General features: G+C 22.3%; 18 protein-coding genes across 27 annotated transcripts; 7 read left to right on the top strand and 11 right to left on the bottom strand.

The window, feature by feature from the left end:
• Positions 1-8,972: 8,972 nt before the first annotated feature.
• On the bottom strand, positions 8,973-27,186 carry LOC129613087 (uncharacterized). 3 transcript variants are annotated; one of them, XM_055527007.1, is made up of 6 exons: positions 26,931-27,186; positions 23,256-23,507; positions 19,290-19,670; positions 18,997-19,156; positions 9,686-9,982; positions 8,973-9,616 (listed from the first exon to the last, which is right to left on the bottom strand). In XM_055527007.1, exons 3-6 carry the CDS (start codon positions 19,658-19,660, stop codon positions 9,221-9,223), a joined length of 1,224 nt encoding a protein of 407 aa, XP_055382982.1. In that variant the 5' UTR covers positions 19,661-19,670; positions 23,256-23,507; positions 26,931-27,186; the 3' UTR covers positions 8,973-9,220. The 3 variants fall into 3 exon arrangements, with proteins under 3 accessions (XP_055382982.1, XP_055382981.1, XP_055382980.1); XM_055527006.1 differs by lacking the exon at positions 23,256-23,507 and having other exon boundaries at positions 26,922-27,186; XM_055527005.1 differs by lacking the exon at positions 23,256-23,507 and having other exon boundaries at positions 8,974-9,616.
• On the bottom strand, positions 13,659-16,737 carry LOC129613081 (endoplasmic reticulum chaperone BiP). Its single transcript, XM_055526998.1, has one exon. The coding sequence runs from the start codon at positions 16,526-16,528 to the stop codon at positions 14,555-14,557; it is 1,974 nt and encodes a 657-aa protein (XP_055382973.1). The 5' UTR covers positions 16,529-16,737; the 3' UTR covers positions 13,659-14,554.
• Positions 27,187-34,600: 7,414 nt separating the features above from the next.
• LOC129613088 (protein Fer3) lies at positions 34,601-39,374 on the top strand. Its single transcript, XM_055527008.1, has 4 exons — positions 34,601-34,700; positions 34,877-34,997; positions 38,735-38,925; positions 39,007-39,374. The coding sequence occupies exons 1-4, from the start codon at positions 34,650-34,652 to the stop codon at positions 39,253-39,255; spliced, it is 612 nt and encodes a 203-aa protein (XP_055382983.1). The 5' UTR covers positions 34,601-34,649; the 3' UTR covers positions 39,256-39,374.
• A 6,647-nt stretch (positions 39,375-46,021) lies between these two features.
• Positions 46,022-64,375, top strand: LOC129612968 (uncharacterized). The gene is made up of 10 exons (XM_055526831.1): positions 46,022-46,315; positions 49,438-49,663; positions 49,744-50,237; positions 50,329-50,701; positions 50,770-50,961; positions 54,650-55,762; positions 55,847-56,017; positions 56,733-56,794; positions 62,903-63,986; positions 64,072-64,375. The coding sequence occupies exons 2-10, from the start codon at positions 49,441-49,443 to the stop codon at positions 64,263-64,265; spliced, it is 3,906 nt and encodes a 1,301-aa protein (XP_055382806.1). The 5' UTR covers positions 46,022-46,315; positions 49,438-49,440; the 3' UTR covers positions 64,266-64,375.
• LOC129613082 (uncharacterized) lies at positions 50,969-52,833 on the bottom strand. The gene is made up of 2 exons (XM_055526999.1): positions 51,636-52,833; positions 50,969-51,471 (listed from the first exon to the last, which is right to left on the bottom strand). Exons 1-2 carry the CDS (start codon positions 52,735-52,737, stop codon positions 51,278-51,280), a joined length of 1,296 nt encoding a protein of 431 aa, XP_055382974.1. The 5' UTR covers positions 52,738-52,833; the 3' UTR covers positions 50,969-51,277.
• On the bottom strand, positions 56,097-58,007 carry LOC129613084 (uncharacterized). Its single transcript, XM_055527002.1, has 2 exons — positions 56,589-58,007; positions 56,097-56,342 (listed from the first exon to the last, which is right to left on the bottom strand). Exons 1-2 carry the CDS (start codon positions 57,670-57,672, stop codon positions 56,149-56,151), a joined length of 1,278 nt encoding a protein of 425 aa, XP_055382977.1. The 5' UTR covers positions 57,673-58,007; the 3' UTR covers positions 56,097-56,148.
• Positions 58,667-60,447, bottom strand: LOC129613083 (uncharacterized). Its single transcript, XM_055527000.1, has 2 exons — positions 59,227-60,447; positions 58,667-58,956 (listed from the first exon to the last, which is right to left on the bottom strand). The coding sequence occupies exons 1-2, from the start codon at positions 60,314-60,316 to the stop codon at positions 58,763-58,765; spliced, it is 1,284 nt and encodes a 427-aa protein (XP_055382975.1). The 5' UTR covers positions 60,317-60,447; the 3' UTR covers positions 58,667-58,762.
• Positions 64,376-64,799: 424 nt separating the features above from the next.
• Positions 64,800-73,347, bottom strand: LOC129613086 (uncharacterized). Of its 2 annotated transcripts, none has more exons than XM_055527003.1 (5): positions 73,282-73,347; positions 68,910-69,166; positions 65,505-66,113; positions 65,183-65,399; positions 64,800-65,113 (listed from the first exon to the last, which is right to left on the bottom strand). In XM_055527003.1, exons 2-5 carry the CDS (start codon positions 69,129-69,131, stop codon positions 64,914-64,916), a joined length of 1,248 nt encoding a protein of 415 aa, XP_055382978.1. In that variant the 5' UTR covers positions 69,132-69,166; positions 73,282-73,347; the 3' UTR covers positions 64,800-64,913. The 2 variants fall into 2 exon arrangements, with proteins under 2 accessions (XP_055382978.1, XP_055382979.1); XM_055527004.1 differs by lacking the exon at positions 73,282-73,347 and adding an exon at positions 72,924-73,046.
• A 2,461-nt stretch (positions 73,348-75,808) lies between these two features.
• LOC129612988 (uncharacterized) lies at positions 75,809-77,382 on the top strand. The gene is made up of 2 exons (XM_055526860.1): positions 75,809-76,925; positions 76,985-77,382. Exons 1-2 carry the CDS (start codon positions 75,836-75,838, stop codon positions 77,191-77,193), a joined length of 1,299 nt encoding a protein of 432 aa, XP_055382835.1. The 5' UTR covers positions 75,809-75,835; the 3' UTR covers positions 77,194-77,382.
• Positions 77,383-77,512: 130 nt separating this feature from the next.
• LOC129612984 (putative uncharacterized protein DDB_G0282133) lies at positions 77,513-113,381 on the bottom strand. 4 transcript variants are annotated; one of them, XM_055526856.1, is made up of 13 exons: positions 112,313-113,381; positions 87,335-89,120; positions 86,255-87,272; positions 84,322-84,987; positions 84,073-84,245; positions 83,794-84,018; positions 83,315-83,714; positions 83,126-83,242; positions 82,579-83,035; positions 82,437-82,521; positions 82,091-82,197; positions 80,894-80,993; positions 77,514-80,836 (listed from the first exon to the last, which is right to left on the bottom strand). In XM_055526856.1, the coding sequence occupies exons 2-13, from the start codon at positions 88,788-88,790 to the stop codon at positions 80,466-80,468; spliced, it is 5,175 nt and encodes a 1,724-aa protein (XP_055382831.1). In that variant the 5' UTR covers positions 88,791-89,120; positions 112,313-113,381; the 3' UTR covers positions 77,514-80,465. The 4 variants fall into 4 exon arrangements, 3 of the variants coding, with proteins under 3 accessions (XP_055382829.1, XP_055382831.1, XP_055382830.1); XM_055526854.1 differs by having other exon boundaries at positions 77,513-80,993; XM_055526855.1 differs by having other exon boundaries at positions 77,514-80,993; positions 84,073-84,233; positions 112,313-113,380.
• Positions 113,382-119,461: 6,080 nt separating this feature from the next.
• LOC129612987 (methionine synthase reductase) lies at positions 119,462-121,126 on the top strand. The gene is made up of 3 exons (XM_055526859.1): positions 119,462-119,673; positions 119,738-119,866; positions 119,967-121,126. The coding sequence occupies exons 1-3, from the start codon at positions 119,551-119,553 to the stop codon at positions 121,056-121,058; spliced, it is 1,344 nt and encodes a 447-aa protein (XP_055382834.1). The 5' UTR covers positions 119,462-119,550; the 3' UTR covers positions 121,059-121,126.
• Positions 121,127-122,330: 1,204 nt separating this feature from the next.
• LOC129612985 (tudor domain-containing protein 7B-like) lies at positions 122,331-127,166 on the top strand. Its single transcript, XM_055526857.1, has 12 exons — positions 122,331-122,452; positions 122,514-122,749; positions 122,823-123,036; positions 123,092-123,777; positions 123,857-124,370; positions 124,632-125,362; positions 125,425-125,784; positions 125,836-125,960; positions 126,032-126,209; positions 126,265-126,413; positions 126,503-126,654; positions 126,797-127,166. Exons 2-12 carry the CDS (start codon positions 122,537-122,539, stop codon positions 127,015-127,017), a joined length of 3,543 nt encoding a protein of 1,180 aa, XP_055382832.1. The 5' UTR covers positions 122,331-122,452; positions 122,514-122,536; the 3' UTR covers positions 127,018-127,166.
• Positions 127,167-133,395: 6,229 nt separating this feature from the next.
• Positions 133,396-164,773, bottom strand: LOC129612986 (serine/threonine-protein kinase PAK 3). Its single transcript, XM_055526858.1, has 2 exons — positions 162,624-164,773; positions 133,396-133,854 (listed from the first exon to the last, which is right to left on the bottom strand). The coding sequence occupies exon 1, from the start codon at positions 164,388-164,390 to the stop codon at positions 162,828-162,830; it is 1,563 nt and encodes a 520-aa protein (XP_055382833.1). The 5' UTR covers positions 164,391-164,773; the 3' UTR covers positions 133,396-133,854; positions 162,624-162,827.
• Positions 164,774-171,175: 6,402 nt separating this feature from the next.
• On the bottom strand, positions 171,176-173,957 carry LOC129612991 (uncharacterized). The gene is made up of 3 exons (XM_055526863.1): positions 173,660-173,957; positions 171,779-171,928; positions 171,176-171,707 (listed from the first exon to the last, which is right to left on the bottom strand). Exons 1-3 carry the CDS (start codon positions 173,877-173,879, stop codon positions 171,664-171,666), a joined length of 414 nt encoding a protein of 137 aa, XP_055382838.1. The 5' UTR covers positions 173,880-173,957; the 3' UTR covers positions 171,176-171,663.
• A 9,186-nt stretch (positions 173,958-183,143) lies between these two features.
• On the bottom strand, positions 183,144-191,093 carry LOC129612990 (transmembrane protein 216-like). 2 transcript variants are annotated; one of them, XM_055526861.1, is made up of 5 exons: positions 190,621-191,093; positions 188,680-188,724; positions 187,214-187,267; positions 185,432-185,507; positions 183,144-183,761 (listed from the first exon to the last, which is right to left on the bottom strand). In XM_055526861.1, the coding sequence occupies exons 1-5, from the start codon at positions 190,790-190,792 to the stop codon at positions 183,644-183,646; spliced, it is 465 nt and encodes a 154-aa protein (XP_055382836.1). In that variant the 5' UTR covers positions 190,793-191,093; the 3' UTR covers positions 183,144-183,643. The 2 variants fall into 2 exon arrangements, with proteins under 2 accessions (XP_055382836.1, XP_055382837.1); XM_055526862.1 differs by lacking the exon at positions 187,214-187,267.
• A 1,425-nt stretch (positions 191,094-192,518) lies between these two features.
• Positions 192,519-193,414, top strand: LOC129613012 (cyclin-dependent kinases regulatory subunit-like). The gene is made up of 3 exons (XM_055526886.1): positions 192,519-192,729; positions 192,797-192,889; positions 192,949-193,414. Exons 1-3 carry the CDS (start codon positions 192,671-192,673, stop codon positions 193,073-193,075), a joined length of 279 nt encoding a protein of 92 aa, XP_055382861.1. The 5' UTR covers positions 192,519-192,670; the 3' UTR covers positions 193,076-193,414.
• On the bottom strand, positions 193,351-195,230 carry LOC129613010 (integrator complex subunit 14). Its single transcript, XM_055526885.1, has 2 exons — positions 194,908-195,230; positions 193,351-194,816 (listed from the first exon to the last, which is right to left on the bottom strand). Exons 1-2 carry the CDS (start codon positions 195,107-195,109, stop codon positions 193,423-193,425), a joined length of 1,596 nt encoding a protein of 531 aa, XP_055382860.1. The 5' UTR covers positions 195,110-195,230; the 3' UTR covers positions 193,351-193,422.
• Positions 195,231-195,821: 591 nt separating this feature from the next.
• On the top strand, positions 195,822-238,836 carry LOC129613089 (cyclin G). Of its 3 annotated transcripts, none has more exons than XM_055527010.1 (6): positions 195,822-195,945; positions 234,535-235,412; positions 236,208-236,447; positions 236,536-236,913; positions 237,024-237,250; positions 238,200-238,836. In XM_055527010.1, exons 2-6 carry the CDS (start codon positions 234,555-234,557, stop codon positions 238,273-238,275), a joined length of 1,779 nt encoding a protein of 592 aa, XP_055382985.1. In that variant the 5' UTR covers positions 195,822-195,945; positions 234,535-234,554; the 3' UTR covers positions 238,276-238,836. The 3 variants fall into 3 exon arrangements, with proteins under 3 accessions (XP_055382985.1, XP_055382986.1, XP_055382984.1); XM_055527011.1 differs by lacking the exon at positions 195,822-195,945 and adding an exon at positions 199,225-199,460; XM_055527009.1 differs by lacking the exon at positions 195,822-195,945 and adding an exon at positions 222,761-222,925.
• The last annotated feature ends 7,677 nt before the right edge of the window (positions 238,837-246,513 follow it).

The following is a 246,513-nucleotide window of genomic DNA, read 5'->3' as shown; positions in this document are numbered from 1 at the left end:
ATGTATTTAATAATTTTTAAATTATATATTTTCATATAATAAATCCGAAAGATTAGCTTATGTTTTTTGAATCTTTTTTGAAACAAACAATACAGTTTTGTTTTTTGTTTGAAGGAAAATTTAAAGATATATATGAACTGCATTTAATTGTGTGCAATTAATAGTATATTAATCTTTAGAAATATTTTAATAAATCTTTGAATATTCTGTTTTTTAATTAAATAAAATATGATATTTTACTTTCCGGTCATAAAAACAAAATATTTATTATTTTTTTACTTTATTAGATTGAAAAATGTAAATATTAAATTAAATATTAAATTGTGTACTTTATTAACTGTTTAACGAAAAAATTTATTTCTATTAATAAGAAAAATTTTCATACAAATTTATAAAAATTCTGTTAAATGATTTTTTATTGTAATTTTCGAAAAATAAATATGTAAAATATTTAATCGAATCATTTTATTATTTCAATATACCTATATACATATATATATATATATTTTTATTATTTCTTGTTATTTCTGTTCTATAATTTTCTTGCTTATCAGTTTATTAACAAATCAATTTTGCTAGAATAATTATAAAATATTTTAAATCAAAATTAAAATACTTTTTAGTTTTTTAATTGAAAAAATTGTGAATAATTAAATAATATTTAAGTAATAAATTTTAGTTTTTTTTTAAAGAATGTTTTGTTTTTATTTATTTTCCTGTAGTTATTTGCAGACTTTGATTTTTTTTTTTTTGTCAAAACTAATCAGAGACTTTTGAAAATTTATTTTAGAAACGCGATTTTTACAATTGGGCAATAAAGGATTTAATTAAAAAATTAATGATTATATAGTTTCTAAATCTATAATAAGCTCAAAATCTAATTAAATTTTAGCTTAAATTAATAATATCGAAAAAGAAAGTCCTTTCTAAAAAAAAAAAACAAAAAAAAATGTTAAATGTGCTCATTTTTGCAACAACGAACTGAAATCAAACATTATCCATTTTATACAAAATATGTATTTTTTTTTTTTCAATTTCTAAACTCTTTTACTCAAAAGATAAGAATAGAGTAAACGTTATTATAAATTATAATATATATACACACACATATGGATTAACTCTTTCAGCATCTGTTACATGTATTAGCTTCACATAAGTTATGTTCAACCAAAGACTCTGTATCTTGATATTAAAATTATTATTATAAAAAATCTTTGATCAAATTTTATTAATTTTGGTTTTTGTTTAATAATCATGACTTCAAATTAAAGAAAAAATTTTTAACTTTTCAATATAATGTATATGTATTATTATATTATGCAGTGGTTGTGCAAAATATATACGTAGGTGTGTTTTAAAATATTATTAAAAGAATTGCACTATTAAACATTTTACAAATTTAATAATCAGTTTTGTTTTTTTTTTTTTAATGTAATATGATTAAATTAATATTTTCACACAATATATATTAATTAATATGTATATTACATTTATCGTATAAAATTAGGACATTTTTTGTTTTATATAAATAACAATTTAAAAATAATATAAAAAAAAAAACAATGTATGTTTGTAGTTTCTTACTTATTCTCTTTACTCTCGTGTTACAAAAAAAAAAAATTTTAAAATTAATTAAATTTTTCACTACACCTTGCGTATCATGTCATATCTAAAATAATTTTTGATTTGTGTTTTTTTTTTATAATATAAAAATTTTTCAATTTCTACTTGCTAAAATCAATAAACTTTCAGAATTTAATTAAGGATTGAAATAAAAAAAAAAGAATTTCATTAATTATATATTGCCTGTGTATTTTAGAAAATTTGTAAGCAACTTTTATTATATAATATAATATTTTGTATAGTGTGGGTTACAATGTTATTTTTTTTATTTGTAAATAATATAATAAGTGTCAATAAATTAATGAATTTGAAGAGAAAACAATACTAAGAAAAAAAAACAAAACAAAATTATAAAATCCTGTAGCTATTTAAGAAACACAAGATTTAAAACACAAAAACACACAAGTTAAAAACTATAGTTGATTGTATATTAAATTAAAAAAAAAAAAAAAGTAAACAGTAAACAAATTAAATTTATATACAAAATATAACTAAAATTATAATAAAATTAAAAAAAAAAAAAAACAACAAAAACATAAATTAAAGCCTGTATTCAAAAAAGCAATTGTTTTTTATACTTAGTCTGTAAAATTTTATGATCTTTTGAATGGTTCTTCTATTTTTGTTTTCTTTTTAATATAATTAATGATAAACTAAACTTTTTATAACCATATAAAATAAATTTTGTATATATAATACCCTACATAGTTCTCCATTTTATATAAAATAAAAAAAAATTTTTTTAATATATATATATTATATGCATTGAAATAATATAAATTATCATAAATGTTTAACTTAACAAGTTGTTATATATATATATACATTTATGTATGCATCATGCCCAAATGTACATATATATGAAAATTATATAATATCAATATAATTACAAAATATTATGAACTAAATTTATATTACAAGAATTAGTTCAGAATCCAATTAAGGAAAAAAAAAAAGAAAAGAAAATTAATTTTCATACAAAATTATATTTTATAAATATATGTAGTTTTTAATGTATATATAAAAGAAATATATATTATATAATATTTACATATTGCATAATTGTGGATATTTATAAGAATTATACAGAAAATCTTTCTTTTTTTTTTGGTTTGTTGATTCTGGACAAGTTCCATATATAATTATGTTCTTAAATAATAAATAATAAATAACACATATATATGTGTATGATATATATGTATATATATAATAATAATAAATATAATATAATATATATATACATAAATATATATTGTATAACAAAATATATAATAAAATTATTATTATTGCCTTTTATGTTCTCTACAAATTTCATTTAAAATATAAAATTAACAACAATCTAATTATTTTTTTTCATATACTATTTTATATAATAATATTCTTTTTGTTTAATAATTATAATATATAAATATATTAAAAAAAAAATAACATTTTCTATTTGTCCATTTAAATAAATAACATTATTATAAATTACATAGATTATAATTAATTTCAATATAAATTTTAGTTTCATTGTAAAATTATATGTAAAAAAAAAAAAAAAAAACTTAAAAGATTTTTAGCTTTAGCAGTTTTTTTTTTTTTCATATATATCTATATATATATAAACGTAGTTCTATATATACAATGTATGATATATACGCATATATAAATACCAAAATATAATTAAATAATAAAGTTTTTCATGTTGTGCACACACATTAATTTTTAAACGTAATTCAATTCGAAAAAAAAAAACTTAAAAAATAAAAAACCCGATTTATATATTAAACTAAAAAACTAAATTACATTTATTACAAATATATAAAAAATTTAAAGTTTTGCTGTGATGTATTTTTGTTACAAATTTAATAAAATATATAAACTATAAAAAAAAAAAAAAATTTTTTTTTAGAATGTGAATTTATAAAATGCTGAATAAATTTTTATTTGCAAACTATGATTCCTTTATTTTTCTCCTTATTTACAAAACTACATATAATTCCTTTTGGTTTCCTTTAGAATTAATACACATAATCACTAGAATGTATATACACTAAGTCCTCGAGATACGACATCTTCTAATATCACATTTCGAGTTACGACATGATATAAATTTGGATCATTTTTATTCGGCTTACGACATTGTTCCTAATACGACATTGAAAATTTAAAAAAAAAATTGTTTTTTTGACAGACAGAAAAATTGTTTTTACCGTTTTTTGAATAAAAATCTATACCGAATTTAGTTATTAGACGAGACTAAAGCACATACTTCAACAATGAACTCTTTCTAGTTAAAAATTCTAGTTAGTAGTTAAGAATACGAATTGAAGTGATAAAATATCAACTTATTTAGATTTTGTTTTATTTATTTTTGTTACATTATTGAATTTTTTTGATTTTGTTATTATATTTTGTTGTTTTTTTTTCAAACTTTGTTACCTTTTTGTAAAAAAAAGGTAAATTATTTTATAACATAGTTTGTCTAATTCACTTTTTGTTTCAATACATTTTTTTTCCTCCTCAAACGACAATTCGAGTTACGACATAAATTTCTGGAACCAAAAATGTCGTATCTCGAGAACTTAGTGTACATATATATATATATATATATTATTAAACCTTGTTTCCGATGATGAATAACGCACGTCACATTGAATCCGATGTCAACATAAATACAACTGAATTATAACATATACTCGTACATCAAGTGTCATCTTTTTATAAGTGTGATTATTTTTTTTAAAAACTAATTTTTTTAACTTTAAACTAATATAAAATATATACTCATTATGTACATATATTACGAATACTCTATTATATATGAATTATTTTTAAGCATGGCCGAGATTTGAAATTTGCATACGAGAATAGTTTAATATTATAGTTATTGCAATATATTATAAAATTTTTTATTTTACACAAATAAAACAAATTAATTAATTCTAATGGCATTTTACTTTCAAACCAGATTTTTTATCATTGAATAATTATTTTGGTTTATGGTGTTTTAAAAAGCAATAGCATATTTCGAAAATGAAAAAAATAAAGTTTTAAAAAATAAATAATTTTAACTTTAAATTTTATTATAAATAACAACTATATATACATACTTAAATAAAATTTTTGAAAACAATAACAGGCGATATTTTTTATTCAGCAAGAACCTGGTAAACAAATTTGTAGAATTAATTAAATGTCTCCAAAATTGTAGAATTAATTTAAAACATTTATCATAATTATTTTAGTATTATTTTTATAAGAATTAAGGGTATTATATCGCTTTGGATCTAAACATTCTAGAGTTAATTGGATCTAAACCTTCTAGAGATCTGATAATTTTTCAAGAGAGCGATATAAACTGGTTTTTTTCATTGATCTCTCTCATACTGTTTTAGAATTAAATAAAATGTTATGAGTTAAAATTTACCATCCTTTTAAATTCTATTCTTTACGAATAGAAATTGAATCTTAAAACCAGTTTAGCACAAGTTTTAAAAAGTTGCAGCTTAGGATGATTTTGTATTACAAATTTTTCAAATCTATATGTTTTCACATCAGTAAAAAATAATACTAAATTCTATAGTCAAAAGTGGTATAGTTCTGATCTAAGACGACGAGCATTTTGGACATTTCAATTGTAACATACATACTTAATAAAAAGCACGTTCGATAAATCCATGTTGTAAAATCTACAAAAATAGTATGTTTAATAAATTTTAGCTACAAAATTCATATTGGAATTTGCTCTTTATTCTCATAAAGAGACATTCGAATTTTGCAGCTGTTTTATTTTTATAAGAATTAAGGGTCTTTAAACTCTTTTATAACTACTCTAAAAATATTATAAATTAAAAGAGAAGCATAATAGAAATAGAATTTCAAATATTGAAGAACAACTCCAGTACCTTTTTATGAACTGTTTTTTAACTCATAATTTCAAGACATTAAAAAACTGCAAAAGTAAAAAATTGAGTGTATAATATACTAGTGGCAGCCTTTTATTACCCAATTATTTCCTGTTATTAAACATTAAAAAATAAAAATTTTGTAATTATTTATGTACTAAAATTATTAAAAAAATAAATCATATTATTAAAAATGCGTTTAGTTTATAGTAATTTAGGTAAGTAGAAGCATAAAATACGCATTTGTATTACATAGATTTATGTACAGCATATTATGTAGCTCATGTACGAAGGATACACATAGGCCAACCAGGCCTGTTGTGCTCATATACATTCTAAGAATTTTTTTCTTATCTTGTAACCTGTTCTGTAAAATCTTCCCAAGTACGTTAACAATTTTCGATAACAGGTGCATAATATAAATGAGAATTTATTTTAAAAAATTTTACATATAGAATGAATAATGACCTAACATTGTATTAATGGTTTCTTACATTACTTGTCATTGAGCTTATAATTCAAATAAAACAATGATGATACAGCTATTACATATATTAATTATTTCATTGGGGCTTTTTCTGAATATCGAATGAATAAGTGATAGTGGTATTTAATTGCTTAAATTATGTACATTTTCTAAATTTAATCCTATATTCCGATAATAAGTAAATAATTTAAGTATATGTTATTTACTTACTATAACAAAATTGGTATTAAGTTCTTAGTTTATCCAAAATGTTATATAAAAAATAATTATTTTTTTTTAATATATCTGTTCTTAACACTCTAATTGTTTACTACTCCTATTGTTCTACACTGTTAGTATAATTGACAATAATTTTTTAATTTTAATTTATACATATTCATTTTTCTCATATCATGCATTTTGTTAAATAAAAAAATGTATATAGAACAGTTATTTTTCCTTCAAACTTGCTTACTTTTTGTGGCAGCAGTGTCTTTTATAATCACTTTAACGTTTTAATCTTAATAGGTATTTAAAAATCAATTATTCAAATAATGAAGATCATTTAAATTTTTTTTAGTCTATAGTTAAAAAATTTTCGGCTGATATACACATATTTTTTTTTGTTATACTATATTTACGAATTTATAATTAAAAATAAATTTTTAAAAAAACTTTTAGAATCTTTTCTACTCTCTTATATAATATGTATTTTTAAGCCCTTCTGCACAATACAAAAATAAAATATAATTAAATAAAGTTTTGTTTTGCATCTAAAGTTTAAAGTTTTTAATAATATAATTATACATATATACAAATACATTATTAAATACATAAATGTCTTATTTGCATCTATCTATATATTTTCTATTTTGACATAATTGAAATTTTTTATATAAATTATAAATATAATATTCAAAAAATTGAAATTATAAAAATATTTAATATTTTTTTTATAATAGCTATAACAAATTAATTAATTGAAATATAAAATTAAATTTAGGAAAATATAAGAGATTAATTAAATTTTATAATTTATTTTATATTTTAATTTCTGCATGATATATAGATTTAATAATTTGTTATATGCGGCTATTGCGTGTGTATTTCTATAACACCAGTAAACACAAAGTTTTATTTTATAAATTCTTATATTTATTATACAAGAAAAGTATTCGAAAAAATTAAAAAAATTCAAATGGATATTTTCTATATTTTCAATAATAATATAACACATTGAATAAAAATAATAATTAATACCTAGTGTTATACAAAGGAATATTTAAAATATTATAAAAAATTAATATTTTATATAAGTATATTGAACACTTCTAAAAAAAATAAATTTCAAAATTAAATATAGGTACATGCATAAATAAAATATATATACAAACTTAATTTTCAAATCTACATATTTATATATATAATTATATACATAAATTTATTATATTATATATTACAAATTAATAATATATATACCTAAATTAAACTACAGACATTTCAATTAAATATTGTATTAAAAATTATTTGAGAATTTCTTTAAATAAAAACTTTTAGGAAAAAACTTATCAATAAAAATGAAACAAATAAATTATAAAATATTTAAAATAATATTGTATAGTAAAATAATTTATTTTTTTAAATTAAATTTATGATTAATGTCATTATAATAGCAGAATATGCTTATATATGCCATAGTTAAAACAAATTGTCAAATCCAGTCAGAGCTCCAGTTATTATATACATTTTCATATATATTTATGAACGGGATAATTTATAAAAGCTTTATTATAATAACGGAAATTTAATTTATAATAACGGGATTTTTTTAATAATAATTTTATGAGATATTAAAATTTTATTTTGATTTGTAAAGAGAAAAGAATCTTGTTAGCATATATTGAATTCTTTATTTTAATTTAATTTTCATATTTTTTATATGGGTTTAAACAATATGAAGTCTGTTAGGAAAAGATAAATTAACAGCATGCTTATTTAAATATAGCATATTGTTGTATAAAAATCTGATTTTATTTGATTACATACTTACTTATAGCCAAAGAATATGTTTTCAACTACTTCCTCACAACTTCTCATTTCTTATTCAAAGAATTATATATTTAGCTGCAATAAATAGAATTATGCGCACAGGATTATTTAATTTAAAAACTATAATTATAATGCGTTATATGATCAATTAATAATAATATAAAATTGTCAATAAAAACTATAAATAATAATATCAATAAATATTGTTCAAATAATATGACATTCTTAAATTTCTGCTCGTATACTATAAAATTTAGAAGGAGCATATCTCACAATAATTAAATATTATTTATATCTAAAATTGCTAAAAATATTTTCTTGACAAAAGTAATTTACCTAATTGAAATAAAATATATTTAAACTTTATAACTTAAATTTACTATAAAATATAAAAATATATTTTGCTACCAATAAGCTGTTTAAGAAGATTTTAAAAAAATTATTATTGATTTATCAATTTGTTCCAAATTATTTTAATCGTTATGTCCAAAGACATGGAATAGATCTTCAGTTTTCAGAAATTATAAATTTTACACATTTGTGTCAAATTGTTTGAGGTGTTTTGTCAATATATATATACACATTTGTTAAATATTTTTATATTATATTATTTATATTTATAATATTAATTTATATAATTATTGTAATTACATTAATTACTTGAAAATATTCAAAATTTGTGGGGATAATAATTATAATTTGATGTAGTTTGTAAAATTACCGAATTAGAAACAAATTTATAATCTCACAAAGCATTTATTCAAATTATTAAAATATCAATTCCAATCTATTCAAGATTAAAGTCAAAACTCTTTTTTTTTTTTTTATTATATTAGTAAATAACATTTATTAATAATTTTACAAAGAAATTATACAAAAATTTAATGAAAAATATTTTTTTCTTTTAATATTTTATTTTGTGACAAATTTAACTATTATAATTAAATAATCATACTAAAACAAATAACAATTATGGGTGTAATATTATTCAATATATTTTAAAAAAAAAAACATAAAAGTAATTTTTAATGGAAGTAAAATAACATAAATACATTTTATTGTTGAATTTAAACAATTTTCTTGGTTTGATTATAAATTTAAAAAATTTTAAAAAATTAAAGAAAAATTAAAACATCTTTTAATGCAAGAGCATTATGAAGAACAAAAAAAAAAGATAATTTTCACTTAAAATTCAATTTTCTAATAGACCATTTAAGAATAATTTTAATTTATCAAAAAATTTTTCATTACTCATCAATTTTATACGAATTTCTTTGGCTTCTTCACTATCCATTATAAAATTTGTAGGATCAGCTAAATCAGGATGTTCAGTCATATAAACTGGTAAAAGGCACGTAGCTGTAACAATACCATGATCTCTTTTTAATTTAAGCTCTTCTATAATATCATTTAATGTTGGAATTACACCATCATAATTTAATGTTTCTAATGTTTCTGTTAATTTTTTTATATAATATTCAATTAAATCATCTTTATGTTTAATATAAGTTTCTTTTGACCATGATGAATATATAAAACAAAGTAAATCAATTGCTGGTGAACCAAATATACCTTCTTGATAATCAACCTATAAAAATAAAATTTAAATAAAAATTAATGCAATTAATGAAATTTCATAAATATTTAAAATATTTACCATAAGAACCTCATCAACTGATCCATTAGTATTCATTTTATATAAAAAATTATTGGCCCAAGCATCACCATGATTTAAAACATTAATACCATTTTTATTTTTCTTAAATATATTTGCAATTCTAATTATTAAATTTTTATTTATTTCCTCTAAATTTGGTAAAAATTTATGCAATTCTGAATTATTTTTACATATTTCAATACATGTTTCAAATTGATTTTTATAAAATATATGCATTGGATTTTCATCTTCTTCAGTTATAGTTGGATTTATATGGTACCGAAATAAATCTGGATCCTAAAAAATAGAAAAAAATGTTAATAAAGTTAAAAATTTTGTATTTAAATAAGATTGAAAGACTCGTTATTAATCAAATTTTGTGGAATTCACTAAAGAATAAAATTTTGTAAAATTTGGAAATAACACAAAAGTTAGTTTTATCTAGAGAAATAGAAAATTATATGAATTTATGGATTTTTCTACAGAGTTATACTACTTCGATTGATTTTAATGAGAACTGATACAGTCTTGTCCAGTCAATTGTTTAAATTTTGGAAAAATAATCTCACAAATCTTGAATTTTAAAAAAATTTTCAACTTAATAAATTGGGCTCCTAAACCCTCTTTTTTGTATTACATAAAAATTTTGCATTTTCTTGATTGTTGATTTAGTGTTAAGAAACCTACATAGGTGTATAATATATATAACGGTAAAAAAATAGAAATATTGTTGTAATATTGTCTTATTATAGATATACACACACCTACATTTATTTTGCTTAAATGTTATAAATTTTTTATATCTATTACTGATATTAATTAGATAAGATATTAAGTGGGTTACCAAATCTGTAGATTACATAAATACAAACATATGAAATATTAAAAGATAGTGTCAAAATTGAGTACAATAAAAATCTAAAAAAATTAATTTTCTGTAATATTTTCATTACAATAAACTCTGATAGAAGGCCATAAAACTTTCATTTTTAATTCTTGTATGAAATACAAAAGGGAAAATCAAAGTAAAACTTCGAAAGCTACATGTATGTAAGTATATAAAAGTTATGTACCGAAGTACGTACATTTTTGTGGAGTGGCTGTATGTATAATATATTCTAATACTTTAAATTTTAATGATCACTAAAAAAAATTTTGAACTTTTATTATTTTCCTCTTTTTTTTTGTTTCTATTTCTTTTAAAACTTTCTTTTCAACAGTAATTCTTTCATGGTTTCATAATTTTAAAGCGAGTACTGATTATTTAGGTCGCTATACATATATTATTCTTCTAACGATTTCAAACAATATTTCAACCTAGTACCTTCATACACAATATGTACATACATTTTACAAAGTATCTTATGTATGAAAAATTTAAGTGTGCGAATTTTAGGCACTTTCTTTTGCTGTTATAGTTATAAAAATTTCAATATTCTCTTTGGTAATGAATAATTTTATATAATTTTAAATTTTTGTCACATTTTTACCACAGAAAAGACAAACAGACAAACATTTTGTCAGCATTTTTAAACCACATGCATACATACTTAATTATTTGTGTAGTATGTATGTACAGCCAAATACATGACGTGTTATTTAGCTTCAAATAATTTTTCACTTGCTGATAATTTTTTTTTATTTAAATAAGCTTATGGTGAGTATTTCAAAAATATACATTTGAATCTATATAGATACATTTATTTATTGTTTATGTAGATCTAGGTACATAGAGATTAAATACAAAAAACATAGCATGCAGTTGGCCGAAAGTTGCTAACTGAAGTTAGTTTAAATAACTCATACAATTAATAACTTGGGATTATTCCAACCTGAAAGATGAAGGAAATTATAATATTATAGAGGCATGATTTTTATGTACATATATATAATTAACATATTAAAATGGGTCTGCATTTTGAAGGGTATTGGACAAATAATTAATAAAATATAAAAATCTCTTAGTTAAATCTCTAATAGAACACAATATATTAAGCAGAATTTATATTTTAATAATAAAAACTGAGATTGACTAACAGCCCTTTAAAAACTCATTATATGTAGTGTCTTCTTTTGAAAATCTAAATGATTCCAATTTTTCATTCTTGTTCTGGAATTCTTCTGAAATAGAAGTGTTTTAATATGAATGTTGCTGTAGATGAAGGTAAGTGATTATAGTATAATGTCTATTTAGTATTTAAAAAATCAACATTTTGGTACCACAAGAAATTATTCATTTAAAAGGTTCTTAAATTGGTATTATAATTTGATTATTGTTAGCAATTTTTTTTTAAATTCAATATTATAAAATTAAAGTTTAATTAGAAAAGTTTTTTAATTACAAAATTTAAATATATGCAAATAATTTTAAAAAACAAAAATTCTAGTATGTATAAAAATTTTTGTATCCGTTAAAATGATCAGCGTTAAACTTACCGATCATGCTAAATATAACATAATTATGTACCTACCTATCTACCTACCTATATATATCAAAGTATTATATTATAATGTAATAAAAGTTTTCTTAATAATTTTCGCATGCACGAGACTTTTTATAAATTCTCCGTGACTTTTGATTATGACAATCTGTAAGAATTTTAAATTTTAAGAAAATAAGCATGGAAATAGAAGAAGTGATAAATTAAAGAAACATAAGAAACCGGTTTCATTCTTCTTTTTTATGAATTTTCTTATTTTAATCACTTATAAAAAAAAACTAGTATAATTATATCACAACAAACAAACAATTTTTTGTCTCAAATTTTATATACTTATATTATATTGTACACAATTTTGAATATTATGTTTGTATTTAAAATTAATTAAAATATTTTATTATATAAATACGTATGTATATATTGTATTCAAGTCAATGAATTCATATACATATGTATCAACCACGTTGCCAAAAGCAAAATCTATTTTTATATTTAATTCCGATTACTTCATCTAAAAAGAATAATATTATTTCCTCACTGTGTCCATATTATTCTTAAATATAGTGATAGAACTATCGCTGAATTTTATCTATGCATGTATGTATGTATGTAAAATTTCTTACGTTCACAACATTCCCCAAATACAATATAATAATAATATTCATTTTCATACGCCGTGTCCTTGATAAAGTCTTATATCAATTTATTTCTTATATAACTTTTTATTATTTCTACTGTATACTATTATTTTAAAGTCTATATTAATACATAGTATATTTTTCATGCTTTAGAATACATAATCCATATTTCTATTAAATAATTTGCATGCGTCTACCTACATATCTAATTAAATAATATATTAATTTTATTTTCATATTTAAATTTATTCTTATTTAATTAAAAATATGCGTTCGCATTATTTTTTTTAATTATTATCATAAGATTATAAATATAGAAATGTCCCATCACTAGCGGCAAAATTAACCAACCGGCTATTCTAATAGAGTAAAATTTAGAGAATAGCAACAAAACTTTTTTCGTTCTATTTACCTTGAAGATATATCGACAAAAAAAAAGAATCGTTATACTTCAGCATATTAAACACGTAACAATTTAAACTACTGACGTGTAGGTTATTAACCTTAGTTTCATTAAAGAATTCTGCTTCAAATTATACTTATGCATGTATATACATACATATGCGTAGACAGGCTGCGTGTAAAGTTGTGCAATCAATTGCATTATTTTTTCAATAATATAGAAAAAAAACTGTAAATAGAACACGTCATCTATTGTTTATACAAGTATTTTTGGCGTTATTACATCGCTTCAAGATTAGTTATGTCTAGGAAAGGATTTCCCAAACACCTCCAATGAAATCAATATTGTAGAACTTGCTGAAAAATTATTTATTTTTAATATGCAAAAATTTCTGGGAACTTGAGATTTTTGAAAAAAAGTAGGAAAGTAAAAAATTTATTTTTTTTTTAATTTTTATTATTTTTGTTTTCTTTTTAAGTTTACAAAAAATGAATTATTCACAATAATTCCACACATTCATAATCATTCACAAAACAATAATTTTTTTAAATTAAATTTAATCTCAAATATTATTCAATAATTACATACTTAATAATATTCGATACTTATAAAATAATTTTTGAGAACATTTAAATTTCTCTAATTTAAAAGAAAATTTTGTTTAATTTTTTAATTTAAAAAAAAAGTTAGTTCTACATTCATACAATTTTTTGATTCCACATATCAGTCATAAACGCAAGTAAACTAATTAGAGGAAAAATTCTAGTTAGGATATTACATAAAGTTTTAAATTGAAATTTTAATAATTCTGTTTTGAATTTAATAAAAACTATTTAATATTTTTTTTCGCTTTCTTTGTTTTCCATTTTGCAATAAAAATTTATAATTAAGTTTTAATTAAATCACCCGCATTTTAATAGTCAATGATCCAAAACAGAATTAATACTAAAATTGTTTAATATGATTTACTAATTAATATGAAATTTAACTTTTTTAATTCATAAAGATTTGTTTTTTTTTTGTAATAATTTTTAGAAATTTAAGTTCAAAATTTAATAAGTATATCAAATAAAGACAATTTTCTTTTAGATGAAATGTAAATGAAGCTAAATTTGAATTATAAATTAACTCTACTTTGTGAGTCATTCTAAGTATGATAGTTTTAAAAATTACAAAACTTAGTTAATTAAACAAAAAAAAAAAATTAATTAAAACAAAAAATTATCTTGAATAAATAGCTTAACTGAAAAAAAAGCCTAATATTTTACATTAAAACGATTTTTTTAAATTTAGTTAATTTAAATGCTAATATTAATCAAAGATTAATGCAGTCCTATTTTTCTTGCTCTTTTTTTTTTTCTTAAATGAAAATTGCATTTCTATTTTTTTACAGTTCATCTTTAAGATCTTCTTCATCTTCACCTCCAGTTGGTGGTGGTGCACCTCCAGTACTTTGATATAATTTAGTTATAATTGGTTGTACAATACTCTCTAATTCTTTCTTTTGTTTTTGATATTCTGATGGATCAGCATCTTGATTATCATCTAACCATTTAATTTTTTCATCAATTGCTTCTTCCATTTTAGTTTTTTCAGCATCTGATAATTTAGCTCCTAATTTTTCCTTATCACCAATTTGATTTTTCAAGCTGTAAGCATAACTTTCCAATTCATTACGGCTTTCAACACGTTCTTTTAATTTTTTGTCTTCATCAGCAAATTTCTCTGCATCTCTAATCATACGATCAATATCTTCTGGTGTTAATCTATTTTGATCATTTGTAATCACAATTTTTTCTTTATTACCTGTACCTTTATCTTCAGCTGATACTTGCAAAATACCATTAGCATCAATTTCGAATGAAACTTCAATTTGTGGAATGCCACGTGGTGCTGGTGGAATGCCAGTTAAATCAAATTTACCTAATAAATGATTATCTTTAGTCATTGGACGTTCACCTTCGTAAACTTGAATTGTAACAGTATGTTGATTATCAGAGGCAGTAGAGAAAATTTGTGATTTCTTTGTTGGAATAACAGTATTTCTTGGGATTAATTTTGTCATAACTCCACCAACAGTTTCGATACCCATAGTCAAAGGATTCACATCCAATAATACAATAGCTTCTGTGTTTTCTTCACCAGATAATACACCAGCTTGTACTGCAGCGCCATAAGCAACAGCTTCATCAGGATTGATACCACGTGATGGTTCTTTGCCTCCGAAGAAATCTTTAACTAACTGTTGTACTTTTGGAATTCTTGTTGATCCACCAACCAAAACAATTTCATGTACATCTTTTTTGCTCATATCAGCATCTTCTAGAACTTTCTGTACGGGTTTTAATGTTGAGCGGAACAAATCCATATTTAATTCTTCAAATTTGGCACGAGTTAAAGTTTCAGAGAAATCATCTCCTTCAAAGAATGATTCAATTTCAATTCTGACTTGATGACTTGCTGATAAAGCACGTTTTGCTTTTTCTACTTCACGTCTTAATTTTTGAACGGCTCTGTTATCTTTACGGATATCTTTACCTTTCTTCTTTTTGTATAATTTAATAAAATGATCCATGACACGTTGATCAAAATCTTCACCACCCAAATGAGTATCACCATTTGTTGCAACTACTTCAAATACACCATTATCAATAGTTAACAATGATACATCAAAAGTACCACCACCCAAATCAAATACTAAAACATTTTTTTCTGAATCTTTTTTGTCTAAACCATAAGCAATAGCAGCGGCAGTTGGTTCATTAATAATTCTCATAACATTCAAGCCAGCGATGGCACCAGCATCTTTAGTAGCTTGACGTTGAGCATCGTTGAAGTAAGCAGGTACGGTAACTACAGCATTTGTAACTTTCTTACCCAAATAAGCTTCAGCTGTTTCTTTCATTTTCCCTAGTACCATAGCGGAAATTTCTTCTGGAGCAAATATCTTTTCTCCTTGGGAAGTAGCCACTTTAATATGTGGTTTGGAATTTTTTTCAATAACTTTGAATGGGAAGAATTTGATATCATGTTGAACAGTTGAATCAGACCATTCACGCCCAATTAAACGTTTAGCATCAAAAACTGTATTTTCTGGATTTGTAGTCAACTGATTTTTAGCTGCATCACCAATCAAACGTTCACCTTCGGCAGTAAATGCAACATAGGATGGAGTAATACGATTACCTTGGTCATTTGCGATAATTTCAACGCGGCCATTTTTATAAACGCCAACACATGAATACGTTGTACCTAAATCAATTCCAATAACTGTTCCTAAATCTTTGTCTTTTTCTGATTTTTCTTCTCCTAAGGAGAGGCCAACAAAAGCCACCACTGCTAGTAATATGTGTAACTTCATTTTAAATTTGCTATTTTACTATTATTTTTAATTAATATCCTTATGATTTATTAACAGGTTTTGAGTAGAATGTTCTATAAAATTCTTTTAATATAAAAAAATTTTCACACTTTATTCACTTTATTCTAAATTTCTTTTTAATCTTTTTTCTTTGCTTTCTCAAATTAAACTGAATAGTGAGAAAAGTTTTCTACGTATATATATCGCACACAAATTACACATACCGGGAATTGTACTGACGTGGTCTTTTTCAATTGTACAGAATCAGAGAGAAAACAACCTTATAAAAAAAAGCTTTCCAATATGGACACGCAAGAGCAAAATATTAAACGAAGGTTAATAAGTTAAAAGCTGACGAAACATTTTTATGAAAGAGCACAATATATGTATACATTTATACAATAAGAAAAATTTTTATATGAGGCAATTCTGATTGATTATTTGTGGCTAATTCTGCTGATAAAATTTTCATAATATTGGCAAAACAAAACATTATTTTAAAAATGTGTACATAAATAGATACATACATACATATGTATCTATGTCTTCAAATTTAAAATTTCCCATAAAAACTTGGGGAAGTACTCAAATGTGTTGAAATTAAGCCATATTTCATATTATTCCCCAAAAACTGACGATTTTACAGATTTTATTTTATCGTTTTACGTAAGTATAAAATGTAGGTGTATTTAGTAAGAGATTACATAATTTAATCTGTTCGAGATTCAAATAATGTGAGATTCACGATACAATAAATGTGTATATAATATAATGTTATATGATATGTTATATATGTAATAAAATTTTGTTAGCATTAAATGAAATTGGAGGCCAAAATATATTATAATAATACATAATGTAATTTCTCAAATATTTGGTGATTATTAACATTTCTTTCATTTTTGCATTTTGATTAGAATCTTCAAATATATAGATACATATATTACGTTTCAAACAGAAAATTAACTTACATTAATTATGATCTAAATACTACGGAATTCGCTTATGGAGGTTAAAATATTATGAAAAATTAAATGAATAAAATGATTATGGTAACACTATGTTTTTATAATTTAATTTTAGTAGCCAGCCCTACTTTAACGAATTATTTCATTAAACTGACGTTTATTTCGGTTAATTATCCAATACTGAATAGCTAATATCATTTACAAATTATGTGTACTTCCGGGTTTACATATAATTTTACTAGAGTTTTCGAGAATATTCAATTAAAATATAATCAAAGAATCATTTCATATATCACTATTTGCTTAACACAAAAAAGTTAAAAAAAATAGTGTTTATTCATATTCTTAATATTATTTTCCAATATTTTGTTTTGAAAATCTACGAAAGTAAAACAAGCTTTTTTTTAGTGAACTTTTAAACCCAAACAACTTTGATATGTTTATTGTTTACTGGGAAGTGGAAATTTATGTAATTTTTTTTAATATCCAAACTTATGGGTTGACATTTCCTAGTTGTGTCAATATTTTTTTATTTGGAAAATATCTAAGAGTCACGAGTTTCCACTTATGCGTACGATAAAAAATATTAATGATCTTGTGTCTAAATTTAATGTGGATTTTTATATAAATGACAAATTCTAAAATTTAATCGACAAAGTCTGATGTTCCCCCTAAAACTCCTATAAAAAATTAATTGTCGCGATTTCACTTTTAAAAAATCTTATATATTTTCTCACAACACTAGTGCGATATCAAATAGTCTTAACATATTAAAAACAGATTATTTTTGAAGTTTGTTGTGTATGTAAACAGTACCGGAGAATTGTACGTTCGTAACATTGTACGAGTACTTAACATCATAGTTGTCAACATAAACAAATTATAATAGTTTATAATTCATTAATTGATTAAATAGTACAGCGTAAAGTTATGAAGCGAATTTGAAGGTTAAATTGTCAATGTAAGAATGTTTTAACATTCGCATTTATTTTAAACATTATTTGACAACTCATCTTAAAACTTTCAAACTTTAATATAATTTTTTCAGAAAATGACAAAAAATACTTGGAAGTGAAATTTTATATCTGTTGCGGTTTCCATGCGGTAATTGCGATTGCGTATTTTAATTTACAAAGAGCCAATTTTTTTTTTTTGACAATTGCATCCAGCATTTACATTAGCACTGATAAAGAATTAATATAGAACTAAGTAGTTAGAAGTTATAATTTATTATGTATAAGCTGAACTATTTATTAAGAAAGTAATTCTTGCAATTACTAAAGTAATGAATGCTGAATTACTAAAGAATGAATCTGTTTGGAAGTAAGGACTAAGACGTAAAAAGGGTTTCGATTTAACAATTTAAATTGTCTGAACTAGTTCTCTAAAACATTATCAACTACCAAACGTTTTTTTTTCTTGCCAATTTGAACTTGGTAACCTTAGATATTACAATACCTATAAATGATACAATTCTTTATTTTTTAATATTATATTTACCTTTGCATAAAGTACCATACTGCAAGCATGAAATTGAGCTAATTTATTAATTAAAGTCAAACATTGTTGAAAATTAAGTCCACTTTTAATATCTTGAAGAGCATAACCTTTTTCCTTAAGATTTTCCATTACAATTATCCCCTCATCTACATAAATGTACCTGAAATTTAACATTGGTCATTTTAATTAAATTAAATACTTGGAAATGCTTCCACTTATTTTTTTATATCATAATCCTATTTATGTTCAAATGAAAAAAAACTTAATTTTCTGTACTTATATCAAATAATTACCTTGGAGCGAAAGTTGTTGAAATACCAACACTGTTAAGCATTTCCTCGAATTCTTTTAATAAAACCACATAAACATGGGTTTCCCTTTCGAAGACATTAAGATTTTCTACAATTTCTGCTACAAGCTCGTCAGATGTCTTAGTTTTTGTAATTAATGAAATTTTTTTTATTTCTTTAGAATTTTCAGTAGTATACTCAGCATTTATTAAATTGATTACACTAGCAAAATTTTCACATTTATCGGTTCCTATTTTTTTTGAAAAACTAATTACTGATGCTGGTTGATTTTCATGAGCGCTTAAAATTTTCTCCAGATAAGTTTTGCCTAGCCATGGTAATACTTCTGTATCACAAATTTCATTTGAATTCATTGCAATTAATCTAAAATAATCAAAGAAAAATAAATTAAGCATAATATTTACAAAATAAGCTTTCTAAATAGGTAAATTATTAATTACAATTAAAAAGATAATAATTTTTAAATTTTATTTGATTATTACGAAAAATTAACTAATTATAACTAGAAATATTGCTGTGTATAAAACAATTGAAAAAGAAACATTTTGCATACCGTAAAAAAAATATTGAAATTTTTAGTACCTTATTATATTAAACTATAAAATAAAATTGCATAAATTTAGGAGAGCAACTTTTGAAAATTTTTTTTTAATAATACCTGATCAGTTTAAAAATGCATTAAAACTTTTCTGATATACAATTAAGATAAAACAAATTTATTATATACTGAATCGTGAATAATGACCCTATCAATGCATTTTTGAATTTTCAACATTTTTAGTTTCCAGGATTCATATATTTACATAATACTATACTTGTGTACTGTGCTTAATACAGATGATATATGTGCTAGTTAAAACCTATTATTTTATATTGATTAATACATTATGTGGTGAACTCAAAAGTTGAAGTAATATACTAAATCCTGGCTGGAATTAAATTTTTTTGTGGTACGCAGTTAATATTCCAAATGAAATCTTTTTAAATCACCTAAGAGCAATTTAAGTTAATCGAAATTTTGTATTATTAATATATGCACTGATTTTCGCAAGAAATCGAATTTCCTATGTACAAGAATTTATTTTTTATTAACAGTAGTACTAATACTGTACTGTACTAGTACTATTTTATTTAAATGTGATTTTATTTCTGGTTATGTGGATTATTAAACTATTCAAATTATAAATAAATTTTTCATTGAAAACTATTTATGCATACAGTCACAATATTGTGGTAATTACAAATTAAGGACAATAGTGTTTTTTATATTAAAATGTCAATAAAATCTTTTCAAAGTAATATATTAGAAAATGAAATTTTTTTCTAATATTATTTTAATTAGGAAATATTCATATTCAAATAAAGAAAAATATTCTCAGTATTTTTGCATTGAACACAAATTATAACAAAATGCTTTTAATTTGCATTAATTTCACTCTATATATTGCGGTAAATTATATGAATATCAGTTCATTGGAGCAGTTATGGTATTAACTCTATGATTAAAATGGTTTTTAAAGTTTGTATATCATTATCACGTAAATATGCGACAGTAGCATTTACATTTACAAATGTACATTGCAATACTACTTATGAATATTTTCATGGTTTAAACTGTATTATTGCATTCTAATTGGAAATATTAATGTTCGAGAGGTTAATTTTTTCTTAATAAAAAACCGAAAAATTATTTATAGAAGGTACAAATATATTGATCCTAAAAGAGTTATTGAAATCAATTTTTAAATAAAATTGGATTTGAATTAAAGAAGAAGTGATCATCATGCCACGGATTTTTTTTGATATTATTTTGAAAATTTTGTTTTGTTCGAGATATTTGCAATCACATAATTATAAGATTCTTACGAAAATCAGTATACTTGTTATCACAATGTCAAATAGATTGGTAAATAAATAACCCATTTATGCAAAAAGTGAATAGACTCGATAACATCTGTTTAAAATATAACATTATTCTATATATAATATAACAAGATGAATAAAATTATTTTCTCTTGTAAGAAGCCCAACTACAAACTCCAATATAATATAGTGTGTGTCCTCGAATTTATATTGTCATATTTTATATAAAATAACAATGAAATGCAATAGTTCACTTTTAGTGAGAGAACAGAAAAAAAGCAAATAGGAATTATAATTCAAATACTTGAAACTACTTTGTTTGTCACACCAAAGATTTAATCAAAAAAAAAAAAATTCTTTCTAATATTACATTTCACATTTTATTTATATTTTTTACATAATGTATGTAAAATAATTCTTTATACATTATATAAATATAGCTTTTTTATCAATACAACTATGTAGATTAGTAGAAACATAAAGAAACACAAAAGAATTGCATATATTTATTTTTTCTTTGTTAAACTATACTTAGTACTCAGAATAACTGATATTTGAATAAATATGCAAGTAAATTTGTCATTCAAAGAATTATACCTAAATGTTCAAGTATATATGTTTGTACATATAATGTATAAAATTTTATGCACTATAATTATGTTTTTATATTTTTTACTCTTATCATAATTTAAATCTGAATCATTTAATATTTTTAATGAAAATAAGTTGTACTTAAGTTTATGTTTTCTATTTTCAATACAATAAAAATATAAAGACCCTCATAAAAGTGTTTCTCTTATCAATTTAATAAAGTTATTTTAGCACACTATTATTTATTAATTATTAAGTTAATTTGTATAATTAATAATGCCTTCGATAGAAAATTTCTTATCCAGAAATAATATTTTGATAATAAGAATTGAATTTAATATTTTTGAATTCTTTAATATAATATGTACGAGTATATGTGTGTACGCAAATATTTAGAATTTCAATTATACTTATGTACAATGTGTGTATATACACAATGTGTACATAAGTATAAATAGTTTATTTATTTATTTAATGCCTATAAAGACACATATAACATACTGATTCTCATTCTAAGACTTTTGAGTTAGAATATACAATTTAATAACATACTATATACTGCATATACAAGCTTCGATTACAGTTGACATAAATTTTAAAATAAACGAGAAAAGAAAATAAATAAATTAAAAAATAATAAATTTTTTATAAATATATTAATTTCAATAAATTTAAGAACTATTACGGGCTTCTATACACTTCCATTGTTCACCGTTATACATACATATAAACATACTCCAATTATCCAATATGCTCTTTTATCTGACACAAGTCAGGAGCGTTTTTTTGTTTATTTGACCTATGTAAGCCACAAAATTGTAGACGAGCTAGAATACTATGTATAATGTTTGTACGTATGCATAAGAGAAATGAAATAGGAAATATGTATAGTGACACTGAAGTGAAATATAAAACGTACAAAAGCTCATTTTCAATTCTTTAATTAATTCAATTTGAATTTTCATTTATTTATTCAATAATTGAATAAATAAATAAGAAATTAATATTTGATTGGAACCACCACATCAGACTGATAGTATTTTTTTTAGTTTTATATCACATTTTCTTGAATTAATGAGTTATATATATTTTAAGTTTCCCGCCAAACTTTAGGAAATTTCAAGAATATAAAATTGAATTAAAAAAAAATATAAAAAAGAAAATTATAAAGTTAGAATTAAAGTAATTCTTTAAAAAAGCGGTGAAATTACATAATATGATTTACAAGTATATTTAAGTAAGTGCATATGTGTGATATATAGGTACTTAGTCATTTAAAATTCAAGTTATTAATTCAAGTTAATTTAAAAATTGTATTAAATAAGATGTTTGCGTTGTATTTTACATTTTTTTCAAGTACACACCAATTAATAATAATATTAATTATTAAAAATATTTTGTTCTTTTTGCCGCATTAAATTTAAAACAAAAAATTATTTCTTTCTTATGTGTGGGTTAACGACCAATTTGTAATTAATATAGTTGCATAATAACCTTATTCAATTACAGAATAATTGTCATAACAATATACATATGTTAGTATGTATGTATATCTTTCAGCACTTCAGGTTATTTCGGAAATTTATTTGAAAAATCTTTTGTTATTATCGTCCACTCGATATCAAATATCATCAAAGAAGAACGTATCCTTATTTTTTTCATAATTCACTCTTTAATCTTCCTATATACTCATACAATATGTGTAAACATAAACATCTAAATTTTGGACATAAACGGCAATGCAATCTAAAATAAAGGATAAATTAATAAAATATTTATCACGCAAGAGAACCGGATGGTCACCCTAATTTTTTGCAATATTAATATACTTATAATACATACAATTACATTACATGCATTCGGATACTTGAGTACTCGGATACTTCAATATGAAATTATTAAAAATAAACAAAAACACATAAATAGTGCAAAATACTCGTAACTAGTAACAAAAGAAAAAAAAAAACAATTTTTTTTCAAGGAAAGTAAAAGTTTTTGTTTACCAACTATTTTACTTAAATCAGCTGAAATTTACTTATGATGCAACTCTTCGAATGATTCTAAAGTAAAATATGTTTAAAACAAAAACAAAAATTAAAAAAAAAAAAAACAATTAATTTAAAACTGGTTTTCGTTTTTTCCATATATTTTTAATTTTCTACTTTCTTAAAATAACTGAACGAAAAGATAAAACTTGAATGAATGAGTCTATGCTAAGCCATGTGTGCACAAACATAAATGGAAAAACCAATAAATAATTTTTCGAAATTTGCAAATTTAAATGAATGCTTAAGGCTAATGGAGAAATATGCGAATTCCTTTGCAATACACTACGTATATTATTATTTTCTCAATTTCAAATAAAATTATGTACAATTAGTAGTATTATATATGTAAATTTAAATGTGTTATATAACAAATATATACAAATTTTAAAAATTATTTTTGAACTCCTGTCTGCTCAATATTTTTGTTGAAATATTATTTAGTTAAGTGTATTATTATTGATATTATTATTAAATGTATGCACATACATGTATGATTTATAAATTGTTCGATAACACAATTTTCAAATTAGCTATACTCGTAATTAGATACTAATATTCTAGATATTGAATAATTAAATTAATTAATAAATAGTTAAATACTATTAAAGTAATTATATTACTATTAATTACTATTATTGAAATGATTTAATTAATAGTCATTATAAGTAAATTATAAGCCAAGTATTGTAGTTCGTCGACACGTAGTACTCTCATTCAAGTATTGTAGCACTCTCAACTTAAATATTATTTAGACAAATTTTAAAAATTAACCCGATTCAAGTTAATTAAGAAACTAAATAATTTTTTTTTTTTAATTATAAAAAAGTTTTACCGTATTTTCATACATATATGTACAGTATATATTTCAGCAAAAAATAAAAATTCATTAAATAAATGGTACCGGTTCCGCTATAACTTAAAATATTAATCTTCCAAATATGTAGGTATAGTATAGACTAATACATATAATTTCAACTGCGTATACAAATATTTTGTTTTGCTTTCATTTAGAAATTGATATAATATTAAGAGTATATAATGTATACATAATATTATGTTATGTATAATTGTACGTACAATGATACTCTTCATGCATATCATCGTTTCTGAAATCTATAAATCGTTTCTGAAATCTAGATGTATGGCTAGATACGTACAACATTTGCGAATTTTAAAGTGTCGATCAAATTTTATTTTTAAATATGTATTTGGGAAGTGTTAATTTGCTACACATTTTTTATTGTCATATACAAACATATAGAAATAAACAAAAGGAAAAATTAAATTATATATAATTTATTTAAATTATAAAATTTTATTATATGTATGTACGTATATGTACATTAATAATAATGACGGCTTTTCATTTTTAGAGATCTTATGAACGGTCCTTCTTAAAGCTTTCTTTTGCTTATAGGCACTTGTGACCAAAAATTAATATTACAATTGATGGAACATTTTTCACGAACATGTATATACATACGTATACATATACATATACATATCCATATGTATATATACTATATATGTAGCTACACTACAACTGTTTATTTATTATCCCTTTTTATCACTTTTATTGAATTAATACATAAATAGAAATTAGAAAAAATCAAAAACTGTAATATAATTTTACCTAACCTTTATTTTAATTTGAGATTTATTCGCTATTTCAATTATTTTATGTAACAGTTGCATATATGTATGCTAATAGATACTCTCGATTTATTGATTAATGATTAAAGAAGTTTATAGAGTACAAATATGTTATATACTTAAAGCTTATAAATTTCCCAAATTTTTTCTCTTTTCAAACTACAATTTTCCAATAGAAAAAAAGATATACTCTGCTCTATAAATATAGCTTTATATTTTACTTGTAACTCCATTTCGAATAGTTCTAACAAATGTGATTTAGTTAAAATATCAAATATCGCGCTTCTCGCTTAATAACTATATTTTACCATTAAAATTTTTAAAATGCTAAAAATTATTTAACACAAAATTAGTGTAAAAAAAGCAATTTGAAAAGAGTGTATGAAATTCTGAAAATATTCTTTATTCATTCTATATACAAACAATTTATTATAATTTATTAATTGTTATACATATTCAAATAAATCAACTAAAAACAGAAACTTCATTACAATTACAAATGAAAGCACGTCTTTCATCAATTTATTTAAATTTTTTTTCTTAATAAGTTTGACTAATTCACTTATTTACCTACATTGCATTTTAATTTTTTTTTTTTCGTTTTTCAATTGATTTCTTGTTATACTTAAGTATATACGAGTACTAATCTTTTTAGGAATACATAAATTAAAATTATTGTTATATTTTAGTTAAATATTCAAACCAAATTTTAAAAGATGTAAAAAATTTAAAGTTTACTATTTACATACGAATATATTTATGTGCATACGCATATATATAAGTACATTAATATAATAATGCTCTAATTCCAAGTATTTTATTTGTAAAGTTACCATATGGGTTTAAATTTGCAGTTTCAATTCAATTGTATATACTTACATACAATGTACATTTAATTTTATTTATTAATATGATAATATAATGGTCGAAATTCAAAACGTACACATACATATACATACATGTGTATACATAAATTTACATAAGTTTTTTTTATCGTCTCGTGTACTGCATATAATAAAATCTGATAAATCATAATTATACACTTGATCTACATATTTCTGTATTATTACATTTTATTTGCGTACATACATATGTAACTATACATTTATTCATTGTTACGAGCTATTATATTATTATAGCTACATAAAAATTTAATAAACCTACAAATACAACCGCATCTTTAAACGAATAATATGTACATACGTTGAAAATATGTTAAAAATAAAATTTCTGAATATAACACAACTATATATGTTGTATGTAAGTACCACACTGATGATAATATGATCAGCACGTGAATAACAAAACATAATAATTTTTTTTTGTCGTGTAGATGTCGCGTGAATGCAAATTTGTATGATAATGACTGATCAAAGATTAATGTTTTTTTGCAAAACAAAAAAGTGATAAAATGTAAAAGAGAAAAAATTCATACATACAAACATAAAAACATACACACTTATTTTACCTCTTTTCCTTATATCACTTGTATTTTAGCTTCTTCTCTTAAATATTTTTAAAATTGTAAAATTGTGTGTGGAGAAGACAGTAAAGCACTACAATTTATAATTATTTTATTTTCTTGTTAATTTTTAAATAAGAAACAAAATAATATTTTCTTTATTACAATTTCGAATATAACAAAATCACTTTAATATTTTTTTTCTTATTATTTATTTTATTAATTAATTTGAGTTTAACTGAACCAGAAATGAAGCGAACAAGCGAGGATATTAAATAATTTTAAATTCACCTTTAAAGCTTGAAATTCTAAAACAAACTAAAATTCAGCGTGTGTAAAAATAAATATTTAATGAATGAAAATATTAAATTTTTTTTTCCTCATTTTTTTTTTTATTTCGTTTTCATTTTTGTTTTTAGTTTCACACTATATGTTGTAGAATATGTTGCTATTTTAAATTGAATTCACAGACGTAAGAATTAAATTAATAGAAAACTAGATAGAAAAAATTGACTAGCTACTTATGTACATATATTTTATCTTGTATTCAACTCAAAGATATACAAGAAATTCATTCTGTAAGAATTAAATTTTTGCAAAATGTAATCTTTAATATGGAAGCATATAGAAGTTATATAATTACCCGTTTTGTGCTCTTTTCTTATATTTTCTTGCAAAAAATCGATAAAGTTGTGTTAATTTGCTACTCTACGTTTGCCTTAAATATAAGCTAGAATAAATGAATTTAATTTGTGAGCAATCGAGTATCGTTTTTAACATAACAAAAATGCATAATTATGCCTAGCATAAAGAACATAGTAAATTTTTTTCAGAATGAGTTGTAAATTGTAGTTTTAGTTGAAGACTTGAATTGAACATTAAATTTATATTTTATTTTTAATTATACATTATAATTCTTAAATTAGGAAATTAATATTTTTTAATAATTAATTACGATACTCAATAAATTCAATAATTATTCAGATTTCTAACTTGACAATTGAAATTATAAAGCATATAGAAAACCCCCATTGAAATTCTTCTCAATGTAATTCGAAATGTGCATCAATATAATAATATAATCAACTGTTTGCTGAACTACATACTTGCACCTACATGTATGCTTTACTTATTAAATATTACTTATTATAAAACCGCAAAATATTCATATAAATAAGTAATTCAAATTTATGTTAAACAGAGCTTATAATACCCTCCCTAAATTTTCAAATTTCAAGCTATTATACAGTTCTTTTTTTAATACATGCATATTATGTGTGTACATAAAAATATAATTTCATACTTTTATTGTTTGTATTGGTTTTTCTAGTTCTCTTTTATTTTTTTTTCATTTCTCTTAACAATGAGCGATAATTAGTTGATTTTTCAAAATTTTTTTATTAAATCGGCAATTTATCAATAATAAATATTGATAAGAACACAATATTAAAAAGGTGTGAATAGCATATAATAAAATGATCTACATTTTAAGCTCATTAAAATTCGAAATTCTATGCAATTTTATATTTTATGTTTATAATATTTGATTAATCAAGTTTTCAAGTTTTTTAGATTAAGCTATAGAGAATCGCATTTATGTATCTTCTATCGAGCATAATTTGAAATATTAAAATTTATATGTATATCATTTAATTTTAATCTGATTTCTTTTAACTTTAGTTAAAATCTAATAAATAAGCATAATAATATGAAAACAGACTTTTTAGAAAAAAGTTTGAATAATTTCACGACTGCAGCAATGCAGTGTTATAATACACAAATTAGCAGTAACAGTTGGAAAGTGTACGGCGCTTACCGTACTAGCATTTTAGCGTATAATTCAAAGCATTTTTGAAGCCAAATTGTATAGTGTTAGAACATACAAGTATAGGTAATTCCAAAATATTTGCTCAAAAATAAAACTTATAATATAAATGCATTTAGTATTTTGTATAATTAGTAAGATAATTATAATTTGAAATAAATATTTTGCTATATAGAAACGGAATTATTTTTAAAACGTTCAATTATACTCAATAGGTGTTTTCTATAAAATGGCTACGATATTGTGTTAGTTCTTTTATAGTCAAGTCAAAATAAATAATTCATAAGATTAGAAATTAGAATTTGAAATATTATAATTTATGTAAATATTTTTTTAAGCATTTAAAATTATTACATTATGTGCATGCATATTTTTATATATAGTAATTATTTATTCATATTGAAGTTATGTGTACATACTATATTGAGTCAATTATTGCAAATATTGCAATTGTTCATTTCTCTTGATTTGTTCTGATTTAATCTAAATTTAATTTAAAGAAAAATTAGGTTTAAGCCTTTCCTGACGATGATGAATGCCTAATATTCAGTAAAGTTTACGTTAATTAGATGAAGAGAAAATTAAATATTTTACATTCTGAATTCCAACGGGCTAGAAATTCGACTATAGTTTATGACATTTAAAATTTAATTAAACAGATTTTTGAATAATTTAATTACAGAAAATTTTTCCAGAACCTCTTAATTGTTTATATTTATATAAACAGGAATTAACTAAGGTTTACGCAGCCTGGGCCCATGTTTAGTTCCTGGAACTTTTATTTTTATTTAAAATCGTGATATTAATAAATAATTATTGCTGAAACGTAATCAAAAATATGTTATCAATTCTCGATATGTTTCACTTTTTAAGTCTGTAAGTAGAGCCTGTACTATATGCACGGTTTAAAAAGTAAAACCATAGACAACTTGAAATCAATTGAGTTTTTAATTTTTTAAAGTTATTTCTATTAGATTTGATTTTTAGATAATAGAAAAGTAGACACAGAATTACAATGGTGTCTATAGGACCTGCTTTATTATAGTACACCATTGGCAATATTAAAACCGTAATTATTTCATTATTTAAATTCAGAACCTATATAGATTATAAAAATCTTAAAGGCGTACGTATTGTAAATCCAAATTCAGCCATTTTTTTAGCTGAGAAATTTGACTATTGTAAAAAAATTTAGTAAAAACTTCTTAAAATATTGTAATTTATATTCTTGTTATTTTCTGACTATTAATTATATATTAAATGCATACTAATTATTAATTTGGCATTTTGTGTTTAAAGCTCGATTTCAAGTTCCTAAAAAGGAACTTAATTTTATTAATTTGATCTCGAAATTCATTTTGGTTTTACGTGAGAAAACTTCATTGTTTCGTTGAAAGAGCAATAAACAAAAAGCAATATCCTGAGCTTGCTTTAAATGACGATCGCATTTTACTGATAAAATTTCTATTATACCGCTAATTACATCATCATGTAATAAAATATTCAAGTAAAAATTTCTAATATTTTAAAATTTTATGACAATATTAAATCACAAATGAAAAAAAAAAATATTTCTGTTTACGAGCAGACTACATTGAATTTCATCTTATAGTTTACGGAATCAAATTTTTTATAAGAAATAAGGAAAACAAACAAGCGCCGGCGAATCATTCTTCATCATGACAATGCAAGCTCTCACAAATCAGCTGAAACAATGGACTATTTGAGCACTCAAAATGTCGAATTGATGGGTCATCCGCCGTACAGTCCTGATTTAGCACCCAATGACTTCTTCTTATTCCCTCACATCAAAAAAAAAATGCGTGGACAACGATTTTCAACACCTGAAGAAGCAGTCGATGCGTTCAAAAACCATGTTTTGGAGGTGTCTCAATCGGAGTGGAAAAAGTGCTACGAAAATTGGTTTCAGCGCATGCAAAAGTGTATTGATCTTCATGGGGAATATTTTGAAAAACAATAAAACCATTTCCAATGATAAATGTTTGTTTTTTATTGCTAGACCCGAAATATAAATAGTGACCCTCGTATGTTATGTTTGCAATTACGTACGTAAATAAACAAGTAAAAACATTATACCCTACACCATGAATATTTGAATATAAAAACAAAACCTAAACTGAAATTTAGGTGTTTGTGAACTATGAATCAACTTTTTCTTACCAAATTTCTTCCAGTTACCCCAATTTTTTTTTAAAACATTTAAAATTGATATTTATAGAGTTATATTGCAACTAATGAAAACTGCCAAGCCATTCCAGTTTTGTTTTTGAGCAGTCGTGCGACTTAACATGTTTAAATTAACGCATAACTTTATACGCAAACAAGAACATCTATATACAAGATCATAATGCAGACGATTCGTTCATGTGATTACAAATTCAATATTGCAAATGCTATAATAAACCTTTCAATGTCAGGTGTAGGGTATGAAAAATTTTTAATATCATAATAACGTTAATCATAAATAGTTAATATGTGTATTTGTTCATAGTTAATAATTATTTCGAATAGTGGAAACGTAAGTGCTTATGAACTTTGTTATTTACGGAATTTTATGAATACATAAATGATGCACACAAACATACATAGATATGTATTTGTATACTTACAGTTAGACATAATCTATTATTATTTAATCTATCATATAATTTTTAATTTCAGATTTTAATCAACGTTACTCAAATTATAATTAACCAACATACGTAGGTCTTTTCTAAATTTTATATAATATTTTAAAATTTTTGTTTTCAACTTTAATTTCATGAAAAATTTCCGAATTGTATAGTTTTATTGCTTTCTTGTATATCTTATCACTTTCTCAGCCATAATAGCTGAATTTTATTAGTAATTTATATTTTTTTCGCTTAATATTGTCGGCTTTGAAGCAGTGCCGATTCTATTATATATGCAAAGTAAACATTGTCAAAACAGGGCCACCTTCGAAAATTTTCCAATATTTTCCAGTATAAGTATACAGAGTTTAAAGTAGAGCCATAGATTATTATAAAAGCTGGATGGCAAATTGTTAATTAATTGTAGACTATATATGAGAAAATTTGAATTGCATGAACTTCTGATCTTTTATTTATTAATATTCACTCTTAACTGAATAATGAATAAGTTCTACTCAACTGAATAGAATTTTCTTGAAATATTTCTAATGTTTGTACAGAATTTTTGACGAGTTTACACCATTGATATTGAAAAATTAATTCCTTTGTACAAAATCCGATTTAAAAAATATGATTCTTTCAATCACTGTTATTTCTACCGTAAAATTATTATACAATTGTTTCCAATATTAGCCTTCTTTTTTCTATTGTTCAAAATATGTCATATTTGAAAACTTAATATCTCGTACATCAATTGCAAAAAAAAAATAACAAAATTATAGGAAACAAATTTGACTTTAATAATTTTTTATTAAATTTTACTCTTACTTTAACCCATACTATTTTATACTTTACCTTACAACATTTTTTGGAAAAACAAAAATTACAAATTGCCTTATTATAACTTTTATATATCACTTTAATATTCTTATTAATAAAATTTATTTTATTAAAAATTGAGGGGAGAGGGATGAAAATGTGACGAGAAATAAGGGTGTTTAAACACCCTTAAAAATTTCATTTTTAAGATTATTTTAAGTACACACTACACAGTTGCTGTTATTTATGAAACTGTTCAATTATAAACATAATGTTTGTTGTCATTGTGTTGTTATTTTTATTGGTCTCCTTTTGTATAATTGTTTTGAAAAAGGATAATCATGATAACAAGTTTAAACTTTGCATTTAAATAAGTCAGTGTTTGTTGTAGTTGTTTTAATATTCGATCACCTATACACACATTTAACCTGTGTTTAATACTTTTGTATTATTTTTTTTTAATCATAAATTTTAAATGATTTTAAAGATTTTCAATAATTTTGTGGGTAAATTTCAATTATCCTTTAATTATATATAAAAATTTTTAAAGTGGTTTATTTTGATTTTTAATTCCAGATCAATTAAAGTTTTATGATACCCTACTGTGGCAGTTCAATCATGCGTGATTTAAAACAAGGAAATTAAAAATATTTGTAATTTTAAAATTTTAAAATTTTATTTTATGGGGTGAGTATTGCATGTATGCATACTTATGTGTGTATACAGATTTTTAAAATATTTAAAATTTTTAAAATTTGAAGTGTAATAAGGAGTTGATTTTCAATATTTTAGATCTATGTAAATGAAATTTGATAATTGAGTGTTAATGGGAAGTAAGATTAAATGAAGTAAGTTTATCAAATCGCCGATAAAAGGCAATCACACAAAGTATGAGAAATAATATAGACAAAAATCAATTGATAATAAACACAATTGCAATTGTTACCGACTGAATTATACTCTGCCACCTTGACAATATGAGTTGGTTGTTAACTTGTTTTTGAAATACTTAGAATTATCATTCAAAATATTCCATAAAAATTTCACGGATATATCTGAGCTATAATTGGACACACGACTGAAAATTTTATATAGCTAGTTTTATTATTTTTTTAAATATTTTGATATTAACTTTTAAGGTTATAGGAACCTACCCGAAATAATGCAATCATTCCATTAAAATATTCAAAATACACGTAAAATTTATTGCAGATACGTTTTAGAAAATTTCATATTAATATATTTTTAATAATTTTTTAAATATTTAAAATAATATTTTTGATTTGTATGACAGATATCCGAATCTGTTGTCCGAATTGGTCCAATTACAATATTGGCCGTATATGGAATAAAAGAAACGATTTGTGAAAGCTTGGTGGCGTTGTTTTATTCGTTTTTGAATTATCGTATGACTGGATAGAGCGACGAACGGTTGGATAACGCTTCACGGGTCTAATAATTTTACATGGGATTTGACACAATATATATATTTTTTTGTGTCGCATTTGATTTCAATATTGAATATTTTTAGTTTTTCAAAAAAAAAACAATTAATTAATAAGACAGTATAGTATTCAAACATAATTAAATAATAATTTTAATTATCCTGCAGCATTTTTTTGTTATACATAATATCCTTTTTAAATATAATACATAAATAACATAAAACATATTGTGTCTGTATGTATGTACATATGTATATTATAATATAACATAAATTTATCTATGAAAAAACAATAGCTGCCATATTGTTTAAATGTTTTTTCCAGTTTTCCATTTATTTTCCAAAAGAAAAAATACCTTTTGAACACATACTACTTGAATATATACATAAATATAAATGTATATATTGCACTTGTATGTATACTTTTATAATATGAGTAAAAACCACACGCAAGGCAGGCAAAAATAGAACAGATTGAACCAATCAGAAACAAAGAATATGGTATAATAGGGAAAAATATTTAAAGAAAAAATTTCACCCCCTTTTTAATAATATCCTTTTTATTTCAGTATATACGTTCAACCATACATACATATATAGTGTATGTACAAATGTATATAAGCATCTTTGATATTCAATTTTCATATATATTATGTTTATCCTTAAATTATGAGATATTCAATGGTAGATAACAAGTGCAGAGAATCCTTTTTTTTCATTTTTTTTTATATTTTATTGTAACAAATAAATAAAACAGGAAGCTCCATATAGCTATATTAAGAGAAAATAATGGTAAAGAAAATCTAGAAATATTTAGTAATCATTTGTCTTCCAAATTGGAAAGTCTTCCTTTTAAATTCAAAATTTTTAAAATATTGCATAATTAAGTGAAAATTAAATCACAGTCCAATTCTTTAATAGTGAATTGCAATAATTTCTATATTAAATTGAAATAAAAAAAAAGAAAAACAAAATTAAATTATAAATTGGTTTGAAAGAATATAATGTCAATGTTTCCTCCACCAGTAGAAAATTGGGAAAACGGTAACACTGGTGTACGTAAATTAGTTATTTTTACGATATTTCTCAGATTGTGAATATGTTCAATCAAATAAGAGAAAAATAAATTTATTAAAACCAAATCGATTAGAATAAAAAAGTTTATGAATTAAAACAAAAACAAAAAAATAAAAACAAAAGTGTTCATAAATTTTCTTTTTTGAATTTTTAGCATTCTGAACAAGGATATTTACCAGAAGTTCCATCATTTGCACCAATATGGAGTCAAGATGCTCCACCTCCAATTGTTCCATATTCAGATTTAATATCTGGTTATGGTTGCCCAGATTTATGTAAGTAAAAAAAATTTTTCGTAATTAAGATGTTTAACAAATATACACAAAATATTGTTCAAGTCAATAGTGGTTTTAAAAACCTTTTGGTATTTAATAAGATTATACAAGTATAACTTTAAAAATAATTCAAATATTTAATTAAAATTATGAAAATCATGTGAACGTCAAAAATCGGCTGCAAATAATCAAAAAAGTGTTCTTGTGCAAATTTAATTTTTCATTCTTTTGTTAAATTAAACCATACTTAATTTATAAAATATTAATTGTATTAAAAAGTTGAAGTGTTCACATATCACTTAGCCGCACCACCCAAATTCTTTGATTATTGATTTTTTAAAATTTTAATTGAATAAAAGAAATTTTTCTTTTCCTATAAATAAACTTATGCTAAAATCAATATTGTAAATTTTAATTAATGAATAATAATTATAATTTCTGCCAATGAAATTTTATAATTTGTTTTCCCCATATTAGAGGTACATGTTACATATATAATTACCATAAATCGGAAAATCCATAAACAACTAAAAGAAATATCAAAAATTATTTCATACATATGCAAAGTATTTTAACTTTAATCAAGAAAACCATAGATTGGGTAAACTTCAAACATGATGTTATTAGAAATATACATAAATCTTAATGCTGAGCTGCAAACTATAGATCAACTATATTTCTGAAGTGAAGAGTTTGATTAAATTGAAAAAGAAAGCCGCCTGAAAAAATACAGGATATTCTGAATTCAAACCTGTAACAAGTAATTATTCTGAGGCAATGACTGATTTGATATAGTAAATTTGATTAACGATTCAGGACCTTATTTTACTTTGAATTAAAATTTTCCTTTTAAACTTAAGTGAATAGAAAGTAAAAGTCTTGATAGATTAAAAGGAAAGAAATTAATATTTGCGAAACAGATATTTAATTATTTTTTATCTCTAAATTAAGTATATTTTATCAAAGTATCAAAGTTAATCCAAAGTGTTGCTCTATAAGTTTGTACAATCAAATATTTGCAACGTAGAGTTGAACAATAAATCCTTTTAATATTTGAAAATATTTCTTTACCTTCATTCTTATGTCCTGATGGCTAATATTTCCAATATATGAAATATTGAATTTAATACAATAATTATATTTAAATACTTTTTGTAATCTTACTAATGAAAGTTGAAATTTTAATATTAATTCTGTGGAAATTATCCAAAACCCGATAAGTATTTTTTTGCAATTTTACAGTATCGCAATTTTAAAGTTTTAAGAAAAAACCCTTTTTCGTTAGTGTTTATTTTTCAAACAAAATAGTAAGCTAGTAAGCTGGGGTTTTTTATTTGAGTAATACAGTATTAGAGTAATATATTAAAATAGTGTTCAGGTTGCTTCAACCTTTTGGGAATATAAAATTGGGGGGGTGAAAAACTCAATCGGGTTTTGGCAAATTATAAGTAACGTGGGCCATTTTAATAGTATACTCTGCCAAAAAACGATTTTCAAAGAAATAATAGTCTTTATAACGTTATGTTTGTGTTTTTATACTTCATATTTTTAAAAATGACCACAAAAAGAAAAAAAAATTGTTTTTAAACAAGTTGTACAAATTCAGAACTATTTCTTTCTTGTATTTTTCGCCATTGTAAAAGATATTGTTCAAGAAAAATTTTTTATTAAAAAACATAAATTTATTCTTTCCATAATATTTGTTTTAAAACATAAAATAACAAACAAAAATTTATATGAAGTTCAAAAATTTTAATAAAATAAAATATTTGCATATCTTGATCAAATTGGGTAATAACCAGCTACCATATCAGTATCATAGGAAATGCGAAAATAATCTTTATAAAAGTTAATATGAAATTACTTAATTCTTTACCAAGAAAAGAAATTTCGTTTCCATAACTTTTTTTAAATATAAAAAAACAAACAAAAAAGGTATTTATGCATATTTCAAAAATAAAATAGTATTATTATTAATTAAAATAATAGTAAGCTATCAATTATTAGCCTTTTTTCTAATATATTTGTGTACTATGCATGCAAATCAACATCCTCTTAAGACAAGTAGTTGTAACTTACATCATTATTGGCTTTAAAATTTTTACAAAATTCGTGACAAGAAATTAAATGTCAATTAAATGTAAAATTAACAATAAATCTGCCTTTTTTTTGAATTTATGAGATTATTGTCCTTGAGAAATCTATTATTTTAAGGTTCGTTTCGTCTTTCAAGTGGTATTTAAAATGAACATTACCCAAGTTTTTGGTGATTCTTATCCACCTAATTTTAAGCCAATTCACAGGATTATCGTTTCCTTTTTTCTTTTTATAAGAATTGTTTTACAAAAATGTGAAAATATCTTGAAATCGTTTTGTGTCATTTGAGACAAATTCAATGGAATTTTACCTGTGACGGTACGTACAAAATTGCACCAATCATATAACATTATACAATAACATTATACTCACGTCACAGGTTTTTTGGTCCTTTCAATGCGAGCGAGATCTGAATCGCATTCTAAATGTGTATGGCCAGGTACAAGGAATTTTTGTTCGATGTATTCAACATTCGTTTTTTGTATTACCGTCATTAACATGGCCGTCATGTTTAAATTTCTATTCTGGCCACCACATGTATCAGAGTACATTATACTTGATTGTTTCGGGTAATGAGATAACTTTTTTTAGCTGTCCTGCCACAGTTGATGATAGGGTAATGAGATAACAGTCCAGCCACAGTTTCGTTCCACATATAACATTCTGTTTGCTGGTTAAAACAAAACGGTATGGGACATATCGGGTTTTGGCTACTTGTGTAAGACTGTTAAATGATTTTACGGTTTATTCGAAAGAACGATATGATAAATATCGGGTTTTGGCAACGGTATGATGTTGATAAATGGTTTTATTAAACTTTACCGGGTTATGGTTTTATGCACCAACGAACGCTTTACCTCTTGCATTGAATTATGAGACTTCGTCGCAGCAAAGATCTCATATTTACCATTCCATTTTCATTAATATCTCGATTTTGCCAAAAATCGACTTATCGGGTTTTGGAAAATTTCCACAGAATTGCAATTGTTAACAATGCAAAAAAGGTAAAACTTATAGTATAGTATTTATGCGTGTTTGGTGGTTATACGTGGAAGAAATATTATAAAATTTTAATATTATTTAAATTTTATTTAAATTTTTTATACATCATTAGATTTATTCATTAATTTTAAGCACTTTACTCAAATTGGTCTTATTGGTGTCTTATTAGTATCAATGTATATTTTTGTCAGAATAAAATGTCATACATTTTCAAATATTTTTGATTATTATTTTAAATATAATATTTTTATTCTAATATATGTAATTGGAATATTTAAAACTAATAAAATTCAAATAAATATGAAAATTCGAACAACAAATGTTATAAAACAGCTAAGCTACCATATTATTCAAATGTTTTTTATTATCTTGAAATATCCACCACCATATTCAAAAAATTTTGCATAAATTTAGGATAACTCAAACAATTTTTTAAAACTTTTCTAATTTATGTAAATTAAATATACGATATACGATATAGCATGATATGAAATAATTTAAGTAAACCAATTAATATTATTGAAATTTTCATTTTTATATTTAATTATTATTTTTCTGTTCAATTAACAATAATTAAACAATAAAATTTTGTTAATTTGAATTTTGAAATCAAATTTTAATTTAATTGTTTTATTAAGCTATGTGGCCACGAGCTCCAATGACTAATTTAGTTAATCAAAGAATACAAGGTAATGGTAAAAGTTCTTCAAATCCCCAAAAGAAAACAAGACGTCGTGTTGCATCATTAGCACAAAGAAGGGCAGCTAATATTCGTGAACGTCGTCGTATGTTTAATTTAAATGAAGCATTTGATAAATTAAGAAGAAAGGTAAATTAAAAATGTTCATATGCATTTCAATTTTCAATAAGTTTTGATTTCTAATTTAACACAAAAAAAAAAATAATATAGGTTCCAACATTTGCATATGAAAAACGATTATCTCGTATTGAAACATTACGTTTGGCTATCACTTACATTGGTTTTATGTCAGAACTTCTTACAGGAACACCATTGCAAACACATAAAACTAGATCACCTGATTTATATCCACCAATGATGAATGGACATCATCATCCGCCACCACCTCCACCACATCATTTGCATCCATCATTTCAAAGAGATTTTGTTCAACCGTACGGACCGACAATAACCGGTTGAAATTGTAAAAAAGTTTTTTATTTTCTTTTGCGCGTTGAAATTTTGTTATCCTTTTTTTTCCTGAATAGCTTTATATTTTTTTTTGTATAAAAAAAAAATTTGTATATTATGTAATATGTTTTGACATAATAGAAAATAGAGTTGTAATACTCACAACAAAAAAATGAGTTTAAAAGTTTACGAGTATCGAATTTATGTTACAAATTTGTCAGTAATTAGAAAATGTGCTTTCAATTAGGTTTTCATGATATAAAGTGAATTTATTACATAAGTCTAATTTGAAAATTAAAAAATTATAAAATTTAATTTTTTGCTTGTGAATATAGTTAAAAAAAATTGCAATGTGGTAGAAAAATATTCTATGTATACCGTTAAATTTGGCTAAGCAATTTAATTATAAAACAGTAGTAATTTCAATAAACCAATGAAGATTCAAATTGATTTTTTTAATTTTTTACACTTAGGTTAAATACCATAATAAACCAACTGGAATTCATCTTCAAAAATCCCATAGAAAATTGAATATTTTTCTATTGTTCTAAAACCCATACATAATATGCTGTCCAGAATCCAGATATTGCATAATATTACGTATACATATATACGGTAATAAGGTGTTAAAAAATTTTATGCCAATTAGACATCCCAATTAGATTAATATTAAAAATGCAGTATGTGAGTTTCAACAGCTGAATTTTTGTTAGATAAATATATAAATTTACTATTGTATATCATTGCACATCATCATCATCCTGTATAATGTAAGATCATAATTCAAATAAGAAATACTTTATTATTACATTTTGTTATTTAACCAAAATTATAAGGCGAAAAAAAATAATTCACCCTAATTGGATTTAATTAAAAATCAAAAGTCAAAAAACTCACCCCTTACTTATAATTCAATTTTCCAGAAAAAATTATTTAACAATATTGTTAGGAGATTTAATATATAAGAGATTTAACAATGATTAAATATGAAAACAAATGCTTAATATATTTTAAATCATAAACCTTTGTAAAATGATCGAATTTATTTTTACTCGTTACTGAAACATATTTCACGCTTTAATCTGGATGAAATTTTGAATTTGAAATATTGTTTATGAGAGAGCAATTCATTTTGGTTTTTATGGAAGAAAACTTTTTTGTCCTCCATAAAAAATATAGTAACTTTTAAAAATCATATAAGTTAAATAATCAGGTGCATTCTTGTACCCTTTATTCCTAAATTATAATAATAATTTCATACAAATATTTTGTACTTACATATATGAAAGAATAATCATAACCATATGCTATAGATGGATTTGATTGAAATGTTGAAATTTGTGGAATTAAAATATTAATAAATTCAATCGAAATGTTTAAGAGAATATGTCGAGAATACGTGCATATATATTGATATTTGATAACGAAATGTGATTATGGAATATTAGTGAAATTACAGAATGTCCAGCAAGATTTAAACAACATATTTGTATATGTAAGTACTCGTACATAGGAAAATCACAAAATAAAATATGCAGGAGTACCATATACACATTGAAAATTTTGTTATTCCGGGTTGTTTTTTTAGCATTACCACTGCTCAAACATCAATACGAGCATATTTGTCTGTTAACGTAACAAACAAATATATTGATGTTTGAATTGAGCAACAACTATTCAAAGAAATTTAAAATTTAATTTACAATTGAATTGCGATGAACATTTATAATACAGATATGATATGGTTGAGTTGAATGTAATTCTTTCGAGGCTTGAACTATCTTCTCTGAAATTAACATAAATTATTTATAAAGAGATCGAAGAAGAAATAAAATATAAGAGAGTTAAATGTTTAAAAGCAAGTATGATGAGGAAAAGAAGTAATTTTTAAAAGTTTAAATTATCAACGAGCTTTGCTATAAAATCACAATGTTGCTTACTGCAATTGCTATATTTTCTTATATGTATGAATGAATGAACATACACATGTATGTAAGTTAACCTAATTTTTAAATTAATATTAAAGACCGAAGTATACATACATACACATAAAATATTGCGATATTTATTCGCATGCCAGTATTTTTTTTAAGCCTGAGCTTAATATCTATTAAAGTTCAAGTTCATAATAAAAATTTTTCTAATTTACAGGCTTAAATTTAAAAGTTTCATATTTTCTTTAAATACATATCCATATAATATATGTGTGTATACAATATAATAATAATAATCAAAGAGCTTTTAAAACCAATTTTAGATTTAATTGAAAATTTCATTTTTTTATTTTTGTTTTAGTTTTCCTATTTATTAATTTGTGGTTTATAAAAAATGAAAAAATAAAAGAGATGCCAATGTATAATACAAAATGTATATTTAATGTATGTAAGTATATGCCCAAAAGAGATGAAGGTTATTTATTAAATTGATATAGGGTGAAAAAAAAATTGCTGTTACAATAATAAAAAAAATTCATAAATATTTTTAGTAAGTAGAAAACTGTATCAAGTTGCGTGAATTTTTTTTATGAACCAACACTGCATACCAATAATAGTTTTTACATAACGAGCTCATAACGGTCATAAAACTCTTTTGATATTTTTTATGATTGAATTTATTAATTCAGTTGTTTGAACTTGACTAAGTTTCTGTCTCCATCTTAAAAATTTAATAAAATTTTAAAACCTTTGCATGCTTTAATTTTTCAGGTGTTATATGAAATACCAAAATTTCAATATACATACATAGTATGATTTAAAATATTGGAAATTAGTGAATGCAAATTTCAAGAGATTATATATATGTATATATATGTATATAATGTATATACAAATATTCATATGTATATGAATATTTAAATAGGAATATTTTATGTAAATGTTTTTAAATTCATTCATATTTTAATAAATATAAACCCGTTCGATTTGTTAATGAATTCTAATTTTCTAATAATTTTTATGTGTATGAAAATATCTAGATATTGGTGTGTAGTTTTCATATCTACAGTAGATTTGTAGATTAGTATTTAGACTAATAATTTAGATATGAGCCATACTAATAATTCAATAAATTGAACTGTTCTTTAATGCTTTTTGTTTTAAGGAAGAAATATTATTATCTCAAATATAAATTTTCACCAACACCTTGTATATAAGTATTTTCATCAAAATTATTCTTATACTCTATATGCAACTATAATATTTTCGCCCGAAATTGACTATATTTACCTGTGAAAATATATGAAGTAATCAAATCAAATACACGAACGAGAGCTTGCATATGTATTTTTCGTATAGGTTTCAATACAAGATTTTTCACGAATTATAATTTTTGTATAATGAAATTATAAACTTTTGATAATTTAATTACAATTTTCTTATTTTATATAATTACAAGTATTAGTTATTATAAAGTAATCAAAGAAATAATCTTCTTGTTTACCTAATTGTAATTTTGTATGTGAATAATCGTATTTCATGATATTCTCAATTATTAATTCATTTAATATAAAATAGCTTTATAATAAAATTTATGTTATTATAATTTTTTTTTTGTTAATTCATCATGACAATTAAATATTTTATTCAAATATATTTAACTTTAACCACATTTTAAGAATATATTTGATTTTGATTAGCAAATTCAATTTCTTGTTCTTTAATATTTGGTGATTCTTATCAAAATTATGTTTATACCTATGCGAATAAAAAATATAAAATATTTTCGATAAAAGACAAAATGGACTTCGTTCTATTTGTACTTTATATTTACTTAATTAAATAAATAGATAATTATACAAAAATAATGATCGTGTCCCATTAAAAAATATGCAAAATTCTAAACTAAATGAAAGTACATTACGTAAATGTTCTATGGAAAAACACATTTGTATTGCTATTTTTTATGAAATTTATTCTTAGAGCAGTAACAAAAAATATAAGGCAATCTATCGTAATTAATTTTTATAACTATTTCTCAACAACTCTCCTATAGGTATATGAATGGCTGTATAGTTGAGTAACTGTTATGCGTAATGTTAGAGTTTCATACATTTAGAGCGTTATATACTCTTAAATCGAACGCAACCTACATATTTTATTTTTAATAAACGAGGATCGACGACAACTGTTTCATTTTTTAAATAATTTTTATTTCTTAAATTTCTTTGAACAAAACCGATTTCGCATGGAATCAATTAAATCGTAAATTAAATTATGATATTTTTAATAATAAATAATATTAATGATAATTTGATGAGATCTTTTTATACACATGCATGTATTCAGTAAGTCAGTGTTAGAACACATGTTTATGAAAGTACCATGGAATAATATTTTTTTAATAAACTAATGAATTAAGTCAACTATCAAATAAAAAAAAATTCTAATTGAAATATCTGTGCATATTTATTCTTCCTTTAAATTTTTATAAGAATCATATTCTATTTTATAATTAATATTTAATAAAATTAAAAAATATGACAATGCATGTTTTTATACTCAATATGTTTTTTTCTTAATCTACTATTAAAAATTTCATTTTTTTTATTAAATTTATAGTATAATTTAGACATTATTTTAAATTTAAATATGAATGGTACTAAATCTAAAGCTATAATTTATTAAAGCTGTTCAGCATCTTTATACATTGTTATATTGTATAACAAAAGTTTATAAAATTATTTTATAGTTTTCTTAACGATAAACTATGATTAACAATATACCATTCATACATGTGTACATAAATAAACCGGTTAGTACATTTGTCGCATACTATATAGGGCCCAATAGTGCAATGTGCGTTTATTTTCTTATTGTTAAAAGTATGAAATTATGACCTCAAAATATTTTTCTAACTTCCATTTAAATGAAATAAACGATAATTTTTCAGATTACTATTGCATATCTTTGTATAATGTAATATAATGTAATATGTAGTTCGCATACAAATTCTAGAAATATCATCAACAGATGTCATTACAAACACCTTACATTCTGTATAAAATCATTTATCATTTAATATTTACATATTAAAATGTAAATCTGAAAAAAATTTTTTTTTAATTCGCAGTACTTTTTATCGTTTATGTTAATTTTTGGCACATTTCCAAAAAAAAAAAAATTTAGAAAAGATACACGTACTATATTAGTATAACTCTGTCTGCCCATCCGAGTAGATAAATTTAATTTAGTATACACAAATTTGTTTGTATAAAATTATATTAAGTACAGAAAATTGAATTGGCTCTTTAAAGTAACCAACTCTTGAAATGACTCTTTAAGCAGTTTATAATATTATCGATACAAATATATTTCGATTCTTGATCACATAATGTACGTATTTCTTCAGCACTATCATTTCTATCAAACTACTGTAAAAATAAAAATATGTAAACAAAAATAATATTAGTGCAGTATTTTATATTTTATTAAATTAATTACAATCACAATGATTATAAATGATTATACTCTAAAAGTTCTTCAAATTCAAAATTTGATAACAAGATATTTATTTTAATAAAAAACAACATTTATAAGTACAGGATTTAAACCTAAATTCTCGTAAAGAAATACGCTGTTTTGAAAACCTGAAGTTTGACGCCGCCTTAATTTATATACTCTCAATATTTTTTCACTGTCACTTTTTATTTTTATTGTATTGTATGTAGCTGATATAATTATAGAGTAAAAAGTTAGAATAAAGGTTAGATCATGGTTTTGAATTATTTTACTTATATAACAATTTAAAACTAATTAATATATATTTAGTATTTATTAATGATTAAGGCAAATAATTATGGCGCAATTAAATCTGAATTTACTAACTTATAAGCTGAGCACATATGTATATACACAAGTATGTACGACGTATTTATTAAAAGTTCTGTGTTTGGATATTATATAATTGAAATTCTTTTATACACCGGTTTTTTTATAGTAAAACAATTTTCTCTGGTTTTGTTCTGATTTTATACTTCCAAAAATCAGCAGTAAATTGGACAATTTTATTGTTTTTTTTTTTCAATTTTATTATTATTAAAACAAGGTTGCCAACACATTTAAAATATTAAATCATGTATTTTGCTTCATAACTCCAAACACAACTCAAAAATATTTGGATGAAAAGAAAAATAGTATGGGGGAAATATCGTTAAAATAATAATATCGTTGAAGTATTGGGGGTTTTAAATTATTAAAAAATCACAACAATAGCAAAAATACAAAAACAAGTGAATAATAAAAATAGTTCCCATTTAAATAAGAAATATTTTCATTTCTAAACACACTCATGCTATAGAAATTAACCAACGACGACAAATATAGTGGCAAATCCTTTGTGAGGAATAAAAAATAATAAGTTGGTAAATGAAATCAACTCAATTTAAAATTCCTTATACACTTACTTTTAAAAACAATTCATAATTTTTTAGAGATTTCGGCAATCAAGTTCAAAATACTTACATATATACGCGTACTTATAATGAATGAAAATTAAAATACATACACACACTGTACATATATACATTGACATTTATATTATACAATTCAATCAAATATCTACAACTCTCAAGTCTCAATTATTAATTTTACAGAAATATTGTGTATAGATTCTCTTAGCTTACTTTTAAGTTTCATAGTTTTACATAATATTATTATCTACTAATTTGAGAAACTTTTTGTTTTTGTTTTTTAAATTTTACTATAAGTAGTTTACTATATACATACATACATATACATAGTGGTTAATATAACTAAGTTTATGCTAAAATAGCTACGCGTATGTATGTCATGTAAATGTTTGTGTTTCAATTTAATTTTGAATTCTACAAATATTTTATTACTTATATGGTTTGGTTAGTATCTTCTGGAAAGCTTTACTAGTAACAACATTGAGTTCTGCTATAAAAAAAAATTTTTTTGGATTAAATTTTAAAAATTGGAATTTTACAGTAAAAAAAAAAATCAATTAATTTTAATTGAGCATACCATAGCATCGTCAAAACGTGATAATTATTAAAAATAATAAAAGTGAAACGAAAAGGAATATAATTATAAAAAAAATTAAATAAAATGTAAATATAATTTTTACCAAGAATAATAATTAAAAAATAATTTTATCAAAAATCATACTGAAAAAAAAATATTGCAGTTTCTTGTGAAATATTTACATTATATTGAACTTGATATTGAATTACTAAAGGAAGAAAACATCGAAATGATATTTTAATGATCCTTGATTTCCATATTTCTCTTAATACCTTAAGATTTAAGTATAAACATAATTTCTTAAATTATCACTAATTTTTTGTTAATATTCGGAATTTAAATTTTAAAAACTATATTACTGCATTTATTCAGTACAGTGAAGAAATTAATTTAAAAATCTCAGATATCGTAGTGCTGATTATGATTCTAAATTAATTAATCTCTTATTAATAATAACATGACTTTAATTTTTAAAATAAATACTTCAATTACTTCAAAGTTGTCCCAACATTATATTACTATAAGTATAGGTACACAATATAACAATAACAACTCCTAATCTGAAATGTGTATAATATAACAATTTAAATTCTTTAAATTAACAAAAATATTGCAAAAAAATGTTTTATAAGTTCCTCATTTCAAATTACTTTCTTATAATCTTATCTTCGTTTTATATGATTTATTTAAACATAGCACACAATTTTTTTTATTTATCAAATACTTATAATGATAATTTAAAAAGATACCCTACTGATATTTTCTATTACGAAATTCATAAAATAAAACAAAAACGTAAAATGACTTGAATTATAAATGATAGAAATTTGAAAAATAATTTCTTTGAAGATAGGGGCTTATCTTTAGTACAAAATATTGGAATATCTTCTTATAAGTAAAATACATACAATGTATATGCTTACTTATTATACATACAATTATAAATTTTAATATGAGACACAAATTAATTTTATATTATGTTCAGAATACTCTATGTTATATAATATATTATTTAATAATATTATTTATGAGGTTTTGAATTCAAAAGAATGACTGTAACCACATTCAATAAAATTTCAATATAATATGGATAAAGCTTTCATATATTTTTTAAAAAAAATGAAAGCAAATATTCAAAAGTTAGTTTGAAATTGATTGAAATTAAATTTGGAGATTGATCTTTATTCCCTATTATATCAAAAAAAGAAAAAACATTGTATTGACAGATTTATCTTTAAAATAATAAAACACAAGTAATATATGTATAACAAAATATTGCTACTCAAATAAATCAATTAAGTCTATTTAAGAAATTTTCAATACAATAAACATAAGGTTTCCAAAGTAGTCCAAAATATTTTATTACTGTAGTCATTAATTCATACAATAATTAAATTTAATTTTTTACGAGAATTTACAATATGTAATAAAAAAATAATGTATATTTTAAAAAATTCAATAAATAAAATGTGGTTTTTAAACTTGTATAATAAAATATCATAATACATTAAATAAAATTTATGACATAAATCGTCATTATTTCGACTATCGATTATATGAGCATCATATTATATTTAAAAATTATTTCGATCTTTTTAAAATAATTAAATTATCGAATTGAATAATCGAATTTCTTAAAATAAATGAATTTGAAAATTTAGAAATATTTAGATAATTTTTATTAATTATAGTGAAAATTTTTAATTAATACAATTTAAATTGTGACATTATATTTTATTTTGAACACAATATGTCCAGGTTTTTAGAATTTTATTCACAGTTTTCTTTAATTATTTATATTGTTAATTAACTGAGTTATATAATATATTAAACAATGTGTTTGAAGTGCATATCAATAAACCAAATAGCAGACCCATGAAAATTGTTGAAATAATTTTAAATTTCTTCAATTAATTTGTATATTTTACAATTTATTTATTAAATTTAAGCAATTATAATAAATATTATGTGTATTATGGCTAATATACCAAAATGCATCTAAAATCAATTTAACTTGAATCATCAAACAAAAAATTTTATTGTTGTATAAAATCACTTTGACTTTTTATCTGCATTTTGGTGCATGTCTTGACTTTAATAAAATATAGATCATAAAGAATTAAAGGTGAAAATTTCAAAAAATTTTCCTAGAAAATTTTATTCTAATAAAATATTTGAAAAGTAAATATGTAATGTTAACATAATTTTTAATTTTTATTCCATTTCCACAAACATGTAAGATAATATCCAAAAAAATCGAATAAAAAATTAAAAAAATATGTTAAATTTTCAAAAACTTTGGGACAAATGTTATTTTAACATTGCTAGTAAAAATAATATAACTAAGAGAATAGAAATAGAATTTTAATTAAAATTATTTAAGTTACGTTTGAATAGAAAAATTTAATTATACGCATTTGTGAGTTTCGAAAATTAAAACTTTATTTAGTAAGACTATACGCCGATAATTATGCGAAAATCGTATTATTCTCTTTATTATTGTACAACAGAAATTAATCATAAAATATACTTTTGTACAGATAGTTAACTCTATTCTTAAGCGAAATTGTTTTTAATTTGAAGCTTTCATACTCTAGCTATCTTAATAACTCTCAATTATCTACATATATTTGTATTGAATTCGATTATAAAAACAATACAAGTATACTATAAAATTTTTTAATTAAAGTAAGTCCTTACAGGTTTCAATTAATTATCTTTGTTCAAATATAATATTATATATATAATTAAATTAAATTACATAATAATTTTTTAAATAGTAATTTATTTATGACAATGCGATTTCTCGGATTACAATTAAATTACGAAAAATTTTTTATTTTAATTTGCTATACTCGTACTAAATATTCTTCTAATATTGACTTTATCATACTTTTTATAATATATTTCATAACCTTATATTATCTTATTAAAATTAATAATTATGGTTGCTTTTTGAAATAAAGATTTGGAAAATTGTCAGGGTATTATACCAGTTTAATTTACAAATTTTAGATCTGCCGATTTTTGTTGTTTATTATTTTCAGTCTCCTATACACTTCTCTTTTTACAACAAATATTGACATAACAAAAATGATATTTTTTCTTCTCTGATATGATAAAGAACAAAAAATAATTTTAGGAAATGAAATTAGATATAAAGTATATTTATTTATTAATCAAAAATAATTTTCTTTAATATTTTTAGAAAATGGCACCAAATGATAAAAGTACAGAGGAAATAAATAATAATAAAGATAATGACAATCCAAAATTTCCAAAATGGTTAAATGAAACATTCTTTCATAATGTCCTGGAAAAGCATGTTGGTAAAGGATTTAAAGTAAAAAATTTTAAACCTATTGCAGCTTTTGGAGGTGGTGAAAATTATGCATCAGATATGTTACGAATTGAAATGGACTTGGAATTAAATGGTTTGTCTCATACAACTTATATAAATTACATTACATACATATATGTGCATGTAACAAAATATTATATATTAAAATTTTAGATGGAACTGAAACATCTATTTCATATATATTGAAAATGATGCCACAAAATGATGTTGGAGCTGATGTTGTTAAAAAAATGAATCTATTTCCAAAAGAAATGCAAATGTATGGTAAAATTATACCAGAATTTGAAAAACTTTATGCTGATATTGGTAAATCAGTAACATTTGGACCAAAATGTTATAGTGTATCGAATGAACATGGTGGTGAAATTATTATGGAAGATTTAAAAAATAAAAATTTTAAAAATGCTAAAAGACAAATCGGTTTAGATATAACACATTCGAAAAGAGTATTAGAAAAAATGGCACAATTTCATGCAGCTTCAGCATGTTGGTTTGAAAAATATGGTCCATATCCTGATTTATTTTTAAATGGTTTTTATAATGAGAATGTTAGAGAAATATTTGAAAAAATGAATGAAGTTAATTCAAAACTTTATATAGATTGTATGTTAAAATATAAAAATGGTGATAAATATGTAGATAAAATAGTAAGTATTTTACAAAAATGCTAAAAATATAATTTTTAAATTTTTACCTAAAAAATATTTTGTACTCATTATATTTCAATTTCTTTTGCAGGGAAAATTTCAGGACAACTTCATTGATATACTAATTGATGTGAGTAAAGTTGATCCAAATAATTTCAATGTTTTGAATCATGGTGATCTATGGTGTAATAATATAATGTTTCAATATGATACAGAAGGCAATAATAATATTAATGAAATTTATTTTGTTGATTATCAAATTTCTAAATATGGTAGCCCATCTTCTGATTTATATTATTTTATTATATCATCAACAAGTTTTGAAACAAAAATAAGTGAATTCGATTTTTTTGTTAAATACTATCATGATAAACTTGTTGAAAATTTAAAATTATTAAGTTATCCAAAACGAATACCATTATTAAGAGATATTCATATTCAATTACTTAAAGATAAATTTTGGGGTAAGCAATATTTTTCATATATAAATGTTAATTTATAGAAAATTTCATTTTTCAATTTATAATTTTAGCATTGGGAACAGCTTCAGGTGTAATGTCAGCTGTATTATTAGATCCAACAGAAGATGCTAGTATAGAAAATTTCTTGGAAGGATCTGATGATGGTATTAAATTTAAAATGAATGCATATTTAAATCCACGTTATGTTAAAACAATGGAAGCTCTATTACCATTTTTTGACAATAAAGGCCTATTAGATTTTTAAGCATTATAATTTATAAAATATAATTTTTGAAAAATTTAATTGAATTTGAGAATTAGAACACTCTCTCTCTCTTTTTGTGCAATATTTTGTTGTATATTTTTATAATTAAAATCATATGCACATATTATACAACAAGATGATTAAATTGTTAAATAAGTATAGTAAATAGTATTTCCATGCAGGTGTAAACTTAATTGTTATATATATACATATATGATTATAGTAAGATTATTTTTTAAAGTAAATAAATTTGGTTCTTCTATTGATATTTTTTTTACAAATATATTTACACAGTTTTTTTTATGTTTATTTAATTATAAGTCAAATAAACCTTTTCTTTCGAAACACGGTAATAAAATTTTCCAATGCTCTTGAATACGTTTATTATTTATCATTGCCCATTCAAAGTTTTCCATTTTATCACCTTCACAAAATAAAGCTTCAGGACATGCGACACTGCTATCTTCCAAGAAAGCTATTGATTTATGAATAAATGCTGTTTGAAGTGCTAAAAATATTAAAAATAAAAAGCAAATGGTCTATAATATAGATTTTTTTTATACGAACTAATTTAAATTTATATACATAGAAAGCAAATGCATTAGAATTATAAAAAATAATTTTAAACGAATTTTATGATCAAGTAACATACAGTTTTGCTTTAAAACTTACCATGAAATCCATTTTCCCAAAATTCTTGAAGAAATTCTTTAAAATTTGGAATTTTAGAATATTCTTTAAACTCGAATAATTTCAATGTTTCCAATAATTCATGATAATAATATTTAACATAATTTTCCATTTCATCAATATTTGGTAAACCAGCCAAAGAAGTATTAAAAAAATAATGCAAATCTATTGCTGGTGAAGCCCAAATACTAAATTGAAAATCAATTAAAATAGCATCCAATGGTTTTCTAGATTCATCATCTTGATCAAATTCATCATATTTAAACATTATATTTGTAGACCAAAAATCACCATGCGCCAATACATTTAATTGATTTGGTTTTGGATCATAACATTGACGTTCTTTTTCAACCCAATGTGGAATTAAATTCCTTATTTTCTTTGAATAATTTATAAATTCGTCACCAAAATTATGTAAGGTTGTACAGATTTTATGCAGTGAGCTACAAAAAAATGTATTTAGTCCATCAGAATGCCGATTGTAAATACCATGATCAAATTTCTTAAAACATCCTGGATCTTGTTGATCAAGTATAATAGAACATGCATGAAATATAGCTAATTTTTTTAATGCTAATTTAGCATGTTGTTCATCTAGACCTTTTAGACGATCTGCACCTTTGTAACCTCGTTGTAAAAGATCTTCTAAAATTATAGCATTATTTTTGAAATCACAATAAATTGGTTTTGGGAAAACAGAAATTTCTTGAAGATTATTTTGAGTATTCATTAATTCTTGAATTTTTGGTAATGCTTCACCATACATTAGCATTTCATCTTCAAAAGCTTGATATTCTTTAATTACTTTTTTTGTTATTGGATCATCTTCAATTGATGATTTTATTATATATTTTCCAATATTATATTTTAAATTTTTATTTTCATATTCAATAACAACACGAATTACTAAACTTGCATAGTTTTCACCTTTTTTTGTTGCTAATTTTGTATAAAAATCTAAAATTTTTATCAAATTATCTTTAAAGTAATCCTTCAAAACTAACTCAAGATAATCCTTATTTATCCATTTAGGAACATCTTCAGAGTCACAATTATCATTGTCTGTGGTGTTCTGTCCATCCATTACCAAATAATTTTTCTTTTATTTTCTAAACAAAAAATTAAGAGAGAACTCTGTCAAACGATAGCGTTGTTAAAAATGACTGAATTTTGAGTTTACAATTTTGGGTATTAATGATTTTCTTTTTGCAAATTCTAGAGTCTTCATTTTATCCTTTATTTAACTTTTTTAATGCAATTTTATTGCACTGTAGTAAATCATCACATGACTGTTGATCTTCAAACAACATGCACTCATAAAAGCTTTGATTAATTTAATAAAGGAGGTATTGTAATCATACAAAATTTTTAATATCTAGTTTTTTCCCTATAGAGAAACTATATTTTTAACGATGTGTCGGCGTAATTGCAATAATTACATAATTAAATGTTCGTAGAAGTATGCATTTATACAGAATATTAATTAGGCAGATAATTGTTAACCGATTATTAGACCACTAGTCCCAAACTCACTCACTTTGAATGTCGTTTGGGAAAAATGCAATTTGCTTTCGTTTGTGTGTTGACCATATCAGATTTTTTATATTAAAAAAAAAATTATTTAATAACTATAAAAATCTTAAAATTTTGTGTACCTGTATATTAACTTAGCAATAGGAAGTGAAAAGTAAATATTAGTTCTTGAAACAAATTAAGGCAAGAAAAAAAAGATAAGATAAAAAAGATTTTATCAGACAACTTTCTCTTTCAAATTAAATTTTATTAAAATCAACTATTTACTGAAAAACAAAATTATATAAGAAAATATTTTGCAAGTTCCTCAAGTATTGGAAATCGTTAATTACCTAATTAATCTAAACGTAAGTCGATTCAACTATGTCCGTCTTTTTGCCTGTCTACCCGTCTGTCTCAATCCAAAAATTGAGCTGAATTTTTTATAACAGTAACAGCATAATTATCGAATAATTGGTTTAAATAGTAATATCAAGAGTAATTTTATCAAATATCTCAAAACGTGTTTGCCCTATCGAAAAATTGGATTCTATTCTTAAATAATTTTGCCGAAATTGTTGCTTTTCCTTTATAACAAAATAAAATTTAATATATATATGTAAACTATTTGAAAAAAACTATTTTTATGCAACTCCCAGAATCACCAATTTATGTAATTTATGATCACATTGTTGGCATGATCAACTCCATACTAATTCTCTTTTATTTGCAATCAAACTAAGTAAGTAGTCAAATCTCTACTTAGTCAATTCAAATATAATAATTTTACGTTAACTGTGAATCTTCTGATGTTTTATATCTTTATAATTTTAATTGTATATTAAATAAATTATAAGCTCATAAGTACTAAAGTAAATTGTTTAAAATTTTAAAGTTATTCAAATAAAATATAGTTCATTTTTTTGCTGACAAATTTATAGAAAAAAAAATTGTAGCAAAGATATTATAAATGTCATTATTTCCATTATTATATAAATAACAAAGGTTTTACTTGCATGCCATCGCATTACAATGTTGTACTATTACAAATCTAATAAATAATAAACGGGATGCTTGTTCAATAAATCTGAGATGCTACATAAAAAGAGAGTTAACAAAATCATTATTTTTTAAGAGCTGCAATAACGTTTCACTGTGCTTTTAGAAATTTTAAATACATAGTTAATTGTTACCTAAAAACAATGCCTAAAAATATTTTAACGACAATGTACACAGCGTTTAAAACACCATTTTTTAGTATTTGTAATAGTTAAGCAAATAAATCTATTACAGCTCACAAAAAATTTCTTCGAGTTTAAAATTTAATTTAATTTATTAGTATTTATATAAAAATTCAACATTCACAAATTTTTGTGTTTATTATCCTTATCATGATAAGATTAAATACTCATACTTATAAAATTTTGGGACCATTGTTTGAACTAATTTCAACATAATTTTACAAAATTTTCTCTAACATTTAGTAGACAAAATATTTTCAACTTATTCGGAACTAAGATTTCTAATAATGACATCTCAATGTGGAAAAGAATATCACCCATCACCAATTTGGTTAACAAAAGATTATTTAGAAGAAGTTTTTAGATCTTATAGAAAATCAAATAATTTAAAAATTAAAAATTTAGAAATTGTACCAGCAACTCAAAAAGGTGACAATTATGGTAGTGTAATGACAAGAATTAAAATAAGTTTTAATGACTCCAAAAACCCAAATTCTGAAAATACAATTTATAATTACATTGTAAAAACCTCATTTGAAGAAAATAAATTTGCTAGTGAAATTTTAAAAGAATACAAAACATTTGAATGTGAAATGAATATGTACGAGAATGTTTTGCCTCGTTTAACGCAAATCCTGAGAAGAATTAATAAAGATGAATATATTTTCGCAGAAGTAATATTTGTAGATCGTAAACACATAGCTATAATAATGGAAGATTTATCACAAATTAACTACAAAACCGCAGATCGTATTGAACGTTTAGATTTAAAACATACTAAGTATGCTTTGAACAAAATGGCTAAAATGCATGCTGCTTCATTAATTCTACATAATGAACTTGGAAATAATTATTTGAAATCATTTGATCGCGGTTTATTTAACAGTCATACACATCATTTTGGTACATTTTTTAAGAATTTCACTGAAGGATGTGGTGTAGTGGCAAGTAATATGGGTGGAGAATACGTAATTTATGGTGAAAAAATAAAGAAAATTTTACCATATTTTATGGAGAAAGTAGAGAGTGTCATTGAACCAAATGATAAATATTTTAATACTTTAAATCATGGTGATTATTGGACAAATAATTTGATGTTCAAGTATAAAGAGAATGGTGAAATTGAAAATGCTCTTTTAATTGATTTTCAATTTAGCAAATGGACGTCCCCGGCATGGGATTTACATTACTTTATTAATACTTCAGTTCAAGAAGAAGTACGACATAAACGACAAGATGAACTCTTTCAGTGCTACCATGAAAATCTCGTGAATATTTTAAAAAAATTAAATTATGTTGGAAAAGTTCCAGATCTACATAAATTTCGTTTAGAAATGGCTGAAAAAGAATTTTTAGGTAAAAATCAAATAAGAATTTTATGTATGTAGTTGGTTAATGTGAATAATTTTTAATATATTTAATATTTTGAATTTATTATAGCGTTTGTTGTAACAGCTACTTCTCAGGTGCTCTTAATAAATGATCAAACTGAAGATGCTGAATTCGATACACTAATGAAAACTGATGAAAGATCAATGAATTTTCGTAAAGTTGCATATAGTAATCCGAGAGTTTTAGAAGGTGTTAAAAATATGTTACCAATTTATGATCGTCGGGGACTTTTAGATATTTAATTTCAGAATATTCCGTGATATATAAACTCAATTTTTAAAATAAATGAAAATTTTATTCTATTATTATAACATTTTTATTATGCGTATATTAATATTAATTTTTTATCATTATAAATCAAGCAGACCTTTTTTATCAAAAATTGGTATTAAAATTTTCCAATGTTCTTGAATTCGTTTATTGCTTATCATCGCTAATTGAAAACGTTCCCTTTTTTCACCTTCATTAAATATAGCTTCGGGACATGCAGCACTATCATCCTCCATAAAAGATATAGACTTATCAAGAAATGAATTCTGAAGGGCTAAAAAAAAGCAAGAATATTATCAATTTTTTGTTTAAAATAAGTGTTATAAAAATTTTTAAAAGATTCTTATTTAATTTTAGCATTAATAAGATTATTGAGCAATTCGTAAATTTTAAGTTCCCAAAAACGTATTAAAATTCTTTGTTAAAAAATATTTGTTTTACTTTTACTCTTATTAGTCATTTAAATTGCAATTTTGTTAATCTTAGATTTAAAATTTTTTAAAGAATACATTAAACTCACCATTAAAACCATTTTCCCAAAAATCACAAACAAATTCTTCCGAATTTGGGATTTTTAATTTTGTTTCAAAATCAAATAATTTCAAAGTTTCCAAAAACTCTTTATAATAGAATCTAACGTAATTTTCCATTTCTTCAATATTAGGTACACCAGCTAAAGAAGTATTAACAAAAAAATGTAAATCTATAGCAGGTGAAGCCCAAACAGTAAATTGAAAATCAATTAAAATTGCATCTATTGGTCGTCCAGATTCATCATATTTGAACATAATATTTGTAGACCAAAAATCACCATGCGCCAATACATTCAATTGATTTGGTTTTGGATCATAACATTGACGTTCTTTTTCAACCCAATGTGGAATTAAATTCCTTATTTTCTTCGAATAATTTATGAATTCACCACCGAAATTTTGTATGACATTACATACTTTATACATTGTTTTACAAAAGAATTCACTTATACCATCTGAATAACGATTATAAACACCATGATCAAATTTCTTAAAACATCCAGGATCTTGTTGATCAAGTATAACAGAGCATGCATGAAATACAGCTAATTTTTTTAAAGCTAATTTAGCATGCTGTTCATCTAAACCTTTTACACGATCTGCACTTTTATAATCCCTTTGTAAAAGATCCTCCAAAATTATAGCATTATGTTCAAAATCACAATAAATTGGTTTTGGGAACAGAGCCAAATCTTTTAGATCACTTTTTGTATTTATCAAATCTAGAATTTTTGGGAATGCTTCACTATACAATAACATTTCATCTTCAAAAGCTCGATATTCTTTAATTACTCTTGCCATTATTGGATCACCTTCAACTGATAACTTTATTATATATTTTCCAATATTATATTTTAAATTTTTATTTTCATATTCAATAACAACACGAATTACTAAACTTGCATAGTTTTCACCTTTTTTTGTTGCCAATTTTGTATAAAAATCTAAAATTTTTAATGAATTATCTTTAAAATAATTTTTCAACACTCTCTCAAGATAATCCTTGTTTATCCACTTGGGCACATCTTCAGAGTCACAATCACTATTAAAAATATTTTTATTGCCTTCCATTATTTCGAATATTTTAATTTTTTTGTTACAAATTTACACCAGTTAAAAATTCTTTATATAAAATTATTATTCCGAAATTATGTTTTAGATTATTACAAATCTATGTTTATAATGAAAGACAAATTGATATAAAAATGCAGTTTTATAGAAGTCTAAATATTTAAGAAACTTTAAGTACACTTTACAATGCTCTCTACAAATAAATACGTGTACGCTCTTTCATTCAATAATCTTTTATGAAAGTGATATGAAATTTTTAGCTAGTATACTTTGACGTAACATGAGTGTGTACGCTCCGATATCGTTCTAGAATTAGCAATGAACAAAAGCTTTTTTCAAACTGATTAACAGTAAAGGGACAAAATATTATAAAACTAAAAAAAATCAATGAAATTTCGTTTTGAAATTTATTAAAAGTTTTATGATAACCTTTGCTTACTCATAGTGCGGCTCTCAAGTTTATGTTTGAATAAAGATTGTTGAGCAATAACTATACTTAACATATCAGTCTAATATTATATGAAGAGAATAGAAAAGATAGCTTAGAGAATTAGAGAAGCTTTTATTTAATGACAAATTTAATAATTTAGTTCTGTTTCATGAATACATCCTGTAAAGATGGCTAATTTATATATGTAGCAATTTTCACAGAAACAAATTTCTATATGATGCATTTGTATCTTAGTTTCATCTGAATCGATTTATACGAAACAATTAATGTCTGAGTTTACTTATATATTTGTGTTATTTGGGTGACATTGCATCACGACTCATTATTATTAGAGCGTAATGTTCCTCATGAATATGCCCCCTGAATGTACATGGTTGTTGCTATAAATCGATCTTGTGTGTGAATTTTATGAAGTGAAATTTATGAAATCTTTCGAATAAATTAGAAACAAGACATTGAGACTTGCTGTCAATATGAAATTTTAGCTACTTACTATACAAATATAAAAAATCTGACGGTTTTTCCTGAAATTTAATATTTAAGTACAATTTGTTAACAAATTTTATTGATTAGAATTTTTTTACATTTATTTTTGAATATTACTTTGGACCAAACAATTGAAGTTTTGAATTTTTATGATCATATGTTGAGTAAACCTTTCTTTTCGAAAAATGGCAATAAAATTCTCCAATGTTCGTGTACAAGTTTATTATTTGCTATTGCCCATTGAAAACGTTCCACTTTTTCTCCTTTACCGAATAAAGCTTCAGGGCATGCAGCACTGCAATGTCCAAGAAGGCAAGTTGATTTATTGAGAAATGTTATTTGAATTGCTAAAAAAATAAATAAGGAAAAAATTTATTATAAGTACTTGAAGAAATTACGTAAAATACTTAGTAAGAAAACAATTTTCAAATAGATTATAAAAATCATAAATGTACTTGTACTTGTATATATATATATATATATATATAAGAGTACAATTACTATATGCATATCACATTACTGCATGTTTGCAACTCAATGGTTTATATTTTAGTATGTTATATATATAAATACATATTTTCATATGAACTGGAAATGTTAATTAAACAACAACTTACCATGAAATCCATTTGATATCCAAAATTCATTTAGAAATTTTTCATAATTAGGAATTTTAGAGAATTCTTTAAAGTTTAATAACTTAAGCGCTTCTAATAATTCATCATGATAATATTTAACATAATTTTCCATTTTATCAGCATTTGGTAAACCAGCTAAAGATGTATTAAAAAAATGATGTAAGTCAATTGCTGGTGAAGTCCAAACACTAAATTGAAAATCAATTAAAATTGCATCTAACGGTTGCCCAGGTTCATCATATTTAAACATAATATTGGTAGACCAAAAATCACCATGCGCCAATACATTCAATTGATTTGGTTTTGGATCATAGCATTGACGTTCTTTTTCTATCCAATATGGAATTAAATTCAATAATTTTTTTGAATAATTTATGAATTCATCACCGAAATTATGTATTACATATGAGACCTTTTGCATTAAAGTATAATAAAATTTATTAAGACCTTCTGAATGTCGATTGTAAATACCATGATCAAATTTCTTAAAACATCCTGGATTTTGTTGATCAAGTACAATAGAACAGGCATGAAATATAGCTAATTTTTTTAAAGCTAATTTAGCATGTTGTTCATCTAGACCTTTTAGACGATCTGCACCTTTGTAACCTCGTTGTAAAAGATCTTCTAAAATTATAGCATTATTTTTGAAATCACAATAAATTGGTTTTGGGAAAACAGAAATTTCTTGAAGATTATTTTGAGTATTCATTAATTCTTGAATTTTTGGTAATGCTTCACCATACATTAGCATTTCATCTTCAAAAGCTTGATATTCTTTAATTACTTTTTTTGTTATTGGATCATCTTCAATTGATGATTTTATTATATATTTTCCAATATTATATTTTAAATTTTTATTTTCATATTCAATGAGTACACGTGTTATTAAGCTTACATAGTTTTCACCTTTTTTTGATGCTAATTTTGTATAAAAATTTAGAATTTTTATTGATTCATCTTTAAATGAATTTTTTAAACAATTTTCAAGATAATCTTTATTTATCCATTCAGGAATATCTTCAGAATCATTGCTATCTTTAATTATATTATGCTCAGTTCTGTCCATTTTTTGTTGTGTAAATTTCTTATTTTACGTGGTAGTTTTTTTCACTTATGGTTTCTAATTAAACCTTGCACACGGAGCGAACAGTTCTTTTAAAATGTTAGAACTTATAGCTCAGTAATTTTTAATTTGAACAACATTTTCATTTTTTCATTTGTTAGAATGACTACATGTACGTATAGAGAATTATTTTTATAAAATCTTAATTTTATTTATTAATTTACATATATTACATGTTTAATAAACTAATATTTATTTTAATCTTAATTCACTTATTAACATTTCAATATAAATTTTCTATATAAGATAAATTTTCTATTTAAAACAACTGAAGATTACAACAAATACATTATGTATTTAGATAACGGAAGGTACTATAAATTTTTCATTCTGTTTTATGATTCGGAATGAATTGACGTAAGAAGAAATTTATGGGATTGAACTAAATACATTTTATACGAGGTGCTTTGCGTCAATTGTTTTCTAAAACGTAATGTGAAAATGTGGCAAAGTTATTTAGAAAATTAAAGAAATCAGATTGCAGCTATAGTGATTAATAGAAAATATTCTTCAATGAATTCAAATAGTATGAAAATAGTATAAAAGCTGAAGAACTTCTTAATACATCCATTCTCATTATTAATTGCAATATATAAACAATTGCCACTATTACTGCTATTAACTAAGAGCCTTATAATGATCAACGAAACGAATAAATTTTTAAATTATTAGCCGACTATGATTTGAAATGTTGCTGTATTCGCCAAGTTAGTTCGATTCGATTAGTTACTGGCTCCACCAATCATAATAACTTCCTATATAAAATGAATGGCAATATTTTGGGTTGATGGAACAATGATTTGTTTTTTAATTTCAAGATGCAATAAAATATTTTTAATTTAATTTAAAAGTTTAAGTCAAAAATCGAATAAAGAATAGGGAACAGGGGAATCGTCCATATTTTTAATATAACAAGAAAGTCTCTTACATTCGATTGATTCGAAATATTTTGATGCTACTGTAAAAATATATGAAAGCTTGAGAATATTTTACATAATAATAAAAAAACATATTAATGAAATAAAGAATAACAAAATAAAAATTTTACACTTTGAATTAAGCTGAGAATTTTATATACATGTGTATGTAGATCTTTTCAAAATTACCCAATTGATGTCTCAATTTAATATTTTTTTTACTTACATCTTATTACACTAATAAATCTTCTTCGTTTTCCCACGGGATCATACTTATGTAGTTTCTATCCATTATTAATATGGTTAAATGCATAATAATAAAATGCTGTTACTATCTGCACATTCGGTATTGTTATTAAAAAAAATGTCAACATTATTTTTCGATATTAATATCGACATAATATAAGTAATGTAAGTTCAATATTAATTTCGTGCAAATTGGGGACACTTTTGTTTTTGTGTCTAGACTATTTTCACAGTCACAAATAAATGACTTGTTCTGCATAACATTTGTGGTAAAATTAATTGTATTTGCGGGAATCATAAGTAATTAATAAATAATGTAAAAATTCCACCTAAATGTTCCAAGTTTTCAAATTAACTCAGGCATAAGTTTCCAGTTCTTGAAATGAAATTTCAATTTTTCATCAAACAAAAGCAAGTTAAAATTCAAATCGTTGGCTTTAATATAACTTCGATTAATTTAGTGAGCTTCAATTGGCTTTAATATAACTTCGAGAAAAATTCAATGTTTTGTCTAAAACCCGACTTAAATATTTGTATTTTTTCTAAAATAAAAATTAAAACTACATGACGATTAAGAATAGTATAATAAAATTTTAGGTAGCCATCTTAAATATAGTAAAATACTGTAATCGTAAATATCTTAGAAAAATAACAAAAATAATTTTCAAGATTAACTTAGTTAAATAACTGAAACGATAAGTTATCCGTATTTGAATTCTGAAATGTGCAGTCAATTATATGCACATATGTATATGTATAGCGAAAATATACTTACAAACTATAAACAGAAAACTTGCAAATCAGTTAATTTAATATGATTTATGAAAACAAAACTTTTAAGATCGTGCAAGCTGTACTCGAATGGTATTATAAATTAAATTTTTGTTTGTAATCCTGAATACATTAACTATTTGGTGTATTGAATCTAGTAAATAATATACGATCATTATTCAATTCTAGAGCAAAATCATTTTGACAAAAAATATGACTTTTACAAAATTTTTGGGCTCCATTAAATTTAATCTGCAATATGTTCAAATTGAATATCTTGTTCAACTGAGTAGTGAATATTGCTTAGCTACTGAAAATTTAGATAAATATCTGAGGCTTATATTACACTTAAAATACAAAAATTCTTTACGGGAGATTTAAAATATTTTTTAACTTATTGTAAGTATGGTATAACTTGATATAACTAACTTTCTTTTCGTACTCGTATTTATTTAAGATTTACATTAAAAAGTTTTATAATGGAATATAAGAAAGAAAAAAATGCATTTTACATTTAGTAAGGAAATTGTTATTAAGATATTCACAAGTTAAATTTTCTTATAAGAAATAATATTTTATCTCAGATATTCTTAAAAAAAAAACATATTCTTTAAGTATGCCACTTAATAAAGGATTTCATGCAGCTCCAATTTGGTTAACAAAAGATTATTTGGAAGAAGTTTTTAGATCTTATAGGAAATCAAATAATTTTAAAATTAAAAATTTAGAAATTGTACCAGCAACTCAAAAAGGTGACAATTATGCTAGTGTAATGACAAGAATTAAAATAAGTTTTAATGACTCCAAAAACCCAAATTCTGAAAATACAATTTATAATTATATTGTAAAAACCTCATTTGAAGAAAATAAATTTGCTAGTGAAATTTTTAAAGAATACCGAACATTTGAATGTGAAATGAATATGTACGAGAATGTTTTGCCTCGGCTAACACAAATCCTGAGAAGAATTAATAAAGATGAATATATTTTCCCAGAAGTAATATTTGTAGATCGTAAACACATAGCTATAATAATGGAAGATTTATCACAAATGAATTACAAAACCGCAGATCGTATTGAACGGTTAGATTTAAAACATACTAAGTATGCTTTGAACAGAATGGCTAAAATGCATGCTGCTTCATTAATTCTACATAATGAACTTGGAAATAATTATTTGAAATCATTTGATCGCGGTTTACTTAACAGTCATGCACATCATTTTAGTACATTTTTTAAGAATTTCACTGAAGGATGTGGTATAGTGGCAAGTAATATGGGTGGAGAGTACGTAATTTATGGTGAAAAAATAAAAAAAATTTTACCATATTTTATGGAAAAAGCAGAAACTGCTATTGAGCCGACCGATAAATATTTTAATACTTTAAATCATGGTGATTTTTGGACAAATAATGTAATGTTTAAGTATAAAGAAAATGGTGAAATTGAAAATGCTCTTTTAATTGATTTTCAATTTAGCAAATGGACGTCCCCTGCATGGGATTTACATTATTTTATTAATACTTCAGTTCAAGAAGAAATACGACATAAAGGACAAGATGAACTTTTTCAATACTACCATAAAATTCTTGTGAATACCTTGAAACAATTAAATTATGATGGAAAAATTGCAGATTTATATCAATTTCGTTTACAAGTGGCTGAAAAAGAGTTTTTAGGTAAAAAACAAAATATCTACGTACATACTACACTTTTCTATCGATAATTTATTTTATTATATTTAAATTTTAAATTTCTTTACAGCTTTTGCCATTACAGCAACTTCACAAGTTATTCTCATAAATGACAAAACCGACGATGCTGAATTCGATGTACTAATGAGAACTGATGAAAGATCAATGAATTTTCGTAAAGTTGCATATAGTAATCCGAGAGTTTTAGAAGGTGTTAAAAATATGTTACCAATTTATGATCGTCGGGGTCTACTAGATGTTTAAGCATGAATTTTACATACTAAGGAATTTAATATTTAATTTATTTTAAAAAATTGTAAATTTTGAGTATTTTATGTTAGTTGTATCATAAATATTTATATATATATATATATATATATATATATATATATATAAAGATAATAAAACTTAAATACTTAGAATGAAAGAAATTTTATTAAAACTCCTTAAATCGAAATTAATTATGTTTCAAGAAAAATTAATGACCATTAAACTAATACATTTCTTTAACTAAACATCTATTATAAATTAAGGAATTAATTTTTAAATTTGAAAACGAAAAAGATCTCGAATGATTTTTGAACTCTTTTGCTCAAGATTGGGAATTTGGAATTTCAAGTTTTTTTGATTTTAAAATTTTTTTATATAAAATTCCATAGACATCATAATATTTTTGAATCGACTCCCAAGTCCTGCTTTTGATATCAGACTAAAAATACTTGTTTTTTTATAATCTTAAAATATTAATCGACAATTAAAATAAATTAATCACTAGTAAATTGAATAAATATCACAAAATTCTGGAATTATTTATATTTTCTATTTTCACAAACAAAAAAAAATTAATTCAAAACATATACATTTAAAAGATAAACAGAATATTAAATTAATATAATTAAAAATTTTAGCATATCAATCCAAAAATCCAGATAAATCAAATTCTTTTAATGTTCTTTGTATAAACGCTTTATATTTTGGATTTTCATCTAAATTTAATTTTTTCGGTATACTATCTGTATCTAACATTCCAGTTCCTCGATTATCATTTTCATCTGGATTTTCATCAGATCCATTAAAAATTAATGGTGTTAAACATGAAGCAGCTATAACAGCTAAAAATAAAAAACATTTTTTTTAAATTATGCTAATCACAATTAAATTTATGTATAATTTTTTTTTACCCATTAAACTTTTCTTTATAATTTTTATATGTAGATCTTTTAATGTTGGAATATAACCAGTATAATTTAATTCAGATAAAGTTTTATTAAGAATTTGATGATATTCTTTTATAATATACTTGTAATGAACTTTACGGACATTTTCATTAAGTGAACCATATAGAAAATAATTTAGATCGATAGCCGGCGATCCATAATATGCTAATTGATAATCAAGCTAAAAACAAGCAATAAAATAATAAAATTATTTTTATGAAAATTTAGAGATATTGAATAATACATAAAATTTTAAATACAAAAGAAATAGTAAAAATAATCATACCAATACAACATCTTCCGGTAGCAATTGTTCATCAACTTTTATCATTACATTACTAATCCATAAATCTCCTAAATTTAAGACACGAAACTCATCTTTATTTGATTTAAATAAATCTTTTCCTTTTGAAATAATTGTTTTCTCAAGACGATATAATTTTTCACAAATTTCTTCGAATCCTTGCCATTTAGCAACCTCTTCTGCTAATTCTTTTATACTAGCCGGAAAAAATCCTAAAAAATTTTGTCTATCTGGATTATCAGAAATTGGTCCTTCTTCAAAAAAATCCATAATACCGGGATTTTGTTCAGCAATAATAACAGAGCAAGCATGAAATTTGGCAATTTTTTCAATAACCGGTATTACTTGTTGTAAATTAAATAATCGATTACGTTCAAACATTTCATATTGATTATATGTCATATCTTCTAAAATTAAAAATGGTTCTGGTGTTTCAGTTGTATAATAACAAATTGGTGCAATTTTTGTTGTTTCATTAATTGTACGTAATAAATCTTGTATTCGAGGCAATATATCTTTATATATTAAAATTTCACGTTTAAAAAGTTTATGTTTAAATGCTAAGATTCCTGATAATCCTTTTGGGTGTTCCTATATAGGTAAAAAATAAAAAAAAAAACTTTGTTAATTAAAATCTAATTTTAATATTTTATAATTATAACATGGAAAAAGATTTATATTATATAATTAAAGTTATATTTTATAATTTTGAGCAAATAAAATATTTTAATAGTATTTGACTTACACAACAATATATCGAATTCTAAATAACAATATAATAATTAAAAATTTAGTTAATATTTCTATTATAATTGAATATTTCAACCGATAGTATTGTAACTTTGCTTTAACAATATTGCATTTGCCTTTTTCCAATATTATATACAATTATTTTATAATAAATAAATAAATGGAAACGCGTAAGACAACTACATAAATAAGTAACGTATATTCTTGCAAAAAAATATAAATTTACTTAAAAAATTTTCATTAAATAATTTAAAATTAAAAATAAACTCATTGAAACTGATTATTCTGATAAGAATTGTATTAATTAATTATAAAAAAATAAAGAACAATTTATTTTTTTTTTATCATATAAATTATATAGATAAAGGAAAAAAATAATACATATAAAGAATACAGTAATACCATGATTATCCGAAAATTTAAAACTCCAATCACTTAAAATTCATGCATAAAACATATATATACATGTACAACTTTAAGGCAAATAAAAGGCAAATTTAATTAATTAATAAATATATATACAGAAATGAATCGATAAAATAAAAGAATAACATGTATAGATACATATGTATGCAAAAAATATCAAAAGATTATTTAATGTAACAAATGTCATTGAGAATCGTGACATATTTGACAAAATAAATTTTTACAATTTCTGAATTGTTGTTTACATATGCGTTAACAAAATTTACGATTTAATCTGAGCCTTATTAAAGTCGTATGCAACACAGTTTGACATCAAACTTCGTCTGACAGCATATTTAATAGAAATTACTCTATTCTTATCAAACACTTACTGTTAGATTTCAAAAGTAAAATGAAAACAATTAATATTTTTTGGTGGAGTTTTAAACAATGATCAACTGATTTTATTTTGATTATAATTTTCGTAATAAAATTATTAAATTTTGACGTTAGGTCTGGCGGCCATAAATTTCATTCTGATATGTAAAGATCTAATGAATGTCATTTTTAGATTTTGTCATATAAGTAAACAGTACCTTAAAAATCATATATATTATAATATATAACTTTTATATAGTGCCTCATAAATATAGAAAACAAAGCTTAAGTAAAACTCTATTTTCTCATGCACTGAAATATTTAAGAGAATGACATTTACATTATGATCATATAACAATCAACTAATTTATTTTTTTTTTAATTTGAACTTGCACTCAAAATCAAGTAACATCGGAACAAAATACACATTAATCACTTTTTTTTGCATATAAATTAAATTAAACAAAAAACTTTAAAATATTTTTATTTCTGTGTAGTATATACTCGTACATACAAATATATATAGTGTCGTCATTAATTTTTTATAATATTGTCTTGATTAATAACATTTAAATTTTTAGATACATTATAAATATTTTCAAAATATCGATTAAATTGATTAATCGATTTTTTAAACTGAATTTTTGCAAAATAACTTTAAATTGTCTCTCTAAAAAAATCTCTTACATAATCTTTTACAAAAATTACTATCATGCAGATTTTACATTATCTATGTAGTTGCATTTTATATTACAGTAATTTTTATAGTAGTAATTATTAAAATAAACAAAAGTAAAATGTTATAGTGTTTTGTTGATGAGTAAATTGTTACAATATTATTGTTTTATCTCTCTATTTAAAAAATAATAAATATTTATTTTTTATTTGAAATTTTACAATAATCATCATTGTAAACATAAAATATTTATTAATTTAAATGAAAATTGAAATTTATTTTATTCGACAATCACATTTATAATATTGATATTAGCTATATAAAATAAAATAAAATATGATTGTATAACATATTTAATTTTATTTTTGCCTTAATTGTATGATATTAATAATAAAATTTTAATTTTAATGCAAAACTGTTGCTATAAAGTAATATACATATGTATAATAACTTGTACATAGGTATGTAATTAGGTATCTTCTTCTATATTTTGAATACTTATAGAAATAAATAAATATTTAAAAACTATAAGACATTCAGTTTTTTTTTCAGTTTTTTTGTAAAATTATTAATCAACTGATCGAATAAACCATTTTTAATTCATCATTTTCGGTGCTTTGTTTGTAAAGAAGAGCTACCAATTACCTATATTGTAATTGAAATTTTACAATAATCATCATTGTAAACATAAAATATTTATTAATTTAAATGAAAATTGAAATTTATTTTATTCGACAATCACATTTATAATATTGATATTAGCTATATAAAATAAAATAAAATATGATTGTATAACATATTTAATTTTATTTTTGCCTTAATTGTATGAAAGCGGGTATGTAAAATTTTAAAATATTGTAGGTACTCTCACCTATGAATAAAATATAATTAAAATTAAATGAATATAAAATGTTTTAAAGTATTTTATATAATATATTTAATTTTTTTCGTAAATAAATTTTTATTTTTAAAATAAAAGATAAGAATATAAAAAAAAAACAAAGAAATAAATTTCTTTTTTGTGTGTGAAACCTAATTTTCATATCAATATAAATTAACGTACTTACATACAAATATATATATATATATACATAAATCTAATTCATACACATGTCTATGCACATAAAAATAAATTATACTTAAAATATTATAAAATCAAAAAAATACACTTGACTTACCTTTATTATTAAAGAAAATTTATCAAAATTTTCATTATCTTTTGTATATTTAAATTGACATTTATGTAAAATACTCGCATAACCGTTAGTTTTTACTAGACTAATTGTACGTAAATTACTAACATTAATATTCACATCATTAAAATGATCTCTTAAGATTTCTTCTAGAAATGATTGTGTCAACCATTCTGGTGGATTGTATTCAATAGCGCCAGTACCCATTTAATTATGACTTTGTTATTTTTTTTTTGTAATTGCTGTACAAAATAGAATGGAAAAAAAAATATTTTTGAAAAACTTATAATAGAATAATATAATAAATTTGTATATATATACATACATATGTATATGTAAGTATATATAAGACTATATACTAATGCAGAAAATTACAAAGGAAAATAATTAGTATTCAAGCATATGTATGTATGCACACTATATATATTTATATTATATATGTATATTATATATTATTATGTGTATAAAAAATATAATATTTTCTTGTTTAAATTTACTTTAATTATTTAAGTATATACCATTTGTTTTTTTAAATTACTATGTATATTATAATGTAAGAATTAATTAAAAAGTCATACGTTTTCATTATACGTACATATAATTAAGAGAAGAAGAGAAAAAAAGCTAAAATAAATGAACAGTAAGTAGGTAGGTACTTGTATTTAAACAATAGTACTAATTTTAAAATTTTGAATGAATTAAATTGAATTTTCTTTTCGAAAATATCACGTGCTTTTTGATCACTTTTTATAAACATATATTTATATACATAATATACATTCAAACACATGTAGTTATAATAGAAAATAACTATATTTCACTCTCTTTATTTTCATTTTCTTTTCTCTTTGCACTTTTTAAAATTTAATCATTACAAATATTTAATTTTCTCGGTACGGAAATAATTACTATTGTGGAGTTAAAATTACAAATATTCGTTAAAATATAAATTTCATTTTGTCTTCATTAAAATCAAGCAATGTTCTATATTAATTAACAATTATTAATATGTTATACAGTTTTTTAGGTACAAGGCACAAGACAATATATTTATCGTCGAAAAAAGGCAGAGGTACTGTATAAATTATATGCATTCGAACATTTCAATTTTTCAAATTTTGATAACAATAATTGAATAATATAGCAAAATTATTGTCATGCTTAAAATAAATTTAAATTTGGTAAAAAAATATTCGAATATTATTAAATTTATATGAAGCAAATTTGAATTATTAAATATATTTGAAGCAAATTTGAATTGAAAATTGAAATTTATATGTTACAACTATCAAATTTTAATCTATAACGTGGTAATAAATTTTACACTATAATCATTTAATTTAAGCACATTTTTAAGAATACACGTTTTTATAGTTATACACGTAAATGTTTAAAAAACTCCATTTATTTTACAGTATTTAAAAATTAAGAAAAGTTTAATATAAACACAATTAATATACTTATATAAAAAGTTTAATCTGCAAAAAATTAATACACATTTTAGTCTTTACCAAAACTGAAACACCCACCAAAAATTTCTTAAAATAAGCAGAATTCAAAACATTTTATTTGCACTCAAATAGTTTAATTGGTTCATATTTAATAAACACAACAATGTACTACTCAAATCTGTTCAACTATCATTTAGTGTGGTGAAAAAAACGAAACACAAAACATTCATTTAAGTATGTACAGAGTTGTTAACTTTTATATCTAGTAGTGAAATATTTAAATTAATTTTCTTTTAATTTTGAATTAATTTTGAAATAATGCTCGGGAATCAAAATAATAATGAGAAGCTTTTCTTTATATTCTTATTATAGTAACTATTTTTATTATCTGTGTTTTAAATAAAAACTATACTTATACGAAAAAAGACATAAGTATAGGTGATCTTATGCAAATGTACGTATGCTAGAATTCTTAAAATGACAGAGTTCTGTTCATAATTGAAAAATTTCAAAACAAATAAAGCCGAATTTATAACTATGTAAACATTGAATGAAATTTCCAAGAATGCGTGAATTTCTGATAATAGAAAAAAAAAGTTTAACAATTATGCAGTGAAACATCCATTTTAATTTAACTTGTATTCCGACTCATCTTAATCTATCTATCAAGTATTAAATATGTAAATTAAATAAAGTTTAAATAAGTAAATTTCTTCTTATCGTGTTATATAAACTGAGGCACTCAAAGCAGTTTTTTTTATAATTAATTATCACTGTACAAATTGAGTTATTTTTAAATTAATTTATTGAACTCTTGAATCTTTAATATTTTATTATTTAAATTTCAATTTCATATTTTCTAAAAATTATGGCTAACTCAATGTTTTTTGCAAGAACTTGATAGAAAATACATGAAGTAATATTTTTAAATTTTTCTACAATAATATTATTAAATCTTAACACTTAACAGAAAATTAATTTTTTAACTGAATTTAAAATTTTTTATACCTTAACTTAATTGTTATCAAGTAAAGCACAATATAATTAAGTATGTGCTTATTTCAAAATTTCAATATTTTCTTGCTTTTTATTCCTTTTACCCAATATTTTATCTATGTACATACCCAATATTAAACTAAATTACTTAAAACAGAAATTCATTTTTATAAAACCTGCGAAAATCATTTATAAAACTGTTTGTATTTTATATTATATATATATGTACATAATCATATATAAAAAAAAATTGTTTATTCTTCTTAAATTTTTTATCATGCGCTTTTTTTATGATCATGTGATTCTCAAAAAAAAAAAAAAAGCTGACACAATAAATTTTTTTTTCTTAAAAATTTAAAGTTTAAGTATTTTTGAATTATGTTACATGTAAAAGTTTGAATTAAAAATTTTAATTATTATTAATCACAATTTGGAAAGTCCCCTATATCGTTATCAAATCAAAAATAACTTGTACACTTATAATAAATAGTTCCATATCCAATAATATTTCAACATTATTATTAAAAAATAGACATTTTAAAACTCCATAGAATAAGTACATAATTTTTAAGTAATAATTATTACTTAAGTCCCAGAGGAACCTGATAAATTGTTGTGGCTCTTAGATCTCTTGAGAATTTTAATTTAAGCAGCTAGCTATTCCATATTTAGTCGTTCCCTCTTAAGAAATTTTAATAACAAAAAAACTCTTATAATATAAAAAATTTAATTTTTTAAAATTTTTTAAATTTTTTAGCCTAAATTTTACTTTAGCTATGATTTATACATTTTATTTATTATTGAGTATAATTTTTTGTACTCAACAGTTGTTTTCGTAATTTTTATTTTTGTTACAATTTCAAAAAACTAATAAAATTTTAATTTTAATGCAAAACTGTTGCTATAAAGTAATATATGTATAATAACTTGTACATAGGTATGTAATTAGGTATTTTCTTCTATATTTTAAATACTTATAGAAATAAATAAATATTTAAAAACTATAAAACATTCAGTTTTTTTTTTTCATTTTTTTTGTAGAATTATTAATCAACTAATCGAATAAACCATTTTTAATTCATCATTTTCGGTGCTTTGTTGGTAAAGAAGAACTACCAATTACTTACCTATATTGTAATAAGAAATTTAAAATTTTTAAAAATTTAAAATATTTTTATTTTAAATTTTAAATTAAATTTAATATTAATTTTTACTGAAATGATTACGTCATAATGTCCTTTCCTATCACAAAAAATATATAGGCGTAAGAATATTTAAACAAAGATATTTTATATATATACGTATATGTACATACATATGTATGTCCTACTTGGATATTTCTTCAAAATTCTAAAAAAAAATTAATTTCATATTTTATTGATTATCACAAAACACACAAAAAATTATTTTCATATTTCTCCCGTTGCATAAATCTGCATCCTTATTTTTTTTTGTCCTTTTTAATACTTTTGTATATATTATTAAGTAGTCGTACATGTGCAACGTAACTAATCAATAAACATAATGTTTTCATATTGGCATATTTACAAACCTAATTTTTACAAATCATATGAACATATATGTAGATGTAAATCAGTATGTTTCAAAACTGCAGGTTTAAGCAAATTAATTTTTTTTTTCCAAAACAACAATAATATGCAAAATTACAATTTTTAAACTAACAATTATTTATCTTAAAGATTTATATTGTAAATTTTTGTTTAAAAATTGCAAAAAAAAAAAAAATACACTTTTTATCATTTTTATAATTTTATTGCCAAAGTCAGCTGACTCCGACAAAAATAATTTATTTTTCTTCCAAAAAAAAAAAACATAAAGAGCACGTTTATTAAATGCAATATATAATTTATATTTACATATAAATATTATATTTTAATGTACATATATACCTAAGTAATTTAGTTGATAGGATTTTTAAATCACGAAACCAACTGCTTTGAGTTTTTAAGTATCACTATATTCAACAAAAAAAAGTAATAAAAATTATCTAACACAAATCATTGACTTTTAATTTTTTTCTTTTATATAGACACAGTAATAGTCCAAGAGTTTAATTCACTTAATCATTCAGCAATATTTTTTATCATAACAATTTTTGTTAAAACATTCAGTTTTCAATCATTAACAAAAATGCGACCGAATAAATTTTTAGAGGATTAAAATTTCCAATAATTTAATTTAAATTTAGTCTTGAACTAAAATCGAGTATTTTAAACATGGAATTAAATTAACATGAATTATGAAGAATATATTTGTAAAAAGTCATGCAAAATTTGGAAATGTATTCAGAAAAATTTTTGAATATAATAAAAAATTTAAAGTATGGATGTAATTTAAATACCAAAAATAATGAAAATTTTCTTGAATTGTTGTTTGTATTCAGGAAAATGAAAACTTTAAACATGTTTATTTAAAAAAATCTTACATGTACACTTCTAATCTCTTTGATATGACATAATAGAATTCATTTTTGTATAAGGAATCCTTGAGTTAAAGAGCTTCATAACTACATATATTCACCTTCAACATAATTTTTTTGAATTGGATTTAAATATATTGCTTAAAAACTCAATCAATGCTAAGAGGTTACAAATTTTATTTCTTTAATACAAAACAAGCATTAGCTTTCGATTCTATAACTACATATTTTAATATCACATTTTTATAATAATTAAATTAGAAAACCATATACATACAATACATAGATAGTTTCTTAGGTGATGAGACATAAAAGTATAAAATATTAACGTATATCTTGCCATACTGTATAAAAAACAGGTATGTCCAACCATTACATTTCTGTGTGTCAAATTAAAAAATAGAAAACTTATAACGAGAATTCTAAAAACTATTAAAAATGTCTTAGAAATATTGATATAGGGTAATTTAAAATTTCAAACGTGCTATTTCGTGTCTTTTAAAATTAATAACATTTCTTACCTTTTTAGAAAAAAAAAATTTAAAGCAAGTGAAAATTGTCAATTTTTATGGATTTGAAACACTACTCACCTTTATTGAAAATTATCGCTAACGACTACTAATGAGCCGTTCAATGACGTTTCAAAAAGTCTTCGTTTCGAATGAAATGAAATAACTGAAGCGATTTCGCCCGCCGATTGCATGTTGTGCATACCTGATATAAAACATTCTTAATAAGCTCAAGTGAATCCAAAATTTTAAGCTTTTATACTTGTAGTTTGTTTACAAAAGAAGTATAATCTTTCATACATATTATATAACCTTATACAAACGTAAATATACACACATTGATAACTACATTATATACGTAACAATTATGATAACAAAGCTGTGCTAATATGGATACACATTTATTTTAAGACACAGAATATTTATGAAAGGTAAAATTCTTTACAGAAAAAAAAAAATAATTCTACTTTTTCTGTTTTTGATTATTTGATTGAAAGTGAGGGCGGCAATAGGAGATAATAGTATGCATATATACATATGTGTATGTAGTAAAAACTATTCAATTTGATATCACTAATAAAAATTTTAGATATGGATACTAAGATCTTACTTTTGAAAATATTGAGGTATTGCAATACTTTTAAAATACAAACCCTGTGATTGTGTGGATATGTGTGAACAAACCTATCTGTTAATTTGATTTTATTTTGACTTGATTTTGATTGTTTATAATGATCTATCAAAATTGGATATTTTCAATTGAAAGTGTTCGAAATTATTTGTATGGGATTTCTAAATGGCCTCTTTAATTTATATGCATACATCTACTGTATCAACTTTTGCATATTGCAGTACATTCTTTGTTTAATGTTTATATGAATAATGCATTATAAAAACGAATTAGCTCACTAAGAATATTTAAGGGCATCTAAAACGACATAACTGATGATTTGTTTTTAAGGTTTTTAATTTATTTTTTAAAGTTATTACTCCAAATACATTAAAATATGTATCTAATAGGCATCCTCATTATTAAAACACAAAATTAATATATTTTACATTTTTCTTTAAATGCAATAACATAAAATGCAGGGGAATAGACCCTGTGTAATAAGATACGTTTGAATATTCTTCAAATGCGCTTGTTTAATATAATCGTTCATCTATAAGTACAGAGTAAAATACACAAAAATATATAATATAGGGTATACTCGGTATATTTTAACTTTCTTTGTACTAATTAAATGCAATAAACATGGTACAAATATTATAAAAACTACAAATATTATAACAAGAAATATTTAAATGTTTAGATTAATTACGGTGTTTTCTTGTCATAAATCACTAAACGAGACAAAAGACAAATAATTTGTATACATTTATTTAAGTTAAATTTAAGATTTCCTCTACTGTAAGCTAAATCTTCATATATAAACGAAAAAAAAAGTTTTTATATTATATTAGTAATTTGAGTTTTCCTACTTGTTAAACAATTTTCGACACATCACTTAAAACATGGTATTACATATCAACACCTCAGAAAAACACATATCTTATGTGAATCAACCAGGAAGCTGGGTGACAAAAGAATATTTGCAAGATATATTACGATCATATAAACAAGATTGTACACTTACAATCGAAAAATTAAAATTTTCACCTGTTACAGAAAAGGGAGAAAGTTATGGTGGTGTTATTACTAGAGCTGAAATAGAATTCGCGAGTGAAAAAAATTTAAGATCAATTATTAATGTTGTGATTAAAACTGCATTTGAAGACAATAAATTTGCAATGAATATTCTTCAAGACTTTGATGTTTTTAATAGAGAAATGAAAATTTATAACGATATTCTACCTAAACTAAATAATTTATTAAAAGATGCAAAAATTGATGAATTTTTATTTGGCGAGGCTTTACATATAGATTTTGAAAATTTCACTATGATATTTGAAGACTTATGCTCAAAAAATTTTAAAACTGCTAATCGACTAAATGGTCTAGATTTTCAACATGCAAAAATTTCAATACGAAAACTAGCAAAAGTACATGCAGCAGCTGCTGTTCTAAATGAACAAAATCCAACTATATTTAATAAGGGCTATAACGTTGGTTTTTTCACACGCGAAACTAATTCTTACAATGATTTTTTTAACACAATATTTAAGTCATGTATAGATACGATTTATGAAGATTTAGGTCAAATGTATCACATATATGCAAAGAAAATGGAATTACTTTTTCCAAATTTAATGGAACTGGGGCGTAAATGTTTTGATCCTAGTCCAGCTCAATTCAATACATTTATACATGGTGATATTTGGCAATCAAATTTAATGTTCCAGTATTCAAGTTCTGCAAATAAACAGAATGTTACTGACGCAGTATTAATTGATTTTCAATTTTCTTGTTTTTCACCAAATGTAATTGATTTACAATATTTTTTTAATATAGCACTTACAGAAGATGTAAAACGTGCCAATCAAGAAGATTTATTAAAATATTATTATGAGATATTTTCAGAAAGTTTAAAAAAGCTTAAATTCAGGGGCAAAATTCCAGCATTAAATGAATTCTACATTAATTTTCTTAAAAGAGACTTTTATGGTAAGAAAAAATATGTATAAAACTATTTACAATATATTTATTAGTTGTATTATTCTTAGGGTTTATTGTAACATGCATCAATCAACCAATTGCACTAAATGAAAGTCCGGAAGTCGATTTTCATGCCGTTCATGGCACAAACGAGCATGCCATACAATGTAAAAAGTTGATGTTCAAAAATAAAAGAATTCAAGATAATTTAAGGTATTGGTTACCAATTTTCGATAGGAAAGGTTTATTAGACTTAAAAGTTAATACAATTACGTAAATGATTCACATTAAGTGTTTTTTTAAGTTTAAAAAAACGAACAGAAATGATGTCATATTAAAACATTATAAAATTTATAGTTAAGATATACTACATTTACAACTATTAAATCTTTCAACTTAAATTTCTTGAAAAAATTTTTTGCTGTTGTAGAAAATCTACATTGAAATTTTTTTAGAAATTTCTTAATTTTAAGTATGAAAAGTTATTTAAACATATTTTGCTCTAGTTAATTCAAATAAAGTTAAAATTTTGTTGTTAAATATATGATTATATGTTTCAAAATATTAATTTTTTTTATTTTTGTACATTTCATAATGTGAAATTTCATGTTTAAATATCAGACTTTATGTATACATTTTATGTATTAGAGTGCTTTTGTAATGTGATTTACTAAAATTCGATTATTACATTACAAAAAATATTACATGTGAAACGAATTTTGTAAAAAAAAAAACAATGATAAACTCAAAGCACCTGTAACGTTAGAGAAACTCAAAAACAAAATTAATTTTATATTTAATTTTATATTATTTTTTATTTCATTAATTTTTTTTTAAGTTTTAAACTATAAGTAATTAATAAACAAAATTTTTGTTTTTCTTTTTTTTCGTTTTATATATATATATATACACATGACAATTTTAATAAAACTAAAATTTTTAATGTATAAACTCTTAAAATTAGTAACTTTTATTGTGAAATTAAAAATTAATTATATATATCATATAATATTTCTATAGGTCTATATATATATATCGTGAAAATTATGTAATAATACGCTTTTTCCTTTTCGTATAAAAGGAATTTTGTATTTTATTCAAATTTTTTTTATTTTTTACATTTTTTACCATTTGTATTATTTATTATAACGTATATGTATATACTAAATTTTTATTTTACATATTCTCTTTGTTTTTTTTTTTTTTTGAAATTCATAACTGGTACTTTAATGTTTAAAATATTATATTTTAATCGAATATTTAAGTTAAAATTAATTATTTACAAAATGGTTTAAGATATTTTTTTAAATCAAGATATTATAATAATTTTTGTAAGTATAAACCACTTATATATAAATATATAAAAACAAAAACAAATAGATATTGTGACATAGTTTTTATAATTACTTATGGTATTTCATTATTCAAATAAATCGTTAGAATTAAGAATTTTTAAATAAAAATTTTTAAAATTTCGTATTATAACATTTGAAATAAATACACTAATAACTTTAAAGTCGCTACGTTTATACCACCGTGTTATTTAAGTTGATTTGGAAGAATTTAAATATTAAATTTAAATAGAAAAATTTCAAATAATTTGGTTCCAACTTAATAATTAATTTGCAAATTGCTTAGTAACAAATTTGTCATTTTTAGTTTTATTACTACATTAACTTTTTTCTACAAATATAAAATTTACTGTTTTTGTAGACTCACATTTTTGATTTTAAAGTTATTTAACTTTTAATTTAAAAATGCGAACACGTAGTTTATTAAAAATCAAAACCTGTCCTAATTTTTTCCTTTTATTATATTTTACTACCTATTAATTTTTATGTAACGATATATACCATTAACGAAAAAATTATTTCTGTAGGCATAAATTTCTTTAAGTTAATTCAAAATGAACATAAAATAACTTTAAATTTGGACACAAATATGGTACTTACGCAGCTTGAGATTATAAAAAATACGAAATATTATATTTCATATATCATAATAAAATGCTAAGAAATATTTTATATATTTAAGAATTTAAATTTTAAATTGTTTTTATTCCATTTAAAAAAATTTATGTTAATTGAGAATATTATAGGACATTTAATTAAGAATAATACAATATTCTTTCAGGAAATTTATATATTAAAATGAAAAAACCAAAAATCTAAAAATTGCATACTATTAGTTTTGTACGTTTGTCGAAAAATATTCATTTTCGTTAATCATTTATGCGAAATCAAATTTTATTTAAAAAAAAAACTAAATCTTTAATTGTAGATTTTATTAACAATATAAATACAAAATACTTCTAACGATATTGAATGTAATTAATATTCAATTTAAAAACTTATTTATCGAACATATTATTTCAAAGTTATGTCTTCCTTTTTTTTACAAATCATTTCTTACATATTTACATAGTATTTTTAAAATTAGATTCATATTTTTATCTTAACTTTTAATTTCAGCTATAATTTCCTTTAACAGACTGCGCTTTTAAAAATAACCCTTTTTTTTTGGATACCTATTTTATTTAAATTTTTGATAGTAAACCTTTATTTTATTCTTGTAATTTTGAAGTACATATTAATTCAATAAATTACAAATGCAAAACATCATCAATTAAAAAATTTGCTTGATTTTCCAAGCATTCAAATGAAGATGTTAGACTCCATTAATGGAATTTTAAATTTTTAAATTACTTTCTTACATTTTCTCATACTTAATATATTTCTCATACACGAATTATATTGAATTTTTTGAGTTTAAATTGTCGATTAACTGAGAATATAAACATAGTTTTCGAACTATATATGTATTTATAAATTTTTTTTGTTATTTTTAATTTTTTAACCTGGTTTATAAAAATATTATTTGAATATAATTCCAAATTTAGCTCGACGCTTTTTTCCCAAACTCTGAGACTTTGCAAAAAATCATAAAAATAACACACAGTAATTGAGCTTGTTAAATTAAAAAATTAACCGTAAATATTTCTGAACATAAACCAATTCTCCAAATACTGTGTAATTGCTTTATTTTTATATTAAATCTGCAATCTAATATTTAAATTCAAATAATCGAAAAACGTTATTCAATTTGGAATAAAATAGAATGGAAAGCTGAGCGCAAAATTAAATTAACATTACTAAAGCGGCATAAAATGATATCCAATAAAAATTTACTCGAAATGAATAAAATATACAGTAAACGTTAAATTTTCATACGTACACGTTTTTATTTTCATATTTTTCTGTCTCACAAATTTTATGTAAGTTATCAAATGAGTTTTTAAATCAAAAAAAAAAAAAAAACTTAAATAATAGAGACTGTTAACTAGTTAAATATTATAAAAAATATTTACTGTATTAAATTTTATCTGATAGCAACATATTTTATAAGAAAGCTTCTTAATAATAAATACAAAAATATTTAATATTAAAAGTAAGTCTATTGAATAATATTCATATTTCAAAAATGAATAGAATTCGAACTTAAATATAGAACTAAAAAAAAACAAAAATCAATAAAGATCATTCGATAGTTTCACTCTGGTTCTTTCCATTCGGGATCATTGGGATCATCCAAACCAGATTCTATTGAATCTGTATCACTATCATCAGGTAATAAAAAAATTTTATCATTTGAATCAAAATATTCATGAAAACTACTTTCCATTTTTTGTATAGATTTTTTCTTACTGATATTTTTGTTACTATTATTGTTGTTTATACTATTCTCATTTATACTATTTCTATTATTATTATTATTTCTATAGATATCATTAACATCTGTTGAAGTACCGGATTCATAAACACAACTAAATGTATCAGATAAATTTAATGAAATTGAATTTTTTCGGCTGCTATTGTTACTACCACTTATCTTCCTGTTAATGTTTTCGGTATTGGAACTACCTAAAATATTTGTAACATTATTGATGTTAGTTTCGCAAATATCGCTAACCAAATTACTATTTTCCTCCATATCATTTTGATTTGGCATTAATTGTAACATTTTTTCAAACAAATCATCAGAAATTGGAAAGCGTAATGGCTCATATGGTGGTATCATCTTAAATATAAATAAAACATTTATATTAGTTCATTTTAAAATTGCTATTTTTATGAACAGTATTTTTAAATAAGCGCTAGATCTTTCATGGGTTCTAGAGAATAATGTCCTTTATATAATATATATATAATATATATATATATATATGCTTATGTGTAAACATACTTTATTTTTATATTTAAAAAATTAAAAACAAAAACAAAAGATTATAATCAACAAAATTAAAATAAAAAGTGAACTGATACTGATACATGGTGTATAGTACGAGTTTTGAAATATATAATATTGTCAGTGGTATTTTTACATAACATTATAACACAATATTCAATATTTTCTTTTCTAAACTTTGTCAAATTTTTTCCTCGAAAAAAGGAAAAATATTAAGCATTTAAAATTAAATGAATAACAGATTTTACAAAAACATTCCAACAGGAAGGCACAAAGCATCTAATTGATGTATGCAAATGTGGATTTACTTTTATGATTTCACAATATTCTCAGCAAATATATTTTTTGTCACACTGAGAAACTATTACATTTATCCAGATGATTATATAATAAACTTCTTGTAACACAAACAACCTTTTTAGTTATAAATTAAGTTTTTTTTAGCATAAAATTTTTTAATCCGTATTGTTAAATTAATTTCAGTTAATGGATAACTTATCGATTAACTTAAATTAACTTAAATGTCCGACCCGGCGAAATGAAAAAAATGAAAATTAAAGGGTTAATACATACTTATTAATAAAAAAAAAACGGTTGGAATTGCTAATATTAGGTAAATTAACATAAAGAAATTGTATTGCAAACTCAAAAGTAATTCAAAACTAGCCTTAAATTTTACTTAAAATGAAAAACATCCAGTTACCATGTTATATAAAAATACCGTGAATATGATTTTAATATTATTTTAATAAAAATTGTTTTCTTGCAAATTTATATGAGAAATAAATTTTCATTTTTAATTCATCAACTTTACTTTAATATTTCCCAATTTGTTTACTAGTCGAAATAATCTTATGAACTAAGTTTCATTCTAATCACATTTGGTATTAATAAAAAAGAATAAATTAAAATTAAAACTATTATCTTACTTCTTTCAAGTCAGGGCTTTGACTTCTTCGATCATGCGAAAAAGTAGTACTACAAACATCTTTATCCTTTTTTGATGATACTGTTCGTTTACGTTCCCGCCGATGACCTGCATTATAAATTCTATTTAGATAGATGACTAAACTAGATGATGCAATGCTAAAAATTGAAGTAAAAAATATTCAAAATTGAATGCTTTTGTTACCTACAATTAAACGAAAATTGTAGGTCCTATTTTGAATATTAAAGACCTCCAACTTTATACTCATATATAATTGGTTTATGCAATATATTTTTTCGGCTTTCGCTTTTGAAAATCATTTGATTTTGGGTTACTTGAATACCTACCAAAAGTATTATTTAATAAATCTCCATCACCCGATTCTCCTTGAACAGCCATTGGAGTTGAAGGTGCAGCTGGCGAGGGTATTGACTAAAGAATAAAAATTTAACACAATATTCCATTGTTAAAATTTATAAAATATCAAACCTCCTGATCGCCTCCTACACTTGGTGTATGAGGCGCTGGCGAAGTCGGATCTGGTGTGTTTGCTCCACTTGATTCTGCTCTGCTGTCAATTCTTCTATTAGCTCTAGATCTCGTACTCCATGGAAATTTTAAGTAAGTTGAAAATTTTCTGCGTTCTTCAAGTAAGGCACGTTCATGACGACTTTGAATGGCCTCGATCGAAATGTCTTCATCAAGTTCGTTGATGTTAAATGAGAAATCATCTTGATCCAAATCATCTTGCGATTCTAAAGCATTTTTTAATTCATTATCTTTGAAAACAGCTCTGGTAATTGATTCAAGTTCAATATCCGCATTAGAATCATATTTGTTTTCTAATAAATCAATCATTTTATTTTTTGATACATCTAAATTGTTTTCAATATCATTTCCTAAGTCATTTTCTGTTTTTTCAGCATCTTCATCTATTACACGCCACCTGAATATATTGAATTTTAATATTTTGATGGATGTAATGAATGTAGTAAACTATAAAAAAAATCGAAGTTAATGTACTTTTGTAACTTACTTCGGTGTGGGAATTTCCTTATAGGGTAAAAGTTCAACTCGTGTCGATGCAGCCACACTGTAAGGAATTACAATGTTATCTATATCATAAGAGTTGCGATTTTTCCTTTCTAATGGCCTAAAAATTACCAATGATAGTTAAATTTAATAAATATTACGTGTAACATAAACATAAAATTGCCAATATTACCTTTCGTGTTTATGGTTTACTCCACTAAGAGGCGTTGGAGATGTATTCTTGCTTCTTGGTAACACGCCATTTGTAGAACCATCTAAATTATCGCATTGGAAACTATTTATTAGAGATTCAGCGAAAGCACTTTGAAACCCATTAATAGAACTTGTTGTATTAGAATTTAATGCGGAAAAACTTGAATTAGCTCGATTTCCAGATGAACTCAATGCAGTATTGCTTGATGCAAATGTAGTTGAATTTAATGACAATGAAGATGATACCATTGTGCCTGAAGAAGGTTTACGATGCTTATTTTTTATTGATGAGTTTGAAGAATTTTGCTGGGATTGTACTGTTCCCGAATGGTGTGAAAATCCGGAAGGGTAATCGTGATTTTTTCGACTTTTTTTTATTTCTTAAAAAGAAAAAAAAAATTTTTTTGTCTTAATAAAACTAAGATCTATATCAATATTATTTTTACAATATTTTATTACTGTTGGTAGATGGTGTTGTAGAAGAATCTTTTCGGTATTTTTGATTACTTTTATTATACGATCTTTTAGAATTTATATTTCCACTACTTTTATTATGACCTCCATGAGAATGATCACCAGCTTTCCGACTTAATGATTTTGAATTTTTGGAGACACTACGTATTAACTTATTCTGCCATTCGGGCATTTGAAGTATGGCCTCTACATGAATACTTGTGGGAACATCTAAAATAGATCATAAAATGTATAAATTCAAATAATCAAAATTTCGCCGCTCACCCTCAGCAAAACTTAAAACTGGATGAAAACCGGGATCTAACAATGCGATCCTTTCGGCTAGCATCATTGTATCAGGTAAGTCTCTTGGTGCTGTTGGATCAGGTCTTCCAGTACATAAAGCACATGGATTAAATGGCCATTGACACCCGCATTTAACAGTACTGCAATGAAAGCTAATTTAATTATAAAAATAAGCAAGCATGTTAATAAAAAGCAAACACAACAATAAATTTACTAGCAAATATTTACCTGGGTCTAGCAGCCTTTTTGGACACAGTATGTACATTAGCTGTCTGTAACAATTTTCGTTTTCTAAAACCAGATCTTTGAAAAGGTCGAGTTCTACACGCTCCAAATATTTCATCCTCTTCATCCTCTGTTATTACAGAAGCATTTCCACTTTCATCAATTTGATGTACATTATTTTGTTTAATATTTTTTATATTATTATTGAAGTTATCATTACTACTATTACTGTTGTTGTTATTATCATTACTACTGCTAATATTATTATTATTATTATTATTATTATTATTACGTTTATTTTCAATATGATGATTGGTATTATTCACACTCCCTATTATGCCTCTATAACCATTCACATTATTCTTGGAATTAATTGTTATGTTATCACTATTTAACATTATTGTAGTTCCATTTTCGGAATTATCAACTTTTAATTTTTTATCTGTAATGTTTTTTGCTATAACTGTATCATTTTTTTGTTTTTCATTTGAATATTTCACATTTGGAATCTCAAACTGTACCACCCCCTTATTTTTTCTAATTTGTTGATACAATTCATTATGTTGACGTATTCTATATTCTAAATCAGATATTTGGGTGCACAACCATGTCCAACGCGATGCTATTGCAGCTCTGTCACGTGCCCATTTCCAACCTGCTCGTTTTGATCTAAAAAAAAATTAAACACAGCTTTTCATTGCATGTTTCATAAATATTATAATATAAAATATCGATAGCAATTTGTTGGAAACAATTAATTTTTTTTCTTATTGGTGATTTAAAATGCATGTAACTAGCTTGAAGAAAGCAATCTTAGTTTATATTGTAGACATTTAAATTTAAAGATGTTTTTTGAAATTTATAATGTAAATAATCTAGTAATTTTTAAAAATGGAAAAATTTGTAAAATATTACGTCACTCATAAGCATGTATTAAGATTTTGTTATTTTTGTTTACTAACACATCATTGTATATTGATTTCCAGAACTTAATATTAATGTACTCATTTTTAATTTATTGCAATTAATGAAACTTACTATGTAAACCACGCTCATATTACAACAACAAGAAAATAAAAAATATCTTATATATTTTCAAAAAAAAAAAAAAAAGAAAAAATCACAAAACACCTTTGTTAAACAAAAAAAGAAAATGAAATATTCAATTAGCTATCATTAATATTGTTTTATTTTATATAATAAATATTATATATGTATACCAATAACAAAAAAAAAAAAGAAATAAAAATTTGAAACTTGGAACAGAAATAAGTGGTGAGCTTTTTTATTTGAATATAAAAACATTGTGCCAAAGCGACAGCTAATACGTTTGCAAACGACACAATATGAATTGGAAAGCTTATTTTTCTAATGTTTCTAATGTAAATGTAGAAAGAGCTTAATTAAAATATTATATAAAATACTTTGAACCTACATAGAAATACCACGCAAACACTTAGAAGAAAATCAATTTAATACGTTCTTATTTTTTTTTTGAATATTTTAGATAATAAATTTTTTTGATTTAAAATTGAACAGCATATTTTCAATATTGACAATTCTCTAATAACAAAACTAAAATGTAATTTTAAAAGGAAAATAAGTATAAAAGAAAATCAAATTCCATTGTCAAGAATGATTCGATTTAATAATAACTTTTTTTTATCTTTGAGTTATAAATGTCCATTTTGTTTCAATATAAGCAAAAGTCTATTTTATTCTAGCTCTTGTTGATAATAAATAAGAAGTACTTTAAGTAAAAGATTGGAATAAATATATTCTGCAAACAGAAATTGACACAAGTTGACTATTAACATATTTCTTTCGTATAGATACTTGGATATCATACTATAAATGAATGTTTTTTATGGAAAGAATGTTTAAAATCAAAATTGTAATAAAAAAAAAAAACATGTAAAAAATACTGATATCTTACATTGATAATGGTTGTTGTGATTGATTATTACAAGGGACCATTTCATCAGCTGATTCTCCACCAGACGATGAAGCTGTGGCATCTGAATCAAAAGCATATTGAGTTTGATGTACCTCTGAATGTAATAAACCTGAAACATATCCAATCTCTTCAGCTGTTTTCGCATCAAACGATTTTATAATTGTTGTCGATACATTTGATGTATTTATATTTGAAGTAGAAGATCCCTTTTTATCTTGATGTTCGCGGCCCAATAAATTTGAGTTTATTAAGGATGATGATGTTGATCTACTACTACATTTATATTTTTTCAATGGTTGCGATGACAAATCTGATGGATTTGAATGCTGTTCTTTGGCAACTGAATCAATTCTTCGTAAAAGAGTTCTCATTGCTGTCGCTGACACTGGACGATGCTTATCTTCTTCATATGTCAAACATGGTATTTGTTCATGCTGATCTTTTCTACGAACCAAACGATTTGTCCATTCAAACAAACCGCTTATTTCTTGACTAATATGTTTTGCCATATAACGTGATTGTAGTTTGCGTAATCTACGTAATAAATGTTCACATTTGCGTTCCATTTGTTGATGACATTTTTCTATACTACTTCTAGCATCTAATGTAGTATCAGATTCTTTTAAATTTGGTACAACAATTTCTTCATAATTCATAACATCAACATCATTAAATAGACCTAAATTACCAGCTAAATCGCATAGATTATCACCACCTGTTGTTGGATCTAAACCTTTTAATACTTGCAACAAATCCATATCACTAATAACTTGATCATCAATTTCAGAATCTTTAAAATCTTTTTGTAAACCCATTGCTGATGAATTTAAACCAATACTTTGTGGGGTTAAAATACTTGAAGTTACTGTCCCAATAATTTGTGATAGATGTTGACTAGACGATGCGGGTGTTTTTGGTGGTGAACGAAGATTTGATAATCTATTTGGGGTGCTTTCTTGTCTATGACATATTGTTTGAGATGAATCTTGAAAGTTTTCTAAAATATAAAAAACAATTATAAATTAATTGAGTGAAATCTAATAATTGCTTGATAAATACCGTCTAAAAAATTATTTTCTCCTTCTGATGCTGAAACTGTTGTGTCAGTTGTTCCGGTTGAACGAATTTCTTGTTGTGAAAATTCAATATCTGACTGCTGATTCCGACTATCACATTCAATAATAACGCTATCTTCAACATCTTTATCAAAACGAGTACTACCACTTATAATGTTTCCACAAGAATCAACATCAAGTTCAACTATTCTCTTATTACTTAAAAAATTGCCATCAGCTTCACTTTCAATATTATCCCTGCTTAATTCAATTGACTTGTCACTAATATTTACAATGTTTTCATTATTATCGTTATGTTTAGGTAAATCCATCTGCTGTAGATCATCAATCCTGAGCAATGTTCTTATTTCGTTTTTTTCACGTTTCGGTCGATGATCTTGTTTAATATTGTCTCTTTTTATGCAATTAATTTTAAATGTATTATTAATAGCTTCTTCAAAATCTTTATCAATTGGTATAAATCCTTCTAAATTATTTTTATTCTTTTGTTGTTGTGATTGTTGTGCTGTAGATTTTTTATCCTTTGATATAATTACGAAGTCTTGCGAATCTTTTTCTGTCGTGTTGCTCATCGGTCCCATTAATTTATCTGTTCTATTTGATTTCTGTTTTGATGTCGTCGCTGATGTTGTCTTCGCGTCGATTGATTTACAAACGATTGACGAAGTCGACAACAGCGATGACGGGCCATTCGTCGTCAATCTACCTGTATTATTCGAGTTATTATTGCTGTTACTGCTACTGTTGTTGAAATTGTTATTCGTTTTCGGTGATATTTTATTGTTGTTAATATGAGGTTGTTGGTTATACAAGGGTTCCGTTTTTACTTTTTTATAAAAATTGTCCGACAAATTTTCTTTTGATCCGATAGTTGGATATATTTTGAAAGTGTTATCTCTTATTCTAAGATTCTCGTTTGGTGAATTCGATCTTGCTTGTTTTTGACCTTCAAATGAAGGTCTTTTAATTACAATTGATTGAACAACAACTGTATTCGCTTTTTTATTTTTTTTATTTTGTTGTTGATCTGATGGCAACGATATACCTGCTTTTATGATTGATTCTTCAAATGCTGATTGAAATGCACAAGTTGATGTTAGACTACGACGAAATAAATTATTTTTTTGTAAATTATTATTACTAATATTATTGTAACTGGTGTTGCTATTCTCAGTAATACCAAAGTTCTTATGTGATGTGTTAGTATTGTTATTGTGTCCGTTTAATAATGTATCAGTTGTAGAACCAGATGTAGATTGTGATGAACTTGGCTTATTATTTTTATTATTAACAGTATTTCCGTTTTTAATATTGTGATTGTTATTTTTTAAAAGACTATTTGTCGATGTTTTCGAAATACTTGGTCGTGGCGATGCCGATGATGTTGAAGTTGTTAAAGTATTATTCGGACTTAAAGGCTCAGTAAGAGCTGGTGCCATAGTGCCATTTGGAATTGATACATTGGTATATCAACAATTTTTAAATCATATATTTTGTTTTTGGAAAATTTTTTTTCTTTTAAATTTTTTTTTATATTTTTGCAATAGACAGAGGATTTGTTTTAATGTTTTTGTGTAATCATTGGTTATTGTGGTAACTATTTTATATTTTTTTGTAAAATCATTATAAATATTGGTAGCTACATAAAAATATTTATACCCAAATGATTTATGTTGATTTAAATTCTTGTATTATGTTATGTATAATTTCCTTATATAAATTATTTTATTAATACTTAGAGAAAAGATTATTTATTTCAAGTTCGAGACCTGAAAATAAAAATAGAAAATTTTAATTAGTAAGATAACAAATTATTATTTTTATTTAGTTAATTTAATTTATATGAATCAAAAAAGTTAAACCAATCCAAAAATTTTAAATACTTAAAAACATATCTTTAAAAAAATAAATTGTTAATTTCTATTATTTTTGTTTATTTATTTAGGAAAAACAACAAGTATTACACATAAATCATTTTACACTTATTAAGTAATAATTGCAATGTACATAGGAAACAGGGATTAAATGAATTTAAAAAAGACAATAGAAGATTATAGTACTTATTTCGGAATTTGGCAAAACATAAATAAGTAAATACACATATTATCATCCATACGAGTACATACACATTAAATTTGCTTATCAAAATATTAAGAAATTTTGCAACACCGTTGATTACATAAATTTATAATTTTAATAACCTTATCGTTGATTTTAATAATCATAAGTATAATGAAAATGTTAAATCAAAATCAAATTAATTGCTTTTGGAATTTCTATATTAAAATAAACAGATTCATAAAAATTCAAATAAACAGATACATATATACGAGTACATATGTATATATTCTTATTAGGATTTAAACAAATGATGCCTTTTATGTTATTTCAAAATCTAATTAAATTGTAATATTTAATTTTTCTTATTACATCTTCAATAAATATTATGAAATAAATAAAATAAACATAATTTTCATAATTAATGCTTGTACATACGAAAATTTACGCAATATTTAAGAATACACAAACAACCTACTGTAATATACATAGGTAAAAGAAATTTTTCTTTATATTACATGAAAAAAAAAGGAGGGAAAACCAGGCCCGGCAATAATAAATAAAGCAAAACAAAAAATAAAACAAAAATAAGTAAAATAAAATTACAAACATATTCAAAAAAAAATTCAATTTCATCATATTATTTAAAAATTTCACGTTTAGAATTTAAATATACTTACACGTACATGTATGTATATACATTCGAATACGCAATATTATTATTATACAAAAAAATAATGAAAATGTACATATATACATACATACATAAGTATATTAAATTAGAATACATTATAAAGAAAGAAAAAATATATATTTTTCTTACAATAGAAAAAACAAAATTTATTTGTATTTAAAAAAAAATGTATATACCTATCATTGTATATCAATTAGATATATACTTATGAGCTGTTTTTTTTGAAAGTGGTAGAAGTCCATTTTTTCATACATACATATATTGAGATATTTAAGGCTTTGCATTTAAATCAATTAAAAAATATTAGCCATAATAACATATCTCTCATAACTCTATTGAAATTGTGATTATAACTGTGGAGATAAGGTGTCTATAGCTCATCAAAATCACCATTAACTTAGTTTTTTTAAAAATTGGACTTATACCACTTTCAAAAAAACCAGTTCAATTATATGTAGGTATATTATGATTGTTTTAAAAATTTTGAATACATAATTTTGTTGAACATAGAGTTACAATTAAAAAATTTCGAGTTTATTTCTATGATTATAATTTTGTTTGCTATCAATCTTATTCTACTAGACATGTCGCGTCGCACATAAAAATGTGCGAGTTGCTAGACGCGTTTTGCTATTTGTTACAAAACGCATTCGTAATGTTGTTCTAGTAGACGTATTTACGCAGCCAAAAAAAAAATCAGACGTTCACAAATGTAACACGTCTAGTAGATTAAGGTTGTATATACATGGTGTTAATACGTAATATTTTTTTTGATTTTTTATACTTTTTGTTGTTTTGTTTCATTGTTGCCTGCATTACAACGTTTTCGTTATTATTATATACTTAATGTTTGAGTTCATTCAATTAATTTTACAAAAAATAAGAAAAAAACTATGACATACATACATATGTACATACGTATAATAAGAATATTGTATCTAATTATTTAAAATACAATTTTTGATTATTAATTATTTTAATTTAATTTTTTTTTAGAAATTTTCTAATGCAATAAACAAAAGATTATGAAAATATTTTCCTAAAAAATTACTTATTGTCATTCTCTTTTAATTATATTGTCTCTCTTATGTTATATGAACATTAATAATTTCCAAATATTTCTATTAGATTAGAAGTACCTATGTTTATGTAGTTAGAAGAAGAGAAAAGAATATTTCCATTGAATTTTTACTATATTTTATTTAAAAAAAATCAACCATATACGGACATACATATGTATGTAAAGTGCAATTATTCAAAATGTGCTTATGTATATACCTATATACAAATACTCATGCATGTAATTTATGTAAAATTATTTTGAAGAAACATATGAAACAAAAAAAATTTATTTACATAAATTTGAAGATTGAATTTAGAGAAAAGTTCGAGTAGTAAAAGTGTAATCATTGAATTGATTTCTCTGTTATATCACGTCTGGATATACACTGTACTCCCACGGACCAACGTCTCTCCGTACAATTGCTTACGTGGCAGCAAATAAATTTTAAAATTTCATTGAATTTGATTTAGCTTTATTTCTATGAGCTAAAATAGTTTCGTTGCTTAATTTAAAAATTATGATCATTATGTTGAATGTGAAAGGTCATATTACACCATTTAATATATCGCTTAAATTTGAAATACTCAAATCATGAATGAGAAAATGATCTTATAAGAAAAATATTTGTAAAAGGTTATGAACTTCAAACACCTGTCATTTCTAACATACATTTATATACATATATATATATACACATTTATATATGTATATAAATGTACACAATTCATTTCGGTATACTAAATCAAAAGTTAGGTATACTAAAACTACAAGTATAACAGCATTTATTTTTCAAAATATGCACATATTATATTTGTTAAATACTGACTTTTATTTGAAATTGAATTAATCTTTAATTTCATATTTTTTAATTAAAATTTTAAACTTATCTGATTTTAAATACACATTTAATAATATACTTATTAACTAAATAAAAAAAATACAATATCCAATACATTAACCGGCAAATATTTATCTGTCCCCGGTATATGTCATTATCACTTTATATATTGATAACCACTACTACAGCAAAATATATATAAGAAAAAGAAAAAAAAAACAAATCCAATTTGCTCATCTTGCATTATCAGTGTTGCCACTTTAGCATTTTTTAATTTTTATATTGTATTCCAATTACAAGCAAAAAAAAATTTAAATTTAATATTTGAAATACAAAACATTATTATTATAATTACTTATTTCAGCAAAAAAAAAATATAGTACTCTTTACATTTACAACAAAATCTGACATTAAATCTACGATATAAAATCTAATGAATGTTTACATATCAGAATGAAATTATCTGATGGCCGTTAAAATTAACGTCAATTGTACACTGTTCCAAACTTACACAAAAAATTAATTGTCATCATTTTACTTTTCTGTAAAATCTGGCAGTAAGTCTAATGAAAATAGAGAAATTTCTATTATTTGCCATCAGACAAAGTCTGATATCAAATAGGATTTTCATATACGAAAATCATCAATTGATTCTTTCATCAGAACCAAATTAAATCAAAGATTTTGTCGTATGTGAAGGTGTAACTAAGATAAAAATGGCAATTAAACTTTAATTTTTTTTTTAAATTTATGCATTAGTAGTAGAAGCTAATAATTGCGAATAAAAGAAATTATGGCAAATACTAATACAATTTAAAATTTGTAATTTTTTGTTCAAATTTTGATTTCAATTTTTCAAGAATTTTAAATTATTTACTTAAAGGAAAACATTAAATGTTCTTACATTAAATTTGAAAAAATAATTTTTTTAAATTTTAATGAATGTATTTTTCACATCTGACCATTTAAACAAAAGCATACCGAATATGAATGTATGAGTATGTGTACGTACCAAAAAAAAAATAAAAATAACATTTATTTTGGTGATTCTATAAAAATTTATATATGAACTTTGCAATGTAAATAAAAAGCTCTCATCTCCGTACATAATTTTGTACATATACGAGTAAAACGTTTAAAAAATAAAATTAAAAATACAAGAGACATTTCAACACATAGAAACTTAAGGCAGGTAAATAGACAATAATATAGAATTAGTAAATTGACGTAAAGAATATAAATAATTCACAAATATATAAGAAATTGTTGAAAATATTTTTACACTTTAAAAAAGAAAATGTAAAAAGCAAATCCAATAAAGGAACAATGACAGTCCACATTTAAACAGAATTTCATTCATTGCAATTTTTCAACTTCAAGAAACAAAATAATTTTTCAATACGACAATTTAATATGAAATTTATTTATTCGAGATTCTCATGATTTCTTTTGTCCCAGTAAAATATTTTAAAAAAAATTAACGTATTTGAAGTCTGTTGTTTTGGAGCACCCATTCAAAATCTCTAAAATAAAATTTCGTGTAAAAGAGAAGTTTTTTACATATTGTAATCTCTTATAAATTTAAAACAGAGAAAATATTAAAGAATTTTCCCGCAGAGAAAATAAAACTGGAAAATTTGTCGTTATTAATAAATAATTTAATTAAAAATAATGAAAACTAGATAGCTTCTTATATTTATGTAGCCATACTAGTTTTAAAAATTTACTTTTGCAAATAAAGGCAACTAGCATATGACTAACCCAAAATTTTTTAGTTTAAACTTGCCAGACTTGTTTTAACAGCTGGAATTTTTATTATTTTTTTTTTTAATTATTATAAAACAAACTTTAATGTTGTGAATCATAATTTAAAAAAAAATTGTCAGTATAAGCCCTAAGTAATCGGATTTTAATTTGTTATATAAATTTAGATAACACAGTTAAAAAAAATAAAAATAACAAAGAAATAGAAATAAGAAATGAAAATAAAATCCCTATGTGTCATGCGATACCTTGCAAATGCTAACTTTATCGATCTTTTTTTATTTTTAATAAAATTATTTTGAATATTTTTAAGCTTTTAAAAAAGTGTTCAAATTTCATGCAAAAATTTCTCAAAATTTATGAGAAATTCAGACGCGCATCTCAAAATTTTCATCTATAATGATTTATCAATACCTTTCTGTACTTTTAGAGTTCATTAAATGATTTCAAATATAAAATAAAATTATCAAACTATTTTAAAATTTATTCCTTGAAATTCCACTTTAATTTATTTTATTATTTGTCTTTTTTTTATTTATTTCTAAGTACATACTCAAATTGAATAAAAGCGAGAGAGTTTTCTTAACAAGAAGAGAGGATACAAACACATGTACTTTTCCTATTTTCCTCTCGTGTCATTGAACTTTAATATTTATAACAAAGTGCAAAATGCAAAAAAAAAAAAAAAAATTTTTTTGTTTAGTCTTTTTTTAATTTTAATTTCGCACAAAGTTGCGAAAACAGCTCGAACTTATCAGATTAAGAAATCAATTAATATCAGATTTAGAAATCAAAATTTTGAAATTTTTAATTCCGATCCTGATGCCACAAGTAATTGAAAATATCTTCGACTTCAACACCTTACCAAAATAACAACATAAGTATTGAACGAGTGACTAAATAAATTCTAAATAATATTTATAACAAATACATACATTAAAAGACACGAAAAAATAAAATATTATTGAGTTTCTTTTTTTTTTCAAAAATATACACAAGTAATTTCACATATAGCTACAATTTTAGAGAGTTTTTAAATTTTCCAATCCTGCTTTAACACTGTAAAATAATAAGTTCAAAATATTCTTGTCCAATATCATATACTGAATCAGCCCATCCGATAATATATTTAGATTCAATAAGAGAAGTAATAGAACTGCTGCGAAACAACTTCAAAAATAATATTGTATATTGACCTCATTTTGAAAGTTATATTGACGCTACTACTACTGAAATTTAGCACAAATTATTCGTTTGTAAGCAGGGTTACTAAAATAATGAAAAATATTCATGAGAAGTTATAATTAAACTAAATTACAATCTGCGGCTTATTAAGACTTATAGAAAAACTTCAATAATCAACTTATTTGATCTGTTCTCCTCTTAAAATCGATCTTTTTATTTCTCTTCATTTCATAAAAAAAAAAATGCTGGCAAATGATCTATGTTACAAAAAAGTTTGGAAGACAATACCGTAATTAATTCAAATAAGTTTGTATTTTACTCAAGTACTTAAATTTGTTTTCGTATTTTTGCCCATAAATTTTATCAAATACATACATACATAGAATTTTTGCTCAAATTACTGCTAATTTTTTTTTTAATACTCGTATTCATACATATATTCTATTCAACATAGTTACCTATAAATATTTTATACTTACAATAAAATATTTTATATTATATCACATTTGCGATTAAAAAAAAAAAAAGCTTTAAAATTGTAATTCCGAATTGTGTATAAATTACTTTTTTTTTTCTTTTTCTCATTTATTATTATTATTATTATTATTAAAATTGAAGATTGAATTACATACTACTCTCTATATTTTTACTGCTAAATGTTATTTTAATTGAAAATAAAAGAGAATTATATGATTTATGAGTTGGAAGAAAAACATATTGTATAAAAAAATAATTAAATATTTATAATAACAATTTTAAATAATTTTCTACTCTAATTCATAAATTAATATCATGTAGTACATATATTATATAATATTATAGAAACAAAGTAACCACATTTTGGACAATTTTCGATAATAAGGGAAATTGAGTACAAACCATTGTGTATAAATTTTATAGTGATATACTGAGAGAATTATTGTAATTATATAAACGTGCTACTGTTTTTGAGTGTCGCTATCATCAATAACTTTTAAAACAAAATTTTTAATTTTATTTTTGGGATACATTAAAGATTGTTAATCCCTCAATATAATTCATGTACTTCCTGTAAGTACTATAGTAAAACTTATAAAACCTAGAAATGCATAGAACCAAATTTGTTTTTCAGCTCAGAAAGTTTTCCGAAACGTACAAATTGAAAAATATTTTCTATTCCTTTTCATTTTTGTATCTAAAATAGAAATAGATACGCTAAACGCAATAACGACACGTCTGACACTTGTGAAGGCAGAAGTAATTTCATTTGTGACAAAAATTTCACAGTTTCCGGTATTGCCATTTTGGAAATTGGAAAGTGTATTATTTCTAACTTTTCTAATTTTTTTTTTTTTAGGGACAACAGAATTTGGATTTTTCAGCAAATACAAGTTTTTGTCTTTAACAATGTTCATCTCTGACAAGTCATACTGCATATAAGCTGTTTTTTTATTGAAAATTTTTTAATTTTCATTATTATAAAATTAATTTAAGATTATTTTAAACTTATTTGAATGAAAATGCTATTATTTTTCTATTTGTTACTACCACTGAAAAATTCTGTTCATACAAATAATTATCTTTTCATACATATTAATAAAATTAAATATAAATATGTTGCAATTCATTTACCATGCTTTATTTAACTAAATGTATTGTAATATTGCAATAATTTCTAATCTATTGATAAGAGTAATTAGCAATTATAATTTTAACCTATAAAAATATTAAAAAATAACCTACATATATTGCAATACAAATTTAAATTCTTATGGAAGTCATTAATATAAAAACAGAAAGAACGTAGAAATACAATTGAATTACATATTTAAATTTAATTTTTGTATAGATCAAGCAAAAATACATTAAAATAAAATTGTTCCAGTCAAAATAAATGCAAACATAGGAAAAAAGAAAATTAAAACCGAAAAACAAAAAAACTACATACTCGAACACAAGGGAAAAAAATAATATTAAAATATAATTAAATTGTAGTAAAAAAAAAAAATTCTCTCTTACTACAAAAATTTCACACAATTAAGTATAATAAGTAGTAGTTTTATTATGCATAATTCTCTAATCTTTATTACCCATACCTATTATATTTTATGTATATACAAGTACATATTGAGGTAAATAAATTTAGGCAATAGAATAATGTTCAGGTATATTTCTCATTTTAATATTTTAAGGTTAAATATTTACATACATACTAGAGCACACATACATTCTGTTTTCTCGTATGTTTTGATAAATTATATAACAAAAGTTATTTTGTATAAAAGTTTTTATTATTTTCCCCTTAATTTCTTTTAATTTCTATATACTATACACAATACTAATAATTTGATTAGAAATATATTAAGTATATAAAAAAAAACATGAAACAAAACAACAAAATAAAGCTTTTTTGTGTTTGTCATAATATATACTTATGTACAATATATAAATACTACTAGCGAATTAAGTTTAAATACAAATTTAAAACAGAGTAATAATCTACAAATATATTATGATTATATACATATTTGTATATAGTTATAGGTATATTGTATTTCCCACTAATATTCATACAAATCAAATTAGCTTTAATCATGCTCATATTCAATAATAAAATTCTTTCCGAACACAATTTGAACTTAAATAATTTAATACAATATGAAAAATAAAAAAAAAAATACATAAATTTTATTTTTCATGATTCAGCACATGATTTTTTGTTCCCGTTTTGAAGATTATAAGCATTTGAAAATATTTCCAATTATTTTCTTTAAGAATTAATTTAAGGTTATAAAAATGTATAGATTTCATTTGGAAAAATTTAATTAATTCAAATATATTAAGTGTTTAATAATATATAAAAATTAAAAAAAAAAATATTTTATTTTAGTAACACAGTAATCCTTCGCTTGAATTCGTTTTTGTGACCAAAAGTTTACGATTTTAAACAGTAAGGTTCATACGCATATACATTATCTAATTAATTTTATACAATAAACATTAATTCATAAACTTTGTGATACTAATTCGTGAGGTTAATGCTACAACTATATAACTCAGAAATTTTATTTTTTTTAGATAATTCGTCATAAAATCGAATGCTCTTTCATCTGCAACCAATATTTAAACGTTAAAAGTGTTTTTCAAATTTCTTAGAATAATAATGCCAAAACTCAATCATGATAAATTAGTTGTTATTGCTAAATTTTGTATTTTTAAAAGCCAATATCTCTAAACCAATAATTGCGAACTATCTAATTGTAGTATTACTCTCACGAATTATATTTTGTTAATAAATTACTGTTAACAAGATTTAGCAAGTGAAGAATGATTTTTTCTAATCGTTCAACAAGATTTTTTCGTTCTTTTATTTTGTGAACTTGAATAGCAAAGGGCTAACCCAATATTTTTCAATATTTTTTAAATGGTCTCAAAATTTGTAAAATTTTTGTACAAATGGTTTTTCATTTGACCCTTCGTTAAATTTAATATCTATAATGTAAAAAAATTTTTTAATGAACAATCACTTACACCACCTGGATAACAACTTTCACTTAAATTTTAACAAATTATTAGTGGGCTTTAACAAAAATCATTCTTTTATCATCACATTCCAATGATTTTCTATAACAGATTAATTTTATTAAATTACTATGAATAATTATATAAAATTAGAAAAAACTATATACTCATATAACACAATTATTATATATATTATGTACGTAAGTATACGTAATAAATTTCTCTATTTATTTATAGTACGTGGCATAAAATTTTTCTTTTCTAAAACAAAAACTATAAAAAAAATATCTATTTTTGGAAAGGTAATTTACTATCAGTAGCAAAGCGTCATTCAAGAATTTAATAAGAAAATCATCAAAAGATATTTGTATGAGACACTTTACGTCATTAAGAACAATTATTGCATAACTATGTATATGAATACGTATCTCATAAGTAAATAAATGCATACATACATGTGTGTAAAATTACTGCAAATAATGAAATATAAGAACTCAATTAATTTTAGTTGATTTTTTTGTTTTAATTTAATAATCTTACTGAAAAATAAAAATTCTATAAATTTTTAGAAAAATCATTTTTTAAACAAAAACACGACTATAAAAATTTTTTGATAAATTATTAAAAAAAAAAAACAATAAAGATCAATAAAGATGTGAAAAATAATTAAAGATGACATTGACCAGATAACTAAACTAAATAATTATAAAATGAGTACAACTTCAAATGCAGTGTTTGTACATTTTTTAAATTTTAAAATAAAATTATAGAGAAACTAGTTAATAAAGAATTGAAATTTTGTTTGACACATGAAATAATTCTTTCTATAATAGGTACTTTACCACAACACCATCAATATGACGATCATATCAATCACATCAAATAATGCAAATGACTGTCATATACAAAGTAAGCAATTCTTGTCAGCAATTCTTCTATAATATTTATAAATATTTTTTTTTTTTATCTGTTTTACTCTTCTACATCAAAATCAGTTATTTTCAATAATTAGTTTTTATAGAGTAAAACATGAACCAATGCAAAAAGAAATCAAAAAATAATAATCACTTGCGTTTGCAACAAAAACCGGAATTCATGACATTAGCTCAAAAGTATTGAAATCCTTGGTCAATCCATACAAGTAAGCCCTAGAATATTTTTCCTATGCTCCTCAAACTTACTTTTTACTAGCTAATTATAAAATACGCACAACTTTCAATGAATATTTCTTTTTGCCGCAAAAATTCGATATAATACAAATTTTTGAATATCAATCGCCAATTAATATACAATATTAAATGACAAAATTTTTTTCTGCAATTATAATTTTGGAGGTGCTATGTTATGACGAAAACGAGGCGGAATTACTTTTAAAATGGCAATATCTAAGTTATTGAACAAAAATCATTAAATATTTGAAACAAACTAGATTTCTCTAAATTAATAATGCTATAGAACTAATGCTAAAAAAAAAAAATATGTGGGAAAATAAACTGCAGTTTGAGAATTGCAAATAATTTTTAAAATTCTACAATGAAAATCTTTACCAAATGTTTATATATTTTCACTGTGCTAGAATATTTTGCATACAATATGCTCCAATTAGCATATATGCGTGTATGTACGAGTATAATCATATATGATTTTTATTTAACTAAAAATTCGCATTTTTCTTCTTCAAAAACAACCCATGTACATAACACATACATACAAATATGTACTTCTATTTTGTATAAATACGCAGTAAATCAAGCAGACATCATATATATTTTATATAACACATAATATGTAAATGAAATGTCGTTGATAAATAAATACGTAATAATTGTGAATGTTATTTAGTTAGGCCAAAAAAAAAAAGAGTGAACTTACTTACATACATAATAAATAAAGATGGAACAGAATTGATTGAATGATTTTGTTTTTTTTTCCCATTTTAATTTTTTATTTTGTATTTATTATTGTCGGTCGTTTTACAACAAACAACAATAAAATATGTTCTTATATAAAAAATAAAGCAAAAAAAAAACATAAAGAAGCAATTTTTTTGTAATTTTTTTAATACTTTTTTATCGTTATTAGTCAGAAACCAGCCATTCTCCAAAATATATACGCTCTTACATGTGTTTATTATTTTTATATTTATATAAGAATTTTTTTTTCGCATATTTTTTTGCGTTGTAGTTTTAATACATAAGTGATTTGCTTTTATGGGGAAGAATATTTATATATTGGTTTGGGATTATTTGTATTTCTATCATAAATTATTAGGAAGTGACAAAAGAGACTATAACTGAACTAAATGCACTTACACACACGCTATTAATATTTTATATAAGGAAAGCCATGCCAAGGCCCAATGATTCCATCACAGCGGTTGGAAAGTTGGTGGAAAGAGATCGAACAATTTTAGTGAGTTTTCTTCCTATATGGTTAGTGATAAAACTCGATTATTTTTTACTTATATGCACTTTAACGTTCTACTTTTCTTTAAAATATTCTAAGAGTGTAAACAATACTATTCCAACACAAAATTCTCATATTTTACCAATAAAATTTTAACCGAACGCATTGCATAATATAAGGGAGGTTATATGATGGTATCAAATTTCGTATATTGAACTTGGTAGGGAAAGCGCAAATAAATTATTTCTTTTTATATAAGTGTATATGTATATTAATAATTTTGTCTTATAATGAATCAAACATTTTGAATTCAAAATTTATATTCTTTTTTACAATCAAACAAGCGTTGTATTTGGTGAGTTCTAGCGGATTTTCTGTTTACAATTTTGCACAAAATATAGCAATATTCAGATTTCTAGCGACCTTGTTTTTTTATTTGATGGTAACACTGATCCCGAAAAATTTCAATATTCGTTTTATTTGTTATACTAGTAGTAATGAGAGAATAACTGAGTAGGATAGCTCTATCCATGTCACCCCAGAAAATTATGTGGAAATATAGTTTTTAAAGAATTTGTGTAGTGTAGTGTGGTAAGCATTAAAAAACGTAGATATGAATTTCCTCTTTTATTTTACATTTATTTTTCTTTTCTTTTCCTCTTTCGTATTTTGTTTTTTTTTTTGCTTTTTATATAATGGAAACCCTTTATAATAAATATGCTAAAATAGAAAATAAAAATTAATTGCGTATGACGTTATAAACAAAAATTTGAACTCAACTAAACTCAATAGAAAATAAAATTTGTTATCTTTGTTTTTAAAATCAGATTTCAATTATTATAGGAATTTTTTTTCGCTTTTGTTGTTATGGAATAGTAAAATACTAGTAATGGAAAAATAAGAAAAATTTATAAAAATTTTAAAAATTCAACACTGTCTTTTCATATAAACGGGGTTTTCATAAACACAACTTACCGAGGAATATAGTCAAAAATTTTCATTCCGCTGCATTAATTTTCATAAATAAATTTAGTGAATCAATTTTGATCATTAACAATTCTGACATATCAAGAATATAGCGAAATTATTACAGGCAGCAGCGCACCCTATTGTTTTGCTTTTATACAATAACTGCAACACGTAGTTGCTTTGCTTTATTGCTTTTATATTTCCTAAACTTTGTACATAAATAAAATTTTTATAAGATTTTTATAAATTTTATATTATAATTGTATAAAACGTAACAATTATTAGAAAATGCATAAAAATTTTCAATTACAAAAATTTGAAAATGTTATAAAGTTTTTAATTTAATTTTCGAAACACTGACCTGAAATTTTGTGTTTGAAATAAATAATTGTACCTACCTAATTTATTTGTTAAAATGAGACATACAACATATACACATATTTTACTTGATTAATTTAATTTAATCACGATTTATTAATTTTACGGAATAACATTGTATTTGTGTTCTACCAAATATATTTAGAATATATTTAGAATATGAACAAACATTTAAACATTGTAATACTTTAGAATAAGTGAGGGAAGCTACATCGACACATAAATTTAAAAACTAAATGACTTTCACCATTTATTATATTTAATATTAATTTATGTACATATATACATACTTAATTTAAAACTACACAGGTACTATTAACTAAAATTGAAAACAAAAGAGGAAAAACCCCACAAAAATACTTTTCCTTTCTATTTAAGGAAATTTTTTCAGTTATTCATTTGAAATATATTGCGTATAAATTAACTGTTATACTTGTTTATTTATTTGTTCATGTACCTGCGTGTGTATATTAAATAACTTGTTAAATATCTATTATACATAAAGAAAAATAATTATGGGCCTCGTTTTTAGTAGGTAAAAAAAAATTACTTACCAACTTTTTAGCTTTAAAATAATTTTTATTTTCATGCCTTTGTTTGTAACCAAAATCTGGTAAAATAATTATATATATGTATGCATATGTACGGTATGTATTAGTGTTGATGTTTAAGAAGGTTGAAGAAGTGTTGATTTTCTTGTTAACTAGTAAACAATATTTTTTTTTTTGTTTTGAATAAGGTAAGTGTAGCTAATACTGACAGTGGCGGTAATACTGACATACATGAGGTTTTTTATAATTATTAAGAGATTTTCTCTATACAACATATATATATTTTTTTATTTCCAGATTAATTCAAATTATCGCAATACTTCCTTTTATTTAGTTTTGAAATAACTCCAAAATATTGAACATAAATCAGTTTTGTTTCCATAGACATAGCAAAAGTGGGTTGCATTGGAGAATTTCTTATACTTTTTGCTTAATTTTTCCGATTTTGTTTTTATTGTTTTTTGACTTATTTGACGGTTAAAAATATATGTATTTATATTAAATTAAATATTTTGATTATTCTTTATCTTATTTTATAAGTTATTCGGAGTAAAAACGTTAAATAAATAAGAATTTTAAAAAATAATTCCTATCAGTATTAGGAACATCTAAAATTCGACCCTGCTTCTATTACTGACATATGTGTCAGTAATACGTCAAAAATCCGTATTTTTACAAATGTCGTCATTTTTAGAATATTTAAATTTTTATTTTCGTATTTATTTAATTAAAATCGAATTTGAATTTTCTTTCTAATGTCCGAATTCTGACACTAAGAATTTACTACAGGTTCGGAGTATTTTAGCTTTAAAAACGGGTGTCGGTAATACGATCTAAAGAGGGTCAATATTATGTACAAAATTATGTCAGTATAAAGTTTTAATTTTGATATTCATTTTAATTAATAAAAATAATTTCTTTATACTTTAAAATTGTTTAAACTATTTCTGTCGAATCAAAATCGATTACATTTGTGAAAACTTATATCTGACTGCGACCTTTTTACCTTTTTAATAGTGATATTCGTCTAACAAATTGTGTGTCAATATTGTATACAATACTGTCAATAAAACAGTACAATTCGCTTTCTAAAAAAATGCTTTGAAATTACTGTAAACGTTAACGTCATAACAAATATCACAACGGAAATGGTTCTTTTTAAATAAGAAAAGGAGTCCTTTTTAATAACCCGAAATGTTGTTCCAAAAAATAAGAATGGGTTGCTCTCGTTACGTACTTAATACATAAATAGTCTTTGTTAAAGCAAAAAGCAGCTTTAGAATAGGCTTATTAGCAGCTTTAGAATATATTGATATGATTTCTTATAATTTCGTGTGATCGGTACATCATATTTTAGGTATTATTTATAAGAATACATCTGTAGCAAATATTACTTATAATACTTTATAAAAAATTATATAATTTCGAATTAGATTTTCATAAATATCTTTTAAAAATTTTTATTTATTCATTGTTGCATATTAAGACTACTAGCAAAAGTACATTCTACAGTAATAATAAATTCAAATCAGCTGAATTTCACATATTTTTACCTTTAATTCAATAAAAAATATTTTTTTTATTTTTGTTTGAATTATAATATGATAAATTTTTAATTTTTTTTTTAAATAAAATGAAATATCCGTAGAAATCCAAATTATTATTCCATTTTTATTGAATATTATCATTTTAACCATTTTAAACCATTATTCATATATAGAATATGGATTACAGCATATAAAATTACATTGTCAGTATTAGGAACACAAACTGTCAGTAATAGACACAAACATTTGCGGTTATGTCAATATTAGGAACATTTTTTCTCTTCGTCTTTAATCGAAAAATTATGAATTAAAAAATATTTTGATTAAATAATTTTATAAAAAACATTATTCCCAATTATCCAAATTATTCAAAAAATCGGAAATACGATCATTTATTGTGTCCCACATATAAAATATCTCACGCCAAAGTTGAATTTGTTGCGAAATATGTCAGTAATAGGGGCACTTACCTTATCTACCTATAAAAATATAGTTACAATTTTTTAATTTAATTTTTTTAGGTAACAAAAACAAGACAAGGTTATTAAAGTTTAAAAAACTATTCGAATTTTTATATGGGTATGTATATTTTCGTGTGTGTGTAAATATACGTAAATGTGTAATATTATGATGATAAAAATTTTGTAGAAATTCAACAAATTCAATTAAGTAATAATATCAAGAATATTTTTTCTCATTTTGAAATTAATAAGAATTACAGTAAGTCCGCAATTATATATGGACATTCTTATAATTATCTGAATTTGTGTGCATGTTATAAGAGCATACGTATAAATATACGTAATGTACTTGTGAGCATAAAATTTGATCTAAATACACAGGTCGAAAAACATGCGTCTTGTTTAAAACTCAAGCGAATTTTTAGATGTAAATTTAAAAAATATAGCTGAGCAAACACTAGTCACACATTTTTCATTAATAATTTTAATTTTAAACTTGTAAATAAATTAGATTAATGCTAATTAATTAAGTTAAGGGTTAACTAGATTAGATTAATTCAAAATTTTAATAAAAATTGAAATATTTCTATATTACCATATAATTTCACATAAATTTCGAGAAGACGGTATCCATCGAAAAAAGCAAACTTCTACCACGCGATTTCGATATAATGCAGATTAACAAAATCGATTTAAGTTCAATTCGAAATTTTGATTTGAATAAGGCGAGATTGAAAATATGCATTGACACCACTAATTTACACATATACACATGTTTAAGGTTAACTTCTAATTTAAAGTTAAGGATAGTAAGGCTGTTATATAGTATTTTTCGCTCCATGATTTTTCATTTTCGAGTTGTAATGTGCATCTATTATTTAGTATGTATATTATTTTGAAAAAATTAATTAGAAAATATAACCCTCAAATTTATATTACAGCTAAATCATCTATAACACGAATTATCTAATGACAAATTTTATTGGACATAAACGAGATAAATTATTAATGTAATTAAAATTGTATTAAATTGACAATTAATTCAATTTGACGCATAGATTTGGTGTAAGAGGACGATTACTGCTAAGCCCTTATTTTTAAGGAAATCTGATGTAGTTTGAGAAAAGGAAGTATCGAAAGTTAAAATTTTGAGGGGTACTGAAATTCCCGTGCAAAAAAAAATTAATAAGTACTTTGAAAATTATTAAAATATTTAAAGCTTAAGAAGATTGTCTGCTTTTAAAGAATTTGTGAATTATATTTAGATTTTAGATACAGTTTAAATTGCACATAAAAATACGTTATAATTTTTTTTCTTAAAATTAAAATTTCAAATTTCTACCTTGAATGAGTAGTTTTGGAAATCGATGAATGAGAAAAATAAGAAGAAGCTAGTTTTCAAGTTTTTCTGAAAATTTCAACGAAATGCTAAAAACTAAAACTTTACAAAAAAATTTTGCATATGTACATATTAAGAAAAACCTTTCCCTCTCTATTTTTCGTGAGATCTTGCATTAATATGTGTTTTTAAATTTTCATCACCTAAATTTGCTTTTTATTTCTCTAAAAAAAAAATAAGCATAAAATTTTAATTAATAAAAGAACTATTAAATATTCATTATTTCTAACACATTATTCAAAATTTACGCAAAACATTTGCATTTCCATTATAAATTGCTCATAATATAAATTTTACTGATAAGATAATTTTTTCTTTTTTTAATAAAAATGTAAGATAACAAATGAAGATTTTTTTTTGCTCTTTCATTTCCACTTTGAAAAATTATAATTTGATACTTAAAATTAAAATTTAAAAGTTGAACAGGCGATTGCATATATGAACTCTGCATATACATAAGAGAATTTGTGCGTATATGTATTATATACAATGCATATTATGTATGTATGTATGTATGTAGTGTATAATTATAATATATGTAAAATACTGAGACAAAGCAAAAAGAAAACAACACAAAAAAAAAATTATTTTCACTTAATTATTAAAATCGAATAAACCAATGTTTTGGCGGGAAAAAAACTAAATGATTTTTCTCTCTTTTTTTTTAGTTAAATATTTAAATAGGTACCTACATAACATGACGTATGTATACTTATGTATAAGAGCTAATTTAAAAACACTAAATCAAGTAAGTAAGGAAATTATGTTTTTTTTTAGAAAATTATCTATAGTATTTAGCATAAGAATTGTTTCAAATAAATAAAGATAAGTTTTATGAATATTGAATTTTAGGTAACTAAAATTTAATCAAAATCGTTAAAATCACCAGAAACAAAATATAGAGGTAATAAAGAAATGAGGCTGAATTTTTAGAGAATAATTTGACTACTCATTGAAATCAATATGAAATTTGTACTAAAAATTTCCGAAATATTTATCATAGTTTGAAATAAAAAAGCGAAATTGGTTCCTCTTAGTCAAGCTCATAAAAGAAGTCGCAAATTTCAAAATTCAATTTTTTTTTCTGCTTTGATTTCCTATATAGCACGAGGTTTCTTAGATCTGGATCTAATATTATGTAATTCAATGTGTAGTAGAAAAAAGCACAATTTTCCAGATTAATAGCGTCAACGCCCTTTAATAAATTCATTTTAACACTATTTCAAAATTAAAAATTTCAAATTCATAAATTATTTTTATCATACCGCTCGTTTGGAAAACAAAATTCACAGATTTAATTAATATTCTGGTATTTAATTGATTTTAATAACTTTTAAAAAGATCTAAGAGACATTATAAACTCCTGAAAAGTGCACAAAATTTTGTCTATTAGAACCCACTGCCACTAGAATTTACAAGTAGAATAATTGTTATTCCTACCAAATAAATAATTTACGACATCTACCATATGATTAGCTTTTGCCAGCCAGTTCGCTACGATCTCCAAATTGTAATGATTTGTTTTCAACTTTCATTTTTTTTTTTTTTGAAATTATTGTTTATGAATTACAAAAGAAAAATAATGTTGAATATTACAGAGTATTTCAATAGTTTAAGAAAAATTTCTACATTAAGTTGTAAGTGGATGTAATTTTTTTAAATTCACTGTCTCTACAAACATACATACAAAATTAATTAATTACATGGGAAACAGTCTATGATTTCATCATGAAAATTTCTTGTTTCAACATGTTTATTGCATAATTTCTATCATAAGAAACAAAGAAAAACTTTTTTCGAAATCAAGGGGAGAAAAAAAAAAAAAAATCCTTTTCCTTTTTTTTTTTGCACTAAATATTTTAATATTTTTTGACCTCTTTTTCCCCTTTTTTTATAGATAATATATGAATGTACAAAAATATTCATATATGTATTTATGTAAGTACAAGTAAATATGTATTTAAATATAAAAATGTGAAAATTTTGTACGTTTTCATGTAGGTATATTTATTTTGCATTTGTTTACATAAATAATTTTATATATGTATGTAAAATGTGGATGTAGTAATTGTACAGAATATTTTATATAAAATAGTAAAGTATGTATATTAGGGAAAGGATATTTATACATCTTCGTACATATGTACATACTATGTCTAATATGAAAATAAAATAATGTAGTAATTATAATGGGAAAAAATAACACGCAACGAAAGTTCCTTAAATATTTGGTTTATGTTTTTTTTTATTAAAGTGTTTGGTTTTGGTATACACATATTATATTAAGTAATATAATTTTGAATTGCGAGGAAAACGAGGAAATTTCAAAAATAAAAATGTGATATGAGTTGATTAAAAAATAAAGTCACTTTTATGCCAACGTGTGTTCTTTTTACCTTTTAAATGTTTTTATTTTTTCTTTACAATTAAATTCTTATTTTTTCGTTTTGTTGTAAAAAAAAAAAATAAACGCTGGCACAATTTTACACAAAAATATACTTATATATATGTACCTTGTATTCACAAATTTGTGCATACATATATGTTTATGTACATGTAGATTATGTTTAAGTTCATGTTTGTATACTTAGGTTCTTATACAAAAATTTAAGATTCACGTTGAAAGAAAATAAATACAATCGCAAGAATAAACCTACACACATACAAATTAATGCTTTGCATTGGTGTTTTTTTTGTTTTTTTTTTTAATGATAATAATGATGATGATTGTACTAATAATGTTACTGATGATGATGATGATGACAACGACGATAATAATGGAGTTTCAATGCGCAAGACCTTTAAAACAAAATATTGTTCTTTTTTTGTTTAAGCATTTTCTTTATTTATTTTTTTTGTAGTTTTTCTTTTCTTTTTGGTATTTTTCTCTTTAAGATTTTTTACATGATTACTTTAAATTGAAGCAAAACATAACTTTAACACAACAAATATTGAGTTGAGAAAATTTCGTATATTTTTTTTTGTTTTCTTTTCTTTTCTTTTGTTATTTCCTTTTGTTTTCTTTTCATCATTTTTTATAAAATTGAAATTTATATTTAAATCTTTATCTCTAAGAAAAATATGTATACTATATGTACCTGCATAAATATTATAATTTTGTTACAGGATTTCTATAAGGTAAAGGGGTACAATGTCGTGGTACATGTTATACAAAAATAAAATAGTAATTTTTGTTTGTTAGCTATTTCAAGCCAATGGTGCACAGGTTATGGCACTCATTAACCAAAGGACCTCGGACTAAAAATCCTCAATATTCCATTTTATATAACTTTTAAAAATTTGACGGATTTTTTGAATTAGTACTCTAAGTGCTTTTACTCAAAATGATTTTTAAATTTCAAATGATACTTCTTTTGTCAATTGTTTCCCTGTTTCATAAATACATTTTGAATAGCCCTACAAATTAAAAATAACGTATCGAATTGAAAGGTTTCATTCTACTTGTTTTTATCTTTTGTCACATATAAGTAAGTAAATATAAAGAGAATAACGGTATTAAACTATAGTAAAAATGCTTTAAAAATGCAAAGAAATGAAAAAAAAAGTTATAATTAATGTTATTAATTTATTAATAATTTTAATTGGTGTATTTTTCGCAAAAATTAAAAAAATATCCAAAACAAGAACCATTACATATAAATGATTCGTGTCTAGAATATTTTTTTCTCTTTAACTTTAAATTCCTTTACTTGGAGTTTTTCATTAAAGCAGAATTAGGTTAATTATAGGATGAAACGAAAATTTTTAAACGATGAAATTAAATTAGTACCTACTAAAACCTTTTGAAAACTTTTTTCTTCAAAAATGATTCTAGAACAAAAAACTATGGGTCAATAACATAGCCGTTTACCTTAATACGTATTTATTTACGTTTATATATGTATACATATATATATTTTATTATTTATTGTTGTAATATTAATATAATTTATTTATTTAGATTTTGACCTGATTTGCAGTATAAAAGGATCAAAAGGAAGTGAAAACAAACAATATAAAAATAGTAATAAAAATTTAAATTATTATTTATTTTAAATATTTTCCTTACACGACCCTGTACAAAATTTAGGAAGTAATTTTGATAAATAAATGAAATTTCATTTTTATATATTAATTTTAATTTTTTGTTTTAAAATGACAAACATTTCTAATTAAATTCAAATGTTGAATATGTGCCGCTTTAATATCTTTAACAGACTGACTTATTTACAAAATTATATAACATAAATTATATATTTCTGCTTAAGAATTTCAATTTCTTATTGCTAAAATTTCAATTCCTTACTAGTAAGTTGAAAAATGAATTCTTATATATTGTAAATTCAAAAATCGAATTAAATTTTTAAATTATAAAAAAAAATACTTTAAATTACGGCAACTTGTCTTTGCCTTGGTTTGAAGTAAATTAAAATTTTTGTTAATTTTTACTGACACACATTTAGGTCTGCTTTTTGAAACAAAATATAAAATTTGAACTTGAACTTGAAAATTAAAATTTGAATTTAAATTTCAACTAGGTGCCTACAAACCTACCTAAATAAGCATGTTCCTGTAACCAAAATTTATATTTAAATAATGAAAATATAAATAAGACAAAAAAAAAAACAAAAGTTACACGGTTCTAAAAATATATGGGTTGGAAGGTCCTTGCGGAAACCTAACTTTTACTCTTATAAAACACAGCTTCCTCGATTGGTATTATTTTAAACGATAGACCTATTATGATTGAAATAACTCATCAACGTTAATAAAATTAATGCAAATATGAAACAAGCGGGATAAATTAACGAAAAGCAAGATATTACTCAATTCTAAAATATTACTCAATCCCTTTTTGATTTGTCCATTTTCTCTAAATATACTCGTAATTTTTCTCAGAGCACGTAGCTCTAAAATTTTTATTATGTTGGCCTCAATAATAGAAAAAAGTCACAAATTTTGTTTTACGTACTTATATGTATACTTGTAAATGATTAAGTCAATTAACATTTATTCACAATAAAATTTAATGTACCTACCAATCTAAATTATTAATTTAAAAAAAAAATTTCTTAAAAAGCAAATTGGATATTAACATTTTAATAATGTTGTACGTGAAATGAATTTATGCTTCTTTGTTTTTTTTTTCGAATATCAAGTTTAGATATGGTGGGTTTTTTTACTTTTTGAAAATAAGAATTTCTTATTACAAGGAAGATAGGCACCTACTTATTACTGGGTAATATAAAAAATAACGATAATTACCTATACCAGTTCAATTTGATATTGAAATTCAAAGTACGGGAAGACCTACTGAGCGCTCAGAACAACTTTTTCTTAACTTATTTTCACTTCTAATAGAAGACGAAGTTCGTTTTTTTCAAAAATTACTGAAGTTAGGCACATATTCAAAAAAGTTAAAAGTTTTTCAGAAATCAGTTCAGAATTCAGAAATAGATAAAAAGGTTAATTTTGATTCCTTTTTTCAGAATTACGAATAAATGGCTTATTTTCATTAGAAATAAATGTGAATCACTTATTTTTTTTAATAAATTTCTAAAATATTTAATAAATAATTAAAAAAAATTTAAATTATTTTTTCAGAAACACAATCAATTCACTTTTTATATAATACATATTTGGCTATTTAAACAAAAATGTTGTTTTTCAGAATATAAAACAAGCATTTTATACAATCTATGTATACATGTATGTATATATATATATAGAAAACATATATCTTTCTCATACACTTCTTCATTGTACAAACACATATTTCCCAAAATATTATATAAAACCAGCCACACTACAAAGCAGCTTTTCAAATAGCTACCCCTTATTATTATTCTTTTAAACAAAACTATTATCTTATATAGAAAGCACGCAACAAAAACAAAATAAACAAAAAAAAAATTCAAAGCACTTTAATTTAAAAAATTATATCTTTGACTCTTTCATACACATATACCTCATACGTACACATTCGCACACATTGAATACATATCCGAGAAAAAGCAAAATATTATAAATATATTAAAGCGGACAAACGGCAAAAGAAAAAAAAAAGCTCTTCGCAGAAAAAAAAACCAGAACTAAGAAAATAAAATGAAAAAAAATTTTTTTTTTTAATTTTAATTCTTCTCTTACCTAACTATTTATTTAAAAATTAAGAAATTGTAAATCCATGTAATCCAAAAAAATAAAAATGAACTCCGAATTCCAAAATTTTATTTTTCGAGTAATTTTTTTTCCAAATTTTTTTTTAAAATGAAAACTAAAATAATTTCTTTTTTTATGAAAAAAAAAAAATTAAATTCTTTATATTTTTTCTTATTTTATATTCACTTTTTCGAAATATAATTTTAATTTCTTTCTATTTTTACAAATAATGTAATAATTACGAGAATTATATATTCTTTTTTTTTTGTTTCAACTTAAATGCACAACTCTATCATATACACATAATACATACATTTTATATGTACACATATATATTTCGATTATTAAATATATACATATACTTATTCATATATGTATGCATAGATGTATGTATATTTAAAATTTCCACTTTTGAAGCACTCGCGTTTTTTTTTTTTTTTGCTTTTTTCTTCTCTAAATATATGGGTAGCGAACAATTTCACAAGCAATATATAAAAATTTTTTTTTTCTTATTTTTTCCTTTTTTTTTCAATATTCATAAAAATCTTCACCAATTTTATTTTATTTTAATTCAAATTCACAATATAATTATATTTTCAAAATTTAAATTTATTAATAAACATTTTTTTATAGTTTTGAAGTTAAATATAAAACGTTTTAAAACACAAAAATTAGCTCAAAAAAATGAGAAAAAGAAAAATAAATGTTCAATCCTTATAAATCCATTGAAATCTTGAAACTCAATGATGAATAATATGGCGGCTAGTCGTCGCTTATTGTTTCATTTTCATTTCATTTCGATTATACTACTATAAAACGGCAAAACGGCATAAAAATAGCGACATATGCAAAGCATTTAATACATTGTGTAGTTGTGCATGATGTGTGAATTTAAAAAGAAATAGAAAACACGTCGTCGAATTAAAATATGAAAGTATGAGTATAGAAAAAAGATATTTTTTCCTTTACTTTTTCACATGTATAGTTGTTGCTTGCCTTACTGAAATTGAATTTATCACATTTAGCTTGGTACACTACTAGAACAAAAAAAAATTCTTCTGCACTTTTTATCACATTAAAAACAAATTTAATATAAATTTTTAATTTGTTTTTTTTTTAAATAAATTTTTATTTTCTTCCTTATATTTTTATTGGCAAATGAACAAATTTTTCTATTAATTTAAAATTATACATAAGTATATTTTTTTTTTCAATTTTTAAAAGCCTGCTAAACAAAAAATTTTAATATTTTTAATAATTATCATTAAGATTTTTAGTAGGCATATTATCGTCCAACTTTTTGAGACAAATTTCACTTTCATTTTTATTAAACGAAATTTTTTTTTATATTTTTGAAACATCGAATTCATTTCAACTGCATTTTTATTAAAAATTACAAAATTTTTATTAAATACTGTTATTACTCAAAAATAAGCGATATGAATTAGCGTTGAATCAAAATACACCAATTCCTTAAAATAATTAATTCTTGTACATCATACTTTTTAAAATATTAAAATTTGAATTTTAATTATCAATTAAAAATAGCTGTCTTTTTAAATATTTTGCAAATTATTGAAATAATAGTCACAAATAAATAATTATGCACGTAATTCAAAAATTTAATTTTAATTTATTAAACATCTGGTCACTTACTATCTCACTTAATAACAAGTTGTTTAAAACCGGTTACAATAATTTTAAAAAACTTATATTTGAACAACATTTTTTTTTTAAACTTGTTTGATTTAAAGCAAATTTTAAAAAATTAAAAGATAATACAAAAACTAATTCCAATTTGCGGTAGATGGTTACCTTTTTTTTAAATAATTTTTTTACCTTTCACCTTTTACCTTTTTTTTAATTAATTCTCTAAGTTGAATTTAAATGCATACATACATAGCTTCACATTTAAATATTAAATATTTTTCATTATTTTTAATCAAATACACATCTTACATAAACATTTTTGGACTCAATTTCATAGCTGTTAACTACTGAAACAGTTTATTTTCAAAAATGCACTCCATTTTAATTAATATTTTCATTTAATTATATAACGTTTTCATTTTTATATATTATTTTTTAAAATTTGTTAGTTTCCGTTTCATTTTTATTTGTATCACAAAATAATTGTAGTTAACGACAAACAGCCATTGTTATTTTATTTTATGCCACAAAAATAACGCGTAATTTGTGCCATAAAAAAGGATAGATATATTTTCGATAAACCAATTTTAAAAAACAAATAGTACGCGTGCGACGTTTTCCATCAATTTATAAAACGACAACGATACTTTTTTCCATTTTCGAGAAAACAACAACACAACGGACGCGACAAACTGCATACGAATGCAACATTAAGCGTACCAATCCATATAATGCCACAATTTTATAAACCGTTGTATGTTCTATTGTAAATAATATACTTCATAGTTTTCTTCACCAATTCTGAGTTTGATTACAATCCTCAAATTGTTTCAAGAATAACCTAGAAAGATTAAAAACATTAGTTATGATATGGACATGTATATAATTGATGTTATATGTATATAGTAATACTATAATAGATTTAGCAATTAATTTTTTGAGTAGTTTTAAGCATTCTAATATGAAGTAAAAATTTTATACTAAGTTTGAACTTGCAATTCTTGACATTATTGAAAATTTCAGTTAAAAAAGCGTAGGTTTCAATAGTAGGTTTTTTAATCTCTTGAAATGATATAATATGCAATTAGGATTGTTGCAAATTATATTAATTTTTTGAAAGATTTTTTAGATTAAGGAATAGATTTCATAAATTTATCCAATTTATTCTTCTAAAGAACTCTCATTGAATTGTTAATAGTTTTTATATATATTATTCATTTTTCATATTTTCTGTTACCAAAAGGATAAAGAATTCTTACTATGATTCAAAATTTTAAGAGCCATCATCATATTTAGAGCCAATATTTAAGAGCCAATATAGGCATAAATAATATGTGTTTCTAAGTTTATGCAACTGATTCTATGTATTCAAACAAAAAAATATCACACAAAAAAACTTTAGAGTTGTTTTTTTTAATTTATAATAAAAAAAAAGTGTTCTATTTTATATAAGAGCTAAAATGATGTTAGCGTTAAATTAGGAGATGCCATCTAATTACTAAAAACCAATTTCACTATAGCAAAATTTAAATTAATATTTAAATTTTGATAAAATTAATTTTAAGATCAACTGGTGCAAATACCAAAATTTAGAAACATTTGAACTATTTACTTAATCCTAAAAGTAATTTTATTTAATGTACTGTCAAATTAAAGCAGCTTCTTGTTATGAAGTTTATTAAAACAAAGCATAATTATGTATTGATGGAAATCAAATAGTGAAACCTATTTAATGTTTGAATATAAACTTTACAAAGAATCATTTCTAATTCTAATGTTACGCCATTTAACGTAGTCTTAAAAGTATTTAATTATTGTATGTATCTTGTAATTGACCATAGTTCAAGAATTGAAAACGTTATGAAGAATAAAGAATTGAAGTTAGAGGATTATGCATTTAATTTCAGGTGTCACACCCAGAAAGTAAAACATATCTGTACTTAATTTGAAATAAATGCTTTCTTTTATTTATATTTTTTTTTAATTAGTGTGCTGCAAGTCAAAAGTTCACTTTTTTGAAAAGTGAGAATAGCCATAATTGTGAAAGAGGACAAAAATTTTGGATTGATTATTAAAAAATTTGCATAATTTAATGAAAATTCGACAACGTTATACATTATACAACTATACATTATTTAAAATAATATTTTGCTATTTATACCAAAAAAACTTACCCAACTTTTTAAATTTCCTTAAATTATTAACAAACGTATTATCCATTTGGCTTTATATTTACTTCTCATCGCTTGACATTTTAATTTTTCTTTCATGATTATGAAAATTTGTGAAAAAATTATCTTATGATCCATTCCAGCGATTAATTTCTCAAAAAATACAACTAAAATTTAAAAATATTCATTATTATATTTCTTTTTTTCTTTTATATTTGTTTTACATTACATGCTACTATTATCTACTATTGTTTGAAAACAGCTGAGTTTATTTCTAATAAAATTTACAATTATAAAAAGATGTTTAAACGCTAATGTTTCTCTCAATTTATTCCTGTATAATACAATATTCCATTTAATAAGTTAATTCAGTTAAAAAATTTCTTAAAAATCTGATGAATTCTAAATTAGAGAAGTAAATTTCTCAACTTTTCCACTTTATTCAATTGACAGTACCATTCCATAATGTATAAAAAAATGGCATATTTATTAAAAACATGGCAATTGTGAAAATTTCTATAGTGCAAGATTATTGTTTAAATTCTAGATTAGAAACCAAATATTTTATGTAAATATTCAACTTGGTCTTATTGCAATTTGGTTGAATTTTGTATTTACTTCATATATGTAAGTTAGTTATATGAAAGTCATCGATATGAAGATATGAAGTTTGATCATTATTGTAAAAATAAGTAAAAAACGTAAAAACTAAACAAATTTTGTTTCTTTGTTAATATTTCAAAACTCACCTGTTGACATTCAGAAAATTATAATTTCCATTTTACAATTTTACTTTTATTTTAATTTTTATAGTGCCGAAATAATAACGAACAAGATATAAAACTTGCTTACAATTAGCAACTACTGTGTACTGTCAATTTTATAATCTGCTAAAATATTAAGAAACTTTTTTGAAGTTAAAGGATAGTAGCAGACGTGGAAAAATTAATACGTAATGACATTTGAAAATTAACAAAAAAGAGATTTAAATTTTCAAATTCCTATAAAGATTTAATTTTATTTCAATTACTTAGAAATATTTTGGGCAACTTTTTTCATTGGTATTTCAATTTAATTGGGCTTTGAAAATTTATCAACTGAATTAAAACCCGCCAAGCTTACAAATTAAAGTTGTAATAATGAAACCTATGAAAGAACTGCCAAAAATATATGTAGATCAATTTAATTTACATCGAAAAAATTACTATTAATTATCAATTTTGTTATATTAAATCATATTTTATTATACATAAGTACGTATAGAATGCATTGTACACTATATAGAAGTACATTTGCATGTATATTTTAGTGAAACTTAAGTAAAGCAAAGTAATTTCATTTTACAAAATACTAATGTGAATGATGGAGTCTTATTACAATTTTGGTATTCTTTGCGTATTTATTAAGAACACATGTATTTACTACAAAGAAATCAATTAGCAAATATTAAATACTTGTGGAACTATGTATATAATAAAACTAATCCAAAATATGGCAATAACAATTAAAATAGGCAATAAATTTAGATTCAAGAAGATAAAATCGAAAACAAATTTTATAATCTAATGTACATATGTTATAATAAAAAAAAAGCGAACTTGCATTTGCAGGAATCATAATTAAATAAAATAAAATTATTTTTTAATTTATGTACATATGTAAAAGAGGGACAAGATATTTTTATTAAATCTTTCAAATAATGAAATTAAAAAAGAAAAAAAGTTGAAGAAATCCTTGTGATTAGACTATTTATGTTAGCTAATATTTCCTTAAGCTGATACATCGGTTCTACAAACTCTTAACCGTATACATATATGTACATATATATCTGTGAAAGTACATTTTGTGCTTTTTTCATATTCAGTAGCACAATGTATTTAGATGTAAATTGACCACGTCTTTTGGGCAATTTTTAGTAGATACGTAAGGTACTTATACATGTATTTTATTAATATCGAAAAACAATTTTATATTATCTAATTTATGTTTTAACCAAAAAAGTAGAAACTAAATAGAAATGTAAAATAACATTACCATTTTTAAGCAAAATACATAACTAATACCAATCAATCCTTATAAGTATTTTTTCAATGGCATTTTTTCAATTAATATTCAATTAATCATGGTGTAAAACCATATTAAAAAAGACTCTTAAAAAGTAACATGCAATAAAACGATAGTTAATAATTATGTGATATTAAAATTTTGTTTTAATCTAGATCTGGATCAATTTTATATTCTAAATTATTTTTTAATACTAAAATTTAACTTACCTTCCATAAAGTAGTCCAAGTTGATAAAATAAGTTGTAAATATTTAACAAGAAAATTTTTTATCAAAAACATAGATCTAATGGTCTTATAATGCCACAATGATTCTTATTTAGAAAAATATTTAAAATTTGAAACTTTTAAGCTTATAGCTTAAAAGATCTGTTTTAATGTTTATTTGTTTTCAAAACCGATATTGCATTTATATTACACTGTCAAACAGTATATTTTTTTCACAAAAGTAAAGTAATAAAATTTTGACACTTTGCAGAACTATATATTTGAAGTATAAACTATCTTTTTAATATGAGCTACATCTTAGCTGTAGTGTCAACTTAAGTGTACATATACCGATACTGAGTTTTCACTTTGTTGAAGCACAATGCTACTTCCCAATTTCTCTATCAAATCTTAGTTTTTTAAACAAGCTATGGAATACGCCGAAGTCTTCTATAGACTTTTAAAAACACAAGTTTCATATAAAATAAGGCGAAATATATATAAGGTTCTGAATGTGCAAAGATTTGTCATTAAATACCAAATTTAGGCTCATAAAAAAAAAAACAGAATGTTTTTTTATTTTTTGTCAATATGCGAATGCATGTTGTGAATGACAAGACACTACTTGGATATTTATTTTATTTATATCGCAAAGAAAATTTCTTTAAATCAATGAATGAATTTTTGCCATCATAAATATCGCAAAAAAATGTATTTTTTAATAACAAAGATTTACTTATCAATCCTTTATTTTAAAAAATCAAAAAACACAATTTAAGTGATATTTAATGTTTCGACAAAAAAAAAACAGTTTTTTCAAACAACATAACTTTTACATCCATGTAAGCTATTTAACTCCGTTATTTCGAAAAAAGAGATTGTAAAAAAATTAGTATGTATCTATCTTTATCTCATACCGATTTTTTGGCGTTCCCTTCAACACATTTTGAGATTGATTTATTTACAAAAATTTTTACATATGTTTTTAAGCAATACAGCAATATACTTACTAACGTCAATTATTGTCAATTGTCACAGGCTACATTACACTTAAATTTAATTTCGTCATGACAGTGAAATTGGTATTCTTAAGTTATTAAATTAAAATAATATTGTTATAAATCACTATTAAAATATGAAATTGGAAGGAAAGATTAATATCAATGACATTGGTAAATTTATTATAACGGAGAGAACGTTACCCAAACAACCAAATGAATACTTGGAAGTTTCTTTTCCTGCAAAACTCACGTGTGATGTATATAGATAAACAACTTTTTGAAGAACGTAAAACAAAATTATAACTTTTATATTTTTTACAGACAGAAGCAGTTTTTGATAACATTAATTTTCCTTTTGCTATATCGTCAGTAAAAAGTCATAAAATAAAGTCGTTACAAATTCTAGGGAAAAGTGATGAAAAGGAGGTTCATGAAATAGTTTTAGAAAATGTAAATATTTTATTAATCTTAACTCACGTACCAATTGACATATTATCAACTCGCTAACGATACATTTTCAATAATAACTGCTATACATATATTATTTTAGGAAAACCAATTTAAATTTTTACCTGGTGATACAATTGGCATTTTGCCAGAAAACGATGAAGAAGAAGTAGAGTTTATCCTAAAGCGTTTAGATCTTCTAGAGAAGGCTGATATCCCATGTAAGATTCAACTTAAAAATGTATCGGCAAAAAGTGTGAAAATTCCAGTTCATATACCAAAGCAAACAACATGCAGAGTGATTCTTACTAATTTAATAAACTATAAGTGTGTTCCAAAAAAGTCACTAATTTGCTCTCTTCTAAATTACTGTGAAAATGAAACGGAGAGACTTTTTTTGGAAACTCTTTCCAGTAAGGAAGGAAATGAACTATACAATGATTTAATACTTAAGAAATCAGTAAACGTTTTTGATATTTTAAAAGCCTTTGAATCATTGCATCCGCCATTAAGTTTACTTATAGAACATTTGCCAAGACTTTTACCACGACCGTATTCAATCTCCAACTCTTTTTTGAACAATCCTAAGGAAATGAAAATAATTTTCTCAAGTTTTATAGATAATCGTGGAATTACAACAAAATATCTAAAAAAAATATATAATGTTAATAGTACAAAAATCGTAAACCTGTATTTTCGTCAACCAAGCAAATTTAGATTTGTTGAAGAATATTATTCTAAGGATATTTTGATGATCAGTGTTGGATGTGCAGTATCTCCTTTTTTAGGCTTCTTGGAAGAAAAATCATACTTAATGGAGCAGGGTTTGGAAATGGGTCGCTGGTTTTTATATTGTGGTTTTAGGTGTAAATCTACGGCAATTTATCGAAGTCGTATTGTTAATTATGAAAAGAATGGTGTTTTAGAAAAATATTATGAATGTCTGTCAAAAGAAGAATCAACGGAATCAGAATATGTTCAAGACGCCATTAAAAAATCTCAGGTTGAATTTAGTTCGCTTGCATTAAGTAATAACAGTATTCTGTTTATTTGTGCTGACGGAAATTTAATATCAAAAGATATTAGAGCATGCATACAAAAATGCGTATTCCCAGATATCGATGAAAGTGATTCCAAAGATATAATACTTGACTGGATTAAAAGTGGAAAATATATTGAAGAAATATGGATTTAATAGTGTGCAAAAAATAGAGTGATAGTTTATTTAAAATTCATGCGCTATTTAAAAATAAAAACACGCTAATTTAATAAAAGGTTTTTCTTTTTTCTGCTAACATAAATACGTAACTGTAAAGAAGGTACCTACTTACCACTTGCCAACGAGTGCCAACATATATTATGATCTTTTCTATGCACGTAATTTAAAATTCTTAATTTCTAGTAATTTTAAACTAAAAATTGATCATCATTACCCAAACTATCGAGTAATTTATTCTGTGAGCATTAGTCATCTTTCACAAAAAGGTCGTTTTCTTTTTATCAAAATTCATGATTATGAACTTTTCAAAGATTTCGATTCTCGAAAAAGAAAATTTGCAAAATAATAAAACGAAATCATTCGATCTTGTAAAACTTAATATTCGCGATGCCGTATTAAATTTTAACTTTAAACTAATAAGATCTTAAGATAAAAATAATAAGATTTGTCATGAGCATACTTCTTTTACGAAAAATTATTAAAATTTCGACAACTCGATTATTTTTAATACAGATATTTTAAAGCGAGTCTCGGGGCTTATTGTTTATTAAAATTCGACTGAATTGATTTTTTTAATTTTACTTACAAATATAAAGCAATATATAAAAGAGAAGAACAAAAAATTAAATAAAAAATAAGATTATTTAGTGTGTATTATTTATGTCCATGGTTTTATTTAACATTTGGCGACACTTGCTGTGCGAAAAGGCAAGGCTCTTTTAAAAATACAGTATATCACTATATTTATGTTAATAAGCAAATGTTGCCAAACCAGTTTATTCATAAACATTTCTAAATTATCAGCGACAAAGTGAAATTGTCATGAACGACGCAGCTAAATCATATGAAATACTTTGCTTTAATAAAATAATTGTATTAAATTAGAATTAGATATTTAGATAGATTAGATATTAATTGTATTAAATTAGAAATAGAAATTTTATATCAGAAATTAATTAAATTTGAATTTCGGCAGTGTTTCAATATATGCTCAATAGTTCTCATATTAGCTTCTTAAGAATTTCATATTTTGTCTATAAGTTTTACAAATTTTTAGTAGATTGTCTTGTATTATTTACATTACCATATACCAAAGAAAGTTTTAAAAACATTCCGGTAGAGTGTTTTTTTTAAGTCCTCCTTTTGGAGTATGAAAAATTTTTTTAAATGGCAGCTCTGATTTATATATAAAAATTAAAACTATGCATTTAGCAGGTATATAAACTATTTTGCGCTTTATGAATATATGTAAATTCTAACGGTTTCAGAAAAGAAAAAAAATTTTAAAGATTCACATTTGTTAAATTTTAAATACGGGGATTTACGATAAAATATTTTATTTTTTAATAGTCAAAATAAAAATTGATAAAGTGATTAAAAGTTGTTAAAAAGTTTTTGTATTTTTATAGAAAAAGTGATTTTTTATTTTAGATAGTACTACAATTATTTAAACGATGACGTCGAAATCACCTGAAGCTCAGGCTTCGATAGGTGTTCTTCGAGCTCTTTTAAATGTTCAAAAACACCCTATACGATTATCTGTATTGCTGAAAGAATATAAGGAAATGGAAGGTAGAATTTTACCTTATAGACAATTTGGGTTTAAATCGGCTGAAGAATTTTTGAAAATGTCAGGGGAATTTTTAATGATGTTTGATCAAGGAGAGGTAGATTTGTGTACATCTAAAAACTAGTTATTCTAACTTTTTTTTAAAATTGGTGAAAACTTTATATTCATAGGTGCTAGTTGGAGCTCGTCCAAACAAAGATTCTGCTCATATTGTTAAAATGGTTGCATGTCAAAAACCATCTCGAAAGAGATCAAACAGAACTTATAGTAATAGAAATCGAATGCCAAAAAGGGATGTTCAAAACAATACTTCATATTTATTTCAGGTTTACCGAAATTTTGCTTCATTAGCTAGTTATGGTAATTTGGCGAGAAGAACTGCAAGTACGCATTAATTTTTTATTAAATTGAAAACTACTACATAAAATATTTATTTCAGAACCAGTCATGAGAATTAATAATTTTGTATCTCAAACACAAAATTCAAAGCCTCAGAAATTCGTAACCTCAAAAGTGAATGACCGGTTAGTAGCAAAAAATTTAGTGCAAAAGGACGGAGAACAACTGAAAGAAAAACCTGTTCAATCAAAAATATCGCCATTTCTGCAGGTTATTCCAAAAAAAGATGGTTCCCAAAATTTAACAACAAGTAAAAGTAGTGCCCACAACTTAAATAAAGTTGGTGAAACAAGTTCCAAAAATTCAGAACGAGATGAAAATTCAAGGTATAATTTTGCCACTACAAAAGAGCATACAATTTCGGTGAGCGAGAGCGATTCTAAAATTTCTAATGAAAATAACTTAAACAATATGAAACAAAATGAATTTTTATGCAATAAAGCGCGTGCTTTAAAGAAATTGATAAATAATGTAGAAAATAATAGTTTTAAAAATTTGACGGAGCACACTGTTGCTGTTTCAAACAAGGAGAATTTGCAAACACCTTTTGAAAACACAATCATAGATCCAAATAAAGAAGTGTATTCAAACCTATTGACACCACCAGTTTCACCATTAAATGAAAAACTTGATGTGCAAACAAAACTATCTAGTGTATCAGCAAATGTTTTAACTGATACCACCGTTAGAGTAATAAATGAAAATAATAAAGATTTAGGAGAAAAGGTATAAATCAAACAAACGTACCCCATCTACTTGTATCTAATTTCGAAAATTTTTATTTTCTGTTTTATTTACTCTTCAGTGTTTAAAACCGAAAATTTCGCCAACAGAAAAATATGAATTTAACTTCAAATTAAATCCAGTAACGTCATTGGAACAATATTGTTTGGCACGTGGATTTGAAGAGCCTCGATATGATTCAAAATATTATAATGGATTGCTTTTCAGCGTAATGATTAATGGGAAGAAGTATACCACTTATCCGAAATTCTTCAATGATATGCAAATAGCCAAAAATGCATGTGCAGCTATTGCAATTGAAGAAATTAAATTAGAGGAATCTAAAATTGCAAAATACCCAGTTTCTACAAATTCTGATTCAGATTTGTTACTAAAAATTTATGAAGAGCTAAAAATCAATCATACAAGTGGTATCTTTGTAAAAATGTTTCCAAAGTTTTTTGAATTAAAATTTCAGCAAAGTTTACCAGATCATTGGTTTTCGTTAGTTGAAAGTTCGAAGTATTTTCTAATAGAATCCACAGTGGATTTCGAAAATGCAATATTAGTTGCTAATTTAAATCTTGAAGATTCAGGTAAATTTTACAGAATTTTGAAACCTTTTAAACTTCTATAACTTAATATATTTGTATTTATTCTAACAATAGCATTAATCCTTAATGTAAGAATATTATTGCTTAGAATAGAAATTTTGTAAAATGTATTTAGATAAAAACGTTAAAAGATTATTTAAATTAATTTTAAAAAGTTTTGATTATCTACATGAAATCCTAAAGAGTATGCATATAATATTTATGCATGTTTATGAAAATTACTTTTTTTTGTTTTTTACATAGATAATTTAGAAGAAATGAGCGGATCGATTCTTGAGTCAATAACCTTACCGTGGGATAAGAAATATTGGAATCTATATATAACACATTGCGAATCTCCCGCAACAATATGGGCTCGTATAATAGATAACAATTATAGTCAAAAGTTGGAAACATTGTTAAATCAAATTGAACAAAAAATGTTAAATAAGAAAACACAACCCGACTCAATATTGACTGGACAGCATTATTTAGTTTCAATGTCCGAGACGTGGCATCGAGTTTATTTGCAAAAAATGAATGATGAAATTAATCGTTGCTTATGCTTTTTTATAGACTTTGGGGATAAAGATTGGGTGTCAATTGATGAGCTCTATGTGTGTGATAAAGAATTTTTAAAACTTCCACCACAGGCCATATCATTTAGTCTTTTTGGTTTACAAGACTTTACTGAAAATCCAATTGCCAATAAGTGTCTTAATGAAACAATTATGGGTGCATCATTAGTAGCTGAAATTCTTACAAAGAAAGAAATTTATGAATCAAATGAGTCTAAACAAATTGACATTGTGTTGTATGACACGTCATCACATATAGATATTATTATAAATGAAGTTTTAATTGAAAGAATATGTGCTGGTGTGCCAATACCAGAATTAAAACAAAATAGTCCTACCAACGTCAATATTACACATATTACTGATAGGGGTGATATTTATTTACAGATTTTAGATTCTAATTTTTACTATCTACAGGTAAATTTTTATTAAAATATGGGTCGTAATATAACTTTGAAATAAAAAAAAATATGTTTTAGAAACTTATTTTGCAATTGATTGAATCAAAGTTCCAACATGATCAGTATAAAGTCAAGTTAGAAGAATTAAATCTATCAAATTTATATTTGGTAGCCGATGAAGGGAAATGGTATAGAGGATCTCTAGTTGATATTGATGTAAAAAATCGAAATGCAAAAGAATTCAAGATATTTTACGTTGATTATGGGCTAACAAAGCAAGTTAACATTTCAAATATATTTTCCTTGGAATCTCTGAGCACAGCTTTGAACCGCTACCCAAGACAAGCAATAAAAACAAAAATGTATAATATGCCACCGTCAAATGAATTTGTGTTAAATAAACTAAAATCTATGTTACCAGATAACTCTTTAGCTATAGTAAGTTATATTACTATATAAACGATTAACTATTATATCTTTTATATTTAGGTTAAATCAGTAGTTAATGAATTTAATTTAAATGGAATTCCCCAAGTAATAGTTTTTATACGAATTGAAAAGAATCAAAGTTTATGTAACGTTAATGATGCAATACGAATAGAATATGAGCTCATGTAAGTGAATTTTTTTATCAGTTTTTGAATCAGTTGTTTGAATTTTTAACAATTTGTTAATATGTGTTTAGCTCGAACGATGTAAGTAGTGATGTTTTAATTAATGAATCTTCATCATCTTCAATAAGTCAACCGACGCCAGAGTATGAAATGTTACCAATTGAATTACACTCAAATATTAATTTACCGGAAAAAGGTGAAATATTCAACGTTTTGGTAACGGTTGTGACAAGCCCTTTTGACTTTTATGTAAAAATGAATTTTTTTCTTGTTTTCTTGTTATTGCGAAATAATTTTATTCTAGATAAGACCCCAAGAAGACAGTTTGCAATATGAAAATATGATGACAATATTACAAAATCAATGTCAAAATAACAAGGAAGTCGTATCTGCTGATATGATAGAACCTGGTGAAGCTTATGCAGCATGTCTTAAAGATGGAATATATTACAGGTATTATAAACATGTATTATTTATTTTACGAACAAAAAAAGTAGTGAATCAAGTAGTCGACCAAAAAAAAAAATAATCATGTTTTTTAGATGCATCATAGAAAAGTCGCTGTTTGACAAAAAATGTTCCGTTTATTTTTGTGATCGTGGCGATAGGGATATAATTGACATTAAATCGCTCTGCTCATTACCAGGCAAATGTCGTGATTTACCAACACAGGCTATTAAAGCTAAATTACATGGTAAAAATATTTGAAATGCGAAAAATTGTTTTATTAAAATAAAAAAAAAATTAAATATATCAAATCTTTGCTGAAATTACAGACTGAATTTATAGAAAATATTATTTCTATGTTAAACTCAAAGATTTTATTTTGTTTGCAGGCATCATACCTATTAAAGAGATATGGTCACAAAAGGATAATGATCGTTTTTATGAGCTAACTGCAGGAAAAAATTTTATTGCAGTTGTAAAACATATTTTATTCGATCATCTTGATTCTTACAGAAATTCAAAAGTTTTAGAATTGAAATTGATAGATCAATCAAATGATGTAATAGTGCACGAAATTTTGCTGGAAGAAAATCGTGCAATTTTATCTTAATCTGATTTATTAAAATCTAATTTAGAAATTTTAAAATTTTAGGAAAATTTCATTTTTTCTAATATTTTTCTTTATGTTTATTCCTCTTCAATTTGATTAAATTAAATAATCAAAAGAACCGTATTTAATGTTAAAAGCAAGAAATTCTACTCAAACAGGATTCTTAAAATTAAAAACAATTGAGTTTACAATAAATATAATTCATTTTTTTATATTTATAGTGTAAATATTATCAATATTTTAAAGAAGTTTTATTTTTTTTTTTTTAAACTTTTAATAAAAGTTACGTCACAGTTGAGAATTCTTTAAAAAAATTTTTAATAATAACTTGAAACGAACACTTAATGTTAAGTTTATCAAAATATCCGTGAAATTAATATTAAATGTTAGTTATTTGGCAGAGTTCATTTTAAGTATGTAATATGTATATTGAATACTGTAACATTTTAAAATGTATTACGCTACATTTTGATATCATGAATTTTAATAAAAATCAAAGTATAGAAGTTACTTAGTATTTTACAAATATCTTGAAAATTGATATGTTAAAAATGTTTTTAAGAGTTTATATGTTAAAAATAAAGAGTTTATAAATTCTTTGAAATGAAATTTGTTCTCTATTTTATTTATAATAAAACACTAATTATTAATAAATTACATATTTACTTTGAAAATTTTCTTATCTTCGGGTTGGAAATGAGCGCAACCGAACAAATATCGATAATATCAACGGGTGATATCTATATATATTGCGATATGTATTAGTTCGTAGTTATTACGTGCACTGAAACTTCTAAATTTTAAAAGACTTTTCGCACAAACTATATATTTTACTTTTTAATATGTAATATAGTCGAAATTCAATCAATATCCCAATATTTTTCTATTATGCTCCTCTTCTAATTTATGTTTTTTCAGTAGTTATAAAAAAAGCTTAAAATTTCTTTAGAATTTTAAGAATAACAGTCAGTTATTTTTAAAATTTTTGCAGTTTGGATATATCTTAACCTGCTTGATTTTAAGATCTAAATTAGAACTGATTTATTGAAAATCCACATCGATATATGAGGTCCTCCTGAAAAGGCATTTAGTTTATAATGTTCATGTGTAATTTAAGACAATCTAATTTTCATGTGTAAGTGTAAGACAATTTATTTTGTACCGCCATTCTAAAAGCTCTAATCAATTCTTAGTAATACAGTAAATTTTATTTTCTTCCGAAAGAAAATTCTTTTGAAGTATTCACAAATTATTTTTCAGAGGTTTATCTCGTTTCTTAATAGATTTTTCGTATCACTGAAACCTTCTTCGTTCGTGATTTTGGTGCACATTTAAATACATGTACATATAAAAATTATATGGATTAACAAATTTATTTATTATAGAAATATTTAATATTTCCTTTTTTCCCAATTAACTCAAAAAAAAAAACCCAACCAAATAATTTAAACTATGTATGTATTTTATTTATTTTTATATATGGACACACTTATGACTTAAATCGAACAAATTCATTTATTTATATGTAATTCCTTGTTTAATATTTTTTTTTCTTTTTTTCATTAAAAAATTAAATATTTCTTAACTTAAATTGCGAAATTAATTATGGTTAAAAAATTAACAAAAATAAAAAAAAAATTTTTATATAATAAAATTTCGATAAAAAATTTTTTTTTTCTTAATGAATTTCTAAACAATAAATTTTGTATAAATGTTTGTATATACATATTTATTTATAAAAAATATGTATAATTATTGCAATATTTTTAATTTTCTAACAAACAAAAAGCATATGAATGCTTTTTAGTAGTGTACTCTGTATACAACATAAAATATTAAATTATCTTTGTTTTTTCATGTTTCTTTCTTAAGAAGTAATGTTTTGCCAAATTTATTTTAGTTAAGTTAAGCATTCTATTTATTGTTTTATTATATTAAGTTCTTTTAATTGTCATAAAATAGTTTTAAACCTTTATTTAAGAACACATAAAATTGTTAACTTATAACAATAATATTTAAATCGTACAGGAAAGAAATGGTCGGTACAGGAAAGAAATTATTGGATAGACTTTGGATAGAACACTTACGTCACTTATTCAAGTAATTGGTATCAAATCTTTAATAAATTTTTGAATTACTTTTCACTCCAAAAGAGATTTCCATACAAAATAGCGTTTTATTTACAAACTTTTGTTCACTATTCCGAAGTAGTTTGGAGTATTATACTTTTTTATAAATTTATAATTCGTAATTTATTTCTTTGTATGGATGTACCAATAGAATATGAAAATTTTCAGTTTTATATTTTGGAAAAATTAAAAATTATTATAATAATTTATGATATATACGAGTACAAAGCAAGATCCAAGCATTCATCCATTTAAAACAAAAAATTAAATTTTTTCACTTTTTCTTTTGTCATTAGTAGAGCTAAATTAAATTTCTTAAATTTAAAATTTCTTTTTATAATGATTTATGTATTACAAATAACTATAATAATATTTTTAGAAAATAAAATTTAAAAACAAATTCACATATTAAAAATGTTTGTATAATAATCAAAGTTTTTATTTATATAAAATAAATTTAAAATTACATAATATTAATTAAATTTATTTTTTTTTCCATCATTTATTTTCATTATTTATTTTTATAAGCAATATGCTTTAGAAATTATTCTGATTACTTATTAAAAAAAAAAAAAATAAATTTATTTCATTAGAAAACTAAAAAGAACATTAAAAAAGTTTTATTTTTTTTTTCTTTTCATATTTATATGTACAAAATTTTATTTAAAAAGAAAAATTTTATATATGTTTTTTTCTCTCTAACAACTTTTTGAAAAAAATTGTTTTGCATCAATAAAACAAGTATGAAAAAAAAATATAATTATCACTAAAATTTAATAATATAAGCTAAAAAATAAAAAAATAACTATATTTATATTTTTATGATTAAAACGCGATATTGATATTATATATTTTTGTTTGTTTTTAATTATAATGTCCAAAAAATATTTTATTATATTGTACGTAAAAAAATTGATTTGTGCCATTTACAATAAGAAAAATCATTGAAATTTTTATATTCAATTAAATTTTCAAATTTAAGTATTTACTATTTTTTATATTAAATTATTATCGCAATAAAATTTATAATATAATTATGTATTGTCGTATAAAATATTGAGTATAAAAATTGTAACATTATTATTAGATTAAAAAAAAAACATAAATTTTTAAAATTTTTAATTTATGATGTTTATATATTTTTTTTTAATAAAAAAGAAAAAATCATGGAATTTAATATTTAACATACAAAAAAAAAAAAATTTGTTTTGTATTAATTTTATACAAAATTGTAATTGATTTATAAATTTAAATTAAAATTAAATTGTAAATTTAATTACACAATAATATTTCACATTATTTTCTTCATTTTACTATACTGTGTATCAATATCATATTTTTTTTTAACGAATTTATTTATGAATATTTATATTATATATACAACTGAAAAAAAAATTATTATAATATATGCGCGTCAGTTACTTATTATTTACTTATTATTATAAATACAAAATTTCACTTAAAACATTTTGTTTTTTTAATAAAAATCACTTTTTTGGACTAAAATTTGAACCTAAGTTTAAATTGCAACATTATTTCATTTTGTTTCGTTTTATTTATAATTCAATTTCAACAACAAAAATTAAATAAAAAAATTTTTTTTTTTAAAACTTATTTTAAATACAAATTTTTTTAAAAGATTTGTTTTTTTTTTTGTGTTTCAATTATAAATTGTGTGTATTTTAAAAATTATTGTACATATCAAATAATATTTATAGTTTTTATTAGTTATACAAAAACCATTGTTTTATGAGACTTAAAATAGTATGAATGGACCAAATTGATTTTTAAATATTTTAAATTGTATTTAAGACATTTTTAAGATTAGTTTTTTGTTTGTTTATTTTTCTAAGGGAACCATATTGAATTCATAATATTTAAGTCTTTTAATATTCTTATTTTTTGATTATATAAAAAAATAGATTTTTATATAATCTTATTAATTAAGAATTATTTTAATTTTATTTTAATAGTGCATTGTATTTTTTAACTCTTATTTTCGTTCTTTGTGGAAATTTAAGTTTGTTTACTAATATTTTTACAATATATTTTTAAAATTAATTTTTTTTTTTCAATTTTTTTTTTTTGATAAAAAATACTGCTTTTTATAAAAATGTTTTTTTTTTTGTTTTTTGTGTGTAAAATATGTATATGTATAAAAAAGCAATAGTATTTTAATAAATTTTTTTTTTTTTTAAAGATAAATACAAAATATTTATCCAGAATTATTTTTTAATTATTTTTTTATATTTAGTAGACGATTTTACTTTACTTTTAATTTTTAGTCTTAGAATAAATTTTATTGAAATATAAATTTTATTTTATTGATTTTTATTTGATTTTAATTTGTTTTTTTTTTTTATACAAAAATTGAATTATTTAATTAACTACTTTTCAGAAAAATAAAATTTTTTGCAAAGAAATGAAAGAAAAAAATGTAAAACTATTAATTTTATTTAAATATTAAAATTATATATGTAAAATAAGGATTAACTGATGAATGACCGTTTTAAAAAATTGTAATCGATATAAAAATCTATGAATTTTAAATAATTTTCGTTATAAATTAAGAAAAAATAAAATGACCCTGATAATGTGAAAAAGATATTGTTTAAAAACATATAAAAATATTTCAATATTTTTATATTTTATTTTTAACAGTGCCAAAATCAAAGATTAACAAAATTTTTAAATTTAACATTCCTTGATTTCCACAATAAAGTAAGTACTAGAGTATTAGTATACAATTTAGATTATAAATATGAATTGCTAAATTGTATATTATTAATGTCATATCAATATGTATGAGAAATCAGGATTAATTTATTTCAGATAAGAATTTTATAGTATTTATATTTGTTAAGATTAAAAATATTCTTAACTTTAATATAGTTTTTCTTAAAACTTTAATATAATTGAAATTTTTATAACATAAATTGGTTTACAAAAATTTTAATATTAATAACATTTCAAAAAAAAAAGGATTGTTTGTTCATTGACAATCTAATTTATACAAAAGTCAAAGAAATGATAAATTTTTATGGGCGTTTTCATTTATTATCAAACTATAAAATAGTATACCACTTTTACAATAAATATCAAATTTTTTAATAAAACAAACCATAATAGTCATTCACCATAACAAAATTTTTTATAATATCTAAGTAATTAAGAAAGAAATTAATATTTGATTAGAAAAGTACAACTCATTTTACAACATATTTCAAAAAAAAAAAAAAGTTGAAATTCGGAAAAATTAAAAAAAAAGGAATGTTCTCAATACTGTTTCATTAATTTAAATTTAATTTCTCAGAAATATTTAAAAAAAAATATTAAAATAAGTACTGATAAAATACTTGTGTCAGAAAAAAATTAAAAATATACTTATTTAAAAAATTTTGTATATTATTTATAATTTTTAAAGTTTATAATTAAACTAAGTAATTAGTACATAATAATTATATCGAAATATTAATTATTTTATTGAATTCATATTATATAAATATAATATTGTAGAACACAAATTTTAAAATGGAATATGATGTTCATTATTGTATGTCTCTATTTATTTATTATTTGCCGCTATCAGAAAATTATTATTTTATATTAATATTGAATTTAAAAAGAAAAAAAAAACAGAATTACAAATGTTCATTAATTGAAATTATAGCTTATTTAAAAAAAACAATAATTTTTTAAATAAATAAAATAATTTAATTCGAAAATATTTATAGTTTTTTTTTTTGTTTTGTAACATAGCTATTTCTTTTTATTTTAATATTTTAATTTTAGTCAATATTTATGTTGTTACATAAAAATTTCATATCACATTTTAATAATATGTTTTATTGGCAGGAAAATTTTTTTGTATACGTATAAAAAAAATCGGATCTTACACCATTTATTCTTAGTAAATAATGTAAATTTATTATTTAAAATTTCATTATTTTGATGTTACAAAACAAAAAAAAAACTATATGCAATAAATTCGAAATTGTAAAATAATTATTTAAAAGCTAGTTTTAATGAATTTAACATTTTATTAAGCTTAAATATTTTTATTAATAATATAAAACAAATAGAATTGTTTAAAGAAAAGGGATGTTTTAAATTTTTTAAATACTGATAGCATTAAATTTTTTACTTATTTTATTTAATAAGAATAATTAAATAAATAAGCACACTTTTTTTTATTTTAAATTTATTTTTAGTTTTTTTTAATTACTTTATTTAATTTTTTTGTGTCTACCAATAATTTGTAAAACCTTATTACTATTTTATTTTTAATACAATTTTTTTTTTTTTTTTAATTATAAATTTGAAAGGCTTGGTGTAATATCGATAGTCTTATGATAATAGTTGATTTTTCGTTTCAGTTTTTTCTTTATTTTTAATTTTATTATTTAATAATTTTAATAAATTTTATTATCTTATCAAAACCATAAATTTTTATATTCCATTTTCTATAGTACTTTAATAAATTGAATTAATACAAAAAAAAATATTTTTTTTGGTCTTATTTTTAATATTTGTAGCAAAAATACAAATAATTTTCTCCATTTGAAATAATTATGATTGATTAATTGATTTTGTAGTCGGAATAGATTGATCCTCTAATTTTTGTTTATTAATTGTATTTAAAATATAGTTTTTTTTATGGTTGTCCTTCTTGAAAATAATTTTCAATTTGAAGATTTTCTTTTTGAGCCTAAAAATAAAAAAAATAAATAATTTATTATTAATAATTTAAAAAAATAGTGTATAAATATTATAAATATTTAAAATTTATGTAATTTTATATTAAAATTTTATTATACAGCGTCTACAGTTTGCATATTTAGTAAATAAGCAGATTAATTTGATATATTCGTGTATGTGCATTTGGATGATTTATTTTGAAAGTGATCTAAAAGTCTGTTTCAATTAAAAATGAAATATTGTACCGTTTGAATTTAATGGAATCAAAAATTCGGTTGACTATCTATTTTTGCTTTAAATTTAAATATATTATTTGTTTTCCTATCCGACAAAATAAGATTCGAAAAGTAATTTAAATAATGATAATATATTTAGTCACCCTATTATTTTGAAGTAAATATTAATTTACACTTTTATTATAAAATGGGATCTTTGTATGTATGCATGTTAAAATACTCTGGCATGTTAGATTTTTTTTTTTTTGTAATTTTTATAATTTGCATTCAATTTTCATTTAAAGACCATGTGCACAATTCATGATCTTCAAATATAATTTAATTTTATTATAACATATAAGCATATACATACTTTATATATTACAATTATTATGTCATTTAACTGTCTATTAAATAAAAGTAAATAATAGTATTACATAAGAGTAATGTTCATTAAGGGTTTTCCTTAAAACATTAAATTTAACGTTATCATGTGAAAATTTAAGATTATTTTTATTTTTTTTATTATTTTATGTTTTCTTGCAATAATTTTAAAATAAGTATTACAAAATTAATTTATAAATATCTTCATTTAAAGTTAGAGAAGATTTTCCACATGTGTTCAATGAGAACTTTGAAATTAAGTTTTTATAAAATAATTTTGTTTTCTAACGTGAAGTTGCGAAAAGAAGCATAAATTTGTAAATTTTATAATAAAATAGAAAAATTATTTATTAAAATTTTTTCTTTAATTGCATTTAAATTTTAGATCTATTTGGACATGGTTGATTTAATAAATTGTTCTAAATTAAAAAGCAAGGATGTAATCAAAGGAAAAACAAATGTAACACTTAATTATTGCAATTTGTTTAGGACATGAACTAGAATAAAACTCATGGATATCTGAAATTAATAAAAACTAATGAATTGAAGAAAAGAAAAGGCTTAAATAAAGAAACTATTTGCTTTTTTAGTTAAAGATCTACTTAAAAGAAAGCTGGTACTCAGACTCCAATAATTAATTTTTTTTGTAAACCTTTAGTGTCACCAAAATACTTTCATATAAGTAAAACAAAACATTTTAAATAGAAAATGGAAATTTATATTTCCACTTTGGAAAACTATTGTTTCATAATATCAATTGAAAAAATGTAATTTAATAGATTTATTAAGAGTAATTCTGCATTCTTGTACATAAATATTGTCAGTAATTTCATTAAATTATAATATCTATAATATTCTATAATTTTATTTACTATTACCATATTAAAATTTAAATATACACATAAATTATTTGATAAAGTAATTTAAAAATTAACAAAACTCAATAATATTTTATTATTAAATAATAATACTCGTATTTATTTTGTTTATTGTATTTTTTATCATTTATCATACATACGTTATATACTTATACGTATATATATAAAATTTTCTTATCAATTTGTTTTTTGAGCTATCAAAGTAGAAAAAAAATGATAAGAATTTCTATTTTTAAAGATAAATTGAATATTGCCAAGAATTCAAATTTACTTATTTGTTTTGAATTTTTTTTACGAATATTTTAATAAAACAGTTGTTGTATTCAGTATATTAAAAAATATACTGAATTTCTTATCATAATTGGCGTAGAGAATGAAAACTTTGGCAAATATGAATTTTTGCTAATAAGATTGGTGAATTCACCTAAATTTCATGCGAATAGAGTTGCCGATATTGTCGAATAAAAATTCGGTGTAAATAAGTAAGACGAATGAAAAAAATTGGTTTCTTACCGTACCAATGTTTAGAATCTGGCAAAGAAAAGCATTTCAGTCGATTTGCATAGTAATTCGTTTCGCCGATTGTGAGAAAGAATTCAATTTATAGTTATTGTAGTTTAATTCCTCTGAAAGCAACCGATTTTCTCTACATCTGACAAAATACTTTTTAGAATGAATAAAAAATATGTTATATCAATAGCAAATTAATCAATAAATATTATTAGGAATTAAAAATATTATTTGTTAGCAATTTTTAATATTATTTAATTGATGAGTTGAAAAAATAAAATTGAAAGTATTGGTTTTGAAATTTGGGGAATACACTCCACTGTTTGTACATAAGCCTGCAATATATTTAAGTATTTAAATAGCTTATAAACAAAATCTTTTAAATGAAATACAACGGAGAATTATACCGTTATTTAATAACAAATTTGAAAATAATTCCAAAGTATATAATTTCAAGCCCATTTCAAGAAATGCTCAAATATTTATGTAAAGAAATTTTAGTATTAAAAAAATTAATACATTATTTTTGAGTAAACATCTAATACCTACTTAAAATTAACAAGTCCCTTACACTTATGTTCAAACGAAAATTTTTTTGATGCAAAAAATGTATTTAAATGACAAGTTCTTATATTTGTTCAATATTGTAAGTATAACTAAGTATTTATACGCAACAAGAAATAAGTAAAAAAGAAATGTTATAAATGTATACAGAGTTACACTTATGGAAGTGTAGACTGTCATGTGTCATGTCATCGCAATTAATTCTCTTTTACGAGTACTACAATACTACAATACAACTGGTTTCACTTTTCATTATCTCTTCTGTTCTACCTAAAAGCCAATACAGGTAGTGAGCCTACACCTAACCACAATTTTATATGAAATATTTGTTTTTATTTTAATACAAGATTGCATTTTAATTTCTTTTTAAATAAGTGAAGTAACTTGTTTAAAAAAACCAAAAAACAAAAAATACTTAATTTTTACTTATTTTGTATTTTTCATATTGAACTTGTTTAAAAGACGAAAGTAGCAATAGTTTACTTCTGGAATCTCAAATCTTAATTGATAAATGATTTGCAAAATAAATAAAATTTCTTATTTTGAATTAAGCGAATACACCAAAAGAAAAATATGTTTAAATGACGATTTAAAAAGCAGTTAAATTTTCAGTGAAATTGAGAAATTTAATCAATTTTTTATTTTGACATCAATATTGAAATATGTCGCATTGGTTACAATTTTATAGAGTCCAATGTATGCACATTATGTACACATTCATGCGTAAATAAGGCGGAAACATGTTTATTAATTCGTACTATACGTACGAATGTATGTAAAAATTTCAATTATCCTGAGACAGGTTGAATTTCTCCTAAATAAAAATACTTTGTATAAGGGACGGATAAAATTCAAAAAATAGAAAATTAATTTTTATTTTGTCATCTTGTAGGTAGATCAAGAAATTTTTTTAAGTTTTTACGATTCAAGATAATTTTAATCAACAATGTAAACTAACAACTTTCATAATTAACATTAAAAAATTGTTAACAATCACAAGAAATTCTAGTAATTCAGATGTACATTTCAAAGTATCAAATATTTGTCCACAATATTTGTGTTGCATTCTACTTTTACCATAAATAATAATTTTTAAATAAAACAAATTGTATGGGCGCATCTTGTAAGTCGCAGCTTGCTTTCGTGACTGTAACTGCAAAAAGCGGCGAAAATAAATATTAATTTGGTGTAGCTTCTTATATTTATTTTTATTACAACAATTATCGACTTGGCTGTTTTGCAATTTTTTTGTTTTGACATTTTGTTACAAAAAGGTGGTTTTATTGACAGTTAAACTATTTTTTTTTTTCTGTACCGCATATGCAGTCAAACCTCCATATGGCCTACAGATATAAATACATGTACATCTACACTGAGAAATGCAAGACTCCTCTAACAGCATGAAATATAGCTTAGAATGTAAAGGCTGGCTTATAAAGAAAAACTTGATATAAGTAACAATTTTCTATTTATATATATTATTTACATACATATTATATTTGAGTCCGACGAAATGCAAATATCACAAAAATATACATTCAAACGTATTTGTAAATACATAAACGATATTGTTAAGATTAATAACAAAAAAAAAATTATTTATTTGCAATAGCCATATTGTTTGCAAATTTACGAAAAAGACAAATAATTTGGTTGTAAACAACAAACAAGAAAAGTTACAATTTTCCTTTTTCAACACTTTAACACTTAGAATAAAATTTAATTTCCATTTCTAATATTAAATTTATGTCACATGCAAAACTAATAAATCTTTAATATTTTATTTTTTATTAGTTAACCATCTATGGAAAATAAAATTTTTAAAATTTAACGAATAGAATGAAAAAAAAAATCCATTTCTAACGCATTTATTTTCTCTATAGAATTCCTATATTTATTTATTCTTTATCAATAGGAAAAAAAATAAAAATTTAAAAAGAATAAAACATTAAATTTTTTCAGTATTTGTCGTCAACACTTATTATTAATGTCACTGTATATTATACGCATATTCTCACATTTATGCAACCACGTACAATGTATTTTTGTTTTAAAAACGTATATATGTATAACAATAACTTATATGGCACACACTAGTTGCATATGCCTTACTTGTTTTATGAAAAAAAGTACAATATTAGATTCACATATGAATGAAACTATTAAGAGTTCTGATAGAAAATAAACCCTCTAAATTTCATGGTAAACTCATTACCCACAATAATAATATACATATATATATATATAAATTATTTAACGACATATGTATATAATATATAGTTTGTGTACATTATATCATATGATAAGATTCTCATATAATTATACTTATATAAATATCAAAGTATAATAATTATTATTTTGCCATATATGGATATAAAGAAGGCATTTAAAGAAAAGGAAGATTATGAATAAGAAAAAAATTATTATGAAGCAAGAGATATTTGAATAATAGGATACTTATTGAACAAATTTTAAATAAAATTAAAATTTACAAGACATTACTTACAATATTAAAAAGTATTAGGTACGTGAGAATTGCAAAAGTTAACTTGAAATGGTTGAGTCACGAAATTTCCCAAATTTTTAAAAATTAATCAAGATTCGTGGCGCAATCAGTATAATTTAAAAAATTTGTTTTCCATTCAATTTGATGATGATTTTTGATAATGTTGACATAAAAATGACAATTTCAAATGAGTAGAATATGTCAAATAGTATTAAAAACTGATCTATTAAAGCTAAAAATGTTTCTAAAATTAAAAATCGTTTGCCACTATAAAAATTTTAAAATAATTTTTATATTATTTTTATGATATTTTTTATAGAAGACAATTTTTATATAATTACACAACGAACTACTGAGCTAGTGAGTAGTAAAATTTTTAATCTAAAACAGAGCCACTCAAAAAAAGCAGTTCTATTGTTTAATTACAAAATTAGTTTCTGTATGTCAGTATAAACTATATACAAAATTATATTATCCACTTTTATAACATCACATTATGATATATTGTGAACTTTCTGTCATAAGGGCACATTCAAATATTATCCACATACTTATAATTGCAATATCCAATACACAAAAATGTGCTTGAAGTGTGAGAGCCGTAACACGAATGTCATCTAAAAGAAGTAAATATGAAGTAAATAATTACCCAAATTATTTAATATTAATTAATAATTTTATGAAACTAAAAATATTCAATATTTCTAATTGAATTATGAAAAATATGTAAGTATAGTTTTGAAAATTTTAATCTAATTGAGGGTTTCAGAAAGGAAGTGCTACTTTTTTATATTACAAACGAAAAATATTCAACTACAATGCTCTTGCAATCCTACCAATTAAACTTCAAATTAAAAGACGAGTTCTCTTTCTTCTTTTATTTTAAATATTCACCCTTATGCACTTGTAATCACAATATATGACTCTAAAAATAACTGCCGCGACAACTAACACAATAAAAAACAAAAAACACAAAAAAAACACAACAATAAGAATGTAGAGTGTATGAAAAGCGAAATCATCTTTTATGCCACTTTTTTTTATGTTTTCTTGTTTTTCATTTTTGTTATTCCATTCCTGATGATGGAAGCCAAAGCACGTACTTATAGATAAATGAATAAAAGGAAAAAATAATAAACAATGAAATATGTGTATATCGTTTAAAAATAAAAAAAAGGTTGTTAATATCGAAATAAAATATTGAAAATATATTTGAAGCATTGAACTCGAAGATATGTATATCCGAGAAGAGAAGTGTGATCAGAAATAAATTTTTTAATATTGAAAACTATATAATATTAAAAATATATGCATAAAAAAAGGAAGTTTATATACATATATCTAATATTTTTAATGTACTGAACACTTAATATCGTAATTTACTAGCCCAAACTCTATTATCAATTATAGGATGTTAATTATGAAATATAGAATAGAAAAATCATGTAAAAATATTGAATAATTTTAGTTGTAAGGCCATAATGCCATATTATTCTCGAATTATTATTTAAAACTTAAATTTGGAATACTAAAAATATAAGAATCGGAAAGAAATCGAAAAAATATATTGTACATTAGAAATATTTAATCTTTTTAAAAACGCAACCGCTTTGAAAGTGGCGGGAATACAACCACTAAAATAGGAAAATACATTTTAAAAACATTTTACATTCTTGGCCATCCCTTGCTTTATTCTTAACACGCCCTGGGAATTCGCACACCATATATTAAAAAATCCCGCTTTACATCACCTTTGATCGTGAAATTTCATATTAAGTCACATATTCTTTCTAAGTTAGTTCTTAAAATTTCAACTTCCCAAATTAGTTCTTTTTAAAATCAATATTCGCGCCCTCTGCTATTAAATGACTAATCTGGTGTGTAGTAAAAAATTTTGCAATTCTTTTTAAAATACGATTTAAGTATATTAATCGATTTATGAATTTAACGTTTTTCGAAACAAACCTAGTTTATTTAAAATCCAAGCCCAAGAGCTTATTTAAACCTGTTCGGGTTTGAGTTTAGAAAACGTTGTAACTTGCAAAAATGTAATATTGTCTATTATTTTCAAAACTTCAATTTTTTTTTAAATTACTCCTGAAGTTATGCAAAACAAAACACAAAAACTTTTTACTTAATCACCATTCAGAACTAAAACTCCCTCCTATTCAATTAAAAAATTAAAAAAAAAAATAATTTTTCGATTTTATTTCTAAACGAAAAATCTATTTTCGAAAATATTTTTTTTACCTTATTCAATGTAAGAGAACATAAAACAAAGGAGTTCAAATTTTTACTTAAAATGTCATTTAATTCTGAAAAAAAAAATGTTCAAAACACTGTTCTTTTTCTTTTTTATATTTTTCTCTCTTTGTTTATTAAAAATCAGGGGGAATAAGTATGCAAATTTTGTGGTTTTCTTTTGAAGTGGTTAAATTTTTTCTGGAGAACTGTTCCAATGCTCCTTATATATCTAAATTAAAATATGAATAAATGCTACAAGTGTATTTGGAGTTTATATTGTGAAAATACTTGCGTGAACCATTCTATATAGGTATGTCCTTATATTTTATTTGTATATGAGTAGCATGTAATATTCAATTTGAATTATACACTGATATATAGTCATACCCAATTCTATTTAATTTTAAAATCCGATTTGCACATACCAATAAAAATTCATATATGTAGATTTTGTGTTTATTAGCCATTTATGAGTGATTTTCTAATATTCCTGATTAAAATTAAGTATTTAATCTTTTTTTTAAAAATTTTTTTGTTTAAATTTAGTTATAGAAAATTTTGTTTTTAATCATTTTGATGCATTAAAAATTAATTAGGCTCGCTTCATTTAACCATAAGAATTAGGGCGTTTAAATTGTTGTGAAAATAAAAATAATTAAATTAATGAAATCAAAACTACTAATTACTAATTGAAGGTTGAAACAAAAACAATTTTTCGTTTTTTTACTACTTTGTTTGATAATTATGATTCAACTTGCAAGCTTACAAATTATCGTTTCTGTAATAAATTTTACTTATAAAAGAGTCCCGGAAATTTTTGCATAACTTCAGGAGAAATTTTAGAGTAAAAAATTTTCAAAAAATTTGTACAAACGTAGAACTTGAATTGTATTGCTAATTGAATTACTTAAAGAATAAGAATATATTTTTCAGTAACAGGACGATTTGATGATAAGAGTGCTGAAAAAAGGCGAACCGGAGATTAACATTTTGCCATCTTTGAAGGATATTAACTGAAGAAGCAGCAGAATCCACAAAGAAATTTTGTATTAGAAAATAAAATATTTGACGATCTAGCTGTAAATTTTAGATAATTCGGATTTGCCGTGCAGGAGGAAATTTCCCTGAAAACAATCAAAAAATCGATTAAAGATCTAATTACGTTTATACAAAAGTTGATTTTTTTTTATCTTCAACGAGTATAGAGGGGAAAAAAAACGAACAGAACGGAAAGAACAGGGTCCGACATATTTTTTTTAAGTTTTTTTAAATGCTTCCCAAGAATAAAATTGCTAAATAAAACGAAGTTTTAAATTCATGTTATTATTTATAAAATCGTTTTATAAAAGAGGGAAGTAAAATATACTAGAGAAGTATAAAATTACATACCGGTTAACTGTTGATAAGAATTATGTATTTTATATAAACATAGTCTTATGCTATGCATATGTACATGTGCATATACTTATGTATATTGCATATCAAAAAAGTTTGTCTACTTGTTAAATGCACTAATAAGTTCGATGATGAGAAATATTTTAAAATTTTTAATTATAAATTCAAAATTTTATAATGGTAACTACTTTATAATTATTTTTAAATTCAAGAATTTATTTTTAAGTAGTCCTACATGTCTTTTAATAAAATTTGCAAAATGGTTTAATTTTGTAAAAATATTTGAATACCACATTAAATGTCAAAAATTTTTGTGTCAATTAAAATGACAATTGTCCGTCATGTTTAACTGAGATGTAGAATGTTAGTAATAAAAATAGTAATAAAATAAAATAACTTTTGTTTTCATTTCATTCATAATTTATGTTGTGTTGATATATAATATAAATTTAAAAGATAATTTTGAAATTAAAAACAATACAATGAATTTCAGGTAAAACATGAGTAATAAAAATTTATTGAAATTATTATGCGGTAATAAATTAACAAAATTTATTTTATTTGGTGCAAACGCTAACACATTTTTTATGAACATTGTCAAAATTGTGTTAAAACAAAAAATAAATTTTTTTAAGCATACACACACATAATATGTATATCTGTCAATACTCTTTGGTGTTCATTAAAAATGTTGCGGAAAAAAAATTCAACAAATAAGTAATACAAAAATTTCAACTTCACTGATTCTTCTAACAATTCTATAATAATTGAATCTAACTACTATAATTAAAATAAAACAGAAAATAAAAAAAATAATTAAATATCATATGGAATGTAATCATTATCATCATCAGTATAATGTTTTTTGAAATTAAAAATAATATTATTTCAATAGAAAAACGTATATTATAAATAATGGTAATGGTATAGATAAGTAGATACACACACATAATAATAGAAGTAGAAAAAATGAATTTAAAAAAATGAAAATTGTGTTTATTTCTATAAGTGTATATCGAAGCTTAAGCCGTATTTTCAATACATAAATACATTTTGCATCAAAATAATACAAGAAAATTTAATTAGGATATGAGCATGTATTTGTTTTTGTATTTATATCTTTATTTTTTTGATGTTATTATTATAAATGTCAAGTAGATACTGTGATACATAAACAAACTTATAATTATACGAAAATGAACACACAATATATGTATAGAAATAATAATAAATTGCCGGTGTTAATTTCTTGACTCAAGAAAAAAATTAAAGCGAAAAATATTAATAAAAAATTTTGCAATAACCTTATTAGTCATTACTCGTTATATTACTAATACAATTAGAATATGAATTGTCCATTGTTACAATTTGAATTTGTGAGGGGATAAAATTAATACAAAATGTCAAACTTTTAGATTCTAGCACAAGAATCAAGATGTACACAAAAAAAAAAAATTTACTAAATTACAAATAAATATCATTAAAATCTAAATCTAAATCTAAAATAAACATCATTATTTAAGTGTAATAGCAAAATATTTAAAATCAAAGTAATCAGTTACACCTTAAAATATTAGAATTTTTGTTCTATAAACACAAATTTAAAGGCCGTTGTATATTTGTATGTTTTAGGCAGTGTAAGTTTCTATTCCTCTCCCTTTGTGCACCCCATTCATCTACAAATTAAAAACTTTTTTGAAGTAAAACTTTTACATGTTGTTAAACGAAGAATCGCAATTTCAGTGTTCTCTCTTGTTAATTAATTCACTAATACTACATACACCGAAACATTGTGGTCAAAATTTAAAAAATTTAAATTATTTTGGTTTTTGTGATTGACAAAAAATTTTTGCTCATACATTTAAAGTGATAACTGATAAAAAGTATTGGTGCAAATGTGTAAAGACGCAATATACTACACATTGCTTAGTGACATTGCAAATCTAACGCTTACACTTTAAATGATTTCGCTTTGAAACTTATTAAAAAGTCATCGATCTATTGCTGTAAAAACTTTTTGTCTACAACCACTGGCAACCAACATGTTAATAAATAAATGATTAAAAGTATATTATTGTATGTACATACATATATTCATACATAACACGTATTTAATGTTTTTATACTTGATTTGAAAAGAAACAGAACACACTAGATTGTAAATAAACTTCTAAAAGCAAAAAAGAAAAATAAAAAAATGAAAGAAGAATATTTTTTCTTTTTTTTCACAAAAAATTGTTAAAAAAAAAATAAAAAAACTTTTATTTACGAATTAAAACCACATTTTAGAAAGTTGAATTATTATCTTTAACCCAGATAAAAAAATATTTTATTTATAAGTATATAAATAAAATAAGGAAAAATTATATTAATAAATTGAAGATGAATCAATAATAAAATAATAGAAGCAGGAAAATTTACGTTATTTTAGATTAACAACAAAAAGTAGACTATATTCGGCAATTAAAACTTCAACACAAATAAAGAAGTTAATATGTCAAATCAATTTGAGAATAAATTGTACAGGTGTCGCATAATTTGAAAAAATTACGATTCATATGACACAACGGAATATGTACGGGATCGAATTTTTTAAGAGTGATCCTACTATGAAATGATTTGAGTATGGTTTTGTTTGTATGCACTCTTGGTTATCGGAAAAATTATTTTTTAAATAATTTAATTAATCATATTAATTTTATGATCTTTTTATTATAATTTTAAAATACAATGTTTATTTACTATTATTTTATATGGCAAATGTTAATTTACATTTAATTAACAGCCCGTTTAATTAACACAATTTTACTCGCCAAGTGAGAAGAAAGTGAGTAACTATCATATATTTGTATAAAATAATTTTTGAATAAGAAGAATTATTCCATATTGCATATCTCGTTTTTCTCCTAAAATAAGTACATACCCAAAAAATCTGTTCACTTTGGTTTTGATGGTGAGAGTCGGTAAATCGTTCAGTTCAGTTATTTTGAGAAAAATTGCAAAAATCCATTTAGTGAAGTCTGATTTAAAAGTGAATAAAAAGTGAGTAAAAAAGCAAGATAAACAATTGAGCTGTTTAAATAATAAAGAATTTTTGAATATTAATGTGATCATTTCAAATCTACACATTTTAATTAATTAGGTTTCTTCTGTTTATGTTCTTTTGTATTATTAATACGTGTGTATCGTTTCTCCGAATAAATATTGCTAATTTATCAATTTAAAATTTATGTCAAATTATCAAATAACAAATATTGATCATCTCTTATATTTCACATATACTTCTACATATATACGTATGTACATATTTAATCTTATTTACCATTTTATTTCCATTTTTTCCGAATTTTTAATTTTTGTTTATTTAAAAACTTTCATTATAATTACACTTTTAATTTGATTGTAAAATTAAATCATCTTTGCTTATATTTTATACAAAATGTAAGTGATTTTATGCATTTATTTTACTTCAAATTTATTTTATTATTAATTTTGTGTAGTTCCGTCCGAATGTCATAAAAAGGTTCAATAAGAAAATCTAAAAAAGAATACATAATTTTTTTTATATACATACATACATACATATTTTTGGTTTGCGCGTTTGCGTTCCTAAATAAATAATTGAATGGGATCTTCTTTGACCCTGAATTATTATAGAATAAAAAAATGAGAAAAAAATTAAATAATGTGAATGGTAAAATTGAAAAGAAAATGAAATGAAAAACAAAATAAAATAAATTTGTTGAAAAGTCTATTTACTTACTACTTAACTTACTATTCGCCGTATTGATTGAACACAAAAAAAAATCAAAATGAGAAAAAAAAAATACTTATGCAGTTTTGCTTTTTAAATCATAAACCGTGAATTTGAAAACAGGCACATTCACAATAGTAATAGTTTGTAAATTGCAATTGTATTGTAAAAATGAAATTTTTTTTTTACTAATTGTAAGTAAAACCTCGTTTTCTTATTCTTGATTATTTTCTATATTTTGTTATATTATTTCCTGCTATATAAAACAAACACATGCATTTCTATTAACGTACGTATATAATACATAAATTTATTTTAACTATTTACACTTAAAGTAATTTGCACTTATATTTATGAATATTATAAGAAAAATATAATTATATAAATGCACATGCATTTTTTATTTTGCATACAATTGAACATTTCAACGTCAAAATTTGAATACATACATACATACATAACATAATATTGTTAAGAAAATCTTCAAGACTGTCAATAACTAACTAAAAATAAAACTAAGAATTTGAATAAATTGGTGATATTACATCGATTATATTTTTTTTTTATTATTATTTTATTATTCATAGTACATAATTTATGATAATGAACGTTAATATTAGCATAAAAAGTAGCGCCTGATCAATCGTGATATTATTCAACAAAATACTTTGGGTATACCCACACAGCTTACATAAAATTGAAAATAAATGAGTGAGTATTCATAGTTTGATTTCAAAATTTTTATATTTTTTTATATTTTTTAATATTTATATTCAAATATTTTAATATTTGAATGTTTCAGTCAGTGGTGTTCAAAATTATCATTATTTACTTCGTATACGATTAGAAAAATACACGGTTGTCCGGTCCAATTGTTAAATTTCGTTGGAGCTTTTTAAGAAATACAATTTTTTTGCAATCCTATATTCCTATATAATTAGGAATTTTGTGTGGAAAAACCGAAAATTTAAAAAAAACGCTAATTATTTCAAAAACGGCAGCCAATTTTTTTTTAATCCCCCTTGGATCGAACCAGGTTACACCTGACCAGACCATAAAAGGGTAATGCTTAGGAGTAAATGATCATAGGTAATATTTATTTCAATCTGATGTATAGGTAATGATTTACAAATTGCTATTGATCGCTCTTCTATACTTATTTAGGAAAAAACATCAATACAGAATTTACTATTTTATATGTGATTGTGCTGCTCTCCAGGAAGTATTTATTAAATAAGAATTATAAAATTGCTTTCACAAAAGATTTATGTATTTTTCTAGGTAACATTTTTACTTGCACGATTTTTCATATAATGCAACTTTAAAAAAAATATCGTTAAAAATAATTAAATTATCACATTAATATTTTTTTATTCACAACTTTCTAACATATCTACGAACTTCCTGTATGAGATGTAAAAATATCAATCGTTTCGTCATACAATATAAAATTTATAGGATAATATTCTATAAATTCAACTTGTGATATATGATATGTGCAGTACGCGCAGTTCATTTATATAAAGCTTTACTATATTCTTGAAAGTTTTCATTTATTTTAAACACAGTTACATAAATATTACATAAAAGTATTTATTAACAAAAATTATGCCTAAATATTGCACTTGCAAAATTTTAAATTTTGAAATTTTTTTCTGTAATTTTGACGTTAAACAAGAATCAGGAAAAATGTCAATGATATTTGTCAAATGTCATGTCTATGATTTAACAAATGCCACGTTTATGACTTAAAAATTAAATGTATACTCGTACATCGGTTCAATGAAAGTAATTTCATCAATAATAGTTTAAGCGTTCAAACGCATGTAAAAATTTCATTAGCAAACTGAAAACACTCAATGGTGAGAGTTCCATCCTTGCATTTGTTGGATTCATCTGGACTTGCTCTGATATATTGTATTTTTTATGCTTTACATAAAAAAATAAAATTGAACTTTAAATTTTTGTCGATTCCTGCAATATTTTATTAGCATTTAAAGAAAATGTTATATTTGTTGAGCAAAATGTAAAATATTTTCAAGCAAAAAAGTTTTTTAAAATATTTTTTCTCTTTTAGAAATGAATTAAAAAAGTTCACAAATACTACGCTAAAACGAATATTGTTTAAACGTTATATGAATTATATAATGAAATGAATCAATTAAAATATACTTAGGCTGTGAAAATAATTTAATAATAATATTTATGCCTCGATGATGAATATTCTATTAAATTTTGATTATTATTTTAAAGGTCAACGAAAAAAAAAATTAAATTAAAATTCGTATTTAAAAAAAAAATTTTAAATTTTTTTTTTTGTTGTGGTTCAATAGTATTATGGTTTTGAAATAAAATTCGGGAAATTCCTATGTTAAAAACTAAAATTAGTTTTTGTATTCCAACTCCGTTGTATTTATAAAGTTTAATATAGAACGAATTCATTTGAAACAAACAAGTGTACGTAAATATATCAGTATACTTTCACACAAATATTATATATGAATGTACAATTTGTATGTTATTCGTGATGTTTTGGTTTATTGTTACAAATATTTGTGGGAAAACATAAAAAAATATTGCTATTAATAGAACAATAAATTATCAAATTGCAAATGTTAAAATTTTACAAATTTGTACAAATGACACGTTGAAAACGATTTTTTTTTTAATTTCACTTTAAAATCATGAAGCGAAATTATTTTATTTGAATTTAAAATGATTTCATTAATTTAAAATTATCAAATTTCAAAACGAAATGATTTCGTTGAAAAATTAAGAGTAATTCCAGGTAACTGTATAACAAAAAAAATTTTCTATATTATATGAAACATTAGTAGTAGTGTTATTCACTAATTGGTTGTCAAAATGTGTTCAGATGTTGTCAGATTCATTGGCCAATACAATTAAATAAAATAACATAATTGTAGTACTCGTATAACATAATCTTATTTACATTAGAAGATGTCGAATTCACATAACCTACATAACTACGAGTATATAATCGTTTAAATTATTGCAGGAAATGTAAATTTTACATAAATGATATTTAGAGTCATTTTTATTTATTTATTACTTTTCTAATGAGATTCGATTTCAATATTTTATATGTTTTACAAATATTACAAATTTTTTATTTCAAAATTTTTTTAATAAATAAAAATTTACAAATTTACAAAAAATATTTATTAAAAAAAACATGATGTAAATTACAAAAAAAAATGTATTTCCGTTCTGAGAAACACATGAGGCTTGCCGTAATTACCAAACCTCACATTTTTACCAAAACATTAAATTGTAATCAATGTCGGTATTAAAAGATATAATGATTTTTGTTACTAAACTCTAACCTCTTTACGCCTTATATGTTTTTCGAAAAGCTTGACATAAAATTATTTTTCAAATACAAATCATTTATTATTTTTATATATATGTATATATGTACGTACACAACTCTAAATGGTAAGTATAACAATAAAACTTGCCCAGAAATTAGTGGCCAGTTAATACAAATGTTATGTCAAACGCTAATTCCTATTAGTTAAAATGACATTGATCATCAATAGCTTATTACAATTATATAGTGTTATTTGAATCGATTCAAAATTTGGACAATAAAACATAAAATGAATGGTCGGATTTAATTTATGATAACACCTCTGCATATTTCAAGACTATCCGTTTACAAAAAATAAACAAAAAATCAACAAAAGAAGCAATGATAGATAGCCATCTATCGATAAAATATGTAAAATCAATAATAGTTAAACATAAAATTTTGTAATCATTCAAAGAAATAATGGGACATTAAATGAATTTTAATAAACAATTTGCAGAATATTTTTATTATAAATATTTAATTTTTCTCTTGATATCTTATTTTTTTTTTTCAGAAAATAAAAAAATAATAATATGAAAATCACCATTGAATAATAATTAACGACATTGACCTATGATAAGAATTAAGTTGTCATAATTATACATACATACATATGTATCCATATTTATTTATGTATTTGGGTGTATGTACATATTATATAAATATATATATTTAAGTATAGTTTTGTTATCTGAATGCTAATCAATTTATAGTTAATATTTGATATAAATTTATAAATACACAAAGTGTTATATTTGAAAAACGATAAGAAATTTTAAAAGTAAATATGAGTGATATTTTAAAAAATAAAAAATAATTCGATTTTTGTTTTATATTGCCTTTTTATGTTATACATATATTTACATATACACCATTATGAAAATAAAATTTCAAAGAAATTTGAAACGACATCTATCATAAATTTGCAATTTTATTGGAAAGAAAAAGATGGTTTAATTCTGTTAATTGAGTGACGCCTTTTTTCGTTGTAAGAAATGTATTTGTAAAGCAAATAACTTACTCAAATCATTATCTCGTCGAACAATTGTAATTATCTGTCAAATAAATTTTATTTTTTTTCTAGAACGCAAGTTACTGTACCGCATTTTTCGATATAGTAAAATGTTCAAAATTAGAATAACGTTGATATAACAATGTAAATAAATGAATATCTTACACTGTTTTCTACAGAAACTAAACGCAAAAAAAATTCACTCCGTAAAAAGGTCAGGTTTTTCCCAAAATATTATTTTGACTAAGGTACATTTTAGTTTTTATTAGAAGATCCGGCCAATTATTTTCTTTTCATTTTGGAGAACCGATTTTTTAATTTGGACTTATATTATAATTCAAATCACGTTAAAAGTGCGCAATTGCGTTTATTTGAAAAGGGTACATACAGAAATTAAGACATAAAGTGCTAGTTTTATGTTTATTTAAGCTTCACTCTTCATACTTTCCTGCATTACTTAAATATAAATCAATTTTTTGCCGGTGAATGTACATCGAATACAAATGAATTGAATAAATTTTATACAATATATAAATATAAAATTGAATTTAAAAATTCGAAGTAATTCGCAGTATTTTGAAATTCTGCCAAAGTTCATGTAGCTATGGCATTTTATTTATACGATTTTTTACCATTAGTACATTGTTTTAGACCCTACAATTACCGATAAAAAAGTACGTACATAATATCGTTAATTACTTTGCAGTAATCAATATTTTTACAAGTAAAATATATAATAACAAAAATATTGTTATAATAAACAGTAATTTAATATACTTATAAGGAATTAAAATAGCTAAATAAAAAAATATATTTTAAAAATTTTTTAAATTACTTTTCTTTCTTCATCTAAATTTTAAGTATTATTTTGCTTTTTTTATTTTGAAATCAATACTTGAATATTAATTTTAGTAATTTTTGCATAAGTGTAATATATATAACAATAAATAACTACTAAATATTACGTCATTGATATTTATTATCACATTTTTCTTGAATTAAATTAATGAAAATTTTATTAATAAATTTAAGAATATTTTAAAATTAAATTTTAGAGTTTGTTGTTTTAAATATGAATAAATGCAGAAATGTTCTTTTTTATAAATATTTTAGGTCTTTACATAAAATTGTGCTATATTTGCGATTATAAACAAATGTTGCTAATTTAGTTTGATTGTAAACATTATTAATTTCCTGCAATATAGCGAAATTGGTATGAGCAGCACAGTTGAATCATATGAACTGTTTTAATTTTGTAGAATATTTGTCGCATTGTTGCATAAGTTGCATATTCACCAATTTATGTTTTTGAACTATTACGTTTCGCAGTTATTGTTTTGCAGTAAGTATTGCGTTTATGAAAATCTCTTATATAATTCTACTTTAACTAATAAAATTTTTTTCTGTATTTTTTTTTTAATTTTTATTTTATTAACCTCATATTTTTCTAGAATTTATTTGTATTAAATTCAAAAAATTAAATATAATTAATATATACATACAAATAAACACTCTTACTAAAAAAATATATAAATAATTTTTTTTTATGAATAATTTTAACTTTTAAGTAAAATGAATAATAAATTAAGTTGAAACACTAGCAGAAGAGGCAGAAAAGGTAGGAAAACAGAAAAAAAATATTAAAAGTGAAAAAAATGCATTTAACACATTGTTTTGTTGCTATCAACCTAAGTATTTTTATACACACATACATATTATATGTAAGTACATAAAAATGCTAAACCCAGAAATATTAATTTCTTGCGTTTACTGAACCTTTTACTTATTGTTTTCGTTTTCTTTTCTATAATGTCAGATGATAGCATAGAGGTATGTAAGTAAGCAAGTAAGTAATATATGTGCTTACTTATAACGAGTTTCCATATGATTTACTTTAATGAAAAGTAAAAATTGCGGTATTATACGATAGCGTATTTATGATAACATATGAGATAACAGTAAAATTAATATTGTAGTGTAAAAAAATATAAATTTTGGATTAAAATTTCTGTTGCTTATACTCGTATTTATTTTAAGTATGTATAATATAACTATATAAGTAAGTAACACAAATAAAGAATCTCGGCCGCCTAAAAAATGAAAAATGGAACAAAAAATAAAGGCACTGATTACTTAATTGAAATTGAAATTGAAATTAAAGTAATAAACATAGTTTTTTTACCTACTTTTTTTTTATTAACAATTTAATAAATATAAATATTAAAAAAAATAAGTATTAATTATGAATTTATTTACACATACGAGTAACTATACTGTGTATGTGTAATGGATAGATATGCACTTGCTAACAAGAATAAGTGATAAAAGTTTTGCATTAAAATATAATAATAAAATTGTTTTCTATGAAAAATACGCCATGATTTGTAACAGTGATTACGTAATTTTCTCGAACATTTTATTATTTTCAATATTCTTAAATATAAAAAAAAATATATTTTTTAATTTTGTTATATTAAAAATGTAAACATTAAACCAGGGTTACCAATTTAAAAAAAAATATGAACCAAAATGAAAAATTATAGTTTTTAATAAGATAAATTCTAAATTTTGAATTTATTTATGCCTTTTTTTTAACATTAACAGATAAGGGTTAATAAAAGGTTGCTTTGTGATAAAATATAATTGCAATATTTCTGAGCAGTAAAATTGCAAAAAGCTTGAGATAAAATAGTTAAGATAAAAAGTATTACCTACTAGAAACTCTAATAAAAATTTTCTTACTTAATAATTATACGAAATTCTGCAGAATGTAGTTAGTATTCGAGTTTTTTCTATGGTACTCATGTTGTACCTATATTTTTATATATTGGATTTATGTTAAAGTTTTCAGTTTGATGTTCTCATTCGCTTAATCACGATCGCCATCTCAATATTGCTGTACAAAAAAAATTTACTTTTTGAGTGATTGTTGATTTGAATATTAATATACTACTTATAAGAGCATTTTTAATCAGGATATTTCACAAATAAGTAATCAAAGGATATGCAAGAACAAGATTTAAATTTATAATAACAAGATTTAAATTGCAAATATATATTGTTAATTTAAATAATATTTTGTATTTTTATATTTATTTAGAACGAGATTTCTAAAACAAAAATTTTCATTTGTCTTCAATTTCGATTGAAATTCAACCTCGAATTCGGAACTTAATTTAATTCAAAGTTTTACGTTTTAATTCGATATTTTATGACTTGCTTTATATTCTTTTATTTTTATTTTATTTCAAGGCGAACTAATATTTATATAAATACAATACGCTCAAATTGCACTTAATTTATTTTAAAATAACCAACGGGAAAATTAATATGAATATTCTTTGTTACTTAAAAAAAAAAACAAAAAACAAAATAAATAATTTAGAACATTACAAAAATTTTTTAAGCTTTCATAAATAAGAATTACGTACTTATTAGCATGCACGATTTACAGAATAAGTAATTAAATAATTATATTTAGTCAATTTTCATACGAAAAATTGTATACGCATTTAAATTAGATCTTTATCACACTTAATCCATAAAATTATTAATGCTTCATATTTTAATACATTTGTGCATGCTTTTAATTTTTAAAGCATTTTATATTATAAAATAATTTTTTTTTTAATATTTATTTATAAGTAACTTATATATTCAATTAAGTAGAGTATTACAAGTTAAATAACTAAAAAATTATATTGTTTTATATGCTCATACGTGCTTAAGTGTTATACACATATGTATTATGCTATACTTACGCATATGAATAATATGTAATAATCAAAATGAGCTAAATATAATTATGAGATTTAATACGAAATAGAGAGAAAGAGAAAAACATAAAGCAAAACAAAATAAAATCATATTAAGTATATTATAAAAACACAACATTACCACAATAATTAACGTGGGTGTCATACTGTTAATTTAATTAAAATTTCAGTCTAAAATATCTAAATACTTACTTATAGCTATAAGGAAAATATTTTTATTTTCCAAATACGCGTAAATTAATGAAATAGAAAAAAAAATATAATAATTTCAACCCCATTATTAATAAAAATTAATTTATTTTATACAATAATACTTTTTTTAATAGTTTTAACTTTTAATGTGAACTTTTCAAATTACTCAGCTATTTCCGAACTAAAATTGTTATTATTTTGGAGTTTTAAAAATTCTTAGTAAAATTGCTATTTGTACTTAACTATTTATTTAATAAATTTAAGAGCACGTTTCATTTAAATTGAGAAAATAAGAAATTTGTATGTGAATATTGAATAAATTTCCGAACAAAACGTATTTGCCCAAGGATGCCAAATGTTAGATAAAGAAATTTTCCATTAAAATATTTTATAAATTTCTTAATCTCTAATATGAAACGGTGAAGTACTCGTGCACCTATTTAAATATATGTATATATGGAATTTGTAATTTAACTGGATGTTTTCATACATGTTCACACACATGTATAACAGATTTTCGTCAATAAAATCTAATGTTTTTCAAATCAAAATTTTATGACGGCAGAATTCAAATTTTATGAAGTCATTGTATTTCCCGAAAAAAAAAAAATTCATAATAGAAAACTATTTCAATTAAAAATTTTTATTATTAATCGCGTGCAGTGTATTTAAATTAGTACATCTATATGTGTGTTAACATATTTAAATCATTTTGTAGATATTTTCAACATTTTAATTAAGTATTCATATTCTGAATAATTTGGTTCTAATTAAAAATTTATAAATATGAATGTGCATAAGTAAATGTTATAATTAATATAATTCTAAATAAAAGATTGTTTGTCCTATCCATATAAAGAACAAAAAATTTAATATACATAAATTCATAATTCAGATTATTCGTTTATATATAACAAAATAATTTGTTGCTCTTGATTTCTCTTGATTATAGAAAAAATAAGAAATTTAATAGAATTTTGTTCTATTTTTTTAATTTTTTAATTAAATAATGTACTAAATTTTAGAATGTTTTGAATGAACACAAGAAATGTGATTTTTATCCAAACTTCTCCGATATACTTACATGTTTATTAATAATATTTTGAAACATTAAATAAACCAAAGAAATCGTGGGAATAATTCAGATGTCCCGGTTAGCGTCAATATCAGCCGCGACCAGATTGTAACTACAAATTTATTTTATAAGAAAAATAAAGTATTCTGCCACTGTATAATTTTGATTTTTTAATCCGCATTCTAGTATAAAACAATTTAAAATCAATTGTACGTACTCGTATACTAAATTAGTTTTAATATTCTATTTTTTATATTATTTCCATTCTTAACAAATACTTATATGGTATCTTTTTACTTGTCATAAGATATTTATACATCACATATAACCAAAGTTATAAAAATTAACACCTTTCAATTAATGTAATTAACATATTAATTTACATCAAATAATGTTCAAGTACACACCAGTATAAGTATATCAAATGTCATTAAGGAATAGTAATTACATTGAAGTGTATATAATTATATTTATATACATAAAAGCAGAAGACGTGTTCCAGAATTTATGTTTGTATTATATTTAATAACAGTTACTTAATTTAAGAATTTGTTATTTATATTTTAATATAATTACATTTAATTTAAAAGAGAGATTTTTTTTTACCTCCAAATAAGTATAACACTTTTGTTATATTAGACTTTAATTAATTTTTAAATGTAAATGATCAATATACAATAGAAAATGTTCTTTGTGCCTTTCCGTCTTTGATGAGCAATATAAGGCGTGTTCTGGGGACTTTTTTTTTAATGACGGCCTGGAGGACCTGTCGAAGAAGTCATTTATTATTCCCTAAGGAAGTTAATTGGTTCCAGTAGATGGTTTCTATTACAAGGAGGTTGTGAAGTGTTAGTCTGAGAGTTGCTTCTTGTTGGTCTAGCTCATGGACCGCGTGAGTGCGCTCCGTCTTCTCTCTCTTACTATTACTACTTCTACATCGCCGAATTTATTTGGCTTGATATTCAAGTGCAAAAATAAACGTAATTAAAAGAATTTATTTTTTTATAAAACTCTTAAATGACAGTAATTGAAAACTGAATTGTGCCATCATTAAACTAAATATAAAGTGTTCCATAGTAATTAAGTAAATTTCAAAAAAATTTCATAATTTTCATTTAAAATTGCGCCCTTTTTTTAAAAGTTTTTATAATGATTTTGGCAGAAATCTTATTTTTTTAATATAAATTTAAAATTATCATTGAATCTGAAAAAATGGAAAAATTTTCCATAAAAAAGTTTTCCTTTTTAAAGCAAATATTTGCGAAGTGTGACTTTTCTCTTACCTCATTTTTATTATTAAATTTTTGTTTTATTCTTTCTACAACTTTCTTTTATGAATAAAAATATTAAAACAAATTTGTTCTTAATGAAAAATTACTTGAATAAAAAGACGATCTAATGACGCGTGCTAAAAGGTCATTTAACTAGCCTTTAAATTTTTTTTATTGCTATTTCAACTGTATAACATTTTATTAACGAGAATATACGAGAATATAGAAAAAAAAAATCATACAAACAAGAAAAAAAGGAAGTTTCAAATAAGAGTGCTCCGTTTTTTTTTTCTCTCTGTGTTGTTATTGCAAATTTTTGTTATACTGCGGTATAATTCAATTTAAAATTGCAAATATTCATTGTTTTAATAAAAAATATTCTTTTCTTTTTTTGTTATTTTATTTTTTATTATAAATTTAATAAGTTAAGTGAATTGAGACAGAAAAAAGAATGACTGAATAAAATGAAGTTTAATTGTGATTTTATATTTTTGCAAAACTAAGTAGACTCCAAAAAAAAAACCAATAAGGCAAAAATCATTTAATCAAACATTTTAACAACTTTTCAAATATCCTATTCAAGTAGTTTGTTAACATTATTAACGGAAGGTGATTTTGTTAACGGTTTTGTGAACAGTTTGCTTTTTCATTTTTAAACATAAAACTTTAACCTTTTTGTCTTTTATTTTGATATCAGTTCACAGCTGTAGCTTTCAAATTGACTTGAGAGTTTCCCTACATTTTCTCGAGCACATTTTTTTTTTTGACAAATAAATTAAATTGTCAATCAATAACTCAATTAATTCTAATAATTTACAAATTAGATTTTTGAACAATTTCAAACTATTGTCCTAAAATGTACAAATAATTTGAAAAAATCTATATAAACAATTTTAAACAAAATTTAATGGAAAATTATTTCATTAAGTCTCAATTTAATGTCATCATGATAGCGACTAAAATATGTGAAAAAATATGACAAAAATCAAAATGAAAAAGAAGAAAAAATTATAATAAATATAAGTATATCTATGTATCTGTATGTAAGTACAACCTCATATACATATACATATTTAATAACATGCCAAAAAACATATTTTTAATGTTAAATTTTTTTTTTTAATAAATTTTATTATACTGAATGAGGTGGAGATAGTTTACTCAGCAACTTTAATATTGCTTTTTTTTTAAGGTCATAATCACTGCTTAGAAATTTCAAGTCTTCACTTTGTGTTGTACATATATGTATGTACATATAATTATGTATGTATATGAATGTAAATGGACAAAATACTATAAAATTTAAAAAAAAAAAAGAATTTTTAAATGCTATTTATTTCATATTCTAAATAAATATCTGTATGTACATACGAAGTACACATTTATCAATTGAAATAATCGCATCTCTGAAACAAGACTATAAGAAAAAACAAATTCTATGAGATAAAGTAAAATTTTTAATGCATAGTAATTTCAAAGTGTGGGATGATTTTGAATAAACTCAAGAACTATCAGTGAACTTCACAAGCCCTCAAATTTTTGATATGATGGACACTTTAATACTTATAATTAAACGAAAAGTAGCTTATAGAATTTTAGTTTTACATTTTTGCCGATACTGTATTGAATATAATAAATAATATTATGTGATGGAACCAACTATCACATATCGAGTTTTCGGAGTAAACGCCCTTCTCCATGGAAGTGAAGCGCATATAAATTATTTTTTGATTTATGATAGTATTGCTAATGATGTGATATTTTATTTGATATTTATTTATTTATGTATGAATGTACATAAGTAGTACATAATTTGCTATTACAAATGACTCCGTTGTTTCTATTCAATGTTTTTCATCAATTTGATTTGTTCTTCTTTTTTTTTTTAAAAAAAATAAAGAAAAAATGTGAATACCATAGTTTTATTTCGTCAGACATTATAAATATTTTTTTTATTTAAATTTTTGCTTTCTTTATTATTTTTATTAAAGTAATTTTGTTTTTTTTTTTTTGATTTTCCCTCATTTAATATGAGTCATCCTATTATTTTCATACTTTTACAATGTCCGATTCTAATAAATGTAAAAAACTTTTTATACAATTTTGAATACATGTTTTTTAATGGTGAAAAGGTTATTATTATTTTATAAAAAACTGATTTTTGATTTAGAAATTTGTAGAAAAAAGAGAAAAAATTTATAGACAAAAATAAGTATACTTATAACAACACTAAGTTGAGTTGAGTAATACTCGTATTGGAGCAAACTAATTTGAGCAGCAATATCTTGACATTTCTGTCAGCCGTGATCAATATCATTATGCTAGTATAGTAACAGTACAGCAGGTATACATGTACTTGTATATATACCATAATTTAATTTTATGACGGATTTTTTACAATATTATAATTTTTAAGTCATAAGCTTATTTGCAATTATACATAAGTAATTGATTACTGATACTAATATGTATGCTCCGTTTTTCGCACAGAATATTGTATTCGCTCTTTATTTTTGTTATACATACTGTGCTCATACATTTATTTTATATTTATATTTAGAAATATTTCCGGTAACATACATAAACAAAAATATAATTTTAATAAGCCTATTATTATTTTACTAAAAAATAGTAGCGTAATTTAAAATCAAATATTATATAAGAAAAGAAATTAGTAATTTTCAATATTATTGCGATAACAATAAAATACACACATTAAATATACATAAATATTATTATTATAAAAGTAAATTGCTTTTGAAAATTAAAAATATAAATTTTATTTCTTTAAATTTTAAGGTGGTTTCTATGAAGTAATTCATCATTGAAAAAATTCCGTCCCCTACTTATATACATTTGTATGTATGTAAGTAGGGGACGGAATTATTTAGAGTAAAAGTATATATATATATAATTTTATAAATGGTAAATGATTAAAAAAAATTGACTTCGTCGAAATTTCAGATAAGAAAGGCTGAACCGATATTGGTAAAACTTCATACCTGAATTTATTTTAACTGATTAATCAGCTTGTAACAGTAGAGTTTTTTGGAAAAATCAAGTTAGTAGAATTTATCTTTCGAAATATAGTTAAATATTGTAATAATTTATTCCTTATCCTCTAAATTTCCGAAATTAGAATTTTATGAAAAAAATCATGAATCATGATTTGATCTCATTAAATTGTTTTTAAATCAGGCAGAATGTAGGGCAATTATCCATTCATAATTCATTCATAAGTAGAACAAAAAATCAAATTAAGATTTGGATTGGAGTTACATAAAGGATTATATTAAAATAAGAATATCTGGTAGAAAAATTTTGTATATACAAAAGCCTAACCGTTTTCTATGACCATACAATCTGTACCTACTTACAATAATTTTAATATTTTTACACTTGATTCATTTTATTTTACATTTTTCTTTCTTTTAATTTTCAATTCAGTGACAAGATTTTGTTTTTTCTTTTTAGTTCCAGGAAAACATGACACAATTCTTTTTCATTTCTTTTCTTTACTTTTGTGGCATATAAATTTACCCCAAAGTATATTTAATATACAAATGCATTATATTTATAAAATATTATTAAAATATATAATAATGTATGTAAATATGAAGCGTAATATAATTTGATACACATACTTAATATGAATGAATAATGTTGTAAAAAAACAAACAAGACAAAAATTATAAAATAAGAAAATTTATAAGGTTGTTTCCTTTATTTGTAGTTTTCAAACATTTATGTAAGTGATTGAGTGAAATATGTACATATGTATATTTATGCGTATGAATCGTGAAATATAAAATTTTATTTGAATATTTTAATATAACCTAATTTTCTTAAAACAGAATTATCAATAAACTCTTAGGTATTACTCCTAACTCCACTATAAATAATTTTTTCTATAATTTTTAAAATATTTTACAAGATCAGGTTAATTATTTCTGAAAATTCAATTCTTAAAATTAGAACTGAAAAGTTTTCCCTGCATTATGCACAAATTAAATGTTAAGTTTTGCAGTTCTAACCTTAAGAACTGAATTTTAAATTCTGTTCTTAATTAAAGTACAGATTATCTTCCATCATTTATAAAATGAAAAATTTGAATTTAATACAATATCCTAAAATTAAGTCTTAAAATTTAATTGAAGTAATTCACCTATGCCCAAAATCTTATGTTTAAGACGTGGCCCAATATAAATATGTGTCTTAAAAGAATTCATGCTTTAAAGGATATGTGCAAGTTAAGTATACATACATATACATGTCATGTACTTTCTTTGATAAGTATTTGATCTGAATCAATTTAATTAAAATTAAATTTAATTTAAATAACTAGAATAAAAATATTTGTTTAGTAGTAGATACTCCATTCATTTACTAAATTGTTTAAGTACTTGTATTATATATTTACGTGATAATATCGCTATTTTTATCAAATTATCAAATGTATGTTATACCTGTCTAAAATACTCCATGAAATGTATTATGCATGTGTTGGCAGCATAATAACTTAGAAAACGTATTTAATCTTTGTCTATAATCGATTTTGTAAATAAATTTTTTCTTTATTTTCTTATTCTTTTCTAGCTTAAAAAATTTTTAATAAAAAAAACAACATGTTACCTGTAACATTAAAAAAACCGGTTAACAGAAATCAAGTTTTGTTCTTTTACAAATTTTTTACTCATGTAAATGGCATAAATATAAATACAATAAACTATTAAATTAAATATGTATAAATTGAATTTATCGTAGATACTACAAAAGTAGTTCTAATATCTCAAAATTTAATTATTGGTAAATGATTATGAGTTTGATAAGTATGTTTAAAAACTTTTAAGTAGCAAAAACCAGGTACGATTAAAAACCAATATTTTGTAACCTACATAGGTATACATCAGTACATATACTTTTGTATTTGTGTGGTAAAACTACTTTCTTTTTAATATTACATATTAAATAATAATATACTATCAATAATAATTTACAATAAGTTCTTAATAGGAAAATGTTAAAAGTGCAAGAAGAAATGTTATACAAAGATATTTTAAGTGACCGGACCATTACTCACAATGACTTATAATGTGAGCCCCCTTTTTTAAACAAAATTTTAAAACAATTCTAAATTATGATTTGATATCATAACCGATTAAAATTGAATTAATTTTTTAATAAAAAATTTTACATTCATGTGGATTTTTTTTTAGAACACTTATAAATAAATTTCTAAATAATAAGTAAACTTAGAATTTGAACAGAATACTTGTATAACCGCAACACTATATAATGTCAGGTAATATTCAAAATGAAGTTTTATTGATATTATATGACGTCATGCTACGAGAGATTCTTTCAATAGCACTTGTTAAAGAGAATATGTGAATAAGTGGTATTAGGTACAACGAAGTTTTGAATTCATTGATGTTCACAGTATTTTCGTTATTTTAATTTAAAATCATGTGGAATCTATAATTTTCAAAAATCTAGTTGCAACACAAATATCATAATGTTATTTAAAAATAGCTACTGCTTTAAAACCAAACAGATTTTTACATAATTATTGTGATTCATTTGAAATATTATTGGTGGATATATATTTTTATTTAATTTTAACTTACCTGATTTATTTTAATTATTTTAGAAGTAATCCTTATATATTGAAAAATTGAAAAATAAGTTGTTATATCCTTTTTAGGTCAATTGTTGCGGTTTAGTCCAATAAAATATAAAAAATACAATGAAATTTTCATTCTTAAGCAAGCAATAACTTAGTTTTCTATTAATGATTAAATTATTGTATAATGAATTTTTTTTGCCAACTTTTATACTTGTCTACGTAAAACACTTTTTGCTGCTTTTATATTTGGCACTAGCTTGCTTAATTGACTGCAGTTTTCTAAAAATGGATGTTTTAATAATTCATCTGCGGTTGCTCGACGATCTACTTCAACTTGTAAGCATTGATTTAAGAAATCACGTAATTCTGGAGATAATTTATTCCAACTTTTAACATCTGGTCTACCATTTGCTGCTATTAAATATAATGCTCTTAATGGTGCTTCATGTAAATATGGTGGTTGACCTTCAATCATTTCAATTGCCATAATACCAATAGACCAAATATCTACTTTTTTACCATATTTTTTTCGTGTTACTACTTCTGGTGCCATCCAATATGGTGTACCAACCATTGTTTGACGTTTTTCATCACCTTCAATATTAGCACAGAAACCAAAATCTGTAACTTTAACAGAACCATCCATACCTAGAAGTACATTATCTGATTTAATATCACGATGTATAATCCCCTTTGAATGAAGGAAACTAATGGCATATAAAACTTCACGACATACAGCAGCTATTTGCGGTTCTTTCATTACAGTTTCTGTAACAACATCAGTTAGTGGACCACCATCCATATATTCCATTATTACCCACAGTTGTTCTTCTGGTTCCAATAAATATGCATCTAAAAAATTAACTAAATTTTTATGATTGAAATCTTTGAGCACACGGATTTCAGTTAAAATTAGATCTTTAGATGATTGACTTTTTAAATCAATTGTTTTAACAGCTACAACACTATCTGTATGAATATCAGATGCAATAAATACAATACCCGATGCACCTTTTCCAACTTCTAATTTAGTTTTATAACGTTCTGTTGGATCATCTAAATTACAGATTTGTCTTAATTCTTCATATACTTCTGAGTCAGACTTTTGCGTACGTTTTTCTTTCGAACGACGTAAAATATTTTCATCTTCAATGTCTTCGTTTTCATTATTTACACTAGTAAATGGATCTTTGACTATAAAAGTATCAGTTTTATTTTGACTTATTTCAGCACTTGATAAAATTCGTAAGTCCTGTACACCTTTAGTTATGTTTTTACTACTAATAATTTTTGGTTTTGGTAAAATTTGCGGTTTGGGTGGTAAAGTTGCTGCTTTTTTACTGGGTAGTGGTGGTGGTATATCATTTTGTGATGATTCAGCTGAACTTTCTTCACTTGATTCTGTTACTGATCCAGTACTTCCTAAAGAATCTTGACTTTGATGAGCTGTTTTTGAATTAATAAATTTGTCAATTTCATTTGATTCTTCTTGAATTACTGCTTCTGTAAATAATTTTTTGAACGGCTCTTGATTATCTTTTTTCTTTATTGAATAATTATAATATTTTATGGCTTGGTATGCTGCATCTGGATTTTTATTTTGTTCATCCTGTGTTATTTGTGCATTCATTAAACGTACCCATGATGCGGGTAATCCTTCTAATTCACCAGTTAGTACATTTTTACTAACATGTACATTTCGCGTAAAATTTGTAGGTCGACCAATTTCCGAAATTTGATCTTTTTTCTTAAACCAACGATTAATCATTTTATAAAAGTTTATAAGTTCAACAGAACCGATAATTTATATTTTAAAACAATTCCAATTTATTGATAATTATAATTACACTTAAATATTAAAAGAGGTGGGTGACTCATAAGTAGTAGACATCAGCCCTAATAATGGAATTCCAATTGTATTTATTTTATTTTTATATAAAAGGCATACAAAATTTTCACTTTTAATTAATTTTTAGTAATTTATTAAAACCAGTTTAATAATTTTCTAACTAAATTTTCTGAAAATTGTTCATTTTTATAATAAAACAAAAATGTTTTTTAACAATAAAATAAGAACAAAAAAAGGAAACAACGTATAAAATAATATACCGAAAATTAGAAATTCACAACGACAAGTCGAACAAGAACAATACTACTGCTACTGCCTTCTTCTTTTTGTTGGATTGTAGTATTTGAATTACGTCGTGAACTTACAGGAACAAAAAGAAGATGGCATATCTGACATAAGTTGCCATTGAAAATTTAAAATCTCAAATGTCAAAGTAATTATACTTTGACAGTAAAAGAATTATATTGGATATACATAATTTATGTAAATATCTTATGGGTATTTTTATATGACACGTTTACATTATATTATACATGTACCTACATTTTAGGCAAGTTTGCATATGTATACTAAAAAATCTTGAAAATAAAACAGTTTTAATGTACATACTTTAGAAAAGTTATGTTCCAAATTGACAACAAAAAAATTAATAATTTTTGCATAAAGAGCTAAATTGAGTTCATGCTTGCAGTTCTCAATACAATGCAATGGAACTGAAAAAAGCGATACTGATGAAAATGCCTATTTAAAACAAATATTAAATTGAAAAACTTAAGTCGTTGTGGGTAAAGTCTGCTGACTGTTTGCATATCAGAATGAAATTATGTGATGCCGTTCACACTTTACGTCAAAAATTAATAATTTTACTACGAAAATTATAATTATAACAGAATGTACCAAGAAATATGGATTGTCGCTGCTTCACTTTTAAAAAATCTGACAGAAAATCTAGATAGAATACATCAATGGATTTATGTATACAGTTTTCAGCGGAGTCGTAGATTTTGTCGTATTCGTAATATAAATAGTTACAAAATTTTCGCAGAGATACAAACTAAAACCAACCGTTTCCACGGTTTTCTGTTGAAAAGAAAAAAAATATTCTCTTTAGTTCAAAAAAATTTATATTCAGGAATTATCAAATCAAACCAAATTTTATATATACAATTTTTTTTGCTTTTTTTATATTTTAGTTTAAAAACATTTATTAGTGATCAACTTTATTGGATTTTTTTGTTTGTTTCTTTTGTTCTTTTTGTTCTGTTATATCAATTATATTTTTGTTTTGTAATCGCTATAAAGATTTTCAATCTTTGTTTTTTTTAAATACATCAATTTTGGAGTTTTTTTTTTAATTTTTTATGTTATTTTTTTTTGTTTTTATAATTAAATTCTTATTCTCTATAAAAATCAAAAATATAAATTCAAAACAGAAAAAAACTTAAAAATGGTACGCTATATTATTTTAAATCTCGAATTATTTAGTTTTTTTTCTTTTTTTTTTAGTAATTATTAAAATACATTACTTAAATTTAAATGTTTGATACCCACGTATAGAGTTATTTTCATTTTTCTATATATTTATCCATTTAATTAAATATTTTTATATAATATTTTCTATATAAGTAATATTTAAAAAGGTAGTTTCGACGGATTTATTTTACAAAATTTACAATTATTTATAAAGCTGTGAGTATATTTTTTTTTAATATATAGGTTTTTTATTCGTTCGGAAATAAGATCAAAAGATTGTGTTTATTTACATTATTGTTTGTATAAGGTGAGTCAGTAAAGAGTACAATATTATATATATAATTTGATATCGAGGATTTCAAGCATTTTACTAGCCCTTTCAAAATTATTCTTTTAAATGGAAAGTTATAAATAAAAAAGCCTTGGGCAATTAGAAATTTCGTGAAAATTCATTGGAACTTCTGTATCTCGGAAACCTTTCAGGTTTGAGATGTAGTTCCAAACAAAAATTTAACTCATTTTTTGGTGCCTTGAGTGATGAAATATAATGTTGTGCACTTTACTGAAAAACTATGTATAAAAATAAATCCGACTTTTGTTTCATTTCAGCAAAATGTTGAAAAATAATAAAAAATGAAAACATTGAAAATTAAATTTTTGAATGAAGTTTTAACAAATTTTTCTAATGTATTTAGAATTATTCACTTTAATTATAATTAAACGATTGGCGATCATATTGTTTTTTTTGTAATATATTAAACATATTTTATTACTTGTAATTTAAAAAAGTTTGACTTTTTTTTTTTAAACATATTATATAGATAGATTTTTTGATCCCGCACATTCTAAATTAAGGCATATACATATATGTATATATATATATATATATATAAAATTTTAAAATCGTCATCGTATATTATATTTTATAATATTATTTTCTAAACTCAATTTAGTTTGTATTGTATAAAAAAATGAAAAGAAAAAATTATAAATATTAAATTCCGTTTTGTTAACTTTACTATACAATAAAATTATTTTCAATATAAATTTAGTATATTAATAGTTTTTATTAATAATTTAAAGTTTTCTATTTATAAATGTTTTACGAAGTTTGTTTGTAATAATAATGAAAGTTTATTAATTTTGTTTTTTTTTTGTTCTTATATTTATTTTTAATTAAATACAATCTATTATATTTTAATTATTTTATTCAAATTTATATTGATTTTATATAAATTTTAACCACATAAATAATTTTTATCTATATATAACTACAACATTTTTTACCTATGCATTTTATTTATATAAATATACAGAATTTAAATTTTTTATTATTTATATGCATATTTATATTAAATTTAATATTAAATCTTTTTAATTGAACTTATTACTCGTATGTTGAAAATTTTTATATATTGTAATTGGACAGAATATCATAGAGGATGATGTTTGGGATACAATTGGGGGAGTCAATGAGAAATGTCTTTAAAATGTTTTAAATTATAAATTAAAATAGTACTATTAGCACTATTATATAATTATAGAATTTGAAATAATATAATTATGTAATATTTATTTACTAGCATACACTATAAGAGAATTCGGTGTCAGTTTTGTCTATTCAATTATACAAATAAATATTGTAAAGGGAAAAATTACATTTTCATTATGAATTTAGTGTATCTAATTAAAATTTTTTCATTTAAATGTTATTTATTTTACTCTATTACAATGTTTAATTTAAAAGCAAAATTTTTAATTGAATATTATACTTTTAGCAAAATTTAAATATATAATAGCTATGCCATAAAAATCCGGATAATCCTAAATTGTTTGTTTGGAATGTAGTTAACGACATCTACAATTAATTTCATCAAAATATAAATGTCATTTGGTGTCGCTACATTATACATTGTTTTATTTCCATTTAGTTTCATTTTGTTTTGAAAAAGTTGTAATAATAAAAATTTTTTTAATTTAAAATATTCTAATAATAGTTATATTTAACAAAGTTTAAAAAAAAGTAGAACAATAGAGTTATTTCTTATATAATAATTTATGAATTATTATACGTGTACATATACGATTATAATATATGAAAATTATATGTGTTACTAGTAAAGGTAATTAATTTTTGTTATAATCTTTCTTATTTCAAACTGTACATAAATTTAATACGTATATGAACTACACAGCGGATTTTTAAAAATTAAACTGTGTAGCGATAGCACAATGCAGCAATATTACAATGTTAAAGTAGGTGAAATTTGTATCAATAAATTATTGCTGCAATCTTGTAGTTTAATTAAAATGCACATTTAAAGTCAATTTGATCTTAATCACTACAATTTTGTCAGTCAACTTAAAATGTAAATCTGTAAAACCTAACGTCAATTTAACCTATAATAAAGCAATTTAAATTTTATTGTCGAATAAAATAAATTTGATTTGTAAATGTCAATTTTGACAGAGATGTTTATTATTATTTTTATAGAACACTTTTCTTGACTTGAAAATTGTATTTTAAATTCAATTAAAAAGATTTTCACAATTATTGTACACATATACATACTAGTATTTATTATCAATATGTTTTGTCTTTTTTTTTAATTTATTTTTGACAATTTAATTCTACTTGTTATAAAAGAGTAATTTTTTGTTTTCCGTTTTGAAAATATGAAAAATTAATTATGGGGGAAAAAAATCAAATTTTCTTAATTTGTGATTTTGAATTTGTTTTTTTTTTTAATGAAAAACATAAAATGATAATTTTTTTTTGACTTATTTCCGAGCGATTTTATTTTTTTTTATAAAGGACTTAGTTTTTTTTATAGTGTTATTTTTTTTTTTTCATTTTTTCAAGATTCTTTGAGCTTTATTAAATTACGAACGATTTTTTCCTTTAGTTTTCTCTTATATTTTTTCAGTTGTTTTATTTTTCTTTTTTGTTAAATATTGACTATAAAATTTTTAAAATTTTTTTTTATATTAATAATTTTTTTTTATAATTTTATACATTATTATAAAAAAATTCTGTATATATATTTGTTTGTATCTAATTTTTTTTTTGTATATAATTTTAAAAAAGGTAGAAATTTTTTTTTATTTATTTTATATATTTTTTTTATTAAGTTTTTCTACATCGGTAAAATTATTGTGTTGTGGGTTTTTTTTTTGAAATTATTATAGTGAAATTAAATTGGTACGAAATAAGTGTTTATGTTTTTTTTTTGTATTTGAATTTTAGTGTCGAATATGGTTGTGTTAATTTGGTTTAAAATTAAAGAAATGAAAAAAAAATTAATAAATTAATAAAAATGTACATAAAATTTTTATATAGTAAAAAAAAAATTAAAACGAATGATTTTGATTATTTTATTTTCTATTATTTTTTAAATATAAACTCTAATATATTTTAAATTGTCCGTAAAAAAAATATTATTTTGAAAATATCAATTTAATTTTTTTTTATATTTTTATTTTATACTCTCTGTTCTTTAATAATTTTACATAATGAAACCTTCCAAAACCAAGATTATTTATTTAAATATATTATGTATATACGAGTATATGTATGTATATGGTAGTGTGGTGGTATGTGTACATTATTTTGTATATAATAATGATTTATAGAAAGAAAATATAATTCGGTATATTTGTTTGTTCATTATAGATCGGAAATGCTTTTTTTTTCTACAAAACTTTTTTTTCTTTGAATAACTATATTTGTAAAAAAATATTTATTAACTTTTTTATACAAACTTAATAAATATTTAAAAAATTTGATTTTTTTAACAATAAAAAAGAAATATGAAATTTATTTTAATATTTTTATTATATAGAGTTAATTGTGCTAAATTTTAAAGTCATATTAATATTAGGTCCTCCGATTTTTTTGAACCGCTTTAGTGATTTCTTATATGTATATGGCGGCAAACTATAAAATTATTGTTTGTTTTTTTAAATTAACTATAAAATTAACTATAATACGATCTAATATATGAATCTTGTATTGCTTTTAATAAATTAAATATAGGCGTACAATAAAAACATAATAAATAATAACGTAAATAAAACATAATTATTTGTATACCTATATGGGTAATAAATCGGGGAATTCCAATTAATTAACAATAATTCAATAATTCTCTATATATTGATAAATATAATTCTCTATTTATAGGAAAAAAAATATAACACGTACGATATATATATTATGTAATTTGTATATTAATTATTTGATTTTAAATATAGTTTTAAATAAAAATTTTAATTCTTTGATTATGTGTTTAAAATATTTGGTTTTATTGAATTATGTTATAATATGTATATGTATGTAGGTTTATGTGTCTTTAATTTGTTAAATAAATCAATATAATATTCTTCTGGTAAATATTGTAAATTTTTTTTCTTGTTACAAATATATGGCTTTTTACTAATATATTCTTGATATAATTTCTCAAACATTGTAATAATTTGTAAGTTTAAGATTAAATAATTGCTATAATATATAGTTTGTCCTTTATGTAAGGCATTCTATATATGTATATACATATATAACATATTGAATGATTTTAAAAATTATAATTTAAATAATTATTTTCAATATGTTATTAAAAAATATTTAAAATTAAAGGCATTTTATAATATTTTTAACAAATATTTTATAAATACATTTGCTTTTTGTCATATAATCAATTATAAAAATAAGTAAATAAAAAACAAAATGTCGAAGGTATCATTATGAACAAAACAAAAATTGTATATATTTTATACAATATTATTATTATTTTGTTTTATTAAATTAAAATAAAAGAAATATTATGAAATATAATTATATAATACAATTATATACGTTATAATATATAATTTAATGTTATATATTTTTATTAATTTAGTATGTTTTTGTGTTCTTATATTTATAATATATTTTTGGTTCTAAAAATAGTTTTACAAAATTTAATTTTTAATTTTTTTTTTATAAAAAAACAATTTGAAATATAATAAATTATATTCATATATAAATGGTTGAAAAATTTAATTATTATCGCATTAACTACAAATTTTTATTTTAATTATTTTTAACAAATATGTGTCATTGAATAAAATTAAAAAAAAAAAATAATTAAGTTAATAAAAATAAAATTATTAAAATATTGTATTTGACAATTTTATATAATTTACTAACAATCTATATACAGACTAATTTTTTTTTTCATATATTATTAATTTTAGAAAAAAAATTACGGTTAAGAGAAGAAGAGCAAAGCAAGATGAATTCTTAAAACCTTTGCTTCTTATTTTTATAATTATCATAAAAAAATTAATTTAGGTTTTCATTCAAATAAAAGTAATATTTTGCTTTTTTAATAAAAATGATTTTAAGTAAATTAAATTAAAGCTACCTATGGACATCAAATTAATTAAAAATATAGATACATAAATGTTTATAAATATTGTACAAAATTATACTTGTTTTATGTAAAATTTTTTAAATGAAAAATAATTTCAAATAATATAGAAATTATTTTTTTTACAAAATTTTAAAATTATAATCGGAAGATCTTATAATCTAATTTTTTAGATTTCTTTAATTATTTTAATAAACAAAAATTTTAATATCGAGAAAATCTAAGACAAAACCAAAAAAAAAAAAGCAAACAAAAACAATGAATCACTTATATTTGACAATATTGTATTAATATAGTAACACTATCCGCTAGTCATATGTTACAGGCCGACAAGTGGTGAATATGAACATAACTAAAATAAAAAACAAATATAAATATTTATAATATAAAAAAATTAATATATAATAGTTGTATAAGACTTACTACAAAACCATACTTCGACGAATAGTAAGGCTAACATTAATGAAGACAAAACATACTCCAATTTTAAAGTGTATGTTTGAAAGAATAATAAAAATATTACTTCTGCGATTGATGGTAAAATTAATATACAAGATAATATTACACGCCAATCTGAAAATAAAAATATGTAAGTAAAATTAGTTATTTAGTTTATTGAAATATTGAATGTTTTATTAATAATTTACAATTTTATTCAATTGTAGTTTTAGTAACTAAAATTATTATTGCAAATCTGAATAAAGCAAATGAATATTTATTTGTAAGTCCTCGTAATAAGTCAAAATGCGAATCGTGTGTATATATTATATACTATAACAAAATTTTTTAGGTATACATATACATATATATATATATAATATATATAAAGCAATTTTTACAGGTTCAGATACAAGAAATGAAAAGCAAGTCGCTGACAAAAAAAAATTAACAAATTCTAACGGTTCTTCGTGGGTTGAAAAAAAATTTTTTTAAATTTGTAAATTACAACTTTAACAGAAAAATTCATGAATATAATTTTCAGTTAAGATTATGACTAATTTTTGTAATACATCAAAGAAAATATTGTAGTTTTTTGCAATTTTGATATTACAACAAGACATTAATTGTGATTAGCAAAAGCATCAGGAGAATTTAATTTATATTTGTTTAATTTATATTGTTCCTCAAGTGAATATACATACACACATACATAATTAAGTGTCAACACAACACGCGTACATAACGTTCTTATATGGCATGTAACATGTATACATATGTAACAACATTGTAATTTATTGTAGTTATTAAAATATATCACCTACGTATTATTGAATTTAATGTGTGTGTCTGACTGTAATTACTGTTTAGGGAATAATTATGTATAACTAATAAGGTTTAAATTTAAAATTTTTTTTTTTGTTAATATTTTGTTTCTTAAAATATAACATAAACTTAAAATTTAAAGAAATAAATCTTTCACGAGAACGAACCTCGTCCCCTTGTTTCCGATTATTAAATATTATGTTCAATATGCACAATATTTCATAGAAAAGAATATCTGCACCTGAATCGGAAATGAAATGTAAGGTCATCAACACCATCAACAGTAAATAAATTTGAATATTGTTAATTTTAACCTGTTAAACATCCTTTTTCGTTTAAAACTATAGATAATCTCTCTTCCCCCTGCCTTCACTCTCATCAAAAAGAATCGTAATTTTCATCAGGTAAACACAGTTTCAAACAAATTTAAATGCTTTGCAATTTGAAATCTTTTGGATTGACATAAAATTTTTATACAAATATATTAACATTTTTTTTTTAAGTATGTATATTATATTTATACACGTTCACTAGGTTTTTGTAGCAAATAGAAGTCATTTATACATGCGTGTTTCTTATAAATAGCCTATATTATAATATCTTTCTATCACATATGTTAAAGTATCGTTATATAAATAAAATAAATAATTTTGGTCCAAGCCTTTATTCAATAAAATCAGTCAAAATAAAAATATCGCCTTTAATCATTTTTATCTTCTAAACCGGTTATGGTACAGAGATCTATGTACGTATATTGTGAAACAATTATTTTCCTTCCTATAATGAAGTTCTAAACGTCATATGTATATATTTTTTAATAAAATTTTATTAAATTGAAATGATTATTAATTAATTATTGTTATAAGCTACTAGAATAGTATAATCAAATTAAAATTCTCTTAGTGCTATTATAGTATAAAAATTATTGAGCCTCTACTTATTTGTTAGTACCTATGTATACTATATTATAATTTTATAACTGCGTATAATATAGTATAATATATAGTAGATATATATAGTCTATTATAGATTAAACATTACCTCGATCAGCTAATGCACCACGTCTACCCAATACAATACGAATTGTCTCTAATATACAAAAAGCAACTAATAAAGTTGATTCTTTGGCTAGTGAATGATTTTCATAACGTAAATTAATTGCTTTCAATAAACCAATTGATAATTCACATGATGCGAACATTCCAAAATAAAATGAATTTAAATATATTAAAACTTCATAAGCTAAACTTGGATTTGACATTTTATTAAATTTTTTTTTTTAAATTTTGTCTAGGTTAATTTTTTTTTTCTTCAACTTTTTTTAATAAAAGTGGCAGTACTTAATTTAATGAAAATTTTTGTTCTACTTTTTATAAAAAGATTTTTACAGTTTTTTTCATATTTAAAAATAACTTTTTTATATTTACATATTACTCATATATATATATTATATATGTATATATTGTGGCATTACTTTGAATTTAATTATACTTCAAAAAAAAATATATAAAATAATTAATGAAAACAAAAATTTATAATTCGATTAATTTTCATATTTTTCAATTATTTTAATATTTGAGAATTATCAATTTTTTCTTTCTTTTCATAAATCATTTATGAAAATTTACAAAATCCACTTGAAAAATCATTATATTTTTTTTTTATTAATAAAAAAAAAGAAAAAATTTATCTTAATTTTGTATGAAATTTTTGTTCTTAATTTTTGCGAGAAATATATAAGAGGTTTTTTCAAAGACTAAAAAACTAAAAATAGATTTTTGTAAATTTGTTCACATTTCTGTCGTAGTTTCGTATGGGCTTTCTAATTTAAATTATAAAAAAATATTTTGTATATATTGTACGCGCGAATATATATACGTATGTGTGTAAATATATAAGCATATATTATGAATTTTTTTAATTCTGTTTATTTGTTTGTTTGTATACGTTTAAATATCTTTATTTGTAACATCAAAAGTACAACACTAGGTGGCTCTTACTATAATAATGTACTAAATATTTACCGTAAATAATTTGTATAAGAGAACCAGCATTATGTATGAATAGTTCAAAATTATCCTCTGGGGGTGTTTTAGTTTCTTTTTGTTTTTTTTTTTCCTTTTATATTAAAATATAATAACATATTTTTATATGTATATTTGTTTATATATATATATATAGATTTTTAATTACATATTATAATGATTATAATGATATGAGGTAATTTCATTATTCTTACGTGACTTTTAATAAGTTAAATGTAGTTTGACATGCATATTTTGTATATTATATTAAATTTTAGAAAAAAAAACTCTGAAATACTGTGTATATTAATACTGAGTGGCCAAAATTTAGTCACTTATATGTATGTCAAACGATCAAAAATTTTTTCACAAAATTCAACACCAAAATGTTGTCAATAGGAAAGTGAGAGTGGGGTATAATGAAATCAAATTATAACCAAAGTATATCATAACTTGGTACATTATAACAATCCCACATAATTAATAAAGAGTACAGTTTTAACTGTGTAAAATTATTTTATAATGAAATGATAAAAAATTTTTTAAATTTTTTACTTGCGATATTTTTGTTTGAATTATGTAAAAATTTTTAATCGATCTTTTTGTATACCTATACCTTTGTACAGGAGATATTCAATTTGTCACGCGACGTATGTATGTAACACCAAGAAGGGAACACAATAGCCCATCCGTTTGTTGTTAAACCATTCATATGAGAACGTATTAAAACTATAGAAACCCAAACAAGGATTGAAAATTAGCATAATTAGCCCAGTGAAAATTGTATCTCCTCTACGAAAGCTTTTGGTACAGGTTTCAGAGAAATTCACCGAACATGGTTTTGCGGTATATCGTTGAAACAGTCTTTTAAAGGCTTTTAAGGGTTAAATTAAATAATTAAAAAATTAAATAATTCATTCGTTAAAATTGATATTTAATTTAAATGAGTATAAGATAATGCGAATCTTTCTCTCTTTTTTTAGACATTTTTGTCTCTCTTATATTCTTATATAGCTAGTTTGACCTTATTAAATTATCAAAATAAAATATTTGGAAAAAAATTATTTATTTATACATACATTATGTGTATAATTATGCACATTATACCTTGTACAATACATACTTCATTCAACATGTAAGTTGAAAACAGAAAGAGATTGTGAACTAATCCAAAAACCAAAAGAAAGGATTTAAGAAGGATGTAAATTATTAATATTACATAAAGTTGACAACTATTATAAATTTTATTAAAATATTTACTTACATCTTGTGTTAAGGGAATTGTACGTATAAGTTTGTTTCTCAAAAAAATTATTTATTAATTTACACAAACATTTCAAAATCATATTTAAACTTTGGTTTAGATATTTTAAATTTTCAATATATATTGGTGTTTTTTTTTTAAATATCACTACTTCTAACGGTTTTCTGCATAACGAATTGTGTTCGTAATAAGGAGAATCTTTATATTACGAATAAAACTCAAAGGATTATTAGTGTTCTTTATATGAAGATTTCACTGTATTTTGTTATAATTTAAGGTACCGTACATAAATGTAAAATCAAAATTGAAAATTATAAGAAAATTTATTGAAAATTAAAAAAATAAATATTTTTAAAGTTATAGTTCAAAAATAAAAGAATTAAATTAATTGAAATCTTGCATTTTGTATAAAATAGAATTATATGTCCACGTTCAAATATGGCAACAATGATAAATAATGAATCCTATAATAATGCAAAGTATTAAATGTTAATATTCTTATAGTTATAGAATACAAATTTTCCAAAATAGTTTAAAAATTTTCAGATCTATAAATAGAATATAATTATAAGTATTATCTATCGATTTTATATAGACTTTGAAATCTTTTGAATTCATACTTATTGATTAAACATTTAATGAATTTAGGGATGTTCTATATTAAGTGTTACTATTAATAATCTCTATGTAGATATCAATTTTGTTAAGTAAATGGCAATAAATATCTACATATATATGCATATATGTTATTATACGCAAAAAATATTTTTAAAAATAACCTCCAAATATTTCAATAAAATATTTCGTATAACAATTTTATTGATTAACTATATTTATTGCTTCTTACATTGAAAAAATGATAAGACGATCGAACACCTGTAGATCAATTGTTAATTCCATTTTCTAATTTATTTTATTAATTGTTATACTGTAAAGAACCATTATGTTAAAAGCTAAAGCTGTCAGTCTTACCTTCCATCATATGTATAAAATAATGATCTGAAGTTTTTGAAAATCCACAATATAGTATAGCTAAACATTAATTCTAAACAAACATAGAATGTTCACAAATATTCTAAAACAAATTTGAAAAATGTTATATCTTTCCTTTATATTAGTATTTTTTAAATAAACAAAATTCTCATCTTTAATTTTGTATGTAAATAAAAAAATAATATGAAATTTATTTAATTTTTTTTTAACTGAAATATTAGGAGAAATCGCTAACTTAATAGTTTAATTGGAGCGACATCTGTAAGAAATATATTAAAACTTTTTTTAAAATTAAAAGCTATAATTACAATTAAATATAGTAATAGAAACAATAGATGTCGCTACTATTTTACAAAGAATATTTTTTATACTTTTATATTTTTTTTTTGTATGATGATAACTGAGAAATTAAATTGATCATTAGATTTTTAATTTCACACTTTTCAATTTTAATGTTTATGAATTCAGTCTATACTAGAATGCTTTAATTTTAATCGAAAACTGAATCTTATAAACTTAATTACAATATTATAATTTTTTAATTACATATTAATTATTTTGGATTGCATTAAAACTCTAGTGGCAGTGCCAAATTATAAATGACCGCGCTTTTCAGAATAAAAATATTTTTGCATATAAGATAACATAAATTGAGAGGTCATGTACATACATATACATATTATGTAGATCTTTTCTTAAAGATTAAAAGTAAAAGATCTGTTTCTCGATTCAATTAAAATTGAATTGAATAGATCAATAATTATGGGTACTTAAAAGCTTTTAGAAAATAAAAATATTTTGCTCTTTTTTTTTCAAAATTTTTTGTAATAACGTCAGAGTTTTTAATTTATCTGTGTGTATATGATATTGTTTTTCATTCATGTTGCTTTTGGAATTTTTAAATAAACATTTTCTTAAGTTAATAGAAAATTTAAAGAAAAATGTACAATAAACAAGAAAATTAAAATATTTTTGATTGCCATATTCGATTTGAACGAAATCATCCTTGAAAGTACATAATTTTAAAGAAATCAAAAATATTGGAGAGGAAAAAATCGAATTTTAATAAACAACAAAATATATTTGTATATATATATTTATGTGAGTAAATATGTGTGTATGTAAGTATAATGAGAAATGTTGTAAATTTAGTAAGTAATAGAAATTTTTTTGATATTAAATGGAATTTATGAGTATTCAAATTGGAAAATATGAATTGCAATAAAATTTATCAATTATATATGAACTCAATAATATATATTAAAATTTATCGATTATATTCTATTGAATTAATAAAAAATTAATTTTAAGTGTATATATACAAAAAATATAGAGCACTGTATTAAATATACTTTAAAATTAATTAAGAAAAAAATTTAAAATTGCAGAGGAGGGAACGCTTTTTGGCGGGATATCGGTTCGACGGATTAGAAGAGCTTCCAGGGGAGCCTGTGAGTGATCTGTTGAACTTTTGCAAGAAACTTCAATTGATTTAGGGGGATGGGTATGCTATGAAGGGAAGCATTGTATAAATTTTAATTTCTTATACACAATTGCAGATTTCTGGGCAAATAATCAAATGGGGTTGAATGAATTATTCACTGAATATGAATGAATGAATTCGAATTTCAATTTTATTATTTTTTTTCTATTAAATAAAAATTTTACCCCGGATGCATGTAATTATACTGACAATGAAAAATAATTTTTCTTATTTATTTTCGTCTTGTAATTATTGTACAAAACAATTTTGCGTTTGTTTAGAATTATTAAGATATTTGAATTGAAAAACCCTAGAAAAACGAAAAGTATAATATTTGATTATATTGTTTAGTGTAATCGTATTATATTTAGAGAACATATTAAACAAAATTAAAAAAAAATTTCTTTATTTCTTTTAATCTATCCGTTCGTCTGTCTGTTGCATTGATTAACAAAATTTGTACACCCTTCGAGATCGGAAACTGAAATTTTATTATTAACGTTAAAGGATTTTTCCGAAAAATGTACTTCTCAGAAAATAATTTTTACCCCTCTGAATATTATGGTCCTGTATGTTCTTAAAAATGCCAGTAATTTGGGCAATTTGTTGTGTTGAAACCACATACTTTTCTTAAATTTCGTAAACGGTTTCTCCGTTTCTAGTGCCTCGTTTCTTCTACATATATACCATACACAAACGTTACAACCGCAATTTGGCATTACTTTTCTCTTAGACGGTTTGTTGTAGAAATCTAATATTAAAACAGTTGGCAGAAACTAAATGGTTTATTTTTCCAAAACGAAATAATATTTTTCCACTTCACACACATATTCCCAAGTTATCAACTTTCAAAGTAAAAAAATTGCAACTCACAGTTCTATACTTTTCCAAATTTCTGTAAAAGCCAAAAAAACTAACAGTCCATGGCTTAACGTTACGCTTAGACAATTACGAATTCGATTTTGTGTTATTATATTCACGTTTCAGCAAATTTTCTTTCTCACCCCAAAAAATATGCAATAATTCTTTATGATTATAATATTATATTTTATGAGAATAGTTTAAGTAGAAAAATTTTTTAACATAATGAAGTTAGTCAAAGGGAATGTGCTACTTTACAAACATTTGATTTGGTCCGAATTTATTTCTTATATAAATTACTTAATGATTGCTATCCTTAAACTTTGAATAATAAATATTTATTTTTAAATCTTTAAAAGAGTTTATAAAAGTTGATTTTTATTTATTCGATTCATTATTTATTTTTAAAAAGATTATCTAATTAAAGATGAAGAAAATGATTTTTAAAATTAAATAAATAAGCTATTTATATTAAGAATAGGCACAGTTTTACATATAAAACCGAAAATCTTTTTAAATATATATTTAAGAGAAATATATGTGTGTGTATATACGATATATGCATATATATGAAAAAAATAGTAAATCAGTTTTAATTTTAATTAAACACAGTGTTACATAGAAATTCAATAAATTAAGGCCTAGATGGCTAGACAATTTTCGAAATTCCATTATTTTATAGTTAACAATACTTTCATTAATTTTTAATACAAGCAAATTGAAAATGACTAAAATTTGTTCTTGGATTAATGAACTTGTTTATAGTTAAAAAATTACGATGGTATTATACTCGTAATCATACCAGAATAAACTCTTTGATCTCCCCAATTTCAGTTTCAAATTATACCCGTTTTTTCCGAATTTTTTTATGTTTTATCCGAATTTACTATATACCTAATTTTTTATAAAAACTCTGAAAATTCAAATTTAAGTGATTTTTAAACTAGACTTTACAGTTTCGGTCGGTATATTTTCAATTTTCTTTTTGGTTTTTTACAATTTCGTTCTAATATAAAAAAATATTTAATTATTTCTTAAATTCTGAGAATCATGGAGTAAAATTTTAGATAAGAGATTAGGAAATTTCATAAAATATTCTTTTAAAACAAACTCAACAATTATGCATTCAACGGATTCATAATGTAACGGAAGCAAATATAGTAAGCTTCATACTATGGATCACACATCATCGGCAGAAAATTTTTAATTTTTGTAAATAGTTTTAAGATTGTAATAATTTCAATTTAATAATTTCATTTGTTTTACTGGTTTGATATCAAAATTAAATTTTTAAAATTATACTTAAGTTGCTAAATTTTCCCTTAAGGACTTGAGATCATTGAATCATAGTTTTATGTATGGTTATAGCATTTATAATTAATCGCTAACCATTTCCAAAAAACAGTTACTTTTTCGATATAAATATGCGTTAATTTTTATTTTTGTTACAAATTTATTTTTTTTAATGACATGTAATAAAAGATAAACGATATGGGAATGAATAAACTTTATGATTTATTGCTCTAATATTCGCAGACAAAGATGCAAATCTAAAATTATGTAAATATATGTATGTATATGTAAGTCTAACCCACATACATCAAAAAGATATTTGGTTTATTTGTTTTAGCAATTTAGAAAGAATAACAGACACTCGATTTAAAAAAAAATTTGCATATAAAATGAAAAATTCATTCAAGAAAATTTAAAAATCAAAACATTAAAAACAAAGCAAGAAAAAACCCAAACCAAAAATTATAGCGAAAAATTAATTATTAAAGAATTTTAAAATTTTTAAAAGTTTTTTTTTTTGCCAAAGCAAATTTTTTCTTTTAATAAATAATAAAAATATAACCATTAAAATAATTTATTACTCTGGAAAATTCAGAAATTTTTTTAATCAATTTTTAATTTTTTTTTTAATTTTAATTATTGTTTTCATTGAATTTGCTTTAGGATTAATACTGAGATTATTGAAAATGTTAGAAAACGTTAAGACTTTGGATTATTTCAGAAACAAATTCAGTCGTAAGTCGTAAGTATAGCCTTTCATTTATTAATTTTAGTTAACATACGAAATATGGTTGAAAAACGAGTTGAAAGAATTTCAAATTTTGACATTTCACTGTCCAAGAAACATTTGATAATTTTCAATAATGAAGCTGACATCTACGACCTACAATGATATGTGAATGACAGAATAACGTTTATTATGATTTTTATTCCAGATAATTTTTAATCCCAATTTCTGATATTAAATCCAAATATGAGGTGATTTTTAATCCAGAATGTGCTTATACATAATGTAAATACATATGAATATACATAATACTAATGTATGTATGCAAATGTGCAAAATATTAAATTTCTTGAAAAAAAAAAAAATTATTTTTTTTTTTGTTCAACAAATATGTACAATTATAAAATTTTATTGCCTAATAAAAATATTTTTTTTTTCTTCTTATATACCACACTTTATTATTTTAAGTATAAGTGAACTTATGCGCTATTAGTTTTGTAATGCGTGAGGTCGTGAACTAAACGTATGAATCGGTTCAAGGCTATTATTTTTTTCTTAAAAACAAAAATTTTTTTTTTATGAAAATTATGAACCATAATACCATTTTATGATACAAATGTGCTATTAAATTAAAATTGTATATTAAATTTAAAATGAAATTTTATTGATTTATTATATTAATGTTTTTTCTTTTTGGGCAATTTTCTATTTTATTTCTAATCTGTAGAGAAAATTTTTTGGATTATAATCTAAAATATATCTCAATTCAATTGTTGATAGGAGAAGTAAAAATTATGGTATGCAAATTATTAAAATATTCAGCTGTTTTTGTTAATAAAGAGATTATTTTCAAACTATAGCCCCGACTAACACAAAAACTCATTCATAAGCTTTACTTTCAAGTGCTGTATTGCCACATGATACATAGAGATACTGCGTCATATAATACGAGTATTAATAAAAATGTTATATAAGTAAATGAAATTAATGAATAATAATGACTTAATATTTGAGATACTATCATATATACAAGTTGAACCTGTAAAATTTCTTCTTTTAACGTAAAATATACCACATTATTTCAAAATAACTGCGTTCAAATTAACCGTTGTTGAATATTATTTTAATTTTTAGTTTATAATTCCTTTGAAACTATATAAAATCAAATTATACAAAGCAAGAAATGAATATTCTAAAAATGCAAATATAAGTAGGTAACTCTCTTAAGATCTTCTATATAATCAGAAATTATAATAATACATATTTATATTTTAATACATAACTGTAATAAAACTTATTGTAGTTTTGGTCATTCCCCATAAAATATGCAATAATTCAATATTTTTTAATTTAAGAGAAAAGCTAAAAAAATTTATTTTTTAATTAAAAAAAAAGAGAGGTTTTCAATTAATATTGAAGAATGATATTTCAGTTATTATAAACCGCTGGTATTATTATTATTGAAAAATTCATTATTCATATTAAGCATGTCCGTTCGGAAATATACAGTCCAGAAATTTCTAGATTGTGATTATCAAATTCCGAATTATGATACCACAATATTTAATATCGTCTATATATTTACAGTATATTTTAAGCCTATTATGTGTATATTATGCATTTGCATTATATTTTAATTTTTGATAATAAAAATTTTTTTTTTAAAAAAATTCCCATAAATAATAAAATATTCATTTAAAGTATGCTAAATGTAAATATAAGAAAAACTTAAAACAAAAAATCCATTATTCAATATTACAGATGAATCATTTGATTTTAAAATGAAAATAATTAAAAAAAAATTTTTTTCATGAAATAAAAATAAATTTTAAAAATTTTTTTATGAAAAAAGAAAATTTTGTTTTTTCACTTACCCATAATTTTCACAACAACAAACAAAAAAAAAATCGAATATATTTTTTGCTATTTTCTTCTTCTGCTGTTTTTCTTGTGTTTAGCTTTTTACTCTTTGAGTTTTGTTTTAAAAAATTGGTAACCATTTTATGATTTCAATAAAATTTTCTTTTGAAACGGAAGAAAAAATTTTCTTATTTTGTTGGTTTTTTTTTCCTGATTCTTATTGTTGCTATTGCTCTTTTATTTTTTTATTATTCGAAATTCTTACTTCTTTTTATTTTAATTTGATAGGCTTCCATATTACTATATGTATGTATGTATGCATGTGAGTATTTTTGCTTTTTTACATCAAAAATTTTGTATGACTTTTTTTCTGTTGTTGTTGTTGTATTCTTGGTTTTTTTATTTTTTTTTTATTTTGTTTTTGCATTTTATTTTGATTGACGTGTTAATATTTTGGAATATATTTTGCATGACGCTTCGCCAAATTCAATAAAAATTGAATGGCCTGTTTTAGCCAATGCTAGGTATATGATTCAGGTCGACATAAACCAATAATACATCCGATAGCTGCTAAAATTTCCGATATTTGCATTCCCAACATTAAGGAACATAAAATTAATTCGAGTTTTAGAATGTGCCTGTATATGAAAAAAGAAAATGAAGGGAAAACAAGCGTTATGAACGTATATGGGAAAATGTAAATTTAAGTTTTTTTTTTCTTTGTTTTTTATATTTAAAATTGTTAAAAAGGAATAAAATATTATTTTTCATGTTATAATATGTATTATACATTAGATATTATAGATATAATATATTATTTTAAATTATGGACATTTCGTATAAAATTATTTGTTTGTTTATATATGTATGCATTCATGGTGAAAATAAGGACATTCACCTTTCACTTTTCCTCTATTTTATATATAGAGAAAGAAAATAATAACACTATTTTTTTTGTTTTCATTTTTGGGAGAAAACCATATATTATAAGAAAAGGGAGCGTCAAATATCTACACTATAATATTTCGAATATATTTTTTTTAATTTAGGTCAAATATTATTAAGAAAAACAGGATATTTTATTAATTTTATGTTACATATAGTCATTCACATATACATATTATTTTTATTATAGTTGATCGAATTTCCTTCTTTGTCCATATTGAAATTTAAAAAACACTATAAATATAGGGAAATTATTAGGAAGAATGGTAAAATTTATAATTTCCATGTTATCTATATTTTATAATAACGTATTAGTAACTTTTTGAAGTTTCTTGTTTATCTGTATTATCCAAACCAAAAGATCAAAATTTATTTTTTATGAACAAAAAATCCTGCATCATAAATTATGAATTATAAATTGTTGTTTAAAATATTTATAAAATTTTCTTGGTAATTTTCAATTTTAAATCCATCGTAAAAATTATAAATTTTATACTGTGTTGCACATGTAAAAATTCGTAGGAAGTACTTAAAGGGAATATGTACATAAACATGCATAAATACTTTGTTCTTTTTTAATTTTTAAATAGGAAACATTAAAGAATCTTCTCAAGAATTGTTTTGTTTATAATAATTATAAAGAATCCTTCAGTTTCTTTTTAAGGAAATTAACTGTGATACTGCTATATTTATTAAAAAAATTTTAATATATTTTGCTTAGTTTATGTTTAATTTTATTCTCGAAGAAAAATATTGGCACGCGTACAACATTACAGGTTATAAAGGGATTGACGCTTTAACAACGCTTCAAAATTTTTGAACTTTATTACAAAATTTTGAAAACATGCCGCTTAATAAAATTTATTTCAAATGCATATGTATATGTAGATATGATGCTTCACGATATTGCTTTAAAACTCATTCGAGTTATTTTTCTAGTAACTTAATTTTTTTTGTGATATACATTTTTTCCAACTATAAGATGTTGGATGTGAGATATAAAATTTATATATAGAAAATCTGATAATTATTTTCTCTTAGATATGCCTTCTAAGGTTCTCGAAAAAGGATTTAATACCTAAGGGCTCTGACAGACATACATTTTTTAGTTTCACAGCTGTGACTGCTTATTTGTATTTATTTTCAAATATGCACTCATTCAACAGAATCATCAAATGCAATTAAGTAATCAAATAGTTTGTAAAAAACTGATTGGAATTAAGTAAATAGTTTCAAATAGTTTAGTTGCGGTTAAGTGTGCTTGCAATTAATTTGCAATCAAACTGTAAATCCATGTCTGCCAGAGACCTAATATACCATAAAAAATATAAATTTATTTTATTTAACAAAAAATTATACTTACGCTTGAAAAAATAAGAAATAAACCACACCTGCAGTGCAAGGGAATGTAAGGATCACAGAACAAATTACTTGCCATCCTGAAATTATTATTTTTTTTTTATATAAAATAAAAAAAATTTTATATACTATGAGTTTTGTTGCATTATTATCACAGTTATAAATTTTTATAATAAATTAAAATTAAATATGAAAATCAATATTGAAAATAAATCGTAAAAGAAATTACGTAAAAAAAATGAAAAGTATCTGAATTGTAGGCCCGGAATGAAAATCACATTTTAGTATGAAAATCATTGTAAAATTCTATATAACCAATATTGCTTGAGTAATTCAATTAAAATGTAGATTGACATTCAATTTGCATTCATGAAAACTGTAATTGATTACATTTCTCCGATATTGCGATTTAATAGAGTTAAGATTTAACGATTCAAACTTTGAAAAATTAAAAATTTAAACGAAACTTATAATTGATTTATTTGCTGCTATTAATGTTAAATATAAAATCATGCTTGTTGTAGAGAATATTTTTTTTATCATGTGAATATTACTGTGAAACATTAATTGAATTATCAAATAAGTTTTCTATATTAAATACTTAACAAATATTTCAAATTTTCACTAATTTTTAAATATAGTGTATGAAAATTTTTGTGAATAAGTGCAAAATCGGACCTAAATTCTTTATTATTAAATTTTTAAAAAATTAATTAAAAATTAATTTAAAAAAATTGTTCACAAAAATTTTTGATAATGAATATGTAACAAGCTATCCGAATTCCGTGTTAGAGTAATCTAATATATGTCAAACACTAAATACACCAACACTGCGATTAGCGATAATAATTGGTGCGAAAACAAAATCGTTTTAAATTAAACGCCGCAATTCAAAATAAGTTTTTGTACATAGGTGTGTTGAAATATCAAAGAAGCATTCCAATAATTAAAATAATTTGGTATTTACTAATTTCATTTTGTAGAAGGAAGAATTCCGATTCTTCGTGTTAGGAAGAGTTCCGATTTTTGAATGTTTGGTATTGAAACGTCAAAAATACAAGAAAATTCTATTAATACGAATAATATTATAATATAATAATTATTTTCGTAATGGAAAATGCAATAAAGCAATGCATGTTATGGAAAATTTCGCACTTGAGTTTGACTGTGTAATATGTATATAATTTTGTGATATATTAAAAAGTCATTTATATACCCACTGCTCATTTTTAAATTTTATATTACTTAAAAATATTCATTTTAATTTATATAAAGTTTCAGTTAAGAGTGTTTACGACGACATGAGAAGTAACACAAAATGTATTGCAAATTTTTTTTGTCATGATGTAAACCGTCGCAAATTGAAACGTCTTAGAGCGAGGTATTGGTGTAATATGACTTTAATAAACACAGGTTTCTTATACGGATTAAAATTTTCATTAAACATATCAATCAATTTGTATTCCGAAATAGTATGACATTTATCTTTGTAATATTTATGTCGTAAGAGAAAATAAATTTGAATCTTATCAGATTTGTCCTAAAAACACCTTCACTGGTTAGTTATGTTAATTTACACAATTTATATATTATTCAAATATTAATTAATTATATGTAGGTTTCCATTATCAAAAATTTTTAAAAATATAATAACCTAATGTTAGTGTAAATAAAAAAGAAATTAATTGTTAATAATCACAAAACAAACAAATTCACACATAGACAAATTTAAGTATTAATTAAACAAAATCTATAAACACAAAAAAAAACGGAAACATTAAACGACCTGGTCGGCCAGATGTCGAACTAAAAGACGCTCTTTGATTTCCTGTCCAACTATCTGTAAATATAAGAAAAAAAAGAAAACAAAGAATAGCAAAGGTGCAAATTTTGAGCTCAACAAATAAAATATACTATGTATATAAAATATGAATAAATATTGTGTGTGTGTATTAAATTATTGTAATTAATAAAATATTTAAATTTGTTTTTTTTTATATTATTAATTGCAATTTAATTTTAAAATAAAATTATGCGCGAGTTCAAAACAGTTGAAAATGACTGAAGAAAAATGTGACTTTTAAAATTAAAAAAAATAATATTTAATGTGTGGTGAATAAATGTGTAATATTAAAATGTTGAATTAAAAATTTTTAATCGTTATAAAAAAAAATATGATGCCATTGAAATGTTTTCATGTCAACAAAATAATGTGACTTTATGTGACTTCAAAATTGCAGTAATGCTGCTAACACAATTATAACTCATAAACTGTACCATAAACAGTACTATTGCCATTTTGAAGTCAGGTGATTTTGAATTGTAAATTAAATTTTAAAAAAAGAAACTTAAGAGTCGTGAACTTTTCCCTTTCAATATAAATAAAAATTTAATAAATGAAAACTTATACATTTTTGAGGATGACGTCATTGTAATGAGAAAATTGTTAATTAAAGTACTTTTAATTATTTTTTATATGATTCTATGATTTATAGTGATAATGACAGCGGAATGAACTCTTTAAATTTTACATAACTATACAAAATAATTGAGAGTGCACGTAAAAAGTGTTATCTTTCTCATATACACAGCAATATTATTGATAAATTTATATTTGTGGATTTGCATTTAAAATTTGAAATTTTAATCTTAAACTGAATGTGTTTTTAAAAATTCAAAATAAGACTTTGTTATTCTAATAAACAATATCTAATAATGTTATATTTTGACATCATAGAATTTATATATGTATGTATTTTTTCAGAAAATAGTTTCAAACTAATTATACAATGAGTATATACATGTATACTTATATATATACTACAGTTTTACTATATGTATATATACGAATTCTTATTTTATTGCAAAATAAATAAAGATATTCGTGCAAAACATAAATAATGTATATTTAATAAATATAGAAAATATGTTTCAAAAAATATTTTTTTTTCATTTTTGTGTAATTACACTTTAATAAATTTTTTTAAAATGAAGTGTATGCCGCAGATCACTTACGAATCAAAAATATACTTGGAACTAAATGAAATGAAATTTTAGTATAGTTAAATTATAAATAATAAAATATTTGGGCACAATGAAATGTAAGGACCTTATTTAGGCTTCTTTAATTAAATACGATAAAGTAAGTAGACATACGATTTTTAAATATTCGTTATAATATAAATCTTGTGTATATGTATGTGTATATAGATAATAAAATGTTCATTTATATGTATGTATGTATTTGCTTACCTCGATCGCTTATACTTCCTTTTCGTCCTAATACTATCCTAATAGCTATATACATAAAAAAAAATTAAAATAAAAAAAAAAAACAAAAAAAATTTTTTTTATTTCTATTTTATTATATTTATAAATTTAATTTGAAAATTTAATTTCTAAAATTTTTTATTTACTTTCTTTGATCTTTAAGTAATTTTTTTTTTTATTAATAAATAAATAATAAATAATTAAGTATGTAAAAATTTAATTAATTAAATAATTATTATATTTTTTATTATTTATATAAGTTCATATTTAATTTTATTTATTTATTTATTTAATAAAGATTTAAGAGCCCCAACACTTTGAATGTTTCTATATGGGTTCTTATATTTAATTAATATATTCGCAATATTTATTTCAAATTAAAGAATTAACAACAAAATAAAACTAAAAAAGCTCAAGTTCTATTAAGCTTAACATTTTCTTTATAGAACGTTCACAAAAGTTTTACATTGTTAAGCAAGTTACAACAAGGCTTTAACATTTTACATTGTTATACAAGTATGCGCATTATAAACTGAAGTGTTTACTTATATTATTAAAAAATAATAAGGAGCATTAAAGTGAATGTACTATTAGTGTTAATTGTCAATATTTATGAGTATACCGTATCATTCGAAATTCAATTTTAAATAGTAAATTTGATAAATTCTTCTCTTCATAACCCAAAAATTAGACTGAAATTTTTATTTGCTTTGGCGTAGTCTATTAAAACACACTGAAAATTAACTTCTATATATGTATAGTACATAAGTTATAAGAATAAACTTATGAATAATTTCGAATTTTATGTAATAACATATATACAAACATAAATGGCTTTTATTATTTAATTCAATTTTTATATGCAGAATTATGTTATCGCAGCGGCAAAAAATATTTTTATTGTAAAAAAAAATATCCAATTATACGAGTATACATACATTTATGTATATTTGTAGACAATAATAAAGCAATTATATTTTCGTATCTGTTATATATTGCAAATAAATTTGAATTTCCGGTAAATAATAGAATTGAAAATGGGTACATTATTGGAATAGTACGTTCATTCAGATCTTTAAAAGCACAATACCAATTCTAAAATTTCATTTGAAAAAAACATATATAATTAATTAATAAAATTTTTTATATATTTCTGTATGTTATTATGAAAAATCAATTTTTAAATTCAAGTATAGATTATTTACGAATTTCCACAACATTATATAAAAAATATAATTGAATTCAAAACAATTTTTTCATTCATATATCAAATAGAAATTATATGTACCCATTTGTTTTTAAGCAAAAAAAAAAAACAAAAATTAGATACACATAATGTTTATTATACACATAATAAATGTATATTGTAAATTATAATAATAAAGAAAAAACTATTATACTAAATTCCCCCCAAAAGATTTTTCATTAATAATTTTCCATATAATGTATTTATGATTATATAGTTTTGAATTAATAAAATTTCACTGTATATAAATTTTGTTAATAATAATTTATGTGCGTATATTTAAATTAATTCTCATTTTATATAATGTAATTTTCTTATTTCTATATTGTGTCTTTTATGTATTGTATTATATATTATATATGCATTACATATATACGGCGCATTTAAATGTCCTTCATATCCTTAATTGATAATATCACATTAAAAAACAGACAGACATCGTATTCGTATATAAGAAGATTTATTCTTGTTTCATTCAAAATAAAATTTAAAAATAAACATTCTAAATTTTGGATTATTTTCATTATTTTAAATTATTTTAAGATTTACTAATAATTTTTTTTTAAACAAAATGTACTTATTTAGTAATTTATTTTTATTTTATAAAATTATAATATTATATGATATAATAAATAGATACCGTTTAATATTATACTTATATGCGTTAAGTAGCTCACCTTCAACTATACATAATAATACTAAACCGCAAGAATCTTTTAATAAAATTGTTGGATCATAATTCAAGTTAATTGCCTTTAAAACACAAATACTTAACTCACATATTGAAAACATACCAAAATAAAATGAATTTAAATACATTAAAATTTCAAATGCTAAACTGGAATTCATTTTTATTATTTTTTATTGTAATTTTTTATATTATATTATATTTTAAATAAAAATGATAATTGTAATATTTTACATAAATTATTTTTTTCTATATAATATTACATATATATTTTGTATGTAATATAATTTGTATTATATATTAATTGAACGGAATTTTAACTTTATATGTATGTATGTAAATTAATTTTTCTTTTGTAACTAATTAAATTTAATTTAATTAAATTTTTTGAATTTTTCTTTTTTGTTTCTTTTTTGTTTTAATATTTTTTAAATATTGTTAACTTAATATGCTCTCGCCTATGTTTTAAAAAATTTCCTTTTTTTTTTTGTTTTATATGTAAGTAGAGCAAAAATAAATATCGCTGATGGTAACGTTTTTTGTTTCCTTAGCGATATATGAAACCGCCCGAAACCCCAACAAAAGTTTTAAGAAAATATAAATTCGATTTTATTTTTATGAAAAATTGTAATAAATGTACGATACTCTTCTCCATTCTTATGTTTTTTTCTTAATAAATATATTTTAGTTATTTTTTTTTTTGTTCTTTTCAACTTAAAAAAATTTCTTTTGACATTGATAGATTCTGCGCATAACCGTTATTTATTAAACATATTTTTTTTTTTAAATAAATAAATGTTCCGTTTTTTAAACTGAGCCGATAATGGTATGTTTTGGAATTGAAACGAATATATAAATTGATATTTGACATTTTAAAAATTAATTCAAATTTGGAATTTGTTCGAAGATTTACAAACAATAGACGAAAGAAACATAGACTGGCTGTACACAAAAACAAAAATATTTTCCATCAAAAATTGAAAAATAATTTTAGATTTTTTTTTTAAATACTTCAATTCAGCGAGGAAGAAATTTTTCCTGTCGGAACAAAATTTGTGTATTTATGATAAGTAAGAAGTATTTTATATTTTTGTGATAATTAAGTGTTTTGTGTAAGTTCGTTTTTATTATTCAAATTCTCGCAAAATGAACAGTTTTATTTTAGTTTCAAATTTCGTTCATATATTTTATAATAAATATTCTTTTAAAGAATTTAATAGTAGTACTATCTACCAGTAGTACTATTTCAATATTTTACTTCTTTTACTAAAATAATGGTTGAAATTTATGATTTACCAAAAAAAATTGTTTTTATGGAAAATGAGTAGATATGGGAATAAGTAAAGAGTAATAGATTTTGCCCTGGAAGCGTTTTTTTTCTCACCAAAAATCATAAAAAAATCATAAAAATTTTAACATATATTTTGACGTTGTCAAAAAATAATTTGGTTATCAAAAAGATAAAAAAATAATTTGGTTTACAATGAAACTATGTATTATACGCTAATTGGATTAACTGAAAACGATTCGTATTGACTCCATTGTATAAAAATAGTGCATATATAAATATGCAAATGTAAATAATAAACTTGTTAATTATATGCATCTAAAGCTTTCAGAATTTATTTTCAATAAAGCAGTAGGGCAATTGTGGAAAAAAATCTTATTGAATCGCTGTAAATTACCGAATGTATGAATTTACTTAACGTGATGTTTTAAATTACAATATGCTGAAAAATGTAATATATATGTATGTTAATCTATTTTATAATAAAAATTTCGGGACGATCTGGTTACCCTATCAAATAAAAAAGCCAACGAATTTTTTAAAACCAAGCAACCCAATAAATTTTTAAGTGTCATTTGAATGTCAAAATTTGTTCGAGAACTACGAAAGTATATAGAAATTTTTTTCACCTATGAAAATTGTTTGTTTTTGTGGTTGAAACGAATAACAAAACTAAAAACAAATTAAAATTTTTCAAAACAACTTCATTTTGGTATTTTTGTGTAATTTAATACTTTAATACTTTATCAAAATGCCTGCGGATCAAATTCAATATTCGGAAAAATATTTCGATGCGCTCTATGAATACAGGTATATCGGAATTAAATATTTATATACATAAACATAATGCAAGGGTGACGCTATTAAACTGTTTTAGGCATGTAATATTACCACCTGATATAGCAAGAAACGTAGCCAAGTCTCACTTAATGACGGAAAGTGAATGGAGAAATCTTGGAGTTCAACAAAGGTACAGCCTTAGTATCATAAATACATGACATATAAAACTAATAAATGTGATAATTTCAGTCCTGGATGGATTCACTACATGTTTCACGCCCCGGAACCACATGTTCTATTGTTTAGGCGTCCAAGAACCGATATTAGTGCAAATTCATTCAAGGAAATAAGTACAACACAAAGAGTTGTAACGTAAAATGTTATTTTGTATAGAAATTTTTATAATTTATATTCAAAGCATACCACACATGAAATTTTTTAAAATTTTTTAATTTAAAAAATTGTGATTATGCTTGTGCGAACATTTTTGTTATTTAACAAACATATTTACTAGACGTTTGGATTATGTTGCTACTTAAGCATCTTTAAATGTTACATGTCGATCTTAAAATTACGTGTGTGGTATCCTTGACAACCATTATCTTCCTTGAACTAATTTCATTAAAAATCATATACAACAACTTGTATCAATTCAGTTTTTTATATAAATTTTATATATTTTCTTAATAAATCATAAGTTAAATTTTATGTCTAATTAACCGTTTATTGTAGTTGATTATATTTTGTTGGTAAAGCAGTGATAGAACCCTTAAAATCACGGTTTTTTCTTAATTGCTCAGCTGCATGTCTAAATTGTAAAGCACAATCCGGGCTGGCGTTTTGTGGTAAATTAGATATTTCTTTTTCGAAAATTATTGCTAATGTATCCAAAAGTTCAATAAAACCCAAAGAAAGAGCCGCCCTTCGAATTCTATTCAACTCCTTGTAGAAGTGTGGTGTTTTTTCTGGTAACTTTTTGGCGTGCCTTAGAACTTTTTGAAGATCGGAATTTAATGCAGAAGTTTTTATCCAAACTACAATATTTTGCGAATAGCTTCTTTTTTCTGATTTAACTGGGAACGAAGGATTTTCACCAGGCAAAATGTCATCAGACATGCCTAATAAACGAAAATCGCCTAACCAAGGCACTACTTTATTTCCAGGTGGTAGTATGCTTAACATAAGATTGCACTTCTTTTTAGTATCCGCATAGGAGTAAATGAAGCCGTACCAATTATCATTTAAAAGAACAAGAGCAGCTTTATTATCAACTTTTAGCGCACCATGCAAAAGTACAACAACATTTTCTTTGTATGATTCTGATTGTGAATGTTTTGGTTCTTCTTCTTCAGAATTATTACCGTCTCCCTTTGAGTAAAATGCTCGTATTTCATTCTCTAATTTTTCAAACTCATTCGACGATTCTTTTTTGTCTTTTTTTGTACGATCATTGTGCTCATGTTTTGGAAGAATTAAATGCCTTGAAAGTGATACAGGCGATCCAACATCGGAAACACCAATAAACCCACATAGTTCTATTCTCCTTGAAATCCGTATTGAGGTTTGTTTTGTTGGTGGTTTATACGAAGTTGGAGCAGGCCAAAGAATAATTGGACTTTCAAGTCTAAAATAACCACCACATTTTAATACAGCTTCAAATGGTTTGTAATTTGCTTCGCAAACACGTTCGATCATTTCTGAGATACTATTTCTATTTAATTCATTTGATCCTTCTTTTGCTGAATTTTCGGATGTTTTAATCTTATAGCAATGACCTTTTATACCGCTAACAGTCAAAAACTGCTGATAAATTTGTGTGGCATAAGCGAAATATGTGTTTTTCGTACATCCTATACAAACAAAATTTACTCTGTTTGGTTGCAAATATTTCATGTAAGGATAAGCTATATCAATTGTTTTTGTAGCAATATTATTAATAATGTTTTTTAATGACGTGTTTCCGAATCCTAAGCCACAGTCTGTAAATATTATCACTTGGCATAAACATTGAGTGCCCCAATTAGTCGCTAATGCATTACTTGCTGTTTGCAATAGATCTTCATAATTAACTTTATCGATGTGTTCAATCTTTTTTAAAGCTTGACGAATACTCTCATCTAAAATAAGAAAATTAAAAAAATGTTATATGTACATAGTTTTACTTTCAAGCCGGAGAACTACTATAAGCAGTTCTCCGTTTTAACATACAGTCTCGGGTAAAATCCACTACTATCTCACATGTACTTGAAAAAGTAGCTAATGCAACAAATTCAAGTTTGCAATTTGTGCTTAAATAGTTAAGAAACTCTTTAATGCCTTGAACAGCTAATTTATGATATGTAGTTTCATCTGTCTCAGACACAGTACAAGTCATTGACAGAGAAATATCTAATGCTATTACAGTTGGCATTTCTCAAAAGAAATTGTACACAAATAATTCTCTATCATAAAAAAATCGCTGGAAAAAATAATTCTTCCTGTGTTTATAAAATTTCTATAGAAGCGAAGGAATACAGTGTACACAAATTGAAATGTGTATATAGCACATATGTCTAATTTTATTTCAAATAATATTATATAGTAGTCCTTAAGCTGAGTTCACATTTTCAATTTCTTATGTTCAATATAACTGCGAATGTCATTACGGTTTACGGTCACTTCCCACAAAAATTTCGTTCAGCACATTAAAACTAAGCGGAATCATAATTTTGCGGGAAGTGACTGTCAACCGAATCTTAATATTTAATATGTACTATACTTTTAAATAAACGCTTAAATCTTTTTGCCCATTAACTTAAATGACAGAGTTTGCCATTAAAGTTTAAAACTTCGACTATAATAATGGTTAATGATTCTATTCAAACGCAAGCTTAAAATATAAATGATCAAATTATTGAAATCTATTATGGCATCAAGTAGAGATATATTTAGAACACCTCTTGGAAAATTCAGTATTATCAAAAATTGCTTTTACTGAACTACTTTGGCAATACCAATACTTTTAAAAATAATTTTGGCAGTATTTTATAAGTTAAGAAAATAACGAAACATATGCGAATGACAATAATGACAATTTTTACTTAACGAAAAATAATGATTAGGAACTTTCTTGTCAATTCCATAAAAAATTTGTTTCTTGTCAAGTCAAGAAGTTTATTTTAATTCTGGCGTGTTTTCAGAATTTTGTATTGAATTTGTGGGTTTAAGAAAAATCGCAACCATTAAAGGCTCTACAGAAGCATCCGGGTAAGTGAAAATTGATCAATAAATTGCAATATAAGATTACATAAAATCAAATTTTTCATTCATAATTTCTCCTGGAATGAAAAAAATGGCTGCTTTCATCGTTTTGACATTTCTAAAAAAGAGTGTTGAATATGGATTACGTCATAAAATTAGAAATAAATATCTATGTAAATAAATTCAAGTTCATTTTAGGAATTCAACTGAATTAGATTATAGTGAATAGGCAATAAAATATGTGAAGTTATTCACATTAGTTATATGTACTTGAAATTGCACATATGCAAGTACAAAAGCATCAACTAATTTGTACTTATATGGATGAAGGGACTAGAGAGTTCCAGAAATTCGAGAAACTCCATGAGAACCTATGTATAAAGTTAAATTATTAAAGAGCGAAATGAAAGTATTTGCACTTTATTTTGAATGTTGCATCTAGGGAAGTCGTGAAAAATCTTGTTGAATTTGTAGTTAAATAATTGAAAGGATTCTTCGTTGTACCGATTTCATATTTAGGTTTTTGAAGGACGGCGATATACATATGTATGCATGTATGTACATATTTACATATAGTTGGAATTTAACCTTTCCCAAATTTTTTTAGTTTCATAAATTATTTTCTTATTATACTTTTTATTTAGTGAATTATTATTAACATTATTTTTAGCAATAACTATTTGTATTATAAGTTTTGGCAAAATCCATTTATATTTATTTTCACTTAATGCATTACAAAACTCTTAATTTTCTTTTTAGGAAAATATTGGACGGAAATATTAATAAATGATAAAAGTTATACAGAGATTATATAAATGGATTGGTAAAATTTTGCAAATATTAGATTTTAAAATCTCAAGTTGGAAAAATATCCTCATTCCGAAGATTTTCGCTATTATATTGCTGTAAAAACGTTTCTTTATACTTCATTTACTTAACAATTTCTAGAAATTTTTCATAATTCATAAAATTATTTAAATGTTTTCTATTGACTAATTAGTACATATGTACATTTAGATGTATGGATGTATATTTACAAGAATTCAAATTACAAAGCTATTTAAAATAAAATTTCTAAAATTTTGAACTAATTTAAGTTTATTGTAAGGTATACTTACATACTTAAATTTAAGTTCTTCATTTTACATCCAAAAGCCGATCTCCGAATGATTCACTCGAAAGTCAAGAAAATTAAAAATTAAAACAAGTTATGATTGTATTAAAATTATTAGGTCTAATCTGGTTTTTCCTTCGAAATAGTACAGAATAATTTCAAAAATTTCTACAGTTGCCTTAGATCTGATCTAAAAAATCTTCAATAAAACTGTTTTAGCAATATAATTTTCATTTCTTTGAATAAGTTTTGAAAGAGTTTTTAAGTAACTCGTGTAGATTTCAATATTTCTGGCATATTTTTTCAGTATTTACCAGTTGAAAATTTCCTATGACGGAAGTTTGAGTTTGGAAAGTATTAAGACTGGGGAGGTAGGAGCAGTTATAATTCTTTTAATAATATTTGACGTGAACTTGTTCACATTCACAGGTGAATATTTTATAAAGTTGTATTTCTATAACTGCAATTATATAAAAATATGAACAATTTTTGAATTATTGCATTGAAACATGAATTTTATGATATTATTTTCTTAAATTTTTAACAAGAATATTGCAACGAGTGTAATCTCATATGTCATATGGTAATATTTCACAACACTAGTTGATTTTACTCTATGGTATAAGGAAAGTTAATGATCGCATACTCTATTTATAATAGATTTTTATTGAATATAATACACATTCATTTTATAAACATACATACGTACAAGTATTTTAATAATTTCAATATGTATCAGTATAGCATTAAAATGTACCAGCTGATATTTTCTTGAAGGCAATATGCATACCTAGTTGCTAAACAGTACATTTTCAATTATATGTACACAAGTTCTATAAAGCTTAAACTCATTATTACCCTCACCATTTTATATTCCAATTCAAATAATATTGTGTATAAAAAATTGTATTTCTATATGTACATAATCGTTTTTGTGTACGCAATGCAAACACTGATATAAAAGTATCTTAAAAACGTATGTACATACACATACATATGTTTTATGCTGTTAGTAAATTATGAGAGTATCTTTTGTACAATTGTATGTTATAAATTTCAACGACGACTGTACATGAGTTTTATGATTTCATTTCAATATACATATTGAATCTAATTGTACATTTACGTGTATGCTAATGGTGTTAGTGTGTTACACACAAACTCATCAATGATTTAAATATAAATAAATTTTAACATATAATATGAAAATATACAGTGGAACAAACAAAAAAGAAGGGCACTATTAAGAAAAAATAGCGAAAAATAAATGCATAGAAATTTTTTTTAATTGACTTATTCTTTATGTTGAAATTGGAAGAATTTTGAATATTATTAGCACCACCAACAGATCTTGCAAATTTATTTTTATTAAAACGATTTGGTTTTTGGCTCCTGCTGAGTGCTAGGTTGCTTACAGTCAATTCTTAAACAAATTTCTACACTCAGAAAAATTTTACTTATAAAATTACCATATATCGAAACACTTATATATACAGTTATAAGTTTATACGATCTTATGTTTGTGTTAATTTGAATACACACATACACATATGTATGTATGTGTTAAAATTTTACACACATCAATATTTTATATTCATAAATATTATTTTTTTATTTTAAAATCAATTGTATTTTTTTTTTCAATTATTTTGTACTAGCTATTCTTATTTTTATTATTATTATTTTTCTGTATTTTTGAAAAATAAAAATCCAATATACGTAAAGAAATCCTGGTTTAGTTTATATTTGATATTCAAACAAGAAAGTTGACATAATAATATTTATTAACAAAAAATAAAATAAAATTAATAATAATATATATAAAAAGAAGAAGATAATTTTAAATTATAATAATAAATCTTAGATTAATATAAATTAATAAATTTTTAAATTTCTATCCCTATAAAATAAAATCTTTTCTAATTTTAAATGCAATATTTTTAACGTGAATAATAAAAAATAAAAATTAATTATTAATTTTTAATAAGAAAAAAAATAATAGTTATTTTACATGGAAATAATAAATAAAATATCGTAGCGTTTAATTAAATATAAAAAAAATTAATTATAAAAATATTTTTTTTTATTTTGTTTATTTTTTTTTTACTTAATTTTTTAATTAACTTTTTATAATTTTTCGTATTGGAACCAATTTGATCGTCTTTTTTGTGGTTTTATTTTTTCTTCTTGTAAATTTGCTTTTTCTGTAATAATTTCCTTTTTTTTCTCAAATAAAAAAAAAGTATTTCTTAAATAGTGCAATAGTTTTATGAAAATTTCAATTTCAATGAAATTTTCTTTGGTTCCATTTAAAAGAATAAAAAATTAATTTTCAACATTCCATAAAAATAAAAAAATTCAATTCATCAAAATCAATAAAACAATTACCAATAATGTTTGCAACAATGTAAGTTTTATTTTAATTAATAAAAAAAAATATTTTTGAATTTTTTAAAATTTTCTGGATTGTAGCTACATAGATATTGAAAATTTTTTTACTTTTAAAGCTTCAATAAAATGAAAAATAAAAATGGAACTGTAAATGAAATATATTTGTACATTATGTTTGTGTACATGAAGAACATAAAATTTTATGTTATATACATACATAAATACCTATGAATAATATAGATACGTTATGTTATACACAAAATAGTAAATTAAGGCCTATAGGTATAAAAAATTAACAGTAAACATAAAATGAATGTATGTTGTTCTAAATAATTTTGTATTGTGTGTAGAAATAATTGGGTAGGGAATACACTTATTGTGTTTGCAGGTACAAAATGTTATTAAGATTTTTGAAAATTTAAAAAAAAAAAACATTAAAAATAGCATTAATTAGTAAGAAAAACAGTATCTAATAAGTAGATCTACAAAGAATAATTATTCATAGGAATTATAGATTATTTTCGAATTTTATAAATTCGATATTTTGTACATATAATTTTGAGAAAAAAATATAAATTTTCTAAACAAAGAAAATACATACATTTGTATTTTCTAAATACATGCGTACATACATACGAGTATATGCTGTACCTACTAAACATACATATATAATTTTTTCAATAATGCCAGGAGTTTCATGTATTCTGTATACATAAATGCATGTGTATATATTCGTAAACAGTACATACTCGTATGCAATACATTTTTAATAAAGTTGTGTGAATTTCGAAAAAAAAGTCAATATATTGATGGGGAAACCATTTAAATAAAAAATAAATAAGTATAAAACAATTTTCCAATTATAAATTTTATATTTTAAACAATATAAAATAAATAATTAAAAATAGAATTTTATATTTTTATTAAAATTTTGTATTAAAAATAATTATTTATTATTATTATTATTATTGTTATTATTATTATTATTATTAAAAATTAAAAATAATTATAAACAGGCAACATACACACACACAACACACAATATTTTCTTATGCGCACACAATTAAATTTATGCTCTGAAGTTTATATGGGTTTGTATTACAAATACAATCTTGATTCTTTTATGTATGCATATTGCAAATAAAGAAACATAGTGTTGTCGCATCGATTATTAAAAAGGCAAGAAAATTTTTTTTTTTTGGCAACTAAAAAATATTCTCAAAAGTAATTGAAATCTTAAAATTGTTAAAAGGTTTTTTTGATTTTTTTTAATTCCCAAATGCATGTTTATGTATGTATGTATACAAAATTTTCTTTTAAATATTCATGATTTTCAAATAAATTATTTTGGCAATGCCAATAACAGTAGACTCTAAAAGAAGAAGAAAATTTAGCTAATTGGAATTAAAAATTTTTTTTACATCGATGGCTTTTTTCTTATTTTAATGAGAATTACATACATGTATATTTACATTTTACATATTGACATTAAAGTGAATACATGCATACATGCAATACAAACAAGTAATTTGTTTTTTCTTACTTTTATTTCACCTTTTATACATATACAAGCATACAATTCAAATTGAGGTTGAACGAAAATATAAAAAAAAATTGCGTCAGACAAAAACTAGCTTCATAAAAAAAAAACGAAAAAAAAAAAACAAAAACTAGAATAAAAATAAAAAAAAAAAAGAGTTTCTTTTGAAACAAAGAAATTTTCAAAAATCTTATGAAATTACCATTGTAATTTTATAATTGATTTTTATAATTAAGTTTTGTTCAATATCCTATTATTCTGCTGTTTAAATCAAAATAATTTCTTGAAACACTGAATACCTTGGTTTTTGAAAAAATTGTTGAAAAATATTTCATTGAATTTTTCTATAGAACTATTAAAAATTTACCTAATTAAAAAACAAATAAGTTATAATACTTGCTTTTGATACACAAAAATAATTAGCCTGTACCCAAGTATTCTACACATAAATCCCTCCTCCTAATTATTAACAATTTCTTGAAAATTACTTTGAAAAATAAGTGTACATAAATAAATAAAATAAAAATGCCAAATTATAAACTAAACATAAAAATCATGTTTAAAAAATATTTATTTTAAAAAATAAATTAGCTTTATAATATTATTTTTCAGACTTACCGTTGTTAGAGCAAGCCAATATTATTAAATACATTCAATTATTAATAATGCAGCTTTTTTCCCTTCAATTCAGGCGTAATATCATTTTAACCCTAATGAATTTATTCCTCTTTCGATTGGAATTTTCAATTGACCTCACAGTAAAATTCAGTATGTACAAATTGCAAACACTTAAATTGTACACAAACTATTAAATACCGTAAAATTCCCTATTCATTTTTTGCACCTGGCCCATAAAGTTTATAGCATAACCACCGTAAATATAAATTTTTTTTACAAATTTGGTTATTTGTATTTTTTTTTATTTTATAATTTACTTCTATCCTTTAAAATAATTCTTATCACTAAACATTTTTTGAGTCCTTGTATATAGAATTATTTTATGTGTAAACAAAAAAACTTGACGTGAGGTGATAAAACACCTATGAAGGCAAATATTTGTATAACAAATTTATACATTTGTTGAAATTGTTTAAGGTTTAATAAAGTTTTTTTTTTTTTAAATGACTTTAGCATTTCACTAAACTTTTATAATTTCATCATTTTACAATTTATTTCACTACAAATAATTATAACATTATTTAGCTAACGCAAATTTTTCTTTGTTTGAAGCGGCAAATTGTGTTTTGAGAAGTGGGTTATAGCGTTTATGAATTGTGTCAATTAAAAAAGGAAACGCTTCTCAAATCGCTCATACACTGTTTTAATTATTTTGTTTGCATATTACATACATAAATATTATAATAATAAGAGGAAAAGGGGACATGCAAAGAATATAATCGCAAAATTCCTTATTGTAAGGAATATTATAAAATTGATTGAATCGCGTTTTAAGTAATTATGTCCACATAATTAAGTTATTGATTCTCTTATTATCTACATTTCAAAAAGAAAAATTAGGGATGGCGAAATTAAATTATTTGTAGTTGTTCCTATCCGCGATCGAAATTTCTAATGTATTGCTAGGAATTTCATCATTATATTCTGTTACTAAGTGAACTAACTTTAAATATTGTTATAATTATGAATAAGTACACTTATGCTTTGTTTATTATTAGGTTTTCATTTCTTGTACAGGAAATTAATAAAAAATGTTTATTACCTTACGTACATAATATGTACATATGTAATTATGTACTTATGTACGTACTATATCTTTGTTAAATAAACAAAAAAAAAATGTTTGTACATAATTTTAGAAATCTAAACAAATTTACATAAATATTTACAATTTATAACTGTTTCATTATATGAAAATATTTTTCTTTTCTAAAAAAAAAACCTTAAATTACTTTTTTAATAATTTTCTTATTTTGTGCCATAAGTACACATAGTATACGCGTAAGTATATATTTGTGTAAATAATGTTAACGTTTCTAAAAAAAATGTCAAACATAAATAATATATACATACATTCATACATAGTGTAGGAAGAAGCAAATATAAATACAAAATTCATCCCTCTTGAAGTTTATGAAAATATTGAGAAAATTACCTTATCTATTTTTATATTATTGTTAAGTAGGGTCCTAGACAGAGCCATTGTGTATACTGGTATACATTATTATTACGCAAGTAATTTTTACTAAAAATATATAGTGCTTTGAATACTTTTAGTATTTTGTATGTACGAAACTATTTACTTGAATTATTTAAAGTTTTATATGTTAAATTATTTTGAAAAACTATTGTGCAAGGTATTTTATATCCGAATGAGCGTATAATCGAAGGGCATTATAAATTCGCCAACCCGTTTGTAAACTTAAAAAATAACAGTCTGCAATATAAACATACATATACCTATATATTCTTACTCTGTATCGAATTCTGAATTTTTGTCCGTCTTATAGCAATGTTTGTCCGTCTTATAGTGATGATAACATAAAAGTCGATAAAGCTTAGATCTATGCAAAATATTTACAAAGAGTTTATGGTAGTAAATACCAGAACCTTATTCAATAAAGAACTTGATTGAGGTTGTAGTTTAATCAGCTGCCGTGCGACTTCGTACTGGTATAACACAAAGTTGGCATGATCAAATATATTTTTTTTAATTTTTCAAAAAGTTTAATTTAATTTTTTTTTTTTTTGTTGAAATTGTTAAAATTTTCTTTGTTTGTTGAAAATACACTAAAGGTACAGTTTAAAATTAAAATAATTTATTTTGTATTTTTTTGTTTATTTTTTTTTCGTAATTTTATGTACATATATAAGCACATATGTGAATATGTTTGTGTGCATTCATTAGATGTCCATTGCCTTTTCTTCTCCTATTGTTGTCTATTATTTTCCCATTTGTTTAACTAAACTGAAATAAGAACACAAAGTTGAAGGATTTTATTATTTTTTTTTTTTACTTAAGGGCAGGAGGTAATTTGTAATTTTGATTTGTTTATGATGATTTTAAATAGTTTCTTCATTAATTGTTTTTCAGTTGTGACAACGAAAAAAGTAAAATGAAATAATTTATGTAAAATCTTGATAGGAGAGTGTATTAAAACGCTTGAATGTTATTTTTAGAATTTTTTTAATATAAATATTTAATTTGATTTTAATATGTATGTATGTTAGCTGTTTCTAAACGAGAAAAGAAGAATGTAATTAAAAAATTATAGAGCTCGTTAAATTTACGCTGTAAATGATTTTTTTTAAACATTAAATATTCAAAAGCTTCGATAAAGTTAGGCTTTCAAGAAACCTTTTTAAATAGCGCTTTCAGTTTTTGTTTTTCAGTAATTTTCAAAATGTTTGAAAATCATGAAATTGGGCCCAGAAATATCTGAAAAAATATACAATAGGGCCCATAATGTTTGCGCTGCAAAATTCTTTTAATTAGGCGGCAAGGTTTTAACAAATGTTGCTGTTGTTATTGTTTGTTTACTTTATTTTTAAAAGGATTGCCCTTGTACCAGACTTTCTGATGGTACATTCGAAAATGTTTTTTTTTTTTTTTTAAATAAATCGAACTTTTTATATTAATTTATTAAGCTTAAATAATATTCAATTATGTATACTTTGTTTATCAAATTTTCTTGAATACAATGTTTCTGTTTCCTTTAAGATACATACATACATATATAAATACATACAAATTTATGTACATAAAATATAATTTTATGATTTCATGATTTTTAGGTCAAAATTTGAATTTGTGTGTGCGTTTATAATTTTTTATCTTTTGTTTTGTTTTTTAACTCTACTACTTAAGTATATTATGTTGTGTTTTTCATTTTATATTATGTACATACGTACAATCATATAAAATTTATTTACATAAATATACAGATATTTTTTTCGTTTCGATGGTAAGAATTAAAAATTGACTAAATTTAAATTTTTCTTAGCTCTTTTAATTTAATAATAAAATTATAAATTTGTTATTCTGTCAAAATTTTGAATAATTTACTTAAGGTTTTTTCGAACTAAATGAGAAAAGAACGAAATATTAGAACTTTTTTTTTGTTTTTAAATTTTCTGAGTCAGTTTTGGAGACTTATTAAATTAAAAGAGATTTATAGAGTGCAATTTATGGCGGAAATGCAAAAATTTGATCAAATTTTGGGTATTTCTGAAAACTTTAAAAGCTCTACATATGTACGAACTTGTGCATAAAGCTTTGAAATTTATTTAAAAACAATTTTTTAATAGTAAGATTTTCCTTTGAACCACAGATATATTCGATATAAGAGCAAAATGAATATTTTTATCATCAATTTGTTTATAATTTTGTTTTTTTGTATGAAATTTATAAAATCGCTTATGTTTTTATATTTTTGTTTAATTTTTTTGTCTTAAAATTTTTTTGCTTTTGTATTTTTTAAAAAAAATTACAAAAAAAAATAATTTTTTTGCTCATTGATAAGATCTTTAAAACGAGTTTATTTTTTTATCCTAAAATCCGCCATTTTTATTTTAATTTTAAAATTTTTTTTTTTAAATTTACAATAATATTTTTGAATTTGAGGAATTAAGTAAAAGATACTAAATGATACTGCGATTAAGTGATTTATTAGCATCGTTTTTCGAATATTAAAAAAAATAAAAATGAAAGGGGAGACAAGGAGAAGACGTGAAGTAATTTATCAACATTAGAACAAATTTTTAATTTAGGTTAGATCGTTTTTTTACTATAGTTCCTGTAACCACAAAAAAATATTTACAGTTTCATCAAGAGATTCTTTAATTTTAAGTTTTAAAATGCTAACATAATGCTGCACTGGGCACTGTTGACGAAATAGCTACTACATGTTCATATAATATATGTACGTAATGGCTAAATTGATTTAGTAAGTTTAGACTGCTTTCAATCTCTATTCTATTATTAATGAGCCCAAAAACTTATGAATGAACTTAAATTTAAGGCTTAATTAATAATAGTTAACAAATTCTCCTGGATTGCTACCTATATGCGTATATGTGTGTTGCATTGAAGTGAGTTTAATATCATTAGTGTTATATACATATGTATATAAATTATAAGATAATCTTAATTCACATTTTTGGATAATTGAATTAAAAAATTTTAGTTATTTCAATTTTTTTTTTTATATATTTTCTATCTTGAAATGTTATATAAACTCCCCCTCACATATTATGATATCATAATATTTTTTAAAAATCTTGTTTCTCTTGGTCATGTATACATATGCATATGTATGTGTTTAAACTAGTTTCAATCAATATTTTAAATTTGAAGTTTTTATAGCTTATAGGCGTAAAAATTTGTTTTAAAAAAAAAGTTGATAACAAAATATTTTTTAATAATATATGCATATACTCTATATCTATTTACATTTTATTATGTACACAATATCATATATGTACATACATACATTGTAGAAATTAATACATATGTACAAAAATGTCCTAAATATTAATTAAATGCGTATAATTCTTTTTTAAATTGAGGTACCTACATTAATTATTTATTTGTTAATATTTTTGCTTATCATTTAAAAAAACAAAAAGTCAAATACCGAGAAAATTATTTTCAAATTGACTCATCTTTTGTTAGGTTTACGAACAACACTATTCGTAAATGTGTAGTGCAAACTTAAATACGCATATACATACATACTACTTATGTGCTATTAATTATTTACTTATTAATTATTAGCTTGAAATTAAAGTAAACTTAATCGAATTTAAAATGTTAGCAATAACAAATACATATTCACATTTGGAAATTTTATTTTTAATAGTTTTCTTTTAGGTATAATAATAAAACAAAAAATAAGTTTGACATTAATGATTTGATGACATTTTGATATATAGTTAGTTAACAAAAACGTTAGATTTTTAATGATTCACAAAGTTTTCTAATATATTTTTTACGTACCAAGTATTGTGAATTTTTCATTACTTCCAAGTTTTTGTTTGTAATGCCTGTGTTTGTTTAAAGCGTTTAATGAAATGTCAAATAAATTCCAGATTAGTTGATAGCGTATAGCACACAGTTTTATGTACATATATTGAAAAAATGTTATGCTAGGAGTTAAAATTCTATTTGTTATACATAGTAGAGCAAGATTTCATATTTATTTTCCATATAAATAACGTAAAACCATTTATCAGAACAAATTTGCTATATTTATCTCAATTATTTAATAATATTATAGGGTAGGGTTATTATCGAGTTTTATATTTTTAATTTTTCTGTTAAAATTGCATTAATATCTCGCCGAAAATAAAAAAATTCTATATTTTCAATTTTGTTTTAAATTTTTCAAGTTTATTGCATGACCAATTTTTTGTTATTAATTCGATAAATAAATCTAACAGTATATGTAGTTGAATGAAAAAAAAATTAAATTTTAAATTAAAATATAAAAATTTTTTTTTTAATTTCTTTATTAGCCAAAGAAGAGCGAATTTTAAGCCAAAATAAATTTCGCTAAATTTTATGATAATTTAATTACCGTATACAATAATTGAACTAAAATTACTATGAATAATTTATGAGCTTTTATTTGCACATGTGAGTAGCCAGCACTTGTAAAATGTACAAAATATGCTTATAAATTTTTATACAATTTTGATTTTCATTGAAATGAGAGAGAAAATAAAAAATTTATTATTAAATTCAAATGTAAGTTTAGACAATAAAAAAATTTTTGCAATTGAAAAGAGAAAAATTGTTTTTGTTATTTTTGTTTTTTTTTTGCATTTATTTTGCAATTTAAACAAATTAACAAATCGAGTGGCCGATATTGATACTTAAAAATATTTTAAAAGAAAGTTTTTATTTATACTTATTTATTTATTTTTGTTTAATGTTTTAAAAAATAATATTTTTCTTAAAACAATTAAAAGTGAAAAAACGCCATAATGTACACTGGAAAAAAAGTTCACTGTGTTTTCTTTTAATTTAAAATATTTTATTTATTTTTGTTATTTTTTTCTGAATTTTTATTAAAAGTAAATATTTTAAGTAAAAAATTTGTTTTTTAAATTGTCTATTAAATATTTAGGAAATGTATGAATGTATGCATTTGTTGTTGAATAATTATGCTAGTTATTCAAATATTACATTGTATATTTAAGTATACTTATAATATGTAAATGTGTACTAAAAAAAAAGGTGTGACCCATTCAATGAAAATACTTTTCATTGCTTATATATTTAAAAATATCAACAAAAATTATAAATACATACATACATATTAATGTATATTTTATGTAAATTTTATAATATAGTCAAAATTTGTAAAATTTGTAAGATATAACAGTTTGTATACTATATAAATCATTGGCATAATAAAACTAAATACAAAATGTATAAAGAAAAATGTAAATTAATTTTAAAATTAAAATTTATGAATAAATTTGTAAAAATAATTTAATATAGAGGTTATCTTTAAAAATATATGCAATGATAAATCTTACATTAAGTACTAAATATGTAAACGATTCGACTCGGCCCATCTCTCTTTGAAATTTGTATAGCTAATTTACAGTTATAGGTGTTTTTCCATTTAATCATAAATAATGACAAACAGTAGTTGTGCGAATTTAGTTATTTTTTTCATAATATGCATTGTTGTATGTAAAAATTTACATACCTACTTATATTGAAAATGTTAGTTTTAAATATATTATGTACATACATACATATGTATACATAAATATGTATTTTTTTAATTTTATTAATCGATTATTACATTTGATTCATAGAGGGATATTAAAGTAAAATTTTTTAGCTCAAGAACTCTTAAACGACATATTTTTTTAACCCTTTGAAAAATAAAAGAAAAATGTCAAAATATTTGTCAAATTACATATGTATGTACATAAATACATACTCCTTTTTTTACTACTGCTAATTAATCGAGAAGATTGTTGAAAAAATACACAAAACTACTCACACATAATAAAGATTAATAATTTTAACTTACTACAAGAGAAAATTTAAATTTTCTTTTTCTAAACGTGTCGTAACATGTCAACATATTATTGTCGTACTATGCATTTTTAAGCGAAACAAAACAGAACGTGAATGGAAATGCGTTTTTTTTATTTTTGTTCCATTTTTTTTTATTTTATTTAAATTCCGACAGTATGTGAATCACACTAAATTAAAAACTAGGAAAAAAAAACGAAAAACAAAGAAAAAGCTATTGACAACAAAAATTTCGAAATTTTTTCCTTTAGTGACTCACACATTTCCTTCGGTACTCAATGTAGTATTATAATTTCTTTTTTTTTTTTTCTTACCTTTTTATTTTGAACTTTTCACTTTTCAGGTGCATGTTTAATATACATATGTATGTATGTACATAATATGTATAAGTCTGTATATGTTCTTGAACATTGCATTATAGTTGAAATATGTACAAGGAAAAAAAAATATACAAAAATTTTCTTACTCTTTATAAAGTAGAAATATGCTTACATATGTTTGTATTCGTGTATACATATGTATGTATGTAAATAAAATTTTCTTATTTTTATAATAAGGAAATTGTGATTGTATTGAGGTGTACTTATAAATGTAGATACAAAGGGACAGTTTTTTGAACTATGTATGTGAGTACCTATTTTATTTTAAGTAAAAATTTCTTATAAGATAATTTTCTTTTTACAAATTAACAATTACACAACCGCATTATAAAATCTATATATTATGTATGTATGTATGTGTGTATAAGAAATCCTCCATTATAAGAAATAATTATTTTACCTGACAATTTTTATGGTCGCTTTATCTGATATCATTAAAACATACTACGATTTATTAATTTTTTTTTTTTGTTAAAAAAAGGTTATTTTTTGGGTCATTAATATTACACTCTTACATATTTTTGTATAGGATATCTAAGGTTGAAAATTTTATAATATTTGTGATAACTTGACAACGTACGTTTTTATTGACGTACATATATTTTTGTGTATATGAGGTCTACAAAATCCTGTTTTTTTTTGTTAGGAAAAGTGATTTATCATAATTGTATATTTTAGTGCCAACCTAAATTTCTTATTCATTATGTTTTGTTAGCATTACAAGTGTATATTATTGTCTAAAAAAGAATTGATTGTTAATATTTTCTATTATAAAAGAAAGGGCAGAATTTTTTAAAATAAATAAACTACCTGAGATTATATTTTATTGTAAAATAGTGATAAATTTAAGAATATGGTATAAAAATTGTGTTTGCGTACCTGCCTATTTTTCGTCCCCATGTTGAATACAAGTGTATTCACATTTATACAATATTAATATTGGCAGGGTTAATTGGATGTAATATTAATTTTTTTAACTTAAGAAGCTTAGCTAATTCCCAAACGAATCGGAATCGACATATTATACTATATTCTGGTTTATTGGTTTTTCGAATAAATACATTTAATTTAGGTGCCTGCTATAAAAACAAGGTTTCTTTTTTATATTTCGGGATAATAACTTTGTTTTTTTGACAAAACATTAACGTTGACATTTCTTTTCAAATTATGACATTATAAATATTATCACTATTCTTCTTAAAAATTTTACCATATTGTCAATTTTCTACACAAGAGTCAAAAATTAGTGTTATGTTAATTTAAATATTAATAACTGTCACGAATTCACAAAAAAAAATTGTTTTCTTTCTGCATTTCGAAAGCGTACGTATTTTCTACAATCCGAAATGCGTAATATTGTGATATTTTTTTTTAAATACAATGCGAAACGTAATGTGATGTCAAAGTTTGCAATTTTTTATTTTATTCTGCAAGGTACTGCCACACTTGAGTTAAAATAAAAATAAATATTAATTGCTTTTTTCACCTTTAAATCAGACAATTTATATAAATTTGTTATTATTATTAACAATTTCAATTTGAAATTTTATTTCAAATAAAAATATTTATTAAATATTCAAAAATTTATACTAAATGCAATTTAAAAAAAAAAATATTTTCCAATTTGATTTTTTAATTTCAGATTCAAATCCTTACTTTTTTATTATTTTTTTTTTTATATTGTTATTTGTGGGTATTTTCAATTTTTTCTTTTAACATTTTCGACCTTTCACACATTTGTTTTTTTTTTATTTTGATTTTTTTTGGAATATTCTTGAAATTTTTTTTTTTTAATGTCCTTGAGCTATATTTATAATTTACGGGTAATCACCCTCTTAAGTTTTTATAGAATATTCTGTTTAAAAAAAAAAAAAACAAACAAAATATAAAAAATCAAAAAATAACAAAAAAAAAACTAAAAAAAAATTTTTTTTTTTGTTTATTTAATTATTGTTTGTGGAAAACAAATGCTTAATTTTTTTTTATTTAAAACATAACTAAAAAATTTTAAAAATAAAATTATGTTAAATTAGTCATGGGCTTTTATTAAAAATGAATTATATGGGAAAAAATAAGAAATAAAAATAAAAATTTGTTTTTGTTTTTAAAATTTAAAATTTTTTTTTTATAAAACAAAAATTAAATATGTATGTACATAAAAATGGTGGGTGTTCACATAATACGAGTACACACACTTATTTGTTTTCCATTTAAACTATTTTAAATATTAAAGTTTAAGGTTACGTTTGTTTGTACACAATATGGCTGCTGCTCTCTTTATTATTTTCAAATTCATTTTGAAAATAAAATTTAATAGTAAATTATATGTAGATATTTTTATTTAATTATTAAAAAATTAAATATTAATTTAAGATATTTTTAAAAATTCAAAAGCAATTCAATTAATGAATTCGAAAATTTTCGAATAATTCAAATTCGTTACCCACCTACTTACAATGCAATAAAATTGAATTTTTCAATGGTTATTAGTAAGAGGTTAAAGATTATTTAAAAAGCATCAAGGATTATTTTTTTTTTCTTGACGTGTAGTCATGAGATCTTTAAATTTTATTAGCATGGACATAGTTCCTTATAACATTTACAATAATTGTGATAAGTAATCAATTATTGTCATTGGTGTTGTAAAATAACTGTATTTTTTAATTTTCTTAAAATTACTGCATATTTTTTTTTAAGTACAATTTTTTATATAATTGTAAAAATAAAATTATAAAGCGTACCACAGAGCATACGTTACGACGGACGATTTTCGTTGTTATTCTGGGTTAAGTGGAACAGAAAAATCAGCTGTTAAGTATTTTACATAAAATGTAATACACACTTGGAAAAAGATGAGATGTTAAAACAAAAACCGCAAGCAGTAAAAGAGGAATTTAGGGTATGTTATCCCCAGCGGTTAAAATAACGGCTATAATTTCGCTTGATTTTAGGCAGTCCCAGTTAAATAACATGTATTTTATATGAATTCTGACATTTCGCTGCAGAAAATTGCTCTTATTCTGTTTTTAACTTAGGTTTATAGTAATGGACGGTTAAATGCCTATTTTTGTGACCTGTGTATGTCAAAAATGTCGGCTATTAAAAAAAAAAGTTAATTTCGAGTACGTATATTAGGTGTTCGTTGACATATTATGCATATGTATATGACAAAATCCAAAAGTTTTATTAAAAAGTCATTTTAATTTGCATAAAATATAATTATAAATAAAAAAAATATTTCATTTTAGCGTATTATGATTCAAAATTAACCATATTTTTTTCATAAAAATTTTATTTTAATTTACATTATTTACTATAGCTTTTTTTTACAGAAATTGTGTAAATTTATTCTGCTAAATTTAGCAGAATAATTTAATTACTAAAATTAAAAAATGGTTTTTAATTAAAAAATTTTTATTTTATCATACATAAATATTAATCTTTTATTTTTATATTATTTACTCATATATATATATATATATATATATATATATATATATATATATATATATATATATATATATATATATATGTAAAGTATATAAAGGTTTCACTTAATATCAATATAAATTATTAATTTATGTTCTTTTTGTTTTTGAATTATGATGATAACATTGAAATAACCTTAAAATATAAATATATTTTCTATATATTTTAAAATAGCAATAAATATGGTGCCTATTTTTGTCATTGAACGTGAATTTAAATTTAGTGTATACATACATAATATATTGTTTTGGAAAACATATTAATTATTGCAATAGCATTAATAAAAAAAAAAGCCAAAATTTAGGCAAAAGTGAAAAGAAAAAAATTAAAAATTGGCCAATCAAATAAGAATTTAATGATTAAATAAGAATTTAATGAACCGAAATAAAAATAAATTTTAATTCCTTCTTTTTTTACATTTTGATGATGTTGAAGAAAAATAATGTATTTTTAGAAGAAAATCCCACTTATTTTATTTTTCTTTTTCTTTGAATAATTTTTAATGAAAATTTTTTACGTTTTCATTCTTAAAATACAATTATATTTTATATAATATGTATTTATTTTCAGTTATAATTACTTAAACATATACAAATTATTATATAACAGTTTTTGTTTTCAATACGCTGTCAAGAAATATTTCTAGATTTAAAAGATCATTTTTAAAATTCATTTGTTATAAATAAGTAAATAAAAAATATCGAAACAATTGCTATTACATAACATTTTATAACGGTAAAAATAAATATGATGTTAACTTTAATTTGAATGATGTTTGTTGTGAATTTCTTTATTGTGAATGCTTTCTGGGAATAGAAATTTTTTCAAATAGCGGACAAATTGCTCTTATTATTTAATGCCTATTCTTACTTTTCTATGTTTGAGAATTAATTGTATTTTTTGAAATACGAGTAGATAGACTGAAAATGTCAAAATTAGAAGATCTGATCAAAAAAATAGAAATAAACATTAAAATATTCATTTACATTCCAAATTATTCTTGAATTCAAAATAAATATAATTGCTTATTATATTGATAGTTCACTCTTCAACTTATTATTGATGGTTTACTTCAAAACTTTTTATTGCTAATAAATTTTTTTTAATCTCAATTTTAAATGAACAGCTATACAATTCTATAACATTTTTTAGTTCAGTTTAATTTTCATACCGCATTCATATGTAGTTTAAGTTAAATTTAACTTAAATTAAAAATTATAAGCTATATTATTGGCTAACTTAACCCTTTCCCGGTAAGTTGACCCGGCTTTCGGGATGGTTGGACTTTACATATGTGTACCAGCCGGGTCCAAAGTCAATATATTTGGATATTGAAAACTATTTAACTTGGAGTTACGTTCGAATTAAGTACATATATAAATGTGATTACATTGTAAGTAGTGTAGAATATGCATACCTCGAATATTGAAATTGTGTTTTTATTTAAACATCTGATTTTTGTTCCAAATTTTAAAATGTTCACATATGCAATATTAATAAACCTGTTTGAGTACTACATAATTTTAAATCTACAAAAAAAAATGGCAATTTGCAATTATTTTAATTTTTCTTTTTGTTTTTTTTTTTTTGCTGCTGTTATATAATACTTTCGCTGAATTATTAACATCTGACTGAGCAGTTTTTTTTTGTTATTCTTTAGTTAGAATGCGGTTTGTTTACTTACATACATGCATATTATGTTTGCAGTGTAATTCAGTATTTTAAAACAGCTGACCTTTAATAATTTTGGGGTTTTTGAATTTTTTCAAATTGTTTTTTATAATAGCTTGTGTATTATTTACTTGCTTATATTGTTATGTCTAATGAATACGATATGCTTCTTATTTATAAAAAAAAAAAAAATTTTTATTCCCTTACTTTTATTACTTAGAATTATTCTTTTCTTAGAATTTGCTCCCTCTTAGGAACGAATGTATGTATGTGTGTATATGTCAGTCATTTTACTATGTAAGTGTCTCGAATTTTTGTTTTAAAAATTTTTTTATAAAAAATTTTTTATCTATTGTTTAAAGAAGTTCATTTTGTTTTTTTGGTAAAGTGTAAAAAGAACAAACTAATAAAAAATGGAATCTTTTCAGTTAAAAAAAAATAAAGTGCCATGATATTTTTATGTAACCAAAAATTCATAATTTTCTTAGAAATTTAGAATTCCTCCTTTTTTTTCACAATTTTTAATGTAAGGGCTTTTGTATAAATAAAAAAATTCCTTTTTATATCCTTTATATATTTCAAAAAGGAAGAGGAAAATAATAACGAAAATTACGAAATTTTGAAGGGCCCAACATTTTTTTTTTGTTTTATTACATTTACATGAACGTACATACACACATTGTAGATTTACACAAAAAAACAAAAATTTTAAGGATTTTTTTTATAATGTGAAAATACATCGCGTGTCATTTTTATAAAAAGTCTTTTGAGACTTGTTGAAATTTTATTTAAAAGAATAAAATAAAGTTATTCTTTATTGTATATGAGGTGGTAAAAAACTGTTATACTTGTCTATATCAATTATATATAGGTATATGATTGTATGTGTAATGATAGTTGAAATGAGGGTTCAAAAATTTTTTTTAAATCAGAATTTTTTTTGCATTTTATTATACCAAATGGGATTTAATTAATGTCAGGAGACATCATCAACTTGCGTACTTTAAATGAAAAACAACAGGAACCAAAAAAAAATAACAATATAAAATTAAAGAAAATGTATGGATTTAAGTTAAAAATGTTAGACTTTTGTGCTAAATGAACACGAATTCCGTATATGAAAGTATAAAGTACTAAATTACTAGTACTTATGCATGCATATGAATAAAATTATGAAATTTTTTGTGTTGACTATAAAATGGAATTTTATCATTTATTGCTTGTACTTAGTTTTCCGTATTTTTATTTTTGACAATTCACACTGTCAATTATCCATTACAATTGTCTGTTATCTCGTTTAGATGACAGCTTGAGTACTTGACTTGAAATTATCTTGAAACTTAAGTTCCGTTTTTACTATGTCAGGTTGAAATCACGTAAATTTCAAGTCATTATTAATATTTGAAATCAAGTAAGCACAATTTTTGAATTGACTTAAGTGTAACTGGCTTCAAGTGCAGTTATAATGATTATATGGACAAATGGGCTCTAAGTATGCTTGAAGCTAACATAAAATGAAAGTCAAATCGATTTAATTTGATTTTTCATTGATGTACGAAAAATGCATCCAAATTATTTAAATTTTTAAGAAATATTAATTAAATAATTTTTAAAAAATAAATTTTGCGTCAGTGGAACTAGTATTAACGTATTTCATACATATCTACCAAATTAAGTAAATGGAAAACTGTTATATTAATACTAAATTAGATTACAAATAACAATCAAATCTATTATGTACTGGTTATGAAATCAATTGCCGTAATACAGTAGTAATGAATGCAATTTCGAAGTAATTGTATTTTTATTTGTATATACAATGCAATTAAATTTCATGTATAACATTTTTAGAAGCTTGCGTACGAGTTCAGTTAACTTATTTACTTTTAATAGTTTTTTTTTTCATTATTTTATTAATTGTATGTTACGTATTGTAATAGCAATATTTTGTAATAATTTTATTATAATATATGGTTGTATGAAGCAACAAAATCTACACTTCCATACAAATAATTTTTTTAAGATATTATGAAAAAAGAGAATCTAATATTAATTTGACAATGTTCTAATCTGAAAGGTAAAAACTGCTAATTCGCTAAACGTTGGAACCTTGCAAAAATTTGAATGGCCGAAGTTTATTTGGTTTATTGAATTGTCTTTGAAAACTTGTACTCAGTGTTTTGCAGTAATTGAGAAGTGATAAGACATTTACCATGTATTATTGGTACAGCACTGACGAGAATGATTCGCTACATCATCATTCACATATTTATCATAATATGAAAAATGAATGTCAAATATTTTCTTTAAAAGAATTTAATCAAAAAAATTTTCTACATGACATTGAAAATTTATTGTATTCTACTCCTCTACCATTGTATTATGATATTTTCAATGGCATTGACTAAAATTTCATTTAAATTTAGGAAATCCAGTAAAATTTTAATAAATTAGTTACGGCAAAATCAGTTTTATTGTTGTATCCTTTTATTATTTTCTTAATTTTATTTTTTTTTATATTTTTTATTGAATAGAACCGGTTTCGCTTCTTTGGTTTTTTTTTCAATAATAATGAAATAATTTTTTAATTTCTTTTTTTCAATTTGTTTGTGTGTAGGTAAAAGTAATTACGACAGGGTGTACTTATATTGTACTTATATGAATACACTAGACATTATGTATGTCCATACAAATGTGAATTTATTGATTACGTATTATTTATTAAAAGGTAAAATATTATTAAAGTTAGAACTAAATACTTTTTTTTTTGCTACAAAATCTTGAAATTGCTTTTATAATGTCAAAATTTCATTTTAGTTGACTATAATAATCATATGTAGTAGATATAGTAATCACATGCAATCAAAGTATAGGTACATGCATACTATTTTAAAAAATCAATTGATTTAAATCTTATACTGTTTATATATTACGATATAGGACAGTAGTGGAGGGATTAAGGTTTATAAAACATCTCAAATTAATATTTTAATGCATTCTCTTTTTGTTCATTTTTGTCTATCTTCAAGTTAATATTTTGTAAGTATGTAAGTGAATTTTTCAAGAATATTTCAAAAAGGGGTAATATTTTGAAATGATGTAAATTTTAAACAATTTATTTTCTAAGTGCATATTAATGTAAATATTCTAATATTTAATTGTGTTCAGCGCTTGTTTCAATTTTCCCTAAAAGTATGCAATAAAATATTTTATAATTCAATTGTTAAGAGAAAACTTTGAAGCGAACAATTTTTCAGAATTTATTTGAATAAACTGTGAACATATCTTACAAACCATAATTGGTTTAATCCGAATTTATTAATTTAACCCTAATTTATTACATAATATATCATTTCATCATTGTATTCATTACTATTTTAGGAGTATATAAAATGTATATTATAAGTAAATTATATGATATAACAGATTTTTTCCAAATATGTATAATATAATGTGCAAATTTGAAATTGAAAAATTTTAATATATGTACATGAGTGTATGTGCCTAGGTGCTGCTGTGTTTTATTTAATTTAAAAAAAAAATAAAACTAGTTTTAATTTACGTAAAAGAAAAACGCGTTTTTGGAATTATTAATTTTTTACCCCTTTTATAATAAATGTATATAACAAAATTTTCATTTTAATATCATTCTTCTGTATAGTAAAATTTATTTACATGTATGTTTGTGGATATTCATATAAGCAAAAAGTAATTGTGTTATAAATGAGGGGTGCCAAGATTTTTAATGTAATTGTTTTTTTTTTTATAATATTCTTATGTTTTCTACATTGAATAGATCGTTTTGATATTGTTGATTTTATTCTTATATTTTTTATTTTTTTGATCTATTATTTTTTTTCTTTGTTTTTTATTTGTATTCATGCCGGCGTAAAGAATTATTTTTGTTATACAAATTTTTTTTTGTAATTGTTTTATTGAAAATAAGTATACCTTACCTATACAAAGAATATAATAAAAAAAAGTGTATTAAAGTTTTTATATAATAATATTAAAAATATATGAATGAAGTACATAATAATATAAATGACATCATATTCAATAGGCTACATTTAAAAAATATAATAAGATTCAGAGTAATATATTACAAATTTTTACATATTATAAAATTCGATGGTGATATACAAATTTAAATTGAATTTAGCACGTTAACAATAAAATTATTTGAATTATACGATGAAGAAATAAAATTTTTATTTTAAAATTTATTTTTAAATTAAGTAACATAATACTTACGTATAACATTTATACAATTAATTATTATCTTTATATTTATTGAACAATAATATTAATTTAGTAAATATTGACTTTCCAATTTTGTTCTAAATTGTCTGAATAATAATTATATTCTATCATTTTATATAATCAAGACCGTATATGTTTAAGTTTCAATTTGAACATTTTTTAAGGAAACTTATTTCAAAAGCAATAAATATAAATTCAAAAAGCAATAAATATAAAGAAAACTTGCTTATAAGTGCATATAGCACTTAATAAACTGTTAATACTAGTATATTGGTAATTTGGAAGAATACTACATATAAAGGTTACATTTAATATTAATATTATACTATTAAAACGAAGATTAATTAAGTATAACAAAAATAATATAAAATCGCCGAAAACATATTTCTTTATTTTTCATTGAAAAATTTCTAACAGAGTAGATTTCTGGCGTCATTTAGGATTATTACGTCTTTCTATCAAGTGAAAATTTCTGACGTCATTTATGATTATTATGTTTTTCTGTCAAGAGCCATTGATTATTTGAAAATTTAAAATTAAATTATTTATAATATTTTAATGATTTTGTACGATACAATTTTTAATTTTTTATTATACATACATATGTATACGTACGTAAATTAAATAAACAAAATGTAAAAAATAAACTTCAATTATTCAATTTTAATTATTCAATCTTGTTTTGTTGAAATTAGAAAATATGACTTAATTGATGCTTTAACATTTTAATGCGAGTACTTATTTCATATAAGTGTTATAAAACAAACTCGTTAATTATATTCTTTTTTACCTATGTCTGGTTGTATTTTAAGTGACATAAGTTTGGAATAAAAAACAAAATTTGATTGCAAGCATAAAAATTTCAAATATATTAAATAAAATTAGAGAAAAATAATCAAAATTCTTACTATCAAATAATAAAATTACTATGTGTATGGCAATGACATTCAAATCGAAATACAAAACATTATCTGTCAAACTTTATTGTCTTCATTTATCAAAATAATTGAATTCATTTATTAACTTCTTAATTTATTAAATTATGTACATACATATTCTAATGTGTTGCTATCCACTAAGGTTTTGCTATCCCATTCTACTGCAAAATGTGTTGCCCACAAATGGCAATGCATGTGAGTTATTTGCATTTCATTGTTCTTTTGTATCAGTAATTTTATTCTTCTTTGTTCCATTAAAAATTTAATAGTTTATTTTTTTTTATTATTGTAAAAATAATAAGCTTATCAAAATTTCAATAAAATACTTTGTATATAGATTCAAAATTATTATCATTTTAGCTCATATATGTATATACATATATCTAGAGCTATTTTATAAAAACTATTTACATATATAAAAATATTATAGTTTAAATATTTGTCAATAATAATACCTATTGAGAAATAATCAATAATATTTTGCAGTATTTATTATCAAATTTTTCTATAGTGTAGAGTTCTAACCTAATCTATATTATGCATAGACATATACGAAATACTAGACTAGGTTTTCTTCGTTGCGAAAAAAATATATTTATTGATTATTGAGTATAATAAAATAGAGTTGTGACTTTGATCACACCATATTGATAATTGTGATAATTATTCACAAATATTTTCACAATTTAATTCATTTCGATTAATTTTAGTCAAATCATTTTTTAATTCTGAGATCACCAATAAGTAAAATTACAATGAATAAAACAAAGAATTCGTTTTATTTGTGAAGTACTCAAATTGTAAATGATTTCTGGTACTTGTATTATAATAATAATATTTTATAAAAATATATCGTTAAATAATTTGTTTACCTTAACTTTTGACCACAATCTAATTCCAACAAGAAACATTGAAATTTAGAATTACTTTCTTTAGTTCTCGGTATTTAAAATAAAATTAAAAAATAGTTTTTAGAATCCAAATTAAATGTATGCAATAGTAAATTAAAACAGCAATTTTATTGTAATTATAGTTTGTTATCACTGTTTAAAGGCTGTTTGAAGTATAGAATAATAAAAATAGAAATTAATTTTAGAATTTAAGACGCCGTTTTCGTTTTTTTTTATGACGAGCATAAATACACACATATAACACTTGTTTATAGTAAAAAATAATTAAATTTTATAGAGGTTTTTTGAAATTTTTATTTGCCATTTTCAATTTTGTAACCTATTTAGTTACCAATGCGTTATTTAGAATTTTGAAAAAAAAATAGTGAGGGACGAATAATGAAAATTTTTAATTACAATTCTTAAATGTTTTTTTATTTTAAGTTTTTATTACTTATAAAATATTCATACGAATTGAGACTAGTAAAATTAATTAAAAAGCAAATAAGATTTCTTTAAAATGCCGCGCCGCGCCGATTTTACAAAATCTTCAAAAAAATTTTTTTTTCAACAAAACAGAAAAATTATGTTTTGAGCATAAAATAAATTTCAGACTAAAATTTTTTTTTTTTTTTGAGTTATAACGAAAATTTTATGGATATGCGTTAATGTATGTATGCGTTATTATTTAATGTTTTACGTAACAAGCAGTAATTAAAATTTATATTGCAAAATTTGAATTTACGAGTATATTGAAAAAGTATTTGGTAGCACGTACCTTTAATTAAAAATAACATTGATTTTTTTTTCAAAAACACCAGGAACCAGCAAAAAAACGACTGCAAAAATTTCAAAATTGCTAACGGGTGAACGACTATGGCGGACGATTTCCGTTGTTGACCTACAACAACAGCGGAACGACGAAATCAATCGAAATTTGCATATGATAATAAACACACATTGTTAATAATATGCCGGCAGTGAAATTCGCGGCAGTTTTTTTTCTTGATTTTGAGCAGTCCCATTTAAATATGTGTATTTAAGTAAATGAGCCTCAAATTGTTCTAAAACCCATTTAAAATTTTTTACAACTATTACAAGTTTCATATTTTATAAAGCACATGATCAAAGTTCCAAAAAAAAAAATTTGATTTTTTTTAATAGTTTTATAGCCTTGGGCTTTAATTTGAATATTATTTTTTGAATTAAAAAAATCGTTAAAATTGTTATTTATTTTGTTTATCGAACATATGTATATTTCCTGAACTATTTATATATATGTACTCCTATGTACATACATACACACACTTACATTGTATATAATATATTTGATTTCTCAATTAAAATCATATTTTAGTTTTTCTGATTTCAATTTTTAAATTAAATATAAGAGAGCAAAACAAATGATTTTTTCTCTCATTTTGTTTAAAATATTGCTAACGATAACGAGTGACGTGACGATTGCCGAATCATTTTTTTTTTATTACGCCTCTCTTTTGTAAATAAACTTTCTTTAGACATGTAGTTCGTATATACCGTTAATCTAAAGAGGGATCGGACATTTACTATTTAATTTTTTTAAAAAATTATTTTACAATAAAATAAAAACTTTGTTTACTATTGTCTTACTACTGTTTGGGTAAAAAAATAAAAAAGAAAAATTCGAAAACAAAACGTAATTTTATTTTTCTACTAATAATGCCACTCTTTACAGAAAAATGAAGTCTTTACAGTACTTACGATTAATTCTTATACAAAGTAATCAAATTTATTTAGTCGATGTTCTGATTTAATAAATATTCTGAAAAAACTGGGCAGTCTTGTCTTCTTCACTTTTATTTAAATGGAATTGAACAGTTTAATCAAATTTTGTATGAATTTAATTTAAATTATCTTTTATATACAGTCGTAACTATTTCATTGTTCTACAATAAATTTTACTTTATCACGTTTGTTAAATTCATTTTTTTTTTTTGGAATCCAAGAAGACTTTGTAATATAAACATGTCCGATTTCTTTTTCAATTCACTGTATGTATAATATTTTTTTTTCTTTCGTTTTTCTTATATTACGTTAAGAGTTAAGAAAAAATTACGTATTTAGAAATTCTTTTTAACTCGCATATTGCTAGAGTAGAGTAGTGTTTTTCAATATCGGACTGAAAAAAAATATTTAATTTTTTAGATATTTTTCGTTTATTTAAAAAAAAAAGAACAAATATTTAAAATGAGTTCTTATGGAAAACGACATACAGATGAATTACAAGGCTATTCAAAGCGCTTATGTTACAATAGTAAGATTTTCTATATAAATACTATATACGTACATATATACAAATACATACATATAAGATTTCTTAATTGTTATACAAATATAAATGTATTACAATAAATGAAATTTCATATTTTATCTAATTTTTTATTATAAAATAAATGTCTTGTAATCAAATTTAACTTCAATTACAGTAGAGAAACATAATTCTATTATTATAATTTTTGTAAAATATAAAAAAAACTGTACATCAACACTAATATTTCATGTTATTCGAAACCGGTCGGTCATGCAAATGCTAATGTTATATTTTTTTTGTTATGAGACATGATATTTTATGTAGATGTAAATGTGTTTCAAACAAACAGTAGAACATTGTACAATAACATGTATTAAAAAAAAAATAGAGATTTGTTGTGTTTGCGGAGAGATTAAGTGAGAATTGGCGAATGTGACGTAAAAAATAAAAAATATGCAAATTTTTTTTAGCTTTAACTTTTTGTTATTCGGCAAGCATTTTATTTGTATGATTATTTTTATTATTTATTTTTTTTTAAATAAGTATGTCAAAAAAAATAATAATAAAATAGTGAAATAAAAATTGGCTAATTTAACAAAATTGTATGATTATGTTAAACGCTCCTACAATTTCATTTTATTATGTATGTATGTATGACATATAGATAATTATTATTATTATATTTGAATAGTTTTAGTATTTAAGTGATTAAAGTATAATCATATTAGAATTCTGTATAAGTATACAAACAAACATATTTTTATGTCAATAATATTGTAATATTAAAATATAGGGTGTCAAATTAATTATCAAGTACTTATGAAAGAGTTGTAGTTTAAAACTAAAAGATTTAATTATTTTTTATTTTTAAATAATGATCTAGCGTGTATTTTAATCCTTGTATTAGGTCAAAATAACGTGTTGCATTTACAAGCGCTACTATGAAGCTTTAATTTAATTAAAGACATTCGAGTTGAGTTGCAATTTTTTTTAACGTATTTCATACAATGCAGTCGTATCTATAATAAAATATAATTATTTGAAAATTATTTTTCTCGTTAAAGCAGTTGTCATTTGAAGGTCCCCTCATAAATCAAAATATGAAATATTTAATTTTAATTACTATACTCAATAATTTTAATTTTCAAAAACAAAAAAAAAATTTATTAAAATAATTATTTTCATATCGTATATTTTTTTCCTAAGAAATTTAGATAATTATTTAAACTTTATAATAGGTCATCACATAAGACAACATATGTACATATAGATATATATATATATTTATGTATGCACAATGATTATATTGAAAAATACATTAAATGTACATACGGATATACAAAAAAAATATAAAAAATATTAAGACAATCCAAAAAATAACTGATTTATTTGATTAATTTCACCTTTAAAAAATGAAGTTTGTTCATGATCTGAAAAAGTAAATTAGTAAATATTAAAAAAATCAAAAAGTACCTACATTTAATTACAATGATAAAGGTACCAACACTCTTTCAGCACAAAAAAATTACAGCATACTTATATATAAAAATGGTACATAATATAACGTAATTATGATTATACATACAGACACATTTTTTTTTTGTTTTTCTAAGATGAGATTAGGAAGGTGAAATTTTTTAACAAAAGAAAAGAAAAAAAAAAAAAAATAGTCAACAATAACATTTTTAAAATCACATCACTATTTCTCATTGTATACCGTATTTTATAAAAATCGTAATTTAAAAAATAACCAAAAAAGCTACAAGAATTTTACTTAATAAAATTCAATGTTAAATTAGCCCACTTTTAAAAACGAAAATGAGAAAAGCAAAAATTAATATTAATCCAATGTTATCTATAGTAAATAACTATTGTAGATATATGTATGTATATAAGTGTAATGGAAAATATTACAAAATCTAACAAATAATTACATTTTAAAGGTGATGGAATAAATTGTTAAATTTTCCAAAATATTGTTGTAAAACAGAAGTAAAAAAAAAAAGAAGAAAAAAAAATTGAATCTTAAACCAATGGTTTGTAAAGAAGCACGTTTCCTTTAAACAATTTAATCAGTAATTAAAAGGAACCTATTAAAAGAAAAACAATGTTTTGTACAATTATTTCTTTTGCAATTAGGCAATAAAAAATGTATAGTATGTATACGATTTGTACAATTTTGGCAAGCTTTAACTCGGAAAACTTTTCGCAAACGGTAGCTTTGATACGAATGAAACTTGGATTTACGGTATTCTCCTATTTTAAGTTACATTATATTATTATATCCTCTTAAATCATGTTATATCCTCATATTGCATACTTCTTGGATGAATTGTAAAGTTATATTATTTTCTTTTATTGCTTATTATTTATGAATTTCGAAATATTGATGAATTTTATATTATATAAAAAATCGATTTGCATATAAAATAATAAAAGCTACGTTATTTATCTTAAAATGTTTAGAAATTTTCTAAATAGAAATGCTGACGGACAGACGAAATAAATGAAACAAATTAAGTAGGATTTCTTTTTAATTTTTATTAGCAATGTCGTAAGAAGAAGAAAAGCTCTATGTAATGTAATGTTATAATGTAATTTAAGTTCATATTTGGATTTTACATTAAACTATTTTATTTCATTACTTATTTCACAAAAATTTTTGTTAGGTGTATATTACTTAAAATGTAATTGGTTATATATAGCTATGAACTGTGCTACATGTTTAATATTTTGTAAGTTTTTCATTGTGTTAACAGTTATAATAGAATATTAAATTTATAATTCCATTTCTATAATGCTAGTATTCGATTTAATTTTAAATTTTAATTATAATTTTATGTTCACATATATGAAAATGCATATGTTGTAATTATATTGTTCTATTAATTTCAAATTTGTTAAAAATTTATTTATTCCTAATTTTAAAAATACAAACAAAAATTTTAAATTTGCACATTTTTAAAAATTATATAATATTGCGTGGTTACATAAAATCGGATAAAAGTACCGATTTTTGACAATTAGGTTTCATTTTTGTTTCAGACTGTTTCAGTGGCCCATAAATTTTATTATATATATGTATGTATGCACTTGGTTGTCAATTTAAGCTTATTTAATCTCAAATAAAATTGTACCAGGTTTTATTTGAGAAATATTGAAAATTACAAAATTTCAATTTAAAGTAATTATAAAATCAATATTTTTATTTCATAAAAGCTAATGTGTGCATATGAGGGTCAAAAATAAAAATTTTTATTTTATAAATATTTTTATACATTTTATTATTAACAATTTTTTTAAGTTATTTAAATATGAAATTAATAATATCTACCCGTCTCACTCTTTCCTTCTCTCTTCACCAATCTCTCTTTTATTAATTTAATTGCATAAGTATGGCATATTAGTTGACAAAATAAGTTTTACCTATATTCTCGTTTTAATTTTGGAAACCTTCATAAAAAAAAATAAAGTAAAATGTAAATTGTGTAGGCGACTAATAACAATAAAGAAAAAAAAATCATCAAAATAATTTTTTGAGTTCGACTTAGCAAATTAAATGAAGTAGGAAGATACATGAAATAAAAAAAAAGTTTAATTTTAACACACTCTGACTACTTTATTAACTGGTTATACTTATTTCTACTTGTTATTGATATGTTAATTGCTTTCCGGTGTTGCCAGATTATTTTATCAACAAGTAGTATTTTGTTGTTATGTAGTATAACACTGCTATGTTATATAACTAATTTTTAACATACCAGAATCATTTCAATAATAACAGTAATGAAAGTAATAAAAATGTTAATGTCATTTGCATGACTGTAAATCTTGTAAGTGAAAGATCACTCAGATTTGTCAAAATTACTAGGATTGAATAACATTCTTGAACATTCTTAACATTGTAGAGTCATATTATGATAGTCTCCAACTTTGTATAACATTCACAATAATAAAATTAATATTTACCAGCATATTTATTTCGATTTTGTTTACGATATATTTTTTTAGTGGAAATTCACGATACATTTTGTATTACAATTGGAAAAATTGAAAAAATTATGTTTTGTCTTTTTTAATATTTATTTAGTGTCTCTTGTAGTAGAGAGTCTTTCAATTCTAAATGAAAATACGTGATTGTATATTTATGCATAAAGAAGTAATTCGGCTATGTGTGTGCGTCCATATTCGTAATCTACGCACATATGTATATACATATACATATCTAATTTGAAACTTAAATGAACATTTTTTTTTTGTTTTTTATTTTAATTTTAATTAAAAACAAAAATATTCAAAGTGTGTAACTAATTCACAATATATTATTTATTATTAATCGTAAACAAAAATACATTGTATGCTACTAAGTATATATGAAAGCATTATATTAAAACATTTATGCATATATACATGCATATATATGTATATCTACATAATAACATTATTATAATAAATAATTTATATGTTTATTAAGCGTGAGCCATATTTATAGTAGGGTTTTAGATGCGCAATTTTAATTTAAAAGACTTTATCTGAAACTTTAACCTAAATTTGATACCTTATACATGCGTATGTATGAATGTTGTATATTTAAAAAATAATAATATAATATTATTATGGTAAATATAATAATAACAATAAAAAATATAAGAAAACATAAAATGCTATTAAAATGAAAATAAAATACGATATTGTACATACTCAATGCTCGTGAAATTTTTCGTAAACATAATCAGTGGAATTTTTGTTAAATTTATGGTACGGTATAATATAGTGTTCGAAAATAAAAAATAAAAATTTCCAAAAAAAATATTTACTAATTTATCTTGCAAATTATTAGTTATACAATAAAAACTTATAATGTTATATACATAAAGTACGTATGTATGTTCGTGTATGTATAAAAATTTGTAATTGATTTGTTTTCGCAAAATTCAAAAAATTTCATATATTTTCTTTCTTATTGTTTAATCAATTCATAATAATCGAAATATGTACGCAAGTAAGTACTTGCGTATTTTGATTACAATGTTCTTAGCTTTGCCAGGGTCACTCAAATAAAGAAAACTTTCATTTTTTTTGATAATACGTTAATTATGGAAGGAGAAAGTTTATTTAAAAACCAAATGTAATTAAATTAGCAATTGTAATTAAAGCAACTAAATAAGTAGAAAATTTACATATCTACACATATATTTTGATTATATATATATATATATACGAGTATGTGAACGTATATAACTAGTTTTGAATTCAAACAATTACAATCATGACACGAATATAAATAATTTAATTTAAAATATAAGTTTATATTCGTGTAATAATATTATATGTATGTTGAAAATTTACAATTTCTGTGGTGATACGATACAATTAGATTTAATATAAAATCTTACAAAATTTTTCCTTTTACAATACAGTTGGAATATTGAATATAATTCAATATCCTACAGTGATTATTATAAAATGATGTTTCAAGCGGAAACTTCCAGACAATTCTTCTAACATTTAGAAAAATTTACTATTTTTATCATAAAATATTATGAAATATACATAAACCTGCCCATGTATATAACAAATATTAAATTATTGAGAAAATTATTGATTCAATTAAAATATTCTAAATCTACAATGATTTTAATTAATAAATAAAATTTAATTTAAAAATTATAAATAATATAATTTTATTTTTCTATTAAGTATGTAAAATATATTATTATGAAAATAATGAAAATGATTTTCAAATCACTCTGTAAAGATATTATTAAGTATGTATATTTCATTAGAATAAACAAAAATATTAAAAAGTTTACTCAAGGTCTCCTTGAAATGACAAAGTGATAATTTATTTTTATTTTTATTCTTTTGTTTTTTTTTTCTAATATAATGTTATACATGCCTATGTAAAATATAATATACATATTATGTATGTACACATATATGTGTATGTGCTTATGAAAATTTAGATAAACCTATATAATAAAGTAAATATTTGGAGTATTTATGTGAAGATGTCATTTTTCAAACATGGTAGTAAATAATTTTTAATATATTTAATTTATTTTAGATTGCAAAACAATATGGAATATTATATACATACTCGTATGTACATTAAGTGTAATATAAATTGAAAACATAGCGCTCAATTTCTTTATTTTAACCATACGATTTTGTGACATTTTGAGGCTCATATTAGTAAATTTTTAATATGGAGTTTTATGCCTGATTTCAGTAGCTCTCTGGTAGTTTCTTTTATAAATACAAACAAACATATTTATATATGCAATACATACAATATATGTATATAAATTTTGATACGTACTCATTTCTTTTAAATGTAAATTAATAATAATGTCAACCATTTGACTTTTTTTTGAAAAATTGTACATATTTTGTTTGTCAAAAAAGATGCTTTGTTTATTGTTGTCATCTTTTTCAATATTAAATATGAACTAGAGCTTTCCGAGGTCATGTTTTACTTGCACGTGTGACGATGATCACGTATTATTTTTAGTATTTTACAGTTATATACATATATAGTACTCTTTGCTTCTTTCAAAATATAATTATAGCTTTCTTTTATTGTTAAAATTTTATAATTTTTTTTATCATAATTTTAAATTTGATTTTTAAAATTTTTTTTTCATATTTTATTAAAAATATGATTTACTTTTACTGTTAAATAATATTGAATATTATTAAAAATTTAAGATTTCTTTATAAAATTGACAACAAAATAAAATTTGCAACTGTTTTTGTTTTTTTTTTTTTACCGTTTTCCGATGACAGGAATTCAATAAATCGATATTTCTATTTATTTTGCTTTTATCTTTCAGTTTTAACGTTTTGCTATTATTTTTTAAATTTTGATTTGGAAATACAAATTATAATATTCGTTTTTGATCTATGATAATATCCAAACAGCAAATTATGTAAACATACTTTTTTTCAATACTTCAATTATTTATGCAGATTTCGCTCAATTTAAGTTTTGATAATTTTTTTGATTTATGAATATTTTGAATTATTTTTGAAGAATATTGAATTCAATTTGTTTTAAATAAGTTATTTAGCTAAGAAAAATATTTGGAGCAGAGTTTTTTTTGTTATAAATACTTCAAACATAATATATTGTTCCAGTATTTTGTTCAATGAAAATTGAATTATGTTCTAATTTTGTTCATTAAACTTCTCATCAAGTTTTCGAATATTTACTTACTCTTAATTCATTTTAATTAAAATTTAACCCAAATAAGTACATATATATATATATATAGGTTGGTTCGTATCTAGTACTAGTAAAATTCTCGCTAAGTTCTTTATCGCATATTCAAGTAATTGAAATAAGAAAAAATTGTAACTTCTAAGTTTAAGAAATCAAAAAAAAAAAATTTATTTTAATATTTCCATGTTAGAATATTTAAACAACAATTAACAAGTAACTATACCCTCACCATATATTTAAGAAATTAGAGAAGAATTAATTATTATGAGAGAAAAAGAGATACATATGTACGAATCTGTATTTATCTACATACATATACACAATGTAATAATAGTAGATTTAGGAAAAAAAAATATTTTATAGAAAATTGAAGTCAATTGTAATATTTCTAATGTGCCTACATTGATGTGTACTTAGGTGTGTATAATGTACATATGAACATAGTTTGAATGTAAATTTTATAAAATTTTAATTCATTTAATTAACGCTAATTTACTTTTATATTGTAATAATGTAAATGAATCCCGCTTTATGTATAAAATTTCAATTATTTTAATTGTTTTTTCAAAATATTTAAATTTTATTTTTACATTTTTTTTTGTATAGCCTGATATTATTTGATAAACAAAACCTTGATAAATTATTTTGTTTAAATTTTTTGTTTTAATTTAATTTTTGTTTTACTAATTTCATTTTGAATGTTAATTGAAAAAAAAAAAACAAAAAAAAAATATAAAAGAAAAACAATTTAGCAACACGTTTTAAATTTTTCTTATTCAAGTAGCTAGTTTTTTTTTCCTCTCATTTTTCCCTATAAGAGTTTGGAATCTTTTCGTTCAAGTTATCTAAAACAAAAAAAATTAATTTAAGTGTATTGGTAAATAAATAGTTTGAAGGTCAATTTGAGCTACTTTGTATTATTTAAATTATTTTTTTCAAAAAAGTAGATATTATGATTCATAATTATAATAGATGTTTATTTTTTTTGTTCATTATGTTAATAAAGTATAAAAATTATTTTAAATGTTATAAGTTCCTATATTCTATATAATAGTTTTTATTTTTATTATAAATTTTGATAAGACTTCTTGTTTTCCTTCCGGAAAAAATATTTTTAGAATAGATTTCTTAATTTTTTTTTGTATTTCAATTTGAATTTCTTAAAAAATGGACCTTTGCGAATTATCTGTTTAGATGTCGTATATAATAGAAATGGAATCAGTCATGTCATTTGTATATTTGTACTTATACACTTAATTACACTGTTATGCAGGATACAGAAATTGACAAAAACTGTTACACTCACATAACCAATAATGTCGGTCATGTATACGCCTTCGGATATGTAATAATTGTTTTCAATTGTTTTCGAATTTTAATTCAAAATTATTTGAATAAGTTTTATAGTCTCTTTCAATCTGTTTCATATATTCTTAAAGAATTAATAAAAAAAACTACATGCCCAAAAATTAACGTATACTACTTTATTTCATAACGTATTATGAAAATGCTATTTAATGGGAGCTCTTTACTATAACGATTAGGTTTTAAATTGCATATTTTCAGGAGCACGATATATTAAATTTTAAGATATATGAGGAAGTTGCTTTATAACAGGTTCAGAACAGACATAGATAAAATTTCGAAAAATTTCAGGAAACTTCGAAAAATTTTAAAATTCGAAATTTAAAAAAAAAGCAAAAATATTTTTAATTTTTTTTTTTTTTTTGTAATTTATTTTTCGTATATGTACATATGCACATATGTATTTTTGTTATACTGTTATAGTTGCCATCTGTATATTTATGAACCTTCTCATAATAACAAAGAATCAATTTCATTGAAAAAAAAAATTGTTTTCAATATTTATTTGTTGAATAAATTCAATAAATTTAATATTTGTATTATTTTATTTATTTACCTAATTAAAAATTCTGTAGACGACAGAAAAAGAATCGGAAAAAAAGAAAAAAAAATTTAAGTTGGGGAAAATTGTTTTTTAATTAAGAAAACTTTGAACTTTTTTCTGCTAATAAATTCTTTAATATTCAAATAAACATATTGTGTACATACATATGTACATATATAAAATTTGTGCTTGAGCAAAGTTTATTTCACCCAAGTCAACCGACATATGTTTCGTTGAAAGTGTAATAAAATATACGTATACAAATGTGTTTTTATTGCAAATTTATTTATAAAATTTTTAAGGAACAGAAATTTAAAAAAAAAAAACACTACAAAAAAAAAGAAATAATATAAAACTGAATTTGTAAAATAAAAAAAAAACTTAATAGTATTTTTTTACGATTCTTAATTTACCTAAAATTATTGTAAAAAAAAACAACCAAACAAATAAAACGACCAAAAAAAAAAATGAAAACATTGGAATCGGTCGGTAACCTTTCTCTCTCCATTTTAATTTTTATGAATTATTGACGTTTAATTTTATGTTTATATGCTACTATCGCCGTGACACAAACTTTTCTTTCACTTCTTTCCTCACTTCCAAATTATCAAAAGTTTTTATAATTTTGATTTTTGCAGAACTATTTTTAATAGCGTTCTATACACAAAGCAACGCAACATGTAATACATATATATATTTCAATTAAGAAATTTTGTTCTAATCTACATACATACATACGTACATTTTGTTTATTTATTTCTTCTCCATCAAAATATTTGTTTTTCTATTAAAAACAAAAAACGAAAAAAAAATTATAGTACTTACTCCCAAAGGAAACTCTTAAAATAGTATAAAAGCTTTTAAAATATTTGTTTATAATTAAATTAAAAATTCAATAAATTTTAAAAATATGAAAGTAGTTTAAATAAATAAATTTTCTTAAATGCAATAAAATTATTTATACCAAATTTAGATATTTTGTGTACATGAATGATTTTTAACATTCAAATATGTATAAATTGGTACGTATGTAAGTGTGTTCATATATGAAATTATATTATATTAATAGACACACAGAAATAGTAAAAATAATAATAAAATAAATAGAAATTAAAAATTTCAAAATATTCATTCGATCTTTTCATAAACGCAATATATCGCGATATTATAGCGAAAACTGCGCTATATTTGTATTCATAAACAAAATGTTTCTAGTTAAATCAAATGAACTGCTTTGATTTTATAGAATAGTTAAACATATATCACATATTCATCACGTAATGTTTTTGCAGTATTGCGTTTTGCATTATTGCATTTATGAAAATGTCTATTATTTTCAAAAATGTTCAAAAATTTTTTAATTTTTAATTTGGAATTATTAAATATTATGAATTTGTGATATTCAATTGAAATAGTGATACGAATCCATTTAAAAATCCAAATTAAGTCTAGCAAATGATTTCGAAACCTTTGGAAATAAATTTTTCTCATTTCCCTTCATTGTATAATGGTATGTGTATGGGCCTAATGAATTTAATATAGCCTAATGTATTAATTACTTCGACGTTATCGAACTTGTATATGCATACAACATGTTAATTTATTAATTAGAACATTTACTAATACCTATATACTTAATTAATTTAATACATTAATTAATTTGAATTAATTTTAAATTTTGTTTTATTTCATTTATAATTTAAATTATATTTTTAATTTGCAGGACTATTGTAAAATATTTTTTTTTTCTTTAATTTTTATTCTTTTGTATTTTAAATAAATATTTTGTATTTTTCAGACATTAAAGGTATTTAATTAAGAGATAAAGAATTCAAAGTAATTTTATTTAATTTGAAAATCATTTTGTTAAAATTTTGAAACAAAGTAAATTTATCGAATTTAAATATAAATCGAATAAAAAGTACTAAGGTTTTTTGCTATAATAGAAAATAAGGAATAATTTTCTAAGCATTATAACCAATTTGTACTTGTTTCAAAAAGTAAAAAGCGTACAGAATTTCGAAAAGAAAAAAAATTTCCAAAAAAGGAAATTAAAAAATAATTGAGGGTTTTAAAACGAGTACAATTTAATAAAATACTCGTGAATTTAGTACTAAGGTCAATTTTATTTTTTATCATAGACCACTGTGTACAAAACTTATAAAGTTTCGAGGATATATAAAATTTTACGCAAACAACAAAATCATTATATTTCATTCTCATATCATTCAATTTTTCTCCAATTTCTAATTTTTATTTTAATTGAAGCTTAAAGTAATAATATTAAATTTGATTGAATTTTTTTGCAAAACTCTATAGATTGAAGAAAGTACTATAAATTAATAATTAGTATTTTCGGTGATATCTGAATTCAATTGCAAAAAAAACAAAAAAAAAAACAGAAAATAAAAATTTATTTTTTCAAAATTTCAAACACCCACATTTTGTTATTTTGGAATTTAATTTTTTTTATTAAAGGTACTAGGCCAGCCCTCAAAATGTCTGTCCCTGTACGCTACTCTGCTGCCGATCTCGTCATTGATACTGATATTCAAATGAACGAAGATATCGTGCAGCACCACCAGATGATGATAGCATCAACATCATCAGCAATGGGATCACAAACATCAAATAATAGTACATCAATAAATTTACATAATAATGATGACACTATTATTACAAATGATGTTTCACAAATGATGATTAATCAACACCAACATCAGCAGCAACAGCAACAAATGCAACATAAAAATCAGCAACAACAACAAGATAATAATAAAAAATCATCATTAAAAAATCCAACAATGTTGATGCAATCACCAAAAAAATATAATAAATATATTAAAATAAATGGTGGTAGCAGTAATGCTGAGGTGCGAGATCAGTGGATGATAATGCCTGATGAGGAGGGCCGGCTTGGAACACCGGATGCTGCTGCTGGTAGCAGTAGTGGTATTCAAAATAAAATAAATAAAATGCCGTCGCCACCTTCGTCGTCGCATTCAATTAACATTAATAATAACATCAACAACAACAACAATAATATTAATAACCCAATTAATATATTTAATAATGAAAATGCAAATATTATTGTACAACAGCAGCAGCAACAGCAACAAGAACTTGGTGAACATCAAATTCAAAATGAAGAACAATTTGATCAAGGAAAACAACAACAACTACAACAGCAACAATCATCTTCACCTACACCTTCGACATCGTTTAATAATGAAAATTTTGATAATTCAAATGATGAACAATTTGTATCATCTGAAGATCTCATTAATAAATTAAAAGAATATGATGCATTACAAGATAAATATCATACAATATTGATTTTGCCTAAAGAATCAAGGGTAAGTAAGCTGAGATTTCTAAAAGTTTTGAAGACCCTTACAAATTTATTTTGTATTTAATCCAAAATTTTACTCTAATTTGGAAAAAAATTTAATTTTTTATTAAGTTTTTATTCAAATTCAATTCTTTGTTCTATAGATTTCTAAATATATATTATGATTTCAAATATAATTAGCTTTCTGTTCCTATGATTTACCGATTGTCCTTGACCATTTAGGTTGCCGATAATTTTATGACTAAGTTTTATTTTAATATTTTATCAAATTATTTTACTGTGGTAACAACAAAACCATTCAAAATATACCTTCCCCTTGTTAATAATAATTCAATAAATAAATATATTGTAATAAAAAAATAATCTAATCTAATAAAATCCAAATTCCATTTTTTAATACAATGTTGAAGTAATAAGTATGAAAAATATCGAATTTTTATGCATGTTTTAATGCATTCGTTATACAAAAATACATACACACCTTTGTGGTTCAATAAATTTTTAATAATATATTCCATGTTTAACTTAAATTTTAACCTTGAAATATCATATACATACCCGTATAGATATTATATGTTTTTGATTTATGTGGAAAATAAAAAAAAAGTTTTAATGTCTGCAATATTATGTTGCTTAGTAAAAAAATATCCAAACAAAATATTGTAAAGCATATACGAGCAAAAGTAAGGACGCACATTCTGTGAAGTTCTCGGTATATGATATTTAATATGATTAGTTTTTTTTTATTTCTAGTATTTTCTTTTTTGGTATTTTAATTTTTTTTTTGTTGTTCTTATAGCGGGAGGTTACCGCTGGTGGTCGTGATGGATCTGCTTACGTCTTACGCTGTCTAAAAATGTGGTATGAATTACCATCAGATGTTTTATTCACTGCGATTAGTTTGGTTGATCGCTTTCTCGACAGAATGACAGTAAAACCTAAACATATGGCTTGTATGAGTGTTGCATCATTTTATTTGGCAATTAAACAGTTGGGTCTAAATCAAATACCACCTGAAGATTTAGTTACTATTTCTCAGGTACATATAAATTTATTTTCATTATTAATTATTGTATTTATTATTGATAAAAAAAAAATAATTCATTTTATATTTTATCTTTGTACAGTGTGGTTGTACAGCTGGTGATTTAGAACGAATGGCTGGGGTTATTGCTAATAAATTGGGTGTCCAAATGGGACAACCACCAATAACTTCATTAAATTTCTTACGCATTTTTTACAATCTATTCCGTAATATGGCAGAAGAATTGGGGTATGAATTCTTTGAATTTTATAAGAAATTCATTAAATTAGAAGAGCTTGAAATGCGTCTTGAAGTTTTATTATGTGACGTTCAAACAACAATTGTAACACCAGCTACTCTTGCACTTGTATTAATTTGTTTACATTTGGATCATCATATCACCGAATCATATCCAAGAAAAGGAAGCCCAGAAATGAAACATCTTTATGAATATATTGTATTCATGCAAAAATTTTTACGTGTAAGTATTTTGCAGGATTCATGCTAATATTATAATTTTCAACGTTAAATGAAAAAAAAAAGTAGAAATTCTAAAAATATAATATTTTAATTTTATTTTTCTTATTTTAGATCCCAGAACGTGTATTTATGAATGGTTTTGGTGTTGTTTCCGATATTCTTAAAAATTATAATGGACAAAATAAACAACCATACAAACAGCGTTTAGTATGGAAATTATCAAGTCGTACATTACGTGTTTTACGCCCCACTAATCGTTTTTGTTCAGATTTGCCAACTATTGAAGAAGGAATTTCAAATCAGCAAACAATTGATGAAATGGATGGATGTAGATCAAGGTATATTATCTGCGATATAATTTTTTGAAATTATGATAATTTTTTTATTATCTTAATAATATCTATAACCTACTTTATGAAATAATTATTCTAAAAACATTATTATTCTACTTGCACTTACACCACACTAATAAAAAAAATTACTTGATAAAAAGTATTCTGAGCTCATAACATGATTTTTTATTTTATTTTTTTTTTTTGTTGTTATTGCAAACTTGATACGGAAAATTTAATAAAATACAAAATTATATTTGAAAATTTGATAAGAATTTCGAAGTAAATAGTACACACACAAAAAAAATACAAAACATTATTTTAACAAAATTCTTTGTTTAATAAAATTTATTTGTTTGTGATTGTAAAATACAGATATTTTCTAAGTTACTATCACATTTTAAGTGCTATCAGTCATAATGAAAATAATATTTAGGTTATTATCCTATTATCAGAATTGTTTTTCATTTTTATTTCTTATCAAATATTTTTAATTAATTAGATTGAGATAATTATTTTATGTGTTTGCTGAAAGCTATTAATATTTCGACAAAAGCAATTTATAAATAACTTAAAGTTTTTAATGCAAAATGTAGTCTTATTGTCTAGAATTTTCTTGTTTTGAAATAATATTATGCACAACTACTTGAAAATATAAATGTTTAATTATATTTTATGTACTTTAATATAGTTTTTGCAATTTCAAATTAAATTCAAAAATGTATGTGATAAATAATATTCTTTAATTATCTGTTCTTATAAGATATTATTAATTTTAAATAGAAAAATAAATTATAAAAATTATTGTATTTCGCAAGTTCTAATTTTTAATTTTTCATCAACAAAAAAATCTTTCACTTACTAAATTTAAAGACTTTAATAATACGAGTATCTTCCTTTTTTTAATATCTTTAATAAATAATTTTTATTTATTGGTTTATTTTTTTTTTTACAGAACTGAAAGTTTAAGTTCAGAAGAGGAAGAAGATTGGCCAACTTCACCAATCATACCAATTTTTGAACAGTGTTAAATAACAGTGAAAATTTTTTAAAGAGTTTTCAAATTTTTTTAAAATTAACTACAGTTAAAATTCCATCTATTTTATCAAAGAAAAAAGAAGAAAAAAACCAATATAATAAGAGTTTTGGGGGGAAAAAACCAAACAAATAATTTTTAAAAATTAGCAACAAACCATTACATAAATCTTTATGAATAAAATATTATTTTGGAAAAATAATATTACATCTCTAAATTTTCTGAAAAGAAATCAACAAATTTTCTCTGGGCACACATATTGGAGAATAAATAAAAAATATTTATATCATTGATTAAACAACTCAAAAAGAAGATAAAACAAAGAAGAAGAGGAAATATTGCGATTATAATTATTATTAATAATAATTTTTCGATCACAATACGTAAAAACATTTACCAAAAAAAAAAAAAGATTTTTTAAAGGATTGAAAAGGGAAATCATTGGCTTATATAAAGATCGAAAAAAATAATAAAATTAAAACAGAGTCAAATTATCAAACAAGGCGTATTCAATATTTATAAAGTAATATAAAGAATCAAACAATATATTAGAATATTTAAAAAAAAAAAAACAAAAAACTGAATAGGAAGAATTTACATATTTTTTTTTTCAATTCTTTGAATATATGCTTAATAAGCATTAATAAGCATATATAAAAGCAATAGTTTTAGTAAAAAATAATAATTACCTTTAATTAAAAATCAACTCAGAAATTTAAAAATTAAAATCTGAAAATACTTTTGTCGTTTGTGTAATAACTTCTATGTTTCTTTCTAACTAACTTTGAAAAAGCTATTTAAATTAAAAGTAAAACAAAAATATACTGTTCTTTATGTTTAAAAAATTCTTATAATTTTTTTTTTTATTAATTAAATTTTTTTTTCTTTGAAGAATTTTTAAAATTTTTATTTATAATACTTTTTTGGAATTTTTCAAAATTGATTTTAAAATTTCCAAAATCGTCATATAAAATTATCTTTAAAAATTATATAAAAGAAAAAAAAACAGACAAAAAACAAAAAAAAAAAAAACCAAAAAAAAAAAAACAAGACTTAAAAAATATTTAAAAAAAAAAGTAATTTAAAAAATTAGCATTATTAACAAAAATAAAAAAATCTTTCAAAAAAAGTACAAAAATTGAGAAAAAATTTTCAAAAAATAGATTTTCTAGTATTTAAAAAAAAAAAACAAATACGAAAACCAAATTTTTTTTTTTATTATTGACTATCAATTAATTACTCAAATACTAAATTAATTTTGTAATTTTCAATTTAAAAAAAAAAATTTTTTTTAAGAAATCTCAGCTCTATTTATATTAAAAAAGTTTAAAGTTTAAAGTTCTATAAAAAAATATTTGAAGAAAGCAAATAGGGTTCTCTTTTTAAATTCTAAGTAACTAAAGTATTCAATAATTATTTAAAAAAAAAACATATTATTAAATTAAAGTAAAAGTGAAAATAAACAAAAATATATTTCGTTAAAGACTTCCAATACCAATAATTGTTTTTTTGTTTTTTCATAGAAAAAATAAAAGAATAAGAAAGAAAGCAGAAGTAAAATTTTACAAAAACTTTAAATTTAAATATTTTCTATTTAACATAAAACAAAAAAGAAAAACAAAAATGAATTTACCTTCAGTATAGCTGGGGACTCTGAATTTAATAGTTTCTCCATTAACATTAAGAGTCCCCAGCTACAATAAAACAAAAAGTTTAACAAAAAATTTTTTAAAAATTAAATAAATATAATATATATACATTTATATTGTGTATATATATTAGTTTCTTTTTTTTTTTAATATTTCTAACTATTGTTCAATGCCAGAATTTCGAAAAGGTTTTGCAATGCAATAATTATGATACACATTTAATTTTTATTATTTAAGCATTTTTAAATTATAAAATATAATTTTTTAAAAATTCCGACGGGCAAAAAGTGATATATCAATTAAATTCAATCAATTCATAGTTTTAATTCTTTTTTTTTTCCTTAAGTAAAAAATATATGTAAATTATGTAAATAAAACTTTTTTATATTTTTTTCAATTGTTTAAGTTAAAAAAAATTCTAAAATAGTAATTATTGTTTCTCTCACATTAACTTTTAAAATAAGATCATTTTATTTAAAAAAAAATATAAAATTATTTTAAAAATATCGCGAATTAATTATCTTGAAAATAATTAACTTTAATGTATCATAGATATTGCATTTCAATTATTTACTTAAAAATTCCTTTTTGTATTTGAAAATATTTATTAATTTTTTTCTGATTTTATAGTACAGAAGCCAATTGTAATTAAAATCTTTTTATTACTTGAATTTTTCAAAAGATTTTTCTCTGATTGAAGAACTGTACTTAAAGTTATATGAAAAAACAAGTGTTATTATATGCAAATAAAATTCATTGGGCATTGGATATAAAATTAAAATAATTTCGATAAACTATTACTGTATTTTTATACATTTGGTTAAAAATTTAAACCAAAATATATATTTTTTTTTAACATTTAAAAATAAACTATGAATTTTTTAGGTATTTACTTGAAAATATATCAGTTACAATTAATATATTTTCTTGTAAATTTTTTTTTGTCCTGATATTTAAATTTTAAACATATTCTTCAAATTATTAAGCAGAAAGTAAATTTAAGAAAATTATATCGGAATAAAATAAATTTTAAAGTACTTTAATAATAAATTTTTAACGCGATTATTTAGTATTATAATATATCAAGAATATCACATTTTATTAATTTTTATTATTTTAAATTAATTATTTCTTCTAAATTATTCTATATATTTCATATTGTTAATTTAACAAGTTTTAATTCAGAAAAATATACATATTACATGTAATTTATACACTTAAATTATTGTTAATTAAATTGTTAGTATATTTTCTATATAGAAAGTGATTCCACCGTTGAAAATTCTCATTTAGGGAAAACCTTAAAGAAAGTAATAAAAACATGTTATATTATATAATTATATAATACATAACTCTCTTGCATTGCAAGACTATTAAAAATATTTCAATGAAATGTTTGATTTCTTTTTTTTTTGTCATATAGACTTTGCTTTTCCAATTCGTCATAGTGGAAAAAGGATTGCAATAAATTATTTATTTTTAAATATATTAATAAAAGAAAAATAGAAAAACATTAAATTTACTTTCTGAAAACAAAATAAAACTCAGTAAAACACTTTTATTTATGCAATGTTTAAAAAATAGAAAATATTTTTCTTTTTATTTTTTATAAAATTATCAAGCATTAATTAATTTGTTTACAATTTATTTATTTAATAGTAAAACAATAAAATTTATTTTGTAATAAAAAACAATTAAAAATAATTGAAGTTTCTTTTAATTTATTAAAAGTCTATGTTCAAATGCACGTAAAAAACATGAAATTATATTTAATTCTTAACAAGATTTCATTGGATTTGAATTATTTTAAATAAAATTTCAATTTCAGCGTTTTAATTATCATGACTAGATACCATTTCAAAATATAAAATTACGTGTTCTTTAAAAATGAACATAGTAAAATATTTACAAAATATAAAATAATTATATAAAACGATGTCTTAATTATAAAAAAAAAAAAGTGACAAGGTGATAGAGGAAAAGAATAGAAAGAGGAAAATAAATTATAAAAAAAAACCTATAATATTCAATCATGTTAGTTCTTTTTGAGATTCATGAAGATTATGAAGAATTTTTTTTTTACAAATTTTAATTGAAATATGATATTTAAATTTGTAAATAAATAATTACTACATTAATGTGTATGTTTTCAAAAAACTCATTGAATCAAAATTTTTTGAATTTTTCCAAAAGAAATTAAAATTATAAATATTTCTATATTCTAATTTTTTTACTTTCTTAGAGAATATTCAAAAATTTTCACATTCATTTTATTTAAACATGATGTATGTAAAAATAAGAACTTTTAATTAAAATAATGAAAAGAAAAAAAATTAAAAAAAATAAAATGTAGTTGTTGTATTTTTCAAATTCACTTTTTTTTTGACAAGAAGCAAAATTTTACATTAAAAAATTAAGAATTACTTTCCATAAAATAATTATTATTTTTTTAATATAAGGTTTTGTAAAAAGAAAATGAAAAAAAATTTAAAATGAAAAAAAAAAAACAAAAAATATGCATTGAAAGAAAACAAAATAAAATGAAAAATTTTCAACAATTTTCTGAATTTTATTTAATTTAATTTCAAAATTTATTTTATTTTAATTTTCTTCAAATTTAGATAAGTGGTTTCAAAATTTCTTTATCATCTTCTTTGAATCGAAACTATAAGAGACAGAAGATCAGAATAGTTTCATCGATTATTTCTATTTTGTTATTATATTATTTTTAGGATTTTCATCTATTTCATTTGATTTGACAACTAAAATCCTCTTTTATTATGGTGAGTACAATTTCTCTAAAATTTAAAACCATAAAAGAAATTAAATTTTGATTGTATTTTAATTTAGAGTTTTTGTATAGTTTAAATGTGAAACTCACTATAACTTTTACTACAATAATTAACACGAAATAAAAAATTAGTATTAAATTTATAATAATATTAAAATAAAAGTTTAAATTCATGATGATTAAGTAACAACGAAATCATCTAAAGAAATAAAAACAAAGAATTCCTTATTTAATTTTTTGAATACTTATATGTAACTAAACTTTTTTCAAATATTTTTTCAAAAAAAAAAAAAAAAAAACAAAAAATATTTCTTTAAATCTTTCTTTTTTCTAAATTTGAAATTTAAAAATGAAAAATCCTTTTATTCTATTGCATTTGCAATCATTTGTTCCTTGATTCTATGCCAACAATTTATGCAATATTTTTCTTTTAATTCCAATTTGAAAGATAAACATAAAATAAATTTTAAATACTTTTATCAAAAGTGTAGATAATTAACAAATTAAAATTTAATTAAAATTAACTTATAATTAAATAAAATATAAAATAAAGAAAAAAAAAACGATTGTGATTCACCCTCCTCCCTTCCTATTTCTCTACTAAAAATTTTGAAAAGTGATTAAAAATAATAAAAAAGAAAAAACATCAAACATCAACAATTATTTTTAAGATAATTAAGAATAAAATATTCAATTTTCAAAATAAAAATAAATTATGAAATAAATTTAACATTATATACATAAATCATTATATTATACTTATAATATATATAAATATATACATACAAAATATAAAATAATTAAAAAAAGAAAAAAAAAATCATGAATTTTTTTTTTCAAAAAAGCAAAATAAGCATTTTGTGACCACTTATAATAATATATTTATTATATAATTAGGAATAAATTAATTATTAAAAATAAAAAACAACAGAAAATATATTATTAAAAAAAATGAATAAAATAATAAAAATAGTATGATAAAATTCAATTAAATGTGATCGATGTTATTAGAAAGAAAATATAAAAATGAAACAAAAAAAAAAAATATTAAGATTAAACATTAAAAAATAACATTTTTCTTAAGAAAAAAAAAACAAAAAAAATAAATAAATGTATTTAAATATGAATATTTAAAAAGTAATGTATTTTATACTTAAACACATTAATTATATACAATATACTAATAAATTAACAATAAAATTATATAACAATTTTTAAAAAAAAAGATCATATTATTGTAGAACAACCTAACAACTTATCAATTTAATTGTTACTTCTTATAGAATAGTTAAAATTTTTATTAACAATTCTAAAATTTGTGGTAATTAAAATGATCAACTTTTCAAAAACTGAAAATTTTCTAGAATTTATAATTGAATAATAATAATAAATTTATTATAATATAAATATAAATAGAATATTAAACTTATATAAAATATTTGAAATTTATATAAGGAAACAAACAAATTTTTTTGTGATATTTCATTTTGAAAAATAGGACAATTTTTTAAAAATAATAATAACAACAAAAATAATAATGAAAAAAAAAAACAATATAAAATCATTGATTTTATTGTTTTTTTATTATTATTATTCTTTCTTTTGTAAAATTTTTAAACTATTATCAATTTAATACACACAAAAAAAAAAAAACTTAACAATTTTTACTTGAAAAATCAACAAATTAATTTTAAAAAATACAATTATTATAAATATATAATTATGAATATCAAAAAATCAAATAAAAAATTTTTTTTTAATTACATTTGATAATTAAATAAATTATTTCAAATAATTTGTATTCATATTTGTAAATTGTACGTACAGTTCTTGTATGAAATTTATATTCACAATTTATATTTTTGTTTTTTTTTGCAAATTTAGAGATTAATTCAGATTTGAATTTTGAAATAATAGTACTAAAATAAATAATTATGTAAAAATTCAAATATAAAATATGAAAATTATGGAAATATGTAGACAGAGAATAAAAGAAATAATTGTAAACTATAAAATGAAATATAAAACAATTTTCATATGCATATACTAAATATTTGAATTTAAAATTATTTTATTATACTAATAAATTTGCATTAATTCTAAATATGTATTTGTTATTGAATAACAATTTAAAAAAAAGAAAAGAGGCGATGAATTAATTATATTTATATTTAAGAATTTTATAAAAAATAAAATTTTACAAATTTTCAATACAATATTTATTATAATATTTTTTAAATAAATAAATTATTTCGCGTGTCAATTTTAGGCTGTATTAAAATTACTGCTACTATTTTCTATTAAAAATTTTAAAAATATGAGTTTTGTTTCGATATTTCTTATAATAAAATATCACTCTTCAAATTTTTTTTTTGAAAGAAATTTACACTATCATCGCCAATTTATTTGAAAATGAAAATATAAATACAAAATTTAAATAATTTAATAAAATTATATTGTGATATAATAACAAATTAAAATATCTTGTATCAATTATAAATATGAATTTAAAAAAGAATTTTAATTGTAGTACAAAAATGAACATTTAAAAAAAAAATTAAAATTTTATAAAGCAAAAAAAAATTTGTCCTAAAAGTTTTTTAATTTTTATTTAATTTTTTTTTTTGTTTGTATATTTTTTCAATTATTTTGCATCCTAAAATATAATTTCAATTGGCTTCTACATGACATATACTCTTCAAGTATGCATTTTTTTTTTAAAGCTATTGGCTATTAAGGTACATATTTATTAATACAAATAATATTTCAATTTATTCAATTCATTTAAATTTATTTTTAATATAATATATAATTAATATGTGTATATACATATAAAATTTTAACAAATAATAAGTATATACATAAATAGATCTCAAATTAAATTAAAGAATATTAAAATATTAAAAAAAAAATGTTCATGTTTTATAGCAATTGATTGCAAATATAAAATATAAATAATTATATTAATTTTATTTTAAAGTAAAATTATTTAAATAGTTCAAAGAAATCTGGAATTTTTTATTAATTTAACATTATTTTATTTAAACAATATTGCTTATTCTGAAAATAGAACCGCATACTGAAAACCATGTCCCAACAAATTTCTAATCTTATATGAAGAAATAAAATTCGATAATACTTTCAAAATCCATATTAAAATTAAATTAATTATTAATAATTCAAAATTAATATTTTTGAATATTATTTCGACCATTCGGGCATCTACTACATTCAATTAAATGTGAAAAATTTCTATAGCAATATTTCTGCTAATATTTTGAAATAGTGTAAAATTTTTTTAAATAAAAAATATAATTCTATTTCAATTTTATTCCAAATATAAACAATTAAATTTATGATCATTTAAAAAATAATAATATTTTAATAGAAAATCTATTTGAAAGAAAATAAGATTATAATATAATAAAATAGAAAATAAATAATGTGTGGTAGCTTTTAATGTTCATTCTCTGATATTAATGAAAAATTAATAAAATTTGCAATATTTTTATTAAAAAAAAGTAAATATTGTATTTTTTATCTATGCCTTTAAATTAAAAATTATTTTGTTTTCTTTAATAAAATCAGTTGATAAAAAATTAAAAGTTATTATATGCATGAATAATTTTAATATTTATAAATGAAATTATAAAATGCAAAAAATTGAAAAATTAAAAAAACAAAACCAACTTTGTGTTTGATATAAATTATAAGAATTTTAAAAATATAAAACTGATAAATAGTCATCGAGTTGCAATCACATAATAAAATTTAATAAAATAAGAAATTATAA

The sequence above is a fragment of the Condylostylus longicornis genome, unplaced genomic scaffold (assembly GCF_029603195.1).
Source record: "Condylostylus longicornis isolate FDR11 unplaced genomic scaffold, ASM2960319v2 ptg000080l, whole genome shotgun sequence".
NCBI lineage: Eukaryota > Metazoa > Arthropoda > Insecta > Diptera > Dolichopodidae > Condylostylus > Condylostylus longicornis.
This window is presented reverse-complemented; position numbering and strand designations above follow the sequence as displayed.

Bases quoted from the DNA above. Each gene is read 5' to 3' on its own strand.
- LOC129613088 (XM_055527008.1), top strand. From the start codon at position 34,650: ATGTCAATGTTTCCTCCACCAGTAGAAAATTGGGAAAACGGTAACACT. The intron at 34,701-34,876 runs GTACGTAAATTA...TTGAATTTTTAG, and splicing joins GGGAAAACGGTAACACTGGT to CATTCTGAACAAGGATATTT. The intron at 38,926-39,006 runs GTAAATTAAAAA...AAAATAATATAG, and splicing joins TTGATAAATTAAGAAGAAAG to GTTCCAACATTTGCATATGA.
- LOC129612968 (XM_055526831.1), top strand. From the start codon at position 49,441: ATGGCACCAAATGATAAAAGTACAGAGGAAATAAATAATAATAAAGAT. The intron at 50,962-54,649 runs AAGCATTATAAT...TCTAACATTTAG, and splicing joins TAAAGGCCTATTAGATTTTT to TAGACAAAATATTTTCAACT. The intron at 56,795-62,902 runs GTAAATTGAAAA...GATATTCTTAAA, and splicing joins TAGCAGGTGAAGCCCAAACA to AAAAAAACATATTCTTTAAG.
- LOC129613089 (XM_055527009.1), top strand. From the start codon at position 222,859: ATGAGTTCTTATGGAAAACGACATACAGATGAATTACAAGGCTATTCA. The intron at 235,413-236,207 runs GTAAGTAAGCTG...TTGTTCTTATAG, and splicing joins TTTTGCCTAAAGAATCAAGG to CGGGAGGTTACCGCTGGTGG. The intron at 236,914-237,023 runs GTAAGTATTTTG...TTCTTATTTTAG, and splicing joins TCATGCAAAAATTTTTACGT to ATCCCAGAACGTGTATTTAT.
- LOC129612988 (XM_055526860.1), top strand. From the start codon at position 75,836: ATGGTATTACATATCAACACCTCAGAAAAACACATATCTTATGTGAAT. The intron at 76,926-76,984 runs GTAAGAAAAAAT...TATTATTCTTAG, and splicing joins TCTTAAAAGAGACTTTTATG to GGTTTATTGTAACATGCATC.
- LOC129613012 (XM_055526886.1), top strand. From the start codon at position 192,671: ATGCCTGCGGATCAAATTCAATATTCGGAAAAATATTTCGATGCGCTC. The intron at 192,730-192,796 runs GTATATCGGAAT...AAACTGTTTTAG, and splicing joins GATGCGCTCTATGAATACAG to GCATGTAATATTACCACCTG. The intron at 192,890-192,948 runs GTACAGCCTTAG...TGATAATTTCAG, and splicing joins AATCTTGGAGTTCAACAAAG to TCCTGGATGGATTCACTACA.
- LOC129612985 (XM_055526857.1), top strand. From the start codon at position 122,537: ATGACGTCGAAATCACCTGAAGCTCAGGCTTCGATAGGTGTTCTTCGA. The intron at 124,371-124,631 runs GTAAATTTTACA...TTTTTTACATAG, and splicing joins TTTAAATCTTGAAGATTCAG to ATAATTTAGAAGAAATGAGC. The intron at 125,363-125,424 runs GTAAATTTTTAT...AATATGTTTTAG, and splicing joins CTAATTTTTACTATCTACAG to AAACTTATTTTGCAATTGAT.
- LOC129613087 (XM_055527006.1), bottom strand. From the start codon at position 19,660: ATGAATTCAAATGAAATTTGTGATACAGAAGTATTACCATGGCTAGGC. The intron at 19,157-19,289 runs GTAATTATTTGA...GTTAAATTTCAG, and splicing joins TCAACAACTTTCGCTCCAAG to GTACATTTATGTAGATGAGG. The intron at 9,617-9,685 runs GTAAATATTTTA...TTATTTTTATAG, and splicing joins CAGTTGATGAGGTTCTTATG to GTTGATTATCAAGAAGGTAT.
- LOC129613086 (XM_055527003.1), bottom strand. From the start codon at position 69,131: ATGGGTACTGGCGCTATTGAATACAATCCACCAGAATGGTTGACACAA. The intron at 65,400-65,504 runs GTATGATTATTT...GCTTGTTTTTAG, and splicing joins TACCGGAAGATGTTGTATTG to CTTGATTATCAATTAGCATA. The intron at 65,114-65,182 runs GTAAAAAAAAAT...TTTTATTTTTAG, and splicing joins TATAAAGAAAAGTTTAATGG to CTGTTATAGCTGCTTCATGT.
- LOC129613082 (XM_055526999.1), bottom strand. From the start codon at position 52,737: ATGGATGGACAGAACACCACAGACAATGATAATTGTGACTCTGAAGAT. The intron at 51,472-51,635 runs GTAAGTTTTAAA...TAATATTTTTAG, and splicing joins TTGGGAAAATGGATTTCATG to CACTTCAAACAGCATTTATT.
- LOC129612984 (XM_055526854.1), bottom strand. From the start codon at position 88,790: ATGGCACCAGCTCTTACTGAGCCTTTAAGTCCGAATAATACTTTAACA. The intron at 83,243-83,314 runs GTAATATTGGCA...GGTAATTTTTAG, and splicing joins GTAAACCATAAACACGAAAG to GCCATTAGAAAGGAAAAATC. The intron at 82,198-82,436 runs GTAGGTATTCAA...TTTATAATGCAG, and splicing joins TTTATTAAATAATACTTTTG to GTCATCGGCGGGAACGTAAA.
- LOC129612990 (XM_055526861.1), bottom strand. From the start codon at position 190,792: ATGAATTCCAGTTTAGCATTTGAAATTTTAATGTATTTAAATTCATTT. The intron at 187,268-188,679 runs GTAAGCAAATAC...TTATATTTACAG, and splicing joins AGGAAGTATAAGCGATCGAG to ATAGTTGGACAGGAAATCAA. The intron at 183,762-185,431 runs GTAAGTATAATT...TTTCATATACAG, and splicing joins TATTTCTTATTTTTTCAAGC to GCACATTCTAAAACTCGAAT.
- LOC129612991 (XM_055526863.1), bottom strand. From the start codon at position 173,879: ATGTCAAATCCAAGTTTAGCTTATGAAGTTTTAATATATTTAAATTCA. The intron at 171,929-173,659 runs GTAATGTTTAAT...TTTTATTTTCAG, and splicing joins TGGTGCATTAGCTGATCGAG to ATTGGCGTGTAATATTATCT. The intron at 171,708-171,778 runs GTAAGTCTTATA...TTTTTATTTTAG, and splicing joins CGTCGAAGTATGGTTTTGTA to TTATGTTCATATTCACCACT.
- LOC129613084 (XM_055527002.1), bottom strand. From the start codon at position 57,672: ATGGAAGGCAATAAAAATATTTTTAATAGTGATTGTGACTCTGAAGAT. The intron at 56,343-56,588 runs GTGAGTTTAATG...GCTTTTTTTTAG, and splicing joins TTGGGAAAATGGTTTTAATG to CCCTTCAGAATTCATTTCTT.
- LOC129613081 (XM_055526998.1), bottom strand. From the start codon at position 16,528: ATGAAGTTACACATATTACTAGCAGTGGTGGCTTTTGTTGGCCTCTCC.
- LOC129612986 (XM_055526858.1), bottom strand. From the start codon at position 164,390: ATGATTAATCGTTGGTTTAAGAAAAAAGATCAAATTTCGGAAATTGGT.
- LOC129613010 (XM_055526885.1), bottom strand. From the start codon at position 195,109: ATGCCAACTGTAATAGCATTAGATATTTCTCTGTCAATGACTTGTACT. The intron at 194,817-194,907 runs GTATGTTAAAAC...TTCTTATTTTAG, and splicing joins AGTGGATTTTACCCGAGACT to ATGAGAGTATTCGTCAAGCT.
- LOC129613083 (XM_055527000.1), bottom strand. From the start codon at position 60,316: ATGGACAGAACTGAGCATAATATAATTAAAGATAGCAATGATTCTGAA. The intron at 58,957-59,226 runs GTAAGTTGTTGT...TTATTTTTTTAG, and splicing joins GATATCAAATGGATTTCATG to CAATTCAAATAACATTTCTC.
- LOC129612987 (XM_055526859.1), top strand. From the start codon at position 119,551: ATGAAATTGGAAGGAAAGATTAATATCAATGACATTGGTAAATTTATT. The intron at 119,674-119,737 runs GTATATAGATAA...TATTTTTTACAG, and splicing joins CTGCAAAACTCACGTGTGAT to ACAGAAGCAGTTTTTGATAA. The intron at 119,867-119,966 runs GTAAATATTTTA...ATATTATTTTAG, and splicing joins ATGAAATAGTTTTAGAAAAT to GAAAACCAATTTAAATTTTT.